This window comes from Haemaphysalis longicornis, unplaced genomic scaffold (assembly GCF_048455015.1).
Source record: "Haemaphysalis longicornis isolate Haplotype H1 unplaced genomic scaffold, Haemaphysalis longicornis Haplotype H1 scaffold_8, whole genome shotgun sequence".
Classification (NCBI taxonomy): domain Eukaryota; kingdom Metazoa; phylum Arthropoda; class Arachnida; order Ixodida; family Ixodidae; genus Haemaphysalis; species Haemaphysalis longicornis.
In genome coordinates, this window is record NW_027526445.1 from 49,198,783 (window position 1) to 49,484,739 (window position 285,957).

General features: G+C 48.7%; 9 protein-coding genes across 17 annotated transcripts; 4 read left to right on the forward strand and 5 right to left on the reverse strand.

Annotated features, from left to right (window-relative positions):
- Positions 1 to 14,254: 14,254 nt before the first annotated feature.
- LOC144148289 (uncharacterized) lies at positions 14,255 to 17,596 on the reverse strand. The gene has a single exon (XM_077679845.1). The coding sequence runs from the start codon at positions 17,594 to 17,596 to the stop codon at positions 14,255 to 14,257; it is 3,342 nt and encodes a 1,113-aa protein (XP_077535971.1).
- Positions 17,597 to 55,245: 37,649 nt separating this feature from the next.
- Ugp (UDP-glucose pyrophosphorylase) lies at positions 55,246 to 100,293 on the forward strand. Of its 6 annotated transcripts, XM_077680552.1 has the most exons (15): positions 55,282 to 55,438; positions 55,850 to 55,909; positions 89,763 to 89,999; positions 90,563 to 90,748; positions 91,342 to 91,475; positions 92,644 to 92,712; positions 93,980 to 94,113; positions 94,721 to 94,809; positions 95,287 to 95,355; positions 95,843 to 95,874; positions 95,965 to 96,061; positions 96,344 to 96,422; positions 97,448 to 97,614; positions 97,989 to 98,093; positions 98,588 to 100,293. In XM_077680552.1, exons 1-15 carry the CDS (start codon positions 55,436 to 55,438, stop codon positions 98,693 to 98,695), a joined length of 1,569 nt encoding a protein of 522 aa, XP_077536678.1. In that variant the 5' UTR covers positions 55,282 to 55,435; the 3' UTR covers positions 98,696 to 100,293. The 6 variants fall into 6 exon arrangements, with proteins under 6 accessions (XP_077536676.1, XP_077536678.1, XP_077536673.1 ...); XM_077680550.1 differs by lacking the exon at positions 55,850 to 55,909 and having other exon boundaries at positions 55,246 to 55,438; XM_077680547.1 differs by lacking the exons at positions 55,282 to 55,438; positions 55,850 to 55,909 and adding an exon at positions 67,617 to 67,776.
- LOC144149016 (uncharacterized) lies at positions 56,729 to 69,449 on the reverse strand. Its single transcript, XM_077680553.1, has 4 exons — positions 68,214 to 69,449; positions 67,154 to 67,282; positions 63,024 to 63,178; positions 56,729 to 61,404 (listed from the first exon to the last, which is right to left on the reverse strand). The coding sequence occupies exons 1-4, from the start codon at positions 68,575 to 68,577 to the stop codon at positions 61,249 to 61,251; spliced, it is 804 nt and encodes a 267-aa protein (XP_077536679.1). The 5' UTR covers positions 68,578 to 69,449; the 3' UTR covers positions 56,729 to 61,248.
- Positions 100,294 to 105,115: 4,822 nt separating the features above from the next.
- Positions 105,116 to 125,517, reverse strand: LOC144149451 (kelch domain-containing protein 2-like). 2 transcript variants are annotated; one of them, XM_077681023.1, is made up of 10 exons: positions 125,298 to 125,517; positions 124,835 to 124,905; positions 119,713 to 119,934; positions 118,026 to 118,119; positions 116,227 to 116,295; positions 112,715 to 112,854; positions 110,406 to 110,518; positions 107,641 to 107,801; positions 106,187 to 106,233; positions 105,116 to 105,370 (listed from the first exon to the last, which is right to left on the reverse strand). In XM_077681023.1, exons 1-10 carry the CDS (start codon positions 125,391 to 125,393, stop codon positions 105,238 to 105,240), a joined length of 1,146 nt encoding a protein of 381 aa, XP_077537149.1. In that variant the 5' UTR covers positions 125,394 to 125,517; the 3' UTR covers positions 105,116 to 105,237. The 2 variants fall into 2 exon arrangements, with proteins under 2 accessions (XP_077537149.1, XP_077537148.1); XM_077681022.1 differs by having other exon boundaries at positions 125,253 to 125,517.
- Positions 125,518 to 125,762: 245 nt separating this feature from the next.
- Positions 125,763 to 148,183, forward strand: LOC144149450 (fumarate hydratase, mitochondrial-like). 3 transcript variants are annotated; one of them, XM_077681019.1, is made up of 11 exons: positions 126,167 to 127,182; positions 127,575 to 127,779; positions 135,669 to 135,794; positions 137,128 to 137,238; positions 137,722 to 137,898; positions 139,384 to 139,539; positions 140,855 to 140,966; positions 142,927 to 143,007; positions 143,964 to 144,167; positions 145,260 to 145,476; positions 147,755 to 148,183. In XM_077681019.1, exons 1-11 carry the CDS (start codon positions 126,869 to 126,871, stop codon positions 147,960 to 147,962), a joined length of 1,911 nt encoding a protein of 636 aa, XP_077537145.1. In that variant the 5' UTR covers positions 126,167 to 126,868; the 3' UTR covers positions 147,963 to 148,183. The 3 variants fall into 3 exon arrangements, with proteins under 3 accessions (XP_077537146.1, XP_077537145.1, XP_077537147.1); XM_077681021.1 differs by having other exon boundaries at positions 126,993 to 127,114; XM_077681020.1 differs by lacking the exons at positions 126,167 to 127,182; positions 127,575 to 127,779 and adding an exon at positions 125,763 to 126,038.
- Positions 148,184 to 150,241: 2,058 nt separating this feature from the next.
- On the reverse strand, positions 150,242 to 162,138 carry Seipin (lipid droplet biogenesis associated protein seipin). Its single transcript, XM_077681024.1, has 9 exons — positions 161,810 to 162,138; positions 161,590 to 161,665; positions 161,408 to 161,483; positions 161,156 to 161,223; positions 156,653 to 156,787; positions 156,272 to 156,369; positions 154,220 to 154,422; positions 151,990 to 152,073; positions 150,242 to 151,422 (listed from the first exon to the last, which is right to left on the reverse strand). Exons 1-9 carry the CDS (start codon positions 161,995 to 161,997, stop codon positions 151,277 to 151,279), a joined length of 1,074 nt encoding a protein of 357 aa, XP_077537150.1. The 5' UTR covers positions 161,998 to 162,138; the 3' UTR covers positions 150,242 to 151,276.
- Positions 162,139 to 162,354: 216 nt separating this feature from the next.
- Positions 162,355 to 197,192, forward strand: LOC144149449 (poly(A) polymerase beta-like). The gene is given in 18 exon segments (XM_077681017.1): positions 162,355 to 162,535; positions 164,590 to 164,850; positions 165,663 to 165,729; positions 167,354 to 167,435; positions 168,269 to 168,378; positions 168,488 to 168,541; positions 169,098 to 169,209; positions 170,212 to 170,887; positions 175,611 to 175,711; positions 175,858 to 175,927; positions 182,203 to 182,269; positions 182,350 to 182,370; positions 182,372 to 182,533; positions 183,815 to 184,129; positions 192,240 to 192,359; positions 192,737 to 192,847; positions 193,898 to 193,981; positions 194,249 to 197,192. Coding segments are annotated over 18 exon segments (2,469 nt in total). The 5' UTR covers positions 162,355 to 162,527; the 3' UTR covers positions 194,297 to 197,192.
- Positions 197,193 to 208,514: 11,322 nt separating this feature from the next.
- On the reverse strand, positions 208,515 to 219,671 carry Gnmt (Glycine N-methyltransferase). Its single transcript, XM_077681426.1, has 5 exons — positions 219,323 to 219,671; positions 215,160 to 215,287; positions 214,812 to 215,074; positions 212,644 to 212,807; positions 208,515 to 208,794 (listed from the first exon to the last, which is right to left on the reverse strand). The coding sequence occupies exons 1-5, from the start codon at positions 219,526 to 219,528 to the stop codon at positions 208,632 to 208,634; spliced, it is 924 nt and encodes a 307-aa protein (XP_077537552.1). The 5' UTR covers positions 219,529 to 219,671; the 3' UTR covers positions 208,515 to 208,631.
- Positions 219,672 to 279,934: 60,263 nt separating this feature from the next.
- Positions 279,935 to 282,340, forward strand: LOC144149153 (uncharacterized). Its single transcript, XM_077680689.1, has one exon. The coding sequence runs from the start codon at positions 279,943 to 279,945 to the stop codon at positions 282,193 to 282,195; it is 2,253 nt and encodes a 750-aa protein (XP_077536815.1). The 5' UTR covers positions 279,935 to 279,942; the 3' UTR covers positions 282,196 to 282,340.
- The last annotated feature ends 3,617 nt before the right edge of the window (positions 282,341 to 285,957 follow it).

The window sequence follows — 285,957 nt, forward strand, 5'->3', positions numbered from 1 at the left end:
GTTAAAATGCCGCTCCATGTTCACGCAGTCGCAGTTCGAATCTCCGTAGGGGCGTTGGATGTTTTTTTTTTTTTTTTTTTTTTCCTAATACTGTCTTTAGCGCTTTTGAGAACTGAAAACTAATATTTCAGCACAGGAAGCGCCACAGACTCACGAAAAATTGCCAAACGACGTACAACACAAGTCGCTCCCAGTCACGGTAGCATGGCCGGTAGTTACGGTCTGCTAAAAACGAGCCTTCCCGGTACGGTCCCGTAGCGGCTACCGTGTACCGTACCGGAACCGTTTTTCTGCTATAACTCTCTAATGACGATCAAGATTCCCCAAAACGCTTACCCGTGCTCTTCGTTGTCCCGGCGAGCCATTTTCTGCGGTGTAGCAGCGACGTCGCAGCACCGAACCTGCGACGCGTGCACACGGGGTGTGCACTTTCTCCCGTGAACGCGGGCGGGTAGAACAGGGAAGGGGATAGACGGGGGGCCCTTGCCCCGCCGTGATGAATGGCGATGCGCTGAAAAGAAGCAGGAGAAAGGAGAAAAGAAGGAGAAACTGTCGGGCGAGGCAGAACAAGAGAGACAGAGAAAATAGCCGGAAGTTGCGAGGGCTGGTAAACAAGGGAGTTAGAGTGTAGAAGGGGACAGGCTGGTTCACGGGTCTGTGTGAGGGGGTATTGTTATCCCCCTGTTCAATTTTCACAGCCTGCCTCCGCTCCCGTAAAGGGCCATCCATGACGTCGATGCTCCGGTACCCTTTCCGGCTGAGTCAATCTCTTCCTGGAAGCATGCATAAGTGACGAGAATGGACCTTTTTCCAGTACCGATCCTCCTAGCGGCCGCCACGCCGAACTAAAATTGGCAGCAATGCACGCCCACAAAACGTCGAGCTTTCGTAGAACTCGTCCACAAAAAATATCCTGGTACTGTAGCCCCTTCCGCACCAACCGGTCACCCGTGCCTTTCACGTGAATGTCACCGTAGCAGGCGTCGTTCCCGTGACTAATTCGCAGTGGTTGAAGCGCCCGTTTTTCTTTACTTTTTTTCATTTTTGTTACTCCCCCACTGGCTTGTATGTGCTTCCAGCGTCAGCCTCAAATGTATTTGCCCCTTTCCCTAGAAAGCCCTTTTTGTGTGCATTTACGAACCCACTTCGAGCTGTTGAAAGAGAAAAAATAAAAACGCGCAGCTCTGGACAGCATAGCCTCTCCCCAAACAGAAAGCTGTATGTGCTGTTTACCTCACAGCAGAAAATTAATGGACCTTTTTCCAGTACCGATCCTCCTAGCGGCCGCCACGCCGAACTAAAATTGGCAGCAATGCACGCCCACAAAACGTCGAGCTTTCGTAGAACTCGTCCACAAAAAATATCCTGGTACTGTAGCCCCTTCCGCACCAACCGGTCACCCGCGCCTTTCACGTGAATTTCACCGTAGCAGGCGTCGTTCCCGTGACTAATTCGCAGTGCTTGAAGCGCCCCTTTTTCTTTACTTTTTTTCATTTTTGTTACTCCCCCACTGGCTTGTATGTGCTTCCAGTGTCAGCCTCAAATGTATTTGCCCCTTTCCCTAGAAAGCCCTTTTTGTGTGCACTTACGAACCCACTTCGAGCTGTTGAAAGAGAAAAAATAAAAACGCGCAGCTCTGGACAGCATAGCCTCTCCCCAAACAGAAAGCTGGGGGGGGGGCGCCCTTTTGTTTATTTTGCCGGAGGCTACTGCCAAGAATGGCGGACCAGCAGCCCGCGCATGCGCAGATCGCTACTGGAAAAAGGTCCATTGCAGAACTCTCTCGAAATCATAACGTAACTCCCAGAAACGTAACGCTCATTGCAGCTACTTTTTGAAACACAGTTCGGAATATCAGACTTTTTGCCGACGTAATTACATCCGCTTCTGCCATTTGAATTTTCATTATAAAACATTACGATGATAGCAACCATTGCTTTAAAATATGTAGAAATGCAGACAAATGTGTATCATTCTTAAGCCGCTTTTCCAGAGTGAGTTTTTGAGAGTCGAATACGGCTGCGAGTCGCAAAAAAACGTTGTATTATTTTATTCTTTTAAAGTTTCTTTTGTTTCTTTTCGCCAATGATGTAAATATAGGGAACCGGCCCACTCGTCGCAGCCAACTCGTCCTAGGAAAACTGGTCATAGGGAAACTGGTCAAATAGGGCATCTCGTTCTAGGTGATCCCGTACTAGGAAAAGTGGTCGCACTGACTTTCTCGTGCTAGGAAAAGTCGTCTCACGGTTCCATTTTTGGCCGACGTCCAGGAAATGGGGAGAGGAAGTTAGTGGTTTCTAATCTTATAATTACTCCCAGGTTGACCTCTTCAGAGTTCGGGGGGTCCCCTGCTTTTGTTAGTTTGCAGGCGGTGGTTTGGTTGAAATGGTTTTTCTATTTTAACACATGCTCCTCTATCCCCTTTTTATTTCCCGTCTTGTTGCAAATAGAAATTCACATTTTTTTACCTGGTAAGGGGTTTCTTTTTGGGTTTATTTTTTTTCTTCTCCTTCCAAAAAATATTCGTCACGCTTTTTCTGTGGAGGGGGGGGGGGGTCAACTTTTTCTTTCTTCGTGTTTTCTTTTCGTTTCTTTTCTTTCTTTTTGCGTTATTTTTTGAAGGTTTTTGGCTGCTTGTGTATATATCTATAAATAGGGAAAAATGTTGGCCTCTTATTTGTTTGAAGGTGCTGGTTGAAATTGGCTTTTTTGTTTCGGCACAACTTCCGGTTTATTTTTTTGCTTTTCTTCTCCTTCTAAAAAATATTCGTCACACGTTTTTGTGTGAGTGTGTGTGTGTGTGGGGGGGGGGGGGGGGGTCAACTTTTAAGTCCAGCCTTGACTTTCAGGTGATATGAAGATTAACAAAATGAAAGTTACCCAGCTTGAAAATCATCGTTTGTCAGCAGGCATGAAAACAAAAGATCAAAATACTAAAAAGCGAGAACACAGAACGAAATCGCAAATCCGAATACAGCGCCGTCACTTAATTACCAAAATAAAAAAAAAACGTATTAGAAAAAACAGAACGGGCAAACTAAATCTAATATAAAAGACTCACGTCATTAGCTGCACAAAGAAAAAAAAGATACGCTGTCTGGCTAGCGCGTTCCTGGAAGGCGATAAAGGAAACATTAAGGGTGGTGATTTGAAGGAGCGTAAGAATGTTTACGACTAAGATGAGAATTATACAAGCTTCTGTACTCTTTCATTTGAACATGATAGACGAAAAACGTAAATTGTGACGAGTTGGCCGAGTGTCCAGTTGCCCTAGGTTACGAGTTTCCCTAGTTCGAGATGGCCTATGACGACTTGCCCTATGTGACGAGTTCACCTATGACGAGTTGGCTGCGACGAGTTCACTTTTGACGAGTTCTCCTAGACCCATAGTGATGAAGGGCCTTTACTTCGCTAATGGTGTTTTCTTTTTCGGATGATGCAAGGCGTACTGCAGCGTTGGTGCGTTTACGTTATTTTTTATTCGTACTATATTTCCACCTTTAATTTGCGGATTGTTTTGTTTGTTGTTTGCTTTTAGGGGGAAATGTATAGGATCCATATATTTTTGTTTGTCAGATCATTTTTGTTACAATTGTATTTTTTCTATTTTATTTTTGTGATATTTAAAACTTATGTCCGACCAATTATCTCCATTTAGGCCATTATAACCAGCCACTAAAGGTAAAACTTCCACCAAATCTGCATTTTTGTGGAAATGCAGGGCGTTACACGGTTCGCAATCTCGTAATTTTTATTTCGTATTTTGAGTGTTGTTCAGAGGACTTTTCTTCTCTATTCTTCGGTTTTGTAGGGTATAATATAATATGCATATTTTTAACTTGGTCAGATCACTTTCGTTAAAATGTTAGGTTTCCTGCTTTTATTTTTTTGATATTTAGAAATTCTGTCCGACCAATTATCTCGCTATAATCTATTATTTCGAATAAAGGTATAACATTCCGCCAAATCTGCATTTTTGAGGGAATGCAGGGCAGTACACGGCTTCTCGTTCGTTTCGCCGCTTTTATTTCCTATTTTGAACGTTCTTTTTCAGACTTCTTTTATTTATTCTTGGGTTTGGGGGGGGAGATGTATAAGATGCATATTTTTGATTTTGTCAGGTCATTTTTTGTGAAACTTACATTTTTTCAACCTTTCTTCCGTTTGGGTTTTCAAAATTTTGTCGGAACAGTCATCTCGTTACGCTATTATAACAATTACGGGTCCACCGAATCTGCGTTTTTGTGAAAATGCAGGGCGTTACATGGAACCGGTGGTGGGGACACTCTGCAAAGAATGCTACGCATTAAAAAGAGCCTTGTTAGCGTTTTACTGTGTACTTGGTAGTGCCGGCCCCGCAGTTACAGCCACCCGCATTGCGTACAGCTATTATGGAATGGGTTCCTCCAATGACAGTAAACACGTGATAAACATGCAAACAAATTTTGAAATGAACATTACGAATCATTTGCTATTAGTAGTGAAACACTGCCCAGCGGATAAGCCTTCGGAAACTTCCGAAACCCAGACGCAAGGGTTGTGCACTTCCGGGGAGGCTCAACGGAAACATGACCGTGCCGAGAGCCTCTTAATAAGTTCCGCTCACTAACACGGCCATTTCAATTAAGAGAGTTGCTCAACATGAAAGAAGAGCAAAGACAAAGGGGAAAATTAAAAAAAAGGAAAGAAGTAAAAACGCGAAACAAGAAAAAGACGGACATCATATGACACTAATCAACCCAAGAAGCACAGAACATTATAATAACGTTATCTGGAAGTTGCGAAAGTTTAAATAACGTTAAATGTTACGTGGTAAAATGTTTATGTAACGTTTAAAAAAAACATTCAATGTTTATGTTATGTTATAAACGTTATTTTTACGTTGAAAACAAACATGTACGTTAACGTTTTGTTCCCGACATTTATTTAACGTTTAGGAAACAACTTAAAACCAATGTTAGAAATGCTAATGTTATTACAATGCTTATGACTCAACATTAAAGTAATGTAAATATACAAACATTATAACAACGTTCAGGGCATGTTCAGGAAACAACTTATGACCAATGTTAGAAATGGTAACGTTATTACAATGCTCAGGACTCAACATTAAAATAATGTAAAAATTCAAACATTATAATAACGTTCAGAGCATGTTCACGGCAGAACATTAATGGGATGTAAAAATGTAAACATTATTATAATGTTAGGAAGCAACCGCACAGCAACGTTATAGATAACACCTTTATTGCAACATTATTGCAATGTTCAAGGCATAACGTTGAAGTAACTTTAGAAATTTAACGTTATTAAAATGCTCGAGGTAATACTGTCAGGTAACATAATAAATCTGAACATACGCATAACATTTATGTTACAACGGCAGGGTGATGTTATGCTTGAAGCATTAGCGAAATGTTCAAACTAATTGCACAATACAACTGGCTTTTACCAAAGTCTTCAGGGGTACAGTGGGTCAAAACAAGTCCTCCCCCCGAAATTTCTCGTGAGGGAAGTAGGGAGGGGGGGGGGCGGTCATTTAGGACGGGTATTTCGTGTAAACGTGAATCGCACGCGCCAGATAACGCTTCCAGGCTCCAGCGCGTACCGCTCGGTTCTTCTGGCTCCCTCTTCACCATTTTGACATACTAAAAGGATAAGGATATTTCAGGTTATTTCCTTATTTCACATTTATGGAACTTTGCATCTCGAGCTGTCGGCGTGTCGCCACCGATTCTGCTATCTCTGGCGTGTCTTCCGCGGCCAACTTCCGGCTCGTTTGAGCAGCTCTGGCAGCTTGGGCCAACAATTCCTAACAGCATATTACCAGTTTTAAGCTGACAGACCACTGGAAGCCACATGCTCGTTCAGCCAGTCACGTATATATTTTTTTGTACCAAAGAGGCCACCTTTTTATCTTCTTTCCCGCGATCGACGCGTGCCTCTCTCAGCTTTTCGTTTTAATCTTTTCCGCAGCCTTCACGCAACCTCCGTTACCTCCCATCACAGCTCCTAAAGCATGCGTTGCGCCATGGAAACTAGGTTCGATGAAGTGTCACAAGCCTTGGTCGATGATTGGAGAGACAATTAAGGAGGACAGATGTCTGTTTGGGCCCCTGACATTAGAAAGATCAGAGCTCTAGTCAATGCGCAGGGAGAGGCAGCTGTTTGAAATTGTTCCGAATGCGTAAATGTGCCGCGCTTCTTGTGTCCGAACCCCTTCCACTTCTTCAACTCGCGAGCCCTGGCGTAACTTATATGTTATGACCTGAAACAAGGTCCCCGCTTGTTACATTGTTAAATTGGTTGAAAGAGTATACACAATCACTTAGCTATCTCGAATTAGGCTTGAAATAAAGAAAAAGGACGCTCTGGGCGAATGAAACCAACTGTCTGTTCTTAGCAGACATCGTGACGAAGAGACAGAAAGACAGCTTAGTGGGTAAGCTTTGCGGGTGAGGGCGGGAAGGGAGGCTAACAAACACCTCCCCCCCCCCCTCCCCCGGTTTAAAATCCTGGCTATGCCAATGCTTTTAAAAATCGCAGCCACATTATTTCAGTGCTTGACTGCAGTTTGACGCCGGAGATGCGTTGAGACAACGGTTGTAAGTGTGTATGCGCGTGTGTTTATTTTGTGTTATGAGCCCAGCGGCCAACGTGTTGAGGAGGATAAATTACAGCCCCAATCGGGCACCACTTGTGGTTTTGGGCCGCTGCGAGTCCGCGCTAAACATTTCCCAGAGAAGGCGACTTTCCCCTCAGTTGCCTTTGTTCCCTCAGTTCAATCAGAGACATTGAAGGGCCTGAATAGCTCTGTCAACAACCGGTCCTATTCATGACCAGTCTTATTGTTGCCCACCGCCCCTCCCCTCGTTTTGCAAGGCGTGTTTCATGGGGGTGCGCGCGGTGAGTGGAGGCTTGCTCCCCCTCTCACGACCCGCAGGGGAAGTCCGTCAAAAGCCTGTTCTTGTCTGTCATCTGCACCGAGCGCAAGAAAGAGCGACAACACAGAGCAGCAGAAGGTGCTTTGCGTCATCGAGAAACACACTTGTTGCCGGGAAACAACGATTTGCAAGTAAAATGCAGGTTACTTCAAATATACACGAAAACACGCTTTTAACTATTTTCAGTAAGCATCATAAGGAGGAGGAGGAATAAACGTTTATTGTGCACACCACGATGTGCTCAGCCTCCCAAGTCCAGGAGGCCGCGAGTCCGAGCTGCGTCCAGAGCTCGTTGCACCAGGGCTTGCTGTCGCTCTGGTGCTGAGCTGGTCAGCTCGGACTCCCACTGCTCAGGGTTGGTGGATGGGATGGTTAGGGTGGTGAGGACAAGAGAAAGCATCATAAAGCTAAATTTATTTTAAAAAACAGTAATACTGGAAAAATGAATAGGAATTGATAGTTTTATGTGTAATTTTTACATCCCTGTCACGTTTGCACCACAAATTCATGCGCTATTGAAACAGAAAACAAAAATGTGAGATATAATTCTTATCAATGTGGCGATCGAATTAACACCCATTGGATGATCTGGTAGATTTGCAACGAACTCACACCTACAGTGAAAGCCAGAGTTGCCCTGCGCATGCAACGCGAAACTGCGACACCGCAGTTTCGCGTTATTTTGTTTCGTATTAGCCGTATAAAGTACAACAGTATTGTTATGGTGCGTCAGCCACAGAGGAAGGAGACACGAACGCCAGTGCCTAGCCTGCTCGGACCAAAACAAGACGCTGGGCGCGCTCAGGTCGACTCTGAGGTGTACATGTATTGAAAAGGAAGTAGACGAAGTTCTGGCGTTCTTGGGCTGGGCGGGGCCTTATGTTCTGTAAATACGCCTTGTTGGTTGATGGATTGTAGAGTTTAACGCGGCGATGCAACGCAGGCGATGAGGCACGCCGTAGTGGAGGGCTCCGGATTAATTTTGACAACCTCGGGACAACCTCGTGCGCCAAAATCTCGTACGGACGGGCGTTTTTGCTTTTCGCCTCCATCAGAAAAGCGGCCGCAGCGGCCGGGAATCGAACCAGCATCCTCGTGCCCAGCAGCACAACGCCTTAGCCACTGAGCCACCACAGCGGGTGTGAATAGGCCTTGTAAGTACATCTTCGTTTCACGTCTTCCTCTCCGTAACATGTTGGTGGCGGTTGCTAACCATACATCCGTGCTCCTGCTTCGAGCCTATACGAGCGCGTAAGTGCTCACAAATGATGATACCCTACGCTCACGCTCGCGCTACAAACGGCTAGCCTCCTGGTTATAAGCTTTGTCGGGAAATAGACTGCATGATGTCGATGGGCGCTGGACCCAAGGTGAAGTCCAGCACCGGAACCCTTGCAAAGTATCTAACCAAGCTGTACAGCCTTCCTTTGTAGCCGCATAACTATTTCTAAAGTGGATTTCAACTTTTAACGTCTACGTATATAAACTGCACTCCGCTGTTGCTCCAATTCCTCCCCATAGCGCTGCGCTGGCGGGCACGATTGCTGCCTAAATATTTTGATGACTGCTGCTGCGGTCTTGTTAAGTTACTGCAAAAGCTATAATGTATGACAACTGCATTACCTTTGATGAAACTTCATAAAAATATTTAGGAGACGAAATTGAAACTTTGAAAACTTTCCTTTGCGGCAGACGTAATCAATTCGTCAATTTTGATGCAAGTCTACGTTTATCCGCCATGCAAAAGCGCGCACCACGTTGAAATACAGAGTTACCCGTAAAGTTAAACCTGGATGTAACGAAGTTGATAAAAATTCAATTTTTCGTTACATGCAGGTCTTCATTATAGGCAAGTTTCGATTTAAGGCACGCGTAAATGAAGCACAAACTAAATCAAAATACTTGACATCAGGGATCGTGAACTCTCCCTTCAGGAATTTATTTCAGTGAAAAAAATGCGCTATTTGCAACCTCTGCTTTCCCACGAAGTTTTTCAGTACAGGGCAGTCCAAAGAATCAAGGTCATTTACCCCTGTATTCGCAAGCGTAACTTAAGTATCAATTTTGCCTTTTGACATTCTCCGCTGCCTTAACCAGTTTCAAGGAGCAAACGTATGCTGAAAGGGCGCCTTTTCGCGAACTTGATGCTATTTAATTGCTGCACTCGAACGTTTTGAGAAGGTGTTAGCTGGGATACTGTACTGGACGACAACGTTGATCCTACTTGCCGGCGGAGACGGCACCTGAAATTGTGAGCTTGTCTTAAAAAGACAAAGCTTTTCGTTTTCTAGTAGCAGAACTCATCACCAACGAACCTACACCTCAGAAAGCAGTGGAGACGCGCGACTATACACACCGACAGCTGGGCTAGCACCTAACCGACACCACACTCACATTGGAAACGCACGGTAGTTTGCAGTGCGGGCAATGTTCTCTAAATTAGTGCATTTCTCCATCCAATTTTTCAGAAAAAGTGCAAAAAACAATGGCTCGTCAGCGTAGCAAATTCGTTACATCAAGGTGCACTGGCGTTCCTGGCTAAACTTGCACCCGGGGCCCCAGCAAATTTGTCACCCGCTCTCATACGAAATGTCAGCAATAATCAGAACAAATCAGCACAGTTTCCACTATTTTATTTGATATTAAAATAATTTATTTTATTTTATTTCCTTTATTTTATTTATTTTGTATGCCTTTATTTTAATTATTTTATTTTCCTTTATTTTCTAAATTACTCAGTTATTTTGTTTTTTTAATAAAGAGTCGAAATAACAACAACATCGACATATCCATTTTTGCATAGAAATGAACAAACTTTGCAGATTTTATTTAAAGTGAGGGCTTTGGAATACACAATACACGAATACACAATGCAGTTCCGGTGAACGTCTAATACGACATAATGGACAATATACAACGTGTGTAAATACATAAAAAGGAGACAATGTGTAAAAAAGAAGCAACAAAACAGCAAGACATGCTGTACATACACAAACCAAGTCATAATCGCTACATGGGGTCAATCTGTACACGTGAAGGGCAGCCAACGAACCAAATTTGGTATGACGAATACACGATCACAGGAAAAACAAGACTTACTTCCCCAAAATTTTGGTTTGTCTGCGTCACTTCCTTCAACCACTCAGCCAAAAGTTGCAACAACTGTTCAGCAATAAGTATACACAGAAAAACTGCTACAAAACTACTAAAGACCAACGTACTAAAAGCACTGGCGTGGGTGATGCTTGTTCATCTTACACAGCGCCAAGAAAAAAAAATGCCGCAAGATGTTCGTACCCAACCTACAGAGCAACACTTAATTAAAGAATACACTGTAAATAGTTTTTGCGGTAGAAAACAAATGCAGTCAGAACAAAGGAGAGTTCCGCACGTTCTCACTTACGAGGATATCGTATTGGAGAGGACACATGTGAGGAGGACGTCGAGTTGCGGGAAAATTTAATTGCAATGAGAAAACAAACATGCATTAACCGTTGGAGGAGCAAGAGAGGAGGGGAAGAGCCTGAGGGATGGAAAGGGAGAGGAGCTGCAAGGGATGTAGCAAGCTATTGTCTTTCGGCAACATTGCAACGCAGCAAGAATCTTGTGTGGAATGGGGGCAGAGTATATTTTAGTGTTTTTAAGTAAGTTGAAGTTACTAATAGAGGCCAGACGATGAGGATAATTTCAAGTTATCAATAATATTCACAAAGCCGTTGTAATAATTCAAATAGAAATAACTGGAAAGTTGGATCAGTAATCAAAAGCAGGTAGCTGTCTCTTGGGAACAGGAAAAAATGTTTCTGGACAAGTTTCGTTACAAGTTGTGGCGCAGTCATATTCAGCAAATGGCTGAGATTGCGAGTCAAAAAGTGGTGCATTGGAGCGTTCGATACAGTTAACCACGATGTAGGTAGAGCTTTTGGAGATATTTTGGCAATAGTGAAGGAAGAGTGGTGTTAAAGTAAGCATGCTTTGCTTGTTTTAATGTTTTTTTTTTTATGAAAAGTCGTTTTTTTTTTCTCGGAAGGATCCAGGCTTGTGGATTACCTGAATATTTACCCTTACAGAAAAGCCGTTTGTTCCGGTTTTTAGAGCGGTAATTATTGCATTAAACCAATGCGAACTACGGTTCATTAAAATGATCTTTTCGGGAATATACAAGAACTGCTTTAAACATATACCAGTTTTCGTCAACCAAACGATTTTCAAAAAGTTTCATACATTTATTTATGAATCAGGTTGCCAGTGGCAGCAAAAGTGGCTTTTCCGTAGTCGCAAATTGTTTTTGGTTGTTGGACGAATGATGGGACGGAACATAGCGGGACAAAGGCAATACAAACAATACAGAGATCGCTAATGTCAGGCATGCGATGTGGCTAATACTTGAAACAATGTCTGGGACACTTAGTATTAGGTCGAACACACAGATGAAGATGTTGTCCTGTTTAGCTGGGTAGTCGCTTGTGTTAAGTAAAAGGCGCATAAAGATCGGAAAGTAGAGGATTCCGATAGCGTTGTCACAGGCGTAGAGGATTTCCAGGTAATGTGGGGGAAATTAAAATTGACAAAAACAAACATAGCACGATTAGGAAATTTTGTAATAAAATACATATAGTGCGTCGAGCAGGTCATTAGAAAATCCCGCGTTAGCGGATGGTGTAAAATAGCAGCAAAAAATATTCTTCTGATAGCATGCAGTTATGCGAAAGGAAACAAGATCGAGCTTTGTAAAACGATTCATTTAGAGACATGCAAAGATTTTGGCAACATCATTTATAACGCCACCTGAATGTTTCTTCTCTCCTTTTAAGTTAGGGCAATGCGTACAATTATTTTAACTCTTTTGACGTATTAAGATGTTCTTTGACATCGTGAAAACTCAAGCGTGGCTGTTTTGTTTTGCCTTTGGTGGTAATGGTTGGTCTTTAATTGCTGGAGTGGAAGCCTGCTACTGTGACATTCATGTGAAAGGCACGGGTGACGTTGGGTGGGGGAGGGATTGCAAGACCAGGATATTTTGTGCACGGGTTCCCCGAAAGCCAAACATTTCTTGGGGCGTACTTACCGTAAAAACCCGCGTATAATACGGACCCGCGTATTATACGAGGTGTAATTTGGGGACAGCAAAATCAGAAAAAAAGTTTTCATCCGCATATAATACGAGGTAAAGAGCACAGAAAATATTTATTTGCACTGCAGTTACCCTTCAGTCATTGTCAGTTTTCGCTGTCGTGCACTGTCTCCCGACGTCCGTTCAGTCATCGTCAGGTTCGCTGCCGCTGTCTCCTGAAGTCGCCTTGTTGGAAATGTCTTCCCACAGAAAGTGGTCCTCAGTGCCATCAAGGGCGTTCGAGATGCCGCATTTCTTAAAAGAGCGACTGACGAGCCTCTCTGGTATGCGGGCCCACGCATCCGCGATCCAGCCACAAAGCACCGCTGGAGAAGCCCGCGTCAGCCATCCGGTAGCTGTCACTTACGGGTCTCCTGACCTCATCCACTCTTGGTAGCAGGACCTGATGCAGTCTTTGAAAGGTTTGTTGATGCAAACGTCTAGCGGTTGCAGCTGGTATGTCATTCCTCCTGGAATGACAATGAGTTTGATGCGGGGTTCGCGCAACAACTTCTTCACGGAATCGGCCAGGTGGCAGCAAAACGCGTCCCAACACGAGCACTGACGGGAACCCCCAACAGTGCTCCAGGCCGCTGACCCTACACAGGCTTTATCCAGTCAAGCACCAGTTGCTTTCTCCACCCGCGAATGCTGCCTTCGGTGACACCGAACTGCCCAACTTCTAGTAACGTTGGAACTGCCGTCCTGCGGCACAATTCCTGATGGTCTCAGCACATAAAATACCTTTTCTTTTAATTGCCGCTGAATACTGCCTTCGTGCACCCGACATCGTGATAGACTTGCGGTGAACGTGCCGATCCTTCACGTGGTCAAAACAATCAAAATGGCGCCGGCTGAGTGAAGCTACAGTGGCTAGAATAGTGAAGCAGCAGCCAGCTAACGCCACCGCAAGATGGCCCATCCTCCGCTGAAACCGAAACCGAAAGCGCAAATTTTCGGCTGAAAACTTTGGGATCCGCATATAATACGAGGCACAAATTTTACATAGTAAAATTTGGAAAAAAACCTCGTATTATACGCGGGTTTTTACGGTAACTGCCATTTAGGTTCGCCGTGGCGGCTGCTAAAAGGACCGGTACTGGAAAAAGGTCCATTGCAATTGAGAAACGAAATTTTCCACTTCCCCTGAACCTGAGGTCGAAATAAGGTTTACGTCTCCCTCTCTCTCCTCGAGAACGCTTTCCTGAGAGAACAGGGAAGGGGCGTCTCCACGTGCAGGTGAAGCACCGACGCTACAGTCCACAAGTTTCCCCGTATACATCTTTGTCAGGTCTCACGGAGGGCAGAGGACAGCAACCCAGAAATTATTGGAAACGTGTGTGTCTCCCTTTCTTAGATTCGAGAGGAGAAGCACTCCTTCGTCGTGCCTTCATGCGCAATGGAATGCAGACACGCCCAGCAGCAGACGCACTGCGTTACCGTGAAGCGCTGGGCTTCAAGTGAATTCTTGTGACAATGAAAGCCCTGCTGGGGTGGCTGCTTTTCAAATGAAAGCTAAACGCCAGTGAGTCGAGATTTCGGCGCAGAAAAGCGCTGCCGGGGACACGCATCTCTACTGTCACCCCCCCTCCCCGGAAGGAACAAGGTTGCTCCCCACACCCTCCGGCGGCATCGCGGTAACTCTTTAATAATCCCCCACGCATTTTTGAATGCGTCACGGCGAGGTCTGTCGCCGATCTGGCGGGAATGCGTCGACATGAGTGCCAGGTTGACAAAGGACAGGAATTTCGTCATTGTTGGGCATATTTTCGTCGCGTACCATATGGACGGAACGTGGACGGCCAGCGTTCAGAGGTTCTTTAGTGTGTCGGTTTCAACCTGTGCTTTGATAAACGTGTAAACGTTTTTAGTGTAAACGTGCTTTACGCACGTGATTAGGCTCCGCGTTATTTATAGGGCTAGTGCGCTGCTACTTGATGATGATGATGATGATTTAATGGTCATACCCTTTGCAACGGGTCGGCACTATGAGTGCTCTGGCCAACTAAAACAAACATACAACAAAAAAAAACAGTGAAAGACATACAAAACATGGAAAGACACAAGAGAGTACACTTCGATGTTGACAGTTTTGCATGTCGCGGTTGAGCACTCCTGCACGAGTGTCACACCAGACGATGCCACTGCACAATGCCTGCAGGCCACGCACACCGTAACCGAGCGCTCGAATGCACGGTTAGTCTGACGCCTTGACGCGGTTGTGCGCGACAGCCCACCATTGCGTTAGGCGCCGCTTTGTGACCCGGACACTCGATTCCCCTTCTGCGAGGCCGTCGCTGGCCTGTTCGCTATCGTCGCTCAGGCGGCTCAGGTGGACAAACCCAAGCGCCACTGGCAGGGTGGCGCCCTCTCTGGGGTGCGGCGGGAGTTGCGGGCATTGGAGTACGATGTGTTCGATAGTTTCTTCTTGGGCTCCACACACACGACATAGCGCAGTCTGTACCTCAGGGGCCGAGTCATACCGCCGGCGGTACACCTGCGTCCGTAGTGCCCCAGCCCGTGCCTCAAACAGCAGTTTGCTTCCAATGCTGTTGTCATAGTGCTTCTCGGCACCGATCGCGGTCTTGTGTTGCCGGTAGGTGCCGAGTGTCTCCTTGCCCTCCATTCCCGCACGCCAGACGCCCTCTTCTGCGTCTTGGACTCGGGAACGCACTTCCCGGGTGTACGCTGCTGCTGTGCCCGCTTCGATGGGCCGGCTAAAGATGTTGCATTTAGCCTCAATTCGATATACCCGCTGCACCCATTTTGTGCGGACGCATGTAGCAGACAGGTACTCGAAGGCGCGCCGTGCCCACCGCTCACGGGCCATGAACAGCAAACGGCCACGGAAGCTTAGCTTGCTCGAGGCCTCCCGGGCCTCGAAGCTGGACCATCCAAGGTCTCCCTGTATGGCCTCGTTTGCCACGGCACCATGACACCCCACTGCAGTGCGACCAACCTCTCGCTGACGCCTCTCCAACCACTCGCGGGTTCGTGCCGACAAGCAGATCACCGCATTGGCGAAGGTTAGGCCAGGGACGTGGACCAGCTTCCACAGGTCCCGCACCATGACATACCGGTTGCAGCCCCACAGACATCGACGCCGGAGAATGCACTGCGCCCTGAGTGCCGTCTGGCGGACTTTGGCCTCATGCAGTTCATACATGTTGGCCCCAGTACACAGCGTTACGCCCAGATATTTGTAGGACGTGGCGACAGTCAGTTGCTCTCCCTGCAATGTCAGGACCGGTTGTTTAGTCATGTCCCCGGCTAGTTGGACAACCATGGACTTCCGTTGATTGAAGCGGAGACCAAGTCTCTGGATTTCAACTGAGCAAATGTTCAACAGCCGTTGTACATCGTGTTCGTCCTCTCCCATGAGGACAAGGTCGTCAGCATATGCGAGACCCGGCAGGCGGCGGGAATCATCGACTCCGCTGGTGCTGTACCTTAAGCCAAAGCCCAGGTTTGCCTGAAGGAGGGACTTTTCTAGGCCGGACACATACAGCAGATAGAGGAGAGGCGACAGTGGGCAGCCCTGTCGCAAGCCTTTCTGGACCGTGACTCTCTCCGATCGCACGTTCCCAAATACAGTCGTGACTGTATTGCCCACATATAACCTCCTTATAGTGTCCAAAAGAAGTGGCGCTAATCCCAGAGTGCCAAGGCGATCGAAGAGGGCTGCGTGCGGAACATGGTCGTAAGCTTTTTCCACATCCAGAAAACAGCAGATGAGTCTACGGCCCTCTTTCCTGGCAATATCTATACAGCTCGTGAGCACAAACAGATTATCTTCCAAACGCCTGCCTGGACGAAATCCGTTTTGTAGCTCCGTCAGGCACCCCGCAGTCTCCGCCCATCCGCTAATCCACGCTTTCAACACCTGCATGAACACTCGATACACCACACTGGTGACCGTGAGTGCCCTATAGTCGCAGATATGAGCCGCATTGCCGCCGTGCTTCAGAAGGAGCACGACCCTGCCATCTCGCCACTCCTCTGGTATATCTTCCCCGTGAAGAATGTTGGTGAACAGCTCCGCTAGCTGTTCTCTCGAGCCCGGTCCGAGCAGCTTGAGTATGCGAGCAGGTATTCCATCTGGTCCCGTGGCTGTACCCATGCCAATGCGGCCCAGTGCACGTTTTATGCCTGCCGGTGTGACTTCCCAGGTTGTTTCTGATTGGCTTGGAGGCGATGTTGGGGGCCTTGTCTCCTCTTGCCTGTCTTCCGGTACATGGATAGGTGGCCCATACAGGCTTGTCAAGTAGTCGGTGATGTGTCGTGGCGGATCTGCCACAGGCTGACTTGTGGCAGTGTCCACCAGTTCAGCCGGCCCTTCACTGCCTCTGTCCAGCGAGCTGACATACCGCCAGAATTTCTGGGCTGCCGACTTACCACCCGTTCGTATGTTCTTCATCAGTGCAAGGTTCGCATCAGCCATCTTTGCCTGGACTATTGCCTGCATCTCATGTTTGCGTTGTAGGTATGTGTCCCACGCCTCTGCCGCTGCCACACTGTCCTTATCTCTCACCGCCCTGCGGTGAACCCTGTTAGCATTGCGGCGCGCTTGCCACGCCGCGGCCACCTGCCCGTCCCACCACGGCTTCTTGCTTGCTCGCCCATGGCCTTTGTCCCTGACCATATGCTTGCGCATTATATGGCGCAAGGCTTCTATGTACTCCGCGTACGTGGTGGCTTCTTTCCGCCCTTGGTCTTTCTCGAACTCCTCGGCGACAACCTCCATCTTCCGCACTGGCAGATATGAGGGTTTTGTCTCTCTGGGTCTGGTCTTTTGACATTGCTTATGGCTGAAGTTCAGGCGCAAGCGATTGTGATCACTACCTAGGCTGAACTGTCCTTCTTCATCAATGTCAAGGCTCTGTAGGAGGCTAAGGAGGCGAGGCGATAACAGAGCATAGTCGATACACGTTGCACTGTTCTTGGCACACCATGTGCATTGGCCCTTGCACCTGGGATCCAGGTTAGCGATGCTGAGGTGAAGCCGTTCTGCCATCCGTACAAGAAGGTTGCCGTTCGCGTCGGTGTAGCCGTCCAGTTCAGAGAGGTGGCCGTTGAAGTCACCTAGAATTATCACCTCCCTGTCGCTTGCAAACAGCTGGATGTCACTGCACACACACTCCACAAGCGTATGGTTGTTGCTGGGTCTGGCGCTGCTGACAGAAAAGTATATCACGCAAAGCGCTGTGGGCACCCCCAGCACCTCCCCTACCACCCATAGGTGGTCGTGACAGCCATCCTCATGGCCCGCCTGACTCCTGCACTTCACTTGCCACTCCAGGCCCCGACGCCACATCACTCCCACACCCCCACCTTTGCGGCTTACCCCAGACCGGTTCTTGCCCGCCCAGCACCAGTTGTGGTCGATAGGTGGCTCTTCCAGGTCTCGAAGGTGTGTTTCCACCACTGCGTATATGGCGAATTCCTCTTTGTGGAGGGCAGCATATAGCTCTGCCCACTTTTGCTCCCGTCGTGCACCGTGCAGGTTCAGGAAGCCCGCTTTGAAGTTTCTCTGTTCCATGCACCGTTGTGCTGGACGGCGGCGGTGCTGCACCTTTCTTAAGGAACCTTCCGTGGCCCCTGTTGCAGCGGCCGCTGATCCGCCCCGAGTGGACATCAGTACTCTGGCCGGGCCTTGGCCAACGCTCTTTGCACCGAGATCTCGATGAGATTGGCTAGGTCGTTCCGTCGCCAGTGCGACCCTTGCTCGTCCAGCTGCTCGGTGAGTTCCCAGCGGCCCTGCCTCGTGTCGCCGCTGGGTGGTTGCTTTACCCCCCATCGATGATGAGCTCGGGGTGTTCTCGTCTTCCAGCGTTCCTGCCTTGCATTGTAGTTGGGAGGCTGCTCTACCTTCCCTCTGTAATGTGACCGGGGGGATCTCGTCTGCTGGGGCGGGTACATGTCCAGATATCTCCTCTTCTGTGGCCACATCTGCTCCTCCCTTGTTGGTGGGGTCACACCTAAAAAACGTGCAGCTAACTCGCTGATTGTCTTGCCGACTTCTTCAGTGTTCTTGGCAGTGTAGGTGAAACCATCTTTCCGGAACCTCTGTGACGATCCCGTGTTGTTGAGGTCAAGAAAGCGGCTCCCCGTCTTCTTGCACCACTTCTTGAGCTTGGCGTTAACAAGGATCGCCGCAGCTCGCACCTCCCCCCCTCGATTCACAATCTCCGGGACCGAGCAGACTACCAGACTCCCAGGGCGCCCCTTCCAGCGTGCCTCAAGCACCTCCATCACATTCTGTGGCCTACCCGCGAGTACATCGTGCGTCCCGGCGTGTAGAATATACCTGCGTGGGACGTCTCTTGCTCCCTGCTCGTATTCTGCAGCGTACCCTATGGCTTCTTCCATCGTGGTGCGTTCTCCATGAATGAGCTCAACTGCACCCATGGTTCCCACGCCAGCCACCACCGTCGCCGCCACCAGGCCCACATTTTCATCCCCCACCACCACAACTTCTCTTGGTATGCCCAGAGGGGGGCGCTCGTCCGTATTCCGTTCCCAGTTGGGGCCTTTGCGCTGGCTCCTTTTGTCCCGCTTCCCCGTCTTGTGCACCCGTGGAGTCCGTGGGGAGCTGCTACCACTGTCCGATGGCACAGGGGCCGCTGAGTCTTGCTCCGGCGGCCGTTCAAAAGTTGGTTGCTGCTGTTGGCTGTGATGAACCGGCAATGGGACCAGTGAGCCCCCTTGCGCCTCCTTCTCGCGTGTTTGGCTTTTGCCTTCAGGCTGTCCTTCGCCAGGCTTTGCTTCATCGTTGTCATCTGCATGAACGTCACGCTGACCCTCAATCGTGTCCGCCAGAGTCGCTTGAACATTGGCCATCCCAGTCAAATCAATGCCATCGTCCCGCTCCCCCTGCTGCAGCGGGGACGTGGGAGGGGGGTGGTTTTGGCTAGGTGTCTCCGGAATTGCCTCCACGACTGGTGTAGATTTTGCATTGCCTGCGACATCAGCACTCCTCTGCTCTACCTCCCCGAGCCTCGCGGTTAGCTCCAGAACAAGTGTCTCCAGGGTCGTCAATTTGCTATGTAATGCCTCAATCAGACAGTCTTGTTGCTGCATCCGCATTTCCATAGGCGACAGCCTGCAGCAGATGCTGCACACGAAGGGACCTCCAGACGCCGCCCCCTCCTGGGTCTCGAACGGCGTCTCGTCCAGGAACACCCATCGGCCACATGTGTCGCACCGGACGTCGGGACTGTCTGCAGCCCAGTTGGATGCTCCTTTCCTCGTCCCCTTACCCTTCTTCATAGTGGGAGGTGCCGCCGGTTTAAGTTAGTCAAATGCTCTGGCTGTGTTCCAGCTCCCCGCACCCCTGCGGACAGGTCTATGTCTCACAGGGTGTACAGAGTGTCACCCCTGACGGCCCACGCCGATCGCTTTCGAAGATGCCAGATCCTGCAGTGGAAGACATTCCAGTCAGCGCGTGCAGTCCCGGTACCTCTGCCGGTGCGCTTCCAGCCGCCAGATCCAACAGCAGTACTCCCGGGCCGGCGCGGACGATGAGGCGTCGGCTTGCGCGCTCGATGCGCGCTCGCACCTGTCGACTGTCCTCGTGACTACCGCGCCACCAGGTGGATCCTCCGAGTACTCTGTCAGTCACGGTTGTCGGCGGCCCAGGTAGATGGCGTTACTATGTGGCCTCGTAGCCCGCAGCCGCGTTCGCCTGACCGAAAGGCTTAGCGAACAAGCAGGCCCCGCTAATTCGATGACCGCACACTGGCCAGAACACCAACAACACACCATGCTACCAGATGAACACCAACCGCACCATCACCGACTCCGCCACTGACTGCATTGTAGCTAGGTGCCACAGAACCGATGCACTGAGGCAGACGTAACCACTCGCCGTAGCCCCCATGCCGTGCTGCCATGGGGCTCGAGCGGCACAGGCAGCGCCTCCTGGCAGCCGCGGCGGCATATTTTGCGCGTACGGGGCCGGCGTGGTCAGCCGCCCCCAGCGGCGGAGGTATCACAGAACGGCGCCTTTACGGGCGAAAAATAAGCAATTCTCCCTACTTTTATGTTTGCCGATGGCTCAACAGTTACAAAAACAAGTATGGAACATCGCCAAAGAATAAATTAGGTTGGTTTTTATGCGAGTGTTATTAAGGAAAGCGCAGGCTGAGCTCCGAGCAGCCATCTGATCACCTCAACGCTTGGTTCCAGCATTTCTTCGTCAACAGCGTCTGTGGGAGCATATGTTGGCTCTACATTTTTGTGGCTGCCCTCGTACGCAGGAACGTCAGCAAAACCACATTTTACATCACGAATTTGTGCGGGCACCTTTTTCGGGTGACGTGTACACTAATTTCGATGTTGGACAGTTTCAATAGCGCTCGTCGTGCTAACATATAAATAAGCGTTTTATTTGCTGCTGTGTGTCCTGCGTTGGACGCACAGATGCCTTATCCCACGCACGCGGCAGCTTCTTGGACAATTTCTTCCCGGCTGTCGTGGCTACTATACTCCGATACAAGTCAAGAAAAAAGGGGCGTCGCCTAATCCCCCACTTCCACCACCCCCTTCCAGCCAATAGTGTCGCTCTATCAAGGTGACGTCGTGGCCGACCGCATTGCACCTGCAGGCAGCGCTCGGAGCCACGCTTTCCTTAATGCGTCCGTGCCGAAAAGTAGTTCGTAAGGGCGCCTTCACTTTGAGCGGAGATAAAAACCTTAGCTAAAATTCTTTATCTGCCCGTTTTAATGCAATGCGTGAAAGAATTTATCGTCAGCTGCAGTAGCGAGTTTCAATTATATTCCTGATGGTGAATTTCTGCTCTTCCGGGTTTTCCCTCAGCCGCTTGCTTCTGGCAGCTTCTGGTTTTATGCATTGCCGGCCCCATTTCCTGCCATGGATCCCGAAGAAGTCGCATCTGAATGTGCTTCATCGTTCTCGACTGAGAATTGTGGTGCGTTGCCATCTACGCCACGCCGATGTTACAAGAAAAACAAAAGCGGCCGTGTCATCTGCAGCTGCGGACGGGAGATGATCCGGAACGCGTACGTTCGTTTGCGGCATCTTCACCCAGAGCGCAGCGTTGAAGAAACGGCCGCGACCGTGAGCGATCTTCTTGGAGTCAGCGTGAGCTTGGTGATGGACGTGAAGAAGGAGATGAAAAATAACGACGGAAATGTTGCGACGCCCTCCCGAAAGCGCCCGCGAAGCGCCGGAAAGAGACGACGCACATAAGTGTACGACGACTTCACGAAGTGCGCATTGCGGTCGTCCGTGCATCGTTTTTTTCGCAGCAATGAGATTCCGACAGTGAAGGCAATTGCTGCGGATTTCAACGCTAGCGGCGATGTTACTCCTCTCAAGCCATGGACTGTGCGCCGCCTGCTGAATGACATCGGGTTCAGGTATGAGAAGAGGGGCCGGAACTCGCTGCTGATCGAGCGGGACGACATTGTCGCGTGGCAGCAGAAGTACCTCTACGACGTCGCCAGGTACAGGATGGAAGGACGAAAAATCTTCTACCTTGATGAAACCTGGGTGAATGCGGGACACACGCTATCGACTGTTTGGACGGACACGACGGTTGCTTCCCACCACGACGCCTTCATGCGTGGTCTGACGACAGGTTTGAAGCAGCCGTCAGGGAAAGGACAGCGCCTGATTGTAACGCACATCGGCAGCGAGGACGGCTTCGTCAGTGGTTGCCTGGATATCTTTCGGGGTACGAAGACCGGCGACTACCACGAGGAGATGGACGGCACCCGCTTTGAAAGGTGGTTTGGCGCCGTTTTGCCGCAACTGCCACAAGGTAGTGTAATTGTCATGGACAATGCCTCGTACCACTCGCGGCTGGAAGAAGCAGTGCCTACGACGTCTTCGCGCAAACAGGTCGTTCAGGACTGGCTGACGTCCAAAGGACTTGCTTGGGATGAAAAAATGCTTAAAAAGGAGCTCCTCAGCCTTGTGGCCTCTGTAAAGACACGGTACATCAAATATCGTATTGACGGTGCAGCTGAAAGGGCAGGATGTATTGTGCTTAGGCTCCCACCCTACCATTGTGAGCTCAATCCCATTGAGCTCATATGGGCGCAGATGAAACGAGGTGTCGCAGCCAGAAATGCCACATTTAAGCTGGCAGATGTAGAGGTGCTCCTGAGGGAAGAAGCTGCCAAGGTAACAGCTCAACACTGGGCAAACGCAGTTCAGCATGTGATCAGCATTGAAACAAAGTTCAGGGGAGACGGTGGAGCAAGTGCGCATGTTCAACCTATTATAATCCATCTGGATGAAGATGACATGGACTCCGACAGTGACCTATCTGGTATCGAGTCCTTTGAAGATGTGTAAGGCAACCAGCTATTCGCCAGTGCCGCCTTTGCCCCTTTCAGTTAGTGTGGAGTGCGCAATTTAGCTTAAGTAGGTGTGTTTCCATAGCTGCAGGAGCAAGAAACTCCATCAGACAGCAGAGAAGACCAGACATGCTGTTTGTGTGCGTTATTAAGACTTCTTTCTGGAGTTAACTGAGCAGCCTGTGTGTGCAGCGTAACTTGTTAATGGTTGATTGCTTTGATATGTAGCTATGAGAATCAGAAAAGACCATTGCAATGCTTGGTTTGTAATCTCATTTGCCATTACTCAGTGTTGTCTGCTCTGTCGTAGACTCAACAGTGATCTTCCAGCATAACAGTGAGGGCGGCAGAAGCTATTTCAACAATCGATGCATGATATCATTTGCTGTAGTGAACCGAGCGGTGTATTGTGTGGTGCTGGCTCAGGACTGGTTGCCTTGATATGTAGCTATGATAATCAGAAAAGGCTGTTGCAGTGCTTGGTTTCTGATTTCATTTGTTGCCAGTGTGGTGCAGGAATTAGGCCGAATGAATGCAGTCCTGACAAGACACTGCGTGGCAGACGTATCCATAAAAGAAAATTGTACATCTCGAGCTAGAGGAAACCCACACTGTTCCAAACTATTTTCTGGAAGCAGGGCCACGCCTGCACTATGCGATAGTTTTTGCTGCACAGGGAGGATGGCTATTTGCATGTGTAGCATGAGGTGTGTGCAAGCAGAGTCAAGCGAGTTCGCAAATTCACTTCAAGCAGAATCATCTGCAGTGTGTGGCTCTACGGCTCCTTGTGCGACACTATATAAATGGCTATAAAGGCAAGTTTCACCTACAGGAAAAGACGCTAGCTCGAGTTTTCACCCCACGTTTTTTACATTGTTTGGACACTTATGTGTGTATTGGATGCAGAAACAAAGTTGCAAATTAAATGCCTACATGAAAGCATGTAACTGAACATTGTGTGTCCGTGTGGCTGGCTGAGCCAAGTTGTCTTCTTGTAGAACATTGAGAACAAATAAATCTGTTTAAGTGTCTTATTGCTCGTTTCATTTGCTATGCATAATTCAGCAGTGCGTCTGTTTAGCTGTCTGAGCCAAATCTGACAGGATACAGCAGTGAGGACAAGAAAAGTTGCTTCGGTGTTTTATTTCTAATTTGATTCTATTTAGCTATCTGCTGTCTTACGCAGGACTTAGGATAAATAGGTTTTATCTGTTGCCTACTCCACTGGATAAAATGCAATGTTAAAAACAATCCCCAAAGCTTTGGGAAGGGGAAACAAGGTTGGTTTCAATCGATCCTCCCATGTATGGGAATAATTTCATGTAGTGCATATTTGGCGAGATTATAAATTTCCTCCTGAACATATGATCCGATTTTGCCTTTGCGTAGCAAGAAAAGTATGATATGCATTGACCAGTTTCAGTGCAGCGATGTGTACCATATGTGTGGTTCCATGCATCAACTCAACCGACATGTCATCAATCAGTGCAGATCACTACGTAACCCTTCAAACAGACTTCATTGCCTGTGTTATGAAGTGGGCATCAATTCATGTTCTGTCATTGTGATTTACACTCCTAATATATGTGTAGACATTGCACGAGTTGAGTTGCGAACAGTGCTGTGGCAAGCAGCAGCTTGCTATTTGACTTGGAGCAGCGAGCTTCTCGCTCCAGCGGCCACTTGTGACGCAACAGTGAGAATGGATGAAATGCTGAGCTGTTTTCCACCCTGAATGCTCTATTTTGAATTTAGAGCACGTGCATGCAGATGACCATTGCAGCAGCAGCTTCTTACTTAAGAGACAAACACAAGGCGAGCAGTGTCTATATAGCTTCAATAATGCACATCTCATGCAAGAATTTGATTTGGTGAACAATATGCATGCGCATGTGTAGAAAAAGCTGAAAGGTGGTTTATTTGATTTCAGTGCTGCGTTTCATGTCTTCACATGCATTGTTGCAGCTGGTCATACCGGTGAAATCTAGCTAATGCAATGTCACTATCGCGAACCACAGCTCATTCACAAAGCATAAACGGGACAATGAAATTGAACTTACAGTGGTAACACTCCTGTGGAATCTTAATTATCATAGACAATGCAAACTCAAAGCAGATGCCTATTCGTATTTAATTCACAAAGGTTTTTGTCCGAAACAACAACTTAAGGCACTCCAACAAAAAACAGGCGACAAAAACATACTTGTTGCAATTAATACATTTAACAATGGTATCTCAGCGTAACCGAGAAACAAAATAGAAAAGGTGGCATATTAAATCCCATCACGTAGCTAAGCTACAGCTCGTACGCATTCACGGTCAAAAAGTGCGAAAATTCTGCTTCTTGTATTTGGCAACTTGATCACAATTTGGGCGAATACGCTTGCGCCCGACATGGACTTGGGACACACGGCTCGACATATATGCTTTCACGAAATGCAGCGCGCGCCGTCGCGTGGCTTGCGTTTCGCCCCGTGCATACTGTCCATGGCGTTAATAACTGCTGGCGTAATCTACGAGAAATAAACAAGGAGTTATCGCCCCCTGTCGCAGACACTGGTGCGATAACGTGGGTAGCACAGACACAGGAGGGACTAAACGGTAGAACGGTACTTCACGCTCAAGGCCAAACGCCCGCACAGGATGACGACGACAGCTTCGTATCACACAGCGTACTGCAGTAACTGCAGCGGCGGCTGCTTACCGGCAACGCGAGCGCTCACAAAGCAGAAGAAAAAACACCGTAGCGATTGTCATTACCGAGCATGTTAAGAACACTGCACACAACACGCAAACAAGGAATACGACTGAACGGCACTAAAAATCGTCGTCAGAGAGCCCGACGACGCCGACGGTTTGACGCGAACAGCGGAGGCGGCCATTTTGGTAGAAGTCCGGAAGCGCGGAAGAACATGTTTTGTGATTTCTGCCGTGAGCGCGGCGTGGAGGCGGTCTACCGCGACGTCACGTTGATACGGCGACACCATTGGCTGGAAGGGGGTCCTTTGATGAGGAAAAGCCGCACTTTTCTTGAGTTGTATCCGAGTATAATGTAAAATCGCCGTCGCCGTGTGTTAGCCCCAGCCGCGGCATACAGCCTTCCAGCAGCTTCCTCGAAACAAAAAAAAAAAGAGAAGAAAAAAGCGTTTTGGGTTTGCCGACGAGCACAGAAACGAAGCAAGGGATTATGTACGTGAACTATCAACAAAATTTTTGCATTTCCGGGTTTTTTATAATTTTGTTTTATTAATCGTGTGAATGTTGTGATTAGGTAGACTTCTCGCTATAGCAAGTTCATTTTTATTCTTTTTTCCTGTATTTTTAACTTCACTCGACAAATGGCCTACAGTTACACTATTACGACGCGTTAACTTCGATCTCCCATTGTGCGTTATTGTGCAAATGCCAGGCATTACAGAGATTTGGCTCTGGGGTATTAGCAAAAAATGCTGATGGATTAAAATTTACATTCCATATTTTTTCCTTACTCCCAGCCGCACTTGCATTTTAAACTATTCATTTGAATCACACCATGTTCCGGGGCTATATAAAGGGCCCTATTTAGGTCTGAATTTCTGCGTTGAGGCCGAAGACATGGTTGCTGCCGTCTAGTCTTTTTTTTTTTTTCCGCAGGTCAAGTAGCCTTTACTTTTTAAGTATTTATCAGGGCCCCCTATTTATTCTAAGCCGCAGAACAGTTCACGCACGGCTCGCTTCGCGTAGTCACGCTGGCCCTGCGCACGGGATACGCGGGCAGGCGAAGCGCGGTACGCGCAAAAGATGCGGCGCGTGTCGACGGGGGGTGCCGCTGGTTCGAATTCAGTGGCGCCACCATACAAGCGCACGAGGCCTATTTTACTAAAACCGCAATACAGCACGCACGATCCGCTTGGCGCCGTCATGCTGGCCTCGCGCGGACGCGGCCGAGCCACAGAGAAAGCCTTGCGGAGCTGCGTTGCACGGAACGGCGGACAAGCAAAAAATGCGGCGCGGCGCCGGAGGGGGCGCCACCGGTTCCAATTCAGTGGCGCCTCCAAACGAGCGCACGAGGCCTATTGTGTTTTTCCCTTATGGGTATTTCTAACCAAAGCAAGTGATTCGTGCGTCGCGTCCACATATTTGGCTATCTTTGGTTGTCTCCTTTTATCAACTACCCTAATTGTGTTCAGTATACATTGCAACTCTTGCGCGTAGATTTCATTGGTGACAGAGCTGTTCACTTTTACTATTTTTTTTTATTGTTATCGTCTTCCGACTTAAACTTGTATTGCGAACCTCGTAGCCATTACCTGTCTGCTGTGTTTTGTTACTCGCCAATTTGTGCTTTATGATCCTCAAAGCTTCACTTTTGTAACTCCCTTACTCAATTCCCTGCAAAGAGCCTGTGAAATATTTTAAACAAACTGCAATATTTAATAACAATTTATTAAACGTCTATCTGTTGTTCCTTTCGACACAGTTTCTTAAGCAAAAAATTTAATTATGTTCCTGCATGTGAGTAACTTTCTATCTGCACATCTGAAGCGCACTAACCTAAATGCGCATTTGTAAGACCGATATGTGTTGCACCCATAATAGACGAGCACCAAAATCTTTGACATGCATGTCTGAACTTCGTGGGGTGCTCCCTGAAAAATTTGTCTGGGGGCGTTTCTTCGGATTCTTTTTATCTAAACTGCTGCCAGCGGCGTTCCTATTCGTATAATATACGTAGTTAGGTGTGAGTTTTAGATTTCTCACTGTATTTTGCCTCAGGATTATCCGACACCACATTTTGATTAAAAAAATTAAATGTAACGTTAATGTAACGAAACGTTCCATATTTCGAGGTGGAACTCGAACGCATTCCTTACGCAATAAAGGAACTTGTAACGGGAACTCGTTTCAAAATTGGGAAGGAACGGGGAACGAGCTTTCGTTCCCGTTTTAGAGGAACGTGTACAACACTGTTTGCAAATTCATTTTAGCACGACAGCGCAGCCTAAATAAAACTCTTCGTTAGATTTTCTGCGTTTTTAGGGGGCTGCTCTTGGTGGTTCACGGACGGCGAAAGATACCTCCTAATATGCACCATATCATCTATCTATCTGACATGTGCGGCAAAATTAGATTGCTGGGTATCCCTTTGGCCAGTCACAATAGCGCACAGTGGTGGATAAAGCAACTTCGAAATACCTGGAAGCCAATGCTTCATATAATTTCTAGAATGTCAAATAAGTACGGAGGGGCCCAACAAGCGGCTTGCATTACCCTAGCACGAGCAGTGGCTCTAGGCCGCCTCCTCTATGGTGCCCCTGTATATAATAATAATCTTTATTTCATGTTCCAAGTAGTACATGAGGGGGCGAAAGAAAAAGCTGCTCTTGGCAGCTTGACCAGCTCCCGCCCACTGTTTGCAAGGACAGCATACACCAACACATGTTTCACGGCGGCTCCGGTCTTTTCGGTACAGGACGTTTCGGTACAGGGCGTTTCGGTACGGTCTTTTCGGTGCACGGGCGTTTCGGGACACGGGCGTTTCGGGACACGGGCGTTTCGGGACACGGACCTTTCGGGACAGCGCTTCAGGCTGCGCGCGTTGTCGACGGGGTGGTTGCAAGTACGCGATTCGGGACTATTCATTACAGATGTTCTTGTTCCCAATTCTGCGTTATTTTAGGCAAGGAGGTGGTTATACGGCCTTGTCAGAAAGAAAAAAAAAAGCCTGTTTATGTATCGAATATTATACACAACCTATTGTTCATTATTTTGTTTTTAGCGACTTATTATCACCAGTATTTTATAGACCAAATCAGAGACAGTATCGTTGTGTTTTTCACCTGTTTTTGACGACTTATTATCACCTGTTTTTTTTTTATCGAGAATGAGTGAGATCAAGTATTTTTGTATCACTTTGTGCAGTCCCTACGACAACGGCTGCGTAAATGAGTGCCACCGCACGGGAAAAGGAGCCTGTGACGGGTGGGTGCGAGAGGGACTGCAAAGCCAGGATGCTTCGTGCACGGGTTCCCCGAAAGCCAAACATTTTTGGGGGCGTGCCTTACTGCCAGCTTAGGTTCGCCGTGGCGACCGCGAGAGGGACCAGTACTGCAAAAAGGTTCATAGCTACGTTTTGCCTATTTTCGGCAAAAAGCAAAAGTTTCTAAGCTGCAAGGTGCAAAATTATCGATGTCTGAAATCTTGATTCGTGCCCCTTCGCTGATCCGAACTGAACATCTAGAAGCATTTCAGGTGGCGAGCACAGTAATTTGGCTCAGCTAACGCAGTAAACCGTTCATCGGGTAAAGTTCTTTGAAATATGGGTAAATCGTTGAGCGTGATGCACCAGTACAGGTCTATGTTGAGTATCGGTCAGCAGTATCGGCCCACTCACAATTTAGATAATGTACATAACCTAAATAATACCGTCACTGTAAAAAAACTAACCGCGCAGGCTCAAGTGGGAGTCGCTTCCGAAGCGTCAATAAATCTTTATATCCGTCAGAGTATTGCACGCCAGCCAGGTAAATTAACGCAACAGCTGCGTTGCACAACTTTATAAAAAAAACTGCATGGATGAAGAGAATTAATGTGGCATTCCTTTAGTGTATTCACTTTAACCACTATGGGGATGTTACTAAATGCACACAGGCTTCGATGAGCAAAAAAAAAAAAAAAACGAGCAAAGGAAGCACGGGAGGACAAACACGTGCGACGAATTATGGGGTGTTTGTATACATAATTTAACTTGCTTGAATTCGATATATTTAGCACTTCGAGTATTCGGGTGTGAGTAGATGAGTAGATCGTCAGGGAAAGTGGCAGCGACTAATACCTGAGCTTGAACCAATACGTCCTGCAACGAAAAGACAGGCGTCTCCCCTGGGGACGAAGCGAGAAAAAGATGAACCTTGGCCCGAGCCATGGCGCTAGCGCGGGGTGTTTGTGCCCAGAGCGGACTGACAGATCCGCTGCCTTTACGGCCCCAGTACGTTTTAAGTACCCGCGAATGTATGAAGCGAGCTAATCAACACAGTCACAACACGTTATTCAAGAACGCGTTTATAAAATGCTACCTAATAGACCCTATGCAAAATGCGCCCCGCCATCTCACGTCGACTCCGGTAACTAGGTCCGCCATTTTGGTACGGTCGTTTGAAACCGAAACCAATGGACCTCTCCCGGGGTACGTCACGCAGCGGCCATGACGTCACGGAAAGCGCACGTGCTGGGTGTGGCCGGGAGGGTGGTTGGCAAAACATTCGGACCGGCGCGCGGGGCGTATGCAGTGAGGCTGCATTAGACGCACGCAAAAGTGGAATTTTTGTTTACGTGTTGGCTTTTCTGATGCCGGTGGGCTGCTGTGCTCTCGGCTACGCAAATCTTGCGAGCAAAAACAGCGGCATTAGACTTTTCGGGTCCCCAAAGAGGTAAATTCGGCGTGTATTGTGGATGCGCGCAATGTGCCGAAGAGGATGGCAGCCAAAGCAGCGACATGGTCTGCTCTTACTCGTAGCAACGTTTCCCATTCTCGAACTTCTGCTGCCCGTGTGTACGAGGTTTTGGCGCACGTTAAAGATCCCCAGGTGGTCAAAATTAATCCGGAGCCCTCCACTACGCTGCGCCTCATCGCCTGCGTTGCGTCGGCGCGTTAAAGCCCTACAATCAGTCAATGAATGAATTGAACTTCTGCTGTTCTCCAAAGCGCAGTAATACCGTCTACATTGGCAGTCCGCGCTGATTCGTGCCATGAAATGATGCTGTTTATCAACCATCTGCTATCATGCAGCACCAGCAGAAATTTGGTCAAGTGAAATAGTGCCGGGGGTAGGGGGCTCACGGAAATTTTCTTGCTGCGAAATATTGTCATGTTTTGAGGAGGTAGAGCACAGTATTAAAAACACAATGAATGCCTAACCTGCTTAGGCGACGCGAAATAAATGTTTCGACGAGGGATCGCGATAGCCGCCTGCCGCCAGATCGACAAGACAAGTTTGGTCTTATGGGGGGATCTGTTCAAGACGAACGAAATTCATTGCTTGTAAGTGCAATAAATTTTTACCTTGAACAATTATATTCTGCCTTGAGGATGCGGCAAAACAGAGATGCTGACCGTGCTGACATGTAGCATCGTGCCTTTGGCGCGAGATGGGCCGCTCACGCGACTCGAAAAAACTCGAAAAATGTGTTTGCCCTAAGCGAACAGACTCAGTGAATGTATTCTTTTGTTGCGGTTTCCCGACGCTTTCGTATTCAGCGGGCGTACAAGGACACTAACTTTAACTATCATGAAATAATGACTACAGAAAATTATTTCAGTGCACTGTCGCAAGCTATGCGCACTAACCATATGTGGCTGCTATGTTACTCACACAATGACGATGAACCGTTTCGCGATTTCACTGGGGGAAAAGGTAGCAAAACAATCGGTCAATCACGTAGAGAACGACATCATCGCAATATTTTTATTGGAATAATTTTTGGCTGTTGCTCTTCATATTTTTGTTTCGTTGCTGCTTATTTTACTTTTTAATCCTTTCATGCTTTACCTTTCCTTTTTCCCTCGACATGAAGTCGTGTGTACGCCACTGTCTCCGGGCGACGCAAAGAGACCAAGAACGGGGATCGTATACGTACGCTGCTTGAGGCACCGCGCTTATATAGCTTAAGCAGACCTCGAAATCAACAATGAATTAGCTTTCCTTGGAATCTATCCGAACACAAAGAATCTTAAAAAAACATTCTTGGAATGCGTAGCAACAGCACCAACCTTCAGAATGACTCGTTTAGGCTGTCGCGCACAGATTAACCGAAAGCGTCGCCCTTCAGTTGACCGTACGGTAAACGAAATTGTTGCGGAGGTTGTAGATGCGGAAAGCTACATGGAGGTGCGACGGGCATAGCTAGGATAGCTAGACCGCCACCTGCAATGTGGGCGGCCAGTGACGGCCCGAACCAACGGCACATCGTTCCTTTCGGGCGCCGCGCGGCCAGGCCAGGTCGTCGGAGCAGGCGCGTTCTGCCAACCGCCACCGCACTTCGCCGCCGCGAGCGGCGCCACCCGTCGCGCACGTGCGCTTCGTGACGTCACGTTGTTTACATACAGGGAGAGGTCCATTAGCAAAACATAGAAGGCGGGCATTGACCGCTCTTGGTGATGGACTACAATGCCGGAGCACTGCTTCGTGACGCAGTGCACGCAATGCAGAAATACCGGTCCAAATGGAGAAAAGGTACGTGAAGTTCCAAGCTTTTGAACGAACTTTCTGACGCGAACTATGCCGGCGCGAGCAACCTTTGTGACACGCTGGGCGCGGTGCGGTGGGAGCGAATATTTGTCGTTGGTTCGCTAAGCGCGGGATTCCGTAGTCGCTGTCCGGATGAAAAATACAGCTGCGTTGGAGTTCTGTGGGCCAGCCTTTGTATTCTAAATGAAGCCTGAGCGTGCGCCACCTATTCATGCGACTGACAGCGGCGCTCGACCGGGAAAACAGTGCCACACGTTGCCAAAATTAGGCTGTTTCTTTACTCGTCCCTGTGGCTCTGCGCCCGCGTCATTTCATTGTTAAATGGTACCGCTTAGCCCCTACACAAGCCTTTATCTTACCTAGGGCTGTAAACAAACTTTTCTTGCCGCACTATGCCGTCACGGGGCGGTTGAAAATTTCCTCTGTGGCGGGCGCGCACGGTATGGGAGTGTGTTGTTGGTTTCTTTTACGTTGCAGAAGTGGCGTACACTGTTTTATGTTGATCTAACGGTGGAAAATTCGAGCTTTTGTACTTGGTTCCCGATTTGATGGGCTGAAAGGTTTGTTGTTACGTCAAGTTAACTTGGTGCCCATTGTCATTTCAGCCACGATGTATTTACTGTCGAATATTTTGCGACTAAAATACACACTCACTCCTCTAGTTTGTTACATGCTGCATGCATGCCTCTGACGTAATGATAGTGGCCATTGATGTAGGTAGCTGAGACAATTTTCAAGTTTTATTAAAAAAAAAAGAAAACGGCCAGAGTTGCATCAGGCCGCCGCGCATCAGCTTGAGTGCTTTTGCATTTTTTGTATCCACAGTGAAAATTCCTGTAAATTAAACTACTTCGCTGATTTATAGCGCGTGCAGTATAGCAAACTGTGGATATAAATGGAACAAAGGGAAGCATTTGCGCACCCCTGCATGCCACTGTCTAGTAAACACGATGTTGCCCAGCCTCCGCGTGCTCGCGAGATGACCGCGGCGAAATGTAGCATGAATGCTTGCTGGTAGCTCGTAGGTGACCCTTCAGGTGCCATGCCAGTGCTTGTTTCTGTCACTGTGGGTGGTGAGGCCAGCACAACTGGGGCAAAAAACCCATTCCCAAGGCTACCAAGTTTTCTCCCAAGCGCCTGCATGGCACTTTGTTGCTGCTCGCATTGCTCCTGCACTCGACGTGCATCGAACAGACGCATTGGCAAGGGAAGGGAGGGGCCATTTTCTCGCGGGCTTCTCCAGTCAATGCCTTGGACACTCGCTGGCTTGATGCCCTGCTGTCTCGGACGTCCCCACTGTTGTGGCAGCTCAGTGCAAAACAAGCTCCGGTGGCGCCTCTTAAAACCTTCGGCTTGCAAGAGGACGAGTTAGTGCACAGCAGCCAGGATGTGACTCCATGCTCCACTGCAATCCGCCGGGCACTCGCACGCTGCCTCCACAATAGCCCCACTGACCGTCTCAAAGGTTAGACACACAACATAGGGCCGGCCACTTTTCTTCTGGGAGCGAAAGCAGTTGCTGAGCACATGGATGAGGCCCAACCTGCAAGAACAGAGAGAGTAACAGTAAATATCACTCAGGGAAGAACAGGTCTAGTCCGCTACAGTTTATGGTAAAGGGACAGAGCAGAAAGAAGTGGCCCCAAGGAACAGACTCAAAATGACCAGATTTTGTGTCTTGCTTAACACTGTTGCAAAGGCAATAATGTACACCTCAAACAGCAATGACGTCCAAATTGTTTGTCAAGTTCAAGCGTGCAAGTATCTCTGCATGCTTTGTTAATGCATTTTCAAGAGAAGGAAGTTTAACATTTAAAAACCTCACCAGTACCCACATAATCGTGTTCGTCATAACTTACGCAAGCAATAATATGATTATCTGGAACTCACTTCCAGAACCTTTCGAGATAAACAGGTAAACATTCGGGCTATACCGATGACCCATCGAATTAAAAAAAAATCTTCTAGTTCAGTGAGTTCGAGCTAACGAGGTTTTACTGTATTATCTATTCGTGCACACCAAAAATATGCGCTTTAGAAACAAACCCAACCACCCCACCGCCAAAAAAGGAGAAGAAAGACACACAAACAGATTTTTGCGGCAGAACATGCGCAATAAATAATGAAAACACACAAAAAAAGAAAATTCAAGGTATATGTGCGCTTTTGTAGTTGACTTCGCCGCAAAGCGCGATTGCTTTGCGGCAAACGCGCGGGCGGACGACCGTCACGGAAAACGGCCGCAACCTTTCCGTAAACATCTTCGCCAAAAATCATCCCGTAAATTCGATGTACAGCATTTGAAAATACCTAATCCACCCACTAGCGGTACGGTCTGGCGATTGCCGCTTTCCTCTTTCAGGGTTACTGCAACACGGTCGCCGCTACGCATTTGCATGGTAAAAAACGGTGAACAAAGTGCCATACAAATGCTCATACCGGTTAACTCGCGTCAAGTAAAAAACAAAGAAGGATTTACTTACTGCGAGTCGCACGTGTTTGTCCGCACCGATGAAGGCGAGCAATGCGCCTCGGTGGCTAGGCGGCATGCCCTGCTCCGCTGCCGCTTGGATGGGTCTTTGGCGTGGTACCCCGTGTGGACGTCTTCAGACACAGTCGGCAGCGCAGACAAGTCCTCCGTCCACAATCCGCGGTCGGGAGCCGGAAAACGCCGTCCAGTTTGAGCCATACCGCGTTACCGTCACCTACTCTTTCACAGTAAACAATACGAGAATTCCCGATCGGCGCCCGTACCAATATGGCCGACGGTCTCGTTTACATCAGTGTTGCTAGATCACCAAGCAATTTCGCATAAGGTCTATAGCTTTAGCCGGGCGGCTGAATCGAGGGACATGCAGACAGGGAGACTAACTGACATACAGAGAGGCCAAATTTTCCACGATTAATGAGCCCAAGAAAGACTACCGTCTTTAAAAATACTGATGGTGGGGAGCTGCATGTGCCATTTATCTCTGATAGGAATAAAACTCCGCCAAATTATGCCAAGTATGATTTCTGGCAGAACGTTGAAAATCACAAACGAACAGTCCTGGCAAAAATATATCGACGTAGATTGCAGAAAACATTGCAGATAGCTTTCAATATTATAGCAGAGACTTTTTAACTTCTAAATTACAAACACAGTACGCCCAGCATAGTAACTGCTAACGACGATGAGGCCGGGACGGAAGCATGTACAACAGGTGCCTTCAGGAAGGAATTGATAATGACTCAGTATGTGCATTGCGTTGCAATGCACATACCGAGTCATTATCTATTGCAAGATTGCAAGATCTTCGTCAACTATTGCAAGATCTTCGTCGTCATTACAGTGGAGAAAATAGTTACTGTCGCTGATTTTTCATAAAAAAATGAAAGAAAATACATGATGATACTGTAGCTAAAGAAACCAAGTAATGAACGAGCTATACTTTTTCTGGGTACTGTTACGCAAATAGATAGGCATTTTTTGGCAAGGCCGCATAAATTTAACTGGCCTAAAATAACGCAAAAACACGAGCAACAACAGTTGTAATAAACACCTTCTATTTGCGTGCTTGAAACTCCCATGTTAACAACGCGCGCGGATTTTGCTGCCTCCAACGCTCGCTCGAATTCGTTTTCGCACCGAAACGACCTGTACCGAACCGCCCTGTACCGAACCGCCCTGTACCGAAAAGTCCTGTACCGAAACGCCCGTGTCCCGAAACGCCCGTGTCCCGAAACGTCCGTGTACCGAAAAGACCGTACCGAAACGCCCTGTACCGAACCGCCCTGTACCGAAAAGACCTAGACCCGTTTCACGGGTAACACTCGGTGAAGGGGTTATAAATGCTACACGACACCCGGCCGGAAACCCCTCCAAGCAATAACACAAGAGAAATAACCTGACAATGCGCATTGAATTACAACAGTAAAATAATTATGCCTATTAGCGCACATGATGATTAGGCATTTCGAACAATACGATACAGTTGCGTACAGTAAAGTAAGCGACAACAGTACACATGCAAACAAGAAAAAATCGAAAAAAACTCTGAATTCCACACACAATATAGAAAATGACAACCATAAAGTTTGCAAGAACAATTCATAGATCTCCTTAGCAGTAAGCTTGTAAAAATCTATACCTTTTTCATGGAAGTTGTTCAAAGTCTTCGGAATTACAGTTCGTAACATTTGATCTCCATAATTAGTTCTTTTTAAACGCACCTTCCAATACTCTGCACGACGTGTTTCATGGACATGTTTATTTATGACTAAATTACCCAGACTGAATAGGTGGCTGGAATTCCGCTTTTTCTCCATGTTCAAGGCTCTGCACAAACGGTAGCTGTAGATATTTTCCATACCAACTAAACGAAAATTGTTCAACAGCGTGTCTACTTCATGATCCGATGGAACGTTAGCAATTATCCTAATTATTTTATTTTGCATCCTAGTCAACCTTGCAATATTTGTTTGCGTTGTCATGCCCCACACTAAAAAACAGTACTGTACATGAGAAAGAAATAGGGAATGGTATATAATAAGTCTGATTCGAACTGGAAGTACATCACGATTACGGTACAGCAAACCCACGACTCGCGATAATTTGTGTATAACGTGATCGCATTGCATATCCCAAAGTAAAGTGTTAGAAAATATCACGCCTAATGTTTTAAAGCTCTTTACGATTTCAATTGGAGAACCGTTCATGTATAGATTCTGGCTGGCGCTAGCTTGCTTGCCTTTTGCAAGGAATATTACGGCTTGCGTTTTTTCTGTATTGATAACCAAGCCATTACAAGAAGCCCATTCCGTTAATTTACCCAAAATTTCATTTCCTTGGTTGATTAACTTGTCGCAGTTGTCATTTGAAATGAGCAAGGTCGTATCATCTGCATAGATGATGAATTTTACACGGGGGTCAATCTGTACAATAGCGTTTATATAAATATTGAAAAGAAAAGGACCTAAAATACTCCCTTGTGGGACACCATCGACAGTCGACTTAATGGAGGAAACATACTTATTTATAGCTACATACTGACGACGATTAGACAAATAGCTTTGGATAAGCTGTAGGCCAGTCCCTCGGATTCCATAATATTGCAATTTCTGTAACAGTAGTTCACGGTTCAGAGAATCAAAAGCCTTTGTAAAGTCTACAAATATTCCGAGTACAATTTTTTTGTTTTCAATTTCTTGAAGTAGAAATTCTTTTTGCGTAAGCAATGCAAGTTCTGTTGAACGCGTCTTTCGGAAACCGTATTGGGAATCAGTCATCAGGTTGTATTTGTCTGTAAATATTGAGAGGCGTGAATGCAGAAGTTTTTCGAAGGCTTTTGAGATAACAGGTAATATTGAAATTGGTCTATAATTTCCCAAATTATTCTTATCACCTTTCTTATATATAACTGTAACCTTGGCTGTTTTCAGTGCTGCGGGAAAGATACCAGTAGAGAGACAAATATTAAATACATGTGACAGCGGGCGTGCAATGATATCTGCGACAAATTTTACTGGACGTATTTGAATATCAAAAGAATCCGTACAGCTACTGTTTTTTAAATGCATAATAGTTGAGTAGACCTCAGCTTCTGTTACAGCGTGCAAAAAAATCGTGTCAGAGCACGAATTTGTTAAATATCTTGAAATATCCCCAGTACCGGTTGAAAAAGACAAGCTAACGAAGTAATCATTAAATGCCTCTGCAAGCTTCGTCTCGGTAATCGTTTTTCCGTCAATGACCACTTCAGTGATTGTGTTTGGCGAGCTGGCTGTAAAAAAAAACCGAGTTAATTTTTTTCCATGTAGCGGCTGTGTCGTGACTACTTGCATTAAATTGTTGGTTGAAGTACTTATTCCTGGCCTGTTTAATTTCTTTATTAAGGCGATTGCGAAAAGTTTTAAATCGTTTTAGCACCTCGGGATCACGCTCTTTCAGAAATGTATTATACATCGAACACTTTGCTTTTATTTTGCTCAGAAGCTCACGATTAATCCAAGGCTTGCGGCTTTTTTTGGCTGGCGTGAAAGTTTTGAACGGGAAATTTTTATCGTTCGAGTTCTTAAATATCTGAAGGAAATTATCAAGAGCAATGTCTGCGTCATCACTGGATAGAATATCTTCCCATGACGTTGTTAATAGTTCATCACGGAATGTGGTCAGGTTCACGGGGGAAATATTACGAATTGTGTAAGACGGTTTTCACACTTTACCTTTCCGCTGAATGGCCATAAAAATTGGGAGATAGTCGCTTAAATCAGATGCTAATACACCAGATTTTACGTTTGCGATAATTGAGCTAATAAGAAAAATATCTATAAGGGTGGAACTGGTTTCAGTAACCCTTGTTGGCATTTTTATGGGATTAGTAAGACCAAAACTTTGAGACATATGCACAAGTTCTTCCGCTGCATGATATTCTGATAACATATCAATATTAAAATCTCCACCACAAAGAACGTTGAGCTTGTTGTTAAGGCAATAGTGAAAAACTGTTTCCAAATACGAGAAAAATGCGCTGTAGTTTCCAGTGGGTGGTCGATATACAACCGAAACAACATAGTTATTCAATGAAAGGGACAAAATTTCGAAATCGTTGAGTCCAGGATTCCTGCCCAAGCCACGGCCTCCGCGATCGGCTTCCGGCGGCGCGCCGTTGCTCCGGCCGTCCCAATCGCCCGGAGAGAGCGTAAGTTGAAAAGGGGGCGTGGCCGCGTTTTTCGCCGCACCGCGGCGCGCGGAGCCGATGGTTGAAACGAAAGGCGTGCATGCTGCAGCGCTCCTCGAAATGGCGTTTCGCCAGCTTTCGCGCTTTGTATCTGAATAAAAACAAAGCATACCTGATGTCATGGATGCAAAGCGACACATAGAACCTGATAATGCATTTATTTTGGCTAGGATTGCAGCTATGCGACTTCTTTAATATGTGCCGCATGACGCCATCGACGCACGGACAATATTCGCTGCTGCCAATAGAAAATTTCTGGCGCTTAAATAACGTTCAGTTCGCTTTATAACGTACTTAACATGTTATAACGTATAACGTGCTTTATATAATCTGCATGGTCAATGCAGTTTATTAGAGCGTCATACCCGTAACGAATGGCTGTGCTTTTATCTATCCTTTGAATTAACGGCTGTTGGGTAGGCGGACCCATCCTTTTTTTTTTTTTTTGAGGATTAACACGTTTAAGCAGTGTTACCCTGAGCGATAGCCTCAAGGATGCGGCAATCTGTTTTACACATGCGTGTTAAGCAAGTTACGGTTTCAATTTCAGTCGCAATAAATAAAAAACGTGGTCAGATGTACCCCGATTTCATTGTATTCTTAAACGTAATTCTGTGGCCACAGGCAAGCCCAATTTTGCCTATTTTGGAATGAATAGCCAAGACATTTAAATTTTCAATTACTGATTTCGAAGCACATGTCCATGTGTTAAGCAATTATGACAGCTTTCGTGTTTGCTTTGGACAATATCCACTTGTATGTACACACTAAAAGTTGGGAACCAAATCTGTACTTAACGCTCGTCCAAGAGCTGCATAGTTTATTGAACGTCTATTTACAAAGTACACTGCACTTATATTTACAAATGTACGCTTTCAAGGCATCGATGCCTTGAAAGCGTACATTTCTGGTCTGCTTGTCTTGACTGACAGAATAATTTACACATGAAGCACTTTGCGATGCAGGGGCTTGGAAACCAGATTTTTTTTTTTTTTTTTTTTTTGCTGAATACAGCGTTGTTCGTGACAGTTGCACCAACAATGGCAAGCAGTTACCTCACAATCACTATGGACAGAGTGGTGGTAGCATATCCCTTGCTCTGCACGTGAACAGAAAACAACGTTTTAGATTAGGCAAAATCATTGCTTTGTACGCACAAGCAGCACGCGCTTTATCAGTATTTAGGATAAAAAGAAGCTGCCGCTGTTTTCAAAGTGGCCCGTTCTTCCTCCATGACAATATCGTAGACTTGTCCGTATGAAAAAAAAAAAATGCTGGCGACAACAGTGTTTGCTAAATCATTTCAGTTTGACAGCACAACCTAGATAAAAATTGCGCCCACCTCCCCGCGAATAATCAGTAGGCTGCATGGCAGGTGTACCCTGAACGAGGTATCAAACAAAAAAAATAGAAATGGTCGATTTCTTAAAATAACTGGCAAAAATCAAACACGGCGTCAATATAAAAATGCCATGACTGCTCTCGATTGTTGTCCATAACCCACCCTACGCGGGAAAAAAATATAACGGCTGTTCCAACAAGCAAGCAACCGATAAATCTGTCGCCGAAAAGTTTCCGCACCCAAATGTCCGCGCACCGGAATGTCCGCACCGAAACGTCCTGCTCCGAAATGTCCTGCACCGATCAAATCAAGCCCAACAAGCAAAACGCGATTAACTTTTCGCCGTACAGTGACATATCTTGGTTTCCGTGCTATTCCTCGAAGCTTCTGAGACAAGCGGACTTCATGACCTGATCGTTTGGTTGGTCAGCTCAGCAAAAACAAAGCTTCAACACAGTTACGCGAATTCCGGCAGCGAAGACACGCAGCAACTCAGGCCCCGCAAAGCCGTAGAGAGGAGTGGGTGCGAGCTGCCGCGAACCATCGGCTAACACCGCCACCTCGCGGCGCGTTGCGGAGTTAGCCAAATTACAGGTTTTTGCTGGGGGACGCGCCGAATGGGACGGCCGGAGCAACGGCTCGCCGCCGGCAGCCGATCGCGGAGGCCGTGCCCAAGCGCCCCTAGTTCTCAAAGCTGCCACCACGTGCCGTAGCAGAATGGAATTTTGTAGGGTGCCTCGATGCGCGCCCGCTCTGCGGAGGGTGGTGCCACTCTTTGAAGGGGTCGCCGCCGCCAAGACCGGTTCTCGGGAGGCGCCGCCGCCATTTTCTTGCATCCCGCCCCCGCCGACTCCCGCGCTAGACGCGCGAAAAGCGGCGCTCTTCACAAAATCTCTTTGCAGAATGTCTGGGTGCTGCGTTCTCTTGTGCTCTAGCAGCGCTAAAAATCTCTGGAGCATGTTTCGTTTCCTAGAGACCCAAAAAGGCGGCTTCTGTGGACGGTGAAGATCAAGCGGGACAAGTGGCAGCCGACGAAGCACTCCTGCATATGCAGTGCAAGTACCCGGCTTCCAAGCAGTGCAAAATCTATTTGGGGCTATTGTAAGCTTGTCTGTGTGGCTGTTTCTCGATACCAGACGCACGGTTTTACGTGTTTATGTTGGAGGTTTCATCATGCTTTTGCGGCCTTTTTATATTTTGATCGATTCAAACGGACGTGGCCTCTTAAAGCGGGGGGCCGATATAAAACGTGTGGCGCTTTGCATATTTAGTCATTTCACTTTGTATCACGAAATAAGGCGCTCGTTGTAAAAAAGTGTGCGACCTTTCTCAGTCCCGAAGCGTCACCCCGGCGCATCACGCTTACTTCCCCAAAAGCCCATTTTTTGGCAGTGTGAATGATATATCCCAAAGCGTAAAACTGCATGCGACGCGTTATGCTCGTGTTTCTCCGTGTTGTCTCAACTTAAGGTCTGTTATAAATCTTGTTGTGCGCAAAAATTATAATATTTCAGACATTTATTGTCGCTTATCATGCCATAAAAGTAGCGCATGGAGGTGAAAAGAAATGTGTTAATTACACCTCTATTATGTGAATCATGTGGGGATGTGAGCCGATACGCGTGGATGCGGGTTTGTTTGATTGGCTTGATTTCACGTCATTTATTCTTATTTCTCGGGAGCAAAAGGCACCTATATTGACAATTTAGCGTGGAGGCTCACTTTGAAGGATCCTGTTTTGAACAAATCCGTGCAGATGGATGGAAGGAGCTGAAGCCAAATGCTGTGCTAACGCCTTTCCCAATCAGAGGTCGGCATTGACCATTTCATTCACTGCGTGTTTTTGTATAAGTCCGTACATTACTTTAAAAATCGGTCCAAAGCAGCGAAAGCCACCCGGAGACAGAACGCAGCCTGAGCCCACATCCAACAATGAAGAGGTGGACAACCCCGCTGAAAAACTTCACGCATCATCAGACAGCGGAAATCCTCTCCGAGTCAACTCACAAGAGACGCCCTCGGTATCACAAGAGACGGTATCACAAGAGATGTCATCGGAAAACCTCCAACTCAACAGCCCAGGTGTCGAAGCTTTGAATGTCGAAATTCCAAACTCGACAAATAAATTTCTCACAGCTAGTGAGACACAAAGGGATTGAGCTGAGTTGAAAAAGCAGTTGGCAGACCTGGAAAGAAGATACACCGCACTTCAAGAACATCACACACATGCTGAGAACGCAATTCAAAACCTCAAAGAGCAAGTTCGAAAACATTCGAGCGTAATCATCATTACCTGTATTATAACTGCAGTGAAGTGTGTTTGTATCATTTTGTACATAATGTATTATGTATCAGCAGTGAAGGATGTCGTTCATCACTTTGTGCATAGTGTATTTTTGCTTCAAGGTATTAAATGATTTTCCTACATCCGTGTAAGCCTTTATGTTTAGATTGCAGCCCAAGGGCGCTGGTTCGATTCTCGACCGCGGCGGCCGCTTTTCTGATGGAGACGAAAATACAAAACGCTCGTTTGTTCGAGATTTCGGCGCATGTTAAAGATTCCTAGGTGGTCAAAATTAATCCGTAGCCCTCCACTACGGCGCCTCATCGCCTATGTAGCGTAGGCGCTTTAAACCTCACCAATCAATCAATCACGTTCAGATTGCACAGTGCATGCATGACACACTTTGCCGCCAGGCAATCCTATATATGTAAGTACCGAATAATAGTTTCAGTGGCTGTAAGCGTGCCGGACATTCGCACTTGAATATGCAGCAGTTCCATTCCTTCGTGTACTCCGCCTACTTTCTGCTATGTTTATATGTAAACGCAACGACAGCAAGTTCACGGCGCCGGTATGACACGACGGCGTGAAGTTTTCCGCCGTGTCACCTATCGTAAAAAAAAGGCATTCACCATACCTTCGCTTATCACCTCAAAATAGAGAATCCTTCACCAAAACCTTACTCTTCTGTTCATCTACGCTAGAAAAAGAATGTATATCAAAAGTAAAGCCAAATCAAGCCCACACTGTTAGCGAGACCAGCACTATCAAGGCGGGTCACGCAGCAAACGCGCGCCCTGCGCCTAGCGGATGCAAGAAAATGGCGGTCGCGCTAGCAGACGACGCGGTTGTCCTCACCCTCAGCGGAGCGGGCGCGCATCGAGGCACCCTAGAATTTTGCCTACACGGGTTATTTTCCCTCATTCTTCTCGGGGCGGTCGCGCCGTTCGACCGGTTTGACTGTCAAGTGCGACGGCGTGGTCAACTCCTTCTCCTCAAGTTAATTGTTCGTCTGTGAGCGGGGAGTCACTTCAATAGAGTTCCCCCGCGACTATTGTGGGATGACAAGAGGATGCCTCAGAATGGGAACCGGCCCACTCGTTGCAGCCAACTCGTCCTAGGAAAACTGGTCATAGGGAAACCGGTCAAATATGGCATCTCGTTATAGGTGATCCCGTTCTAGGAAAAGTGGTAGCACTGACCTTCTCGTGCTAGGAAGAGTCGTCTCACGGTTCCATTTTTGGCCGATGTCGAGGAAATGGGGAGAGCAAGTTAGTGGCTTCTAATCTTATAATTACTCCCAGGCTGACCTCTTCAGAGTTCGGGGGGTCCTCTGCTTTTGTTAGTTTGCAGGCGGTGGTTGAAATGGCTTTTCTATTTTTTAACACATGTTCCTCTGTCCCCTTCTTATTTCACTTCTTGCTGCAAAAAAAAAAAAAATCACAGTTTTTTACTGGGTAAGGTGTTTATTTTCAGGTTTATTTTTTTCTTCTCCTTCCAAAAAATATTCGTCACTTTTCCTGTGGAGGGGTGGTCGACTTTTTCTTTCTTTTGCGTTCTCTTTTCTTTCTTTTGTTTTGTTTTTCTTTTTGCGTTATCTTTTGAAGCTTTTTGCCTGCTTGTGTATATATCTATAAAAAGGGCAAAATATTTGCCTCTTGTTTGTTTGCAGGTGGTGGTTGAAATTGGCTTTTCGGTTTCAGCACAACTTCCGGTTTCTTTTTTTGCTTTTCGTATCCTTCTATAAAATAATCTTCACACAAATTTGTGTGAGTGTGTGTGTGTGTGGGGGGGGGGGGGGGGTAAACTTTTAAGTTCAGCCTTGACTTTCACTCCCATATATAGGTGATATGAAGACCAACAAAACGAAAAATACCCAGCTTGACAATCATCGTTTGTCAGCAGGCAGAAAACAAAAGATCAAAATACTAAAAAGCGAAAACACCGAATGAATTCGCAATCCCAATACAGCGCCGTCACTTAATTACCAAAAATGCAAAAAAATGTATTAGAAAAAACAGAACGGGCAATCTAAATCTAATATAAAAGGCTCACGTAATTAGCTACACAAAGAAAAAAAAAATAAGATACGCTGTCTGGCTGGCGCGTTCCTCGAAGGCGACAAAGGAAAGGGTGGTGAATTGAAGGAGGAGTGTAAGAATGTTTACGCATAAGATGAGAATTATCTTTTGTACTCTTTCATTTGAACATGATAGACGAAAAGCGTAAATTGTGACGAGTTGGCCGAGTGTCCAGTTGCCCTAGGTTACGAGTTTCCCTAGTGCGAGACGGCCTATGACGACTTGCCCTATGTGACGAATATTTTCGAGTAAAAAAATGCTACGGCAGCAGCCGCCGTTTCTTTCTTCCGAAGTTTAGTATTCTTGAATGGCTTTTGAGAAAATTCAAATTGCAGGGACGCATCTAATTACGTGAGCAGAAAGCATGAAATTTCAAAACGCGTTCAAAACAGTACCTGCGAGCGATGTTCCCGGTGCGTCACTTTAACTACTTCAATGAAGTTCTCGAATTGATTCATTTTATGACATCGTGACGTATCAATAATTAGTTCTAGAATTCCTCTGTCACTGCTCATTACTACCTTTCCGCACGATGCGAACTCACGGACACACCACTACAGATAAAGATTTGTAACTAGTGTTTCAACTAAGGGCTTAGCTTCCATATGAGTAATATTCTACATATATTTATTTATTTATTTATAACTATCTCTCAGTTTCCTCGATAAGGCATTGAGTAAGGTAAGCTAAAAAAGACGCAAGTACAAGTTTTAGCATGTGTAACAAGTAATGCGTGAACGGGGTATATAAAAATGAACGCTAAACATAAGAAACGCATAAAACAAACCTACACATAAATGAGGATCTCACCTCATGGCAGAACAAAAACTGCAATTCACTGCACGGATATCGCGTCTGATGAATATTAAATTTTACTGCATTTCCTGCAAACGATGTCGATCGCATGAAGACTCGTAACCTTAGGTGGCTTCATTAATTTATGTTTTCGGTCGCCCTCCAAGCCCGTGGTAATAGCGAGAATTATTCGTTTTAAAAGTATTCACATATACTGTTTTCTCTTCCGTTTTTCTTGTTTTTCTGGAAATAAGAATTCCCGTTGCCAACACGCCATTTACCACAGCAGAACGCCTTTGAGGCGATATAAGAATAACAAGGACACTGCGCTAACATGAGTGCTCACTGTATATGAACTCCGAAACGTATTGTAGAAAAATTCTGAATTTAAATCACCCCGAATATGTGTACTCCAGTTACAAGGCCGAATACAATCCGCGAATTGGAGGGAATTGGTAAACATTCATGTTGGATACACATAAAGAAGTGCGGGGGTCACGAGCAAATAGAGTTAGGTCAAAAGGGGGAAATCCCCGCTTCACGTTTTATGAGGCGCATCACAGTGGATTCCTCCGGATTAATTTTGAACACCTGGGGATCTTTAAAGTGCGCCGAAATTCCGGACACACGGTCGTTCTTGCTTTTCGCCTCCACCAGAAAAGCGGCCGCCGCAGCAGGGAATCGAACCCGCGTCCTTGTGCTTAGCAGCGCAACGCCTAAGCCCCGCTTTACCCACACCCTCTCTTTTCGGAACCGGCTTCCGAAACAACGACAGCGAGCCGCCTCATGACAAATACATTTTTTAGGCGAAGCTCATTTGAATATATAGTGTTTTTTGTATTTTATATGTATGCAAACAAAAAGTTACGTATCTGAAGAGTGAGGCGTTCTTTACCGTGGGGCGTTCGAAAAAAAATGTCCCGGTGTAGGCATTGTCAGTACGCGGTCACCACCAATGTCACTCGCCGTTCTTGACCTCAAGCTTATGCGTCTCAGCACTCGATCCGCACCATCAGTAGACTAGTTAATATGATGCACCGTCTGCTCGTTCGCTAGAGTCAAAATAAAAGTGCGTGGATAAATGTATATGTCTTCCTTGAGGATGCCCATCGTCAACGTTCAACAGAAATTAAATTTGTTTACACCTTTCCGGTAAATTTGGCGCCACCTGCGTGTCACGTACCAAAACAAGCTTCGCTGGTAATCCACATTCACCTGGAATGTCTCGTGATTTTTCTTTTCGATTATTCCTCACAAAATTGGGAGCTATCAATCTACATTTAATCTACTATAACACTTACATGTTCCAGCGTGACCAATTCGACACTTATTGTTGCCGCAGACATACATTCTTACGCAGTAATATTACCACTCCAGGCACATCGGATAATCTAAAAAAAAACTGCTCGCAAATTAACGGGGACAAAAACACACGAAGACAGCACAGAAAACCCCGTTAATTTCCGCGCAGTTTTTTTTTAGATGCATTATTACCAACTCGCCCAAATCTCAACCCTTTTACATCGGATAACTTGGAAACCCACTCAAAACATTTTAAAAGTGTAGCTTTTCTGTGTGGACTCAACACGCAAACCCTTCTGTCCGTCTGGGGTGCAGGATGTGCCAGACTTTCCTGCATGCGAAAATTGTAAGAATAAAAGGCCCTGAACCTTCGTGTTTTAATACAAGAGCACTCATATCGGCCTTCCCAGGGAAATCGAGAAAACGGCCGCAACAGCACTCAACTGTCGTCGTCATGATTCCACAGCTCAGACGAAAAGGACAGAAAGAAAAACGCAAGACAGGCGCTAAGTACGACCGGCGCATGCGATTCACATGCGACTAATCCGCCAAAACCCGTCCTAACAATCAGTCGTAACGATCAGTCGCATGCGAATCGCATCCGCCGGTCGTTCACGTGTCTACCGCTTTAAACAAGTCCTCGCCAAAAACGAGCATCTGCAGTATCTGCGAGCTTCCAAAAAAAAGTGAAAGGTATGACATCATGAAAAGTATGTCATATATGTGGGCTTTTGTTTCCGTTCCATGGATGTATTATATATACATGGTGGTTTCGTCAATAAACTTTCAGCGCCTGTTTGGCGTCCTTTCTTTTATCTTTTTACTGGCCTAAAATAACGTAAAATTACGAGCAACAACAGTTGTAATAAACACGTTCGATTTGCGTGCTTGCAACTCCCATGTTAACAACGGGCGCGGATTTTGCTGCCTCAAACGCTCGCTCGAATTCGTTTTCGTGCCGAAACGACCTGTACCGAACCACCCTGTACCAAAATGTCCTGTACCGAAACGTCCGTGTACCGAAAAGACCGTACCGAAACGCCCTGTACCGAAAAGACCAGGACCACCGAAATGTCCATGCACCGAAATGTCCGTGTACCGAAAAGACCGTACCGAAACGCCCTGTACCGAAAAGACCTAGACCCCCGAAATGTCCGTGCACCGAAATGTCCGTCCACCGAATTGTCTGCGCCGAAATGTCCTACACTGAAATGTCCGGATCCCCATTTGACTAAAATGCCACCTTTGATCTGACACACAACGTTTTTCAAAACCATTTGATTGAAATGCCGTTTGAGACAAAAGAGCACGACTACCGACCTTTAAAAATCTCCAAGGCCTTTGAAACGCGAAAGCTTGTACTCTCGCACCCAGTTTGTTCGTGCCGATTTGCAATTATTTGCGAGTAAAACTTTGTTATTAAAGAGCTCGCTCATAATCACTTTTCTTTTGTTTTTTTGTTTTTGTTTACTATCACTTGGTCGACTACTAGAAAGTAGCTTAGACTCCCAACACCAGTGGTACGAAAAAAAAAAACTGCCTATGTTGTGCAAGTTTTGTGAGCCGCGGGATGACGTGCCTTCTAAAAGTTCGTATGCACACGTGCTTGTGGGGTCTAAATGATCGTCATTCAGCGGAATCAATGGGAAATTGGGTAGGCCCATTACCAATTGGTTCCTCTGTAGGACCCACACAACATGCAGTAAAGGTAAACTTTTGGCTGCGACCTGTCTGGTTGGGAGGCTACAAATGAAAAGCTATAATTACACTGCAAACAATGGTACAATAAATGGAGGTTTATCTATTCAAGATACTCTTGGCGCGACAGTGCAACGGACATGCGCAATCAAGCGCACATAGCAACTCTGTCTTGCCGGCGTCACGTTGCTTCCATGAAGTTTTTTTATCTCCTTTTTCACGGTCACCTTAAAATCTGTAAAGACGACTATATTCATCTGCCTGGCCGCCGTTCTAGTAGGACGAACCACGATAAATGCATACGTCCCTTCAGTGCGCATAGCAATGTATTGAAATATTCCTTTTTCCCTCGCGCTGTGAACGCTTGGAACGCGCTACCAAGTGAAGCTGTTAATATTGCAAATATTGACCAATTTTGTTCATTTGTGGAGCAGGTAACAGAGCCTGAATAGTTATTTTTGTTGTTCTTGTTGTTGTGATAGCAAAAAATGTGTTTTGCAGTGGTGTTTTGTACTTTTTGTACATACTTTGTTTGTCATGCGTAGAACGCGGTTTCTAGTATTTTTGTTTCTTCTTCTCGTGTATGGGAAGAACACCAAAGTACTATCGATGTACTCGCTATTGTAAGTGTTCCGCTGTTCTGCGTATCGTCCCTCGAAATATTGTATTTGCTTGACTTTGTATCTAATCAGATACCTGGGATGTTTTATGCCCGCTTCCTGTATGGGTCTGCAGAAGACCTACAGTATTGATGAATAAAAAATAAAAATAAAAAAGAAGCCAACGTTTCACAACCAGCTTTCTTTCTCAGGGGTGACTGGGGTCAGCCTGCTGCCGCGTCCGATAGCCTTTCAACGCGTTAGGTATCTCACAAAGCCCCTCTCTGTCTAGCGCAGTGCTATAGCTATACATGCACCATGAGCTGACATAATCTCTTTACTGCACAACAAAGAGCCACCGAGGAAGCCCCCGAGGACACAATGACCAGTCTCAATCGCCCCAGTGTCGCCCATCTCAAGGAACAGGCTTACTCACTGCACCCTTCCGCGCGTCGCCGTCATACCTAAGGGCCTTAGTCGTACCGATGGCGCCCCTTTCCAGGAATCGCTCCTTTTTCGCCCCATTGGCCTCCACGGCTTCAAGCCGGGTATAATAACACTTCCGACATTGTTGGATGCAGACGTCTCCTCGCCTGCTCCCATTATAATAGGAAGGAACTTTTATTTATTTATTTATTTATACATACTGTAAGCCTATTTAAAGGCTCATACAGGAGTGGTACATTGCAAATATAAAAAAAATATGGCACTTTGAAATACACATTGATACAGGTAATTGAGGACAGACAATAAAGACAGGGCAGATTCACAATTTCACATGTTCACAGATTTTCAATGACACTCATAATTATACAGTGACTCGATTTTTGCAACGAAGTTATCTACAGAACCAGCTTCAACGGCTTCACTTGGCAAGTTGTTCCATGTTTCTATGGTCAGTGGAAAGTAAGAAAACTTGAAAGTATTATTACGGGGGAGGAAAGGCCTGATTGGACAGCTATGGTTGGTTCTTCGCGAGTGGTGAAAAGGTGGTCGGAGGTAGACTTCTTTATCTATGTTTACTTTGCCGTGATAAAGGAGATAGATGAACTTTAACGATGCAACTCGTCGACGGTTTATTAAGGTGGGTATGCTCGCTTGATTGCGGAGAGCCGTTACGCTTTCGTGCCGTGAGTATTTTGAGTAAATGAAGCGGAGGGCCATATTTTGTATGTGTTCTAATTTATCGATGAGGTAGGCTTGGTGAGGATTCCATACGACACTGGCATATTCAAGGATTGGACGTACAAGCGTCAAATATGCTGCGAGTTTTGCTTTAGGGGGAGCCGCTTTAAGTTTTCGCCGCAAAAATCCCAACTGCCGAAATGCCTTAGCTGATATGTTTTCTACATGTACATTCCATTTTAAGTTCTTAGTAAATGTTACTCCTAGGTATTTGACACTGTCCGTTTGAACTAAGGTATGGCCTGATAGATTGTAATTAAAGCATAGATGCTGTCTTTTCTGTGTTATAGTGATACATTTAGTTTTGGTTACATTAATTTGCATCCCCCATTTTGTGCACCAGGCAGAAATATTAGCTAGAGAGGAATCTAGTTTAGTTTGATCTTCAGTAGTCCGCACAGTCGTGTAGATTATACAGTCGTCTGCGAACAACCTAAGTGTTACTCCCGGTTCAATGCACTCATGTATATCGTTGACATAAACAAGAAAGAGTATAGGTCCTAGAACGGATCCTTGAGGTACACCTGAGAAAACATCAAGATGGTCTGATTTGATATTTTTGATTTCTACATATTGGCTTCGTCCATGGAGGTAAGCTGATATCCATGAGACTATTTGGGAATTAATGCCGATTGCTTTCAGTTTACCAATTAATTTGCAATGGGGCACGCGGTCGAATGCCTTCGATAAATCAATTAGTATTGCATCTGTTTGTAGATTGGAATTAATTGCCGATGAAAAGTCATGCGTAATACGTAATGCGTAAATCGGCTGGTGTGGCGAGAGCTGCAACAGTTGTCTATAAGCTTTCGGCGCCCACTTTGCACAGTGGAAAATAACAAATGGCACCCCCGACATAGGAGGCTGGTTCTCCAGCAACAACCCCCTCCCCCCCTCCCTGGTCAATCCCCTTAGCAACGCCACTGTAAGTGCGATCGCTGATTATTTTTGAGTAGAACCAGAGTCCTTCAATACACCGAATGCAACGACGACGGGGTGATAGAGAATATCAGGAAAGGCGAATGCACACGTGCTTTAATTAAAAGGCACTTTGGTTTCTTTCCTTTTTATTTTTTTCGTGACGGTTGAGGGGCTCATTAAACGCGGAAAGTTTGGTCTCTCTCTTGGTCTGTTTGTCAGCCTGTCTTTCTGTTCTTCGATTCAGCCGCCCGGCCAAAGTTAATGCAGAGGAGAGTTCTAAACAATTAAGTCCGCTGGCAATGTCAATACTTGTGATTATTGTTGAGCCGAAACAAAACATTAAGCATATTTGAAATAAAACACCAATACATAACCTTTATTTGCATTGTTCCTTAGAAAAATTCCAAATGAGTAGTCCTTGAGAGGTTAAATATCTGTACGTATGCTGCAGAAAACATTATTACAAAGCATTTCCAACTTCCGATAAAACAAACAATGCAAACCCGCCGCAGCCCCTGCTAACAACGAAGCCGGGACGGACGTGTGAGGCGATAAAGAGAGAGAGAGAGAGAGAGAGAGAGAGAGAGAGAGAGAGAGAGAGAGTAATTTATTGCATGGAAAGAAAACACAGAGAGGTCGGCCTGATCGTATAGTCTCTGACCTGCTACTTTGTGTGGGGGTGGGCAAGGGGGAAAGAGCATAGATGGAGAGGGTGACAGGTATGACGAATATAATAGGTACCTTCCGTAATGCATTTCTAAAAACGCCTTATCAAGCACTTGCGTTATAAAAAAAAACCAACGCATACAAATGCGGAATGCCGAGAAATTGCCCTACATCATTTAGCGGTCTAAAAAGGCACAGGTTCCTTTTCCCGCGCAGTGGCCCTCATTTCCGCAGCCCTTGTCGTAGGGGATCCGCAAAGTGTGAAAATCAAATAGTTACTCTCACTGATTTTTGAAAAAAAAAGCGATAATAAATCGTCAAAACACGACCGAGGAAATACGGTGATACTGTCACTGATTTGTTATATAAAATACTTAATAAGTCGCTACAAAAAGAATAATGAACAATTAGGTTTTATAAATGCTACAAATATCCCAGCTAATATTCAACAAATAAACGGAAGTTTTTTTTGGCAAGGCCGCACAACCAACTGCTGGCCTAAAATAACGCAGAACTGAGAACAAGAACATCTGTAATAATTAGGTACGAATTGCGTGCTCGCAACCACCACGTAAACAACGCGCGCAGCCTACAGCGCATGCCGGAATTCGCCTTTGTACCGAAACACCCGTGTCCCGAAAGGTCCGTGTCCCGAAACGCCCGTGTCCCGAAAGGTCTGTGTGCCGGAAAGAGCGTACCGAAACGCACTGTACCGAAACGTCCTGCACCGAAAAGACCGGAGCCGAGCGGGGCGGCTACCGGCGGCCCGCCGCCGGCAGCCGACCGCGGAGGCTATGGGGGCTGTAGGGGATGCCGGCCACTACGAGAGAGGGCACCACACGTTCCCACTCTCTAACCTGGCATCAGACTCCAGACAAAAAGTGCCCAGTAACATTTTTCTGTGAACCAATCACGTGGAATTTTATGGCGTCTTGAAGTTAACATACTGTAGTACTCAAATCCGGGAGAGCAATTGGATATCTGATCTTGCAGCGACACAGTGCTCGATTTAGGAGAGCCAAGTGGTCCATTTTTCAGAGACTGCCCATAGACGCCATTGACAAAAAGTTATATGCCCAGGTAACACGCATCGTTCGAGTTACATGATTGAAAATATACAGTAATGGAGAGTGAAAGCTGTTCTGCATACAACCGGGAGAGCAATTAGCTCACTGGTTTGGGTGAGGAGCTATTGATTTTTCATTTTTCGCTCCCTTCAGTTACGGAGCGTCGCGCCGCCACACGCCGACAGAAGGCGCTGCTCTCCGCGGAGGCGCTTGGGCAGGAATCCTGGGTTCTAGCACTGAAATCATGCAACAACTGGCAGCGATAATCATTTTTTACCAATATGGCGATACCGCCGCCACGGCGAGACGGGCGGTTCATATAGAAGTTATTGTATCCAGGCATCGAGAATGCTGGATCTTCATTGGATAGCCAAGTCTCCGACAGCATAATTATGTCAAAATCAAATCCTATCTGACTAAACAATAAGTCCAAAGATACCTGTTTGTTCCTTATTGACTGTACATTTAAGTGAAAAACCTTTACTCCGGCGAGATACTTCTTTCCTGAGTGGTGCCTAAGCTTATCAGGGGCAATGTACATGCAACTGGAAGATGCGAAGAACGCTGGTCTACGGCCTAAGCGATAGCCGACAGGTCATTTCGTGATCTGACGACCACCGCGCGCTCTCCCTCGCATCGACGCACGAGAACCTTGCCATAGCTATGCCAGGCAAAGCGAAAGCCTTTTTCCTCTGCCCACTTCTTCGTTTCCCATAGAAGGGTTCGCGTCTGTTTCGTCAGATTTTCTTGAATGAACACGTCCGACTTAGCTTCCGCTAGTTTTTTCTTGTTCTGAAGCCACTTGTCTCTCACGTTTTGTCGAGTGAAGCGAACGATAATCCCAGGCGTCTTATCTGGCTTCGATGGCAACCGATGCACGGCTGTGACGTCACTTTCAGTGAGTTAAGGAACCTTGAGCGATGCAGCAACCGCATTGACTTTCTCAAGAAGGTTTTCATGCTCTGTTTTTTGCATGCCATGCAGCTCAAGATTCAGTTTACGGTTGTGCCACTCGAGTTCATTCATGTCTTTCTTCAGGTTGTTTATCTCTACGTTGCCTTGGCCTGTTTCCATTCGCTCCACTCGGCGCCTAATGTCAGCCATTTGCTTCTGCTGGTTCGTCATATCTGTTATCACCGTGTCGTATTTGTTGGACAGCAACTGCATGCTGCTTTCGATGACATGCAGTGACTGTTTCAGAAAGGCTTTTCACTTTCTCATATACTTTCTCAAATAGTCACAAGAAGCAATTATCAGTACTGCACAAGGCCACGCTCCGAACAATAACTGGATTGCCGCGACATACCCGTATCGACGCCCTCGAAAAGGCGGCTGCCTCCTATGGATGCCCTGCTTTCTGAAGTTACCCTTCAGCACGAATAACGCCGATCTCTTACATGTCAGGGAGCGGCGCTCGCTGCGTGGAATGATCGAACCATGTTGCCGCCACCACTGAGTCAGGCACCGCCTGCCCCGTGGGAAAGGCCACTTCTGACATCGCCACATCACCGACCTGGCATTTCCAAAGCAAGGATGTGTCCCCGCCAAAAAGCCCTTCGTCGCATCCTGGACCAGAAGCTCCCAGATGAAATTGACATCTTTACCAATGCCAGCCTGGGCCAACACCACAGAACAGGGAGGATTTCCAACACCGAATGGGCCTCGCGTGGCATTGTCCAGCACGTCCCGAATTTGACAGTTACTAAATATATACTTTATCCGTCTCCCACTGAAGCTGAACTGCGTGGCATTCTCCATTCACTGGACCATCTTGCCTACAACGTCTCTGCTCCACTACCTGCCCGCATTCGTATCGTCACCGACTCCAAAACTGCTATTGAGGAGTTCAACAAGGCTTTTTCTGACCATCCTACTGTCCACCATGCAGATTCAAGCTATGGTCGACATACTCGCCAAGAACGGCACTAAAACTCGCCTGGCATGGATACCGGGACACATGATGCAAGGACATGGCAACCAGACCGCGCACTCCGCGGCTAGGGAGAGCCTCCTCGTAACCCCTCCGCTGGATGACCAATCCCTGCTGCTGTCTCGCCCGGATCATTTCGCCTGCAACTGGACCACGCTCGCCACGCGCGCCGATGCCGCCTAGCATCAAGCACTCCGATTGGCTACCTTCACGGTGTACCACCTCTACCACGCCCAGCCGAAATTTTCATTAATAAGACTCTTGCCAATGCTGCTCTCACTCCTCACATCATAGCCAAATGGATTCACCATGGGATTTATACTACTACTACTACTTCGTGTGTTGTTTCCGTTCGCGCTGACCGCCATGAATAGTTCCATAGGTCTTCACTTTTTTTTCTCAGGGCTTAATTGCTTGACTTGTGCACTGTATTAGTTTATATTCTCTTATGTACATGCGCGCATTCTCTAGCTGGAATTTGGTTGTTTTTGACATGAAAGCAATGCCTATCCCTCCTTCCATTTCCAAATTTTCCTACTCTTGAAGAAACAATATATTGTATTTTTATATGAAAAATGGTAGTTACAACATCGTTATACTCAGATAGGGGTCAGATAGGACCCCAAAACTTTGTCCACGGTGCGCCGGACGGAGAAGAGAAAGGTCCCTCTTGGGTCACAAGTGTCGATTCGTTTACGGGCCCTAACTAGGGCTGTCGCACCGATCTACACTGGTCTGTAAAGGCCACATATGAGGGAATATATTTCAATGCGCTCGAGAACAGTTAAAAAAAAATACAAGTTAATGAACTGGAAGGAACACAGGAATCGTACATTTTGAACAGTAGTATTAACTCTATGTTTTGAACGGAAGCGCGGTCCGGCCGGCCTGACTATGATTGGCTCTAATTTTCGCCAACGGCCTATCAGACACGGCTTCTTCGGTAAACAAGTTACGCCAAAATTTTTGTTGTAGTCTTCTTTATGCCAACTTTTTGACACAAAGAGCTTTAGTCGTCTTTACTATTGCTTACTACACAAAGGAAACAAGATACAAGAAATGCAAGATTCCTAAACGGCGCTGCGATCGCTCGCACCCCACGCGCTCTGCATACCGGACCGGCTTGCTTGAAGAGCAGTCTGACAAGTTAACTCCTGTCAACACAACACCTGTTGCTGAACGTGAAAGTAATCTTAAAATCTGCAACTTTTCGACAGAACTAAGCGCCAACCACGCAATGGTACGTACTGGAGCAACGTTCCGTGCTGTTAAAAAGCAGACTAAAAACTTATGCCTTCCCCGCGACGTTATTTGTCGTCTGCAACTCGACCGGTTAAGAGTTGAGTGGGCAGACGTGTTGCTTTTCTTCCTTTTTTCCCTCTATCGCCTACTTCACGTGCTCTCGACATGTCTGCTTCGTGAAGGAAATTGAATCATCCTCTGCTGTCGAAAATAAGTTGGACGACTCCTTTAGGACATGTAGTTATTCAGCCTGGCACTCGTGAAAAATGCCGTGTTCCCGGGAGACTAGTGGTGAAGGATGCAGGCCGCCGTATCCTTGCGGCTGGTTCTCAACTTACCCGAGTCTGTTCGCCTTTGTTTTCTTGCTTTTCTGTCGTTGATTTGGACTTGGTTCCTGGCGTTTTTCCAGAACGGCAGCCCGCTGAACGGTAAACATGGCGACTGCCCAAGCATTCAAGCTTCACAAAAGGCAAGCTTCACAACCTTTGCGTTTATTCGAAGAATAAAATGTGGAAAAGAACAATCCCAGGCTATTACATATGCAAGTGCAGACGTAGACAAAAAGTAACGAGATGGCGAACTGTGCCGTGGTCGCTAATGTAGACACAACTGTGACACCAGACGGAAACAGCACGCGTACATCGTAAATACTCGGTGTAACGAAGTCGCCTTATTTGAAATCCCTTCTAACCCTAACCGTAGTACATTTGTTCTTAACCTCGTTGTCCAAACTGCGGTGACCCCGCTTAGTACGAAAGGTGGTCGACCCAGAAAAGGACTGCTACGGCAGCACGCAATGGCATACAAGGCAGCATAGCTGTTTTGTCACTGTGTTGCCCGACTTTCCCCGTGTTTTGGAGTGAAAGCACCTTCTCAGGGTTTACACAAAGCAGCTGCTGACTTGATGTGAAGGGCACATGCCAAGACAAGTGCAGAGATTATTGCCGCGATTGAGAACTTATTCCTAAAACACATACAGAAAAAAAAGGGATTACTACAGAATTGCTATGCTACAGATTGCCACAGAATTGCTACAGAAAGGGATGCTACAGAATTGTTGGCTCTTCTGGTTAAAGCCTGACATGACAAAAGTGCTTTTGATCCGGCGAAGCTCTGTGGTAGTAGGGAGGGGATTTGCATTTTGAGGTGTACCAGGCTGTTATCTTTCATGTTTCTAGCAGCGTTCATACTGCTAGGGTGGCAAAAATTTTTTTTTTTTCATATGATGGCACAGATGTTGATAGTTAAAAATGTTTGTTTGCTAGAATGCGTGTTTCAAACATCTCAGATGTACTTAAGCACATTATTTCACAGAACATTGAGTTTTAAAGTTGAAAATGCTTAATGACGGTTTTTTTTGTCAGTCGTGATAACTTCTTTATATCATATAAATTATAAGAATGGTCTTTAAAAGTTGTACACGCTCAAAAAAACATCTGCATCACCGTAAACCCACCCAACACAGTTTGTGTGCCATTATGAACTGTATGTGTGCAGATGTTTTCTTGTAGGCATACAACTTTTACCAACCGTTCTCATAATTGGTTTCGTTAAAATGATGTTGAATGATTAAAATGTGCTTCCGTGGGGTATTTCGAAAACTGAAAGTTTTTTGTAATGGCCGGTTTGGCTCGTCCAAATCGCAGTCGCTAAACGTTCCCATAAATATCCTGATATATAAAGAGAAGTGAAAGAAAATGTGCCATTTTGCTTTTTCATTGTTACAGCATTGTTGCATTTCCTACCTATGCAAAGAAACACGTTTTCCTGCCATCTTTGCTGCTTTTTACGTTTTGGCACTCGCTGAACCTTTGAAAGCCAAGCCAGTGAAAATTCGTACTCTTCCCATAATTCCCACTAACATGCGGTTGCAGTGTCAGCTAGCTCTCCAGGACATTTTTGTAAGAAACTGCTATATACTTACGCAGCAGCCCTGTTATTACTTTTTTTCACCCGACCTACTCTGATGTGACATCATTATCATGATGAGAACTACCATACTTAAGTACGGTCTGACTTCATCTTTTTCTATCTCTTGTCAAACTTCTGGGGTCTAGTTATGACAGTAACTAAGTTTGTAGCGGACCTACTGAACTTGCATCCGTCAGACGCCAGCAAAATCTGCTCTCTCAATGTGGTGGGCCTGTGCAGCTGAGAGCGCTGGGTTCTATGCATGTGCTTCTCAAAAAAGATTATCACCGATACGCCTAAATTAGGCTTTCCTTCTGTGAACATATCACTCAAATAAAAACTTCTTTGGAACACGTGCCAGCGTGCAAGCTGGTTTCAAGAAAAGTCGCATTTAGGATGTACTCAATATCACGGTTAGTAGGTCAGGCGGTCAATAAAGCACTCAGTGACAGTGGCCTTGTTCAACAGGGATGACATCATCTCTTTAAATCAACGTTCCCCGTGAATTTGCAGCAATGTAAGAAACAAATATATTGTAGCTGTTGTCCCCTTGGAAAATGTAGCCTTAATATGCACAGTTTTCTGTTTTTACTTCTTCATGATTTCAAAGTGCCAGCTTGCATGTATGGCTGACCTACTCTGAAGTAAATGCAGTTACCTAGCACACAGTAGCAACAACAAACAAAAAAAATATCCCCGAAGCTGTGTAAAATGCAAAGGGAGACAGGGAAATACTAACATGGAGCCCTAATCGAACTTCGGCAGCCATTATTGAATGCCAGGGGGTTATCTAATGGAGGTGAAAAAAGAAAGCACCCGTGTGTTGAGATTTCTGTGGACGTTAAAAGATCTCCAGGTGGTATAAATTAATCTGTAGCCATCCACAATGGCGCATCTTGCGGGTCGAATGTAGCTTTGGTGTGTTACACCTCCAAAATTTGAACCGTGATTTTTTTTTTTTTTGACTGAGTGCCAGGAAAAAGGAGCTGAAGTTATCGAAGCAAAAGCATGGGATAACAATACTGCTCAGAAAATTCTGCAACATGATTGAAAAAGCAACGGGCGTGAGATTGCAGGGGAGATTTTGCAGTGCAAGTGACGCAACTGCGACAAATCAAAAAGACCGTGCCAGCAAAACATCTATCAATGAAAAATGCCATCTGCTGGCGGCATATCCACCTCCAATCTTTCTTCCCCGCACATTTCAGCTTGATCAGAGCTGTCTCTTGTGTACAGGTAGGGTGGCCACATTTGCCTGATGCCATACGTGGCTACGGTACTTGCAGGGTTCACATTACAAGTCCGCACCTTGACGTAACCTACAGATCAGTTGCGGTTTGTTGCCAACGGTGTAACCGCGGTTACCTTTGTAAACATGAAGCTCGTCAGACAAATGTGAACCCCCAACACTACAAGCATGATGTGAGATCGGATCACACTAAAAGGCGACCAGAGCAGATGATACGTCATCGCAGGTTACACATTGGGGCATTTTAAGGCACAGTGTTTTCACACGTCATTCGTACCAGCAGCTACAGTTTGCATCGGGCCTGATGTGCACACTGTAGGGCACCATTGGAGACACGTGCAAGCACACACACATACACACAGTGACACATGTAAAAAAGAACACCTTTGATCACAGCCCTATAGGAAAGACCAACTCCTACATCTCACATAATCTCCTAAATCTCTCATTTGTGGCTACATCTCGCAAATGAGCACTCTGGTGGTATGCTGTGGCAGTGACAGGGCTTGTGCATATAATGGCTGTGCTTTCGAAGCAAGAGCGTGTTGGGCAAGCGCCTGACTATGTAGATGCTTGTGGAATGTGCTTGTGGGAAGTGTTGCATTGGAATGTGCCTCACTCATAGCTGTCATAGTGCACGTCATTTTGAGTTGATATGGAATAATAACTCGTTGATCAACCAGAATACACTAGGAGAAAATGGCCTGAAAATATGCGGTAGTTGTTTGGCCGCAGCTGCTCTTGTGTGTGGTGGCGGCAGTGTGCTAAGAGCTTAGTGCCGTGTGCTACAACTACAGCTGTGGGGCATGGGGGCACGTTCGAATATAGGCATTGGACGTGACTTTGTCACGTCCTGGCAAAATGGCACTTCAGTTGCACAGAAGGAGTGCCGATGCAAATGTCTGATTTCATTTACATGGAGGCAGTAGTTTCACTACTGCCTGTGTTTTTCACTATGCAACATGCATATGCTCTTTGACCTTTGATAGCACTGATATTGCAAGCAGCACTCGAGAGGGAAGTTCTCTCTTTCTCGCTAGATTTGTTCGAAATGGACATAAACTGCCGAAATCATGATTTATCTCTTACACTTTTTCTCAACTTTTTCTATTTCTAGTACATCTTTTTTTTTCTTCAAAATAAAATTCAGTTTGTGTTCAGCGCAGTGTTTGTCTTTTCCTTTGTTCATCTCAATTTTACCGGGTTTTTTTTTTCCCCCAAGTAGCTGCTTGCAAAGAGACCGCAGTTTTCCCGCATGTGCACTGACTGCAGTTAAATGTGACCGGGGCTGCCTTGACCATAACTGAGGCTGCCCGTGCAAGTAGAGTTAGTGAGCGTCACAGGATTTAAAGCTGCCGATCTGTTACTTGACACGCCGAATAACTGCCTTGCCTACGTCACACAAGATGCTGACGCAAGCTCTATGGAGGCTAGATACCTATGTGTCACACTCACTTTGGCTTCATGCTTCCATCCTGTAAGTGTAAAAATCACTTTGATATAGATGTGAGCAAACTAATACTTTGTGGAAGACATCCATATGCAAGGAAAGCGATTTATGCGTTCATGTCAGCCTTGAAATTTCGTGCCAGTTCTCCCTCCAGCTCATTTAAAACTGAGGCACCCGATAGCTTAGCTGCACTCCTTTTCATAGTAACGCTGAAATGTTCGTGGTTTGGTGGAAATTGTTGTAAGATTGGCTCCAGGAGCAACTGGTGTAGCCGGATCTTTGCTGGCAAGCTCAGTTTTTGCATGGACATGTCGGGGGGATTGCTGAGAATTTGTTGCACTGAGAGTGAATGTCGCACTCCACATGTAAAGAAAGCTATGTGCACTCTGTGGCAGTCACAGGACAGTGTTAATTGTGAAAGCACTGGTGACTTTGCTGCCGTGCTTTCAACTTCTTCGGAGGCAAGTCAACGTTGGGACACGGTCTGCATGATTGTGATAGCAGGTTTAAGGATAGAGAATAGTAAGATCTGTCCGGGGCGCATTGTTGAACCAGTGGGTCCAGGGGTTACAAATGCAAGCAGATTTTCATAAATACTGAAAGCCCCTCTGGAAAGTTTCTCTGCACCAGTCTTGACCTGAGGTAGCACACACAAAGCTGGATCCGTTCGCGCAAATAGTAGCGCAATGTCGCCTGAGCTGTGGCCCTTGAAGCATCTTGCCCATTACTGCTGCTTCTGTGTTCTACCAGCCTCACCACTTGTCATGACTCCTCACCACTCTCACATGTCTAAGGGGAACCAAGCCAACCCAGGGGTGTGACCAGTGACTGGCATATTCTGAAACCCTGTTGTGTCGCCAAGCCCCTTTCGCATCATATGGCAGCGAGGGGAGAAATGGTTTGTTGGCCAGTATGTAGAACATGATTTGACAGCTCGTGACAAAATTGCATAGTGCTATGTGCTGGCAGTCTTGCTAGACAGGTCTGCAGTGTGTGTTGTACCCGCTTGGCTTGTAAGAGGGTCGTTTACTGGGCAGCCCTTTCTCGGCACAACCATAGGCTCTGCTCGCAGGCATTGGAAGTGTTGATAAAAGATAGTCAGGCTCGGTCGAGGTGGTGTCTCCAGCTCGGCGAGTAGCGTGTCTTTGGCTTGTCTTGTCTTGGCAGTGGGTGGCGGCCCCTCCCCTCTGGGGGCTTCTCACTGGTACTGGTCCCGGTACTCAGAGATCCAGCGGCGGCGGTCCTTGGGTGGAGGCGCTGAATGTGGTCGCTCTGGCCTGAAGGTCTTGCGCTGAAGAGGTGGGGGAGACCTCTGTTGTCGCAGTCGCATGGCGGCCAGCGCTGAGGGGTGTACCTGCCGTGGTGGGGGGCCAGGAAAGGGGTTCGGGTCAGCTCTGCTTCAATTCTGGCTGATCCCTCAGTGATACAAACTACTGCTACTTGGCTCACCGTGCAGTGATTCTCAGCGTTGGCTCAGTTAATGTGCCTGTCTCCTCACAAAACGATTTCTGCAAATGCAATTTCCTGATGGCTTTAAATGAAATCTTCTGGTTGGTCCTCAATAATTTTAGTTTTCATCCTTGCCCTCTCTACAGTTATTATGCTGTGCCATAATTGCATGATACTACCTTGATAGTGCCATTGACGGATTTTAAATTTCTCCCCTCACCCTTGCCCTGCAAAGAAAAAGTTAGTTTGCCCCCTGCCACCCTCATTTCTACAAAACGAATGCACTCAGTCTTAGTGTTGCACACTAGGAAGAATGAAGGAAGTCTTTTTTTTTTTTTTTGTTAGAGACACATTGCAGTTCTGCTCAAACCAGCAATGCGTAACATGTAGTAGAAAAGAGGGAATACCAAAATAATGCAGACATCTCGAACTCCCACAAAAGCCAGCAGTCCGCTTTCCTGCTCAAATGTAAAAACAGCCGCAAAAGCTTGCAGATTCTGGACGTGATGGCACAATGCAAGCAAGTTAACATCCGAAACATCACTAGAATGTGCTCAACTTTTTGAGAAACAGAATTTCGAGAGGTGTCTTAAGAATGCCCAACTTATGTGCCATGACCACAAATTGCTGTTTTCAACTCATTGTCCGATTCTCGCTTTGCACGGCGCCCTTGAGTGGTATCGATTGCTTTACACAACTACTTCACAAGACTGCAGTGGCACTCGCACAAGTAGTGACTGCCACTAGAATAACAAAAACACATATAAAATGAAGCAAAAGTACCAAATGTAACAATAACAAAAATGATCTTGCTTGTCATGCAATGGCAAACAACTCAACTGCTGCACATCTATTTATACGTTGTCTGCGTACTCGAATTAGTATAAATTGGGTTGCTCATCATGAGCCATCATTTTGATGTCGGTCAATGCTGTAAAATGCTCTGAAAATGCCCTCACTTCCTTTTAAGTAACGCCATTTAACGCCATATCAGCAAAGGCTCCTTCCATAGATTCATACTTGTGCATTTCACAGCTTTCACGTTTGCGCCAATGTGCAACATTGTCTTCCTGTGTATCGTTTTTAAGAGGCCCTGAAGACAAAGTACAACTCTGCTCAATTTGAAAGATCTAGCCTTTTGTAGCTCACTCTGCTTCATTCCAGCCAGGAAAGTTTCCTTTTTAACCGAGAAAAATGCAAGCAATATTAAAAAACTTTTAGAATTCCATGCTAAAGTGTTTTAACTGCACGTTAGCATTCGAACGATACAATCAAACAGAACCAGAGGCCCTACTACAATCGCCAAGTCATGCTTCTTGGCGGTTGATTGGGTCAGTGGCTGGGGAGTCGCCAGTGCTTCATTTATTTTCTGCAATATCTTGTCTCTTTGAAGTCTGTGAACTTCGTGGCCCCTTTAAGGGACTTTGACATTCAAAACACACCTAGATGCCTGCACTAGATGTACGCAATGAGTGCACCCTAAGTAGCGTGGGGTAACAGTGCGGAGCAGGGAACAGTGGTCACCTCGTCGGTGGAGGCAGCCACGTTGAAGGTCCTCTTGGTGGCTATCGTGTCGACGTCGTCCGCCCAGCCGTAGTTCTCGAAGGGTGCGCCCCACAGGCCGCAGCAGCAACCGCACCGCTCCGGTTCCTTTCTGGCAACGCCCCGGCTCCTGCCACCTTGCGTTAGCACAAAAATGCCGTTGGTAGTCTGCCTTCTCAATTCTAAAACATTAAACATCTCTCCCTAGAGAAAGTTTAAGAGAAGCGTGAAAGCTAAGAGCGTGACCAACCTTCGCTGAAAGTGCGGCCAATCGATCGTCAAACCCTCAAGGACCCCAATCGCCGATGAAGAACGAACCCATGCGACGACTTTTCGGGCACTAAGTAAATGCATCTGCGAACGATCGAAATGTGTACCGATTTATGAGGTACCGTGGTTTATGAGATAGAGGCATGCTACTGGACTCCTCCTTCATGCTCAATGTGTGGATTGCCTTATCTAGAACCATTGCTTTTTCGTGACTTTCAAGAAACCGTTTCAACACGGTGGTACTAGAGGCATTTTTTTTACCTGAACTGGCTGCACTGGTGAAAGCAGCAGCATATGCTCATTTTTTTTACTAATTGGTATCCCCAGTAGCAATCTACACTGGTCTGCACGACACTGCACTAATCTGCACCAGTTCAGGTAAAAAAAAAATGCCCCTACTATTAAATTTATAAACAAGCACCGAATGCAACGTGTCCAAGCAGTGCTAGGCTACCGACAGTTTTCAAGACACTGGCTAGCACCAGAATTGACATTCAAGAACAGGAAGCAAGTGCCTACATTTACATCTAGCTACAGATCGTGGAAGCCCAGCTTCACGCAAGCGCCATGCGTCTAAAGATTTTATCAGAGCTTTGTGGTAAACCACGTGGTATGGGTAAACTCGTTAGTTTTTTGAGAGCTGGACGCCATCGGTGCCACTAAGAAAGCTTTCGCATACCTCAGAGTGTGACCAACATTATTCCACTTACTGGTCATACCGTTGCCTCTTGGGTACATGTTTAAGTGCTAAAACACATTTCAGGAAGCTTTGTGAAAATCTTAGTGCAAGTATGTTCGGTGCCCATCATCACGGGCCGACATTTTATGACACACCAAGCCTTCGAGGAAAACCCGCTAAAAAAAACTGTCCTAACCTTCCTTACGAGAGTGTCACTAAATGTGTCATTTTGTGGGAGGCTGTGCACATCTTTCCAACCTGTTGGAGGCACCGGTATACACGATGGTTGCTGTTTGACACAGCTTTACTACTAAAAGGTTCCGCAGTGGTTTGCCCTCGTCCGCTCGCCCGAAAGTGCGTGAAGTGCTAAAGGTTGGTGGCACCGACATGAGCGGTAAACATTGTCTAATTAGACTCTCAAGTTAGTCTAGAATGCATAGGCCATGCTGCTTCAGCCAATTTCCACGTGTTTTTAACGAGAACATTGCTTTCGAGGGTGTTGTTTCCCTCAGCTTACGATCCTCCCTGGCTTTTTTTTCTGGCAGCAGTTGCGGCAACATGCTGGCAAATTTACAGGACTAAATTTTGCAGGTTGCTAACGCGTTTAACTTGTACAGCTGGTGCCCAAACAAACAAAAATTTGGCATTTGACGGACGAAAATCACAATTTTGAAGGCTGGTGTAGCTTCAAAACACATTGTAAGCCAGAGTGACTTATTATAGTTGGTGTAGATGCAGCGAGTGGCACGTGGCATTTTCCCTTCTGCTGCCCAGAAAAATGCTGCAGACTTTCGGTGAATATACATTACATTGCATGGATTCCACAGTGCAGTTGCAGCTGATTTTTTGGTGAAATAAGCTTAGTGCCCCTTTAAGGTGAAAGTGCGTTTCTGTGTGAACTCTGTTCTTTTCTACGTGCAGACCTTTAACATTTTTCCCGCCATCAGAGCATCAGTGAATCGCAGTGGTATGCGTTTGTAGTACATAATCATCCCTCTCTGAAAGACTTCTACTTATACGAATAGCTGATCTTTGCATGTTGTTACTTCTACAATAGAGCAGTGAGGCATGCAGCTTTTTTTTCGCACCTTATCGTTAACTTTTTCATCTTTTTTTGTTTCTAGCAAATGTTGTGGGATCTGTAGCTAGATGTAAATGTAGGCACTTGCTTCCTATTCTTGAATGTCAATTCTGGTGCTAGCCGCTGTCTTGAAAACTGTCGGTATCCTAGCGCTGCTTGGATACATTGCATTCGGTGCTTGTTTATAAATTTAATACCAATTTGCGTTGGAGCGTGCTTTGAGCAAGGGCTGTAGCCAAGAAGCTAATAGTATGGTTGTGGGGTTTAACACCCCTTTCTCCAAAAAAGATTTACACATTAGTTGCGTTTCCTTTTTTCTGAGATGTCTCAACTAAGCCTCCCCAAAAACTTTTTCTGAGTTTTTTTTCTATCCGCAAGTTTTCTGTGCTGCAACTTATTATGACGTTCCAGGAGCCGTATGAAGATTGTGAAAATTTGTTGAAAAACCTTATCATACTGCCATGCTTAAGTAGGTGGAGAGACAGAAATGAATGCTGCCACATTTGTTGGCATCACATATGCTGCACAAAAAGCAGGTCCCTGTTGTGTATGCATTAAAGAGTGAACAGAAGTGCAAGCTTCTGTGGCATTTTCTTCTGGTTCTGACTAGAATGCATTAGTCTGTCAAAAGTCTTATTTTAAGGTATAAACAGGCCATGGAGACAAAATACAAATTTGGTTCAATAAAGAGACTGCTTTTCCCCCGTAAACAGCGATACCACTTTTACTGCAAACTTCACACAAGTAATGGAGACACCAAGGAAAGCATGGGAAACAGCGGCAACTCCCAGCCACTTTTTGGGGATTTCTCTATGACATCAAATCGGCAGTCGTCGACTCAAGCCACTGCCAAGAAACATGACCGGTCGACTCTAGCGGGGCTTCTAATTTTATTTGGTCATAGCATCCAGTTCTGGCTAGGATTACATAATTCGTAGCTATATTACGCCACTGTAGCTAGAAATCTGAAATTTTTGTAACATTTTCTGGGTTAAAAAACATCTTTTGTAGCTGGAATGAAACTAGATGCATTATCAAAGGCTAGCACTTTCAAAATGAGCAAAGTTGAATTTTGTCTTTATGGCCCGGTTAAGTGAAAAGAAGAGGCAGTTACTCTCTGCATTTAATGTACTGCACAGTTCACTTCCCTTAGCATTTATCTTTGGGAACAGATTACCTGTTTTAAAATGAGGCTTTAATTCAAATTCTGTATGTTGTTTTGCAATGCCCTCTGTGCCTGTTAAGCACTCGAAATGTGGAGTGCTTATCTCGGCCACTTCTGGCTTTTTTTTTTTTTCAGTTTCATCGTCAACAAGATCTCTGATAACGCGACTCTTTATTCTCTTTCTCTGTTCTACTTGTCTTTTTTCTTACACTGAATGTAATGCCACAGCTTCCCTGTAGCCTAGCATTCAATGATATCAAGGCTGCCAAGACTGCCAGGCAGCCTAGTACATGTTGGGTACATGAGACGTGAAACCCGATGTCTCCGGGCGGAATCCCCTGTTCCATTGTGTCGAGGAGTTCCAGAAATGCCCTAGGCTCGCATTATGAGTGTGGCTGGCCTGCTGCTAGGTGCAGGCCATCCCATCGTCGCCACCGCTACGTGAAGACCAAGGTGTACCATGAGTGAGTAGAACTGCTAGCTTTAATCTAGACTGATCGTTATGTTGTTGCTTGAAAGTAGGCAAGAGTCGAGGCATGATCGTAAGAAGAGGAAAGCAATAAAGGCAGGGTCATCCTTTCTATTGGAATTTGGAAGAGGAACTTACGTTGAACTTGTGAAATCGTGGCTGATAACAGCCGTGCACTTACTGTGGCTTTTTTGCATATTGCAAACACCAATTTGGCTAAAGGTTCTTTCTGGCAGCAATCTGGGCTGCCTGGAAGTTCATATTTCGTTACAGCTGCCGCTTCCTTTTGACTAGTGAGCTGGTTAGCAGTTGACTTTGTACAAAGCCAGTACCTCGACCAGGCGTTGTAATAAGATTTCCTTGTGTTCAGTGAACATGTGCCAGAACTACCGTGCAGTGATGGCCCGTGGGCCTTAGATCATAGCAATGGCAGGGGTCGCCTACTCACGGGTCCTCCGCCTCTGGTCGTCGGCGATTGGGGGAAGCCTTGTGATGTCACCAGGGGCCGTCTGCACCGCGACGTCTTTCCGCGCAGGCAGCGTCGTCTGCGTGGCTCTGTGTCGCTCGGACGACGTTGCTGCGCAAAATAATGAAGACTTGAAGAGGATTGGGAAATTGTTTTGTCTCGAGAGCACGGAAGCCGGCGCGTGCTAACGTTGCGCGATAAGCTGCACGTCGAAGATACGGGCTTGTTGTGGTTTGTGTGCGCGTGCGCACTCGACCGGTGACGTCACGGTTTATAGGCGCCGCGGCTGAGCAGACGATTCCCGATAGCGCCGAGTGTTTTGCAGACGACACGCTACAGCTGACGTGCGGAAATCTCAATGCCGCGCCCTCACTCCGACGGCCTCCTCTCTGAAGCTTTCGTCCCGATGTCACGTACTACGATACAATTTCGAGGGAGAGGGGGCCGCGTATTATCACGGTGGCAGCGCTGGGCGATCGCGCGGCGCCAGCAGAAGTCGTCTGCGCGTGTTCCAAGACGCCGCGCGCCAACGTTCGGTCGGCATCATGAACGGTTCGACGACGACGCACAACGGCGCGCCGACGCAGAGGCGATCACACTTCGGGGTATGTGGACCCCTCGAGTTTCGTATGTCTTGATATTTGCGTTTTTTGCCGCCGCCAGCGAGGCCCGATTCGTAGGAGTCGGCGCGCTAGGTCCTAGCAGACGACGCGCATAACGCGCGTCCCAGTGTAACATAAATGTGGACGCGTGTTCATATGTGCAGTGGTGTGTAACGCGAAGGAGGAGGAGGGGATTAGCGCTGGCGCCGTGTCAATGGCCATATCGCGCGCGGGGTCTCGCGGTTCACAGATGGTGTTCGAACCGCGATGCGCTGTGCAAACGATCGTCAAAGTTGCGCACCAACTGTGGCTTGGAACGCGTTGTATGTCACGTGGGGTTTACCTAAACCAACACTGTCGGGGAGCAATGTTCCGACACGTGTGCATTTATGCCGCCCTCGCCGGCAGATCGCCAAGGTTGTTACAACGATCACACGTACCAAGGAAAAAATTGTCGGGGACCTCTGCGGCGTTTAGCGCTGCTTTCCGGTGGCGGTCGTCGCTGCCCTGTTGTCTGCCTGCGTCGTCCGGCTGATCGCAGCCGCCACCGATGTCGGAATCGATGGCCCTCGCGAGAGCGGCGAGCTGCAGCCGTCGCAACCTGATCTTCGTCGGTGGTAAGCCACAGTCCTCGGACTCGGAGTCTTCCAACTCGTATCCGCTGTCGTCGCCGAGCGGTTCGTGCACGAACTCGCGCTGGCGCCGTTCGGCGCGGTACAGCGCGTTCTCGAGCCACAGGGCGTTGCGCTTGTCGCTCGAGAACCACTTGAAGTTCTTGCGGTACTCCGACTTCCGTAGCACCATGTCGGCGCCACCACCACCACACGAGAAGCACGGACGCCGCGGTCACATCTGCTGTCGCTGCTGCATCGTGGGGCCGTATACCCCCTCGCTCTCGCCGATCTGGGGGCCACCACGCACCGTGATCCGAGCGGTGGACGCGAGTCGGATGAATTTATCGGGGAAGGGCGTCGTTGTTTTCTCTATGCTAGGCTGGGCACGAAGCGACGGGACGCCGCCGCCGCCGTGCATTGATTGCTGCAGCCGTCTGCTTGCTCCGATTCCCCCTCTTTTGTTCTTTGTTGTCGTCTGCTTTTGCCCAGCAGTACCGTTACGGCGCGGGAAGTCGGCCGACGATGCGCGGCCGCAGTTGCCGTAACCGCGGTTTGTTTTCGGAGTGTTAGGTATTGACCGCGATTTTACCAACTGTTTCAAGCTCGGTGGCAATTCTTTATCTAGGTTTTTTTTTTTAATCTACCCTTCAGTAATGCTACGCGTGCTTGTTTGAATAAGCGATCGCCGCTTCTGATGTTGTTTTAACGGCCCGAGACTCCGTACGACGCCGACTTTTGCCTCGTTGAAGGATGCCATTTGTTTTCATTTTATCATGAGCGAACGATCGAGCTATAATTTTCTTAGCTCGCTCACACGTCGTGGGCACGCGCGCAGAGTTTACAATTTCGACGGCAGCGTTCGTTCGGCACGATTATTGCGCAACGTGCGAGCGCCCGCGAAAAAAAAAAAAAAAAAAGCAGCCGGTTAACTCATGCGTGCAGAAGGCTAGTTTCGGTTTCCAAGCTGGCTGGCGCGTGTAGTTTCGTCTGCTTTTCCAAGGCCGCGCAAGTTTCTCTCTCATTGCAGCAGGAAGTTTGTCGGGCGCAAAGAGCTGTAGGCGAGGCTGAAACAAGATATTTTCCCGTTTTCTTCGCTTCCGCAGTGATCGCCTGCACGCCCCGCCGTGTCAGCTTTCTATCGCCCCTTCGTTGAGTTTCGCTTTCGCCGATTGCACGCAGGGCGCGACGCCAGAGACGCGGTCGGGTTAGCGGTAGGCATTAGGACAGGACCGCGGGTTCCATCCTCCATGTTGGTCAGCTGAGTGGCTTCTTCTGTTGCTGCCGTTGCTGCGCTAACGTCTGCGGCGGCGACGTTGGCGTGATTCTGGCGTCAGCGCGCGCTGTCGGCGCCGACGTCTTGACTTGGCGTGCGGTTTTCTCCGTCCGCTTGGCAGGGTTGGCGCGTGGTAGGGGATTGTGCCAGATAAAAGGCGCCGGGGAAGACCGTGCCGTGACCGCTGTGACCTCTCCCCGCATCCCGTGTAGCTGACGGCGTCTTGTCTCGCACCGGTGGAATGAATTGTTAGCGCCGCGTGTCTTATCGTCTGCCCCGGCAATCCAAACCCGAGCACCGGCTTTCGTACTACTGACTGTTTACCAAACTTGAGAGTGCAACCTCCGACCATGTCGACGCAAGTGGAGAAGCGTCTTGTGAGTGTTCTGCTCGGACGTCCGGGATTTTTTTTTCTTTCTTTTCTTTAGTTTCCCTTACAGTTTCGCGTAGTCGTGGTTCCAGCGAACGACGCTGTTGTGTGTTTGTGGCCGAGCGGTTGCGACTGACATGTTTTTGTTGTGGCAATCTCAGGCGCGGGCGTTATCGCAGGCTGCTATCTCGTTGTTGCGCGGAGTACTTGTAGGTGTACGAGAGCCCTTTAGATAAAGCGCGGTCACTGGCGCGCCACCGCCTGATTGAGGTCGAGGTTGTGACCTTGTTGACGGAATAATTTGCTTAAACTTTGGCGTTACAGTCGTAAGGAGCGCGAGCTTTCGAGTCAGCGCAGCAGCTGACATGTTTTTGGAGGGTTTGGAGGCTGTGACATGCGTGAACATGTCCTTGCATTGGGTGCATGTTTGAGTAACGACCTAATTTACCATTTTATAGACTCGGATGAGTAACCACGGAGGGGAGAGGTGATAATTAGGCATCATGCTCGGGGGGGGGGGGGGGGGGGGGATCGCTGTTGTGAATTCGAGAACAATTACTCGGGTTGCAGAGGGCATTTGACATCTGCACTACATGAGTATTCATTATTGGGGAGGAAAAAGGACCTTTGGGTAATGCTGGAGCTGGAGGGAAGCGGAGAAGTGGGCGGGGCTAGTTTTAATCGAAGCGCATGGCGAGCGCGACCACGTGAAGTTCGCTGATCCGTACATCCCGTACGCATCCCCGGAAAGCCAAACACGTGTGCGGAGAGTAGGGATAGGAGAGGTTGCAGAGGAGGGTGCTGTAGGGATCAAAAAGGAGAATTCGGGAAGGCAAATGCTGTCGCCAGGGTTGCCACTGAGTTTTGGGTCAATATCGCCAGACGGCCAGCAAAATGTCGCCGAATGTCACCATTTTTGCTTTAGAATTCGCCAAAAGTGTCGCCACACTAGATATCTACGGCAACGCCTAAAAATAAAAGCTCCCAATTTTGTATAACCCCATAAAAATCAGCAACGTTCAAAACACTTATATTGTATTGATGTTTTTCAATGCCAGTCGTATGGTACGCCAACGCGTTGGGTACGCTTCATAATGCCTGGTTCTTCGACTAGCCGTTAGCCGGCGCCGCAGGAAAAGCCCACTCTGGAGTAGGCAGCGGCTGTAGTATTGGTGAAAAAAATGCAGAGAAGTCGATAAAGTGTAATCCCAAGCAGGGGTAGCGGCAGGGCAGAATTAAAAAGAAATTTGAGTTGAGGGTTAAATAAATTCAAGTTACTAAGATAGGCTAGATGGCGCATGCCGTTACGCCGATTCAAAGGGGAGGCCTTTGATCATCATCATCATCATCATCATCATCACTTTGGCGGGAATTAGCCAGCGGTGTGGCGCGTGCCGGGGGCACCGCAAGGTTGACATTTCGATGGTACGGGCGGAGGAGTCGATGTCGTTTTATCCGTCTGCCAAGCCAGAGTGTCCCCGTGATTTTGGGCCGCGACTTTCTTCGGAAGTCCAGAATTACGATCGACATTATGATCCCGCTTTCTGACCCCTGATGCCAACCCCCACGCTGCCGCCACGACATGCCCATGCCTCGGGCGAAATAAGACACTGAACAGAGACGACTGAAGCTTTCGAACACCGCATGACCGTATCACGCGCAGAGGTATTGCGGCCGTGTCAAAGCAACACCGACTAGGCAGAGCAACGCCACCTAGACTGGAAAGAATTTTCTCTAGGTGGCGTTGGGCAGAGCCGTCGGGACGGACGGAGAAAGAGAAATGCGGGAGCGAGAATCCCAAGCCGAAATTCGCCATAAAATTGCCATGTCGCCATTCGTGATTTTCGGTCGTCACGGGCCTCTCAAAGTCGCCAATTTGGCGAAAAGTAGCCACCAGTGGCAACCCTGGCTGTCGCCTTAGTAGAGGTTGCCAGTCGCTTGCGGGAAGGGGGGATTTTTGCACTGGACGTCAGACTGCTGGTGATGATGGTGATGGTTAAAGGTTAGCCGCTCACACGTACCTTGACGGTTCAACGGCACAGCGTGGCAGATTGCTTTGCTGGATTTTGTGTGCGTTTTGTTTTTTAGGCAGCTATGAGAGAGCGTAAATGCCGTTTTTTTTTTTTTTTGGTGAATGATTGCATAAGGCGGACGGGCATGTCAACTTAACGGGACGCTGAAGTGACGTTGTAATTACGGTCTAATTACCTGATCAGTTTAACTTCTAGATGCGTGGGTCGTTTTCTGAGCCTTTCCAGACGATTTACTCGCATCTTTTTACGAGAAGAGCGCGGTCGAAAGGGCCGTTTCCCACGCACCATATCCTTCCCGGCGATTTGTTGACGTCTTCTTTGACGGTACACTGGTAGGGTTAAATTTAACGGGAATTGGTACCAGCATGCGCAGCCTGTACGATGTGCTCGTGTACAAGAAAAGGGTCGACAACAAAAAAATATTTTCGCGCACACTGAAACCTAGCAGCGTTACATGCCTACACAGTGTAGGATATACCCGCGGTGGTGCATTGGCCAACGCTTTGTAAGCAGGAACTTGTGCTGAATAACAAGCAAGGTCCATGCGTGGCCACCACGGATCGTAGCATTACAGTATATTCCCGATAATTCGAAGTCGCTTGATTAGCATTGTCGTTTGTGAAGTTAAGGTCCCCTCATCTGTGCATGCAATGTTTGGTACTTGGAAGTTAAAGGTCTGAAATATCGGTTAATTATAAGTTATTTGTCAATGTAAAAGACTCGAGGAGGTCGGAAAATTTGATGAATATGCAGAAAACGACGCAGGAGAAGCACTCGGGTACATTTATAGCCTACACAATTGACTTCAAGCGCCAATTAATATTTTGCACAATAGCGGACTGCAATTACAGAATTTCTTTTCGCAATAAAATAAAATGCCCCTTTTGTTACTTTTGGTTAATTGGAAGTTCGGTTGTTTTTCGTGGTCCCCGTGAACTTCGTATTAACGGGGGTCGACTGTACTTTCATTCAGCCGTGCTTGCTGAACATGCAATTCGTCCCTGGGTGCTAGCTTTATGGTGTACACGCTGTGAATAGCTTTTATAAGGCCTAGCGCTGAGTGCTGCTCCTCTGTCGTCGCGAAACGAGGTCAACGATAGCGCTGCTCCCAAGTTGAAGGAATCGCGCTCGAGGCTGTGTGCTTTCATTGATCGAGCCACACTATTTCGAAGCCAATTAAAATGTCGAGAATAAAGAGCAGGCGCTTTACGTGGCATTCGTTTTCGGGCACTATAAGCCACAGCTTCCTAGATCTTTCGTGTGGCTCGCCCTTTCTCGTCTCAATAGACCTTTTCATTTCTGCTTTTACTTGAACAATACATTGTTTCAAAACGTTTCCTTCCTTTTGTTCTCTATCTTTGTTTTGTGGAGCGCAGCAATAGTGCAAGATGAATTGACAAGTTTATTGGGAACCTGTATTTTAACGGGAGCTTAATGGCTAAGCGAAAGGAAAATCCGGCGGTCCCGTGTACGCAGAAAACGCCTACGGTGAAACCCCGTGCTCATGCGCGCAAAAAAAAAAAAACAGGTTGGAAAGGAGTTCGAAGTGAAGAAAGAGGGATTGGCTTCGGCTTTACTCTCGCATTTTGCTGACGCTGGTAAGTGGGAACGGCGTATCTGAGAGAGAGAGAGAGAGAGAGAGAGCGTATATTCGAAGGATAGGGAAGGGGTAGGGTAGAAAAAATTGGCTCCGATCCACGCTGTGAAGGTGGTTGGAAAGCAAAGTTGTAAACGACACCCACAACAATTAATTGCCCATGCGGCGTCACTTGAATTTACACACGTGGCTCTAGCAAGAGTGAAACCAGAGATTCTGCCGGCCGTTACCTGGAATTCGCGGGGGCGGAGTCCCGAACGCAGCAGCAGCGTCGGCCACGGCCGGGCTAGAGCGGCGGACGCCGCCGCTGTAGCCAGGCTGCGAGTCGGGAGAAGGAAAACGGAGAGGGGCGTCTTTCGAAGGGTGAGACAGCGGAACCTAGCCATCCTGATGTGCTAGCTCGGGGCTACACCACCGCGCGACACAAGTGCAAACACCGAAACAATTCGACATGTGAGCTTGGTGATTCCCATTTATGCCGATTTAATAGTTAGTTTAGTAAGTTTGAGGATTGCGAGAAAGTTAAGGGAACTTTTATAATTGCTATTTGCCAGATCCAGTTGCTCCTTTCGCCTTTTGTAATACTTTTTAAAACACAACCGAGTTGGTATTCACCAATTTAGAAAACGGTGTTTCGTTCGTGGCAAGCAGTGCGCAAAAAGTTAGCGTTTCTCCAGCGACCAGATGGCTGTATGTGGTTTTGTTTTCCCGCCCTGCAAACCAATCCTTCACGTATCTTTTGCGTACGACCACTCAATTCCGTCGGGTGCGGGTTACCCAGGAGTTGCTGTCGAACAAGTTAATCAAGCCGTGCGAAGGAAGCGCGCAACGGACGCGAAGCTGCGTCAAAACAGGCCCAAAACAACCGTCGCTAAAGCAGAGGACAAAGCCGCATACCGCCGACGCGCCCGCCGGCGAGGAGGCACCTCCGCGCGAGGAACGCTGGGTAAATTCGCTGCGCCATCTACGGTGTGCTCCGTGAGTGCACCCCCCCCCCCCCCCCCCCCCGAACCGTTGGCTGGTAAAGGTAGAAAGTTTTGCTTAAGAGTTAAGAGCGGTGGGTGGCCATCCTATTCCGGTCGGCGGCAGAGAGATCAGGGCCTCCTGGTCTTCGAGCTGGCAGCTCTGCAACGCGCACTGCCGTTGATCAAAGCTAGGGGGTGTGGGTGGTAAAGGGTTGGTGGGGCACGTCCAGACGAGATGAGGTGGGGTGTTAGGCTCATCGCACTGGGGGCAGTTAAGTGGGTAGTTAGTAGGAGAGATGTGGAGATGGAGGTGATTGTGATGCGTGTTGGTTTGAAGTAGGCGCCAAATTTGGGGGTCTGCGATAGGAAGGGAAGGGTGAAGAGGGGAATGGGTGCGTCGTGTTGCTCTGTGTTAGTAGAGGATGTCAGTGTAGGTTTGGGAGAGGGGCGTAAGGGAGTTTGCAATACCAGTTGCGGTGTTGGCCTCCTGGGTATGGCCTCGGTGAAGGAGAGTGGTCGGTAGCGTGTGCCACCTGCAAAACGACGGCAGGTAATGTGGGAGTCTATGCCGGGACTTGCGGCTTGGGTCGTTGCGAGGGTGCTTCTCCGGCCGTGGCAGTAGAGGTTGTGCAGACAGTTCCCAAGGTGAGGGAAGTATTGTCGAAGCGGGCAACAGTAGTGGTCGGGTCGGTGCCTTATTTTCCGATGAGGAGGCGTATACCATGCTGACGGCGGCCGGCGTTGAGGCGCATCGAAGGGAGCTAAGAGCGGTACGCGCGCGCAGCGAGCTGTGTGAAGCACAGCTCAAGCGACAACGTGGTTTGCTCTGTGCCGTGAGTCGACCTGGCGTCACGAAGCGATGACCACAGTGCTGGCCATGCACTTGTTGCGTTTGGGGAGGGTCATGTTTTTTAAAAGCGAAGCTTGGCTACTTTCGTCCAGCGATTTCGCGGAGGATGCGCAAGGTGGCCTTTGACCGGAGTCGCACCTGCGGTGACGCACCCCTCGAAGCGCATCACGTGATTGGCCGGGCCCGCTGTCGCCGCTGCGCACAAGGCCAAGTTTTCAGTCGCTCTGCGCAGAACGAGCGGCAGCGGCCGAGGCAGCCGACCACCCCTGCAGCCTCCCATGCATGCGGCGCTGGGTCGTTTCGGGAAACGTGACTCGTCTCGCGCCCGGCGAAGAGGAACGGTGCGTTCGCCATGAATGAACGCCGCATTCGCCCGGCCTCCTTCTGTGAACGTTGCACGGAACCGAACGGTTTGAGACGTGGCCGGCAATACAGCTAAATCAAAGGTTAACCAAACGCAGCCAGACAAAGCCAAGCTTTTGCTATGCATATCCAAGGTTAGCAGAGATAAGCCGCAACCATTTTTTTTTTTAATGCGAGTCCAGCTGCCGACTCTTTTCACGTCCTTGTAGCTGGTTTGAATCTCTTCACAAAACGAAACTTCTTCGTGGGCTTCTTTCGTGTGACGAAGCCCGGAAGGGGGGCGTGCGGGAGCAGCCTCACGGCTTTGTACTTCTTCTATGGTACGTTCTTCTGAGGGCATTTCTCTCGTTGCTAGGCGTTGACGTGCGTTCAATAAATCGACAGGTATCGCCTCAAAATATTAAAAGCCTTTCACCGCGAACCAGCGAATACGATCACAGAAAGGCGCATTTCATGGACACCTGCAGCTTGACCTCACGAACATTTTTGTCCTGATCTTGCGTCTTTTTCAACCGGGTTCATGACCCTCCATTCATTTCAGTGGGGTTACCTATTGGCTCCTAACTACGTGTGAGCATGGCCCTTTTGTTCGCAAAAGATTTATGTTAGTCTGTGCGTGTTCTTACGCCTTTCCGGCAACATTCTCTCCTCCGTCTCTGTTCAGTCTCGATAGACGGCGCGTATTTCGCGGTGCACTGACTGGGGCGGCGGCATACGTCCAAATGCTTCGTCCATTTCCTCTCAGAAAGCGATAAGATGCCGCGTTTCCTTCCGTTGGCGTTCGCACTACCGATGACTGCTCCGGCGTGTGTATTTGTGGATAAAAGAAAAATAAACGGAATAATGAGGAATAATTGGCACGGAAATGCTCGCTTTGTGTTTTTGTCGTCTAATTCAATGCCCTTTCCCCCTTTTCCGTTACCAATTTCTCTTTGCTGATTTATTTCCCGTTTGTGCTTACCTTTAGCAGTGGCCAATCCTTCCACGTGGGTATGCGCGAACCGGACCGAAAGGAGGCTAGTTAATCGCGTTGGCCGCGTGCGGGCCTGTGCTGGCCTGCGCTGCCTGCGCCTTGGACATCGCTGGCTGCCGAGGGTTGCAACAGCGAGTGGATCTACTGATGAACGGTGTAATATTTCCAGTGGAGGCGCGTCGTCGTCGTGTTATCGGTTAACCCGTCGTCGACTGCATCAGCCACGCCTGTTCCCGTCGCCGGCCTCGATAGCCTTGCATGCAGGCCAAGGCCTGCAGTCGCGGGAGAAGATGAGGCGTCACGGCCGCCGAATCGCGCTGCTAGTGTGAGCGGCGGCCCGACCTCTGCTGCGGGCGTTCGCGGCTGTCTCTCTCGAGCTCCTTTTGAATCGTCCTGAAGGTGATTGCTGTATAACTTCCTCAGGCCGATAGATCGTTAGTGCGTGACCAGTCCTTTGTACTGGCGATTGAACAGACGTTGCGCTGTTATACGAGCTCTTAAATCGGTACTCCGGCGGGGTTCCTGCTCACTTGCTGAAACGTTAACTGTACCATGTGTCTTCTCTGTACTCTACAGCTGCCGAACGTAGAACGGTCGTGGTGACATTTTATTTTTTGAGGCGGACGAGCGCTATGCGTAGCCTGTGAATCTAGCTTTCCCGCGCCGATTTTTCGTCATCTTGAATGCGTTTGATGCGCTTGCGATGCGGGAGGCGGAATTACGCGTATTCAGGACTCGTTGTCACGTGGTGAGCGATTAAGGTCTACCTTTATTAGGTCCATTACTAGCCCATCTTGGGGTAGCGTCGTGATGAAAGATAAGCGCGGGGAAGCCAACTTTACAGGTGAAGAGAGCGAAGCTCGAACAAGGGCGGACTTTGTCCTCTTTCTTTTTTTTTCATCTTCCAAGTTGCAGGCTACTGTAGCCATTTGTTAAAATAAAGCTTTTCAGGGGAAGGTGGTTAATGGTAACGTACATGGTACTTATAGCACTGGTGGTCATTATCATGTTTTGTGGGTTAACTGCCACAAGAAGGCAGGTTGATGAGCAGCGGCATTCTTTCACGCAGCGGGCTGCATGCCAAAATGTCACCTGAAGGTCGTCCAGATGGCACGCCTATTTTTGGACAGCAGGGAAGGCCTTAATTTAGAGGTCCTAAGCTAGGATTGGCACCAGATGGCAGCGTCCTGGAGAAGTGAGACAAGAGAGATGGGGAAGGTCATTTGCACTTACCCTTGAACCTCCCGGGCAACATCAGGCTTCAGTGCTCCATCTGTCTGTTCATACTCTAAATTATGAGGAATATCTCTCCCTCTTTGTCAATGCATGTTTACCTGTAGGTCAAGATCTTAGTGGTTATGTCACCAGCTGTGTGCAAGGCAGAGTTAAGAGTGCAGCTTTCTCAACAAATACCCTGTGAGAGTGTTCAATTTGATGTAAACAACAATACACAGCATACAGTAATAAGCATTTGTACAGTATGGCTTGGTTGCAAAAACAGTCATAAAACTAATTTCCACTGAAACAAGGCTGACAGAAGAAGCGCTCGACAGTGTTTTATCCATGTATGGGTCATTTACAGCTGGTTATATGAGGGAGCTGAAAAACTGAAACAAGTGGAATCGATTTTTTTACTTCGAAGGAAAGAAAGTGGTTGTGAATAAGCTGCGTAACGTTTGGAGGCAGGGTTATTTGAAAGGCGTGATCTCTCAAGGCACCGCATGTCCATCAACATGGCGCTCTCAATACCTTCGTGGTCATTACAGCCATTCACTTCATTTTTTTGTCTTGTCTGCAGTGGCGGCCTAACTCTCAAGATGTGTTCTGTTGTGCGTAAGTATTAAAACTGTCGCCTACTGACAGTTGACCGACTGCCCATTATTTCGTGGTCCAAAACTCCTCAATTTCCTTGTGGCTCTGTTGCAAGGGACTATGGGGAGTTTTGTTTTGAGTTACAGTCGAACACGGATATATCGAACTCCAAGGGGATCGCGAATTAGTTCGATATATGAAAAATTCGATATAAAAAATATGGTCTCTGAGACCTCACCTATGGCGGTCTATCACTTACCGATGGTCGCATTCAAGAATGACAACTAATTCCGCACTCACGACGCAACAGGACACTTTATTTCCGTGAAAAAAAATCGCTCATCTTGGCCTGCTTCTTCGTCCTGGAAATGAAATTAAAGACGCTGGTCTCGATCTTCCCGAGGCTGCACAACTAGAAAATTCCAGCAGCACGCTGCGCCTTCGCACACCATGCGCAACACGCACGCAAAAGAAGAACAGCGCGCACGTACCACAATAACTTTGAAAGTAACAATTCCAAGGCTCTCTGAACGGACTCCAAAAAAGCGCTCGCGATGGTCATCTCCGAGAGAAACAGTGACCTCCGAAAGGTGCGGGACAACTCGCCAAACAGCAGCAACAGCAGCAAAATACAAAAGAAGGAGGAGGCCGCCAGCGCCTTCGTTGCCTCTTCCCTTTCCCGAGACGACATCGGGGGAAGACAGATTTAGAGAGAGAGAAAGAAAAACTCTTTTTCGGCAAGCCGGGGAACGTATGCAGCCGAAAAAAAAAAAAGGGACGTGCGCAGTCGGGGCAGATGCCTACCTCGCACTGTCATATTTTCCGAGCGTTCGGGCTTGTGTGCCTAGAGAGATTTAGCATACCGGGCTCAGTCCGCTAACGCTACGGCGGCCGGTAGCGGGGTCCGACTGGGCAAGCGCAAATTCGTTCCGGTAGGGGGATTAGTTACGGGAGCCAGTCTTCGCCATGCCCGCGCATTCCTCCACATCCTCCTGAACCTCAATCGGGAGTGCAGCGACCGCCGAAGAGCACCTTCCAACTCGCGCGGCGTTCGATATACCCAATGTTGGGAAAAATACGGTTCGATATAAACGTACGAATTCCTATACTTTTACACAGAATTTTCAAGGGGATAATTTATGAGTTCGATATAGACAATAATTCGATATACCCGTGTTCGACTGTAGTAGGAAACGGAGGGCTCGTATCATTTCCCATTGTGGCTGCACTGTTCCTTGTTGTCCTGTAGCTATGCTTGAGGACAGAGGTTTGGTTCCCGGCCGCAGTGGATGTTTCTCTAGTGGAGGTGACAACTAGAAACTAGAGGTGAGGTGTGCGAATATCAAATTTGAACTGCAAATCGAATCAAATGTCTTTGCTTTAAAATGTGAAGAGCTTCCAAGACATACCCACAAACAAAGATAAGTTAGGCAGTCAGGACTTTTCACGTACTGAAGAAAAAAAAGAAATGGAGCAGCAGCAAATATGAAATAACAGATTAAGACAAGATTGGGAAAAAAATGAGTACACTGCCATCAAGAAATGCGGGTTTCTCAACATGCTGTGAGTACATGGAAGCATACCAGACACTGAAAAGAGGTTCGACATGCTAGTGGCTCGTGTGGTCTTGCCACAAGCGTTGCCAACAAATAATAACCATTGATTCCTCACTTATGGTACTGTAATGACAATTTTTTTTTTGGCTTATGGATTGTGCAAGTGTAGCGAACCACCTTCCACCTCGGCTCACGAGCACCAGAGTTAGTGATAGTTGTGTCGCCCACGGTTTGCATGAGTTAGGCTTTCTTGCATAGCGTCTGCGTCGTGCAAGAAAGCCAACTCAAGTACCATGCCATGCGGTGAAGCTTGATATAGCTTGCTTGTCATGTGGCAGAGCCAACTACTATTGCTGCATCTCTGCGAATTAAATCGAATAGCGAGCGCCATTCGCGAAGCATTCGAGGTTCCCAGCATTTGGCTTGTCTCTAATAAAATCTTCCTTGCATACGGTAGGTATTTCAATGTTGATTAAGGAAGGCCAGGGGCTGTGAATTAATTTGTAACCCTGTGCAATGTGCGGTGTCACCGCATTACCCAGAAGATGAAACTTTCAAACTGCTTATTCTTTGTTAGATATTTCCACCTGCGGCTTCAAATTAGGCTCTGATTAGCGTGAAAAAGTCTCATTAGGTTCTCTTATTGTATATGTAAATGTAGATTCATATCAGGGTTAAAACTGAACCTTCACTGGAATTGAACCCAAACAGTTCCCAGTTTGTGACAAAACAGTCTGAACCAATGGAGCAAATAATCTGCACTCTGTGTGCTTGTCAAGTTTCTCTTTCGCACACCCTCGTAAGTAGGGCTGGGAATTTTTACGGACAGCCTATCAAACAGTTGGTTAACAATTAGTGGTCGATTTCTCAAAAAATCAGTGTTGATGTTTTGAATAAATAAATTGGGAAGATAACGCGTTTGTCAGCTAGCTTTACTAGCTACCCTAGAGTAGTAATTACGAAGCCATACTATTCACTTGAGCAGAGTAGACAGATGGCTTATTGCCAAGGACAGGCGTTTAACGTGCCAAATTAACACAGGGGTGCAACTCGCGCATAGCAGAAGCAAAACGCTCCACAACATCACTAAGTCATGCACGGTCTTAAGCTCGGTTATCTCGTTATCATGGCTTCGGGCACCAAGTGCCCCCAGTGACTAACGCTGGCAAAATCTCCAAGCAGGGTCCCCGCACAAACAGCACATGCATCCAAACTGGGCTCGGTGAATTTGGGGGTTTCTTCCATGAGAGGGGGTGCCAGGGGAGGACGACAATAGAAGTCCATGGTCCGAAGCTCTCGTTAGCAAGTCGCCTGGTATTGCGGGAAGGTGTGCAATACACAGCTCGCAAGGGAGCTAGCACACACACGACCCCGCCAGACCCGCCACGGTGGCTCAGTGGCTAAGACGTTACACTACTGAGCACGAAGTCGCGGGTTCGATTCCCGGCTGTGGCAGCCGCTTTTCTGATGGAGGCGAAAGGCAAAAACGCCCGTGTGTACGAGATTTCGGCGCACGTTAAAGATCCCCAGGTGGTCAAAATTAATCCGGAGCCCTCCACTGCGGCACGCCTCAGCGCCTGCGTTCCGTCGGCACGTTGAACCCTACAATCAATCAATCAACGACCCCACCAGTGGCCAAGATGGCCACCCCCCAGCTAGGCCTTGCCACGTGTGCAAACAAGGCATGGGAGGTCTAGGAGGTCTCCACATCACGCGCCTAAACGCACCATGCAAGTGAGAGTTGCAGCCAAGCACATGCGAGACGAGCGACTTTGTCACCGCCGCATTTATTCTTGCTACGTTGCTTGTGTACCAGCATCTTCAAATATTGTCCAGTTGAGCAGTTTTGAACAAAGTCTGTGCTCTAGAGCATTGTAACCTTAGTGTCTAACCGCCTTTTTTCTTATGCCATTGTCGAAGTTGAGTAGCGGGAATGTGACAGCTCTTCCAAGATACATAGGAAACATATTTTTTCCGCATGTATTACATGCCAGAACAACCCCTACACTAAGGGGGGACACTGGTCTTAAAACAACTTCTTTTAATTTTCAAGTAAACCCTGAAACTTGTCAGTCTTGCTGCTTTTTTCCCACTGATTTCAAATATGCCATTATTTCTTCTCTTGGTCAGTTAGTTCCCGAGATATTTAGACGTAATTGGCAATTTTAGGTCTAACAGTAGACAAAACAGTGTTGGTCATAAAACTCTCCCTGACGTATGAGTACAGGGCAAGAGGAAAATATCTGTGGAGAGCCTCTTGTCTCCTTGGCACCGGGCCACGTTGCAAGATATATCTCACACCATGAATCGGCCCGACCCGTTCATGATGCTACTCTTTTCGCATGCATCCTTATGATGGTCTAGCTCGGCCTGCCTTGTTTCAGACCTTCTAGATAAGGAATCCTGGCTGCATACTGACATAGTTCCCCGAGTCCCCAGTTTTCTGATGAAATGATGAGTGAAGCTGATGCTTTGTGAAACCTGCCAGGTTTTTTTTTGTACTTCTTTACAGTAGGTCAAGAAAAAAAATGGACTTGTCTGGCTGTGCTCCTGAACATCGAGATCAAGCTTTCTTGACAAGGTGTTAACACCGCAGCTCTGTCAAAGTTTGTGACCGTGCCCTGTTTATTATGTGTTTGGGCCAGCTTTGGATTGAGTAGTCTCGCTACATTCTCTTTAACATTCATTTTAGGCGTGGTATTCATTTTGCAGGACTTATATTTAAAATTTTTGTGCGTGACGGGACATTCAAAGCACAAGATTTTTTTTTTCTCCCTAATAAAATTTATGCGTTGTTAGTACTTGGGGAACGAACCTATGATCAGAAGGTTGCAAAGCGGTGGTGACACCAGCACGCGATGAGGGCACGTCTGCGAGAGTATGTAAATCGGACTCATTTTTCATTTTTCACGTTGCCCCGTAACTTGAGTTTCCTTTCTAGAACTGACGCGGACATTGATGGAACTGCCAGTTACGTTCTTTCAAGAGAAAGGGGTTCATCATTGCTTGCGAGAGTATAAACCCGTGTTACACTAATGCTGAAACACTCGTGGTTTAGGCCACTGCATGAAATGATAGTTGCCTTCATATAAAATATAACATCAATAAAGCTAAAAGCAGAAGGTATGTTTGTTCTGCGACAAAAAAATTTTGTGAGCACTTTTAAGCAAGTCATTTTTTTTTTTCACACGTACCAGTTACTGAGGGTCTTTGAGAAGTCTTAAATTTTAGTTGTCTCGGTGCAAGTTCCTAGATATTCGCTTCAATTCAGCTATATTTGCTCTGGTTCAGAACGGCTTGAACGAAATCCTTATTTGCCTCATATTTGCTTAAAAAGCAGGAATCACCAGTATTCGCACAACCCTAGTTTGGAAATTCAGTGCAGCTGTGTATTTGAAGCGTCGTAAGCCATGATTCGGTCAATATTAGTTTGGTACTGCCAGATGACTTCGTTAGATCACACAGGAGCACACACTTATGAAGAAAATTCTGTACGATACGTGCTGCATAAAATGAAATATTTGCTTTAGAGTTGATACGAGGCTGTTGGTGCATTAGCTGGCACCGCACTGGTCTCTCTGCAATTTCTTTGACCATTCCTGCTGACCACTGAGAGCCAATTTGTAATATCCTGAATGCCGATGAAAATGTTGTGGGCTCACTGAAAGTAACAAGCTGTTTTTGTGCAGTTTCAACAAGATGGTTGAAATGTGTGCCAATGCTAAAATTGCCACCACCTAGTTTCTGGCTGTTTGATAGAATAGAGGCTTAGCATTCAAACGTGAAAGCTTCACTATCGCACGTCATTTGCAGTTAGGGATGTGCCTCCTTAGATGGTGTGCACACTCTACTATCTTTTGGTTCGATTGCAAGACTAGGGCGTTCAAAGCAGTGGGGAATCACTATTTGTTCTGATTGAGCTTGCGTTTTTAAATGTTTCTGATTGAGCATACATCTGGGATGGATTAGTGCCAGGAAGAGCCTGATAGATTAGATTGTTGTGCCGCGAATGGCTCTCGCATGAAATGGCCTTCTGAGTCTTTTCAGTGCTGTATTAACTACCGATAAGCATCAGGGACTCCAAGGTTCGCGGAAAGCGAAGATGATTAAAGGAACACCTGGTCACTTGAGAGGTTATCCTGCTGAAAGCCATGAGTGGCACTTTAGAACGGAACTTCTCAACAGGCTGTTTGAGGACTATACATGAAAAAACCCTAGCATAGCATGGCCCTCGCGTTATTCCTTCACAGGGTTTCTGTCAGCAGGCATTCATGATGTAAATGTTTATCATGAATAATGAAGAAAAAGGCTAAAATGGGAAATGAACCTGTGGCCTTTAAATATTCATACTTGGAACTGCATGCAAAATGGAGGCCAACATCCTGAAGGTTCCCCACTGCCCTTGGTAACAACAGGGCAATGCCGTTTCAGAATCGCGTCCAGTGTGCAAATGAACCGGCTTGACTCCGATTTCCTGTTTGCTGGAAAAGAAGTTCCACCCAGGTTTAAATTAAGCCGAACAAATGAATAAAAACGAAGCAGGGAGAAAGAAAAAAGGAGGGGAAATTGATGGTGGGGTCGTGGAAATGTAAATGTAGAAATGTCGCGACAGCTGGAAGTTGTGGCATGGGCGGTTTATAGCATCTGGTTGCAGCTTGCCTGCTTTCCGCCGTCATACCCCCCGGAAGCCGACTCCAGGCTTCTGTTACAGTAGTATCTGTATTTTATTTGTAGAGGTTGTGAGGCTCAAGGTCTGGTTTTCTGGCAGCTGTGTGGCAGTTGGCCAGAGTTTTTGACGCAGATGTGAAATGCATTGTGCGCCATTTCTGCATTTACCTCGATCTGGGTAACAGGCGCTCTTGTGCCACTTTTGAGGGGCTTCAGGCAGGCGCGTATAGTTTAATGGTTTTGACCGGTGCTGGGAAGTTAGCAATGCCAAGCCTTAACGGTAGCGTGCCCAATGGCCGCCACCTAGGTTCAGAGCGCAAGCCCTCTCGGCGACTTTCCGGTTATCAGGTATGGGTTCATCTTTCAAGATTTAGAAGCTGTTTCTAGTGGCAACCATAGGCATTAATGGAATTTACTCTTGGGTGCTAGCCAGACTCAAAAGGAGATGGGAGGCTATAAAAAGTTATTTTTTTTTGTTGCCCCCCCCCTTCCTTTTCAGTTACAGAAGGTGTGACCATGAGAGTTTTAATTTTTGGGTTTGAGGGGGGAAATTTATGACTGTGGTGCTATAGTAGTTGTGAGTGAAATTGGGAAGTTTTGAATTGCTACACTTTTCAAATACAGCTCATCAGTCCTTAGTTTAGGTAGTTACCATAATAAAATGTGGTGTGATTAGTGTACAAACGTGCTCTAACTTAAAAAAAAGTCTTCATTTTGGCAGCTTCTCCAGTTGTTTCTCCGTGCAGCTGTTGAAATTGGTGTGAGAGCAGCGGCATTCCAGGGCACTTTTTAAGCCGCCTTAGCAGTCAAATTTTGTACTGTTTATTTTAAGGTAGGTTCGCATTTGACATTGCGTGAAAGTAAAATCGCATTTCCCAGGCGTGGTTGGAGTACTTGGCCCGTCCACTCTGTGAAAATGTTGCGAGACAGTAGAGGCGACACAGTGCTCAAACATGAGAAGCTAAGGACTCCCAGTCATATATATGCTAACCTCTTCTCTATACTGCTGTCCTGTGTGCATCTTGTGCAGCTACCGCTCTCTCTGCTGGCACATGCGACAGCTGAAACACCAAGGCCTGTCACGAGTGCTAGCTGTGCACGTTTGTCGCTTTACGGAAAGACGGAAGAGGGAACAGACCCAGCTGATAACTGCTTCCGAAAACGAGAGGACAGCTTGGTCAAGGCTGGCTCCTCCCCAACTCAGTCTTAGTTAAGTTTCCCTCCTCCCGGGAGGCAGTTATTAGCTGGGTCTGTTCCCTCTTCCGTCTTTCCATAAAGCGGGCACGCTTGCACACACACACATACATGTGGCGCAGATGCCTAGCATGCCCAAAGTGCCTGGGCAACATGTTGCAAAGCTATGCTCCTACTCTCACAGCCTCGTTTTGCTCTATGATGTAGTGACAAGCTTCACACTCCAACAGAACACAGACTGGGGCATCTAGTGCTCTCTTGCAAAAACATTGAGTAGGCACAAAGGAGTTCAAACCAGTTTTCATGCCGAAATGCCCCACTGTACTGGAGTGAAACCTCTACTACTAGCATGGTGGCAAGCAAAACATGCCTTTGGCGCACGCTTTGGGGAGTGCTCCCAGCTATCGACAGATGCACCACTTCCGTTGATTTTTTATTCCCACTGAGTGGGAAGTGTGTTGCTGCAGTTACGGGATTTGTATGCACCGTATAGTCCGTATGTACACCGTTCAACCCAAGCGAGCTGCTCCTGCTGACGGCAAATCTATTTGCTCCCTTTTTCGAGTTTATTTGGAAGGCAGGATGTGTGGAAAAGGGTTCCCAGCTGCCGCTACACGTGTACCAGTAGACACCTTATGCAGACCCAAATGCTTTTTCGTCTTTAGGGGGGTTTAAAAAGGAAAAATTTGTGTCATTCCAGGTCCTCAAAGTTGGTCAAAATAATATCACTGGGGAGAGTTTGGCGTAAGGGTTGTCATGTTTGTCTGGGATGGTGGGGTGTGGGTACGTCTCCATTTTGCATCCCCTGGTGAGGGCATGGTGGCGCTAACTGGACATGTGACGCATTTTTTGGCAAAGGGAGCTTTCGAGTCAAGTACACCTATAAAGCCGAAGTGAACAATGTAGCTGGCAGCACCATTTTTGAACAAAGATAAACTGCCTGCTTGAAGATGCTTCGATAAAAGATTGCATTACAGTTCGGGGTTGCAGGGGCTGTTGTCTAGTGCACCGCTTTTTCTTTTTTGTAAATGTTTAATAATTCATTCAATGAACCGTCAGTGGATTTCACTGCTAGCTTTCGAGGTATGTTGCTCAGAATATTCAGCAGACAAAACAGGGCAAGTGACCTATCGAGACCCGGTGGATGTGAGTCATTTGTGACATCTGTAGCTGCCTGACGTTACCAGGGCAAATTTACACTTGTGCCAGCCAGCTGCCTGTTTGCCCAGCTCTTGTTTTTACATGTTTGGGCGTGTAACTTTGTTCTTTTGGTGCAGAGATTCTGCGATTGCTTTGTTATGGCCAATTTGAACTTGTGGGCAACTGTAAAGGTGTGAGAGTAGCTCAGCTGTACCAATGCTGCCAAACAGGTGGTACATATATGGTACATATATGATACATATACACTACATATATGGTACATATACAATAGCGGCGCGTATATGGGCTAACAAAATGGTAGCCGGGCTTGTCGGCTCGTTCGTCCGTCTGTCCCGTCTCTTTGCACTGTTTTTCTTTTTCTTTCACGGTGTACCTACATATAAGGCTTGTGAATTGCCCTACGAGCCCCCATGACCAGACACACTGTGGCATTTTCCCGGTACAAAGTGAACCTGTGGAATTTTTTTAGGCAAAGCATAAGCCATGTTTTAGCTATAATTAAAAAAAAAATTAGTTGCATTCAATTTGTGAAAGTAAGTGCCCACCGACCACTTTGTCCAGGTGAATGGCTCTTGAGTCATGCTGTTGTTGTGGGGCAGTGGGGAGAGTCAGCTTGCTCCACTTATAAAATTTGAAATATAAAATTTGAAACGGAGGAACGTATCGCAAGCCATACAGGGAATGAGGAAAGAAAATGCACATATGTAGAGGCACTCTGCGTTGGGAAAGTCTCCGAATGGAAAATTGCTGGAACGAGAAACACCAGAACAGGAAAACATGGAGCCAGACTACAAAGTTTTGTTTAGTTGCCATCTGGCGCGCTTTGAGATTTTTATTCAGTGGGGGTAACATCACAGTGGAAGTGCACTCTCCAGTTCGGACACTCTCCAGATGCAGGCTGCATCAGGCAACGTGTGAGGCCGATCCCACGTTGCACGCAGTTGTTGCCATCTCTTCTTCCTTGCATACTTGCAGGCTGGTGGCACACTGTTGTCGTCTGCTCTCTACTTTTTGCCTAACCTGGGAAGGAGTGGAACGTATGCCTCTCATGACAGTTCAACTGTCTGAGACATCTGTTTCACAATCTGTGGGTCACTGGTTCAGCGTCTGTTGTTGATGGCTTTTTCTCTTATTCAAATGAGCAACCAGTATCTGTTGCGCACAATAAATGCCACCTCTACCCTGAAAACTGAAAAAAAGAAAAGAAGACTGTTGTACAGCTGTTGCTGAGGAAATTAAATGTGCTCTGTAATTCACTGCTCTATGTAGCAGTCAATTCCAGACCATGTTTAAATTAAATTATTGAAGTTAATTTAACTTATGGGACAGAGATTAGACTCTTTCCATTGTTTTTAAGTATAGCAACCAAAGCTTCTCCTAAATTATGACTGATGACTGTAAAACACAGCTACCTACGAACCAAAGGTACACCACCCAAAATGAGAGAAAAAGAAAAGATGGGGTGTATTTGCAATATACCGCTATGTTGTGAATGAACTTTTTTTTTTTTTACACTAAACACAATTTTTATACATACAGTAATGCCAATGAGGGACAGAAGTTTAATTGGTGCAGTTCACTGTTATAACCAAAATTGCATCAGTATGGAGAGTACAGAAACTCGGATTTTAAATTTGTAATGGCCGACAGTAATCTGGTGTAATATCAGACCAGCCATATTTTTAAAAGTATAGTTCATGTTAAAATTGGATTTTGGTTTGACGCACCTTGTTCAGAGAGGTAATCAAATGATGCACGGGGACGTTATCATCAAGTAAGCCCAGGCACCCGCTTGTCTGAAAGATTCTGATTGCACAGCTTTCCTGTTCTAGGAAAGACCTTAGCCAATACCCCTAGAACTAATATGTTCACCTGCTACCGTGAGCATACTGTTGGGTTGATCCTGACTGAGCCACTAGTCAGAGGGTGAATTCCTTGTGTAGGCACAACCTCCTATTGGTGGGGAAGTTGCAAATGCCCGCAATTAATAGTGTGCACAGACTTGCATCTGTCAGCAGCGTGTAGCCGTGCTTTACCAGTACTGCTTCGGAACATTAAGCATTCCATCAAACGAGACCGAATCAGAAAGTTTACTGCACATTGCGTGGGAAGTCAGCATAGACACTGTTTTTCTATGGTCTCGCAAAAATCGTTTTATATCGTTCACTTGCATTGTAGCCTTTACCAGTGTGTAGCCTTCCAAAGACTTACAGGTATCACCCATGCGACAGTTAAACGTGCTGAGCAAGGTTTTCTCAACTGGAGGTGTGTGTGTGTCAAGTGCACGTACTATTCTGTGAAATGTTACCTTTCAGTCCCACTCCCAAGGGCAGTGCGTAAAGTAGGCTTTGCTGGAAAGCACTTGTGCACTGTCAAGTTGGCTTTGCCACATACAAAATCCACTGTGTAAGAAAGCCAACGCACCCCCGTCAAGACTGTTTGGACACAGCAAAACAACTGCTTTGCATCTTCCCCCATCGATTATTCTAGCCTAGAGACAACCCACCAGGGACGGCCTAGTGCGGTGCTTCCCTGCAATGCCCTGTCCCTGTGTGTGCAGATGTACGGGCATAGCCGCAAGCACAGTGACAGCACTGAGTTCAAGGAGATGTCCAAGGCGGATGCCCAGGCGCACCTGTCCCAGGAGCTGGACAAGCTCTGCCGCACGGCCAGTGCTGCCGAGCGGGATACGGTCCAGGCCGAGTTCCAGGGCTTCCAGCGGCTCTTCCAAAAGTTTGTCAAGGACACCGGGCCGGCTGTCGTCTGGGAGAGGATCCAGCCTGTGCCCGAGAATGCGGTGAGACTGCTGGGGCCCACGCGTCTTTCACTCTTGGCTCCCAGTGAGCACAGCCGAGTGGCTCGTGGCGCCTTCTAGGGCCATGTTCGAACATGTAGTCACGTTCTTGAGCATCTTGAAGTGGCGCAAACTCGACACGGACACAGCAATTACAAAGTAGACAGACCAGAGAACCGTCGTTCGTCTACTATAATGTTTTTGTACTTGTTGACTTTGCGCTACATCAAGATGTTCAAGAACCACCACGGACTAGCCCGATTGCTGATTCTTTTATGTAGCCACGTGCTTCTGATACCCTACACCCTGATGCTGCCCCGTCTGGTCTAGTGGTATAGTGGTTCCACTTCTAGATGGAAATCTAGTGAACCTGTGGTAAAGTCTGTTCTCTATTTTTTGTTGCTAGCTATATTTGAAGGATAGTATTTTCTTATCACATGGGAAATCTGTTCATGACCTCTTTGTGCATTACAAATGGTATTTTGGGTGGTTTCGTGTTTCCCTCTGGGTCAGCTTCAGCTGCTGTTTTTGTCTAAGCGCTCCCTCGCCCTCCGTACCCTGTGCAGGTGATCAAGTACGAGACGCTGGAAGCGCCCACCCAGGAGGAGGTGATCCGCTCCATGCTCAACAAGCTGGTGGTGGTGAAGCTCAATGGCGGCCTGGGCACCAGCATGGGCTGCAAGGGCCCCAAGTCGGTCATCCCCGTCCGGAACGACCTCACCTTCCTCGACATGACCGTCCAGCAGATCGAGGTGGCTGTTTCTTGACGTGCAAGAGGGTGTTAATGCGGGCTTGTTGGTACATGACTGAATTCGGAAGAAGGCGGGAGAGCACACGGCACCCTGTCTCATCTCACCTTCCTTTTTCCCGTAGTAGCGCTGTTTTTTCTTCAAATTTCGCCTTGCTTGATCGCGTGCTTTCTCAGCTGGAGCTCGGGTCTTTTTCAGCCCACCGCGTGGGGCAGGATGTTGAACCTGCAGTGTGTACGGATTTTCGCGGGACAGTTTGGAGCAGTATTGCAGCCCGGGATTGACCTTCATGGCTTATTGGCAGCCGTAAAGTGACCTGTCCCAGTGCCAAGGAAAGTGGCAGTCTATTTTGGTACGGCAAATGGGCCTAAAGCAGGTGGCATTCACACTTTTGTTACGAGGCACCGCTCAAAATGCCTCGTCCTGCATTCAGGTCATTTGGCTTTCAGTGCTTCGCCGATTTCACTGGTGAAGGCTAGGTTGAATGGAGAGGGTCCTTAATTGGCAACATCGGAAGTGCTTCACCAAAGCCCCAATTGTCCGTGTAACCGTAGACGACCTAACGCAGGTTCTGTTCTGTTGTGCCACCACTGCAGAACCTGAACCGGACGTACAACGCCAACATGCCCCTGGTGCTGATGAACTCATTCAACACGGATGAGGACACCTCCAAGGTGCTGCGCAAGTACAAGGGCTTCAAGGTCAAGATCTACACCTTTCTGCAGAGCAGGTGGGCGCACCACCGCCTGGGCCTGCTCGCTTGGGCTCGTTGATGAGTGCCAAGCTACAGTATGGTAACTGTGACAGTGATATTGGTGACTGTGACGCGAGGCTGTTGCTTGCTGCTTATAACATGATTGTAATATTGGTGCGAATGCAGCCGATTAGGCAGCAAGTGGGCCAGGCAATGTGGGTTGAATTCTGCCTTTTTTTTTTTTTCGATAGAATCAAAAAAAAAAAAAAAAGAGTTCGTTGTCTATATTTTGGTGCTCATTGATGATCACCAGGTGGTCTAGTGCGTTATTCCATAGCCATCCACCATAGTACCTGTCATAGCACAGTTGTGGCTTCGGCACGAAAAACTTCAACTTGGACTCGGTTATAATGATCAGTTATAATTTAGGCCAAGTTGCGACCCCGGATCCCAACCATGAGGCAGAGGTAATTAGAAGGATAAGAATGGGGCGGAGTGCATGCAGCAGGCATTCTCAGATAATGAATGGCAGCCCACCATTGTCGCTGAAGAAGGAAGTGTACGACAGCTGCACCTTACTGGTACTCACCTACGGGGCAGAAACTTGGAGGTTCACTAAAAGGGTTCAACCTTAATTGAGCACGACTCAGTGAGCAATGGAATGGGAGATGGTGGGTGTTACATTAAGGGACAAGAAGAGAGCAGAGTGGGTCAGGGAACAAATGCGTGTTAAAGACATACTAGTAGAAATCAAGAAGACATGGGTGTGGGCAGGGCATGTAATGCGAAGGCAAGATAACCATTGGTCATTAAAGTGGATCCCTAAAGAAGGTAAGCGTGGCAAAGGGCGGCTGAAGGTTAGGTGGGCAGATGAGATGAAGAAGTTTTGCAGGGATAAGTTGCTCGTAGTTAGCACAGTGCCGGCGTAAATGGGGATCTATGGGAGAGGCCTTTGCCCTGCAGTGGGCGTAGATAGGATGTTGATGATGATGATGATTATGATGGTGGTGGTGGTGATCAGATAGTGATTTCAAATGAGGGACCAATCAGGCCAAATGAGGCCAATCAGGCGCAGTGGGCAATGAAGGAGTGATGCCAGTTCCCCTTGTGTAAGCAATGAAAGAATGAGAGAAGGCTGAGGGCTGAGGCTAGCTTGCTGATTGGGAGGGCCCCCTGAGTTATGGTGGGTGCATGATGGTTGCAGGTATCCGAGGATCAACAAGGAGACCCTGATGCCCATCGTCACCTCGCTGAGTGTGCCGTCAGAAGAAGGGTGAGTGTGAACCCTTTCTCTACCATCTCTGTGTGTTCAGAGGGGCCCAAGTTGCAGCACATGTGGTTTTGTTCCTTTGCTTGCTTTTATTTCTGCACCCTCCTTTTTTTTCTTTAAAGAGAAGCCTTCTGGGCCTCACTTGCACTGTATGTACATTGTAACATTAAAGCACAGTGTAGGAAAGCCAACTTTGCACAATGTGTTTTCACAAGGGGCACATGACGACGATGATGGTGGTGGGGGGGACGGTGATGAAACGCGAATCGCCTCAAAATAAGCAAACACTTCCTGTGGTTGGAATTGAACCTGGGTTTCTTATGTTGTGAAGCCAACGCCTACCCGGTCATGCTGTTTTGGCATGGGCAAAGCAGCTTGGATTTTGTTCTCAGGTTACATGAGGGAAAGCTTTGCGTTTGAACCATCTTTTTCTTAAAAAAGGCGCTTTGATTTTTTTTTTTTTTTTTTGCTGTTTTGAGTGGCTAAGCCTGCCTGTTCCTATCACTACTAGTCCTGTGGTTGGTAGTTTGAATCAGCTGTCTGTCGAAGTTACAGTGCAATGATGGCAGAGCATCCCGGGCATCGAGGAGAGAAGAGCTTAGGAGAGGCCCTGACGTCACCTCTACTGAAGCTGGAAATGCCAGTTTCGGAGGCCATCCTTTTTTACTTGTATTTTGCACGCACGGGTCACTTCCTCCACCTTCGCTCGCTCTCCTGTCGTCTGCTTCATCTCCTCCTGCCAACCATTGGCTACTGGCTGGGTCACACAGTGGTGTAGGGCCTCGTTGGGCTGGCCTTCGGTGCCGTTGCTAGGACACCCTATGAGCGTGAACCCCCAGCGATCATGAAAAAGCCATATGACTTCCTCCACACTTCTGTAAAGCTTGATGTCGGGCTAGTTGGTATAACATGGTTTTGAAGGTTTTGTTCTCGTGAAAGTCTACGTTTTTTTCCCGTGTCCGTCTCTGTGTTCATAGCGAGCACAACGTACCTTCAAATCCACACTTCTCCCCATGTGGAGGAAGTCATATTCCTTTTCTCCATGATCCTTAGTCGTGTGGGACAATCCAAGGGCCCCTGCAACAGTAGCGCCTCTGGTACCCCACTCTGTGGTGGCCACATTAGCGGAAACAGCCTGCACTTATCCCTTCCGATGTTGCACGCAGCTTCCTGCCCTCTCTGTTTTTGCGAGACCACTGTGCCAGAAGGTGGTGAACTTGGCCGAAGGTTGATAAAGCCTGAATGCTTCCCTCCTCGCCCCCCTGTGCAGGTTCTACCCTCCGGGCCACGGGGACTTCTACGCGTCATTTTGCCAGTCGGGGCTCATGGACCACTTCCTGCAGGAAGGGCGCGAGTACTGCTTCGTCTCCAACATCGACAACCTGGGCGCCACCGTCGACCTCAGTATCCTCCTCCTCCCCGCTATAGAGGCCCCTCTGTAGCATGCTGCCCCCCTCTCTGCGCTTCTCGCTTCTTTAATTAAGGACAGAACATCAGCAGTGGCACCCATTTGAGTGGTCAAACAGTTGAAGCCAAAGAAAACCAGAATTGGACTCGCATGCTGTTGGCACAAAAATGAGTCACGAGTGGATCAAGTGGAGAAAAAACTCTGTGGAACTCTCTTTATAAGGAACCTGTGCGCAGCCTAGGTTGGTGTGTGGATGAATGCTGCATGGTTCGCTCTTTTTCTGGTCGAAGGTTGGTGCGGATAGGTTGCAGTTATGGGAGGCTTTGCAGGGTACCAGTCGCTGCGCAAAATGGGAGGTCTGTGGCAGCCAGCGTTGTGGCAGTAAAGTGACTGCATGTGTCCCTGCTACATGAGCTAGCTCAGCGCATGCGCCTTCCAAGTGGACTGCGATGCTTGAGAAACGTCACACTGATACTAGGGTGAACAAGTTTTTCTGTGCACCGTTGCACATTTTTGAGTGTGAAGTTGGGGCACAGATTGCACCCTTGCTGAAGTCGTAATGTGGATGGCTCCTCTGCCGTGTTCCTTAATGAGCGTGCACAGACATTTTGAACATGCTGCTCTCCAAGGACGCCTCCCAAGCACCAGACTTTGTCATGGAGGTCACGGACAAGACGAGAGCCGATGTCAAGGTACGCCCGAGGGTTCTTTCCCGAAGTTAGCAACTCACAATGAGCACAGGATCTCAGCGACACAATGTTGTTTCCTCGGAAATTGGTCTATGTACCTTACCCTGCTGGTGCATTGTGTCCTTTTATTCAAACTACGCTGTATCAAAGGAATTATTAATTACTATTTTTCTCCATTTTAACTGCTGTTATTTGCAGTTAGTTGCATGCATTTCTTTTCAGTGTGGAGATGGAAAGGTGTTCGGTGCTCTTGTATGGACTCAGTGTTCTTGACTATTTCTTCACAAAATTTGTGTGGGATTAAAAGTGACCGCTGCCCATTGCAGCTTTTTTTTTTGCCTCCAGGCTGCTCTTCCATCTACTCAAGAATCTCGGACAGAGCCCTAGTTCTATGGTTTTACGCACATACTTCTGAATCACTCTCTGCGAGAAACAAGACAAAATAGTGTGGTCAATAATGTGGGCCCTTCTTTGTTGCAGGGTGGCACCCTCATTGAGTACGAGAAAAAGATTCGGCTACTGGAAATCGCGCAAGTGCCCAAAGAAAATGTGAGTTGGGCACGTCTTTCTTCCCACTCTCCTCCGCACCCTCCCTTCCCCCCCCCCCCCCCACTTTTTTTGCATTCAGCGCTGAGGTGTCAGCCAATTCATTTGTACTGGCTCTGTTGCCTGTAATAGAAGGGCTGTTGTTTGCCTGTCTGTGCCGTTTCATTTCGTATCTGAAAATGCGCTTATAGTCGGAACTCCTCTACGATAAAATTCACGGGCCACGCAAAAAAATTCATTGTCACGTAATTTCGTTGTCGCGAAAAAAGCGCGAGGGGTGCACCCAGGGACTGCTGCACTCGCAGCTGAAGCTTATTTCAGTTTATTTTAGCAACTGACGGGGATACGGAAATCCTTCATCGTAGCAGAAATTTTGTTGTAAAAGAGTTCTGACCCCACAGTAGTTCCTATCCATGTCCTGTTGTGCTCTGCCATTTGCTGAGTGAGAGAGAAAAATAAAATGCCCCCCCCCTTACTCTTCTTTTTCCAGGTTGATGAATTCAAGAGCGTGAAGAAATTCAAGTGAGTTTTGATTTTCCCTTCCTTGGAATCGCCGTTTGAGTCCTGTGGTGGTGTGCCCAATCTATAGAGTCGCTGTCTGCCTCTGCCCAGGATCTTCAACACCAACAACCTGTGGATGAAGCTGAGCAGCGTGGGAAGCCTGGTGAAGACGGGTGGCATCGACATGGAGGTCATCGTCAATTACAAGGTCAGTGCAGCCGGTAGGGCAGACGATTTGGGAGAGGGCAGAGTGATAACTTTGTAGAAAATAGACTCTGGCTTTGGAGCAATGCTGACTTGTCAAGTTGGATCCTATTTGAGCTTTGGTTATTTACTTTAGATTCTTTTACAACTGCTCTGAAAGCTAGCATGCTACAGAGAGAGAGAGACTGTGCTTGCTTTTCCTTCTTCAGTGTTTCTGCTGTGCACCCTGTGTGACCACCGGATCTTTACCAGACCCCCCTTTGGATTTTTTTCTGCTTGTGTACAGACCCTGGACAATGGTGCCAACATAATTCAGCTGGAGACGGCAGCCGGTGCAGCGATGAAGGACTTTCAGAGAGCCATTGGTGAGCTGTGGATGGGTACTCACTCTTGTTAGGTTTGCACTGCGATGCTCCTCTCCCTGGAGTGCAACCAAGCAGGTGTGAAAAATGTAGACGGAAGAGAAAAAATTACCACGTGTGCGACATTCTGGCACAGGGTTAACATGTGGGATATGCAAGCGGCGTAATTAGGAGCCACGACTATTTGCCCTTTCAAATTTGCTTAAAAGTCTAGAACTGCTGGTGCCTCTCAACATCGTGTTCCAAACAGGGAGGCAGAAGCATGTTTCTTTCTCATACTTCACCACTCATTGCAGTAGGGAGGTGACACTTACCCCCATTCCTTGCATACAGTTGAACCTCGATATAACGAACACTGATGTAGCGAATTATCGGCTATAGCGAACTAAATACAAACTTTGGTTGGCCACGCTCTATTTCAATGGCACTTATTTTTTTTACAACGAAACTGAAACTATAGGAGCTGCCCGCGATATCGGATATAACAAAGAAATATTTGACCAGGAGGCTGAGAAGCTACTTGGAAGAACCCCTTGTACTAGTCCGAAACTGCAGTAGTATAAAGGCCCTTTTGTTCGTGGACACTGTGGAAAACTTCATCCTGCTTAGTGCTGTGAATAGCCGCAAGATGAAGATCACACCCGTCATCAAATAAATAAGGACGGAGGCCTGTTTTGTCAAGCGAACTTTGTTCTGTCATAATTTCACGTACTAATGTTCCGGTTCATAGAGCTTGAAATGTTGCAAGGAGAAAGATGATTACCTTGTTTATAGTGGGTTCGAAACCTTACAAAATGCGTTTTTGTATCAAGTATTTTTGCACGAGCCAAATTGTCGATTCGTTATAGCTGATTTTTACTACTACTGTTATAACGAATATCGGTTATAATGAACTAATTTGCTGTCCCAGTACTACTTCATTATAACGAGGTTCGACTGTACTACTTGTGGGGCACGTGATCCCACTCGTGTGGGTGTGTGTGAGCCCAATGCTCCCTGACCTCTGCTTCCTGTGCTGCCCCCTGCAGGCATCAACGTGCCGCGCAGCCGCTTCCTTCCCGTGAAGAAGACCTCTGACCTGCTGCTGGTGATGAGCAACCTGTACCACATGAAGTTTGGCTCCCTCGTCATGAACCCCAAGCGCGCCTTCCCCACCGTGCCCCTCATCAAGCTCGGCGACAACCACTTCTCCAAGGTGGGTTGGGAAAATGGCAGGGAAAGCGGGGGAGGGGGACAACGAGCAGCAACTCTACTACACCTCCCTTTTGCATGGCCCCAATGTCAAGGTCTAGTTCTCTGAAGTTTTTGTGGACCCTACAAACGAAGTGTGTGTTATCTGTCACCTTGGCAACGAAGTCTGCCATGGTCGGTTTTGCCTCTCTGTCTGATGACTGCATGCCAACCCACTGTACCAGTGTGAGCAGCCGAATCGCTAGTCGGCAAAAGCATTTCTCGGATGTTTTGGTACACGTGAAAAAACACCCTTGTGCCACCACTGCGCCCAGTGGCAGAGAGGAAAGCGATTGCTGCTTGCCCAGTCCAATCCATGGTGCCTTCCACCCGATGCAGGTGCGGGACTTCCTGAGCCGGTTTGCGAGCATACCGGACATCCTGGAGCTGGACCACCTGACGGTGTCTGGTGACGTCACCTTTGGCAAGGGTGTCTCTCTCCGGGTAAGCAAGGCCAACCTCTTCCCCATTGTGCACCTCCTTTGAGTGGTGGTCAGTCAAACAGTGGGCATTGTCGAATGACCTTTAAGTCCTTCGGTGCTTTAGAATTAATATCATTTTTCTGCCCTAATTTCCACTGGCATTTCTGCGTACAGCTTCGGCATTGCTAATTGAAGGTGGTTGAGGCTATGAGCACCATTTGTGAGAATTGCGGGAGCCAAGAGCTACATGAGACCAGGAACAAGCATTGCCATAGAGTGCAGCTGGCTGTGCAGGTTTGAAGCGTAATTGGTAGGGGTAGTACGGCATGTACTACCCCGGTGCCTCATCCTGCTTTTGCTTAATGGGATTTCGTTGGCTGATGCGTACTGGTCTGAAGTTTTGAAGTCTATTGGCTGCTTGAACAATCTTCAACTTCTACGAACAAGACTTTGTCTTGTGGCCTCTTGATTCACCACCAATTTACCCTCTCCCCATCAACCTCCACTTTTGTGCAGGGCACGGTGATCATCATTGCGAACCACGGCGACCGCATCGACATCCCCCCATCGGCCGTGCTGGAAAACAAGATAGTGTCTGGCAACCTGCGCATCCTCGACCACTAGGCCAAACTATGTGACCGTCACACCAGCCGCGCCCGGTTTTGGACACTGCGGCTGCGCGCTCTTCCCCTGTGGGGAGCCATTCACACGAGGCCATTCATACTGCGACACTCGTGTATGGCTTTTGCTTGTGTTTTCTTCCTGTCCTACTTGGATTTCAATTGGAGTACTAGTGCTGGTGAATGCGGGCCTGTGTGTGAGTGTACTGTGGACTGAGTGCCGTGGCAGAGGCATTCCAGCTTGCTGCGCATTGTAAAATGAAACACGTCTGCTCAATTCAACTCCGGGTGGTTAATGAGTGTAGGTCTTGAGCGGTTTCAAAGCAGCGGTACCCAAGTCAAAGTTGCGGGTGCAAAACGAGCCACAATGCCCCATGTTGGTGGTGCTTGCGTTTGACGCGGCACACAGCTGCACGCAGAAAAGCACTGCAATAAAATATTTTTTCATCTTGCGACACAGAAAACGGATCTCCTATCACCTTACTGCTCTCGTGACAGTTGTAACCAGGTGCCTAGCATCGTTATCTGCTTATGTCATAATGTAATGAACAGGATTGGAGCAGGTGTTACAATTATCCACTTTTCTCCTCCCCACCTCTGGCTTTGTGTCGAATTGGATTATGGCCACCCATTTAAATATCCCGCCCACTTTGTTTGTGTCCATTAGACTCGTAATAATGATTGTAATAAGCACATTCGTAGCCCTTAGCCAGTGAGTAGATTGACGCTATTCAATGCTTGTTGGTGCATAAGCGTATCATCAGAGTGTATTCGCAATACCATATGTTCACCTTGGTCACTGTTCTGTACTGTAGGGAATGTGTGCCATCGTCGTAGTAGTACCCACTGTGCCATACACTTGGGAGAAGGACCCTGACTAGTTGGAATAATGGTTCACGTCGTTTTTATGGCCAAGCTTTACAGCGGACCTTATGTGTGAGCATGCCATTGCAAGGTTGAATGGAAAAGTCGCGTTGGTGAGAGAAAGAAAGCGGCTGGCCTGGTGATTGAAGTTTAGGTGGGAGTGATCGTGCCATTTGTTGTGACAGTGCTGTGATGTTGATTGAGCACTTGTTAAAGGCTGTGACATTATTGCCGAGCCACCAAAGAGTCTATAATTATTGTTTCTTTGGGTTCTCTTGTTGGAGAACTTGCGTACTGCCCCTGTAAGACAAGCGTTGTGATCGAGTCGTTTTTGAACTTTACCATTTTGGGTTTGTGGAAGTGTCGAAATTCTCATCCTTGTTAAATTGATTTTAACTGCATTGTTAATTTTGGGAGGTTCGGTTTTTCTTTATTTTTAACCCTGGGGTCGTCGTCGTTTTTGAGACGGCCACCAAATTGCATTTCTTGTTCATTTCTGATGGGTGATGGATTTGGTACATGGGGGCTATGCATTTTTTTATGCGTATATAAAGTACAGTGTAATGTGCTGATGTTGAGGTGGCTGGGATGTACGTTGTTTTCATAGGTGCTTTGCGAATGATTTTTCTGTGACGAGCATTTTAAATTTGTAGAACGTGTTGCAACCGACCGACTTCAGTTATGTATAGCCAAGGTGAGTTGGGTGTAGGCTGTGAAATAAATTATTGTTGAATTGTATTTTCACTGCAGTTTGCATTTTCCTTCAACTCTGCATCCTTTGTCTGGGGCAGAGTTCCACATCCACAGTTCATCGCGAAGTCTCGAATCTCACTGTAGTAGGCTTTAGGCACCTTGAACCGAGGTGTTGAACTGAACTTGAGCTAAACACTAGAACAGAACCAATAGCTTTGCTGGAACTGAGTTCAAACTTGACTGTTACTTTCTTTGCACACCAAACCTGAACCTACTTGAACAGAACAAAAAACTAAGTTTTACCACAAAATGGTTTGGCTATGTGCCAGAGATACTGTGGAGTAAGTTTCATTTGTGCCTTTTGCTGTTTCATTTGCTACAGCCCTGCTCCACCGATCAAAATTATGGACCTACTATTCTTGGTCATATTGCGTGCGTGTTGCAGCTGATTGCGGTGCAAAGCTGCAGAAGAGAAGTATCGCATTCTGTAGAGCCTGGAGGTGGTACTACAAAACATTGGCTGTGCTTTCCATTAAGAGCACAGGGTTGCGTTTTGACTAGTGTGGGAGCAAGCGAGCCACAAGTTTGTTGCACTGTGCATTGGTGAGGGTGCACACCTTACAAGTGTTTACTCATTCCACTTCGAAGTTTGTTTGCAAAATTCGTTTGCAAAAGGTTGCCTGCTTTTTTTCACTTCCATTTGCGATCGGATAAGCGCAAAACAGACGTCAAATGTGGTCTTGAACCTTCCTTGCATCGTCTGAACTTTCGAATAACCAGATGTATCGTCATTGCATGTTTTTTTCTGGGCGCATAGAGTGGACAATTTTGGATTTGTGATGAAGCTAAATAGTCATAATAGGTGCAGGCTTTTGAAGAAACCTGAACACTTGTTCCTTAGCTTTGCAGCTGCCCGGCCGAAAAAAAGCCATTGGAAGTAGTCCAATTGGAACCTTCGAAAACGCAATTATACCATATGGAAATGCAGTTGGTTCCAATTGGACCATTCCTGTCTTCAATGCTTCCAAATGGCCTTCCAATGGCTTTCTTTTGCCTGGAAGGGCCCTCTGTATATGTCTTCTTTGACAGAAGGACAGTGATAAATAATGGCCAAGACGGGCAAACTGCCCGTCCGCCTGTTTTCTGCCTTTTGACCCGTACATCCGCTGCTCGTACAATTGGCCTTTTTGCTGTTCCGTTTGCCACAGCTCTGCTTTGTTTTCGTAGAAGCAGGTTTACGAACTGGCCAAACTCAACTCTGCTGCTGTTCTTGTTACAGCATCAGACGGCTGTTGTCCACAAATTAAAAGCACCGACTTCCAAAAAGGCCTCTGTGTCCTGCGCCTAGCACTAATTTGCTGCTTTCGAGTCTGTAATTGCATAGCTACACTCTACAATTTTGCTCTTGTAATTTGGGAATCGGTGTTTAAAGAGTCGCATTCGCAATGACCCACTTTATACACCATAACGAGGCGTAGCAAGGGCCTTGCGACATGTGTGGGTTAGCCGCCAAAAATTGGCAGTCAGTATGTTGACTCCCTATTGCGAAGAAATCAAAAATTGGGAATTGATTACGAAACCTGGGCATTTCAACGGGTAAGCCCCAAAGCAGTGTAATGGGCCAAAGATGTCATTTATGTTTGGGGCGATAAGGGCAAATGTAACTGGATGAATTGAGCCTACCTGAACTCTTGACCTTTCAAAACAAGCGGGTGGCATTTCTTTCTTTCTTTTTTTGCGATACGTACTTTTGATTTTGAAAGCAGTCAGCCTGTTGCAAGAGCCACTCAAGGAATGGCACAGCATCCCGACTGCTCATGAAGACCCTAGCACCACTATGTATGGTGAATACCTACAAAATGCCAGAAAAGAGCGGGCTACATATCCAATCCCTCATCGCGAACTAAAGGTAACTGAAACTCAGATGCTGCATAAGATTTCAAACGGATACCTTCATACATAAATCTCACTGGACGAAGGTTTTCCAACAACGGCACCCCGACTACACAGAAGAGTGCAGGCTATGCGGAGAGACTGATACCCTCTTCCATGCCACGTGGGCCAGCCCACACTTCTCTGGGAAGGGGCCGAACACTGAAGGACCTGCCACTGACTTCACGAGAATCATGGGAGGCTGCCCTCGTCAGCCCCGACTTACAGATCCAAAAGGACCTAATCAGCCAGGCGAGGACAGCAGAAGCCACTGGAGCCCTGGAGAAAGGGTTCCACCTGTGATTCTCCCATCTTCTTCTCCCCTTCCCCCTTTCCTCCATCTTTACTTCAATAAAGTTTATTCAGTCAGTCATAAAGCCGCTCATTGTGTTTGCCTCCTATCATCTTGACTTCCCTTATGGTTTTGCACGCTAGCCATCACTGCAAAATATTATTTTTTTATTTGAAACTTCAGTTCTGGCTGTGGGCTTTAAACACTATTTTAACATGCTGATTATTTTGTCTGCATTGGCCAATCGCACAGATAGAACATATAGCATCACAAATTGGGAAAGGGAACACGGAACAAAGACAAAATGGCCACATGTAGAACACTTCCTGGGCTTTGCAAGTTACAAGCTGTTTGACGCACCTGGCGTGTGTTATAACAATGTAGTCGGGATATGGTATACTCTGTCCCCGATATATTTAAGTGCCCCGAGCCAACTACAGTTCATTTAGGCATGTTTTTAAACACGAGGTCACTAATGGAAAAAAGGCCCAGTGTTTTTGTATGGCAAGTGGAAACGGATAACGAAAATGAGACCACCCGACCGGCTTGAAGCTAAGCTCCAGGCTAAAGACGGTTTTTGGCCACTTTGAATACGTCTTACAGGGAGACATTTGCTGGGCCGAACACTTGCCAACTTCCCGATGTGAAAGCTTTGGTGAAATGCTTACCCAACACAAAAGCATTCCTACATCCAAACTAGGCCAGAGCACTGCAGTGGTGAACAAAGCAAGGCACAGCCATACAATTTTCCAAAAGCTTTCCATTCAAGCTGTTAACACTCAAGCATACTCCACTGTATACAGGGGGAGAGAGGACTTTATATTTGATGCGTAGGATTGGTTTTGACAGATAGACATTTTGTGCCATCTCCTTCCCATAGCCAGGAGTCCTTGGATCCTAGAGGCAGCTTTAGCTATTCGGCCTGCTCCAAGTTATGGCTCCAGCATGGAGCTCAGCTGGCGCCAACTGTCGGCGCTCATTAGCATTGTGATGCACTACTTTGCTTCACCTCTCTTAGACGGCAGCACCATCGGAATTGAGGAGGTTATAGGAAAGATATATGGCGCGTTCATACGTCTGTTTGCGCTCTAGCTCGTAGCGGAGTCGGTAAAGCGCCTGGCACCTCCTGTTGTGGCGATGGAGCACCCAGCTCGAATCCTGGCGCAGCCGCGTTTTTCTGGAAATGTCATTTCCGTGACGGATACGACGTCAGTCAGATTTTGGTGGATCCCGGCATAAAACACTTCCATTTTAAAAAACCTAGAAACCTGTTGCGGATGGCACAACCATGGGCATAACAACCCTTGCACAATCGCACGAGTGCCGCATGGTCACTCATCCCAACAGAGTACAGCACGCGGAGTGAACATGCCCCCCAGCAACAAAGGGTGGGCACAGACGCTCCATACTCTTCAATATGCCGTCGTAGAGAGCTTCCGAGTGAAAATACGATCTACTAGAAAGATTTTCCAAATAGTTCGAACAGCCCAGGTGCGCCCGGTTTGCGCTATGGCGCGAATTCTGGAACACACAATGGAGAACGTACTGGTCCGTCAGTGACACTGCGGAAGAGAAATGTGAAAATGTACCGGCCACACTGCAAGGGTTCATGGAGTCACTGCATATCAAAGGAGCGCCTATTTCTTTAATGCTCTTCAGCTTTGCTGTTCGCAATGCTGTGGCAGTTGCAGCACATTGGCTGGGGATAACAGCTGGCCTGATCTTGAATGCTGTGCTCAAATTATCATTTGCGCCTTCATTTCACTGGTTTCATTAAAAGTTTTCACAATGGTGACGCCATTTGTTGTACAGGTGACGATGTTCTCAAATTACCAAGATCAACGGTCACGAGTTGTGGCCTTTGCAGCTGCGTGTACAAGCAATTTCAGCACAACTATTTAACGTAAACAAAAATAAACAAAAGTGCTATGCTGAGCACTTTTGATCAATTTCAGAGGCCCCGTGTTCTGCTCCAGTGTTGTTTGATTGCTACCAGAAGTGCGCAAAACGCATAGTCAGGTACAAGGGCTTCAAAATAAACGCTGGCTAACTTTGCAGCGCATAAACTCGCAATTTGAGACAAAAAAAAAATGTTTTGAAAGTTCAAATGCTTGGGTGTTTTCTTTTTATGTGCCAAAGCTACACTTCAGCTCAGATACACAGCTATGATTCAGCAATGATTTCGACCACCTGGGGATCTCTATCACGCATGAAATCTCAACACTTTTTTGTGTCGGGAAACTTAAAAATAAATCGAGAATGGAGAACCATGTACAATATGCTTGTGGCTCTGAAGGTCTTGCTGTGGTCTTTATTTTGGCATGTCAATTTTCACTCCCCACACACAAAAGCTGCCCAAGTATACAAACAGATGTTGCTAAGTAATCTTTCATTAGGATTCAGCACTGGTTCTTGCTTATTCCCTTTTTTTGTTTTTTTTACTTTTGGTGCACTATTTCACATCAAGGGTGCACTATTTCACTCTAGCCTTCCCAACACATACACTATGCCTATACATATTTCGCCACACAGCCGAGTGAGATGATAACAAGCAAGGTCCAACAACATCAGAACACAGCTCCCACCATTCCATCATGAAAACTGAGCCTGGAGGATGTCGAGAATGACGCTGGCACACACAACTGGCTGGTCAATAGAATTTTACTCTGTCGGAATAAGTTAGCTTGTCCGTTGTGACTTGTGGATTTTATGTACACAGTGTCTCCTTCTCCCGTCGAAAGAGATTCTCCATCCGCAGGGCTCCGTCACGAGCCGTCCAGCCCCGAGCCGTGGGTGTTTCCGTGCATGAGGTACAGCGTGTCTCGCACGGACGGGGGCAGGGAGGGCCACTGCGACTGCAGCAGGGGCCACAGACGCAGTGCACTGTCCAGGCAGATCCTGCACACGGCAAAGCGCAACAGTGCTGCATCCACACTGGCTGCCTGGTGGCCAGTGGTCATGATAATCAAGCACGACCTGCATTTCCTCTGTAGTATACACAAGCATTCAGACTTCAGAAGCGCATGCTTTGTGTTGTTGTTCATGCAAAGGCTAAAAACCCAGAGTAATGTCACTCACTTGGGTGCCTATCCTTTTGCCTTGGTTGCGAAGCAAATCTTGGCTTTTGCATCAAAAGCATCAGTTCTTTTGTTGAACTGTAACACTGCCTACACAAGTTACACTATGTGGACACATTTTACGAATGGGCGCAGAAAGGACTGCGCACCACGATAAGGCAAATCAGTAAACTGCCCTTGAAAAAGTTGCACAAATATTCACAGCTCCAAGCACTTCTTCCCTGCACCCCCAGATCCAGCGGGCTTTGAGGCAGTACTATTACACCACACACATACGAGTACTGCAACCAGCACTGGCCTGCCCCACACCAGTAGCGCAACAGTGCCGACCTGAAGTTACCCCGTTTCAGTGCTCAGTTCGGACGTAATCCTTTTTGTCAAGCAGCAGTATAAGTGTCCGATTGTGGTTGGCACCCATCGGCCAAGACCTGGAGCCATGTGCTGCAAGCACACTCTGCTCCTAACTCTCATGGCCCCGCATCCGAATGTCCGTTTTCCCTCGATATTTTCTGGCAGCGCAACACAAAGGGGGGGGGGAGCTTGTGCTGCTCTGAGCAGTTGAATGGCCCCACCACTAGGGAGGACCACCAATAAAACAGACACCCACAGAGAAGGAACGTTTTCAGCTGCAACTCACCGGTACAGACTCCTGGGTGAAAAGGACAGCCTGATGACTGTGTCTTCCTGCAAGGGGAAGTAACCCATTAGGACCCCATGACTGCACTGCTGAGAAGTGGAATGCAATCTACTTGCAAAGCAACTATCTCATCCAATATTTGTGTGCCACTTTGTTATTAAAGAAGCACTTCATATGCCGCCTCACTGATGGCAATGTACAAGAATGCCAAAACACACTGTCAGAAAGCCAACTTTACACAATAGGTCTCCACGAAGGCACAGGAAGCTCGCGATAGTGTTTTAAAAAACCAAGCCCCTAAAAAACGAAAGAGAAAAAGAAAGAGAGAGAGAGAGAAAAAAAAAAAAGCCTTGGTGGGAATCAAACCTGCGTCCCTGGCGCACTGAAGCCGACACCTATCTGACTGCATCATCACAGCACTTGGGTCACTCAGCCTTTCCTTTGGGTTCACTGCACAGGCATTGGCTTTGGACTTTGATCTGACTCAGTTTGTATTCAGAAAGCTTTGCACTTTAACCGTCTCTCTCTTAAGAAAGGGGCTTTGATTTGTTTTTCTGTAATGTAAAATAATTCGCAGGCCTGCCCAGTGGTTGAGAGAAGTACTAACAAAGTTTTAAATTACCTGGAATCATCATTATTAGGCAGTCCAACACTCAAACTTCAAATTACTCAATTTTTGCATCTGAATTCAACTCTCGGATATTCGCACCCCCACAAATTTATTCACCTATACAGACAAAAATATCTTTCCCTTCACGCTTGGACAGCTAGAAATCACAGCGATACAATGAGCAATTAATTTGCAGCTTGGCAAACAGTTTCAGGCGATTTGCTGCACACACACAGAACTGTGACAATGCCAACGACCCCTGAGGCAAAGGCAGCCTTGCAAGGTATCAATTTTCCTATGGTGTGCGAGAATTATGAAGCCCTGCGATCCCAACTCTGTGTTTGTCGCTAAGAAGAGAGGTGAATCCCTCAGGTTGAGCACCGCTAGCAGACGACACACCCCAGCACGTGGCGCCAGACAGCACTGCTACACTACAGTGGGTCGCACTTCTGCGACAAGTTTTAGGTGGGCCTCTCCAGGTGGCACCAGTGCTCGCTGGGTGCCAGTAAACCCAGAGAACCGTGAACAGGCACGCGGAAGAAAGCAGTACCAAACAAGGGCACATTTCTAGTGAAGGGTAGCTCCTTTGCCAGCTACCTTCCATTCACTACTTTGGGACAGTTGATGTGCATAGTGGACGCCCCCGAGCCTTGTGTTCACACGGTCTATCGGTAGTTCTCAAACAAATCGCTCCCTCCAGCGATACTGTAATTCCATTCTCTTATGAGCAAACCTCTACGCACTGTCCTAGTTAGAACAGTTGCGGGACAAGGAAACTGATGGTGAGAGAACTGTGCCCTCCTCCAGAGAGAGAGAGCGCACCCTCAATCAGCCACTTACTCACCGCGTGAATGCCCCCCCGCTGGAAGATGTTCCCCGCGCAGCCGCCGAAGACGACCACCTCCCCCTCGCGGCTGAGGCAGGCCGAGTGCCAGAGCCGGGGGGGCAGCTCCAGCTCCACCCGCACCCACGTCACGCACGGCACCACAAACAGCCAGCAGTCCGCTGCACACCAGGGCAGCAGGGGGAAGACACACTCAGCACAGAGGAGGAGCAGGGTTGAAAGAAAGCAAGAAACCTCGGTCACACTAGAGGCAAATCCTAAAATGCTCCCAAGGTGGTTTGGCGAGCGACTGCAACTGTTTCGCCACTTGCAACACCAATGTTTGTCACAACAAAATTTCAACGTGTGCTCTGATGACATCTGTTACTTAGGGAACTAGCGTAGTGTGGAAATGCCCAAACATTATTGCGCAGCAAAAAAAGTGCAAGCAGTGCAAGTGGCTTTACAAGAAACCCAGAAGGCTTTATTGCATTGGCAGCTACTGTTAAACCTAGAACAAGATAGCTCTTTCGTCACCGCGGAAAATTGACCGATTTTTGGGGGCCTGGGAAAACATTCTTTTTTCTGGTAAACATATTGGTTAAGCACTAATTAAAGCAACTTAAAATGCACATTTAATGCCCTTTCCAACAACACCAGTTCTTTAAATGTGTTCATCTATCATAGTTGCGAAAAAAATATCAAAATCAATTTTTTTTCAAGTCGTCATAAAAAATGATAAACAAGGAGTTGTGCATAACAAACCACCAGTAGTAGAAAAAATTCTGAATATACATTTTGTAGGGAAACATTTCAAGAACATGTCCTAGAAAAAATATTGACTTGGGCGGAACAGTTTGTCAGATATAAAAAAAATGTGAGCACGCATGGGGCCCGCACCATGTAGTGAAGCCCAACCTTCAAAAAATGCACAATTTTTGGTGGTTTCCTGGAAGAAATCTGACAGTTTGACATTATCAGAGGCACCAATTTGTCCCTGCATGCCATAAGAACATCTTGTCAATGACTGACTTTGCATTTACGTCTAGCACAGTCTTTGGGACAAGAACATGATGTGGGAAAACCTGCATGCAGTTGAAAACGGAACCCGGTGGTTGATGCTTGTTGACGTCCCCTGTCAGTTATGTCTCAAAAGTTAAACCTTCAATTTATGATCATCTTACTAGCTACTGTAGCCCTGCTTGCAGAAATGAGGTGCAATGCACTAGAATCGTGCCCTGAAAGCTGTCACCGAGTAGCTGTTGCGCAATAAATAAGTTCAACACTGCGAGCCTCCTGCATTGCAGCGCCACCTAACATTCTTGAAAGGAAACAGTACAAAACTCCAAAAATAGACTTTGTCCAAACAGACAGTTCAACTAAGGAGAAATACTAAACCTCCGCAGATATCCTTGTGTGGAAATGAAACTGGCCGGCACACAGCTCACGGTGGGCAAAGACAGTTTGAAGCGCTCTCCTCAATGGAACTGATATCTGGCGACTGGGTGTTATCTTCTGACTTGCATCGAAAGCTCTTTTCACAGAAACCGGGCTAGGGTGGGGTGAAATCAGGAACGGCATGCTTTTTTTCGAGGATCAGTAGTGGACGCTGAAGGCGCCCGCCATGGCAGTTAGACTTGAAGTTGGGTAACAGCGTAGTAGCGCCAATTATGAGTTTCGCGATGCAGAAACAAAACCGAAACTGTTGTACACTGTTTGCGAATGGTCCCATGGTAAGTAGAACTACAACACAACTCATAACAATGTGCGCAAAGGCAATAAAACTGCCTCAAATCATAAAGTAGCTTGGCAAACAGGCACTGCTTGCTATTTTCAGCCTATTTCAGGGATTATTACTGTCAGAGTGCAAACCTGACGATTAAAAATCCTCTTCTGAGTCACCATTTGGGCCCTGATAACAAAAACCAAATGCTGATGCAGAGTAATTACGAGCGGCACTCCTTGTCTGGCAGCAGTGATGCGCAATGACCACGCCCCTTTTTCTACACCCAGGCGATGCAAATGTATGTCAAAAATCACGTTTTTGTTGCCAAAACGAAAACAAAGCTGTGTTTGATAAGGCATTTTCTGAGCTAACTCCAAATAGGTTTACTTGTTCCAGAAACGCCTGGAATGCTATGAAAAAGGGCTCCCAAGGTATCGTTCAAATTGACCGATTTTGAATAGGTGCGGTTACAGAAGAGTTGATCCACCTGTAACCTAGCCCCATGCTAGGCACCCAGAAACTGCTCCATAGCTAAATGGTGCAAAGTTTATGCTGGTTTGTAGGACACAAATTTAACGGGTTTCTGACTAGTTTCCAGGCTCAGCACATGGACTGTGAAGAACCACACCGCCTGTTAGAAATATAAATACTACAACCAATGTTCAGAAGATGGAGGCGTGAAATGACCAGAAATCATAAAAAAAAATGGGAACACTGCAGGAGCCAATGGTGCAACAAGTGAAGTCATCTTCAGATAAGTCCCCCTTGTCGAAGCAATGGCTCCAGTGGCATTCCTTTCTTTGACGATTTCTCATAACTGTTTGTCAGAGTTACACGCACAAGCACTTCGCAAAAGGCAAACTTATATTCACTAAAGAAGATCAACCACACAACAGACCCACAGTCACTCCTTACGTAGCCTCACGATGCTTTCACGAGTATTAAAAAAAATTAGAGAAATATTCCACCATTTTCAAGCCCTCCTACAAATTCCAGGACCTTCAAGGCGCTGAACGCAAGAGCTCTTCAAGGACCCACATGCGTGGGGTGCCGCACTCACCCAGGGGTTCCTCGGTCTGGCTGAAGCCCCCGTAGAGGACGATGCGGCTGGATGACAGGGCCGTGAAGCTGTGCCAGGAACGGCCACGGGGCTTCTCCCCCACAGTGGCCAGCCTGCACGGGCCATTCACCCCACCGGTCACAAATGAGGGCCAGTGCTGTAGGGAAGTTGCCAAAGCAGATATCGGGACAGCAGAAGGGAAGTTGCACACAAAGGCCGAGATCAAAGCGACCCCCAAACCAGCCTTCTACGAGCTGCAGCTCTGCAGCACTACAACCAACGTGCGATTGGTACCGTGCTGCTGAATCTGGGAACAATGATGGACCTGCAACCCTGTGCGAAAGCGCAGGGTGCCATTTTCTAACCTTCCCACCTATTTTTCATTCCACGCTGCACTATACGGTGACGCTAGGTCATAGACAACTTTGACGTAGCAGTTTCTCGGATCAAAGAGCACAACTACACTCTGCAATTTACTACAAGCTTGTTTTCAAAGAAGTTGAGCTCCTCTGTCCGTCCACTGGGCCTGTGATACACAGTTAAACCTCGATATAACGAAGTCGTACTTGTGGGCGAAAATTTCGTTAAATCGAGGTTTCGATTTTACAGTTAATTTAACCAGTTATTGAGATTTCAAAACCTTGCCCATCGCTCAGAAACAACTGATATATAGTTACTCCTCCACTTAGAGCGAAATTTGTACTAAAACTGGCTGTGAAAATTGCGTGAATTAAGAGCTTCAACACTTAGGCAATGGAATTCGGATAGCCGACAGTAGTTTGCGTCGTCGTAAAACCGGTGCTTTTTCCGCAACGCCTCATTAAATATGATAGCAGACTAGGTTTCCACTTTTTCTTTTTTTCATTGCGTCACTACTAAATGCCGCTGTTAGTAAATTGAACCCGCGTCCATGCCCCGTGAACTTCACCTCGGCGAGGTGCTGGTTCGAAGTTACGCCTCTTTTCGTCCATTCAGTGGTAGGAGGGGTGTGGCGGGCCAACAGCGGAAGGGTGCTATAAAGCTTTCGAAAGACTTTTTTCATGCACAAAGGCTCTGCAGTATGGGCGCAATGCAACCACGACACTCGAGATAAAGCCATGATTGAGAGTTGAGCGGAGTACACACGGACCGCTTCACTTTGTGGAGCAGCGCTTACGTGCTCCCGCTAAAGCGGAAAGCTTACATTAAATATCTTCTGGGCAAATTTGATTAAGCAATTACTTTTATGCCCGCTGAGCCCTAAAGAAACCGATCTCTCTGCATCGCAGCTGTCTCATGAACACATAATGAACACAATGAGCAATTTATTGCCACCAGCACTCGATGTTCAAGCCGCAGTGAACAAGTCCGTAAGCAGTGTTTGACGTTTCTTGACCAGGGTGGGCTTTACGTGACGCTTGTATGCTGACAGCGCTAACAAGGCTTGCTCTTAAACATTCGCGTGCACCAGTGTGCGTCCGCAGAACGTCGATGGCATCCATCACTTCGGTGGCCTTTGGTTTCACCGACACTTCCTCAGGCTCTAGTTCGGAACACTTTTCTTTCCCTTGGAGTGCTCATGCTGCTTATAAGACTCATCTAATGATGGACGAACAAAATATTTATGTGGTTATCAGCGAGCACAACCTAGATCAGCAGCACTGTGAGCAAGGATGCGTAGAACAAAACACTTGAAGTAGGCTTCGGCAGCCTAAGCATAGAGGGCGCTGGCGTAGGCAAGGATGAAGACGTCCAAATGGTGGCCGCACTATTAAACCGTCCATGACCGCTAGCGGTTGTTGAGCAGCTTCTTTCATCGCTTTTAATGTTGTCAACCGCATAATTCACCGCTTTTCTTCCATTTTAGCATTTTAAGAGTTAGTGTGAGTGCTGAATGTTTTCAATGTAGGCTCTGAGAGGCAAAATAAAACGTGCCTCGAGTGGAATTTCATTCTTCCTTTCTCGCCATGACTTCGTTAAATCGAAAGCGCCGCACGAAATTACTTCGTAAAATCGAGATAAAAATACATGGATTTAGCAAAATTTTGATAGAAAACTTGAAAAAATTCGTTATATCGTGAATTTCGTTAAATCGAGGTTCGTTATATCGAGGTTCAACTGTATAACAGAAGGTTTGACCTACGATCTGGCTTATGCAATACTTCCCAAAATTCGCTTTTTGCTTCTTTTTTTAATGATGGCAACCTCATACCTTCCCATGTCCAAGATACCTCTGACGCCTCTGTGAAAGCCTGAGTTCCCTAAGCCTAAGCAGCACACCTCGGTGCACACTAGGCACATGAACGAGTCAAGCCGGGTGGTCCACTCACGCGCCGCTCCACTGCATGGCGTCCAGGTCCAGCCGGTGGATGTCGTTCAGCCGGCTGTGCTGGTGCCGGCCCCCAAAGATGAACACCTGGTCGCCCACTTGGGCAGCCGCATGCGCCGCTCGCGCCACGGGGGCGTGGCCCTGGAACAGCACCCTCTCTTAACACTTCTGACAATACCCCTGGCATTTAAGGGGCTCTTCTAAGGCCTTTGAACTGGATGTCATTCGACTCAAATGCCACCTTTGAACTGCTACAGAACGTTTTCCAAAGAAATTTGGTTCAAATGCCAGTTGAATCAGAGGAGCACCACCAACAACCTTCGAGGTTTTCAAAGGCCCCTTTGAAACACAAACATTCATACACTAGGATGCAGTTACTGCATGCTGGTGTCACAAATTATATTTACAAGTAAAACTCGGTTTGCAAAGAGCATACTCTTTATAATTTGTCACTTTTTGTTTGTTTTATATTCGACACCAGCAGTGTGAAAACTAAAAAAAAAAGAAAACACAGGACACATTGGCCATTCTATTTTGTGCATGCACGTCAATTGTAATTAATTTTATCCCTCACGAAGGTGATTTTAGCCCGCTGTAACTTTGGAATGAAATTTTTTCCAAACTACAAAACCAAAACAGGGCAGGAGTGGCTACACTGAAACAAGGCGGGCGGACACAGAGACTTCCAACTCCATGCGTTCAACTGCCTTTAAGAATTGTCATGTAGTCCAGCCAAACACCTTCCACTATGAAGGGCATTTGACAATTCGAAGGTCATTCTACTCAAATGTCCTTACAAACGCTTGTGTAGCACTTGTATAACACTGAGACTCCCTTCACTACATAGCAATCAGTTCCGCTACAGCTGATGCGTGGGTAGCTTGGGCAAGTTATGAATAACCTTGTTACACGGGCACTCCAATGTCTGTTGAAGAAAATGGCAGTTGCCCTTAACAGCCATTAGGCAGAGGTTGACGGCAGCACAAGCGCCGCAGAAAACTCAACCGCGGTAGACACCAATGGAGCTTGCCAGTCTCTGTTCCGGCTCTTTCTATCCATTCCGTCGTCAGGTAGGCAAGATGGCAGCCCCCAGAAACATGTTCCCGCTGCAGGTGAATGCACTGCCGCAAAAATGCTTCGTGTGGACACCGTCGCTGACACACTTGATAATCAACTTATGGCAGGACCGCCTTGACCAAATGCAGGCTCAGAAACATAATGCACCCGTACACACTCGAGCCCACTTATAACGATTCCGTTTATAACATATCAGCTATAACAATGAACAACTATGGCACCATCCACTTTTGTATGCCTTCTATGGCAAAATAAACCGTTTAATACAATGCTCCAGTGCCGCGATATCAGATATATCGATGGAATACGGTTACAGCATGCATCGAAAATGCGAGCTGCCACTGGCTCTCCATGCTGCTGGCATGCACCGCGATGCTCCTCGCATTCCGTCCACCCCTCAGAAAACGAGTTGACTGCGCCGCTTATGAGAAGCGAGAGGAGGAAGAGAGCAGTTTTCCTTCCAAACACCCCTCCCGGCACCACTACTTTGGCCTCGTCCCCATGTCCGCTCGCTCGCGCCACTCATGTGTCATGTGCGCGCCGCTTTGAATTTGACTCAGTGCCTCTTCAACTGCCTCCGTCTTTCCGTGGAAAGGACATCATAACTACTGTTTCCGTATCATTATTCGGATACATGCTGCGGACAGCGCTGGCAGTGACGACTCTGATGATGTAGTTGTGCAGCTTATTCAGGTAGTGTCTTCGCATTCGCAGGAGGTCCAACGCATGGTACAGTCCCCCAGGGACTTTGTTTATGCCAAGGATCCTTCGCACAGCTGGGTGAAGCACCTACAGATGCTCTTGAGAAATATGTGCGCCAGCTTCCCGTGCAGAAAACAACGCTGACCGACTATGGCATCTTTTCTGCAAATAAGTAGTAGTACGACCTTGCTTCCATGCGAATATTATGTTTTCAGCTCTGTCTTGCCTGTTTATTTCACAACCCGCTTATAACAATTATTGGCTACAACGAAGGGATTTTCTTGGCACTTGGATATTGCTATGAGTGGACAGGACTGTACATATGGATGACGGCAACAAGCTTGCAAGTGAAATGTGTGAACAGGCTGTGTGCAACATCATGGATCAGACTGGATCGGCTAAATGAACTTCTCCAGTACTGTTACAAAAAATTGTTGCAAAGGGTAAAAAACACTGAGAAAAAAAAATTTTTTTTTTAGTTTGTGAGGTAAAATTTCAAAAACCAAATGATGAATCATCCAAATGGAACTGAACATGGAAACTGTCATGTGAGCACAGCCACCTCTGTTCAGTTCTCACAGCCATTGTGGCATTCAACTGCAGTTTGCGTTAATGGCCGTTGCAAGTGCCCGAGTAACGGGGGTAATGGCTGATCACAGCGGCATAAAACAGTGCAAAGGACAACATCTGTGACTGTCATGACTGTGACAGTGCACTTGAGTTTGCTCACCACGAAGTCCAAGGTAGGAGTGGTGACTTTTATCTGCCCATTGAGAACAGTTTCAAACACTTTTCGGGCAGCAATCTAAACCTGCTCGCGCAGTAGGAAATCTATGAGAAAATAAAATATGGAGCTGGTTTGGAGCAGTTCTGGGCAGTCCAAATGACAAATAGAGGAGACCTACTGTCTGCCTTATCGCACAAGCCGCCAAAACAAAACCGCGTAAGAGCCGTCTCTAATTCATCTCAATGACAGGAAATGTGCCTCCGTGAATATGCAGGCAAGCGTTGTGCGGTAAGCAGTTGATAGGTACCATCGGAAGTGCCTTCTTTTCAATCTCTTTTCCCCGTTAAGTGAATAGAAGATGCACCTGCACAAGTCCTGAACAAGTGCAAAATAAATTTTAGTCGCACTTATCCCCCTCCTCACCCTTCGCTCTCCGTTTCCGACGCCCACATCTGGCGAAGACTTCAAACTGAGAGCCTCCGGAATTTAAGCAGGAGGCTGCGATGGCATCGTGTGGAACCCACTGTGTTCGTACTTTTGGCCATGAAGACAGAATGGCAGTTTGGTCCATTAGAAAGTCTGCTTTGTTCAACTACAGTGACACCAATTGTGCCCGATTGTGCGACTGGCAGCCACCAACCCAAGCCACCGCCAAGAAACACGACTGAGTGATTGTAGTAAGGCCTTGAGATCTGTTCAATCTCGTCACTTGAACGCTACGAAAAGTTAAAACTGTGATAACTACGTTATTGCGGCTGGCCCATTTTACATCATTCCTGCCCTTATTACGCCACTGTAGCCTGAAATCTGAAAGTGTTTCGATATTTCTTGCATTGGTCAGGTTTAAAAAAAAAAAACTCTTTCGTGGATAGAATGAAGCTGAGCAAGTTACCAAGGTCCAGCTCTTTCAAATCGAACAAAGTGATATTTTGTCTTCATGGCCCCTTACTAATAAAGGGTAGCCCTCAGGACTCTGTTCTCCATCCCCGCCCAGTGTTGCCACCCACCTTGTAATGCGGCCAGCTCCAAGTGTTGGTGTGGATGTCGAAGGCCACCAGCTGATTGGTCCACCCCCGCTGCATCGAAACAGGCAAGCCAAAGCGTTACAACAAGCTCAGCACAGCTATCCCACAAGTGACCGAGAGTGAGTGTACACTAGCATTTTGTTTTTGTTCTCTACAGTTTTGCCTACAAGTTTGCGCATGCCAACTAATGGCCCGAAAAGGAACCCTGCTTTCCCATGACGTCCGTACCTGTGAGAAAATGAATGTAGTGAATGTGCCACGAGTGGCAAGCTGTTTCCGGCAGCTCCAGTTTTGTTTCTCTACCTCTGCGGCTTTGTGCACAGCAAAGTGGAAGAGCTCCATCTAAAATATGTTTGAAAACAAAATACATACCTGCGCTAGTTCTCCGGCATAGCAATACTAAGTGTACAGCACATTTTGCATCCTGCAGTAAGCAAAAACAAATTTTAATTGGGCCAAATGCTAGACTGCTGTTCTCGTTAATAGGCAAGCATGTAATTCGTAAAAAAATAACGAAATAAAATGCAAGTGTACATGCATCTCTTGTGGAATAGCCCAGCACTGAGAATGCAGTGTCATTATCAAATTACCACACATCCTGCAGGTTCCCACTTAAACAGATGATACCACCCAGTGTATTTTTTTACAGCACCCCTAAAAGCCCACGGGAGAAAACTGAGAGCAGTAGTTTGTCATTCCCTGCCAAAAGCAACACAGAGAAAAATGCTGTCAGACATTTGCACTGCCCGGAGTCATCTGTCTGGCTGTGCACAGTGATGGATGCAGTATAGTACACGGGCACGTGGTTAAATAAAGGAACGAAGCCCTACACAGTGGGAAGCTGTGACGTTCCATCTTGCCGGCCCAAAAAAAACACTGCCAAACACAGCGAGTCAGCACACCCAGCTAAAAGCTACCCTAATAAGTCGTGACAAAGACGAGACTTTGTTTAAGAAATAAGAAAAGGGGGGCTAAACGAACATAGACGAACGGGACAAGAAAGACATATACAAGCGCAAACTTCCAACTATTTATTCACGTCGCTTTGTCTACTTCCGTTTAGCGCCCTTTTCTTATTTCCAGTGAAACAGTAAAACCACTAGCTCAACAAGTGATGTTATGTTGTTTCATTAAGAGGCGGAGACAAGTAAAACAAATAAAAAGAATTTCTCCAAACACTTCGGCCTGCTTACGGGCTTTGAAGGCATTTGAAAGCCTGGCACACTGTTGCAACGGGTACCCTTTAAATGACGCCTCCGCAAGTTGACGCAACAGGCACGCTATTCCACCATCTTTATTCCATCTTAGCCTACTTTATTCCACCTCACTAATCACTACTATTAATTTCTAATCAATCACTAATCCACCTTAGAAACCAGCACCATTAAATATTCATCAACTGACACGCACCCAACTTGTTTTCCCTTTGGCAGGGTGCCAAGCTGGCGCAGCGGCAACTCACTGGGCTCAAATTCGGGGACCGGACTTCGAATGCAACAGTGCGTGCGTGCTTACTGATGCGGAGAGACAGAGGAAACGCAGCTTAGGAGAATTCCAACTTCTCCGCACCACCTCCATACAAACTACCAAGCTAGCAGACGGACAGGCACCAAAAAGGTGGGACCAACTAATGCTATCGCATTTAACGCCGCTCTTGCTTTCTAGTCAGTTTGGGGGGTGGGGGGGGGGGGGGGGGGGGGGGCAAGGGCAACATGCAGGCTGAATAGAGCCATTGCGGGGGAACCACCTCTTCTGTCCACCCACAGAGAGAGTGCACTCACCCAGGGTGCTTGCAGGTCATGGACATAGGCAAAGTCGGGTGGCCGCGGTACACCCTGCCGTGGGGTTACGCCAAACCCACCAAACACGTACAGGCTGCAGGGAAGGGAAAAGAGGTCACCACCACCGGAATGCACGGTACGCTACTCGCTGGTCGCAGCTCACTGCAGGTCAGGTTGATGAGCAGAAATGTTTCACTTCCGAGTTAAATATTTTTTGAGGCCCTTTTCGCCCTTTGTTGGCCTTGCGTCATTAAAATAGACAACCATCATCACTGCGATTTTCAAGGTAGCATCGGCAGTTGTTTCGTCCAACATCCAAGACTAACTTGCAACGTAGCGATTAAGCTGGCCACAACAAAAGCAGAGCAAAACCATGTCGGGTACCACTAACAACTCTCAGAACTTTGGTAGTTCTGATCAACCAACCTATTCGCAAGGAGGCAGAGTTAATTTTGCTACACTGGTATCACACGAGTTCCTTGCCACCAGTGTGGTTCTCCCCCTGGGTAAAAGGTTGGAACAACACTGCTTGTCATCAGAGTACTTTCAAACCACTAGTGGAGTCACAGCCGCTTCATGAGAACTTGGTCAGGATATGTCCTCACCAAGTGGTGACCATTGCTCTACAATGTGCAAGGACATCTTTTTTATGCAGGGTGCATTTTTGGGGAAGCAGAATAGCTTGTTCTTCATCCTTACCATGGCACACAACCATGTCTCCCTGTAGAGCAGATACAAAATGGGACTGTAGAGGCTTTTTTAGGGTCACTAAATAAAACAGCTTACTTAGTGTTGACCAGGCTTCGCTCTGCAAGTATAATCTTCAGCCGCTATGGGTTTCTTACAAATCAGAAGCATCCCGCACCATCATGCATCTACCACATTATGCAGTCTCAATTTTTGCTTCGCTTGTACGATAACCAGCTTTCAAAAGTCATTAGCACTTATGCACTCTGAGGTTTTACAAACAGAAGCCAGACAAAGGCTAGCAGGCAAGCCACAGTGGAGGGTTGCGGATGCATTCCAACCACCTGGTGATCTCGATAGGGTTTAAAACGCCGACGCAACGCAGGCGATGAGGCGCGCCATCTTGGAGGGCTCCGGATTAATTTTGACCACCTGGGGATCTTTAGCGAGCGCCGAAATCGACACATGGGGGTCTCAAGTGAAGCCTATTTACTTCAGGTACAACCCCTTCAAAAAACGTCTGGTAGCTGCCATCTGAACAGCATGTTAACACTGCTGTTATTACGAAAAAGCAGCATTTTGAATTTTTGTCCTTATTTTGCTTTTTGCCGTCCCTTCAAACTACAAAACATGCCTTTCCCACTTTACCAATAATTCAACCAATCAACCCAGTTCAAGGCTCCAAAACTGGTTTGCGAGCCGGTTCGATACGTGATTTACACAAACCGGAACGGAACTGGGATCAAATGAATTTATCCAATCCTGAACCATAACCGAACCAGTATTTTTTTTTTTTTGCCAGTTTGACACAACGGTGTTATGAAGCAAATGTTTAGCAAAGTTCAGGTGCTGCGCCAATACACTTGCCCCCCAGCTTCAATGAAGCAGCGGTGTTCACAGGGCCCAGATTCTGAAGTGGAGTTTGGCAACTGGTGTGTACTGAAGAGCTCTGCACGGAACCCAGCGAGTGCAAAAAAAGAAAGCAGAAAAACCGGCCCACCAGTCGCGGTGCGTCCACCCGGCGGTCTTGTCGCACGGGGTGGGCCGGTGCCCCTCGGTCTCCACCAGCTCCCACCACAGGGAGGTCAGGTCCAGCCGGTAGAGGTCGTTGGTGTTGCGGTCCATGTGGAAGCCCCCGAAGAGGTACAGTGTCTCCCCCATAATCTGCGCCAACGCACCCGACGTGCCCGGCGGCACGCCCCCCGTCGTGTACCGCAGGCTCCTGCACACGGGTGGGGACACAGCACAAATCACTCTCTCTTCGCGGGGGTGTGCTCGATGCAGCCACAATCACCACAGGTCATGCAGCAAGAACATTCACATAGGAGGCAAAATGGCCCACAGCGGTGGGCGCAGGCAAGCAACCAGACAACGTCAATGGAAACTATAAAGCTTCGTAGCTGTGACAGCAAAGGAGGGAGTAGCGGCACGTGGTGGACGAAATGATAGCGGCCGCGGTTCATTTCATGGCTATGCGGCAGAATGTCAATCGAAGCGGCTGTGCAGTCTTTTTTTTGCGACAGATGCTGCTAGCTTAAGGGGGGACATGGGTCTTAACGATTTAATTCTTAAGCAAACTATGAAAATTCGTTAGTCTTGCTGCTTCTTTTACATCTGATTTCAAACATGCCATTACTTTTAAGTCAATTAATTCCCAGGATATTTAGAGAATTACCCATTTTTGGAAGAACAATAGACAAAACAGTGACAGTCGTGAGACTGTAACCTTCATATTTTCCAGTACTGTGAACACTGGTGAATACACCATAGGAAGCGGCTTTTTAATGCACCGCTTGGAAACTCACTGTACAGCTCATTAAACTTGGCACTAGTGGCTAGAAACCATTTTGAACGCCCAATTCAAACAGCAAAGTTTAATGAGCTGTAAAGTGAGTTCCATGCAGTGCATCAAAAAGCCGCTTCCCACACTGCATTCACCAGTGTTCCCAGTATTAGAAAATATGAAGATTACAGTTTTGCGACTGTCACATGAGTGTCTCAACCGCCTCAGAGAGAGGGACCAGGGAGAGCAGTTAGCGGGTTGAACAAAACAAACATTTATTTTACACGAAGAAAACCCCCAACGCAAACCACACTTACAAACAGAACAACACAGAACCAAACAATAATTAAGTCCTAACTGAACATTACTAACAAATACTCAAGTCCTAGGTACTGCCTTTACAAAGTCTTGAACAACAAACCTGTATTATGTCCAACGACTTTGAGTCCTCATTAGGCTGGCGTCGACGTGGCATGACACAGTGGCCCTTCATCTGTACACATCATCCCTATCCCCTCTGGGCATTGCCCCTTGCACCATTACAATGACTATACTCGGTGACAACTTAAGAACGGCACTGGAAGTTGCCGCTGTGCCTTATCTCCGTAGCCGGATGTTTCTCTGTGCGGCGCATAGTAGGATGTTACAGGGATATTTAAAATAGGGCCAGAGCCGAACCTGTGATTTGTTGGACTTAATATGCTTATAAACGACTCCAGTGGCGACAAACAAACTGCGTGAGACAAGGCAGACGATATCACGCATTCATAGCAAACCCCTTACAAAACGCGCGCGCACTGACGTCACGGGTCCGGCGCTTTGGCGGAGCGATGCACTACATGAGGTGGTGCCGTTCTTGAGTTGTAACTGAGTATAGCACTGTTTTGTCTATTGTTCCTCCAAAAATGGCCAATTATCCCTAGTTATATTGGGAACTAATTGACTGACTCAAGAAATAATGGCATATTTGAAACCAGTGGGAAAAAAAGCAGCAAGACAAACGAGCTTCACAGAGTTTACTTCAAAATTAAAAGAAACAGTTCTAAGACCCACGTCCCCCCTTAACCTAGGTGAAGCGCTTGCGACGTTACCTGGCCGCCACAGGAAGCGAAGTTCCCCCTAATGTCTTGTTCTCACTCCATGCCGCAGGCCTATGGGACGTCCTCCCAGATAAGCAATATCTGCTGAGCCACTAGCTGAATCCTTGTATTCCAATGAACATGGCTATGGGAGGGCAACAATCTATAAACTTACCAACAAAGGCCAATTTGCGACAAGGGATGTCCAGGTTGTTAAAAAACAATTCCTTTGAGTAGTTCAGATATATTTTTAAGTAAACGATTCACTCACTTGAATTCAGATTTTGCGCAAAGTTCCCGTTTACAACACGTCTTGTTAAACAGTAAGACTGGCAAAAGCACTTTGCCTTATTTTGAAACTGAGAAATATCACTGTTGTCTACAGGAAGCTCACATGCAGTGCCTAATTTATAATTTATGAAGTGAAAGTGCCACGTACAACCGGCAACAAAACAAGCCGCAACACGCGAGCGGCTGCCAAAACGCACCGCAACTCCGCCTTGCATCGCACTTCTGGCGTCGAGACAACATTGTGCACATTTTTTCATGCTAGCTACGTGACTTTACTCGCTTGCCACAGAAAGGCTGACGAAAATGCAGCATTTGGCACTAGGAATTGCTCTCTTTATTCACACACGTTTCTCGGTACCTCTCAGGATATATTTTTTTAGGTTCGTTTTGTATTTGCTGTTGAGCGCTTTAACTTTTTGCCTACCGTAGACTAGCTGAGCTCAGCCACACGGGTTGTACCGTTCCCACCGAAGATGAGCTACACTCGTCCACGCTAAAAAAAGTGCTTGAGGGCTTGTTTTAGCTTAGTAGTGTATTTATCATGTTAGTCATGTTTATTTTGAACCAGTTTTATCTATTATACACTGTTTTTTTACCATCTTTTGAACTCTTGACGACAAGTGATGTGGGAGTCTCCTGTCGCTTGACGACAGAAAACGCCAACAGCCCGAGCCCCTAAGGAGCTTCACCCCTAAAAACAACTTTGTTTAACCCTTTCACTCATTGACGAGTATAGTCATCATTGGTCACGATGACCATACTCGTTATCGGTTATATCGGAGCCCTTAAGGTGCTTTTTTTCAAGACACTGCAGCCATGTGGTGAAGCCATCTTCGATCAATCATTTTGACACAGAGAAATAAAGGAACGTTGTTTTCATAAAATAATGGTGTCGTTTTATTCAGAAAAAAAAAAGCTCTACAAATTGAGCAAAAAACACTTTTCGGTAAATTTGGCACTTTTTTTTTTTATGGTACAGAAAGGGTGAATGGTGCCTGTGTTCTGTTACTAAAAAATATACTGTTTAAAGCGCAACGACAGCAACAACAAGTGTGGTTTTCCATAGCAATCTGCCTGCATCTAGCCAGCATTATAACTGCAATGCTCTTATAAACAAAAACTGTGCAGAAATATGTAACCTGCCTAATCAAGGCTAGGTAAGCAGCAGACGTTACACCTGTTTCATGCCCCGCTAACTGTGTGCGCGACATGGGGAATAAAGAAAGAAAGCCCTAGCGCCAAACACTGCACGAAGTCAGCCTCTGCACTGCAAGCAAGAAACACGGCACGGCAGTACGCATAGAACAACGCGCGCCGCTATGTCTCGACACCAAAAATGCAACGCAAGAAACTGCCTGTTGCATTTTAACTGCAGCTCACGTGGCTCGGCTTATTTCGTTGCTGGAGGTACTGTCACAAAACAAAGTTCTGTATGCCAATTCATCAGAATCGTGCCAAGCTCTCCACTCAATCAGCAAGCTCTGTAGAAGCAACAAAATGTGAGCCAAAGTGAAAGGCGTAGGAATACGAATTGGATGCACAATTATTTGAGCTTCTGCAGATAAAAAAGCATACCTTCAAAAGCATTTCGAAAATACATTTTATATTGCCCCACACACTTTTCACGCGCTCCTCACATTTTGCAATGCAAATGCATAATATGCTGCACGAGGCGAAAAACCAAGCATCAATAAATACCCGGCAATGGCAGAAACAGGAACAGAACCAAGAAACTTGGTGACAGGAAAGTGACTACCATTACTGTACACCAATGCAACATAGAACAAAACTTTCGAGGCACACTTAAGCCTGCTCACGTGCTTCAAATGCAAAAGCACTCTGGCTTCCCCGTGCAATACATGACTGGCACATCGCATGTGTCATGCCCAAGTTCCATGCAGCTACCAGAATGCAGATCTGTATCTGCTCAGTACCAAGTACCGAATGGTCTTTGGATTAGTCACACACCCACTAAAAGGCACTAAGAACCAGCCGGGCTTGTTGGTTATACAAGGCCAGAAGCTTACAGCCCAGAACAACCTTGATGTCGGGCTAGTTGGTGTAGCATTCTTTTGAGGGTAAGTTGCGCTTGTTAAGAACACTGAGACAGACACGGGAAAAAAACGTAGACTTTCACGAAAAGACGGCACATTTTTTCCCGTGTCCGTCTCAGTGTTCTTAACAAGCGCAACTTACCCTCAAAAGCAGAACAACCCAGACGAAAAAGAAGAATAGAACAAGACAGCACGTGTTGTTCCTTATCATCATTGTTCTGTGCCGTAGACTTTTGGCCACTATTGGCCAGTGATGATCACAGCTGCCAATTCCCACAGTGCTTGCACATTCCAAGCACATAAGCAGACAAGTGCACCCACTAATTTTTGTGTGCTACTATCATTTATGCTGCCAATGCCAAATAAAGATCACTTGACTGCAGAAATTGCTGACTCATCACTATAGCACATTTAGGTCTGTGCTGGGCTGAAACAATCTGTCCTCAATTTAACTGGCCACAAACCACCCAATTTCTGTGGAAAAGGAACTTGGCTACAATGCACTAAAATCCTTCAGGTGACGTTGTGGCTGGCATACGCCGTCCTTCATGTGATAACGCTAGCACATGCAGCATTTTCGGAAGTACAGACAGAAGCTTTGATGTTTTTTTTTTTCTTTTGTAGTTCTCTTGTGCTTGATGAAGTTAAGAATTTTCGGTACGTTTAATGTCTTCGTGGCAAAACCGAGAACGGCATAACCCTTACGACAACTGATCTTGGCACCACGCCAAGTGCAGCACATGGTGCAACCCACTCCGCAAGAGGTATTTGTTTCATGAGCCGACGCCGAGAATAGAATAGCATTTCCGAAACCACTTCGAGAGAGAGAGCCCATTTTGTTTGTTTTTTCAATGTTGCCATCGATGTCGCCACATTAACGCAATTCGAAGCGGATGCAGTACGTCAAACTCTTACCATTTGTCTAGAAAGGTGTCGTAAAACCAGAGTTCGTTGCCGGGCAGATACCTAGTAGATCGCTCCGTCTCCTGGGATCGGCAAAATAAAACGCATCTGTCAACGACGGCACAACAAAAAGCATGCAGGTCGGAACGTTGACGTAACGCACATCCAACGTTGTCCAAGCGTTGTACTGTCAGGGCAAGCGCAGGCATGCCATACCCGGTTTTAATTATTTGTTAAGGCAGTCAAAACGGCGTGCATCATCTTCCGAAGCTCAGGACGGAAATCCGACCGAGCGCGCTGTCAGCGGTGCAATTACTGTGCCCTGAAAGCGCACTCACGCGCAAGGTAAGCACCAGGAAAAGCGGGACGTGCGCGCAGTGCGCCGGCTATTAATAATACAGCACGCCGATATCGAGACAAAAACACGAACCGGCCGCTGCCGTTGCAAATGGTTCTCCTCCGCCGCCGAACCTACCCGGTAGCCTCCCCAGACGAGCACGCCGTTCTTGTACGAAGTGGCGATGTGGCCCGTTCGCTGAAGGGGCTTCGTTGTGTTCCTCCTGGTGCTCATGATGTTGGTCCTGCGCTGGCCGCAGTGCTCGCATACTCGGCTCTGTGACAATCTCCACTACACACGGCTACAACAGCGCAACACGCATGTACCAAGTCTGCGCTTGCGTTGCTTGCGTTCGACTCCGCCTTTAGAGGAAAAAGATGTCTCTTATTGGCCTGGCTACTCACGGCTAGTGCAAAGCTACACCCTAAAAACACCAGAAGTAAAAACAAAAATAATATAAAACTGCTTTCTAAAGCAAATTTGATTTTTATTGATTACCAGACGCTATATTATAAAAAAAATTTTAAAAAGAAATATTGCGTTTTGCCTGGATATATGGCATCAGTTGATGCTTCAAGCACTTGCCCTCACTTTTGTTTCTGTCTATGATGATTTGAGATAGTGAGGAGGTCGGTCATTTGAGAGTCGCCGCCGGCTGAATCTGCGGGTACATTTCTGCCGGTTTTTCCTCCGCTGAGAAAACAGCCGGACTTCTCCCTCTCGCATTATCACGTGGCGTTATCGGCCTGAGCCATGAAACTTCCAGTCTCCCTCGTCTCTCAGCTACGGCAGCTTGCGCTGAGCAACCAGCACAACTGTTCCCAGCTAAGGATGGCCCTGCACTCGTCTGCTGCAAGAACAGCGGCCGCTGCTAGTTCGGTAAGCGATTAAACGCACCGTAACGGGCCTTCACAGATCGCTCGGAAGCAGAACTCTGTTGCATTTCGAGGCACCGCTTGGTAGCAATCCAATCGCCGACGGAGAAATTGCGCCCGGGCTGCCAAGGTTACGGAGTTTATCGCGGTCATTCCATCCGTATCCACGCGTGAAAGACGTTTAGAGAGATGCCTACTTGGCGTGTATTAATTCTGTGGCTATTAACTGTTCTCATATACCCACATGCTCGTGATTCTGAACCGGACAGCCGGTGCAACCTGTTGCCACAGCTGAGGTTTCCGAAAGACCCTAATTGATTTACGGGTTCGTTAATTTTGTGCGTCACAGACACAACTGATTTCACACTGGATCATGCTTTATATCTCCGGTGCTTGAAAACGCCTAGTATACAACTTTAAAAGTAAGAAATGGGGAGCTAAACTTCTGTGTGCTAGCTTAACAAACCGCGCTCAGTACCTGAACGGGACATTGGGTTTACGGCAGCTTACGAAATCATGTCAGCTAGTACACAGATGAATGTTTGATGTGCATTCTGCTTTCACATCTGTTCTACCGGCACCCTGGAGAAACACCGCAACATTGTACCGGCACTTTCGTCTCATTGGCTAAATGAATGCGCGTGACGTGTTGCCGTGAAAATAGCGTTAGTTTCGCTATTCTCACGGCACTTCACCTGCCTTGCTCGCAGTGTTAATCCACGTTTGTTTTCGAAGTAATCCTTGCGTGTAGCCCCGTCCGCCGCAGTACGGACCACCCTTCGAACTTGTACGTTTTCTCTCTGCCGTTTTCGTACTGCCGGCAGTGCCTAGAGGATGTCGGCCGCTCAGAGTTTAACGCCTCCGTCCGCGCGGTTGCCGGAACGAAACGACGGTGCCTCGGCGGTGTTCACTGTTGGCGAACGGTTCGGGTCGTTTGCCGAACTCGAGGAGAGGATCACGAGGTTCAGCGCTGCAAACTCCGTTCAGCTGTGGAAAAGGGACGCCAGGACGATCGAAGCGGCGAAGAAGCGCGCGGGGAACATTGCGTCCAAGATGCCCGCAGCGCTCAAATATTACCAAGTACGATTTTGCTGTATCCACGGCGGCATGAAGTTCGTCAGCACCAGCACGGGTGCGCGCAAATCGTCGTAAGTCCCTCTCTGTATGTTTCCTATCGCGCAGTCTCCTTGATCACGCCTGCACTGATCTCGGCTTATACTATTCAATTCGAGTTCTATCTTCAGAGCTGACATAAAAATACGAGTTCTGCACTGGTGTGTGGAGGAACAGTACACTGGAATAGCTGAACTAGTTCAGAAAAGATTGAGGCATGTGTGTCGGTGCCTTCAATTATTTGCTACCACTGAATAACTGTCATATATTCCGGCCACTACCAGGAACTCTTGCGTTGTGACCTTTGTGTGCTTATATCCCAGTGCTGCACTTTCGAAGCTTGTCATTGCATGCTTTGGCCATGTGTCAAAGCGTTTCCATCTGTGAGACCTACAGTTGTCTCGTCTTCCCTACCCGTTGTTTACAGCACATTCAAGAAGGACTGCGAGTTCAACATCTATGTCGCGGCCAACAAAGAAGGCAGCCACCTGGAAGTCCGCTCTGTCAACTTCCAGCACAACCACCCAGTCGCACCGCAGCTCTCTCAACAGCTTCCCCAGCAGAGTCCGTTACCCCCTGACCCGAGACCCAAAGCCCGTCCTACATTGAAGCGAAAAGCGAACGAGATGTTGGTGAGGGATCAAATGCAACAAGAGAGGGGCAAAGCTGTCCTTTGCTAGTTTCTCGGTTTTCTCGGCAGGGATATGGCTAAGATAAACAATGAGCAATTTTTGTTTCGTAAAAATGTCCCCTGCGTTAAGAACTGTCCGGGCATGCCAAAATAAGATTGTCGCCTGTGGAAGGTGTGTTTGACACTTCGCACTTTCTCACTACTGACAAAAAAGGAGTTCCGCTGCCAAACTGTGTCTGGGTGCAGGGAAGTGTTCCTATGTTCTCGTACAACACATAGATCAATTTCACATCGATCCCCCTTTTAAACAAATGGAATGCCAGTTGTAATAAAAATACTAAAAGATGAAATAAGAATTAATAAAATTAGAACACTATATACCTGCACGAGTACAACAGCACCTGGTACAGCTGCTCACATTTAGCATTCACCATCCCCTCTTCTGATGCCAAGCTTTAAAAAACTAACTGGCTGACAAAAAGCCTGCAGCATGTGGGAGGCACAAACGTGCAGACCAGACCATTGAGACTGCTTTTTCACATCTTGTTGTTTCTTTGTGTCCTTGTCAGCCATGGTCATTCTTACCAATTGCAACTGATAATTTAAAGACTTGTCGATTTGATTGATTGTATAGGGTATCACGCGCCGATGCAACGCAGGTGATGAGGTGTGCTGTAGTGGAGGGCTCTGGATTAATCTTGACCACCTGGGGATCTTTCATGTGTCCCGAAATCTCGTACACATGGGCGTTTTTGCTTTTCGCCTCTATCAGAAAAGCGTTCTCGTGCTCAGCACCTCTACCAGAATGTCACCGATAAGACGATAGACCTTGGTGGTTTAGTGTTGAAGGAATTGGCTTTATTGCCACGAACTCGTTGGGTCCTAAGAACAGTGACCGCGCGCTAGTCGAGAGTGAACAACGTCGTCTTCCTCTGGCTGCCGGTCGATGATGATAGTGGGGGATGACCGTTTGCCGCGTCAATGAATACTAACGATTGCGGCATTACCCCCCACTGAGCCACCGCGGCGGGTACAATTTAAAGGCCTCAAGAAACCAGTGAAATGCTTCGCCATTTCAAAAGTTTAACACACTTTCGCTTCTGCCATGGCTGTTCTCACTTACGACTAAAAAGCACACCATTCGAGTATCCAGCAGCACGTGGCATCAGCAAATATTACCTCCAGATTGCTACGAAACAGCATTTCCGTCTGCTCGTCCTGAAAAGAAAGCCCCCCCCCCCAACTCGTGTTGCATTCCAATGACAGATCGAAAGCACTTTCAGAACATTTTTGCTCCGTTTAGAGCAACACGTTCCAATGGCAGATTGGGAGCCACCGAATCTTTTTCCAATGGCAGATGGAAAGTGCCACTGCTGCCAAGGTCACTTTAAGGAGCATAAAAGGGAATATAAAGGAGCATAAAGGGAATATAAATGCGAACAGTCTGAATCAAGCAGTGAAGGGCCCAGCTTCAATGGCGACTGGATGGACATGGTGTGTACAGTGGTATCTCGTTATTACCATATAGTGTAATACGTTTTTCAGCCTCTCTTTCTCAGCGTAATACATTTTTATTTTCATTCCTGACCAACGACCCTAACAAATAACGCGTTTCTGTGCGTTTAATATGACCACGTTCTAGCCAAAAATTGGATAACACGACTGCAAAAATGAATTTTGACCAACATTTCTAGAGATCTCACGTTTATTCTTCGCTCTACTAGCTCAAACCGCATTCCAACAAGCCACGATCTGCACATTTCAGAGACGCTGATGGCGCAGCAGCGCTGATAGGCAATGTTCCTCAACATTGTGACAATGTCGAGGAAATGCAATGCGCTCAGTTTAAAAGAACAAGTGGAAATTGCACACGAAATCGAAGAGATCCCGACGAGAAAGCGCGTGGACTTTGCATGTGAGCTCGGTTTACCAGTGTCAACGCTCAACACCACAGTTGGTCAGCAAGAAAAACCTTGAAAGAAACTGCAAGTTCTCGATCCCGCTGTCAAGCAAACGTGAGGTGCGAAGCATCAGCAAATGGAAGACGTTCTGCGCACATGGTTCAAAGAAGTTAGAGCGGCAGGAGTGAATGTCTACAGGTCAATCCTACACGAAAAAGTTGACAACATTGCGCTCTTCTTGGACATTGAAGACTAGCAGGCATACTGCGGCTAGCTTCGGCGGTGTAAAGCATGACACGGGTTGTTGTACAAAACTGTCCGGTGAAGCGAAAAATACCGGCAGCTTCGTTTTTTACATTTCAGAGGAATTTACACCTGGACGTTGAAAGGAAGGGAGAGCAACACAAATATTTGCCGGCTACTTCAATGTTGCTCAAGAAAAAGTGCGTTGCAGATAAAATACGCATATCTTCTTTCTTTTCTAACCTTTTTGGATAACACAATTTTCGCACAATACATTTTACTTTCAGGATCTCGCGAAAAACGCATCGAGATTTTATTCGACACACTTCTTTTTTTACGCCTGCCTGCAAAAAGGCAGAAGAAACTTCCATCACTGGTGGCATTTGGCGCTGTTCAGACAAGGAAAGGAGAAAGCGCATTCCGGGAAGTAGACACTTTCGGAAGTGTCCGACATGAAGGCTGCCAGGAAATTTCCTGTTCCACTCCCACTTCGGCATTAAGCTCTAGCAAGAGTAGGTGCGTTCCAAAGGCCTTTGGAAGACCTGATCTTTGGGGGGCCAGCATGTTCTGCAGAGGAGCTTGGCCACCACTCTGGATGTGCCAGTGAAATTCGACATCACCATTATCAGTGAGCAGACCAAACATTGCTGCGTTTCCCCGCTGGATACAGACAACTTCGGGAACATTATTCCTCTGCTCGCAAAGTGTTTCCTTCTACTGAGGTGTTAGAAAGATGTTTTAGCAAAGCACCTAGAAACACCTGTCCTTCACTTCGAGTTGTTGATCAATTCGCTTTCACGCTACTAACGACTAGCCTCCTGGTTAGCTTTGTTGGTAGAGCGACTGCTCCGGTTAAGCAGTGGTCCCGGGTTCGAATCCTGGACCAGGACGAATTCTTCTTCAACTGCAAAGTTTCCGAGAAAGCTGTATAGCTTTCCGTTGTAGCCGTATGGCTGCATTTAGGTGGATGTCAAACTTTCCTTTACAGAAATGAGACTGTGTAGACTTTGGTGAGAGTGCATGCAGTCTTTCAGCCACTGGTGATTCCTTGCATATTGGAAGCAACCCAAATCATTCCTCTAGCAGCCTTATGTTTTCGTCACAGCATTTGTTTCATTTGCTCTCTAAGCATTTTTCTAAAATCATTAGCACTTTTGCAAGGTGGGATTCCACAAGCTGAAGTTAGACCTGAGCTATGGAGTAAGCCGTAGTGCATTTTCGTCCACTTGGGGATCTCTGACATGCACTGAAATCTCGGTCACGTATTGAGTTTGTTTTCTACCCCATTAAAAAAAAAAAAAGAGCCCAAAGCGAAGCTCTGACCTCAAGCTCAGTAGGGTCATAGTAATGGGCACGTTCATTTTGCTGGATGCTTGCAGTATTTCAGAACTGTTGGATAGAAATAGAAAAAACTGCAGGAGCAACTTTTTTGCTTAAATTTTTAATCATACAAGAACAGCTTTGACAGCTAGCTGTATAATGAAGGGAATGATGTCTATTTCAAATCCTTGCAAGTCCTTTGTTTAAGAAAATTAGAGGAGGGGGAAAAAAATATCAGAGCCCCTTTTTTAGGAAAAAATGGTTAAAACGTGAAGCGTTCCTCTCATGCAACCTGAGCCAAAGTCCAAAATCCAAACTTTTCTGACCGTGTTAAAATGGTGCAGACGAATAGACGTTGGCTCCCCAAAATGCTTCCGACTATGCGACGCATTTTCTTCTTGAGGCGCTTGATGTGTCTTTGTGGAAACCCATTTTGTAACTTGGCTTTCCTGCAGTGCATTGTGGGCGTAATGATGGACGGCAGCAGTGAGTCAAACGACGCCATCAGTGGGGCATAGAAAGCTTTGCTGATCATCATCATTTTCTAGTGACAGCCATTCTGTAAAGTTGGCTTTCCTGCCGTGTGTCTTGCTCGGACATCGATGCCATCAGTGAGGCATAGCCAGCTTTAAAATACTAGTGCGACCCAGGTAGGGCATACATTTTCACCGCTCTGGGTTCGAAAATAAAATCTGAATGCTCTGCTGCTTGCCTGTCTCCCCAGTCAGCAGTTGTGCCATGACGGCATCTGACTGCCTGGCTCAAGCACCGCCATTCTGTTTTGGCCATTTCTTGATGCTTAGGGATGAGTTTCTTGCTGCATCACTGTTCTGTTTCTGTGTGCCATGTGATTGTCGTGAGGGTTTTGTTTCACCAAGTGCTTTCGGTATGCCATTTTTAGATGCAATAAACTTGGACAAATGCCTCATGCAGCTGTCGTGTGGATGTGTCAGAAACTCATCGCTGAACTCTTCATTAGGGGCGACTGCGAGCGGGGCCAGATCCACTTTTTAAAATAGGAGGAAGTAGCATTATAAGAGTCAAACTGAAGAACTCGGCCGGCATCTGTGTATTGGCGGCTTTCTCTTCCAATTTCACAAAAGGACCTAAAGAAAGGGCAACAAAAATTGAGAATGCAATTTTGCATTTCATATTTGCAATAGAACCCAGTGCCATGTACTCAGTCATGGGCACGTTACCGAAAAAAAGTAACAGTGTTACAGTTACAGTTACCTAACCCAAAAAAGTAACTCTGTTACAGTTACAGTTACGAATTTTCCAAAAGTAACCAGTTACAGTTACAGTTACTGGAAAAAAGTAACGTCGTTACTTTTCCGTTACTGTATAAAACTAAGTAATAGCTAAAAAAATTGGCTTATTTAATAGAAACGTACGAAGGCATGCAGGCAGTAAAAATTACACGTAGTAGAGCCTACACGAGGGGAACCTAAAATGATGCACACTCATGCCCTAACCAACAATCGTTGTGTACGCCTCATTTTTTTTCATTACGGAAGTTTTCTATCCATCATGCGGAACTTTATTTTTTTGTTGCTGCACTCTCGCTGTAACAAATTTATTTGCACACATCATTGTAGCATAGAATTAGTTGTTTTTCAAAGTTGGAATCAGAGAGGCCGAAATTACACTATACAGAGCTGGAGGATGACAGAGCCGACACAATCTTTCAATGTCAACTTAATTTATTTTCGCCTACAATGCCGTCGCTTGACCGCCCCGCGTAGTGAGAGAGAATGGGAAAAAGGGGGCGGAGGTGGCGGGAAACAGACGTGGGAGTACATCGATTGTCGAGGTGTTTTGAAAGATACCCCCCCAAAAAAAGCGCTTCGTTAACTTTTTGTTTCGTACTTGTGGTCGGAGACGGGGACCAATTTGAGCCATTGACGAAGCGGCGTTTGTCTGTGGGCCCTCGGAGTCGTTCTCCCGCCCCAACCCCCAGCCACCCCCATCCCCGGAATAAGACAAGATATTTCCAAAGGGAATAGAAACTGAAGTGAACGCTTTACTGTTTTCCCCCTCCTCCTCCTCCCCCCCCCCCCCCCCCCCTCCATGTCCTCACAAAGGCGGATTTTGCTGTTTTGACGGGAAAACACTGCTCTCACAATCCCAGCCTTCCACAGCAATCACGTCGCCGATCCCACGAACCCCTCCCTTCGTTTGCTTTGAGGCGTAAGCCGAACGAAGCTCGCCCAAGTATTCCTTGCACCCAACATTCAGGAGCACATATAGCTTCTGTTTTCGTTTCGGCCACAGCCTTCGAAACGAAGTCGCGAGGCTTTACAAGAACATTTCTTCGTGCAGTGGCAGTGTGGTCAGACGTCTTCGGGCCAAGATGCTGGCTGGTGTGAGGGCAGCCGGGGGCCACCATTGTTGGGGTCGTCGTGTGTGTGGAGGGGCATGAAATTTATTACTTCCTCGACCTCGTTCGAGCACTGTTGACAGCTCGATGAAGCCTCTAGACCAGGGGTCCCAAACGCGTGGTCCCAAATACGGCCATCGGTCTCGCGCAATAGTCGCAAGTAACTGCGACTTGTGAATCGAACACTCTAGAGTGCGCTTAGGGCTAGACGAGCGCGAGGCCGCCGAGAGACTCCCCGCGGCGTTTTATGACCCGGCAAGCGGGGCTGCACGTCGCTAATGAGAAAGAGACGCCCTGACCGGAGTTTTCCAGGCTTCCGCGAAAGTGCAAAGGTTTCAGAGCGTTGTGCGGCGTTTGTGGGTGTTTGTTTTCCTGTTCGCCTTTGTGTCAAACACTTTTACTGCGCCACAGATGTGGCGAAAATGGTGCAGCCGCGCGTCGGACTATAGGTTCTGGCCCGTCGACATGCATCCACGTGCGCTTAGGCGCGTGTCGCAGCGTATGGGTGAGAGCGATGTCGCACTGATGGCTAAAATACTGCAGCTTAGACTTAGAAACTTCGAGCCCTCAGTGGACCGCGTGGGACACCACACACACGTGCACGCCTAAACATTTCTAGACCAGATCTTTTTCACCCATGCAAAGGGAGTGAGCTGGAATAGATGAAGTAGACGAATGTTCTGCGGAAGAAAGGCCGAAAAAGTGAAACGCGCAAACTGTACATCGGTCGTTAATGAGTGTTGCTGTTGGATAATTTTTTATAGAAATAAAGTAACTGTAACGATATTTATCGTTACAGTTACTCCACACAAAAGTAACAGTGTTACAGTTACAAGTTCCTCTAACTTAAAAGTAACTAGTTACAGTTACAAGTTACTGAAAAAAGTAACTAGTTACCGGTAACGCGTTACTAGTAACTAGTTACTGCCCAAGACTGCATGTACTTAGTCATTTGAAACTGGAGAAAATTGTGAAGTCTTGCTATGTGCCAGTGAGCAGGGATACTGAGATGCATTTAGACTTGCTATCAGTGTGATGGTGACTATTGAAACATGGTACCATCTGCTTGAAAAAAACAAGCAGATATTTCACAACATGCGAACCATTCCTCGTAATACGAGCTGCAGACTCCAGCCGCTAGACAGACGCTAGGTGCTAAGCACTAAAGTTTGGCATCGCTGTGTGCGCTACATACTAATGCATCATGCTTTTGCAGCCGGAGTTCCCATACAGAGGGGACATCCCGCTACTGCAGTGCTTGCTGTACATATTTGCGGACACGCTGATAAGATCCGTGTCCATATAACGGGCATCAACGATTTGTGGTTTTTTTTTTTTTTTTTTTAGGCCATGGGTACGTCAGAGCAAAGGTTACAAAGCTGAGTGCATCAAAAGCTTCAAATAGCCAAAGAAGTGGTAAAAAGCATAGTAATTATTGGTAGCGGTGTGGCAGTTAACACTGCAAATTGTTCATTTTCAATGTTTGAAGGAGGGGCTGGTCAAAAAGCTTAAACACGAAAGTGAACAGCAGGGAGGTTTGCCGTGAGAACAGCAAAGCGCTTATTTTCAAGGGAAAGCTGCGTGGTTATATAAGCAGATGAGAAGAAAGTGCTGGCACCATTTCGGCTGTGCATTTCTCCCAGCTGCCGGTAGAATAAACACTTTCAAAAAAAAAAAAAAAAAAAAGGCTGAAATTCTGTGAATGACTTGGTGCAGCTGAAACCTTCAAAGAAGTATGGTGTTCTGGGCAGGATACTGAATAAACACTGCTTAGGTGTTGCCTTAGTATCACTTGGAGAAGTGCTCAATCCAGGCTCCTAGTGCTGTGAGTGGGTCACAGCAGAAATTGTTTTTGGTGGATACACTGACTAATGGGACACAGCACTGGGTTTTCTCTCATTCCTGCTGAAAGCCCGTGGCTGAAGATGCAGTCTCCATATTTAACTTATTCTGACTTGGAGTGCAGAGATCCAGCCCTATTTAGCTTGGCAGAAGATGTCAGTTTCGTGGGGGCCATGTTATTCATTTTCCTATTTGGTGATGCAGGGCGGCCATCGGATCGAGTCGGACACGTTTGGGGAGCTGAAGGTGCCGAGCGACAAGTACTATGGAGCGCAGACGATGCGTTCCATGCTCAACTTTGACATCGGCGGCGAACACGAGAGGATGCCGGTATGTTGTCTGCAGACGTCCTCAATCTTCTCCCATGCCTGAAACAAACAAACAGATCTACTTTTTACAGAAACCTCTAAAGGCAAGATTGTTGTGTCCTGAGAGCAAAACGGCTAGTTCACAAACACATTGTACTTGGGGGCAACAGCCCTTTGCTACGCTGTAAACTGACGTGAAAATAAGTGAAGCTGCAGCATTTCAGGTTTCATGCTGTTTGTGACGTCACAAGCTGTGAAGGTGGGAATTTCATGTGCAGGCTTGCAAGTGTATGGAGAAAAAATGACGACCTGCAAAATTGGGTCAATTGCTCTTATGATTGCACTCCTGTTTGACTTGTGGTTTGCCACTGTGTACTGTCTGTAACAGAAGAGAGAGCCTCTAGCTTTTATTTAACGTAAAGAAAAGCTTAAAAACAAAGCGCTGACAAAGTGACAAAAAGTGTAATGTTTACATTGAAATGACAATCATGTGTTGTCGACTCAAACGCCTAACAACAAAAACAGAACTTGCAAACTATGGCAAGTATTGTTGTGCAGAAGATTCATTATGAAAGTTCAACAGTTTCAGCAGTCTCTGTCCTGTTAGTTGTGTAGCAGTGGCTTGCCTTTGGAAGCATTCAGCAAGCGAGACAACGTTATAGGTTAAAAAAAAACACAATTTTTGGTGCAAGGAAAGTTCCTGAACAATTGAAACAAAACAGCTTGTCAGACATAGTCACGAAGGAATGCGAGAAAAAAAGAAATTCTGCGCAAAACTTGTGTTCGATCAAGAGTCATAGTGAGCTTCTTTGCACAGCTGCGGTGTTGCGCAACAAAGCCTCCCCAGGAGCGCTTGTTGTGCGGTGAAGCTTGGAAAATGGGCGTGTCGTGTGGCAGAGCCAACTTAATTTCTTTAATTCGTAAATTTAGAATATCTAAAGACCTTGAGTACTCTGAAAAGCGCATATGCGCTGAAAATGAAATCGCAAGCAGTGCTGATGAAATACTTTGTTTCGAGTATTAGCCCACCCCTGTATTTTTTTTGTTTTGTTTTATCCCAGCAGTTTAGAAGTGCTTTGTTCTGAGTGGCAAACAGAAGCTATGTCTTAATAATATAGCCACTTCATTTTGGTTCAAGGCATACTCGTTTCTGTTGGAGTGGAGAACAATTGCAAACCAATTAAGCCGAAAATGGAGGCAGGTTTTGGCAGTAGTGTTCCGCTGGTCTGAAACCCTTCCTTTGTGTCAGGCTTCAAAAGAACACCCCTGACGTCCAAGTAGAGTAGAGCTGCTACCACGTCAGTGTAGCCCCGTTGTGGAGCCCGACTGTTTGTGTTCTTGCCCCTGGTGTGCAGCTGCCCGTGATAAAGGCCTTCGGCATCCTCAAGAAGGCAGCGGCCATTGTGAACAAGGAGTTTGGCCTGGACCCCAAGCTGGCAGATGCCATCTCGCAAGCCGCCGACGAGGTCAGTTCATCGCTCGATCTGGACTGGGCCCCCATTGGGCATGGGAAGACTGCTAGACACGTAATGAAGTGGGTCAGCATGTGACACTTAGTGTCCTATGAAGTGGGCTGTTGTTTGTTTTACGCCTTTCCTTGCGTGTCAGCAGTCATTAACAGAAGGGGCACCGCACGAGTGAACGCAAATCGTCCAATCATCTCTTATCATGTGATGCAAATGATCACTGACACCGAGCATCCGTATGCTGCTATGCTTCGCACCCCCTCAACAACCCCTGCACAAATCTCTTCCTGCTGTTTTTTATTTGTTTGGTGATTTGGCACTTGCAGCATTGTAGCTGTTAAGCTGAGTTCTCCAAAAAAGGTGGGTGGGAAGAAGGAGAAGGTCTCTGTTCCAGCACCTTCTCCTCCTCCCTGTCACGACGAGTGCTGTGGGCAGCTGAGCCGCAGAGTGAACGAACGCCCGCCTGGCGGCCTTTGGGCGCAGGTGATTGACGGCCGGCTGGAGTCGCACTTTCCCCTGGTGATCTGGCAGACCGGCTCGGGCACCCAGTCCAACATGAACGTCAACGAGGTGATCGCCAACCGCGCCATCGAGATCCTGGGCGGCAAGCTGGGCTCCAAGAGCCCCGTGCACCCCAACGACCACGTCAACAAGAGCCAGGTACTACCAGTGCAGGGGCAGTGTGGCGGTGGGGCACACCCTTCGTACGCAGAGCACCCCCCCACCTTGCAACTCGTGCCGTTGTCAGGGTTACATTTAAGCGAGCCGCACATTTTGTGCTGTGGCCATAATGAAAGTTATTAGGAGTTCCCAAAAATGATGCGTTGTCATCATTGCCTGCACTTGAACAAAAATCAATTTTGTTACTGTTGCGAGTGAAACCACCGATACAGTGGTGTTGATGTTTAGGGCAAATGCCATACACCTGGCTTGGATTAAAACAAGAAATGGGCCACTGCACTTGTAGGGAAGATAAACAAGTTCTGGCAAATTGCTCTTGCATATCAAAGAGGCTTGTTCCCCCAACGTTAATGCAAAGCCATCAAGTGCTTGTCCTCAGTCTCCTATCTGCAGCTATAACAACCTCGTGTCATCTACACTGGGAGCTTAAAAATGCCCTCACATGTAAGGCATATGTAAACTTGTCAGTGGCAGCTGTGAGCAGTGCTTCACAAATCTCTGCCTGTGAAGCCATGTGAAAATATGGCGACACCACTCCTTGTAACGGTGCAGGAATAGGGTGAAAATGTCACCACGTCTGTTGTCCTCGATCACATTGTTGAATGTGACACCCAAAAAATTCCACCTACAGGCTGCACCACTGTGTAGCTTACACTCCTGGTAAGTTCAGAAGAAGGCTGCCAGCTGTATGCTGAAAAAAGTGGTACATATGAGCCAGGGGCCATGGAAGCTAGGGCACACAATGTGGAGATGAGGGAAACGGAACTGTGTCCTTTGGTTTTTGTTGTTTTCTTTTCCCCTACAATGCAATGGGGCATCTGCAGTCAGGGAGTAGTAGCACACTAGTGTCTGCAGCAGGCAAACGCACTGTTGGCCAGCATGCAAGGAGATGATATGGAAAGCAGCTGTTTAGATGCAAAAAAATTAACCGTGTTTGAGGGTTTATTTTTTTTTTCTGCTGCAAACAATGTTTTTCATTTTATTGTATATTTTGGCATATACTAAGCTGTCACACCAGCACATAAAAATACAAATCATCGAATTTTTTTTTTAACTTTCAGCAATATCACTCTTTCAGATACTTTCACAAGTTGTACGCAGAGAAAGTTTACAGTAAGGGATTCAGAAAAAATCATTTAATAAAGTCTATGAAAATGGTGGTCGAAAGAGAGGAATATGCATTGGACATTTCAGTGTTCCAAAAGTATTTCCCTGCTGAGTGATATAACCATGGCAGTGTCTAGCCTCTTCGTGCAAAGAGCTGCTTATTATTGCGTCATTGCTTGCTCTAACATTTTGAAATAATTTCGAACCACCCACTCCCCTCTGTAATGCCCTTGGTTCCTGAGGAACCCTCCCATAGTGTCCATGCCTATCATGAGACATGCTTTTGTGTGCCCCGACTACGTCCCTGTTTTTTTTTTATGTTTACATCTTCACCACCGTGCGATGCGGTGCTTCCAGAGCTCCAACGACACGTACCCGACCGCCATGCACATAGCGGTTGCCATGGAGATCGACACCCGCCTGCTGCCCGCACTCAAGAAGCTGCACGATGCCCTGCGCACCAAGGCGCGCGAGTTCGACGACATCGTCAAGATCGGCCGCACGCACACCCAGGTCAGTCTGCCGGCACTGCCCTCCAAGGGGGAAGAGAGGCGGCTCTGGGAGCTTGAGAGCCCTTACAGGGGGCACGAACTTTGTTCTGTTTCGAAGAACTAGCCTTTGGCAGCTCACTGACCGCCATCCCGGCTACTAAGTACACTGCTTATTAACTGAAAAAACACCAGGAATATTGAAGACCTTCCAAGTTTCGCACTACAGTGATGTAACAAGGCCAGAGTGACATAACATGGGCCAGCACTGTTATGAGTGTGTTGATTCCACATTAGCGGTCAAGTTATAGGATCAAATGGAACTAAAGGTCCCACTGCAGCATCCCAGTCGTGTTTCCTGGCGCTGGCCTAGCTCGGCGGCCGTCAACTGCACAGACGACATTCTGTGAAGTCATTGATTGACCGTGGGGTTTAACGCGCCGACGCAACGCAGGCGATGAGGTGCGCCGTAGTGGAGGGCTCCGCATTAATTTTGACCACCTGCAGGGGATCTTTAATGTGTGCTGAAATCTCGTACACACGTGCGTTCTTGCTTTTCGCCTCCACCAGGAAAGCAGCCGCCACGGCCGGGAAGCGAACCCGCGACCTCGTGCTCAGCAGCGCAATGTCTTAGCCACTGAGCCACCGCGGCGAGTTTTTGTGAAGTCATAGAAAAACTGCCATAAAGCGGCTGGGAAATCACCGCTGCTTCATCCGTTTTCCTAAATATCTCCATTACCTGTTTGGAGTTTGAAATAAAATTAGTGTCGTCGTTATGAGGACAAGGCAGTCTCATTAATAACCCAGACTTGTATTTTGTATTCATGGTTCTTTTAATTTAAAGCAACATCAACACTCAGAGACTTGTCCAAGCAGGACGTTGTGCCTGTGTTTGTTGTAGGTCAAAACTTTGTTTTATTTCTCCAAATTTTCGTTATAATTTATCCGTGGTGTGATTGGTTTTCTCTCACTTATCATTTGTTTTAGGCGAAAGTGCAAGCAGGAAATTCTTGATACTGAGACTGTTCTCGAGAAGGGGAATTTAGAGGCTAAAGTGGTGTTCGTTCTAAGGCATTTTTTTTTAAACTCAAATTCCTGCTTAATTTCAGAACCAAGATGGTTTCTTTTAATATGTACCACCTCAGCAGTGCTTCTTGGCCGCTCTGACCATGTTGGCATATGCGTCAAAAAAGAATTGTTGCTTTGTAAGGATCGTCGCAGCTCGGTGGCTATTCCAGATACGCCTAGTATTTGGAAGAAATTTATAGGTCTTTTCAATTGAAAATAAGAGTGGTACAGACTATCTCTCTCTAAAAAATGGCTGCCTTTTCTACCCGCAGGATGCAGTGCCGCTGACATTGGGGCAGGAATTTGGCGGGTATGCTGCCCAAATTGAGTACGGCATTGAGAGGGTCAAGGCGGCCTTGCCACGCCTCTACTACCTGGCCGCTGGTAAGTGCCACGCCGCCATTGCTTTGCGTTCACAGCATCGCCGCTTGCTCTGTGTTGCAGTGCACTCACGCGATGGTTGTGAGGGTCCTGTCTTGCCAGAGGTGCACCTGTGGACAGTGCGCGAGTCCAACAGGACAGTTGCAAGTGGTGTTTTTGTGTGGAAGTTCATAGTCTAGATCAGGGGCTCTCAAGCATGTTGGTCCCAGGGAACCCTGCTAAGTTCCATTAAGTGCCAAGAAACCCCCCCCCACTCCTGCCAGTTTTCATTCCGTTCATGCTACATTACGTGCAATAAATTCAAAAGTAAGCTAGGGTATAGTTTTTTTCCCGTCGACTTTACCCGAATGCGTACGCTAGCGGCACCTATCTCCAAACAGGAGAAATGCGCATGGGGGTAATATAAGGCCGAGATTCAAGTGCAATAGTTTAACCACGTGGCCCGTTTTCGGAGTCTGGCTGGCTACAAGCTGCTGATGAGATTTATTGCGCAGCTCGCGCGTTTCCGTTACGCGCCGAGATGTGCTTACTGACACTCGGGCGTGAGTAATGGAGGTTCCTTAGATCGATCGCACCTCAAGTTCACCATATAAGACTTTGTGACTGCGGAACCAGGGAAAATTTATCAGTGGTTCGCGGAACCCTGAGGAGGGGCCTGCGGAACCCCTAGGTGTCGCGGAACCCACTTTGAGAAACCATGGTCTAGATGATAGTGGAATAATCAGTGAAAATGCTTCAGCCGTACATTGCTTAAAAGTACATTGATTTCTTCATGTATCATCTTAGCTGCACAGTAAATGGGCTTTGCTTTGAGAAATAAATGTTTATTTGCACTTTTTTTTTTCAATCAGCAGCACCAACTACACGAGGGGCTTTTTCGACCCCCGGCACTGAACTAGTCCTGATGGCAGACTGCTTACTGTCTAGCAAGTGGCCACTGCCTGTCCATGAACGCAACTTGGGTTTCTAATTTGTAGAATTACATTGTCTTTGTTGCAAGCTGCGACAAATTCAATCAGGTAACAGGTGCAGCAATGCACTGGCTGAAGTGGTAGGATAGCAGACATGTTTGTTAAACAAGCCTTCTGGCTATGAGCTTTACATATGAGCTCAAATATGAGCTTTATTGTTACTTGGAGGTTGATAAAGTTCACATATGTACACTTCGCCCTCATTTTGTGTAAAAAGTGCCAGCAACAGCTATGCCATCCTTATGCGATGCGGCAGGAACTATTAGGATGCAGTTGTAGTCGTGACTGCATAGGTGGTATACTAAAAGGGGGTGGTGTTAAATTATAAATTTAGCACATTTTTGGGTTAGTGAGTGCCACAAGGTTATGGTTTTATTATAGCAGATGTGTGTACAGCTTTCTGTTGGAGTGGGCAGCACATTGAGATCGCTGCATGGTCATGTGTTCAGTGAAAGCTGCATAGTTGTAGAAGCGACTTAAAAAAGAAAAAGAAAACAGGAGCATGATAAAGGGAAATGCTTTTACCTTGGGAGATTTGGACGTAGATCGGACTGTTGTCCCTGTCACCGGGTCTGTGTTGCCAGCAAAGTGCTGAAGAAATATGAAGGCCACAGCTGTTATCTCAGAATGGCTGTACTTTGGCAGTGCTTGGGTCTTCTTGGGGGTGATTCGATTGGAGGTGAAAGAAAGATTGAAAGAAAAAAAAAGGTTCCTGATACATTTCTGTAAGTACAGTATGCCTAGTTGTGTGAAATGAACTTAGAATTGTCAATGGATTGGTAAAATGTTAATTTTGCTGTGAGAAGTCAAACAAAATTTCGGACGAATAAACATACTTTAGTGTTTGGATTTCTACAGTACTTTCGATCGAACTTTGTGTTGGCTTTTTATGCAAACTGTCTGTCTCAGTCTCTGCTCTTGTTCTCATAATTTGTTTCGTTACTTGTCACACATGGTGCCTAAATGCGTTCTTCGTCCCACGCTGTCACCAGGTGGCACAGCTGTTGGCACGGGCCTCAACACCAGGATTGGGTTTGCAGAGAAAGTGGCTGAGAAGGTGTCCCAGTTCACAGGTGAGCAGCCTTTTAGACACCACCTGCAGCTCTAAGTGCAAAGTCGGTTTACACCCTTCAGGAGGAGTTTTTTTCCCCTCGTAGCATGTTCTTCTTGGGGTAGGGATATTTCCACGTCTTAGTAGGTTTGCCGTGCACGCTTCCCCGTAGCAGTAGGATCCGAAAGGCAGATAGGGAGAGGGGGCATGTGGTGAGCATGTGCAGAAAGTTGCGATAACCATGTAATAAGTACAATGCCCGTTATGATGGCAGTTGCACGCATTATGTTTACTGTGCAGTTCCAAATAAAAGAGAAGCAGTACAGCAGCATGCGCTGGGAAGCCCACCTTCCCTGTGTGCCTTTTCAGCTCTTTGCTAACACACCCTGCTTTAAACAAACGCATAGTTTTTATAAATAGGGGCGCATGGGTGGGCCTCAGTTTTTTTTCACTGGTGGTTTGTTTTCACAGAATTGGGTGTGAGTGGAAAATGTATTGTTTTTCTCGGCAGTTGTCACAAAGGGGCTGTGCTTTGTGGCGCCAACAGCTTGTTGACTGCAGGGGTTGCCGCACAATTTTCGTTTTGTCGCGCGCTCCCAAGTGCAGTAGATGGGATAGCTGCGCGCGAGTAAAGCCATCCTGGTTTCCACTCCTACCAAGAGTTCAGAGGGGAGTGAAAAGAGCCAGTGTCGCAGAAAGGATCTTGGAAGATTGCGTCTCGGGCATCTTCAGCTTTCGAACTGCAGTCATGAAAGCAAACTCTGTAGTATCCTGTAATTGTTCGCCTTACCAATGCGCCAGTCGAATTGCAGTTCCGTTCAGAAAACAAGACAAGGTATTCAGCGAACCAAACCATTGGCGCCTTGTCGAAACACCGGGGCGAACAAATTCTTTGCGTGTCAGTATTGTTGCATTTGCAGTGAGGCAGTCTCTCTGTGGGTGTGCGCTCATAGTGCCTGCCTGCCCACACCACCGCAGGCCTGCCCTTTGTGACGGCGCCCAACAAGTTCGAGGCCCTGGCGGCCAACGACGCCATGGTGGAGGTGTCCGGCTCGCTCAACGTGCTTGCCTGCAGCCTCATGAAGATTGCCAACGACATCCGCTTCCTCGGCTCGGGGCCCCGGTGCGGCTTTGGCGAGCTCTCCCTGCCCGAGAACGAGCCGGGCAGCAGCATCATGCCCGGTGGGTAACACTTGGCCGGGGCTAGGCTTCTGCCATAGAACCACGTGGCCACCTTCGTGCCAGGGCCTTGTTTTCTCTTAACTGGTGCGCCAAGCCACGTCCAGGGGGGGATTTGCGTTTGAGATGAAAATCTCCTTTTCTGGTTTAGGGCTTGGAGGTTTTGCTTTGTACAGATGACTTCAAAGTGGAATCGACCATCCGTGTGAGGTGCCCTCGGTACAGGGCCCGCCAGTGCAAAACAGAAAATAAGACCGTTTGCCACTTGGCGCTTGTCGACGAGTGTGAGTCTCAACCTGAGCTGCTGTATTTTACATAAATGGTGGGCAGTGGTGCACAGTGGTGTACGTGAGAGGAGGTCAGTAAAGAAAAGCAACGCCTCACCTCGCCTATGATCACATTGGTCATTATAGTATGTATGTAGCACTCTTCCCCTTTCTAGTTTGTGTGGTGCTTAGAGAGCAGGTGGTTAGAATCGGTGGGATTAGTGCACTTCCCGGCCCTCTCAGGGGCCAGTAAGTTGCGTGTGGTGGTGCATTACATGAAAAACTAGCTTGCTGGGTGCAGTGTTGAACTCTTCAGGGCCGACAAAGTGGGCACGAGCCGCCAAGCACATGGGTGGAGGCAAAAGCGTGAACACCTGTACTGTTGCCACATTTCAAGAGGGTTGCATTGTGGGGCACGTGTGCCGTATCGGTCACTTGCTCCTGCCATGAATTTGTGTGCCTTCGTAGAAAACAGGACCGGGAGAAGGAGGAGGAGTTAGTTAATTCTGTGGAGGGGTGAAATAAGATAATTCAGGGGCAAAATGTCTGTGCAAACATGCCAGGATAGAGACATTGGATCCGTCATGGTGGTGGTGATGACTGCATGTCTAGCTGAAAAGTCTTTGACTAGGCAAACAGATATGTAACGTTTAAATCGAAACGCAGAACCAAGTTTACCCGTGCACAATGAAGTGAGTTGTAGAAGACAGTGGACGCTTCGTGTTGTCTTGTTTGCATTCATAACTGTGTTTCCGCATAGTTTGTGCCTTGCGAGACATCAACTCTCCCCCCCTTCCTTCACTCCTGCCCTGCCCCTGCCCTGCTGCAGGCAAGGTGAACCCGACGCAGTGCGAGGCGGTGACCATGGTGGCAGCACAGGTGATGGGCAACCACGTGGCCGTCACGGTGGGCGGCAGCAACGGCCACTTTGAGCTCAACGTCTTCAAGCCCCTCATCGTGTCCAACGTGCTACGCTCCACCCGCCTCCTCGCCGACTCGTGCGTCTCCTTCACCGACCACTGCGTCACTGGCATCGTGGCCAACAAGTGAGTGACGAGCGGGGGCATACCCAAAAGCAGCTTCCTGTGCTACGGTCGAACTCCAATTTCCAAGGAGATTGGGAGCCTTCGCATAATGCCTTCTCTATTTGACAGGGTTCCTAATCGAACAAGATACACCTGCACACTGACAGCTGAAGGTAATGTGTGGCTTGTGCGGCTGGAGAGTGATCAGAGCCTTTGGGGCAGCCTTAAGTACTATCCCTTGGCATTGTAGGAGTCGAGTGATAATGTGGTCTCCCACAGCAGTCTCCGTCTTCCACAATATTTATATAAGTACAGCCTACTTTATTTTAAAGAGCTCTCATTGATTTTGGTGATAATCTTTTATTTGTGTATTTGTGTCATTTAGAAGAACGGCAAACTTGTCAACGGCTTGTACTTTTGTGATGCCATGAGAAACATTTTTTGTTTTTATACGGAGAGGTGGCAATTCTGCGCAAAATTTGGAAACGTCTATTTTGCAGCTTGCTCGGCAACCGGAATGCTTTCTTTGTCCTTATGTGTTACGTGCTTTTATTGAAGCCCTTGTGCAAATTTTGGCACAAAGTGGCTTTTACGGAACTCATTCTGAAATTATTAGAGTTGAAGGGGCACTGAAGGCAATTAGCAAGCTTGGTTCAGACAGAAGTTCAACTGCCCCAAAGCCCTCTCAGTGTTTATTTGGCAGCAAAAGAATTGCCTAGAAACTACCAATGGAACAACACGCTTTATCCCTCACACCATTTCATGACATTTCACTTGATGGAAACAGCGACCAGAGGTGAGCGAGACTGCGGCGTGGTTTAGCAGGAAAGCTAAAACCTACCAAGGGAAGTTTCACGGCTGCAGGAGCCACTGGTCGCGTGCTCTTGGCGTCGTTAGTGGCTATGCCAAACCTGAAATAACCATCGCGACTGCCAGCGGCACCAGGACTTGGCAGCTTGCGAATGTCGGCACGGCTTGAATTGTACCTCTACATTTATGATTGTTTATGACTTATGAAAGTTAACAGGCAAAGAAAGATTTTACGTGTTTCTCTGAGAGCTTGTGTGCGCACTTATCGTTCTATTGTTCGTAGAACTTTTGTCACATCTGCTCAGCCGCTGTTTACATTGATCATCTCTGCTGGGCAACCGATAGCTTCATTTTTTTTACCATTTATGAGATTATTTTGAGGCTACTGCCCTAGAGACGAGTATATTCATTTTCTGGGGGATGCTAATCTATTCAGACCAACTTCGGTTTTGCCTTCGGTGTTTCTTTAAGAACAAAGTGTAAGGGTTGGAGATGTTACTGTGGTGGACCCTATTCTTAGATTTTTTGCATAGTGTGCATTCATTTGTGTGGGAATTTGCAGTGCAGATGTTCAAAAGTTTAAAACTGTTGTCAGTACCAAGACTGGAGCTGACATGCGAAGGATTGGCATCTTCGTTCCTAGAAATGAAACAAGACTTCACAGATACCCAAACCTGACTTTTTCAGTTGTTGCCCAAGAGATGGGTTATAATTGCAAGAGAATGGAATGGTAATTGTAATAAGAATGGTAACGGCAACACTACCTCCACTAGTACTCAGTTTTTAAGTTTGGAGATGGAAGTGGCTTTCCAACCATAAAAGGGTCAAAAGTTGGGCGAGTTGGTATTGACGCATCTTAAAATTCAACTGCGCGCAAATTAACGAGGACGTGAACACACTGAAGACACCACAAGCTCAGCTCCGGTCGCCACTGCGCTTGTGGTGTCTTCAGTGTGTTCACGTCCTCGTTAATTTGCGCGCAGTTGAATTTTAAGATTTCCAACCATCAGCTAAGATGAAAGTCTGCAAACTTGCGATTTCCTGCCATGCTTGTTTTAAGGCATAGAAAAGTTTTTGCGGAGCTCTTAGCTTGGCCTAAAGTTTTTGCACCACTTACTGAAGGTTATAACTGAGAAATTGGAAATATCAGTTTTCATATTGTCAATTTGAGATATCGTATTTCAACAAAATTATTACCTTCGTAAGCGCAAAAGTCGCTACTCAGAGGCCTGCATTAAGAGAAACAAAAATCAATGGGTTTATCATTATGCTTTCTGGGTCAATCTTGGTTGTAGTGCCACTGTTTGCGGCTTGCTAAGGCCTCTTGTAACCGGTAACTTTGCTTTTAAATATTTTCTTCCTTTCTAAACCTGAGAAGGTACTCTAGGCCCAGTAAACTTCAGGGTGCCAGCAGGAAACGCACCACTTGGTACAACTTCGAGACGGGCCGAGGTGGTTCATGGGAGGGGGTCGCTGTCCTTTGGTGCAGGGAGCGCATCGCGAAGCTGCTGCACGAGTCGCTGATGCTGGTGACTGCGCTGAACCCGCACATCGGCTACGACAAGGCGGCCAAGATCGCCAAGACGGCGCACAAGGAGGGCTCCACGCTCAAGGAGACGGCCGTCAAGCTGGGCTACCTCAAGCCCGAGGAGTTCGACAAGTGGGTCCAGCCCAAGGACATGCTGGGCCCCAAGTGAACCGCTGCTCTGCGCCACCCGGTGCTCAGCTCCGGTCGCCACTACTGCCCGGACGTGCCGCTCACACGGTGCTTGTGTTTGCTCTCGGTTGGGCAGGGTCGTCACGTAGGTGAGCCTGTGGAGTTCACTCGCGCTGACCCGTCTCCTCGTGACAAGCACTTCACCGGTGGCACGTCAACTCTGTGACTTTATTAATAATAAAGATGCCATGCATCTGTTAATGTCTTTGCAGTGACGGTCACTGTTCGATTAGAACACCATGCGGGAAAGTTGTTCTCTGGGCATACATGCCCTGTGCACCTTGGATAGTCACAATCATTGTGCCCAATGTGTGAACTAAAGTGTGACGACCAAGTGCTTCGTGGAGCCGTACAGTTATGTAGAACCAGAAGGTAACGTGTTTTTTTAATCTGAGACCTCGCTGGCTAGTAGACCTTGGTTTTAAAAATGGCAGGTCACCTACGTGTGAGCTTGTGGTGCGAAAGCTACACACGGTGGGAACCTGTCAAGCTAGCATTACCAGTTTGCATTCTGTAGCGCACAACACGAACGGCATGTCTGCGTTAGACATCGACCATCTGTGAGAATGGTACTGTTAAAATCACTGACTTAAGACTGCAATGTCAGGCTCAGCTGGACCGAATTTTTAATGTAATAAAACTGCACTCTAAAAATGCAGCAGCAACTTTAGGTTGCTATAAAACGAAAATCTTGACTGCTTGCAGTTTCTGGCTCCAGAAGTTAGCTTAATGCATGCCGACCTTCACATCCTCCCATAACTCTGCCTCTCCTGTGACATGCTGCCCCGACGGCTGGTTGGCTTGTTGAAAGATGGCAACTGCCGCAAACTCTGCTCTAGCAACATTGCTCTTCGACCACTGGTATTCACAGCCTGGAGGTTTTCTTCGCCAACTCTGTCGACCGTTACTGTAGGGCATCAACTGCCAATCGCAGTTCAGCACCACAGTCAGGCCAAGGAGTTTACAAACACCTCACAGCAGATGTGGCAGCAAGAACAGCCCTACGTGAACTTTACTTTGCTAGTGTCCCCCCCCTCCCTTTTGTAATGCCAAATGTGCTTAATGTACGAGGTTTCTGCCTTTAGGATGACGTTGCACTATTTACTCAACTATCTACGTACGGCTTGGCTAGGAGTGATAGTGTAAAAGAGCTTCTTGATGTGGAAGGGTAAAATTAATGCGTCTGGAAACCTTTCTCAGGCATTTTCACAAGTTGCAGTATATGCAAACTTAACCTTTGAACACTGCCACACTGGTTGCCTTACCACTAAAGATTGCAATTTCTTTGCAACTAACTGCGAAAGCTACAGTTTCTTCCTGGTAGCAGTGTAGACACAGCCAGTGGCAAAAGTTGTGAGATGGTGCCGAAGTCAGCTGTCGTCAGCATTACCGATCACAACCCTGTCCAAATGTGCATGCACATTCAACGCCTTCTGCGTAGTCGCAGCATCTCGGGGATTCACTTGGGTAGCTTGCATCCGTTCAGTGTTCATTTGGCACAGGTTGGCACACTTTGCGACGTTCCCTCTTGTTATTTCATGAAAAATCGAATGAAGACGGGAGAGAGAGTCATTTTTCTAAACAGACAAAGTGTGGCTCGTCACTTACCGGAAGGGCTACGAAATTTTTTTACCTTCCCACCCACACCTATCTAGAACCGAAGGTACAATACTCCGGCGACTACAAACAAACTCTTACCCCCACAATACCCTACTCTATGCAATGTACCCCACCCTCTACCCCGCATCTTGCAAATACTGCCCCCATCTTGGCACCCTATACCATCTGGTATGGGGGTGTCAACAAACCCCGTCCCTTACTCCCAATCCCCAACCTACTTACGAGCAGTGGGTGGCACAACTGACCAGCTCCGACCTCTCCTCCCAGCGTAGCCTGGTAGAGAGGGCCCGGGTGGTCAGTGCAGGCCAGGGTATCCCGGACTAGAGGAAACCCCCACCAGGCGGGTGCCCAGACAGCAGCACCTAAGGCTCGCATAAATAAAGTTTATTCCTCCTCCTCCTTTCAGCTAAAACAAACACTTATTTGGCCTTTCACCAATGGTCTGCATTGGACTGCAGACATCGGAGCCCTCTCTTGAAAAATGATACGTTGCATCTCATCTCTCCATGTAAGCTCCCAACTTTTTGGGAAAAACTTGTCCCAAGTTTTGAGGGGCAAATACAGGGGATAGGCTAGCCATAAGCCACAACTAAGACCCTAGGTCCATTTCAGCCGCAGTGAATTCACTGACAACTCAGCCAGTCTGATAAAACTTTTAATACCACATTGGTCCTCATGGTGTGCTCATAATGTCAAGATATCTTGCACGCACATGGAAAAGTTCTGGTCCAGAGTTGCATTCACAAGACTATGTGCGCAGCCACCCTAATCTATAATAAAAACTCTGCATTTGGTAAAACAAGTCGCGTAGTTTTTGAAAGAAGTCGAAAACAAAACCATAACAAAAATATGCAAACCATCATCTGTAGTGACTTGACACATTAAAAACACAAGCACACGCTTAAAACAAAACCTTTCATAATCTATACATGCATTCACTGAAACCCGCCCGTTAAGGCCAAAGTAATGTAAAAAAACGGTTGTACACGAGTGTTCTATGCAGACATTTTTGTTCGATTAGTCCAGCACTCTGCACAACCGCCTACTCAAAATATATCGCATAATTGGTGCCTGCTATATGATATCATCCAATGTTCAAGTTTGGCAGTTGGTGCTGGTACTGCACAACTGTTCTAAAATACTTGCACACTCCTCGAGCTTTAAAAACCATAGCACATTATCAAGGGTGCAAGCCTCGACAACAATCTTCTAAATTAGTTCAACAATTATTTTAAAATTCGGCTTGTTATAAAAGCACGAACATCAGACACTTGAATATGCACACTCGCACTGCAATCAGCAGCCCCTTTTTAACAAAAAATACCGCGCAATGTTTTCGCACACAGGAACTTGGCAAGAGCAATTTCAAATTGTGCTAGTCCGGCAAGTCTCGTGTGGATGCAAAGTTCGCAGGTACGCTATGTGCCCCAGAACACTGACGGCTGTCACACTTGGCAAGTGGAGAATGTTGAGGCTAGCTTCTCAGAAGTGGTTCAACCAAGATCATAAAAGAAATCTTAAATGTGATGCTGCGCCATCATTGCAGTGGGCCTGGCACCAACATACACCATACCAGGGGAATGGTGGAGTTCTGAGGAACTATCACAGTTAGGACAACATCCTTTTGTCCCTGCTTGAAACGTGAATCCTGGAGAGGGGGGGATTCAGCAGTGCTCACGTCTTCAATTCTTCCCGCTTCTGCTGCTGGTGGCCAGTGGTTGCCACTCTCTCGCTGCTGAGAGAGGAGAGACTGGTGCTGCTTTCGTGACCCGGGGTCCCAAACAGCTGCCGCAGCGTTTTTCCTGTCTTCTCGTCAAGCTCTGGACAAACGAGGGAGGGGGGAAGATTTTGCTAGGGTCACTTCCCGTTCTTCCAAGATTTAGTGATTTGACATCAGTGGCCATGCCAAGTGCTGCATCGAATCATCTTGGCAAGCATCCCAAAGGGACCAGGCACAGTGACACTGCCAAAGGATTGCGGGAATGTTAAGGCAAGCTCAAGAACTTGATACGCAACTCTGAAGCTTTGAAAACCGCAAAGTTTTCCGACGAAATGCGTTCTCGGCAACAGAGTGAGACCTGCTGCATCAGTCAAAATGTCAATTAACGGGGAGCAACCTTAGACAGCAAGTGGCAGGTGCAAACACAAAGAAAAGGTCCCTTTGTCACCTTGGACTGCTTCAAAGCATCTCTGTATTTTATTTTCCCACAAAATTTCTATTGCGGGGTGCAGTTTTTAGACTTACTGCCCAGGAACTGCTCAGGATACACACACGAGAGACCAAAATTTTGTTCTCACTCCAGCACAAATGTTCAAGGGGGTGTGTTCTTTTCTACTCCTCCTACAACAGCGAACACTCGGGTGAAAAAAAAAAAAAAAAAACTTGCCTTTCTTCCTCCTGCGGGCTTTGCGTGACTCCACGGTCTCCTTGACAAGATCAGGCTGGCTGCCAACTTCACTGGCAGTGTCGCCTGCAAGAAATGCAAGCCCAGCTCCAGCACTGGCAGGTAACGCAATACCTATGCCCTGTCCCAAAAGGCACAGGGCAGGGGCCGGGACTAACTGGACTAGTGCCTAATAAGGTTTCCCTACAAGATAGTGGAACGTGCAGGTATCCCACCCTAACAGGATGCTACAACTGCAAGCCACAGCTTTGGGAGGACAGTACGGCAAGGCCGGAGTAGAATCTGAGCACACACATTTGTGCAGTTTGTTCCTCAAAGGTTAAGTGAAGTGTTGGAACAGACCAGGGAACTGGTAACAGTGAGTGGCCTTGCTGTGGCTTCCCCCCAGAAGAAGGGCTTGTTCATGAAAACCATGCAAGGTCAGCGAACTTTTGTAGACACACTGAAATGAAGGTACTCCCTTTTATGCAGGTGAACATTTTTGTGTTTGTGCCACATCGCTGCCTTGCTGTGTCCAGGCTGCTCAAAAAGTGGGAAAGGAGCAGTTTACCCTTCCCACCTATAACAGTAAGGTTCTGGTGCACAGCTAGAAGTGTAGAGGCGACTAACATCTCGATGCAAGTTACTGCTCTCAAAACTGCAGGGGAAATATTGGAACACATTTTTAAACAGGTCTTGTAAAACAGTCTCGAAGGGGGAGGGGGATGCAATGTGAGGAAAAGCGAGGAGCATTTGGATGTACTTATTTTTTTGCTAGCACAGGAACAACAAAAAAAATTGCTCCATTTTCACAATGTTGCACCTCTGTATGCCAGATCAACAATGATACTTGCTTCATCTAAGGAAGTGTGGAATGTTATCACTATTATCGGCTGTTATCATAGGTCCTACAATACACGTACAGCGTGCCTGTGCGAAAAGCAATTAAATGCGGTCATGATAAATGGGTGCTTGCTGACATTTCCTAACCGTGCAGTTCAGCTAGAGGTGAGTTATGCACTCTAGCATCTACTCATGCTACGAGCAATGGGAAGGGCAGGGGCCACTTGGTACACTGTTTAATTTAAGTGCAAATACGCATCACTATGTGCAATGGCAGGAATGGCTAATATTAGGTGACAACAGCACCTCTGTGGAGCAACAGTCCACACCCAAGAAATAAAGTTTGTGCACACAGAACTACCAATTTGAGATATTTATTATAACTAAACACATTGAACACAACAAATACCAACCATAAAGTGCAACTCCCTTGGGCAACTGATGGGCAAATATACTGCGTGGTGAAACCCACAAAGCCCGATCGGGACCGACTAGAACAGCACACCAGTGTCAATGCACCAGGATCAACAAATTTGCATCACACTAAGTTCACAAACATTGTTGTACACTTCACTGCACAAAGCTGTTACACAAGTGTTCAGACTATAAAGCCAGCTTGCACTGTTTTTGACACCTGCACGTCGCTAACAACACATACAGTGGTGATAACCTCTTGTCATGGCATCAATAATGCATAATCGTACTTGTATCTCGCAGAAGAAAGTGTACCAATATCTTGCTCTCCGAGACATGCAAGGCCATGCTTACACAGCACACAAAAAGTAAACTGCCAAGTGAGATCAAGACAACAGGAGACTTGCACATCGCTTCTTAGACGCGCAAGGTTCTCCGTACTCGGTGAAATGAGCTGCAAAAAGGCATGGCTGAGTTCGTGGCACCACAAGCCTCGAGTTCCTTTCTTATTTTACAATGTAGTGTTTTTACAATCTCACAGAGATACCAGTGCCATCTCGACCTCGTACTTTATTTGGACGAAATGCTGGCGTTGAATATTCTATTCACCCTCTGTTCTAGTCACACTCCAGGGCCAGAGAACTGGCCTCCAGCATTTCTAAGTAAATAAATAACAGTGCAGTTGGATGGAAGAGCCTGCTCTGCTCTAGGCCGTGGCACAAAACCCTTGGTCTGCCTCACCAACGTCTGCCTTCTCCCAAGACGTGATGCACTCGTCACAGGTCCCTGTCCTGCTCTCCTTCGTCGGACTTGCTTTCATCCAACTCTCCTTCATCATTGGACTCTCCTGCACCGGACTCTCCTTCATCTAACCCGCACTCATCCAACTCTCCTTCATCAGCGAACTCCCTCGCATACCGCTGGTGTGCGCCCCACTCCTCCATCTGGGAGCGCAGAAAAAGCGGAAGCGGTATACCTTCCGCGTTGTCCTCCCCCTCTCCCTTGGCCTTCTCCTCCTCCTCCTCCTTGCTGGGCCGCTTCCTCCTCTCGGGCCGGGGCGGCTTGGGCTTGGCCGGAGCCAAGTGGTTCCAGGAGAGCAGCGCCACCAGGGTCACGAAGAAGAAGTTGGTCGCAATGCCCACCACGGCCGACGTGAGCGGCCAGTTGTACAGCAGGTACCTGCCGGGGGAATGGCCGTTCGAGGTCAAGGCGGGAGGAGCACAGGGCAGGCCTTTCCCCAGCTCTCGCACATCTTTCACCAAAAGCCAAACACTCGCACTCGGACACACACAAGGAAGCACACTTCCCCACCTGCTACGTATGCATTTACTCTTCTGCACATGGTACGCAGTTAGATGTAAATTCTGCCAGGAACCTCGAACCTTGGAGCATGCACTATTTGAGTGTGCAAACCCAGGCCTTCCAGCACTGAACCTGTCCTTTTCCCCTGAGCTGTGGGAGATACCGTAAACTTCTTAACAAGTGCCCCACCCGTGCAAGGGCCCCCCGTAAATCCACTGCTAATTTCAAATTTCTGCGCAGTTCCAGCAAAACACTGGAATGTGCCGTTCCTCCTTTGTTCCACACCCTGAGGTCCACTGCACCCAGGCAAACTGGTGTGCCACGGCCAGTCTATAATCCAATCCAACCCAATCCTGGTTAGCAGCCTGGTAGCGTGGAGGAAACTTTTCTTTCCTCCATGCCTGCTAGCCCATTCTCTGCAAGTAATTTCTTCTTTTTCTTTTGGCTGTGTCGGTCTACCATGGATTCCCACGCATGAATTCTTATACAACTTTTTGGGGGGGAGTAACTAGGAGGAGTGTTTTGATGGTTTTGAGAGCAATGACTAACATTTTTTGGCAAAACGTTAGGTCCATGAGCATTCCATTCCTTTCTTGGCAGAGGATCTCTATCGCTGCCATCTTGAATTTTGGTGCCGTTCCGGCGCAGCGCCCCCTCCCCACTTTGCCCGCGATCTCAATTTACCTACAGGGGGGTGCTGGCTCGGGATTTTATGGTACTGCTGTCCAGCAGTTGCTCGGAGGACCAGCTCCTGCTTGTGACCAGGGCTTCGGCAGTCTGGACAGCACATGGGCTCCTGGACTGAGGAACCACTCTCGCATTATTGCTTAACAAAGTTTTTCTCTCCCTCTCAGAGCGATGAGGCCCTGTTGTAACTGCCAAGCAAGCACCGAGCCTGAAATAAGAAAGCTGAAGTGGCCTGGCCCTACAAAGACCACGTATTTAAGTTCTTTGACTTTGCCATCCACACCGTGGGCAACCAGAGTCCTCTAATATATGGAGCTGCAAAACACTCTTTAGGGTCCACACATCAGGAAAGCGTTGGGGTACTGCAGCTATACGTGTAAGCAGGTGGTACAGCAGGTGGTACAGCAGGTGGTACAGCAGGGACAGTAAGCAGGTGGTACAGTAAGCAGGTGGTACAGCAGGGAAGTCCGGCACTTTCATTGGAGGGGGTGAATTCCAGCCACCAAAAAACTCGAGCAGGAGGGAGCACTCGGCAATAAAAAAGAGGTGTTTTTAAAATCACTCTTGACAGCTCGCAATGAACACACAGGTGACAAAGACAGACACAAGTGGTCATGTTTGTCTTTTTCACCGTCACGTCATCACGCTGTTTCCGGTAGGTTCAGTCTACTTAGTTTGCAGAGTACAAAGCAGCAACTTGGCATTGCCCATGTTAGCTTGGGATGCCCCAACGCTTTATCACCATGAAGGCTGTCATGCTGTCCACACGGGTCAATGCTTAGTAGTAGCAGCTTTCACACTTTGCTCATTGCATAAATTTTGCGACAATTAAGATGGGTATTGCTGAAGCAATGTTTCAATGTGCTCAGAGCACTAGCATGCAGACTCTCAACTTGTAAACACATCTGAGGAGCGCGACTAGCAGCTTTCAAGCTGCAACCTTCAATGAAAGTGCGAGCAACAAAACACTTTGAAATCTTGAAGCCATTCCTGCAGTGCAACGAGTTTCCAGAGATGCAACCGGAAAGTGTGCTCTTACCGGAGCCCCGTGAAGTCGGCGAATATTTTGAGCGTGGCTGTGTAGACCTCAATGTGGCTATTCCTGATTGTAATGGTTGCTTGCGTGGCGGGCTTTGCCTGCAAGTGGACAGCGGAGGCCAACACGTAACTCACTGTATTGCAGCCGCGGATTGCACAAACAGAACAAGCTCACTGTTTATTCAGCGAGTTTAATTAAACTCACAAACATTATTAGTTCTATAAAATGTAAAATATTTGAATAATTTTTGTTTTACAGATAAATTTCGTATATCATTTTATAATACAAACTTTTTTGTTAATTAGATGTTTGCAAACTTGGGTTTTACAAAATAAACAATACATGCTTAGTCGCAAATCATTTTGCAAGAAGTGTGCTCACATAATCCTCCTCGTATCTGTCAAACAGCAAGACCGACACAGTCTGCTTCTCCTCTGCCGACCCAAACAGCAGCATGGGAATGTAGGTCAAGGTGGAGAAGATCCTGACGAGCATCGACTTGTACCGCAGAACACCCTGGGGGAAAAAAAAAAACAGAAGGTGCAGCAAAGTACACTAATGCCACCAGTTTTTCTGCATCAAAGACCTCTTCAAACACGAAGGAGAGGCAGACCGCACATGCATCACCAGCAACTGGAAGCCCAGTGGAGTAATGATGCATGCAAGATGGGGGGAAACACTGCTAGAGGGGTGAAAGGACCCTGCAGTTGAAGCCTCGCTGCCGTCGAGAGTGTCTCTAGCAATGGCAGTGCTTGTCATAAGGCTGAAGAGAAAACGCAAGCAATGGCTTTGGCATTGCTTTCTTTCTTTTTAACCCACTTCAAGCTTCCAAGTAGAGGCAGCAGACAACTTTGATGGAGCTTTGTCTACTTGTTTCAAGTCTGCAGCTATGCTGTTTTCAGGCGCAGCCTGGACAGCAGGGTATTCTGTTACGGACTTTGGAGGGTTGTTAAAAGCTGCTTGATGCACACAGAAGCAGAATGCGCGCTGCCTGAACCACTGGCCTTAATCCAAGCAAAATGAACACTACAAACTCTCCCCCCCCCCCCTTTTTTATTTGAAAAAGAAGGATCAGCATGACTGGACGTGCTCTGATTGGACCACTTAGTATGTGCTTTGTGCAGCAGCCACGCGACACCAACCCAACCACTTCATGCAATAGCCATTCAGTCTTTCTGCTGTAGCTATATTAAAGGAGCCATGAAGAGAAAACACAAGTTTGGTTCATTCAAAAGATTGTCTCGTTAGAATCATACTGACACCACTTTTAACGTAAACTTCGCTCAAATAAGCTACATAATTAGGAAAAACGGGAATGGTCATGCGACCCACCAGCTCGTTTCCCGCAACAGAACCTGTGATGTCACATGGGCTAAGCTCTGCGATTGGCGGAGGCTGGCAGAAGCAGACGCAAATTAGGTAGAGCTTACAAACTAGACGAACGAGCGATTTGCGCTTAAATTTAGGGCACATTCTTTACAAAGCAATAGGAATGATGGGACAAACAGTGGAAGTTACGAAAGCACATGTAAACATAGAAGTGCTGATGCGTTCTGCTGTTCGTACTGCGCACAGCATGCTTTGGTTTAGCTGCACAGCACTATGGGGCTTGGGGTTGTCTCAGACGACACTGGCCGATTGACGCAAGCAACGGTGTCTTACGTGACCCCATTTGTCGAGCGAGCACTGTTTCAGGGAACGAATATTTTCTCCCAGAACAAAAACAAGCCAGGTTTAAATGCGGGCAAAAACAAACCAAACGCTTGCCACGGTATGGTGGCGCCATCTAGGTTACGGAACGTAAAGAAACGCGGGAACAAACCAACACCGCTACAGGGTGGAGACAACCTTTGAACGGTCCCGTGCCGCCGCAATTGGGCCAACGGGCTCAACGCGTTATTCTTTTCGTTTCCCACAAGACCTAGCAACGCGAAACAGACAATATGATTCAAACTTTTTTCTTCAGTAAATTGCGTTGCGGCGATAATTTTAGCGCGGTTTTGACACAATGACTTGCTTCGGCGGCGAGCGAGCAACCGAACATGGCGGCGCCAGCGTTACGTGTCTCTACCCTGTACGGCGGATGCGTGAATGAAGGTACTCTAGGCTGCAGAGCGGTCGGTTCCCGTGATGTCACTTGGGACCACGAAAACGCACGATTGAGCAGGAAAATCAAAATTTTAACCTAAATTGTTTAATTTCTCAGTGAATAAAGCACCGTTTGTATCCGGACAAGCGCTGGGGGCACTATAAAACACGAAATCTTTCGAATAAAACCAACTTGCATTTTCTCTTCATGGCTCCTTTAAATGTGGCACTATCACCTGTTGTTGAGAGTAGAACACGCTTACCACTCTTGTATTGCCACTAAGAACAATATAGTATGAGATTTCGGAGACAGCTACAGACCAGCAGGCGGTAGTGTAAATAAATCCACAGCCTTCCACTGCAGTGCGTCTCGTAGCGTGGAACTAAAAGCCACGATGTGCGAAACCTTGTCGACTTGGATTTGTACCACCATGCCCAGTTCAGTGCGGGCCCATCAATGCGACCGCAGCATTGTTGCCTAAAATGCACCTGCCAGCAGGCTGCTTTTGTTTCAGAGCACACTGGTGTCGCGTAACAACAGCAACAACCCCACGCCTGACCACATACAATCAGTGCAGAGCACGCATGCACAACAGCAGTGTGCAGGAGGGGTCCTTTACTACACTGCAAATCGTGGTTGAAACTGTGCTCCGTAATCAAGTCACTTAAAATTCTGAAGCTTCGTTTCCATTCAAGAACTTGTCACAAAGCACTGCTAGAGAACAGACAGACTTGGCCCGGTTTCGGCAGCTCCTGGCAGCACCAGCTGGTCGCATGGAGCTCAACAAACTGTCCCAGTACAAAAGACCTAAGTGCCCCCACCGCAGCGATACCCTAATATGCAAACAAACAACTTATCATTTCCCAATGTCTGCGCCTCTAGTGGGTTTATCAGCACCGACTGTCTCCTTGTATCCTGTTTTCATGATAAGGGGCGGATTGGTCAATCTGCTTCCAACTGCCTGCAATGCAAATTTCAGGGCCTCCAGTGCTTCTGTCTGTCAGCCTATGCTATCCGCTTCATCTAACGGCCAGTGAATGTACTGCAAGAATTATGCTGTCTCATTTATGCTACTAGCGAGTGACAAAAGCAACCATTTGTTAGCGTATAATCAAATAAACTGCCGCACAGTAACAAACTTTTATTCTGAAAAGCAAAGACTACTGTTGCTGCTTCCGAACTAAAAATGTTGCAATTACAGCTCTTGATGTAAAACGACCCTTGGCACCCATGAAGACTTCGTTTGTGGACTGGAATGCTCTACAAATGACTGGCTGCATGACTGTAAAGATGTACTCTGCACATCCCTTCAGCAAAGAATAATAGCAGTAATGGAACAACACAAGGGTGTGAGATGGAAGTGTTTAACTAGCACGCTTCTTGCAACACAGAATGAGATATTGCACACGCCAAACTACCTTTTATGAAACAACAACAACACTACAGAGACGATGTCAGTGACATTGAAAATTCTTTACACCTACAGTAATGATGATGATTGTAGGGTTTAACACGCCGACACAGCGCAGGCGATGAGGCGCGCCGTGGTGGAGGGCTCCGGATTAATTTTGACCACCTGGGGATCTTTAACGTGCACCCAAATCTCACACACACGGGCACTTTTGCATTTTGCCTCCATCAGAAAAGCGGCAGCCGTAGCCGGGAATCGAACCTGCATCCTCGGGCTCAGTACACCTATAGTAAATGTAATTCTTTGCAACTACAGGCACAGCACTGAGTATATTTAAACACCCACAAACAAATCTAATGACACAGAGAGCCATGCAACCAAAAAGAATGCTGTTGCCTTACCCCAACTCAAAAAATGCATATTTTTTTATCTGTTTGCTCAGTTGCAATCGCCTACTGTAAGAGGCTTCCTCATCTCAACAGATTCTCCAATGACATATACGATCGATCTCATCAGTTCAGTTTAGATCGCCAAGACGAAACAGAGGAAGTGCACTATAAGCAGAGCACGCAACTGAGACTGAGATACAAGCCACAACATCATACTGGTGGTGAAAGAGGGGTGAAGCAGCAGAGACGTCCTTGTGTTGTAAACCGGTCAATGGCCGAGCAAAATAGAAACAGTTCACTGCCCAGCCATAGAGAGAGGCTTACAAGATAAAGGTAACACGCACACCATGTGTACGAGGCTTTGTGTGGTCGACACGCTGGCCACTTTTGCACTCTGGTTCCAGCAACTTTACAACAAACGGGTTAACCGCAGCATGCCAAACCTAGTAGGCGGAAGCGACAGAAAAGGTGATATGAAATTACCTGCTGCCAAACAGCATGCAAAATAACGAAGGCACCACAGATATGCAATGCGTAAAATTGCTGTGCTAGAATGGGCAACAAAAAGATGATTGAGGAAAAGCAGAAATTCAGAACAAGCAGAGACCCCAAAAAACAGTTGTGGGGAGACAAAGGATATTCATAGTAAATGACGGCTTCGATAAATAGGACGTAGAAGGCGACAGACAACACGAAAGCAGCATTCATGTTTCAGCGCTCTGTTTTGCAACTGTTCTTGCGCTGACAAGCAACCATGGACAGGAAGTCATGCGAAATGTGTGGTGGCTGCAGACACAAGAACAAGGAATAAAGCAACGCAGGGGTTTAAAAAAAAAGGGGTGCAAGGCTGTCGACAAGCTAAAAGCGATGAGTATGGCTGCGACGTCACAAACATGAGTGTCAAGACGTGAGAGGGTTCAAACTCTCGCAAGAGGCGAGAAAGAAGCTGGACAGAAAGAAAGAACGCTCGGTCACCAATCAGTGGTAACCCTCACCGATCTTTGCGTAGACCTCAGCACCTCGCCATCTTCGCTTATCATGTCAAGTCGTACCGTGAACATCCCTGCATACATGGCCACGCAGAATCCATAAGGCGTTCGTTCGTGCACGCAACGTCAAGCACAGTCCTTTTGACTCTCCTTGAAAGGCACTCAAAGATTTCACTCGGTTCGCGCCACGACAATGAGCATTGATAAGGGGATCCTCGGCAGCTGCCTCACAATTCTGAAGAAACGCTGAACTCTCACCGATCCTTTGATTGGCCTCGGATTCTGGCATCTCGAGTTCCAGGTAGATCTTGTAACGTTGACCCCTGGCCAGGTACTGGAACGTTAACAGCGACAAACCGGGTCAGGCTGCTGGCAACGTAAGCCCATATCCGCGATAGCGCGTCGGATATAGTCCGATATGTGACCAAAATCCAACTCACGTTGTCTTGCCCTGGCCTCACTATTGCCACATCGGCGATGGGGTAGTCGCAAAAGCCTCCCGGACATGCTTTAGACCTGGAAAAAGAAATTCAGTCGCCGAAGATAGTACAATCCGAAACCAGTGTCCACAATTAATCTAGCCCAGCTGCGGCTAAACAACATGAACAGCTGCGAGGTTGTGAAGGTCAAAAACCACGGAAGCGCTCGTGCGGGACTCACTCGAAGTGCAAGTGCACGGGATACACGTGCGACGACTTGGGAATGTAGTTCCAGTAGAAGACCCCGTAGAGGAGTATCGATGTCCAGGTTATCACGGAAAACAGCACGGCCACGAAAAACGTCTGCGACACAAGTTGCCGAACGCTATTGAACACGGCGAAGGGCAGTTTAAGCAGCGAAAGAATCATCCCGCTTCACTTGAGGAAACTTGAACGAGGATACCGCAGACCACGCGACCCAAAGGCGATCATCATGCTCGAGCTGTACACGCTAACGATAGGGCACACGAGTGCACGCCTGTTTGTTTGGGTGGTGTTGATGAACAGGTAGTGCACTGCAGCAAAAGGGGGAATCTCATTTTTAGACTTGTGGTGGATATGTGTACTACAACTAACATCGCTTCTGGAGCTTTCCCTTTAATTTTTTAGACTCTGTAATTAGCTTTAAAAAAAACAAAATTAATCACGCTATATTTTTTGTTTTAATTTATTTGTGACATGGCGTTACAACTTTATTTCCCTGGCGGACGAAACGCGGAACTTTGTCTTCGTCTTCCACTTCCGCTACTTGAAGTCGCTACGATACATAATTCCACAGCAGACGGTCTGAATTAAATTTAATGCGTGCTGCGTTTTAGCGCGTAATTTTCACCCATGAAGCTCTTTTGGGGACTAAAGAAGACCCGAGGATAAACGCAACTGCGCCGGCCACGTCCACCATGTCGAGGTAAGGGCCGCACGAGCGCGGTTCGGAACGCGCTGGGCGCGCTCTGCGTCAGCGGAGGCAAGACGGTTAGGCCTAGCGGGCGAACAAAAACACATCGGCGGTCGGGTTCGGGCGAGCGCGCCGAAAGACAGCGTTCTCCAGTGCGCGAGGCGTTGCGGTCTGTCCCGACTGAGCGCCCGCGAGGCGTCCGGCATCATCGACACGTCCCTCGTCGACCAGGGACCGCTTACAATGGTTCCCTCCGAGGACGCCTGGTAGGCCTATCAGTTTTGAGCACCATTCTTTCTTGAAGAGCGGCTCCGCACCTTGCCTTGTGCGCGGGTCGGGGTATGTCGACGCCGCGATTCTGCTCGGACGTGTAAGTTTGTTCGGAACCAAGTCGGGGCCCCAGCAATCGCGAAGCACCTTATTTTTGAAACGCTTTCGTTTCGGTGTTTCGAACGCAACTCGCCAGTTGCGGTTCCTTCCCAGGCCGTTTGTCAGAACGCTAGTTCACGCGACGCCGTTAGTGCGACCCCGTGCCTTCACCTTCGCATGGTCGCGTCAAACCCTGCGTTTCTAGCAGCTTCCCTTTTCTCAGACGCGAGAAATTCCGTCCGCGTGACGTTTGCCACCGCGTGGTTGACTGCCGAACTTCGGGACACACGCCGCAGCCCGAACGCGCGTCGCCACCAAAATAGCAGCTTCTGCGCTTCGCTCTTTCGTTAAATTGTCGGTACAAGCTGCCTTGACCGCGGTTAACCTTCGACCATCGTTTCCGGCCCCAAGAAGTAGCTGTTCTACGTTGACTGCTTGCGTTCATCGGCTTCCGCTTTTCGGAGCGAAGCCAAGCGTTTGTCGCAGGGTGTCGGAGCGCTCTACGGTACTTTTTACGCGTTTGCTTGACATTTCTTGCATGTATGCTGCCTAGACGTTCATGTATTTCAACCATACCTTCTGGTCGCGTGACGCCGGCGGTGGTATGGTCTTGTGTATGGCGCCCGATTGTGATAGCCGTAGCAGTACTTTTCCTGACTTTGCGGTGCGCGGTTGTTCTTTTTTTTTTTTTTACTTGTAGGATTTGAAAATAATCTGTAAAGACAACGAACTTGGTCCCTTTTCCGATGAAACCCCCGTTGAGGGGAAATAGAAAAGGTTGATTGTCAGAAAGGACTCATTTTCCTACGTGCTAAACAGGCTCAATTTTATGGCACGATTCGCCATTCAACATTTACTTCTCTGGCTTGTGACAGGATGTTTTCCCGGCTGTATCGAGATTAGTGTAACATTAAACTTTTTTTCTGCCGCAGTGTTCAGAACAAGGCAAACTATTTCAGTTCCCTGGAAATGCACAGTTTGCACGTAGCTAATGTAGGTTTTTGCGACAAAAATTAGGCAGGCTGAATGACAAATTTCAAGTGTGGCTGTTCAAGGGGAAAATTTCACAAATAACGCCTCTGGCTTGTTTCATGATGTGTGTAATGTTTTTTATTGTTCTGCTGGAAAATTGTTGCCCCTTTCATTTTGAGTGAAAAATTGTCCAAGTTCCAATTAACCCCAGAAGGAACTTGTTTAGGTCAGGGCCATCAGGATCGTAGTTGTACTTGTGCATGACAGTGTGATCTTGGGGGAAGTGCAAGGCTGCTAGATCTTTCTCTTTTTCTTTTTTTTTAAGTGTAACTTGTAGGCTGTGGTGCCTCCTATCCTTTGCTGTCGGGTTCAACGGCGTATTCAAATGCACGGAGCAGGTCCACTGGGAAGTTCTTTGCAGCACGCCAAGCCAATGAGAAGTGCTGTGCCCTACACTTCTGCTGGAGTGTGGCACTGGTGCGGACACAGAAGCCAGTGTGAGCACCGAGTGCAGATTGAGGACCAATGTGATTGCTTCTAGCCCCGCGCAGCATGGGTGTGCTACAGTTGTGCCTGTGCAACCATCTACAACAGGTGGACCGCAGTGTTGATTCCCCGAGTAATCGCCAGAGAGAAATCGGTGGTGCCGCCGTGTGACCCAGCCCTGTGTCAGTGCCCGAGTGGGAGAGTTTGTGGGTGATGGAGCGGCGTGTGCCCTGTTGCAGCGTCCCTGCGCCGGGGGGTCGCGGGGACCCTCCCCCGTCGGGTGGTGGGGGTGGCGGCACCTCGCAACAGCAGCAGCAGCAGCCGGCGGCTGCCACCAGTGGGGGCAGCGCCATGGTGGGGGTGGTGGACAAGACGCTGGGCATGACATCGGCTATCAGCACGGCGCCGCCAAAGGCCAGCGACCTGCAGCGCACTCAGGAGCTGGAGGAGACGCTGCGCCAGTTCGGGCTCTTCGAGTCCGAGGAGGAACTGGCACACAGGTGCGTCTGCCCGTCGTCTTCTTGCCCGGCTGTGTCTGGTGACCGTTTTGGAGCGAAGCTTTCTACGGCTCTTCAGCCATGTTTGGAGGGGGCTGCTGCTTTCTGGCATCGTGCGGCTGGTTATCTTGCCCCGACAACTCTAGCTAGCCTCCACTTATGCTTATCGCCCTGCATGGAAGTTAAGCTTTCCCGGACCACACCTGAAGGGTCAGCTTGAGGCATGGACTAGCAGGACAAGGAGTAAAGGGGCAGGGGGCGCACACTCAGCTCCTGTGTCACTTTCTCTGTGCTTGAAGCTGCTGGTGTCTTCTGCAAGGAGGCATAAGCTTCGAACGTTTCTCCTTACACGTATTTCTCGAAACACTCTCCATGGCTCACCACTCTGAGTAATCTGTAACTACGTCAAGCACAATAACGGGAAAAAAAGAAATCGTGCGCCAGTTCAACTCAGGTATGCCACGGTCAAAGCTTCGTGTTGCGTTGATTCCCACCTCTGCGTGGGATCCGCGATTTTTGGCATTCCGGGTTTATTTTTATTTTTAAGTCGCCCATGCAGCTGGGGTGTCCAATGAGAACTTGTAGGCAAGCTTGGGAAGCATTAAGCCAGCCCAAAGAAGTTGGTCCAGTTTGACGAGGCTCGCTGCTCACTCAAAGGGGACATGTTTGGAGAAGTTGCGTTGCAGTGCTGTCCGAGTGCCCACATACCTGTCGGCAGAGGAGGCGTTGGCAGAGTTCTGGGTGGCATTTTGCCCCGTCAGTTTTGCTTGTGCTTTTTGGCCGCGTCGCTGATGTGCCCTTGTGTGGTCTTGCAGGATGGACGTGCTGTCCAAGATTAACCAGCTCGTCAAGCAGTGGATCTACGATGTCAGCATCAAAAAGGCAAGCGTGGCGTGCGCTCACTGGGCCACCCTTGTGTCTGTCTTTTGGGGGCTCATCATCGGTCTATGCTCGCCCACTTCAACAGAAAAGAGCTGATGGGGGCACGAGTTAAAGGGCTTCCACTTAGTGGCTTCCCTTAACTCTTTCGTGACAGCGGAAAAATCTGTTGTTTTTGGGCCTTCCTGGAATTACTTTTTTCTTGCCACAGACAATGAGTGATGCTGAAGTGTAAGTAAGGAATGATAAAGCACGGGGCTTTCTAATAGTAATAATTTCAAACAGATTTCAAAATGATGAAAACATCAATGCAGCGTTTGCACAGGGTACATAATTTCAAACAGATTTCAAAATGATGAAAACATCAATGCAGCGTTTGCACAGGGTACACTTTAAAAAATTTTGAAATATAAAATTTGAAATAAGGGCCTTATAAAGTAATACTGCAAAAATGAGCTCTGTAAGTATAAAAGTTATTTACGTACATACAATTATATAAACAGTAGTGCCTACTGGTTGTTTTTGGGTAGTCAGGGAAATATTTTTTTCTTGCACAGGAAATAATGGATGCTAAAGTGTAGGTTATATGATAGAAGAAGAATGTGGCTTTTCAACAGTAATAATTTCAAACAACAGACTCATTAGAAATTTCATCAAAAAATTGTGAAAACAAAAAAAGTAAACAGGAAAAAATAACCTTAATACTACTTCGCACACGGTAGACATAAAAGCAATTTGAAATATACACTTTGACCATAAAACACTGATAGAATAATACTGCAAATATTAGTGGTGTAAGTAAAAAATTTATTTGCATACGAAAACATCAACAAACAGCCGCGTGCTGCTCCGGAGCGCTACGCCAAGGTCAACAATGGGCTGTCTTCGTGGATAACACTCTGCTCTCTGTGCAGCTGGTGCCAAACGGTCTCGCCGGAACATCGTTGACACATTGCAGATAAGAGCTGTGGCCTTTAGAACAGGGCCGGATCTGTTTACAACAGCGCGCGTCTGCGATAGAGCAACCGGAGAAGAAAGCGAAACTGAAGGGCACACACCTGGTGATGGTCCGGGGCGACGCACTTTTGCTGACTGTAGGAAAGTCTGACGAATCGAAGTCATCTTCTGTGTCTGTGCTGCTACCGTCATGCACAGATTCAAACTCGCATCGGAATCCGCTGAAATTCGCCCTTCACGCGAAGCATGGGCAAGCGGCGGCGATGCCATAACTGAAACCACGTGAGCTCATCTCCCTGCCGGTGAAGGACATTTAAAAATCCCCCACACAGCGGAAAAATGAAACTCGAAAGCGAAACTGGTCAAATACTTACTCCTTTACCATTTGAATGGCTTTAGTGTTCCAGAAGCGCTCGGAGAACGCAAAAATTTGAATTTGTACTCATCGATAGCATACTATCGATGGGAATTGGCGCGGTCACGAAAGTGTTAATTCATGTGTCCCTTTTATTGGATGACGATATGGTACCTCTAAAGGACGACCAGGCTAGGGCTCTGAACTGTAGGAAGCCCAGTTGAGCTACATGTCTTTATTACAGGCTGCAGGCTTTGTTGATGCCCTTTATGGTGTCTTGTTCCCTTACCCGATCTCTTCCCCTGCTTCTTACAGAACATGCCTGCCAGTGTGGCCGAAAACGTGGGTGGGAAAATCTACACCTTCGGGTCGTACAGGCTGGGAGTGCACACGAAAGGTGGGTACACGGCATCTGTGCCAAGGGTGGACATGTTTGTTTTGGCGTTGCAGGAAGCTGCTTTAGCGGGCACAGCTGCGATTCAATAGCTGGAGAAATGGTTTAGAGTTGTCTCATTGTTGTGGCTTAGCCTTGGCTAGTAGTCGTTGCGATTGGGTAATTTTTAGTCCCAAGTGGGTGCCTTCATTGGTAGAGGCTGCTGGCTGTGGAGCAGTGTCATTGCACCCGGTACTTGTGTAGCAGCAGGGGAATGAAGTCCGTTGCTGACTGAAAAGTTTGGGGGAAGGGGCAGTACATACTGGCACTTTACAGTCCTTCAATGCCTTTCTGGTCATGAAACTTCGCCGTCACGCTATGGGAGAGCTTTGTACGCTGCCGTGCCGCAGCGCTGGTGTTGATCAGAGGGCAGCCAGGGGCGTGGTCAGAGCGCGTTTGGCAGGGAACGGACCACGGAGTAAGATAAAACAGGCGCTCGCCGCCTTATCAGCAGTGCACTTTCGCTTTACGTGTCGTGGGCCGCTCAAATGGACTTGTCATTTTGTGAGGGGCGAAAAAATGTGGTGCGAACGGGCATGCTGCTACTGCGTTCCTGCCTGCCGGTCTGGCTACAGAGCAGTGGCGGCTGCCCGATGCCCTCCGATCTGCGGTGGCGCCCCTCACGATAGCCTTTGTCCCCGTACGCAACTTGACCGGGAGTTTCATGACCAGAGAAGCATTGAAGGACTCTGCGGGAAGGTTTGTTGTCTGTGGAGGACCCCTTGCCCTCTGTTGCACCACCTCAGCATCTTGAGGCAGTGTGGTGTCTGATGTGTTGTACCCTGTGCCCCCAACAGGAGCCGACATTGACACCCTGTGTGTGGCCCCGCGTCACATTGAGCGCAGCGACTTCTTCACCTCCTTTGTCGAGCTCCTCAGGCAGCAAGACGAGGTCAAGGACCTCCGGGTGAGTTGGCGGCACACCCTTCTCTTTCCGTGCGGCCTTCTGGTCTTGGCCGTCTCGTCCGCGTTCTTGAAGGCTCACCGTGGCTGCCCCCACCCCTTGTTCATTGCAGGCTGTTGAGGAGGCCTTTGTGCCTGTCATCAAAATGACCTTTGCTGGAATTGAGGTAGGGCCCCTCTCCTCTCTTGCACTTTGTGGGCGTGCTCTGAGCATGTTTTGGGGGTCGCTCTGCAGACTAGGGCACCTTGGGTGACGTTAGTATTCATGATTGACAATCCAGCGCGCGAAAACACGGCACAAAAAAGAACGAGAGTTAGACAGGACAGCGCGGCTGTCCTGTCCTGTCGCGGCTGTCCGCGCTGTCCTGTCTAACTCTTGTTCTTTTTTGTGCCGTGTTTTCGCGCGCTGGATTGTCAATCATGAACATTCACCAACTCGCCCAAATCACAGTCCTCTTGGACGTTAGTATGCCTGCATCGCTGGCACAACCTTTTCATAGTGGCAGCTTTTGTGGCTAAGGCAACCCACAGTGGTGGCTTAGCGCAGTGCTTTTAGGACAGGGTGGGTGGCTACATCCTGCCAGCTTGTGCGATGTTTTGATTGGGCTCTGGGGTGGTGGGACACAGCGGATCAGAGGCCTTAGAGGGTGGCAGTGCCCAAAGGGTGTGGTAGGCCTGTGTGTGATGGGGCACCGTGACCTTGGCTGCCGGTGGTTGTTCCAGCTGGACATGCTGTTTGCGCGGCTGGCCCTGAAGGACATTCCGGAGGACCAAGACCTGCGGGATGTCAACATCCTCAAGAACCTGGACCACAAGTGTGTGCGCAGCCTCAACGGTGAGCATGCCGGGGCCCTGCTGCTGGCGGCCCTGTCGGAACTATCTGGGGGACAGTGCTTGGGGGGAGGGGCTGTTTTTGTGCAGTTGGGCGTGTTGAGGGACCCACCGTTGCCCTCCTGTAACAATTCGGGGGTTGGGAGGTAAACCTAGGGAGGGGACAGGGAATTGTGCTGCGGTTATACCACATGCCATTGTTGTGGAAAGGGAAAATTCAGTGAGCAGGCTTACTCTGGATGATGGGCCAGGGGTTTGATGGGAACTGAGCAGGCACGTGCTGTGCACTGGTTAGATCCTAGTGTGCAAGTGTGGGTACTACATGGAGGAGGTCCTGCTGTTCTGGTGATTCCTTCAAATATACCTGCTGGTGTACTGACATGGAAATGGTGTGGCTTACGCTTGGGAGCAAAATCAAATACTCTCAGTCTTAACGACGGTGATGGTTGAAACGTGAAGCTTTCTTGCACGCAAAAATCAAATGGTGAAGTGCCAATATCAAAGCCGCTGCACTGTGTCCAAGCTTGGGCGATCAAAGTGCAAACCGCCTGAAAGCCGAAAGTCAGTCCAACCACAGGAGGCATTTTTGTCGTGTTTCATCATCGTTGTCATGTGCCCTCCCATTGTGTGAGGTTTGCCTTCCTGCAGTGCATTTTAATTGCAACACCCCCATACCTTTGACCAACAAGGCTTTGCTTGAGAGCGGTGGAAAATTTTAGCTCAACTTTTGAAATTTCTAGCGACCACTATAGTTCCTTGTCCATTCAGCAGTCTGCACTTCTAGGACACCCAGCATCCTGATTTTATTGACAGTGAATGGAGTGGGGTTGCAGTTGTGCTTGACTGGTGCAACATGTCAAAGAAACGTGTCCAGGCCCCCCTGTGTTCATTACTAAATGTCAGCTTGGTGGACAGCACACCACCCTGTGCTTTGTTTGAGGGGTTGGGGATCAAATCTGTAGAGAGCCCTCGGAGACGTCGTGATCCCTGGTGATTGCAAGCGCAGGCTGCCGGGTGACGGACGAGATCCTGCACCTGGTGCCGAACCGGGAGACGTTCCGGCTGGCGCTGCGGGCGGTGAAGCTGTGGGCCAAGCGGCACGGGGTGTACTCGAACGTGCTGGGCTACCTGGGCGGGGTCTCGTGGGCCATGCTGGTGGCGCGCACCTGCCAGCTGTACCCCAACGCGGCGGCGGCCACCCTGGTGCACAAGTTCTTCCTCGTCTTCTCCCAGTGGCCCTGGCCCAAGCCCGTGCTGCTCAAGCAGCCCGAGGAGAGCCGGCTGGGCTTCCCCGTGTGGGACCCGCGCGTGAACGTGGCCGACCGCTTCCACCTGATGCCCATCGTGACGCCGGCCTACCCGCAGCAGAACTCCACCTTCAACGTCTCCCTGTCCACGCTGACCGTGATGCGGCACGAGTTCCGCCAGGGCCTGGCCCTCACCGACGACATCATGCTGCGCCGGGCGGGCTGGATGCGGCTCTTCGAGCCGCCCAGCTTCTTCGGCCGCTACAAGCACTTCATCCTGCTGCTGGCCAGCACCCTGTCCAAGGAGCACCACCTCGAGTGGTACGGCCTGGTCGAGTCCAAGATCCGCATCCTCATCTCCAACCTCGAGCGGCACCCCTACATCGCCCTGGCGCACGTCAACCCGGAGTCCTTCCCGCCCAAGGAGCCCGACGGGTGAGCAGGGAGCCCCGCCCGGGCGGTTTTTGCCCAGATCTGTACAGGCGTGTTGCATCGAATCGTTGTGCAAAGACCGGTCTTCTGCGTATCTGCAGTTTGTAACTAGTGTAAAGAGCATTGTCCACACTCGTAAACACGGTGTGCATATGGCGGGCACACTGGCGCAGCCGGGAACATCACCTGCGCAGCATTGGCTGCAGTGGTAAAGTTATACGGGCAAGCCTGCCCCTCACTTATCAGAATGGAACTGCTGAGCCAAAAAAGGTTGCACGTGTAGGAAAATAGCTTATGTGGGTGAAGACCGTCTATCGATTGTCAGTTGTGCCACTTCGAAATCTGCTACGATGGGGATCTGGCTTCTCCGAAAGCTTCGAAACTGCCACCATTAGTGCTAGTAGTCTGGCCCTGCTCTGGCGGTGCACTCATTCAGGGCACCACTAACATGGACGCATCCCACTCAAAACAGAAGCCATCACTAGAAGGTAGTCGCAGCCTTTTGCAACCTGGCTGAGCTCGTTGACAATGCCTGCTTTCGTATTCGAAACGGAGTACCGTCGAACTTGGATATATCGAAATATGGTCTACATCGAGCAGTCTGAACATCCCCTTGGAAATCCCATGCAAAAGTATAGCGCTGTTGCACGTGTGTATTAACTCCCATCATGGGCACATTCGGTATATTGAATGGCGCACCAAAGGTGTCCCTCCAAGTGTGCTTCTCTGATGGGATGAGGCGGTGATGGTGGTGACTTCTCGCGGGCGCTGCCGCATTCGGGGAGAAGGAATCGTGCGTCGCTTCGACGGCCTTCCACACCTGCTCACACACTAGCATGGGGGGCAGCCACATGGCAGCGAGAGCGCAGGAGAGTGGTTGGAGTGAAAGGCCAGAAAGGAGGAGGGGAAATCGACCGGAGGCGCTTGGTTTCTGGCATTGCTTGAGCGGTTGTCAGTAATGGCTGATGCAGGGCAACTGATAAAGCGTGGGCAGTGTGGTGTATGTTTTTTTGGCCCGTGCGTTTCGGAGCCATGGTTGCGAGAAAAAAAAGCACAATTTGGATATATTGACAAAAGCGGTCATCGTTTGATGGGTACAGGCTGATAAAAAATGTCAGTTGCAGTGGTATTCAAAATTCTTCGCAGCATTTTTAGGCGAAGGCAGTGCGGCCAGGGGAGGAGGGGAGCTGGCTGCAGTGGGGTGATGCCCCATGCACCACGACCGCCAATGGGGGAACGCATGCACGGGGGCCTCCATGCTAGCTAGCGTCGCGCAACAATTGCTTGCTGCCTTTGCCACATGGTGTTGCATTATGGAAGTTTGCTAGACCGGTGCACCTACGAGTGGAGGTTCTGCAGTGACGCATTGCTTTACTTTACCAACATCGCTTTACTCGTTTGCCATGTGAAGTGGTTATGTCACACAAGAGTATCCAAGGGGGAAAACTGTTCTTGTCATTCATAAACGAGATGCTTTACGAGCTGCATACCAAGTCATGCCATTCAACAATAAAGTCAACTTTTGTGCGCATCGAAAACTGCATTGGGCAGTTGGCTTGATCACAATCTGTTAACCATATGCTAAATGACACAAGGATCTTTTTGGAACGTGCACGGCTGTGTGGTTGACAGCAATGGGTCTATTTGGAGTAGGGCATAATGTGAGCATGGGACTTGTGAATCAGCCATCCCAACGCTGTCACTACTCTTGGGACTGGGCCCTCTCACCGCAGCCACCACTGTTGCGACTGGCCATCTGAGCGCAGCCACCGGTGTAGTGGCGTTGCCTTGCTCCATCCGCTATCACCACAGCGCAGAGCAAAGCGATGAAGTTCTCGAGCCGCCGAAAAGTTGAAGCAACATTTGTATACAGCATGTACAAGTGTAGCAACAGTGTTACATGGCTCGTACAAAGGCGACAGCACCTCTCCACTCAGTGCCGCCGGGCGGGTTTTTATACCCCCAGGAGTCCGTTGCAGCCCCGAGAAGTTTGAATCGCTCCAATCGGGACTCTCGCTGGCTGAAGTCTTAAATCTGATGATTGGAAGCGGAGTGGTTGCGTCCGCCAAGCCGCCCCGACAAGGGAAGAGAAGGCGATGCCGTCGCCGTTTCTGCGGAGCAGTCTCCAGGCACGTCGCGGCATGTCTGCGCTGCTAGCTGTTCGCCCGATGCACGATTCGACCGAGTCGCCATGACAGCAAAAGGAGAGGCGGCTCTGCGGCGATGCAAGCTTGGGCCTGCCGGCCGCGAGCGGTTTGGTCGAGGCGCGAATCAGCCCCGCTGTCGGCGCGTCGCTCCGTGCAACGAATTTGGGCCGGGCGCTCTGGCACAACAGACTGCAGGCTGTCCAAGCAGTGTCTCTGCCGCATCAAGCAGATGAAATGTCACCCACAGCCAAACTCTCTTGAAGTGGTGGTACCGTATTTACTCGAATCCAATGCGCCCTCGATTGTAACGTGCACCCGTTTCTCGCAGTCCGAAGAAAAAAAACGCCATGTCCTCGATTGTAACGTGCACTAAATTTTGATTATTGCACAAATATTCAACTTTTTCTCACTTGGAAGAAGCTAGGTTTATTCCAAAGGTGGCATGAAATGAAATGTGCCGGTGAAGAGTCACCGTGACAATGTTCCGAAGCAGCGCCGTTGGGCAGCACGGGTGGCACGTTATCACTCGTCGCTGTCGGACGACTTTTTCCCTCTCGACGGCCCAAAGCATGTCATCTTCAGTGCCGTCCACAGCATTGGAAATTCCGCACTACTTAAACTCCTTGCTCACTATGGTAGGGAGGGTCGTGCACCATGCATCCTTTGTCCATCCGGCGAAGTCTTGCAGAGAAGCGCCCTTGATCCGGTTGCTTACCGTCAGTTATGGCCGTCGCCAACAAGCCACTCCGTGGAAAGCGCCCGAATCTGGTCTTTGACAGGCTTGTTTAGCGAAACGTCCAGTGGCTGTAGTTGCGAGGTCATGCCACCGGGAATCGCAACAAGGTCAGTGTTGCAAGCGGTGAGCTTGTCCTTGATGCGCTCGTTGAGGTGACACCTGAACATGTCCAGAACAAGCATTGCGCGCAGGCCCAAGCTTGCGCCGGGTCGCTTCCGCCACGCGTGGTCGATCCAATCGGCCAACAAGTCCGTCGTCATCCACCCCTTCTCGTTTGCGCACAACCACGCCACTGGGGAACACGATTCCTTTTGGGAACGTCTTGCGTTTAAATATGAGGAAGGGGGGTAAGTTTGTGCCTGTTTGCAGTGCAGGAAAGCATTGCCGTCTCTCTCTCTCTCTCTCTCTCTCTCTCTCTCTCTCCCCCTCTCTCTCTCTCCCTCTCTCTCTCTCCCTCTCTCTCTCTCTCTCTCGCGAGGGGACAGCACACGGACTTGCTTGGCACCCTTCTCCATCGTTGGGGGGGCATGTCGAAGTATTGCGGCGTTTGTTCGGCGTTGCCGATTTGCCCCGGAGCGGAGTTGTTCGTGCGGTGCAAATTCAGGACATACCGCTGAAATGCGTCCAGTTTTTCCTCAAACTCCGCCGGTAACTTCTGTCAAATGTGTGTCCGCCGGCGAAGTGAGAAGCCTTTTCTCTTCATGAAATCTGTTATCCAGCACCTGCTAACCTAGACCTCCCTCTGCATTAGTCCTTGCTGCTACGCCGCGCTCGAATCTTCAGCAGCCCTGTCGTTACGGGTCTCTGAGCCGCTCACTGCTGCTTCACGTACTCTTACCAGCGGGTCTTCTATTTGGGGGATATCGTCCCCTCTTTGGTCCGCTCAACCCTTTCCGTGTCGCTTTGCTTGCGAAAATTTTCTTTTTCTGCTTGTGCCAGTCCTGCACGCAAGTCTCCGGATCAGGGAACGCACGTGACACGGCCCGATTTCCATCACTTTCTGCACACAAGATTTTCTTCTTAAATGCAGCATCATGATGAAGCTGCCATGTCTTCGCAATGGGAAATTCCATGACGGAAAGAACAGAGGAACGCAAAACGAGACTACTCAGACAACAAAGGCTAACATGCGCAGATTATGAAGTGCTGGCTTATGCGTTCGGTAGTCAATCGGCCATCTTGAAACGTCGATGGTGACACGGCCCTGCAGCGCCGCAAATTTTGAGTTGTACTCCATTCTAACACGCGTGCAATTTTGGGACCTACTTCTCCAAAAGAAAAAAGAAAAGTGTGCGTTAGATTTGAGTAAATAGGGTACTCTCATAGCCAGGTGCTGTAAAAAGTTGTCGGGGGCATCGCACCTTTCCCCTTTCACCCCCCCTCCTCTCCTAGCGTGGTCATTTTTAGTTCGTACTGGTCGAGTTGTTACTTGCTGCACTTTTAGTTTTGATGTTTCTGATCCTGTGCAGGGATCGCAATGTTTTATATGCTAGTAATTGGGAAGTTCACTTGGCCAGAAGTTTGGCCGAAGTTTTCCCAGTCAGGTGGTGAGCTCATCGGAATGTGTGGCCACTGATGTTGAACCCTTCATTACACTGCTGGCCTTTGAACAGCCCTGCTTTGTGCAGGCTGTGCAGTGTGCAACGTTCTGTAGAAATGGGTGTGGTACAAGCAGCGAGGTGCAGGTGCAAAAAAAAAAAAAAAAAACATGCTGACCAAACACCATACCCTATTCGGTCAGCAGTGGTGTCTTCTGCGCATGCTTGCTGTAATGGTTAGGTGTTTCCCAGCGCTTCACTGTACGGTTGCGAGTGACACTGCCCTGGTGTGTGTGTGTGTGCAGGGAGCGGTTCCAGTCGATGTGGTTCATCGGTCTCCAGTTCAACAAGACAGAGCACGTCAACATTGACCTGACCTACGACACACGCTCCTTTGTGGACACGGGTGCGTGTGGCTGCCGTGCTCTGTGCTGGGCCTACACGCTGGGGCTCGCGCTGCTTTTCTATTTTGGGGGGCTGCGGCCCAGGCGCAGTCCTCCGCCGCGTGTGATGTGATTGACTGGGTGCTCTTTTTCTGTTTTTCCGGCGCAGTCAAGCGTCAGGCCACTGCCATCAACATTTACAAGCAGGACATGGAGGTGGACATCAAGTATGTCAGGCGGTGAGTGTCGCCTGCAAACAGGCATGCCTGCATTTCCCTGCTCAGTTGATTCAGGCCTGACGCCTTGCGTCAAGTTGGGGCAGGCAGCCATTTTTGGTAACCTGAGGAAAAACATTTGGCCACTCTCGCGAGCACTAGCTGAAATTTGTCGCTCTGCTTTGCAACGTCCGTTCATTGTGCCTCTCGTCAGACAATGGCATCTCCTACTTGCTCACCAATCGTTGTACGCAAGAGTGCACACGCGCCAAAGTTGAAACAGGTTGAGAACGGCATTTGCTTTCTGGGGCCCAGATACTGTGATGTGGTCGCTCCACAAATGTGTGGTAGCAAAGTGCAACAGCACTGGAACAGCATGGCCAGCAGGGCAAAGCCGAGCACCCTTGCAGCATGCTGCCGGCTACACATTCGGTGCCTGCCTTGACTCTCTCTGCGTGTTGGGCACCATGGAGGAATATGAGAGGTGGCTCAACGGTGCCTGTCCTACTATACCTTTTGCATGCACTTCTAGCAGTTTCCGACAGATGGCGTGTGCGCACGGGGGCCGTGGCTGTGAATGCTCGCTCTGTTCTAAGCAATGTAAGCTCGTAAAATATTCTTTGCATGCATTAGCACGCCATTCGTACAACGCTTCGCCATGAGCAAGCGTTCTAAGTACCGATCTTGAGTGGCTTTGGCGACTTTGGGAGCCCACGGAACTATTTCAGCAACCGGTGCGCATTTCGAGAGATGCAAGTTACTTTGTGATAAGCCTGGCCGGCTATATTTTGTCGCGGTAATAAGATAGCGAGATCGCCCTGTTGCATAGAGAAATAAAGCCTTGGGCGTATAAAATGACACCTCAACACTCGCAGTTGCTTGCTTCACTCACTGTAAATAAAGAGCCCTGCTCCTGCACTGATTGACTTTCGAAAGCAAGAGTCAGGGCATGTGCTCGTTATTTAACATTTCAATTGGTCGTCTCCTCATTCCACCGCTTATTAGAGCATTGTAGTCATGAAATTGGTAGAAAATCAGTTTTCCTGGCGAAGAGTGATCTCGCTGTTTGTGAATTCTTGAGCGGAGCTTATTGATGAACGTGTGCAATCTGCCATATGATAGCTGCGGTGTAGTTATGGAATGTAACAGATATGAAACGTTAATTGCACCGACTGAGAGAGGAAGAAAAACTAAAGCCCCCCCACCCAAAAAAAGCAGATCAGCTTCATCGTAAGCTGTGTAGCAAAATGATACAGCGCAAGCGTCATTCGGTGTGTTGCATTACGAAATACAGTTGAACCTCGATATAACGAACCTCGATTTAACGAAATTCGCGATATAACGAATTTTTTCAAGTTTTCTAACAAAATTTTGCTAAATGCATGTATTTTTGTCTCGATTTTACGAAGTAATTTTGTGCGGCGCTTTCGATTTAACGAAGTCACGGCAAGAAAGGAAGAACGAAATTCCGGTCGAGGCACGTTTTATTTTGCCTCTCAGGCCCTACATTGAAAAAATTCAGTACTCAAATTGACTCTTGAAGGCTAAAATGAAAGAAAAGCGGTGAAATCTACGGTTAACAACAATTAAAAGCGAAGAACGAAGCTGCACAAACCGCTAGCGGTCATAGACGGTTTAATAGTGCACCCACTATTTTGACGTCTGCATCGTTGCCCACGCCAGCGCCCTCTATGCTTAGGCTACCGAAGCCTACTTCAAGCTTTTTTTTTTCTACGCGTCATTGCTCACGGTGCTGCTGCGCTAGGTTGTGCTCGCTGATAACCAAATTAATATTTTGTTCGTGCATCGTTAGGTGAGTCTTGTAAGCAGCATGAGCACTCCAAGAGAAAGAAAAGTGTTCCGAACAAGAGCCTGAGGAAGCTCGGTGAAACTGACAGCCACCGAAGTGTGATGGATGCCATCGATGTTCTGCGGAGGCACGCAGGTGCACACGAATGTTTAAGACCTTGTTAGCGCTGTCAGCATACGAGCGTCACGTAAAGCCCGCCCTGGTCAAGAAACGCCAAGCACTGCTTACGGACTTCTTCACTACGGCTTGAACATCGAGTGCTGGTGGCAATAAATTGCTCTCTTTGAACGTGGTCATCTTTGTTTCACCAGCGTTCATTAGACAGCTGCGGTGCGGAGAAATCAGTTTCGTAAGGGCTCAGTGGGCATAAAAGTAATTGCTTAATCGAATTTGGCCGGAAGATTTTTAATGTAAGCTTTCCGCTTTCCGGATCACGTAAGCGCTGCTCCACACAGTGAAGCGGTCCGCGTGTACTCCGCTCAACTCGCAATCATGGTTTTATCTCGAGTGTTGTGGTTGAATCACGCGCCCATACTGCGGAGCCCTTGTACATGAAAAAAGTCTTTCGAAAGTTTCATAGCAGCCTTTCGCTATTGGCCCGCCGCGCCTAAGCCTACCACTGAATGGACGAAAAGAGGCGTAACTTCGGACGAGCACCTCGGCGGGGTGAAGTTCACGGGACATGGACGCGGGTTCAATTGACTAACAGCGGCATTTAGTAGTGACCGAAATGAAAAAAGAAAAAGTGGAAACCTAGTCTGCTATCATATTTAATGAGGCGTTGCGGAAAAAGCACCGGTTTTACGATGACACATGAACTACCGTCGGCTATCCGAATTCCGTTGCCCAAGTGTTGAAACTCTTAATTCACACAATTTTCGCGGCCAGTTTTAGTACAAATTTCGCTTTAATTGAAGAGGTAACTACATAGCAGTTGTTGCCTGGCGAGGGCCAAAGTGTTAAAACCCCAATAACTGGTTAAATGAACTGTAAAATCGAAACCTCGATTTTACGAAATTCTCGATTTAACGAAATTTGCGGCCCCAAGTACGACTTCGTTATATCGAGGTTTAACTGTAGTCACGCGTCTTTTTCTGCACGCTATGGTTCAAGCTGCAAATAATTTCTAGGTAACTGGAAGAGCCAGGGACCAAATAAAATGGTGTAACGAAGTTAGAAGAATCGTTTCAGTTGCAGGCAACAGCACTTGCACTTGACAATTTATTTGAACAAAATCAGACACTGGCATGAATTAATCACGAAATGAAAACAGCTAATTCCATCGATCCTCTGTTAGACGGCTCGGGCCACTTCCAGGTTGTTGATTTCTTTGAGGTGCCGGCTCGGCAATCTGTAAATGTTGTGGGAACAGCGTCGTGCGCCAGTGATGCTTGTTGTAGCACGGCCATCAGTGCCGTTGTACTCGGCAGTCCATGTCCTCATTACGAGGTGAGGCCCGAAATGTCTCGCTGTCTGTTGCTTGTAGCAGGCGATCTTTCCTTGGTATCGCATGTCGCCACAGCTTGAGGCTTGGGGTGCTTGTTGTCTTCTGGGACAGACAAAGAGTACTTCTCGCGACACGACGTGTAGCCTGTCATGCAACGCAGGACTAAACACTTCTTTCCCATCAGGGTTTCACAAAATGATTCGTACAAAAGGAACCATTGAAACTCTACACATGTATACGTTTTTACCACAAAAAACTGCATGCGACCTACACGAACAATGGACGAAACACGCAAATTGACACGCGCTCAGCATGGTGAGGCGCCGCCGTTTACACACCTCTCGTATTCCTTCACCGTGCTGTTGAATATGCTGCCAGGGTTGGCTCCAAGTGCCAGGTATTTTTCCTGGGGAAGGCGAGATGCAGATTTTAGTTCTGCCTTTGTGCTGCCACAGTGTGTGTGTGATGCCAGGTGCCCTGGTCTTCATACGCACAAATTCTAGTTCATATGCACCTTTTCATCCTCTATAAACCGCACCGGTGCGCATCCACTGTCTGTCCTTGATGAACCGGGGCACACCGAAAGAGTCAACGAGGTGGCGTGGTGCAATCCCAAGATACATCGCGAACGATTCCGGGGAAGCGGCTTCCTTCGCTGTCTGCTGCAGCGACGGCGCATCGACGCACTCGTGTCAAGGCGGAAGGAGCTATATATTGTTGCTGACAAGGATGGCTTGCTTGTGAATTCATCGGGCGACGATGCGTCAGGCTCCGAACGAGCCGTAACAGTGGCCAGAGATTGTAAATGAGGACGCGAACTTCGTGTACTGCAAAGAAAGGTGCATGCATTGCCAGCCAGTTGGGGATTGGCATTCGTTTCGTTCGATTGAATTATAATCAACTGTCACTGGAGTGCCTAGACCATGAAGACCTACATGCTTTGCTGTAGCGGAAGGGCGGAACAAAACAGGCACTCGCATTATGGCTCAATAATGCATTATAACGAAGATGGGGAGAAGCTTGTATGTAGCTGTTTAGTGGAAGCGGTGGAGGTACGTTGTTACGCATGTGCGACGGATATGGATTGTGTGTGTACATATAATCATTGGCCTTCAATGAATATCACTTTCTGTGCCTCATTACAGTGCTGTATTGCCACTTGTGAATGTTTGAGTTGCTTTCTTAGCTTAACTCTTTCATTACCGCACCTATTCAAATCGATCACCGGTGATCGATGATTTATGCCTATTTCAACATGTTGTAGTCGTTTCTTGTACACCTAATGCGACCAGTGGTTAGTCTAGGCACTACCCTTTTAGAATCAGTTTAAATTTATCTGCTCCGGCAACATTGAGACATTTGACGGCGTTTTTTGCGAGCTGAGGTGCGTGTGTTTTCGAGGAAGGTGCCGTGGCTGCTGCACTTGAGAAAAAAGGATGCAGATCGTGGTTAGGCTGCATTACCATATTTTTTTTGTCATAAGGCTCCTGGCAAGTCAAATACGAAATAATGCAGCCAGCTTTGTAATCCAACGGCGTTGACAGGTGATAATTACTTGAAAATGGCGCCAGCTATTCACTAATCTTTGGTTCAGACAAAGGGCAGCTTTATTCTCCCAAAGCTTATTTCTGATGGTCCCCGCAGTCTAGCAAGTGTGCCTGCCATTTTCAACCAGTTTCCAGCAGTTTCGGTTTTGTTTTTGCAGTGCAAAATTCATATTTGGCGCTACTACGCAGTTACCCAACTACAAGCTCGTTTGCCATGGCGCCTCCGTTGCCCGCTATTGCTCCTCAAAACAAGCATGCCACTCGCGCTTCCACTTTATCTACGCCTTGCTTCTGCGATAAGAGCTTCTGCTGAAAGTCGAAAGATAACACTGAGTCAGCGGATATCAGTTCAGACGAGGAGAACGCTTCCAATTGGCTTTGAACACCGCCAGGTGTTCACCGGCCAGTTTCGGTTTCATACGAGGGTATTTATGGAGGACTAGTGTAGCTTTTTAGTAGTACTGTCTATTCTGACAAAGTCTCCAACAACCTTGTATTTGTTTCTTTTCAAAATTGTTAGGTGGCGCTGCAACGTAGTAGGCGCGTAATGCTGAACTCGCTTCACAGCTCCACGGCGGCTTGGTGAAAGCTTGCTGGGCATGACTCTAGCGCATTGTACCTTATTCGTGCAAGCAGGGCTACCATAGTGAGTCAGAACATGATAATAAACCGCAAATGAAAGTTCTGACTGATACGTAATCATCAGAACGTCAACAAGCAATCACCAAAGAGTTTGGTTCTCAACTCCAAACGGATTTTTTCACATCGCTTGCTTGCCTTTAATATTGTGCCGGTCATAATCAATGACAAGGTGTTTTTACATCACGTGGAGGCAAATTTGGGCCTTCAATAATGCCAAACCACCAGATTTCTTCTAGAAAACCATCCAAAATAGCAAAATTTGAAATAGTGGTTGGGCTTCACCACATGAAACGGGCACCACGCGGGCTAACATTTTCTTTTATATGTATCTGACAAATTGTACTGTGCAACTCAGTTTTTTTTCCTAGGACGGGTTTTTGAAATGTCTACTTACATGATGTATATTCTAAATTTTTTCTACTACTGGTCGTTTATTATACACAACTTACTTTTTTCTTATTTTCTTCGACGCATGCACAAAAATTTCTAATTCGATAATTTTTTTCCCAATCATTATTTAGAAAAACATTATTAAAACTGGTGTCATTGGAAAGCGCGTGGAATAATTGCATTTTATGCCACTGCAATGTGCGCCTAATCAATATGTATAGCACAAAAGAAATGTTTTGTTAGACCCTTCAAAATTGGTCAGTTTCCCGCGGTAACGAAAGAGTTAAGAGATGGCGCTTGGGTAGAACCGGGCCAGTACGCACCATCGTGGGGCACTGTGCACCGCGCCGGTTTTGGGGGGGCAACACTGGTGTGTGTTTATCGAGAAGGCTGCAAGCCTAGCCAACACTCGTATCGAAGTTCAGTGCGTGCCTGACATGGCTCCCCCCCTCCCCCGCTGCAGGCGAGAGCTGGGGAAGTACCTGCCCGCGCATGTGGTGACCCAGAGCAAAAAGAAAGGCATCAAGTCGGTAAGTGGTGTGCCGCCTTGGGGCTGACCGCTGGTGCATGCCCGTTGCGGGGTGTGAGCATGTGGGGATCTGACGCCCAGAATGCGACCCCCAACTTGACCCCCCCAGCACAGCCCCGGCTCCACGCCCGCGGCCGGGAAGAAGCCCCTGGGCACCAGCAAGTCGGACTCGGCCCTGCTAGGCCTGGTGGGGAGCGACGGAATGGGCGGCTCTGCACCCGACACGGGCCTCATCAGCGACGACTCAAGCTCCGGGTTCACCGTGGTGAGTTGTGAGATGGGACCTTCTGGCAGCACTGGGTTGTTCTGTACCTTGCCAAAATTTCGCTTCATTGGAGTTCTGTCAAATCAGTGAGGGCCCACTGCATTGAGTCTAGAGAACACTGGAGGAATTTTTTTCTAAACTGAAAGGTGCACCTTTTTTTTTTTTTTTTTTTTGGGACACTGTTGGCTTTGAAATGGCGCTGGCATCTTTCTTCCCGTTTGCCTTCGTGGCATTAAAAAGGAGGCTGTGGAGTGCCCAGAATAATCTGGGGCGCTATCCTCGATATTGCTAGGTCACCACCACGCAAAGATGGCACCAAAAGGACCCGTGCTCATTGGCGAACAGGCCTTTGGAAAGATGGCAAAGCCAAAGTGGATTTAAGGAAGGGGCTGCTGTAACTTAAGTCCAGCCTCTTAGCCAAGTGCTCTCACACCACCTGCCACCTGGGAGGTGGTGTCCACACAGTTAACCACCCGCAAATTTGGCGACCGCCTAGGTAGTGTGGCAGGTGGCACTCCCAAATATGACATTTGCTGCCGGCTTTTGTATATATGCGTGCACTGCTGTTAAGTGGGCATGGTAGGCTCCCACATTCACTCACTCGCACCTTCCGACTGTTCTGGCACCCCCAGCAGGACAGTCCAGCAAAGTTAAAACTGAGAACTTGGTGTGGTAGTGGGACAGCCATACGAACAGCCTGAAAAGCCGAGAAGTTGCACTGCGCTGTGCCAAAGCAGCTTGAAGATAGAAAATTCTCTCGCCTTCACCTGCGAGTAAAGGCCGAGTTGGCCGCCAGCTGTTCATCCATCAGCGGCAGAGTAAGCTGCCAGCGACTTGAGCACCTTCTGTTGCTACGCGCGTGTGCTGTGCGGCTGCACTCGCTGTTTTCTGCCACTGGTGCTGAAAGGAGGCCTGATTCCCGACTGCGTTACGCAACAGCGACTCCCCTCACTCAGTCTTGAGCTGGAGTGGCACAGTTGTCGCTCGCCCACGAGATCTCTCTTCCTCCCTGCTCCCTCTGGGTTCTGTGCTGCACCTGAGAGGTGGTGCACTCATTCCCGCTTGTGGCAAGGTGGCCACGTGCCTGTTGGTTGTGTTGTGGTCAGTCAGTGTCAGCTGGCAGGCATTTATGAGGGCATTGGGGGCACACAGCATTGCTCGGGCCCAGGTGTCGCTTTGTGCTGCATTCAGTCCGTTTCTTTGGTGGTGGTGGTGCGTGTGGGTGGGCAGTGGGCCTTCCACCCCTGTCGTCAGCCTCCCCCGCTTCCCCTTGTGCTGCAGACGTCCAGTGGGGCGGCGGGGCCCAAGCGGAAGCTGGACCCCGAGACGGGTGCCGATGGGGCGGCTCCCGTGGATGGCGTGGCGGATGCGGGTGGGTCCCCGCAGCAGCAGCGGCAGCCGGAGGAGCTCAACGCCAGCTGTGGCTCGGTGGCTGGAGGGGAGGAGGCGGAGGAGGCGGACGGGGCCAGCAAGCGGTGCCGCTCGGACGAGGTCAACAGCACGGCCTTCCTCGACGCCATCGGGCTGGGACACAACTCGGCCGGCGACCTGCCCTTCCTCGAGCGCCCCGGGGGCACCGACGGGCAGCTGCAGCAGGTGAGGGGCTCTCCTTTTCCCAGGGGGCATGGGGGAAGTCTCTGCGGGCCCCGGGCCCCCCCCGTGTTAGCCGTCCGGGGATTGTATGCCCGTGGCATAGGCAGCGCTGCGGTTTGTGGTCCCTGTGTTTGGGACACCCTTTCCCCCTGCCAGTGGCAGCTGCTGCTGGGTACTCGTGTGGTGAACGCGAGAGTCCAAGCCTCCGGTGCGACGCCCCCCTTGCATGCCAGGCCCCGTGATTGTTGGCAGTGCAGGACAGGCTTCCTGCTCTCTCGACGAGGGATTGGGCACTGGGGCTAAGGGCAGGCTGGTTGTGACAGAGCCCCCCTCCCGCCTTGCGGAAAGTTTGGGGCACAGTTTGAGCGTTGGGCACATGCAGCAGGGTCGTGTGGTAGGTGGTTCCAGGACACGTGACTGCTCATCAAGCTAGATTGTCGTCGCTATGGCCTTCATCACTGCGGCTGGCAACGGGTTTGGGAGATGAGTTACTGCACTAACACTAACGCAGTGCAGCACCAAGATTTCGAGTGCAGCTGAAAGTACATTGGAGGGGGGTGCTTCGACAGTAGCGAGAGAACATTAGCCCCGCAACACGAAGCAGCCACATATGTGCTTTGAATTGCTTCGAGCCAGTGACGCGTGTGGTGGCTGTGGACCACAGTGCGGGCACAGTTGCTACGATGGGAAAACTGGTCAAATCCTTGCCACTGGGCAGTAGGGAAGAATGTGATGTGGCAGTGCAGTGTGAGGCACAGCACTGAAAGCTGCTGAGCACGAGGTCGCGGGTTCGATTCCCGGCCGCCGCGGCCGCTTTTCTGATAAAGGCGAAAAGCAAAAACGCCCGCGTGTGTACAAGATTTCGGCGCACGTTAAGGATCTCCAGGTGGTCAAAATTAATCTGGAGCACTCCACTGCGGCGCGTTAAACCCTACAATCAATCAATCAAAAGCACTGGGAGCTGCCAAAGTTGGAGCCCCCAAGCTTCTCTCCCGCTGTGGGGGCCTGGCAGCCACTGTAGCTAGCTGGAGGTGCATCAGGGAGGGGCATGAGCCGGTGGTGCGCTTGCATGTTGCACGAGGAAGCACAGAACAGCCTGCCCCACCGCCTCTGGGCCTCCTCGTAGCCTGTAGTTGAATGGCAGGGTGGCAAAGGTAGCAGGGCCACGGAGGGGGTTGGCCGCCCGCCATTTTGGGGCATGTGTGGGGTGGGTGGGGAGACGGTGCAAGGGCAGTGGCGGCGGCGGCGGGGGCGATGGGGGCCCTTGCCTGCCTGCGCCGCCACCCCGCGTGGAAGGCAGTGTCCAGCGTGCCAGCAGCAGCAGCAGCCTCTGCCTCCCTCCTCTCCTACCTTTGCCACCCTGCGCCCGTGCCTGCCAGGAGTGTGGTGGGTGAAGCAGCGCTGCCTTCTTCTCCTCGTAGGTGTTGGGCTGACTCTTTGCTCCTCCTCCTCCTCCTGCCACGGCACGCTCGCGCACACATCGCCTCCTCCGCCGTCGCCTGCTGCTGCTGCTGCCGCCGCCTTGCACCGTCTCGCGCGCAACCACCTTTGTGTTCTTCTTCCGGGGCCTCCCGCTTGCTGCTGCAGCCACTGCGTGGAGGGGGGCTCTCTCTCCTCCTCCCTCCCTCTCTCCCTCCCCCACCCCTCCTTCCTTCACGGGAGGCCGTGTCATGTGCATGGCGCTGCTTTCGAGTAGTGCACGAGACTCTCCCTCTCTTGGCGGCACGGCAGTCTCGGGGGGGCACCGTGGCGTGCATGGCTGGACTGAACTCCCTCCCCTCCCCCTTTTTTTTTTTTTTCATTCTTTCTTTGAGACTGTGCCTCATCCTTCTTTCTTTCTTTTTTGGGCACTATTAGCGCATTGGTCCTGTGGGTTTCTTGCTGTTGGCTGCACGCACAATTTTTAGCCTTTTGCGTGGCGGTCTCGTGCTAGACTTTTTTTTTTTTCCTTTGTGTGTGTGTGTCCGTATTCTTATTTTTATTGCTTCTCAAAGGAAAACGCGCTTGTTCAAACATTCCGTTTTGTGCTTTAGCCTGTGCGTCAGAGATTCATAGTAGTTTGTAACTCGGTGAAGCACAAAGGGGTGGTGTTTGGACTCCAAAAAAAGTTAAAAACTCTTTAAGGACAAAAAAATGAAATTTTTTTTGAAAAACTATAAAAAAAAGAGGCAAAAATTTAAAACCAAAAAAATTCATAAAATTGAAAACACAAAAAAATTTACAAAACTTCGAAAAAATTAAAAAAAAGTGAGGGGGGTCGGTTTGGGGGAACTCAGTTTCAGCACGCGTGGGTCGAAGTGCTGTATTTTCGTGCTTTCTGCCACGAATTTAGCACCTGAGTGCAGCGTGCGCACGCGTGGGTGTTGGTGTTTTGGGTGGTGCATTTGTGTACCGATGCAGAGACTGGACTGTGGTGTCCGGTGCTTGCGTTCAGAGGCCCGCGTTTGGCCAATGCAGCACAGTGCACGTGGGCAGAAGAGACTAGTCCTGTCTGGACCGACGTCGAGTAGGAGTGGTGGCGGCTCGAACTCCCGATTAAAGGGAACCCCTAAAATCAAAGGCATGTGTCCATCGGAGACCATGCAGCCATAATAACCCCTCGTTTCACTGCAGACCACTATCTGTAGTCTCAGGCTGAGGGAATTAATTTTTCTGCTTGAGTGGTGTGATTGGCCAAACCACCTGCTCACCAAATCATGGCCAGGGCTATTTATGCTCAGGCAAAAAAGAAACTGTTTGTGTACCGTATGGTCGAGTGGTGGAATGGGTTGAGATTAGTGTGTGTGAATCCCCACTGGCTGTTTTAGGATGCAGCTAAATTGAGCCCTGCGGCGATTGAGACAACTGTGTGGAGGCTGTTAGTGGTGCAAGGGGAGAGTGAGGCAGAGCCTCCTCCTCCCCTTCCTGCTAAACTTCAGTCAGCCTGGTGTAGCCTGTGGGGGACTTCGTGTAGAAGGTCACTCGCAAAGTGAAACATTGGCAATGGAATGCTGCAGCTGAGTGAAATTTGAGCGCAATGCAGGGGGCAGAGTGACCTCTGAGCCCAGCTCTGACCTCTCGCGCACCTGCACTTGTGCATCGTTAAAGGCAGTACAGTGCGGGTGCTTCAAAATTGGCTTTCCGGTGTCAGCAGAGAAGTCTTTAGTGGTGAGGTCTGTCAGTGTTGAAGTGTTTAGTGCGGTACGCTGGCAGCTGCTGTTCAGGCAGCTTAGCCTGAACAAAGCTTTGGATTTGAACTGTAGGGAACATCCTCGGCACTGAGTGCTAAGCTTGGCTCCGTTGTAGCCTTGCTGTCATGCCTAGCTTGCACTGTGCTGCCTCGGCGCAAATCCTGGTCTTTTGTACTTTTTTTTTTGTAGTCCTCCCCCTTCCCTTCCCCTCCGGTGCTCCGGTGCCTGTATTGTTGCTTTTGGCATGCAGTGTGTTGTGCCAAACTGTGGACCAAATTAGGCTTAGTGGACTCTCTTTGAGAATGTCTGCCGCCGAAATCGCCCACCTCACTGTCACTTCCGCATGTATGGCGTGGTGGAACTTCACTGAAGCCTGTGATAATCGAGAAAATGAGCCTGTGATGACCTGGAGTGTTCAAAGACTGCTGTGATAAGTTGGGGGAGGATAAAATCGTTCCTATACGTGCAAAGCTGTGTGCCAAATGACGTGTTGTACCGCTGTGATATGTATTGGCATCCCAAAATAAAGGCATTTTGTATTGGCAAACTTCTGGGTTGCCTCCTTGCCAGGTTGAAGTGTCCATTGCAGGCTGCTTGTTTCTGGTATGCTCGGGTACAAGTTAACAATGGCAATAGCTCATGTTGTGTGTGTCACTCCACTGAAGCTATTGACCTGGATGTCAACATGTGCTGCAACGAGATTGTGCTTAATAGGCAGCATCGGCTGTTTTTTTATGTCCAGAGCACATTAGGCACCTTGCTCATCCGGTGTCATGGTATCTGGCCACAGCAGTCACGCAGGCAGGCTGCTCTCCTCGCTATTCAGTCAGCCATCATTCTTTCAGTTTCATTTTGGAAAAGCTTCGGTGCACATTTAGCGGAAGTCAATCACACACGACAGTGGGCGCTCGAGCTTCTGCAATCAATATACCCTCCAGGAAGCAGCTGAACTCCCTTCATTTGAAGCGGCAAAGGAACAAGTTAAGTGACCCGCCTGACCTTTCAATCTGCCGTTCTTTGCGCGTGGATGTTGCTATCGGTAAAGCATGCCCGCACCCTGCTTGAACATAATCGCCTGTGAAATGCGCTTGCTGCAAGTGGTTAGCTGACCGACCTGCCCTTGTGCTTTTCCGTTCACCCCGAGCCGCCGTTGATAATCCATAAAGCGTGCGGTGCTCTGCCCTTGTTATGTTTGAGCCAGGGGGTGCGTGGGCAATGACGACGGGCTTGACACAGCTGCCGTGAAGAGCGTTTCTTCCACGCTAGGTTTGCGCCACGCGAGAGAAGATAGTCGAACCCCGCTTCAACGAAATACAATAATCCCTTCTTAAATCCAACTTGGATATCTCGAAATATCATTAAAGTTGAAACTTTTTTTGTTGTGGCTCCTGTATGGCACCATGTATTTGCCCCCCTTTACCTCAAAACCCCGCTTACCTCGAAATTTCTCGCGGATATTAAGACTCTGGTTGGGTTTACTGTATTTCCAATTCCCATTAGCTAGTCATAAAAGTCAATGCAGCAAAGTCCTCACCACAACAAACCATTTGTCTGATTTGCTTTCACTTCAACGAGATTTTCTCTCATTAGGGCTGGGTTTGAACATTTATTTTACAATAAGATAAGCATAATGCCAGTTGTCTGTAAATTTTATACGTTCAACGTGCTCAGTTTCTCCAAAAACATGCGATGCGCGCCTACACCACCACCCATAAAAAAGATCTCTTAGATGAACACGATTGTTTGCTGGTGATAACAGTGTGGCTGGCCGTCTTTAGATGAGGTGCGGGCCCGGTTCGCCAAGCTGTAGCTACAGCCAATCCGTATCCAGGTGAAATCGTGCGGATGTGCTCTGCTGCTGGCGCAGTGCTGTCATGTATGCTTTGTAAAGCTGTCATAGCAGTTTACCTTCTACAATTCTTCAAAGTTGCACGCAAATATGATATTTTCGTGTTTAGTCTTGAACCCACTTCGTCCTCTCTTAGTCGAGAGTGCGTGGTCGCGACAAATGCAAGTGCGTGCGGCTTGCCTGCCAAGGTCAGTTGCCGCCATGCCCTGTCAGAGGATGACGGCACCGCTCCTGCCACAAGTAAGAGAGGGGCTTTTGACGGCCTAGCAGCTACCCGCAAGTAATCAGCTTGGTAGATATGCCTTGTTGTACAGCAATATGTTTTTCTACTGCATTCCTTCACCCCCCTTTCCGTAATGCGCTCTTTACTTTCAGGTGAAAAGCATATAAATTGGTACATTTGTTATCCGAATAAACACGTCGTCTTTGATCGTCACTCCTTTTTCTAGGCATTGCATTGTGGTGTCAGTGATGCAGATAAATATGTGGGGTATTTTTCTTGTCCTTCTGTGGTGTGTTGGGGCAGATTTCGCCTCCATTTCGCCCGTCATCCGTATCTACATACGAGGACTGGATCCGGCCGACACGCGGCCACAAGAGAATTCTACTCTCACTGTGGACATTTGCGTGTGAAGCCTCCATAATCCCCTTCCCTTTTCCCCCTACCGCTGCCACAGGCCTAGTGCCGTCCTATTCATAATAAATTTTCCAACAACAACTTCAATGAAATTTTTTGCACGTCCCGTCGATTTCGTTGTGGCGGGAGTAGTCCATAATGTGTGATGGCTGTGATAGCCAGATGACTGAAGTGAAGACGTCCTCCTGAACGATGCCAGCTGGGAGTTTGGGACACCGTGCTTGATACTCGAAAGAGCACTTCTTGCTTTAAAAGAGGCTTTACTGCAGCCGGCTGGGTGCGGTTTGGGAAGCCGGTTTAGGCAAGCACACCGGCCACTCGAGCATCTAAAAGTGTTTCTCATTCAGTCGGTGAAAAATCGTAAAAGTCCAAGGTGGCCTCCTTTGCCAGAGAAATGCCGCCGTAGTTGGCGAAAGCTCAGAGACGCGCCAGCCTTAACACTCTAGACCATACTGGTGCTGCCTGTGCTTCGCTCCTAGTTTGTGATGCAATGGCTACGTCACAAAAAAATGAAAGGGAAGCGGGTGAGAGAAATTCCAGCTTTGTTTGCTTATTACTCGGCAAATGACGCATCGGTGCTTGTTGAACAAAAGCTGAGAGCTACGAAACACGTGATCTTTCAGCTAAAACAAAATTTCGTTCAGCCTTTAGTTTTCTTCTAACCTGGCAGCAGTGTCTCAGCTTGCCACTTATATCTTGTTACACAGGCGGCAGTAACCGCAGTTACATTTAACCGTGGTTACTAAGCTTTAACTGTGGTTATTGCAAACTGCGGTTTTGGCTATTTATTACACGCGGAATTCCAAGTGTGGCAACAGCAGTCACGTGGTTGGGAGCATGACAAAGGTAACAATTTTTGACCTCTCAATAAAAGAAAGGAGGAGCAGTGTAGACAAAAGGAAATGTTAAGTTGCTTCAGACCCGAACACAACACACTCGCGCGTGGCGAGATTTAGGAGAGGCGTCCCCAACAGCTCGCGTTTCTCGAGTTGGCTCAGTTTTGGGAACTTTAAGCTCAGTGTTGCGGTGGATATTTGACTGCCACTAGCTCTACAACTCCGAATTACAATCCATAGCTTAATTTTGCACCACACTAACGTCCGCTGTATCGCATGTGGAACTTCTTTCCCGCAATCAATCAGATTCATTTGCAGGCACGGCTGGCATGCACATGCATGCACATGAATCGTTTCCAAGTGCTGAAAACATTTCATAATTTCCTGCTTTATCCATTTCTTGTGGATGACGTAGGGAATTTGCTAATTTAGCACAGGAAAGGATGGGTTCTTTCGTGAGAGAGTGTTGGTGGGCGACCAAAAATGGGCTGCATTCCAGCAGCCTTGTTTGCAAGTCGCATGAAACAGTGGGGATGACGCGTCACGCATGGCTTGCTAGGGGGCCAACTCCGTCGCTCCCACAAACCCAGCTGTGGCCTGCCGTGTGTCCAAATAAGGCATGGGGGCTGCAAAGGTCCCCACAAACTTGGAGCCTCTGCTGTGTTGTTGTTTTCTGCAAAATGAGGTTTTACCTGCACTGCAGTAGGAAAAAACAGGCAACCAGCAGCTCTGAAATTTGCTGTCGCAGGTGTGGGTGGGTAGGGGCATGCTCTCCAAAATTTGTTCCACTTGCATTGCTGCGGGAAAACAGCACGTTCTAGTTAATTATGAGAGGTGCCACAAGCAGGATTTGCAAAGCTAATGCTCAGTGAATTGCGATTTGTACATGCACAATTTAACAAGAGCCCGTTTGACGTGAACAGTGACAAAAGCGACGATGTTAATTGTAGTGTCGTGCAATTGCACCAGATGCCGCCATTTATGTACTATTATCTGTATACGCCAAGATGTGGCATCACATGTGTGATGTGCGTATATAGAGGACATACATTCTTGAATAACGAGTTTCATTTCCTTCTGTGCTACGCTGAGTGGTGTATTGCATCCAATCGGCCGCTTTGGCGGGCCAATGTAACGTAAACACCAAATGTGCTACACCTACTTGACGTCTGCAACTCTGAGGACATCAATTCTCTGCGTGGCCCTGCGGAAGTGATTTTTCCAGGCAGCGCACACTGCGTCCAAACCTGATCTTGTAGGCCAGGCCTGAAACGAGATTACCCAGAAAGGAAACCTGGCTCAGCCCAAAGGGCCGTGGAAAGAATGCATCTCTCCCCCCCCCTTCGCAAAAGCTGGGTAGGAATTGAGCAAAATGGATTCTAGCCGTGAAGTGTGGATGAATGGCAGGTGTGCGAAGTAGAGGCAGGCATCAAAGAACTTTGTGGCGGAATGTGGGCAAAGAATGTATGTGGGGGCGGGGAGCAACGAGTGCATTCAATTGGCAGGCCTGCAGGTGGTCTTGCAGGTGGTGGCAGTGGGGAAGGAGTACTAGAGTGGGTACCCGTGCACTTGAAGCTGCTCCCAGCCTCTCCTTCTCTCTCTCCTGTTCCCCCTTTCTCAGATGGACGGATCACCCGAGCCCTCTCCCCTGGACACCAGCAGCGGAGCCCTGAAGCGGCAGTGCGAGGACTCTGAGGGGGGCAACGACACACCCAAGCGACCAAAGCCAGACAGCACAGAGGTGGGTGTCTGCCCCCCGACGACAGCAGCGATCTCTTCAGGGGGAGGGTTTGTTGATCCCAGCTTCTACCCAACTTCCTCCTCTCTTGTGTATGTCGCTAAGCAGAGTTGGGTTGTGATAACCACTGGACCGATTGAATGGGAATATGTTCTGCCTAAAAGGGCTGTTGAATGGGGATAGGCGGCGAGAGCATTAGCTCTGGGTGTGTTCCAACGCAGATGTCAGAAGTTGTGTGGCTTGAGAGATGTGTATTGGGAGTAGTTGTAGTGCCAGTGCTCGTACAGCTGTGGAAAGGGTGACCCCCCCTGTCAGAAAGGCTGGCTTGGAACTGTCTGACGGGTAGCCCCTGCCGCCGTCCTCTTCCTTCTGCTGCGCAGCCAATGGAGGAAGACGAGGAGGAGGAGGTGTCGTCGTCGCAGCACAACCACGTGATGACCTCGCATGAGCCGGCTGTCGACGGCGAAAGCCCAGCTGCAACTGGCCAAGAGGTACCCCCGTTGAAGGCTGACGAAGCACTTCTTTGCCGTACCGTCTCTTTGCTCGCCTTAATCTTGTGCGATGTGTCCCATTGGGCAGTGGCAGCCTTAAGTGCAGTTCATTGGTGGGTAGTTGCTGGGGCGTCGGGTGTTTCACATTTTTCACTTGGGATTTATTTCCAAACCACCCAGGGCAGTTTAAAAGTAACCGCACCGCTGCTAACATCTGCTGTCCATTGGAAGCAAAATTTGCTGAACAGAACCAGAGTATTGGCTCGCATCAAATGAAGCCTAAATGCAGAAAGATGCGAGTTTCTGAGGCAAGTTCTTTTGAAAAAATGGGGGCTTATGGCATGTGTTCTGGGAAGGGGGGCCTCAGAAAAATATACGGCCTCAGAAAAAAGAGAGTGCGTGTAGCGTTTACTGTTTTTGCGTAAGCACAACAGTAAATTTTGTAGCACGCTTCACTGACAGTATGAGAAGGGCTTTAAAATACCATTTTGTTGGCTTAGCATAGCGGAACTTTAAAGCTTACTGCACGACATGTCAAACCAGACGCAGAGTGCGTATCCATGCCTTCTGACCCATCGGGCCATCTGGCAGAACAGCACCTGGGATTTGACTGGAATATACATCGCCGGCCAATTCATCTCAGTGGTTATGCATGAGTATTGTGTGCAGGTGTGTTAAGGTTGCACCGAATAAACATATTCCTTCAAGGGGGTGTGTGAGAATGCTGTTGAGGTTAATTCTGCCTTACCATGCAATGCCAGGGTGGGGGCACTGGTTGACGCAGTTGTACCTCAAAGTGTACAATGTAAGGCCTAATGTGGTGCTGTCACACAGAGGCCGAAATGAGGAAAAAATTGGAATTGTTTTAGCAGGCCGTAGGTTTTGCTTTGAAAACCAGTTTTATGAAGGTGAGATTGCGCACGGGGGCTGCCCTCTCAGTGCTGAAAAATTGCAGCCCGGTCACTGTGCTGCTGTGCGTCCCTTTGTGTCTGGACCGACTGCTGCGCAGTGCTGAAAGGGGCCTCTCCTGCCTTCTTGTCTCTGGTGCAGTCTGTGATTGCCTTGCAGCGCAACACGCCGCGGCCCGTGGTGACCTCCTCGGTGGCCGTGGAAGAGAAGGGGCGCATCTCGGACGTGAGTGGCCCGTCGGCTCCTCCTTTGCCCCGAGGCGCTCTAGCGGGGGGCGTAGCGGGATTGCGGAGAGGCCCGTGTAACATGTAGAGTGGCGCCCCGTTGTTTCAGCCCCGTCTAATTGACGTTGCGAGGGCGCATCTGCGGGCGAACACACGAGTGAGTCTCGGGGAGCGCCTGGCCTGCAGTGCACTTGTACTTCTTCCGTTGCCCCCCCGGGGCCCGCCTGGTGTCCTGCCTTGAGGGTGTCGTTTCCCTTTTCGTGCGCAGGGCATCGACAGCACCACGGCCAGATCGCCGCTCGAGACATCGGTGTGAGCGGGCCCCTTGCGCGATGGCGCCAGGTAACTAAGGAGAGAGAACACACTCACACGGTCGTGGCGGGGAGAGAGAGAAAAAAAAAACGGGAGCGGCAGGAGAGGACCCGGACATTCCACCAGCACCACCACTGCTTGGCTTTTCCCTCCTCCTCCTCCCCCTCCCTTGTATGCTTAGAGCCCACACTTGTGTCCTGCATGCCATTTTCCTTTCCCCTTCCTTTCTCTTTGCGTTCTGCTCAAAGCCCCAGTGGTAGCAGGCTTGTTGCCCCTGCTCGCTCCTCACTCTTTCTGTTGTTCTCTTGGCGGGACGCTTGAGCCAGCGACCACCCCTCCGCCGTCGACACCGACAAGGCCTCTGGGATGGCACCCCACGTGACTGCTACTCTGCCACCGGACGGACACAGGCACGACCAGTTGTGTGGTCCCGTATGCGGGGAAAGGGGTGCGCGGTTTCACGGCCGTTTCACGTTGGTCGTGCGTACGCATCGGACATCTGTCTCGCGAGTGAGCAGCAGCGCCATTTCGCTGTGTGTGTTGTGCTGCGGTGGGTGCTCATTGCGTTTTTTATTTTATTTTCTTGCTCCTTTTTTCCCCCTCTTTCCTTTTTTTTCTCCCCATTTCTTTCTTTTTGCGGCACCAGCAAAATCTTTTCCACAATCCTTTACAGGAGGCGGGTCTGCCCCATTTGAAAGGTCCATGCCCTTTTGTGGAGGGTGGTGTCCACGCTCCCCAAACGAGTGACTCAACTTTGCTGGGGAATCCTGCAGGTACAGCTGGGGAAGGTCAGAGGGGAGCGCCTCTAGTGTGCCGTACGCCGGCTGCTGGTTGAAACCCACAGCCAGGCCGATCCAATCCGGCCCGGTACAACAGTGCCGGGGGGGGAGACGGGGGTGTGGGTGGAGAGCGTGGGCCTTGTGCAGCCTCTCTCTTTGTCTGCTAGTGCGCAAACCTCTGTCCCATTTTATTGCTCCCTCCTCACTCGCATCACCCACATTTTGTCTTGTGCATTCTGTGTGAATCTGTCGTGTCACCATTTAAACTTTCCCTCCCTCCCCCCTTCCTTTTTGCCCCCCTTTCCGATGCTTGGTTTTTCACATATTTTTGCCCTTCTGAGAGTGTAAAGACGTTTATTAAAGCCGTGCCGTCACTATTTTTTCATTGCCTCGAGGATTGCTTGGGGGAAACGCACTCGATTGCTATTGTCGCGGGTCGATCAATCGAGTCGGGGCCGAGACGGCTGTTTCGGCTACTCTTGAAAATTTGTGCTGCATTGAGCTGGTTGATGGTGGGTATCCTACCAAGGGAAGGAAGAGGGGGCGGGGCGCTTTGATGGAAAACGAGGAAGAAGTTTCTCTTTTCTTTTCTTTTTCCGTGTCTAGGCGTGCAGTTTGGTGTTGTCTTGGAAGTTCTTTTTGTGTGTGGGAATCCCGTTGTCTGTTGCAGGGAGGCATTCCAGCACAGTGTTTCCCATTCCCTGTCCTTTCTTTTTTTTTTAGTTTGTTTGTGCGTATTTTTGAGGAGTGTGATGTGTGGCGGGGAAGTGAACGGTGTGGGAGGCGGTTTTGTTTGTTCTTGCGTTGCAGCGTCTGTGTGCAGCAGACTGTGCTCCTCCTCCGCCCTCATTGCATTTCCCGACTGTTGGTACACAAAGGGCTGCGCGTGTGCTTGTTGGCATTGGCTGAGGTCTGAACGGCAAGAGCTGGAGAGGAGCCCCCTTGCCCTTTGTGGGGTCCAAGGAGCCTCTTCTCCACCTCTTCCCTACAAAAGGATGGAACTTGGTTGGTTCAGATGAGGTGGCTTAACTGCCGACGCCTTTATTTCTCTCTTCTCTACTTCTTTCTGGTGTTCACAGAAAGAGGGTGGTGGCTAGTACTCCACTGTCGGGGTCGCAAAATGGCCAGCTGGTGTTCTTGTATGCCTTACATCGCATCTGTGACCTATTATTTGCCTTAGGGGGAAGGGTTAATCCTTATTGGGCTGTCCAAGCAGACATTGAGATCATTTACTCTTTGTTACCACTCAGGACGGTCCACAAATTAAGTTTACTTTTCCCCGTTGCCGAGGCTAAACATCTCTGCACATTCTCGCTGCAGTTCTGATTGGCTAATGCCAGAACCAGCAGTGTGCCTAATGTGACGACTAGCTTCTAGTTGCCGGGCCTAAATCGTGCATAGTTATGTGCACTCGATGATTGTCATCAATTTCCCCTGGGCGAGACAATCCTTAGTTCGCAGCCACTTTTGTACTGCTTTTCAGCAACACGAAATAGGGGGTGGCTAAATCGAACGAGTGCGAAGAAATGCTTTCACCGGTGGGTGCGCTGCCCTGCTCAATTGAGTTTGGAGCGTGATTGTGGCCACGTGAAAGCTTAACTTGGCCTGATTTCTTCCAGGCGGGTTGGGCTAAAACTTAGCCATAAAGGGCAGGTGGTACCAAAGGCAAGCTGTGTTCCGAGTGAAGGCCTCTCGTGTGATCATTGGGGGTCACGTTTTGTTAGTTCCTTCGGGTTGAGGGTGGAGTAATGGTGTGACGCCTCGGATGTTGGCATGGGAAAACTATGTGCCTGCTGCTTTGTTGTTTAAATTTCTTTAAACAAAACCTGCTCCCTCTGTTATTTCTTTTAATGTTTCAGACAAGAGGCAGTGTCTGAAGGAACGTTACTTAGCTGGTACTTCTGGCCTTGGAATGCTTGGTAAAAAAAAAATAAACCATCACCAATTTGTGGCGGCAACGAGTCACTTGGGTTGAGGCTTGTTAGTGGCCCACTGAAGGGGTCGTCTAGATCTCCGTGTTGTGATTCACTTGTGCAGGCTTTTGGTTCGAAGCACGGGAGCGTCTGTGGTCCGCTGTACATACTGAAGGTCAAATAAAGTGCGCAGTTTTTCTTTCAATCACCCTGGTGTGCTGTGAGACTTGATGGCATTGTGCCGCTTGGGGTGCAACATGCTGTCGTTCAGACGGGATAGTTGCCCGGAGTTGGCATTCTGGAAAGCTTGTACGTTTCCAAAGCCTTCTAATGCTTGCTGTGATGACACTACTGTGCAGTGTAATGTGAGAAAGCCTTTATTCTATGGCATTCACCTTCTAAGCTCTTCTGCAGGAAGTAAAAATAAAAATGCAAATTCTTCCGGGTCACTTATGTTCATTTGGTGCTTGTAAGGAGGAGGAATAAATGTTTATTGTGCACACCACGATGTGCTCAGCCTCCCAAGTCCAGGAGGCCGCGAGTCCGAGCTGCGTCCAGAGCTCGTTGCACCAGGGCTTGCTGTCGCTCTGGTGCTGAGCTGGTCAGCTTGGACTCCCACTGCTCAGGGTTGGGGGATGGGATGGGGTTAGGGTGGTGAGGACAAGAGAAAACAAGGTAAGTGGTGAGAGGTATGTGACAGTGCGGGCAGTTGTAGGGGAAAAGGGACGGCGAGATGTGGTGTAGGATGGGGTGATAATAGAAGGTTTCAGTTTGCAGGCGGCGATAAAGGGTGGCGTGGTGTGTTGGGAGGGAGGGGTGGGGCGGGGGGTATATTCTTCGTGTGTGCCTGTAGTGGGACAGTATGGCACTGAAGGTGGAATCAAGGGCAGGGAGCGTGTCTTCAGTAAGACAAAAGGTTTAAGGCACCAGTTTGTCTTCATAAGTTTTATTTGTACACATTTTGAATTCCCTGTCTGCTGGGAAGATCCCTTCAAACCTTGCAAGGAGGGACAAGCTGTTAATGCCCGTTTTGCCGAAATTTCCCTGCACAAAGATCTTCAGGGGAAATTCCTTGTGAAGCACCTTGAAACCAGGAAAGCCTTGTAGCGAGTCGTCTTGCCACGTAAGTACAAAAAAAAAAAGAGTAGTACAACATAGAAACTAACTAAAGGACCTCCCAGGAGTGAGAAATGTGAGTTCTACAGTTGCATTCTTGAAAGCTGTTCCTGCATTTACGGCTGCTCTAGCCAAAGGCAAATTAATGACGCTGTTCTGTGATGAACTGCCAACACTTTCCCCGTCTTCGTGCGTGGTCTTCGTCCATCTTTCGCCACTTTTTTGTGGAGCCATCTTCCCACATAAAGTCGTGGGTTGTTTGGACTAACGTAACTATGACTCGTATCGTGGGGATAGGAAAAGCTTGTAAGCATTGCAAAGCTTAATCCTCTGTAGGTGCGGAACTTGTCAGAGTGGCTCAATGGCAATGGAGGGTTCTCTGGGCTACAAGTGGCCGTCGGGTGCGGTGGCTTTTGTTGTAAACCCATTGCGGCTGCTTGCGGTTTTCTTAACTGATGTGGTTATAGCGAGGTGGAACGAACATTTGCATTAACATGTGGCAGATTACCTCACCGGGTATCATCCTTCTTCCGCGAATATGTGCCACGGCCACCTCGTAAAGTTCATGATCATCACCTCGGCGCGTAGTAATATTCGAATCTCCCGCCCTCCCACTTCGCCTGTGATCGGAATGAGCTCCACAAAGAGCTTTATTGTTTGCGTGTGTTGGCGTCTGTCGTTTTGTTTCTTTTCTACATCTATCTTTCTTTTTCCAGCCACATTTCTGAGTGAAACCTCGTACTTGGTACCGTGAAAATTGGTAGTTCATAATAAGTTTACTGTAGCCGAAGGCGGCCAAAGCGGTCCGCTGTCAAGCCAGTCAGGTTGGTCAGGTGCCGCAAGCCGCAAGCCCCGTCAGGCCTCTCAAGCTTGGACGTTCCCTGTCTTCCCTATAGGCGGCGTAAAAATCGACGCCCCACGTGACCAACCTGGACCAACCTAAAGCGCTGTTTTCGACCATCAAGCCCACCAGACGGCGCAGGCAAAATGTTACTTTTGGTATAGAATACAAAACATTCATTCCGTGACTCAAAGAGCCCACACAGTTCGCTTACAATGTGTTATTTAAAAATACTATTAACAAGTTCCGCATCAAACATCCGTTGAGCAAAAATGTACGCAACTTTTTACGAACAGCCGACTGGTGCACCACCTCGTTTCTGAATTCGCAACCACAAAGCCGCCAATTCAAATTGAAACCGCTGCAACGGCCGACCGTTTCAATGTGCGCGGAGCACCGGTTTCGTGACTGTTATTGCTGTTATGTGCTTTTGCGTCCATCAGTTGTTGAGAGGACTGGCAAAACACGGGAATTGAGTGCTTGTGGAATGACAAATGTGGGAAATTCCGCATCGGAAGGCAGCTGTCGAGGCCAGAATATTCGATTCTTCCAACAGAAGGTGAGTGTTATGCACTCCGCTAGAAAGACGGTGCAAAGGAAACCGTTGTCGCCGTCAATACTTCATTTGTGCCCTTCGTTCGAAATCTTAGCGCAAGTGAACGAGTTGTTATGGCAAAAAAAAAAATGTTGTCACGAAAGCGACGTACAATTGCAGCGATCGAAATGAAATGATGTCCTGGCCTCTGTAAACTTGCGGATGTCAATAAACGATTTGTTCTCACTTGCTGCTCACTGTGGTCTGTGCCAGTCGAGGCCATCTGGTCACCTGGCGTAACATCACTTCACTAGCGCGGCGCAAGTAAACACGCGACCAGCGTGCCAGCCAGGAGCCAGCAGGAGCAGCCACGGCCGGACTCGACGCCCCTTTCGCGCGCGGGAGGAGGAGAGTCGAGTCCGGCCGTGGAGCAGCGAGCCGGCGGCCGCCGTGCGAGGGCAGCCATGTTATTAAGGAGCTCAAGCGGCCTGTGCAAAAAGCATCCGCCATGTTTACAAAGCCGTGTTTACAGCGCCATCAAGCGGGCGTACTGGGTAGTTCACGACGCCGCCACTACGCTTTTTCTGGCACTACAGGCAAAGCTAGACCTTTGCTTCTCTAAAATCCTCCCTGTTCTGTGGCCCCGTGGACATGGAGGCCCGTGGACGTTCACGCCGTGTGCGCATCCATGGTGTGCGGTATCGCTGCATGGCTGCATCACCGCCTTCGTTAGCAGCCTGCCCAAACAGATGAGAAAGTTCGGTGCTTGACGGCCTCCATGCCGCTGACCGACGAGGAGCTGGAGCGATTGGCCAGGCAGGAGATACTGCGGGAGACCAAGCTATGCGCCGAGAGGGCGAAGGAGCACGGCGCCTACGGCTGGCAGAAGGCCCGCATTCGGCCCACCAACAAGAACTTCCTCAGGAACACGCTGCTCAGCACGCTAGCTGACCGACGCAGGGACGCTAGGGAGAGCGGCTCGGCTGCAAAGGCGCCTGGGCGTGCTGCCGAAGCCGAGCCGAAGCGCTCCGCTAATGCAGAGCGGGCCGCGAGCAAATCGCGCGATGCCAAGCAGCTCGGATGTGATGCCGCGAACTCTTCTTCCACAGAAAGTGCGCCACAGGAAAGCGCCACCAACGGCGGAAGTGGCCGCAAAAGGACGCACGATGGTGTTCGCAAGAACAAGCTGTAATACGTCACACGTGTGCAATCTGTGAAGTAAGGGCGCCGAACGATGTGCATGTGGATTCCCGGTGTGATCTTGGGTCCCCTGCTGTCCATCACCCACTAGTGATACCATTATGAGTGGCTTGAAGACGAAGCGTTTTAGTGCCTCGCGGGTAATTCATTTTCAGTCAAGTGCCTCCACTGCCCCTTATTTTTGTCATGTTCGTCCTTGCAGGAAACCTTTGTAACCGTATCGATAGCTGGCACATGACTCCCTTGTTGTACGGTACGAAAATGAATGCTTTGCTTAAAAATGAGCCAATGAAATGGTCTATTTATGACCCATTGAAAGGGTCTACCGTCAGTCGACTGCTCTTGACAAGCTGTAGGCGCATGAGTCAAGCGGGAAGGGTTAAAAAACAACAATGCCCTAAATTTTCTCTCTCTCTCTCCATATCCACGCATTTCCTACTAAGTCGTAAATCGTCACTCTGGCTGGTCAGCGCGGCTGACTAAGCTACAAATGTGAAATCTACCAACCGAAAGGTACCAGCCGCATTGTGGTATGTTTCATGCGCGATTATATATGCAGTAATCCCTCCCTCATTCGTAAAATCCGCTGAAAACTTCGAGATATGCGGAGTTCCGAGTTTAATGAAATGCCAAAAATTGGTGGCCAGGTCACTGAAATGAAAGCGAATGCTGGTGACAAAAGCTTCCCTGCACAAGGGAGATTTCGTAATAACGGCAAAGTAGTTCGCAGGAAATAGAAATTTTTATTATTGCGGAAGAAAGAATGTCGGATGTTTGCATGTTTCGCGATTGCGTCGGGGCCCAAAAAAAGTGTTCTTGAGCTGCTCAATGCATTGCATCAATTGTTCGTCGCCACCGCCACATTCTACCTTGTTGCGAAGCAGGTGCAGCCATAGAGTTTGGGTGCAGCATCTTTGTAGTTCCTGTCATTCTAGGCACTTGTCGAGACTCCTCCTCGTCCTCATGATCAGCTGCATCGTCTGCAGCTGTCTCAACGATGTAGGCGGCGGACAGCATTCCGGTAACTGCAACATCGGCCTTGCACAGCGTAAATTAGCCGTTCACGACCGCGTTCGACGTGTAGTGGGCGCTAATCGTTAGAACAGAAACCTTATCAGCTGCCTGTAGCGCATTTGGCCTTGTGGCCTCTCTAAAAAAATTTCGAGCTATCTGAGGACCCCCGAAAAAAACGTTTCAAGATAGAGGGGGGCAAGCGCCTATGACAGGTAAATGCACGGTGAACAGAGTTTCGACATGAATGATATTTTGAGATACCAGAGTTCGAGTTAACGAGGGATTACTCTATATGTATACATTTTTTCCAAAGGGCTTTGACAAGCTCCGTGAATTCGCCTTCAAAATTTTACATAACGTGATTTAAAGCAGCCAATGAACTATGGTGACGCTGTTTCTTTCAACGCCTTTGTGGTCTAGCTATTAAATATATGGCTGAATTGATCCAACACTGAGAGACGCATTTCCTTCCTGTGAGCTTATCACTCTGCAGCAGCTTAGCAAAGGGTTGTTGTCATCACAGTATCGTCTGTTTGCAAACTAGGCAGGTCCTGTTAAAGACAAAATTTATAAACTTCAAAATGAGCCAGTACACTTATTAGAAATTTGTGCAGTGACTAGTATTTAACGTGAAAGTATATTGGAGTGGATTCATATTAAAGCGCAAAAAGACATAACACAAGAAGCAGACAGCACAAATGCTTTCCGCTCTAAAAAAAGTCGGTGAGTCGTGATTCACATAGTTCAGCTTTTCCGTTCTAGTGAAAGTTAGTCATTATCATTTGGCTCATTTTGTTTCGCAGCACCTTTAACTCATTCTCAAATAAGCAAGCTTTACATGATTACTTTTCTTGCATGGCTTCAAAGGCACCGAGATTTTTTTTTTGCGTTTTAGTATCTCCGACTGATTACTACCACTGTTGTCAGTGTCGCCGTCTTTTCGCCTGCTTTACCAATAATGGCATCGTCTTCACGCATGATTAACTCGACATACACCCACTGAAAATCATTCGATGCATCTGGCGTGATTGTAGCGGAAAAGCTCCCAGAACCATGGCCAACAATGAAGATGGTACCGCACGCAGAAATACCATAACTTGCATTAAAAACAAAATGAAGATAGCTTGGATGTTATGGCGACTTGTCAGTCTTGAAGAGTCGCAATTTGGGCCAGTTGGTGCACCTTGCAAGAAAAATTATCTGCTAAACAAGGACAAGAAGAAGGTGATGACGGGACAGTGCTAAGCCTGCAACTGTTTTATTAAAGTCTATGAAAAACAGCTCTCCCTCCAAGCAATGACATCATGCAAGTACAATATATTGCCTCTGTCTTGACAACTGGTCGGCCACCAGGTTAACAGAGTGGATACTGAGAAACAGGTCTAGAATGAGGAGGATGAGACGAAATGAGGAAATTCGGAGGCAAAGAGTGGGCTGGAACAGCACAGGACAGGAGTGGCTGGAGGTTAATGGGAGTAGCTTGTTGATGGTGATGTCATACAAATTAGGTGATAATTTTGAGGGTGTTTTGTTGAGGGAGATAACTGCATTGAACTGTATAAATGTTAACCAGGGACATGAAAATACTTTGTTGTCGGAGGGCCCAACTGTATCGTTGGAGAGATCGAATTATTTGTTGCCCTTGGCAACCCTTTAAGCTGGCCTTGCATAAAAACTTGAGCACAGTTTCGAAAGAAACTTCTGATCAGGAGAGTGCACCTTTGCACCTTTCATATTGTAGAGCTGAGGAGTCATGATATTGCTTTGGATTATCATTTTGGCGATTATCAATTTCGTCCAGGTTGTCGTTTAAAGCTAATCCTTGCAGCAAAGGGGGAGGGGGGGGGGATTTAAAAAAATAGCAGAAGGTTTGGCTGTGCCAACCATTTAATGTGTAAAAGCAGCACATGAGGTACAGGTCCAGCACTTCTTGGTTCGCCGAGAACAAGCATTCTGCTCTTTTGAGCAACTGTTAAAAGAACTCTGTTCAGCCCTTGCAGCCTAGGGGTAGAATTGTGGGTTTTGGAATACATGGGCTGGTCTCAAGCCCAGCAAAACACACTTTTCTTTCTTCAAGACTCCTGATTCTTTTCCCTGTAAAATGGTCTGCACATTCTTTTTGTAAGTAAAAGTGTTTTGGCATCTTTGAGGTTGGTTTAGGGGGGCGGGGGCACAGCTTATCAAGTTTACAGTAAATCCCGCTTATATTGAACAGCGCGAGGATTGTAAAATAGTTCGATATAGCAAAAATTCGATATAGAAAGTGAAGCAAAAAGAACTTTATGAGAGCAATCTTGCCGATGGAGTCGCGAGCTAACGCTGAGCTCTTACCACCCTGCAGTTCACTATTGATACAACGCTTTCTCGGAAAGAAAAACAATAATTTATTGGGCGGAAGAACTGCGTGAGTGTAGCCTGCTTCTTGGAGCGCAACGCGTTGGCTTGCTCCACGGTATCTAAACAGTCGACAAGCACAAAACCGCTGCCCTCAATGGCACTGCAGTATTGCCGCAGCAGGGCCACGGCAGCGACATCTTCGCTCGGGCTCGGAAGCGGTACCGAGTCTTCGGCGTCTTCGACAGAGCAGAGACAAGCATGGATACAAGCGAATTACGGCGAACCCAGTGAACCAAGCAAGTGCGCGCAGCGAGTGGCGCGTACTTGAAGTTCGGTGACACCGCAGCCCGCGAGCGCCAAGTGGGGTGGTTTCGGCTCCAACGGCATGCATGTGTGGAGCTGGTCCACTCAGCAACGGCCGGTTTGGACCAAAAATCTAAAAACGTTGGTTTGGACGCGCCCGAGCTCGCGCGGGAGTCGCAAGTGCGCCACCGCGTCGCACCGATGTATTGCGGGAAAGCCTGCCGCATGCCTAAGGAGAGGCATATTAAAGGGGCATATGACAACGTAAACAGAGAACGGCTGTGGAGAATGCTGAAACTCCAGGGATTAGATGTCGAGTTAGTACAGTTCCTTATAGCAATCTATAAAGACAATAGAGTGCACCTTACTTGGGAAGGACAGAAATGCGCCCACCAGGTCAACATCCATCGGGGACTGAAACAGGGATGCCCTTTGAGCCCAATACTGTTCATGCTTTACATGGCAGGGTTAGAAAAGAAACTGGAAGAAAGTCAAGTAGGGTTAGCCTAACCCATATGCGGCAAGGCGAAGTGGTACAACAGCATATTCCGGGAATGTTATACGCAGACGACATTGTTCTTTTAGCTGATAACCAAACCGATATGCAGCGGCTAATAAATATTTGCGGCCAGGAAGCCACTGACCTCGTGGTAAATTTCAGTGCAGAAAAATCAGGAATAATGGTTTTCAATGACGCTACCACCGACGTAGTGTCTATCCAGCAAGGCGAATTACCTAGAGTGACGGAATATAAACATTTGGGAGTGTGGATAAACGAAGGGGATAACTACCTAAGTACTCACGAGGAGCAACTTAAGGTTAAGGGAAAGCGAAACGCAGCTATAATGAAGCATAGAGCTCTGTGGGGGTATAACAAATATGAAGTAGTAAGAGGAATGTGGAAAGGAGTAATGGTTCCGGGTCTCACGTTTGCGAATGCTGTACTCTGCTTAAAATAAGACGTTCTATCAGGCCTTGAAGTAAACCAGAGAACGGTAGGACGTTTGGCCTTAGGCGCGCATGGAAAAACAACTAACGAAGCAGTTCAAGGAGATATGGGCTGGGCGTCGTTTGAAGTTAGAGAAGCTCAGAGTAAAATATGCTTTGAGATGAGGTTGAGGGCAATGGATCAACGAAGGTGGGCAGCTAAGGTTTTTAGGTACCTATACTTGAAAAGCGTGGACACGCAGTGGTTAAGAAAGACTAGAAGGCTAACGATGAAATACGGAAAGAACAGTGGGGAATCCAAAACAGCCAAGGTAATCAAAAAAGAGGCAAGGCAGATTGAAACGAATAAATGGAGGGAAAAAATGGAAGCTAAAACGTCGTTAGAGATGTACAGGGCTGAGAAGATGAACATCAGAAAGGAAAATTTCTACGATAATTCCCAGGGCAGTGCTTTGCTTTTTGAGGCTAGAGCAGGTTGCCTGCGAACTAAGAGTTTTGTGGGGAAGTATTTACAAAATGATGGGGTATGTGTGGTCTGCGGAAAAGAAACAGAAACTATGTGGCACATAGTGTTAGAATGTGAGGGTATCCATCCAAATCTACATGAAGGGAATATTGGGCTTTCAGAAGCCCTAGGATTTAAGGGTATCAGAGAGGAAGTTAACTTCAAGGCTGTCGAGGGGACGAAAGAAGATTAGAATGCTGGTGGACGAAAAGCAGAGAGGGGAATATTGCCTAGGACAGTTACCACCTGTAACAGGGAAAAGAAAGTATTTCGGGCCTAATAAGCTTTAGTGCCTGCCCTAAGCAGCGCTAGTAATAAACCAAGAGTGTAAAACATCGTTATATTAGTCCTTTTTGGTAAGATGACATGTCATCACCCCGCTTCAAAGGGAAAACCAATAGGAATCATCATCATCATCATCATCATCAGAGCAAAAAATCCCGCGCGGGAGAGTTTGATTTTCCATTGTGGGCAAAATCGCGTTCGATATAAAAAGTTTTAAATGCATGTAAATTTTACCAGAATTATCCGTGTTTGATATAAGATATGATGTATCCGTGTTTGATATAAGCGGGTTTTACTGTAATTAACGTTCTTCATCACACCAGATCTATGCCAGACTTGTACCCATCTTTGGAACGGCCTATCGCTCCTGGTTATCAGGTGTCGTCCAATACGCCACTGTGCGCATGTGCTGCTCTGTGTGTACATAATAGGCTTCAGAGTACATGCACAGATTTCTTATGGTCGAACATCGTTGTGCTTGTGCTCTAAGCAATTGACTCATTGATTGAAATTCTTGACTGACTGAAAGATTTGAGTTGGTCAGCCGTTTTATAAGATGCTGCAAGATTTGCATCTGTTGGCGGACTCTTCCGCGGCGCAGCACTGGGGGTTGCAAATCTCTAGGCGTTTCTGACGATGATCCTTATTCACTTACCGTGCGCTTGCAGACATACAGGCAGCAGTGTCCGTAGCAATACACACTGAGGAGGCATCATAAGCAGCACTCTGCCTGTAGAAAACAGCCCGTGTGAGTTTTTTTTTTTTCATTTTCCTAGCCCAGAAGAAGCTCCAGACAGACAAATATAGGTGGATTCCAGTTTTGTAGACTACTAGTGCTTCCCGACTAAAACTGCGTATTCAGTTTGGCCCAAGAACCAATTCAGTCCCCACTCTACTGTATTGTTCATCGTTGCTTGACTCCAAAATTGTCGTGAGGGGCAGAGACCCTTGGACAGGGGCCCACAAGCTGTCACGTGAAAAAAGGCTCCCTGCAACACGTTTTCTCTCTCTCTCTCTCTCTCTATCAATATATATCTGTGTGTTGGACACTGCTTTTTACCGTGAAAGCGTTAATGTTTTAGCATTCCGTGGTTTTACCGTGTTCACTAGCCATTCCCAAAATTGACAGCATCACACTAATGCGGACATGACGACAAGCAGCAGCTACAGCTGTTGCATATGCACTGGACATTAGGCCTGATGTGTAGTTTTGAAGTTGTACGTTGTCAATCAGCACCTGCAGCTTGGGGTGCAATGAGTTCGAAGTTTCTGGGCACGTTGTTAAAGGCCAACTGCAGTCAAATTTCACCCCGGCCAAATTTATTTCGAATTTACAGTACGTACCACCACGCCAACAGGGACATAACTGGCAGCCCGGTGAAATCTTTTGATCAGTTGGAAACGCTTCAAATGGTTGCATGCCCGACAGCGACGCCGCGCAGCGAGATGATGGCAGAGCAGCGCTAGAAGACTGCAATTTGCGCAAATTTCGCATTGGGGAGGATAGTAATCGTCAGCTGCTTTTTCTTTTTTGTCTGAACCCAGCCTGCCTGCGTTTTTACCACAATGAGCTCACTCAATTTTCGGCATAATTTTAGAATAATGCCCCCCCCCCCTTTTTTTTTTTTTTCAAACCTCTATAACTTTGTCGTGGACTGACCTCAACAGAAAGATTACAAAGTTGTTAATCAATATTGCCCCCTGATAAGTCTTGAAAATTGGCTCTTCACGGAATAATTCAAAGGGGTGGAATCGTGCATATTCCGTTTCACAATCTAATCTATTCGCGGAACCTCTATCTCAATTAACAAACTCCACCCTGGCCTTCACGCTAGCATTGCTGGAAAATAAAACGAACAGCACAGCTCTCATGCACGAAGGCGGAACTAAGGACGCGCTGAAGTGTTTGCCTGCCCAAACAATGCAGGGCAAAGCGGTTTTGCAAGGCCCAGTGGTAGATAAAGTGCCCTCTTCAAAAGCTGCTATGCGCGCTCAACGTGGGGTACAGTCTGCAGCCCTTAGAGCAAGCCTTGGCTCACAGGATGTGGCCCTGAGTTATCGCCGCGCACTCCCCCGCCCCCATTGTTCACACTGCATCGGTGCGCTTTGGTACAGCTGTTCCTGCAGGAACAGCTGTACTTAACTGCACCGATGCATCGGCGTAACATGGGATGTCCCCTGTACATTTCGGTCCGGAAATGTCCGATTTTGGACATCCGACGGATGTCGGGAAATCCGGCTGGGACGTCTGTCGGACGTTCGTAGGATGAGCAATTCCTTTGCATCGGACCATCCCACGGACGTTCGTAATACGTCCGCCGGCTTTCTGCGGATGTCTGACTGACGTCCAAATGTCCGGCACCAGATGTCCGACGGATGTTTGATGGACGTATGTGATCCAATGGGTGGGTTTGGTGATTGAAAGATACCGGCTGAGATCTTCTACTTAGAAATAAAAATTGATTTTATTTTCTCTTTCACAAGAGTATCGTATTGCAAAGGCTGCTATATAATAGCAATAGTAATTCCTAGAGCCTTTATCGGCTCATCTGAGACAGCGCCTTTAGGCCTTCTGCACTATGTGTATGTAGAAGGCAGGCACGTAGTCTTTGCTGAGTGGCTTGAAGTCTCCGTAGATCTCGTGGTGAGCCTCTTTGCCGAAGACTTCTTCGATGAGATTCGTGAAGTCGGCCAGTCTGTGTGGGAAGTACGAAAGCCGGAAGTCGCTGGAAAGGAAACGTCATGTTTTAGAGACACCAAAAAATGCTGCAAATGGAGTGAACGCTGTCTCTTACACGTTTGTGTGCAGGTTACTAAAGCTTCTGATGCTCAGCTAATAAAGGCAGAAGTAGTCGGTGAGGCAGGCTAAAACTATAGCATGTAGTACTGAGACTAGCATGTAGTACTAGCCAGACGCGTAGTCAGGAATTTTTTTCGGGGGGGGGGGGGGGGGGGGGGGGGGGGGGCGGTCGTCCAAAAAAGATGGGACGGGAAATATGTAGGCAAGGCTTCTTGCGCGTTGTTTTTCAAACGAGGTTTGAAATAACTGGCTTTAACATTTGATTTGTGTATGGTGAACGCTTGCAGTAAAGCCCACCTTAAGGAGCTTAGATGATGATGATAATGATTATGACCTGAATTCCCGTTCGCCGGTCTATGGGTAGGCCACGGGTGATTCGTTCGTCCGTAGAGCAAGTTGTTATGCGGGCAGGCGCTCGTGAGCGTGATCATGAGTGTGCTCGTGAGTGGCGCGCGGTCCCCGAAGTTCGTCAGGCGGAAGTGGAGGCCAACACTGGGTGTCTACTATCAAGATTTGCGTGTTTTAGATTTTCCTTTGGGAAAGGGACTAATGAGTTTTCTTATCAGCTATGAAGTACAGTCGAGCACGATTTGAAGGTTATCGCGCCAGCATCGAGCGGCCACGTGTGCCACCGTCCTACGGTTTGGTTCCGGAACCATGAAAATCAAGATTTCGCACTCTTCTCTCGCTTGCTGGCTGTTCCATGCTACAACAATGATCCGCACGACTGAATTGCCACCCTTTGGGTTTCAAGCTTTGCATTCGTTGTCATCAAGGAGAGACTTGTCTGCGTTTTATTTACACCGATGATAACGAAACTGGCATAGATGATGTGCTGAAGCTGGTCTTACGTCTGCTTCATTTGAAAGAGTAGCTTTCCCACGATAACCTTCGAATCGCACCGGCATATTCGTATATTATGGCGGTGAAGCTAGCAAACGTGCGTCTTCGTCCTCAAGTAATCGTCTTTTTCTTATTTTTTGTGCTAGTAACGTGAATAGTATAAACTTTCGCTTAGCGGAACACCTTATTGCACTGCTGTTGAATGTTGAGCTTGTTGCACGTTTCTTAAATTTCATTCTATTTCTATCCGTTAAAACAAACAGACACGGCTTCAGTAAATTCCGGTTAAGCAAATACAGAATGCTGATTCTAACCAACAGGGAGGTCAAGGAAACACTGGAATAGTGCCAAAAAGACAAAGCTCCTCAATAAAGAGAATTGTACGGTTTTGTTGATGTGTTGGAACTACAAGATGGGCAGAGCAATGCTTTTCAAACAGCAGAAATTATGGAGCTGCAATAGTCAATGAAACGCAAGGATTGATAGTTGACTGAACAACATACAGTGACATGCTCTGTCATGTGATTATACTTTGTACCAGTGTAAAGGCAAGGAATGACACATGTATGCCTATTTGAGGCTTTTCCTGCTGTTCCTTCATTTCCCGGCCGTGCTGTACTGCCTCGATCGGCTCGCGGCAGGTTCCCTGTGCTGCTCGGTGTATCTGGCGCGAAATGCAGCCGGGCTATATACGTTGACATGTACAGCATCTGGAGCAGTCACAGGGATCAGGCGTTTACGTAGCCGTTGTTTTCAGCTTTATATGAGCAAGAATGTTCTTAAAACTGCAGGTTCCGCGCCTGCAGACGACTTCAGGTGGTTCTTCAGGCTACTTAAACCGCGCCTCAGCCTGGCACGAAACATTTCGGGGGGGCACAGGCCCGGTGTGCCCCCCCTGGCTACGCCCCTGGTACTAGCATGTACGCACCTGACGTTGCAGGCGATGCTTTTACTCAGTACTCGTTATTAATGATATTTCTGTGTTTCCTATGGAGGAAAATTCGGAGGAAAGTTTTGTTAGCTTTTTCTTTTGTAGAGTTGTACATCTATAGTATTGCCCATTATCGTGTCAGGTTTGATAAACTAGACAAAAATTAGAGGCACCGGTCCTATCAATGCACTCGTGTCAAAAAGAATATCCTAGCCGAGGGCAGAGTCATTGCAGGGGGTGCAGCAGTGAATAAGAAAAGTAAACGTAGTTAATGCAGTACTTTTCACTAATTAAAGCGCAGCAACAGCAGCTGTTTACACTAACACGACCCGTTTCGCCCCCACGATTTTGAATGTGTATCCCCTTACACAACACTTAAAACACCACGAGTCCACACCAGTCTACGCCCGACGAGAACACAAAAATGTGCTGGAGTTCTTTCCCGCCACTTCTGCCGACAAGTGTGTCATTGATGAACGCACATCATCATCATCATCATCACCAGCCTATCTACGACCGCTGCAGGGCAAAGGCATCTCCCATTAATCTCCAATTATCCCGGTCCTGTGCTAACTGTGACCAATTTATCCCCGCAAACATCTTGTTCTCATCTGCCCATCTAACTTTCTTCCGCCCCTGCCACGCTTGCCTTGGATCCACAACGGTTATCTTGCCTTCGCCTCACATGCTCTGCCCACGTCCATTTCTTCTTAATTTCTACTAACATATCCTTAACCCGCGTTTGTTCCCCGACCCACTCCGCTCTCTTCTTGTCCCTTAATGTTACACCTGTCATCTTCCGTTCCAACGTACTGCTCACCAAACCGAATGACCACACGCGTGCGCCGACCCTGCTGGTAAAGTGGCCGGTTACCTCCTCTACCGAAACACGACAGGCGTCGGTGGCGCTGAGGCCGCACCGCTTAGCTGTTCGGCCTCGCCAGCCGCGTGGTGCGCATGCGCCGTGCGTGCCACAGAAAGCATGAAACGTGCGCGCTGCTGTGCACTGACAGGCTTTTGTGGCCCCGTTGCCATATGGACAATCAACAGGTGTTTATTGTAAAATGAAGCAAAACCCGCCACCGCATCCTACGACTTGTGAAGCTTTCGATGACTACGCCCCAGGCGAACGTGATGATAAAATGGCGGCTACGCACTGTTTCACCCCGCAGATGGAACCTCTCCCGGAATCGCCAAAAACGATCGTCAGTGGTACTGGCGCCGCGTGGTTGAACGCTCAACAGTCCGGTGGGCGAATAAATAATGAAAGCAATTGGCATGCACTAGTCAATTACCTCTGAACGCTCAACAGTCCGGTGGGCGAATAAATAATGAAAGCAATTGGCATGCACTAGTCAATTACCTCTGATCAGTGATAATTATAACCGGCGCATCTTGTCTTCTCGAAAGTGTGCTTACCGTTAGTTCACGTCGCTAGAAATTTCGAAGCAGAATTCGTGAAGTTATGTAAATTCTTACTCAATGGCGCCTCTGTGATCCAATTTCAGTGCAGCGTCGGCAGCCTTTCTCGATCGTGTCTGCTTTTGTGCAGGGTGGGTTGTACTACGAGGCACGGGGAACTACGACAAGGTGCGGCCATTTTCAGACTCCTTATTGCACTTATTCTTCTAGCTTCTTTCAGGTTAATTAATTTAACAACATAAAGAAACATTGTAATATTTAGTATTTTGGTTACGGTAAAGATAAACGCTGGTACTCCTTTGTCATGACCAGCAGGCACACTCCCAGGTGTATACGCAGCCTTTGTTTGTTGTTGAAAAAAAAAACAGTTTAGCAAGAAGCTCAGCTCATATTGCGTTTTCTCTCTTATAAGCATGCAGTATTAAAAAAAAAGTCAATGCTGGTTTAAATACGCACGTCGCCCTTGAGAAGCCCGTCGGTCGACATCGCAGACGACGCGTATTGTTTACCGGCGGAGTGCTCTTATCGCCCCGCAGGTCTCCACCACGCAGATAAGTTGTCAGACGTGTGTTTACTCACTTGATTGGCTCTCCAGACAGCCTGCCTTTCTTGCTGTATTCCGAGTCCGTACAATCGAACTTGCTTTCCAGCGATGACACGTCCATGACGTAATCGAGAAGCACCATGGACGGTTTTCTGTCCACGTACAGCACGGACGTCTGGATATCCTTGATGTGGTCACTCTGTAAACGACGGGGCTCTTGCTTTGATGTCCAAAATAATAATGGCATAGCGAGCAGCAACATGGCTCTTCACACGACCGTTAGCTGTGCATGTACGATGTAAAATAATTCACTCCGTTCTTGTCTGTAACTAACTCTCGTGCACCCTATCAAAAACGAAGAAAAACGCCCTTTGAAAGGGTGTAATTAACAATATTACACCTTTGAAATGGTGTATTCTTGTGTTTCTGCTCGGGCGTAAAGGTGCTATAAACGACAAAACGCCCTAAAGGGTGTTTTATTTTGCTTTTTATGCAAAGGTGTATAGTTACAGAGGGTGTAAATCGTTTTACAGTGTAGCAACGACTTATTCTAATCCCCGTACCAAACCCTCCCGTCAACATCCCAGGAAAAACCCGTTCGTTTCTCCAAGCACCATCATCCGAATTTCCATCCCCAGATCTGCAAAAAATAACTGCGGAGCTCTCGGAATAAATTTCTAGACAGCATTCTCGCCCGTTTTTAATTAGACCGCAAAGTTTGCCCGAGTATATTTAACCTGCATGCCGATTATTAACCTTAAAGTGAATGCAATGTTGGACTTTGTAGAAGCTGATACGCCATTGCCACGTTTGAGTGTTATTCCAGCTTAATGCTTCAATCAAAGCTTCAATCAAATAAAACTCTGCCTAGGTGTACCCAAGCGTCTCCAAAGCGGAATTCTTTAGCCCGTCTTTAGTTCTGCACTTTTCAAGACTCCAGCACACCCGTAAACACATGCATGAAAGAGCACAAAGGAGAAGGGGGAAGGGGGGGGGGGGGATAGCAAAACTCGGTGTTCAAGCAGCTGGGGCTATACGTCATTTGTTTAACTCGCTCTTGCGGTTAATGTGCATCTGTAACGTGTACCTGTATATTCTACCAGCAAAATGGCTCGTTTCTGCTTTTGTTCGCTCTATTCACTCATTTAATTGTATCGTTTACCCGAGTTTAAATGCCAATCGAAAACCGGTGATCAAGAAAACTTGAATGGGCTATTAATGGGATTCACGTGACAGTAATGCACTGGTCTTGATCGGTTTTCTACCTTTCGCGCGTTCTCGTTTCTCATGGAATGATCAGACGTAGGTTTCGTACGCATATTGCGCAAGTTCATCGCCGAAGGGATCAGTCATCCGGTTCGGCTGCACGCCTCCGTCGCATAGTCCATATTCTAGTTCACTCTGAAAGCCCCGGCGTCCTCTTGTGCACGCTCTTGTGTGTAACCACTCATGCCAGGCGCGGCGTCCTGACCTTTAGCCACGTAGAAAAAAAAATGGCGCAGCTTGCTTGCAAGGCTGGAGAAACACCGGTGTTGGGGGTGACTTAGCTTCTTCCGTTTTTGCTAGGCTTTGCTAAGTTTTTCTAGGCTCTGTTAGCTTTTGCGATGTTCTTGTTAGGCTATAGGCTAAGTTCTGAGGTGTGAGGCCAAGTTTAGCCAGATTTTACGAGGCCGTTTAAGGTCGGTCCCCTACACTGACAGCAGATCCCAGGTTGGGATCTGCTAGGTTGACCCCCACATCCACTGTTTCCCCAGCCTTGCATCACTAGTGGAAGCTGCGCTTTTTTTGCATTTTAATAGCCCAAGAAAGTCTATAACCTTTAAAATGGTCTAGTAAGGGGTGCGCATGCGCATATGCCCCTTGTGCTCACAAAGCGGGCTTCACTGTTATAATACCCTTCCTGCAGTAGTGCACCCTTTACAGGCGGCGCAGTTTATATATATATTTATATATATGCTATGGGCCCTTTTGACTCCTTGAACATGGTGTATCTAGTAACGGTGTCTTCAACGAAGCATATGATGAAAAAAAAAGTTAAATTCTGCTCAAATGTATTTTATGTGCGGTTGACCCCTCGGACCTTAAATAAAAGTTTTCGAGGCTGTTCCTGTACTATCGTCGACAGAGATCTGAATTTCTCGGCTTTGCATCACCCACAACGTCGCCAAGCTTAGCTCTAAGGTCGATTGGTCAAGTCGCTCACGTTGTAGTAGATGCTGTGCGTGGGCGTGGTGCCGTGGTCAAGGATGTGGTCGTAGTTCCGGTGGTCGATGACCAGGAATCCTCCCGGCTTGAGCATCTCGCGAAAGTTGGCGATGGCCCGGCGGTGGGTGCTTCCGGGGGCGTCCCTCGAGTCCGGAAGGTGGCTGAACGAGTTGCCGAGGCAGATGACCGCGTCGAAGCCGCCCTTCTCTGCGGGCTTCACCAGGTCGTCGGGCAAGGTGAGCCAGTTGGCCTCCTCGATCACTGCGACGAACATATTCGCTCGCGTAAGCGGAGAACGGGGGAAGCAAGACCTAGAAGCACTGGTGTAAGTGTGGACACATCATACCCCAGTCGTTGAACGCCTTCTCGTGTCGACGGTTCCAGCGGATCTTGAGCGCGTACTTGAGCATCCGGTCGCTGGCGTCCACGCTGGTCACCTTGAAGCCCTCTTCCAGCAGCAGCACCGAGTCGATGCTGGAAAAATGCCAAGGAGCGGTGACCGTGAGCAAGGGAGAATAGACTTTATTGGAGCATGAGTTGGGTTAAAGACAAGTGGTGATCATGCTAACAGCACTTGGAGGATGCCGATGACCTCAACTGCTCGTTCAGCAAGTCTTAGCTGAACTTGAGAATCCGTAACGCTCACAGCGCAAACGAACAACGAACCATTGCTTGTGGCGTTTTGCTCTGATCATTGTCTTTTTTTTTGCGCGACCCCCCTCCTCCCACCCTGGATGTCCACCCCATACTCACCTACAACGACATTCTCACACGTTATAAGCTGTCTCGACGCACCTTCCCGCAACCTCACCCCTCCCGAACAAAGGCTGACGAAATCACTCTCCGCCAACGTCAAACACAGACCTTCCCTCACAATACACTATTGCATTCGATCTTCCCCACCTCTCACTCACCACTGTGCAAGTTTTGCCCCAAAAGCACATCGTATGGGAATGCTCCCACACACCTGACCTCCCTCGCAATCCCCACCCTTCCCCTTCACAGCGGGCGGCGCAGCTGTCCAGCTCTGAGCCCGGCTCCCGGCTTTACCTGGTGAGACAGGTACGGATGGCCAGCCAGAGCCAGGCACTCCTGGACTAAGGAGTCCCTCCACTGGTTTGCCCCCACACTCGGAGTCGGATTCGGATTCAATAAAAGTTTATTCCTCCTCCTCCTGTGAGCATTATGGTTTGCCAGCTATAGCCGGCTATAACATCGCACTTTAACGCCACCTCACAGTGCTCCGCACAAGAGGTGAGAGGGAATGAGTTGTGGGGGCATTGCCAAGTGATGACGTTGCCTTGCTAAGTAACTCGGGGGACGAATTGCAAAGCATGCTTTCCGCACTGGGCGAACAGAGTAGAACCGTAGGACTGAAAATTAACATGCAGAAAACTAAAGTAATGATCAATAACCTCGGGACCGCACAGCGGTTTGACATAGGTGGCGAGGCAGTGGAAGTGGTAAGCGAATACTTAGGCCAAGTTGTGACCCCAGATCCCAACCATGAGGCAGAGATAATTAGAAGGATCAGAATGGGGTGGGGTGCATATGGCAGACATTCTCAGATAATGAATAGCAGCCTACCATTGTCGCTGAAGAAGAAAGTGTATGACAGCTGCATCTTACCGGTACTCACCTACGGGGCAGAAACTTGGAGGCTCACTAAGAGGGTTCAACTTAAATTGAGAACGACTCAGCGGGCAATGGAGCGGAAAATGATAGGCGTAACATTAAGGGACAGGAAGAGAGCGGAGTGGGTCAGGGAGCAAACTGGTGTTAAAGACATATTAGTAGAAATTAAGAAGAAGAAATGGACGTGGGCAGGGCATGTAATGCGAAGGCAAGATAACCGCTGGTCATTAAGGGTAACAGAGTGGATCCCTAGAGAAGGCAAGCGTTGCAGGGGGCGGCAGAAAGTTAGATGGGCAGATGAGATAAAGAAGTTTGCGGGGATAAATTGGTCACAGTTGGCACAGGACCGAGGCAATTGGAGAATAATGGGAGAGGCCTTTGCCCTGCAGTGGGCGTAGATAGGCTGGTGATGATGATGATGATGATGCCAAGTGATACGAGAGACTGTTTTGCCGGACCCAATGCCATTGTACAGAGGAAAATATAGGGGGATAAATCACATGTAGTCTGGCGCTACAGGGGAGGGCTTGGAGGAGGCGCCGGTATCGTTCCTCTATGCTAAACAGGGACGCCGTTCGCCATTGAGGTACATTCGTCATGTATGTACACGTACGTACGTACGTATGTGTGTATGCGTGTTTGTATGTATGTATGCATGTATGTACGTACGTACGTATGTATGTATGCATGCATGCATGCATGTATGTATGTATGTATGTATGTATGCACGTATGTATGTCTGTATGTATGTCTGTATGTGTGTATGCATGTATGTACTCATGTTTGTGTGCATGCATGCATGTATGCATGTATGTATGCTCTATGTATGTACGTATGCGTGTATGTATGTGTGCCTATATGCATGTGTATGAGTTGTAGGTGTGTTAAGATAAACTTAATAATCACAATATTGACTCATACAGAACTAGTTGCGTAAAGGGCAAATTGCTTAGTTCGCCCCTAAATTATAGAAAAAAGACAATTGTAGGAAGTCGAAAAGAGCATACCGGCCTCTCTACATTTCCAACGCCTTGGTGGATCAGCGGCGAAGGTGCTGTGTTTCAGAGGGAGAAAACGAAGACGCCCGTGTGTCGATCCACAAGTGGTGTAAATTAACTGATAGCCCTCAACAACGCCTCGATTCATGGCCCAGGTGTAGCTTCGGTGCGTTAAATCCCACAAATTTGGAAATTTTAAGAACATTTGCTACGTCGAATCTCATGGTCCATAGCTATAAAATTACGCCCATCTTCCCGCGAGGGAACCCTGGTGTGATGCGACGCATCGGGGTGTTCAATTGGTGTTTCCGTTGGGTTGATTCTCTAAATCGCGTGAAACGTGTTGTGAACGCGTATGATGCATTTCCATCACATGCGGGTGTTCCTATACGCGGGACGATGGGCGTAATTGTTGTGTCACACCACTCACTGAAGGGACCGTCGCTTCCATCACGTCTTCATCGGAAGAATCAAGTCAAGCACGAAGTAGTCAAGCAAGGTCATGTCAAGTGCGAGAGCGAGCGCTTGACTGAATCGCCGCAGCGCGATACCCGCTTTATATCCACAGCGCTTGAAGGAGAGGAGACAATGGAGGAGAGTCGCGCATGCGCGCACTTGCGCGCGCCGGAGCAGTTGTTAATGCAGCGTTACGCAGCGAAGCGCGCACAAACAAGCGCGCCAGCTGTGGTATGCTAATGAGCCGGAGTGAGAGTGTTGCACACAGCTGTTGGGAGAGAAGAACGGAGGAGGGATGCCGACGGACGGCGCGACGACGACGCAGGAGGGGCATGCCTCGAAGCAAGAGATGCGTCGCATCTAAAAACTTGGGTTGAATTTATCGCTTTTCAAGCGCGCCTAATACGTCACTATACAGCGTTGCGTGATTGGGACATCCGCAATAAACCTCTCATTAAGCCCAACTATATGGCTTAGATGCATTGGCTTAAGATGTCCATGCTTGACAGCCGTTATGATGCACGAGGCACCAACAAAATAAAGTTATAATTACAAGTTAAAAAATTCAAAATGTTTGATGGCAGACTGGATACACCGAAGTCCTTTCTCGCAGCTTGGAACGAATATCGAATCAACTGTTACTAATTACTTTTATTTTTTTTTAAGTTTCAGTATTTATTTCAGGTGTGGCGTCAGAAATACGCGTATCAGCAAACAGTCCTGCACTTCTCCCTCGTCAGAATACAACGCGGCCGAACTTTGCGTGCATGAATGTACGTATACGTACATGCAAAATGTCTGCTTACGCGATCATAATGGCAATGGCAACATTTTTTTTATTTGCTTTGCATTTAATCAACCGTGGTAACATGAACTTTTAGGCGCATTTTCTTCTGTGCTTAACGCTTAACGTCGTTACGATCGCAACACTCGTCTTTTATTTACATTGTAATTATTCGATCGTGCCAATTTGATTTGATGGTTAATGTATACAGTCGGAGGCCGTAATTCAGACTTGCGAACACGGTTTAATTGCTATCGTTAGATTGCAAGGCACAGAATTGCGTGTGAACCTCGCTTTCATCCAGCTCTGCATAGCCAGCTGTTTTTCAAATGGTTTCTTGTATAAATAACCGGGCCTAACCGGAGTAGCTGTTGCGATCTTAACTCTCATTATGGGGAAACTTTGGACAACTTGTATTCTGCGGAGCTGAGAGAGGCGTTACGTATCTTAGCGATAATAAAATAATAAAAAGAATATTTTAATCACTACGAAAATGTACGAAATGCAATTACTCTCTAGCCTCCCATCCCAGTGAAAGAAAGAAAGAAAGAAAGAAAGAAAGAAAGAAAGAAAGAAAGAAAGAAAGAAAGAAAGAAAGAAAGAAAGAAAGAAAGAAAGAAAGAAAGAAAGACCAACCCTGTGCCGCAAGCGACGTCCAGAATGTGATGACACCCGAGGTCTCGGAGCTTCGTGGACAAGAATTCCTTGTAGTGGTCCGTGCGTTTATGGCGCTCTCCAATGTAGAGTTCCCATACTTTGGCGGCTCTACCGTCTGCGTACTGGTCGGGGATTCCCTCGCTGCCGATCCCCAGAGATCGCGTTCGGTAGACGTTGTCCATCATGTTGAAGGGAAACCACAAAAGCTGGGCTGTCCAATTTGTTCTCGCCTTCTTTTCGTTCCCGAGCCCGCGCAGAGTCGAATCAGTGAACGGTCCGACCACGCTCCGCGCAAATCTTCGTTGTTGTCTGCTACGTCGCGGCGGAAGATATATGCGCCTTGGGCGGACGATACTGGAGGCTGCGTCGTCGCGGCAGCCAATCGGCTACCGATAATTCCGATCACGTGACTCGCGTCGCTGCTCTCTCTCCAATGCACGGGTTCCGGCTGAAGCCGGAGACAGTGTTGCACATTGTTTGCAGAGAGCTCGTGTCGACAGTCCTTTGTTCCTTTGTCTTCGCACCGGGTCCGCGCATCGCTGGCGTGGAAATTTCTCGTGAACTTCAATATAATTCAATGTTTTCATTGTTTTGGGATGGGACCTGTTTTTGTAAGCCTTTGGCCATATAGCGGCTATCTTCGAAGATGAAGGATACTAACCCTACCTCCTCCTACCTCCCGAATTAGGGGGATCGAAGTAGGGGTATTTATGTATTAGGGGTATTTATTTATAACTATACTTACACCTACCTGTATTGTGTTGCACACGAGCAGCCGAAGAGTAAATTTTTAATTCTTTTTTTACAAAACTGTAGGCGAAAACGTACGTTGACTGAAGTTGAAGTAAAGTTGGTGTGTGGCCAGACAATATTCCAACGATTCCACTGAGGATGAAGGAAATGAGGGAGGTGGGGGGGGGGTGGTAATGAAGGCTTGTTCAGGTGCTGGTTGGTGTAATCTTGAACTCAAATATAGCGTGTGCTGCATACTTGGACAAGGAACAGGGACAGTGGAAAAAGACAAACCAGACGTTGGTGCGCAAACTAGCAACTAGTGTATTGAAAGTTTGAGTGTTATTTGTAAGCATGCATGTGGAGTGTACATACATCCATTTTGAAATGGTTTGTCTTTTAGATGCGACTGCATCTCATTCACTCGCCTTGTCCCTCCATACGGCGTTGTTGTCCGTCCACACCCCTCCCACTACACTATAAAAAAATAATAGTTAGCGGTGCCCGGTTTCGATCTCACGACCCTGTGGGCGGAACGCGAGGTACATGGTGCTCGTCCCACTGCGCCACAAAACCGAGACAGAATCAAATGCTACGAACGCGCCTTATATCCTTGACTCATTCAAACTACGTCAAGATGCTACTGATACAACGCATGATGGGGCAATGATTAACACTTGCAATAAAAGAAAAGAAGCTCCCACTTACAGCAACAATGATGGAGTAAAGGTCGTTGCGACAGCGAAGCCCCAAGCATACCACTTAGAGAGATTGACCAAGATTGTCCAGTAAAACATAATAACAATCATAAAACATAATATTCATACGCGTTCCCGACAGGTTTCACGCCATTTCAGAATCAATCCAACGGAAACACCAAGGGAACCCGCGATGCGTCGCATCTACACAGGGTTCCCCTCGCGGGGAGGTGGGCGCAATTTTTCAACTGTCTCTGTTCCTCGTCCAAGTATGCAGCGCAGGCTAAATTTGAATTCAAGAGCGTGGGAGCAGGGGCCTCCTCGATTTGTATGCCACTCTTTTTGCATCTGCACAATGTCTCGGTGATTTCCTGCTGATGAACTGACAATGGGAACATACGCTGTTTTGTTTTTCAGCGATCGGGCACTGAGCCATTGTTTTTCTTTGGCGAATTTCACATGGCACGCGACTTGATACCGAGCCCACTCCAGATGCTGGGCGGTTAAGACCCGAGACGTGTTGTCTGGGAATCTCGTCGATCACTTCGATGCATGTGCCTCTCATCGGATCCTTTTGTTTTTGTCAACAGGACAGAAGGGCTTATCGCAATCTCGCCTCAAGAGACCTGGTCTACGAAAACAAAACTACGCACTTAGATCGCTCTATCTGTCACGTTGCGTGCGAGGCGGGTAGATAAGTACGTCTGTCCCCCGCAGGTGCACTTACTTGTTCGCTTATCGGTGTGCGCGCATACTCAGCCATAGAGAAAGAAATACTCAGCTCCGGTTCGAACGCGGTGTTATCGCATTGTCTGGCGTGAAGCGCTTCCGAGCAGGCGTTCACATATCGCACGCAGATGACATGCGATAGGCATTATAGCAACGTGTTTTGTACGATTATCTTTCTGCCGGAAACTTAGCACATTTTTTGGCAAACGGAGAAATAAAAGAAGAACAAAAGACGTTTTGCATGTTCTTTTTTCGATATCATATGAAGCGCTCATGTTTGAACGGGCCACGAAGACAAAACACAACTTTGTTTAATTCGAAAGAGCTATAGGCTTCAGTGCCTCACTCAGCTCCCAGCCATGAAGAACGTTCTTTAACAGAAAAAGAGGCAAGAAGCATTTAAAAACGTTCAAATTTCGCGCCACACTGACGTGTTATGGGCAGGAATGAAATCATGTGAGCCATCTCTAAAACATAATTTTCAGTGTGTTAACTGCACGTTGGCATTCAAGTAATGCAATCAAACGGAACTAGAGGCCCACTCAGTGGCGTAACTAGGTAGGATGGCGCCCATGGCAAATATATTTTCGCGCCCCTCATCATAATAATAATAGTGACTATTATTATTACTATTATTATTAAACTTTATTTCTGTTCCATAAACACAGATACAGATAAAGGAACCGCGGAAAAAAGTTGTCATAGACAGCTTGACGAGGCCGCAGCCCCCTTTTTGCTCAGACAGCAGCATCGCGACAAAAGAAAACACACAGTTATAAAGGCAACCGAAAAAAGTAACAATAAAAGCTAACAATAAGACTTTTTTTTGCACGTAATACCCGTTATTTTTAACAGGTATAAAAAGAACAGTTAAACAAGAAAGCAAATGAGAGACATAGAAAGGTTAACACATTTTAGTACACATGACACGTAATTGACTCGTAGAACATTTATAGATATCAAAATCGGCGCACTCAAATACATTTAAAAGAGAAGGCAGGGTATATTGTATGCGGTCTTTCCCAGTGTTTAAACGGGCTGCAGGGACCGCCCAATGTTCCTTATTCCAGAAAGGGTAACTGATTTCTTTCTGTTGCAACCGGGTCAAATTACGCATGTAGTTTGTGTTTCTCTTGGTTTCAATTTTGAATCGGTTACTCAAACGATAATTGTACAAGTTGAAGATTTTGATAACACCACTTTTAAGAAAGAGGTCTCTGGTTGGCTCCCTATAACCTTTGTTATAAACGTGACGAAGAATTTTTTTTGTAGTAAATAAACTTTATGTAAAGAGGAGTACTTAGCGGTACCCCAAACAAGTTGACAATAATTTAAATTGACAATTGACAATTGACAATTGACAATAATTTAATAATTTAAAGAAGCAATTTCACAGATTTGGGGAGAATGTACCTTAATAACACCAGTGATTCGAGCCAACTTATTTATAACATGATCAACATGATTATCCCGCGACATGTTTGCGGAAAACACGACACCTAGGTATTTGAAGCTATCCGCAAAATGTAAATTTCGCGAATTTAGTTTAATGGTAGAATGAAAGGGAACCGGATTGTTTTTAGGGCGAAATATAACTTCTTTTATTTTAGTTTCGTTTATTCGCATGTAGTTAGCATTAGACCATTTGTGCAGCGCCTCCATCGTGAGATTGCATGTACAGATAAGTTAATCAATATTATCGCCAGAAAAAAAACATGCTAGTGTCGTCTGCATAAATAACAAATGTAGCTGTGTCACTAATATTTACAATCTCATTCAAATAAAGATGAAACAGCAGAGGCCCCAGTATACTGCTCTGCGGGACACCAGAGACCACAGGGCTAACACTGGAGTAAGCGTCAATTATGTGGACAAACTGTGTTCTATTAGACAGATATGACGTTATCAACGTTATTATTATTGTCATCTATGCTGAAAAAAGGTCATCTGGCTGTTTTGGGAAAGCGAATGAGTGATTTGTTTTTATTGATTGTTCGCTACAGTGGATTATAGCCATCCTAGCATATGTACTCATCGTACCATGCGCCAGAAGTCCACAAGGTTCGAAAGAAAAGTGAAAAAGAAATGGACCTTGTCGGTCACCGGTTCTCGTCTCGCTTTACATAAAATAGGACCATTCTTTGTATTGCTCAAATAATTTATTGCAAACTTAATATCTGCATACTATGCCCACATTTTTTTATTAATGCTAATGATGCGTTAAAAACTCATCCCGGCCATCCCTGTTGTCTCCTCGTCGCATATCATTGCCGTTTGGGACGCCAATGCTGATGCTCATTCTCAGCAAGTTGCCAAGAAAAATTGGCTCCAATCAACGCTGTGAGGGTGGTTGGAAAGAGCTTTAAACGACACCCTCACAATTGACCACGCGACATCACTTGGATTCACACACGTGGCTCTACAAAGAGTGAAAAAAGATTCTGCCAGCCGTTACCCAAAATTCGCGGGCGGAGTCACGAAAGCAGCAGCGTCGGCCACGGCAGGGCTAGAGCAGCGGATGCCGCCCCTGCAGTCCGGCCGTGAGACGGCGGAAAGAAAACGGCGAGGAGCGTATTTCGAAGGGTGAGACAGCGGAACCTGGTTATCCTAATGTGCTAGCTCGGGGCTGCGGCAGGAAATAGAACGCAACCGCGCAAGCTCAGGAGCGCAACGCCTCACACTGGGCATTCGCGGCGGGTATAGTTTTTGATTGAACACGACCATAATGGTTTGGTGTGAATATAAAAGAGGATCCCTAAAATCTACTGCACGTGGTTCACCTCGCGTTTTAAGAATACCTGCAAAGGATTAATCTAACTGTAAGGGTGCAAATTTTAAGAGCGCCCCGAACCGCACCGCCCGCTTCTGGAATACAAACGAAAACAGAAAGCACATGCATACATGCAGCACGCACACACACTGGATATCATCTGGGGTTGCCTCCTGGACTCCGTACCTAAGCATTCACACATCGGTGGCGCCGCTTCGTGACAAGGAAACCAGTAAGGAAAGCAGAAAGGGAAGAAACTGCTTGAACAGCCACATTGCAGCAAAAGAATAGTGCTGAGGAAGACAAGGACAGACACAGGGGGTCAAGTGCCCCGTGTGTGTCCCCCGACATTGCGCCCCATGTGTGACCCCCTGTTGTCGTCCTTGTCTTCCTCAGCACTATTCTTTTCTTGCAATGTCGTGCCAACAAGCCCCTTGGCGATCTCTTCAACAGTGACTTTTGCGGCAGTGCCACCCCGATGCGGTGACATAAGGTAACCCGGTGCCGCTTTTTCCCTCGGGCACATTTTGGGAGGACTCGGCTCGGCGCCCCCTCCCAAGTGGCGCCCGGGGCACTTGTACCCCCTTGCCCCCCCTTAGTTACGCCACTGGGCCCACTACAATCGTCCAGTCATGTGAGATATCGTCCAGGTTTGCGCGTGGGCTTACTCCACATGAGGAGCTCACACATTCGTCGTCGTCATCGTGTAGCGACCGGCGCGCCACAGGTCCACCACGCCAAAGACGATGACGACGAATCTGCGAAGTCATCCTTTCACCATCCACACGCGGAGACGGCCATTGGACCAGCTGACGAAGAGAGGACGCGCTACAAGAGGATTTACCCTACGCGGCTGTGCCGTCGGAAGACGAAGACGAAAGGGATGACGACGATTGCTACTGAATAAAACACTGCACATACTTTGATGGTATTTGGTTTACGGTGCCGTCCACAGCGGCTTTGCACTGCTTGGGAAAGGCTGCTTCCTGTCTCCCCGGATCCGCTGTCAGTGTGGGGGAAAGCTACCTAGGTCGGCCCCCAGCTCTGCTGTTTCTCCAGCCTTGCACCCATAGTGCAAGCTGCCCCAATTTTTATTCCTTTATCACAGTGAGACAATCTTACCGAGATTCGCCTATACTATAAGATATTTCCAATGTCCGAATCTTCGTGGAAGTAACAAGTGAAACATCCTGCATGTATATGTACATCCACGCCCAGCAGGAAGCTCACAGTCGTGTTGCAAGGTTTCAGTGATGATGATGATAATAACTTTATTTTGTCCAAAACTGGGTGAAAGGAGGAAGGGGAAGTGGGAGCCTTCCTGAATTCCTCCCCCTAGCTCATATGGCGGCGCGAGCGGCATCTTCGGCCAGTTGGACGACCTTAACGTGTATTTCGGGGTCGGAGCTGAGCAAACAGGTCTCCCACTGCTCCACACTGGTGATTCGTAAGCATGCTCGTATAGTTCGCGGTTGAGCATCACAAGCCTAAATCATGTGAGTGAGTGTGGCTCGCTGGGTGCACCAGTTGCATTGGTCTTTATAATATCCCTGTCATACGGGCACTTTCAATCGCAATTGAAGTGAATCGCGATCTAGTTTTCGAGGGCGCTCGACGCACTGCCGCTGCTACAAGGCCCGTTTCAATCACGATTGAAAAGTTTCACCGGTTGCCCTCGTGCACGCTAGATGGCGCTAACATTGTACTTGCGGCCGGCATCTGGTAACTTCTCGTGGTCGTAGGTATACGTAACTATGTAAATGTTACCGCACGCTTATTTGGGTCAAGTTATTTGACACAGTTTGCAGCGTTAGTCGAAGTTTTCACCTTCTGTGTCATTACTGAGCGGGGACGAGAGTTTCGCCGCTTTCGTTCGATCGCGCTTGGAAGCCTCGATCGCGCTTGAGAAACCAGAATTGAGTTCGAGCGGGATCGAGCTCGATCGCGATTGAAACTGCCGTGTAGCATGCGCCCGATCCGGATTGAGCTCGATCCGGATCGACCCAATCGCGATTTAAAGTGCCCGTGTGACAGGGGTATAAAGGTCGGGATAAATGTGGCTCAATACTGCAGGATTGGGGAAGGCATTAGCCTGCAGCTGACGCCAGGCTACAGATTGACGTCTGTTGAGGGTGGGATGCGCTGCAGGATATTTCTGGCGCTCCATGCGATAGTGCTGAGCGATGTCCCGGTAGGTCACCAGCCTGTCCCTAGCCCCCTGGTCCGAGCCAGCAGCGTCGTCAGGGCAATCCCGGGAGCTGAAACCTCGGGCCGCCTCGTGTGCTAGCTCGTTGCCTGGGAGAGATGCATGGGCCGGTGTCCAGATTATTTGCACGTTGCGCACACGAGTGGCTTGGACGGGGCGTAAAATGCGCAGGGCGGTATTAGAGATCCTGCCAATTTCGTAATTCCGGAGAGCTGTTTTAGATATATGGTTTTAGCCGTTGTAGAGGCGACGGCAAGCGCAATAGCGGCCTCTTCTCCTTTCTCAGCGTAATTGGTGTAAATAGAGGCGGATGCCAGAGAGTTGCCTTTAGCATCTATTGCCACGATGGCCATGGCGCGCGTAGGGTGGTAATCAGCGGCGTCAATAGCATCATTTTAAGACGAAAGCCGTACCGCATTCTGCGAAACATCGCCATCGTTGTCGTTAGAGCGAAGCTTTCTATGCCCGACTTGCGCCCTAGGTCTTAACACCAATACTCACTGCAGGAAAGCCAACATTACACTGAAATGGGTTACAGAACGCGAAGCGCGCCAATAAAAAATCTCGGGCCTTCTCCAGTGACGTGAAACCTGGGAAAGGGCGAAACACGCAGTGCGTGAGTGTATTCTTGGCGCCGTGGCGTGTTTGCCAACGGAGATGAGACCGTTGGGGGGTGGAGGTGTCTTTGAAACGCCAAGCGTTCTAGCGCGATGCGCAAACGGGTGTCCCTGTGTTTTCTTTCTTTTTTTTTTTTTGGTACGCGCGTTGCGAAGCGTTCCACTGCGAGGCGTAAGAGACCGTCCCGGTGTTTTTTGGTACGCGTTACGTTCCAGCGCGAGGCGTAAATGAGTGTCCTGGTGAAATTTCAGTACCGTGACTACATGAAATGACGGTGACGACATGAGACGTCGAAAGCCCCTTAGCGGCTTGGCACGTAAAAAAAAAAAAAAAAAAAAACGCTTCCCGTGGTAGGAATCGAACCTGGGTCCCTCGTGTTACGAATTCTATGTCTATCCGCCATTCCGACACAGTTGAAGCAGTTTGGATTTTAGACGCGACGGCATCTCATTCACTCGCCTTGTCCCTCCATACGGCGTTGTCGTCGTCCGTCCACACCCCTCCCCCATTCTCCTCGCCGCGCGAGCTGCGCTCTCCGCCGCTCACCCCCTCTCCTTTCCGATAGCGAACACTCTCTCGCGAGGGGCATTGGATTGGATTCGATTGGATTGGCTTGGCTTTGGATTGCCCCTCTCCTTTCCGATAGCGAACACTCTCTCGCGAGGGGCATTGTATTGGATTCGATTGGATTGGCTTGGCTTTGGATTGGATTAAAGTGGATTGTGTTGGATTGTGTTGCGTCATAGCCGCGGCAGGGGGTTCACGGCACGTTTCACGCGATGGGAGAATCAACCTAACGGAAACAACAACGGAACCCCCTATGCGTCGCATCTACACAGGGGTTCCCGCGAGGGGAGGTGGGAGTAATTTTGGATTTTGACTCAGGCTGTATGGAATAAATCTAGTTCAAGCAAATCAACCACAAACGCCCACTTACTTAATTTCGTGCAGAGAAAGCTTCGCGTTTCAACCAACTTCCTCGCTAGATGGAATGGGCTTTGATGTTTGTTTTGTTGTAGCAGTTGTCCGATCAAGGGAATAGCCGCCACAGTAAATAGCAAATTAATAAAAAACATGTGTGACCCGACTTAAACCCAGGTCTGCACAGTAGCAGCCTAGTTGCCTACCAATTATCTGTACCATCTTTAAACGTTGGCAGCGCGGAAGAATAGTGGTTGTCTTTGTTCTCGTTCCTTTCTTCGTGGCTCAGTGAGCGAGGGTACGAACCGGTCAACATCAACGGCGACAGCCACGCAGGAGCCACCCTCGTGTGCATCCTCTGATGTTAAGACATTGAAGAGGCAGAGCAGCTGGCGATTTCCCTGGCCCCCAAGCGACCGGGTGAGACCAAAGTGCTCACGGATTCGCAGCAAGCCTACAAAAGCTTGCAGTCTGGCTGGGTGTCCCAGTTGGCCCTCCCAGAGCTCAAATACAAAAAGCCTCCCAAAGAAAAAAAAAAAAGAACTACTGTAGGTCCCGCCCTATTTTGCGGTGGAGGGCAATAAGTTTGCCCACCAGCAAATCCGAGCACTGACCTACCGGGCCACGGCCGTAGAAAAGGCGAAAAGCTAACCATTGCTCACCTACAGGGACATAACTGCTTATTGCAGGGACGGAAGGTGAAAGCTCCCAGCAATACACGCAGAACTCACAAGGGAACAGAAGACTATATGCCGGCAAATCCAGAAAGAGTCCTTTCGGCACCCCCATTATTCAACCGCATTTGCCAAACCAATTAGAAGAAGCGTGTCCAGTCTGTAAAAAAAAAAAAGGGGGGGGGGGGGGGAGGGCAGGGAGAGGCACTCTCCAGCACATGAAAGGAGAGTAAACGCTTAGTCAGAAACACCCGCCACCGTTACCTGTGCCTCGACCCACCGCCACCATTACCGAGATAAGGCGGCGAAACCGGCATATGGATTCCCGTGAAGAAGGAACCACCTCCATCCAGTGGGAAGTTCGCACTGAAGGCCCCTCGACTAAAGTTTTCTCTCTCTCTCTCTCTCTCTCTCTCTCTCTCTCTCTCTCTCTCTCTCTCTCTATTTCTCTCTCTCTCTCTCTCTCTCTCTCTCTCTCTCTCTCTGTTGCTCTCTCTCACCGGCAGGTTGTTCACGATCGGTCACGTGCCACCATGCAGTCGAGCGTAGAAAGCAATTTTCGACGCAAACTTTGACTTCGCTTGCCTCGTTGACGTGCCGCTCCTGGCAGACTCGTTCACTCTGACACCTGGGGCCCCCCGCTTCTCTAAAAGGGCGGGGTGTCGCTTTGAAACGACGGGGTAGCGCCATGCAAATGCATGTGTTCTGGGGTTGGGGCCGTCGCTTTGAGGAGCTGTGCACGGAGTGTGAGCCGCCGAAAAGCACTGTGGCAAGGGCGCGAAGCGACAGGGGAAACGATGGGGGGCAGTGGGTGTCGCTTCGCGACACCCACTGCCCCGGGTGACATTTACTGCCACCCGCCAGTATCGGTTCTGCACCACCGTTTCTTGCAGCATGATGATGTCTGGTTTCCTTGACGAGTCTCGAATGTGTTGCTGTATAAAGTTCCGCTTTCTTGTTTCCGAGGCCTTTGAGGTTCCATTGCCAGATCGTGAGCGACTCTGCTCCCGACCTTATTGCGCGATGAGACTGCCCTGGCTTGGTGGTTGTGCTGCAGGTTGCTGCGCTTGTTCTTGGAGGTATACGGGTGGCTGGCGAACCGTGCCGCGAATATAGGGCTGCGTACCATGATTTCCTGCGTCTGCTCTACGAGCTCGAAACGCTCGCTCAGGTTCCTATGGGACACCACCAACGTGGAGATCATTTATTCTAGTCTTGCGAACCGTTGCTGTGTCGCCGTCGCTAGGTTGTTGACCGTGACCGTCAGCCTTGCTGACCGTGGGCGAGATGTTGTTGACCGTGGCTGTCAGCTTCTCGATTTGGGCGAGTTCTTAGGGGAGAAGCTCCTCTTGCTCGGGCCCTGTACCGTCCCTCGTTGCTGCTGTATCCGGCACATTAATGATGATTGTGGCAGGATCCCCTAGGGGGATCCTGCCACAATCATACTACCACTACATACTAGAGATCGAACTGGCAGGCACCAACCAAAGATTGGCCGAAGAGGTGAAAACGTTCAACGCGTTCGTTGCTACCCAACAAGGAGGAGAGGAAGAAGAAGATGTTGTCGTTCGTCGCCTGCGAGCTCAAGACACGTACCGGGGGTACGCGACACAAGACGGTCTGCAGAAGGCGACGGCCAAGGTGGCTAAAATGTCACACACCGAATTCGCCAACTTACCCATGGAGATTCTCATCGTCCCAAACAAGCCCTACATAATCACCACAAACATCGACGTCGTCGACGGGCTTGTCAACGGAGCGGTGGTAAGCTTGACGTGTCGAGTCTTTATATGATGTGCGGGCGAATGCTTCACGGTTTTACCGATAAGCATTTTAGCTTCGCCCCTCTCATTATCATTCGCTTTGTGGAGACGGCGGGATTTTTTTTTTTTCGTTGATGGTCTTGCTCGCTTCTTTGCTGCCTGGTTACGTGGCGCAACACTGGAAAAGACCTGGTGGGCGACCACTACATACTAGAGATCGAACTGGCAGGCACAGGCGTATTCAAGATCGAACACTAATGGACTGACTGGGACGCCTTCCGCAAGCAGAGAAGAGATGACCCGGGAGCGCTCGACATCGAAGACGTTGAAGCATGAACGACGAAGCTGAAGAAGGAAGTCCAGGAAGCGACCAAGAAGATCGAGACTGCAGCGACGACATTACATGCGTAGACAGCCGACTGGCGCACCTGATCGAAGCGAAGAGGTTTATCAAGGAGCGCTGGAAGAAGCAGCGATGGAGCAGGAAGCCACGAAACAAGGTGGCTGGGCTAAATCAAGTGATCGAGAAACACAGCGCGTTCCTCTGCAGACAGCAGTGGGACGAGGTGTGCATCGACGGCAGCCTACACCAGGGCAAGGCCTGCAGTCTCTGATCAGACACTTGCTCGACGAGACCAAAACCAAGTCATTCCAGCAGAATCGCATGGCGCAGGTCATGTGCGAAGCCGAGAAGACCCTAGGCAGAGCAGAGCTGATCAAGAAGCTCAGCTCCACGTACCTACCACAGATGACCGCCGAACAACACCCAGGATACGCAGGGACCCCCAACGGCAGGCTCGACCGGGACATCTCGACGGCCGAGGTTGCAAAGGCCCTGCGGGGGGTGAACACTAGATCGGTCGCGGGACCAGACGGAGTCTCGAACAAGGCCCTGAGAAACCTCGACGACTCGTCGATCGAAGCGCTGACAAGATTTACCTTTGCGCACATCTGGCAACAGCGCTTCGGGACAACGACGGACACCAGCGAAAGAAGCCTCAAATACCAGCCAGCAAGCTTTCACTTCGGGCACGGCACCTCATCGAGCATGCAGCGCAATCAACTACTGCTTTTGCAGGTTAGTTACCTAGGACGTGCTTCATGTATAAGGAGCAACAACTGCTGTTTCATCATGGTGTCGTGCCCAGTTGAGTGTGTTGACCTGTTAAACCCATCTATTTCACTTTTGAATTGTCTGTACTCTGCGATGTTCGACATGCTCCTTTCGCTTTCTGGGGACGTTGAGTCTAACCCGGGTCCGATGTCCAAAGCTGAGGCGGAAGAATTTGCCGCAACTCTTGAGACCATAGAGAAGCTTCGGGTGGGACAAGAGGAGTTGTTAGGAGAACTAGAAAGCGCAAGGAGTAAACAAGCTACTATATAGTGACAACAAAATCGTTGCTTTAACTGCTAGAGTTGCTGCGCTTGAGTTGACCTTGGCCTCAGGGAAAACAGCTGTTTCTGACGATGAAGTAAATGAACAAACGACTTTGCAGGATGTCTCAGATCAGCTCTCAACAATCACATTAAGGTGCGAGGACGCTGAAAATAGGCTCAGACGTAGTAACTTGCTCTTTTTCGGGATAGAGGATGAGCCTAAAGAGGATTGGACTGCGCCTGAAAAAAAGGTAGTTAAGTTGTGCTCAGAAAAACTGCAAATTGGAACAAACAGTTCGCAGTTTGAGCGAGTACATAGGCTCGGGAAATACCAAGAAGAGAAAATCAGACCTATCATAGCCCCGCACGGGGCACCTTGAGTATTCATGATGACGGTGTTGGCGACACCGCAGACCCCGAGCCCCCAACATAAACTGTAACCTACCGTGGTGATGTGTTTAAAGGTGAAGGGTAGAAGCCTCAAACGGTGGCCGTCGGAGCCAAGGTGAAGCTCTGGCGGATGGGCTCCCTGTCTGTCTACCAGGCAGGGAGCTCCGGGACCTCTCAGGCTATCAGGGTAAGGTTTGAGAAGAAAGTACCCCCGTCCCCTGCTTCTATTACATGCCATATGGTAAATCGTAAACCCCCCCCCCCCCCCCCAAACATGATCGGACCTTGAAAAGGGTCCGCACCGAAGAATCTTTTCCACCTCTTCCTGCCATCAACTCACCGAAACCTGACAACTACCCACGTTTTTTGATATTTCAATCGGTTGACAAATCCAAGCCTCTTTCCTCACAATCTGTATTCCTTGTATCCAAGTTTCTTGAATCTATCCTAGGCAACACATACAATGCTAAAAAACAGAACTGGCGAGGTCCTAGTTGAGGTTAACTCACAGGAGCAAGCCACAACTCTCATGAGCCAAACCCGCATGGCAGACCTGGATATCAGAGTCACACCCCACCGCAGCCTCAACAGCTCCCAGGGTGTGATATCTGAGCCAGACCTCCTAACCGAAACAGAGACCGATCTGCTCGAAGGCCTAAAAGATCAAGGCGTGACAGCAGTAAGGCGCATCGTCATTAGGAGAGATAACAAATAGCCACCAAACATCTGATTCTGACTTTCGACCGCTGAACACTGCCCGAGCATATCAACGCAGGTTTCATCCGTTGTTCTGTCCGGTCATACATCCCGAACCCGCGGCGCTGTTTCAAGTGCCAGAGGTTCGGGCATGGTACCAACTCCTGTCGTGGCAGAACAACATGTGCCAAATGTGGGCAGCATGATCATCTATCCGACAACTGCACTGCAACCCACCTTACCTGCCCGAATTGCCAGGGTCCACATGCAGCATACTCTCGCGCCTGTGAAAAGTTTCAACTAGAGAAGAAAATCATTAACATAAAGGTAACAGAAAACATCACCTTCCCCGAGGCGCGAAAGAGGTTCGCCTCTTTTCCCCTGGGGAGGTACGCCGACGCAGCTCGCCGGGGGGCGGAGCGGCGTCTGGTTTCGGCGGGGACCCAGTACCGCGAGTCGGACTTGGTCCCCCCCCCCCTGGGTTGCCTCTGGCAGCCCGGCCCGCCTCCGCACCGCTCGCTGAGCCAGCAGCGGTTGTGGTGGCAACCTCTTCCGTCGGGACCGGTGCCGCTCCCGTCCCTGCCTCCCCATCGTCCAGTGCGTTGGAGGGTGCCATGGACACCACGGGCCCCGGACCGGCTCCCACCGCCACCGCACCGCCCGTGCCACTTCTGGTGCCCCCGACACCAGCGGCGGTGGCGGCTCAAACTAAGGGCCCCCGAAGGGGGGCCAAGTCCGGGGGGCCCGGTTCCACGGGCACACCCAGGACATCGGACGACGAGATGGACGTCGTGCCGTTCTTGCCTGCAACGCAGCGCAAGGAGCGGCCTCCGTCGTCCAAGCCTACAGATAGGCCGCCCAAAAAGCCCAATCCAAGAGTCACAGCCCCGAAAGACGACACATAAACATACACACTCCAGTAGCTCTCACACTAAATAATGGGAAGAGAAAATATTGTTCAATGGAACTGCAGAGGCCTTATGAATAATCTTGACGACGTGTACCAATCAGCCAAGTGTAATGTGTGTTCAGGAAACACATTTGAATTCTAAACACACAAATTTCTTGAATAGTTACCTGGTATACAGGAAAGACAGGGATGGCTGCACACACTCTTCTGGCGGTGTGGCCATAATCGTCCGGAAATCGTTAGCATGCCACCCTGTCACTTTAAACACTATCCTTGAGGCTGTAGCAATACGCTTAATAATATTTAATAGGTTGATAACGGTATGCTCCATATACATTCCTCCTGATGTTACACTTTTGAGCTCTGACTTCGAGGCGCTGGTTGACCAGCTGCCCGAACCGTACATTCTAACAGGCGACCTTAATGCTCACAATTCTCTTTGGGGCTCTTCTCGTACGGATGCCCGGGGTCGCCTGATAGAGAGGTTTCCTACATCCTCTGGAGCATGCCTTTTCAACAATAAACAGCCTACATACCATAACATAGGTCACAACACATACTCATGTCTTGACTTGGCTATTGGCTCCGCAGTTCTCTTTCCTCTTCTCGAGTGGGGTGTGGGAACTGACCCATATGGCAGTGACCACTTCCCCACCTCACTTACATATATAGGTAACGGCCCAAGCAGTTCATCTTCTCATAATAGGTTCAATGAAGCACGAGCTAACTGGAATACATTTACAGAGACATCCAAACTACACCACACATCCATAGGACACCTACACGTTGAAGAAGCTACCCAACTCCTCACGGTGCACATCCTCGACGCCGCCGAAAAGTCCATTCCCCACGCCTCTGGTGCCCCGCGCAACCAGCGGAGGCCGTGGTGGAATGAGGACTGTAGGCGGGCGCGAGAGGCCCAGAACAAGGCGTGGGGTATCCTGCGTCGGTACCCCGGCCACGTCGGGAAACCTCCTCTTGTTTAAACGGGCCAAGGCCAGGGGCGTAGGGAGGGGGGGGGGGGGGCTTATGGGGCTTCAGCCCCCCCCCCCCCCCCCCGAAATTTTGACGCGCTGTCATGCACGGCGACCAAGGCAACCACCTGCGCCGGAAACCATCCTAGGATTTTGTCCAGAACCCCAGGAGTCCTGTCCGAAAAGCGCACCAGCTCTCCCTTGGTGGCCCGTTTCCCTCCTGGTGGTCATTAAAGTTTTGAGACGGCGCGCGCGCTTCGGGTCGCCGACGGACATTCAAGCCGACAATTCTACGTCGCTTTGTCGAGCGCCCCCCCACCCCACTCTGTGGCCGCGCACGCCGCCACACACCGCGCACGGCACTTATCCCTTTTTCCGCCGCCGATAGGCGACTAATTGTTTCCCGACGGACCCCCCATTCTCGTTCCACGCGCCCCGCCGTTTCGTTATTGCCGCCCTCGTTGTCAGCCAGACGACGTCGCGTTTTCAGGCCGGAAAGAAGACCACACGTAGCCGGCACGAGACACGCGACTAAATGACCTGCGCGACCCAATGTTTCCAAGCCTAGATCCCCAGAATTACTGGCGGGAGAAGCCCATTCAACCTAGAGTTCCTGTATATAGCTCCCGCAGGGAGCTAAGAGTTGCGCGACCCTTTTCCACGCGCCGCCGTGAATGCGACACTCCGGTTATCCATGCCGCGCAGAGAAGCCCCCGACGCGGGCGGCACCACGCCCCGCCCAGGAACAGCAGCAGCAGCAGAAGCGTGAGGCGGCGCCGACCGAAGCGCCCCCACCGCGCGTCGGCCGCCGTCGGAAGCGTGGCGGCGAGGCTCCTTCACTCGCGACGGGCGGCTTTCCCGCAGCAATCCGGATAACAAAGATGGCGGTCGGTCGCGCAACTCTTAGCTCCCTGCGGGAGCTATATACAGGAACTCTAATTCAACCGTCTCGCGGGGACACCTGCAGGCGAAAACAACCCTTCTACCCGCGGTTGGTCCAAAGTGCTCGGGATCGCACAAAACGAGGGCCACCCAGACGGCCTCGTTAGTTCGTCATAGCCCTCCCCGCGAATACTTGCCGCAGTTCGTCGACCTGCCCGATACAGCAGCGGCCAAGCCTACCACTTCCCTCAAACCGAGGCGCAGACACCGGGCGCTGCGGCATCATTACAAACAAACGAAACGATGCGCAGCGCGCGTCCCTTCTTTGAACCCGCCCCGTGGCCGCCCGCGTCAAACCCAGAGGCGCGAAGTAATGCGTTTCCGTCTGCGCTCCGCGCTGTCCATTCATCACCGCATCCCAATCGGCGGGAAACAAAAAGAACATATGACAGAATAAACGAGCAGCTCGCGATTTTAGGAAAAGAGGTGCTCGAACTTAACAGGTGCCCTCAAGTGTTTGCACGTGGTTTCGTTTGTTGTGTTTTACTTAATTGTTTTTCGTCTTTTCCTTTTTTCTAGTGGTGGGAGAGAGTTACCAACGTTTCGGGGTTACGGGGGCGTTGTCCGCCGCAGTTTATGCACGGATTTGCGAATGCAACCAACCAGATCGCCACGAGATGCTGATTGGCACGTGCGTCGTGGGCGGAGCCTAAGTGACCGATCAAAACAACGAGACACGACGTCTCGGGGTCGGATCCTCAGGGTTTCACACAAAGTTAGCTGTCTGATACGCTTATTTTACTTCTTACTCTGCTCAACTTCAACTTCAGTCTGCAAATATTTTTTCTTTCATTTAAATATACTTTTAAAGAAACCTCCCCTACAATCGTCGTCGTCAGATCATCAGGGAAGATAAGAACCTTTAGTGTAAATATTCAACTTAATATGTCTTCGGAGTTCATCTGGCTGCCCTTCAATGCCGCGTAGCGACTGCACGGAATTCGGCGTTACAATATGTCACAGAAGAGGATATCGACATTTTTTCCTCCTACGTCCAAGCGTCCGTGCCAAGACACTGAAGCCAGCAAATGTAACTATGCTATTTCTTTTACGGGTTTTCTTGTGTTCAATGTATGGTGCGTAAAATGCATGATCTTGAAGCCTAGAATCGGGTTTTCGTAGGCGGACAGGTATTGGCAGCTACGTTTGCAAAATAGCAACATTATTACTGATAAACCAGTAGTCAAGTGAGGGGAATAAGATGCATTATTTGCGAAAGTAAGCGTTAGCATAACCAACATGTAACAGCAACTCTTTCTCATAAAAGTCAGGTCTCCTGACTTTCATTCGTGGAGACATTTGTTTGCATGCATTCTTTTCAGTACTGAGACCTTTTCTGTATATGTCCTATTTTTTTCCTTCAGTCATGCAACTGCTTGAAATTCAATCATGTTCGGTTTCGAAATCATTATGGCGATGTTGTCGCTGCCTTTCTTAAAATGTTTTCGCCACGCCGGCGTACAATGCCGACGATGCCGGCAGGACGAAAAGCACTGTGGATCAAGCCTTGCGCTGTCTTTTTATTCAGTAGGTCCTTCAGTCGCGTGATGAGACAACCCTCTTCCCCCTTCAAAGAAAAAATTCCTCTCTTTTCAAGAACACAGAGGAGCGCTCCCTTCCATGGTTTGCATAAAAAATCGAAAAAATCGCTACTCACGCTAAAAAAAAATGTCCCCTTCCCTGACATGCAATTTTCACGTCTGGTTTTGATCACGCGTAGGATTGAACAGGCCGGATAACCACGGGGGTGACGGAGCTATGACGAGGCGCAGTCTAAAAAATTTGGTTTTTCTACAACTCGTATTGAGTTTGTCGCCACTGCACCCTTAGCCTAGGTGGCACATCTTACGCTGTTTCCCCTAAACACATAGATTCCGCTTCTTAGTCCGAAAACAGCTTCTAAGTCACAAACCGGTGAACCAACGCGTTACGCTGAGCATTGCAGGAAACACCTTGCTCGCGCAGGCCAAAGGTGCAGTTTCACACACCGAGCATTGTGCTACTTATATACATGGCGGTAGGAGCTTATAAACAAAGATGGCGCATTATTGGGTCATCGGGTATAGCGACAAGAGAGGGCTGCTGTTTATTTTTTTCCCTTGTGGTTTGCGCAGGTACTGGTTCAAGACAAAAAATCTCTACTGACACAAGAGACGAAGGACTGGTGCCAGAGCCACAGCTGGAAACTCAGAAGCATGCGTCTGTACCGTCTGTACCGACAGGCTCAACATGCTCATCTGGTGAGAATTCGCACATATTTTTCTTATTCGTTCAGTTATTGTGCACAATTTAGAAACAGATCGCTCATGTATCGAACCACGTATAGTGATATCAAATATTTAACTCTTTCAGATGCGCAAACGGTCCTAACAAGCAAATTTGACATAGGGCTGCACTCGAATTACTCAACAATGGAAGACCAGACCAGATATCAGCTTCTGACATCTCCGTGGATTCCACCTCAAGGATACAGATTCAAATCTACGAAAGATTTGAAGCAAAACCGAAGATTTCATTCGGCATGGCTCGATAGATATCGATGGTTGAGCTACTCAGACCTTCAACAAGGTGCTTTTTGTCGAGTGTGCGTCCTGTTCTGAGGGCCGGAGGTTGGCAAGGGCCAACATGCACGCACTGGAGCCCTCGTGTCTAAGCCTTTCCAGAAATGGAAGCACGCTCTCGAAATCTTTGATGCGCACGAAAGCACCAAATATCACCGTGATTGTCAACTGGCGGCTGATAACTTTATACAAACGTTCTTAGGAAACGCACCTAGTGTGGTTGATCAGCTGGACCAGGGCAGACAAAATCAAATAAGAGAAAACAGAAGAAAATTGCAGCCTGTTGTTGGGGCAGTTCTTTTTGCGCACGGCAGGGTCTGGCTCTGCGTGGCCATAGGGACAGCAGTCCTTGAGCGCCGTCTCCGCGGAAAACGAAGGAAACTTCAGAGCGCTACTTCGAATGCGAGCCGATTGTGGCGATACAGCTCTGAAGGACCACCTGGAGGGCTGCCCCAGTAATGCCTCGTATTTAAGCCCAGCGGTACAAAACCAAATTATAGAAATTTCTGGCGAAGTCATCAAAGAAAGATTGGTTGCAAAAGTAAACGCCTCAGGCTGCTTTGCAGTACTTGCCGATGAAACTACAGACATTGCTGGAATTGAACAGCTTACCGTTTGCGCAAGGTACCTGAACAAGGATACCGACAACATCGAAGAAGTGTTTTTAGGCTTTGTGCCAATACAGGACCAAATCGGCAGAGCCCTTGCCGACACAATTATCAAATTTCTCATTGACCTAGGAATTAACATGCAACACCTTCGTGGCCAAGGGTATGACGGCGCAAGCTCTATGGCAGGTAGAACCAATGGTGTGCAAGCCGTCGTTCGCGAAAAATATCCGACCGCATTGTACACACATTGCGCCAGCCACTCCCTTAACCTAGTTTTGTGTGCGGCCTGCTCCATTACAGATATCCGAAACTGCTTTGGGACGCTAAAGGAAACATCGATTTTTTTTCGGAAATCTGCTAACCGTTCGCACGTTCTGAGAAAAATGATAAGTTTGATGTGCCCAGAGTCCACAAGGCAGCGGCTTCTGGGATTATGCGAAACGCGCTGGGTGGAAAAGCATGATACAGTGCTTTCATTTGTCAGTCTTTTTGAAGCGGTGATCGCAGCACTAGAGGAAATTCAAGACAATGGCAGTGGTGAAAGTTCCGCTCAGGCGAATAGTTTGGCGTTGGCACTTCTGTCACCAGCATTCCTCGTGAGCCTGCATGTGGCGAAGAATGTGCTTGCATTGACTCTGCCGCTGTCAAAGAGGCTGCAGTCGGGCAGCATCGACATGAGCGCCGCGATGGACGACCTACACTTGGTACAGGAGACTATTCAGAATGACCGAGACAGTCCCACTGCCTCCTTCTCGAAAACACTTGCACAAGTGCAGGCCGTGGCAAACAAAATGAATGTCGAAATCACCACCCGACGAGCCGGCGTCCGCCAGCAGGATCGTGGCGTTGCATTAGAAAATCCAGAGCAATATTTTAGAAGAACCGTATTCATTCCATTCATGGACTACGTGTTAGCACAGTTGCACAAACGGTTCGAAAAGCACAGGACAACATTAGAGTGTTTTTGTGTAATTGTGCCATCCGCAATACCACCACTGCAAGACAATCGCGAGAAAGCAGCGGAAAACCTCGTCGCTAGTTTTCCACAGGACGTGGACGCAAGGGCTGCTTTGGGAGAACTGCGACTTTGGTGGGCAAAGTGGATGAGTAAAGCAGCAAACCTCCGCCCCAGCACAGGAATAACTGCCCTCTCTCACTGCGACTGCCAGTTGCAACTGCTTCAGATTCTAGTCACCCTTCCAGTGACAACTGCCACCGCAGAGAGAACATTTTCGAGCATGAGGTTGTTAAAGAACTACTTGCGCTCCACGATGTCCCAGGAACGCATGATTGGTCTAGCGCTTCTGTACGCTCACAGAGACGTTGATGTCAGCGTATCAGAAGTCATTGACCGCTTCGCTAAAATTCCCCGCCGAGTAAGCTTTGTCCTTTAAATAGAGAATCAGTAAGAAACCATTGCAAGTAAAAGAAACGATGTTAGTTCTGCTTCATAAGAGTGTAATTGTGGTAACGAATCATTGCACATTAGTTTTAGAAACCACAGAGATTGCTTCCGTTCACTGCAACCGCCCACATCATATTCTAGGATTATCACGAAATTGGAAATTAAAATTTAACAAGCACGTCAAGTACGAATCGCCCACCTTGCTCTGGAAAACCTGGTTTACGCGGCGTTTTTCAACAAACCGTTGCTCTATGGGCTATGTGCAACTAAATGTACCGTCTGCGACTTACGTAAAACTTTTGTCTTTTAAACTTCTGTCTTTTGTCATTCTATTAATGTCAAGTAGAGCCTTATTTTACATCGGGTACAACGCAATTGTGTTCACACTAAAGCACCTTTCAAATACACATTTTGTTTAATATTTTAAGCATTTATGCTTCTACCCATTTTACCCATATGGTCCTGTTACATCACGACGCCAGTGTTCTAAAAGCACATTACAATTTCTAGGGTAATAGTTTTATTTTTGCCTGGGTTCACTGCGTTTCTATGTGTGGGGTTAACCTCATGTGCTCGCTGAACTTTATTCTTTGTTGGCCTTGTTTAATGTAATATGTACACTGTACAGTCACTGTTGCTTAAATATGTGCGTTAACTGCAGCTTTCCGATTTAAGTATCTTGTTGCTAGGTTTTCTGTATAAATGTGCACTTTGTTGAATTTTGTTGCCGTCATCCAAATATAATCGTCTCGCTTTTTTCTCCACAAGTGTACGTTTTGACTCCTTTTTTTCTGTGAATAATCTTGGTGGAATTATCCGCTGTACGCGACTGTTAACAAGCTGCTCCTACGCCTTATAATGGCGTAAAAGACAGCGGCGTTCAGATTTGTCCCTAACCGTCGCATGTCAGCAAAAATGGGAAAAAAATTCTTGAATGACAAAGCGACATTAAAACGTCCGCCCGCAAGTTGTTTCGTGCTTTTCACGTTTATAATATCCACTGCATGCAATCTTTTGTTAGTTTTAGATGAATGTAGTTATTTACTTCTGTGTCTTTTGCTTTCATGTTTGTTAAGGATATCTGTTTATATTTTTACATATTTCTTTAAGTGTTAGTTGTTATGTAGACAAAACAAAATTGCATGCAGTGATAGCAGTTCTGCAGCAATTCTCGGAACATACGAATACATTTTATAAAGAAATATTTTATTTTTCTTGTTCTTGACAGTACGACGGGTTCAATAATTCGTCCCCAACGTGTAACATACATTGTTATCAGTTAATAGTTTTGTATTTATTATGTATAATATACATAAATACTTATTATACATATTTATCTAGTGTACCTAAACAAATAAATAAAAACATATTTTTAATCCCTTGAAAAATCATATGCAGGAGGTCGAGGTGCAGTCTCAGCACCCCCCGAGCAAAATTTCTGGCTACGCCCCTGGCCAAGGCATTAGGAAAACGTGTGCGCCGTGAGGCAAAACGAGAGAGTTGGCGTACATTCATAACATCAATAAACTCCTACACAGACACACGGAAAGTATGGACACGTATACGCAAACTCAAAGGACAACAGACACAGCCTGCCCCTGGTCAGTACAACAGGGGACACTCTGGAAGACCAGGCTGACACACTCGCACAACACTTCCAACACGTGTCCAGTTCAGCACACTACACGAACACTTTCCTGAAACATAAAGCCTCTTGTGAAAAGAAGTCCTGTGAACAAGGAGCACAAGTTCTTAGGTGTTGTGTTTGACCAAAAACTCACATTCATTCCACACATCAAGAAACTTAAACATAAATGTCTGAAACCAATGAATATACTTAAGGTTCTCTCCCATCAATCGTATGGTTCCGACAAAGAACTCCTACTACGGCTCTATACTGCTTTGGTTGGGTCTCGTTTAGACTATGGCAGTGTGGTATATGGGTCTGCGACTAAAACAGCGTTGCGAATGCTTGACCCAGTGCTACACTTGGGGCTGCGGCTTGCGTCGGGTGCTTTTGGCACTAGCCCTGTCGAGAGTCTGTATGCCGAATGTAATAAGTGGAGCCTTGAGAACCAACCGACGTACATGGACTTACTTTATGCTTTTAAAATTTCATCGCTGAATAACCATCCTTTTATCCTGTCTTTAACGACACATCCACATCTGTGCTTTTTGTAAATCGCCCATCCGTTCCACTGCCCTTTTCACTTAGAGTGAGAGAGCGAGCCTCGGATCTGAGCGCTTCGTTTTTAGATGTCTACAGATCATCCTTTTCAGACATTTTACCTCCTTGGAAAGTTCGTCCTGTGTCCTCGGACCTTTCTTTTATGAAACTTGACAAAAATCGGGTACCGCGAGCTGCAATACTGCAGTACTTTGTCTCTGCAGTTTAAATACCCACTTGCAGAATTTTACAGTTACGCGTCTAAAACCTCGACTATGGTTTCCTGCGCTGCTCATGGTCCGAATTTCAGTGCAGCCAGAACCATGAGCGTCCACACAACAATTTTTTCAGCAGAAGCATATGGAATTTTACTGATTGTACGACACATACTTGAAAATCAAATTCCAAAGTCTATCATTTACACAGATTCCTTGACTGTTGTTCGCGCACTGTCATCGCATACACCCCCCAAAAACCACATAGTTAATCTTGTATTTAACACTATCATGTCTGTGTATGCACAGAAGCATCAGCTGCTCCTCTGCTGGGTCCCAGGACACGCTGGGATTGCTGGGAACGAGTTGGCAGACGAGAGGGCCGCTGCTGCTGCACTCAGGAACACTGTAGACATAACAACCGTACCATATACAGATCTCAAGCCACACATAAGACAACACCTGCGCAGAACATGGCAAACACACTGGGACGAACAGACAGACAACAAACTACATGTAATAAAGCCCCACTTGGGACGATACACATCTGACTCGCACAACAGACACACGGAAGTCGCCTTGGGTAGGCTGCGGATAGGGCACACCCATGCGACGCACTCGTATCTGCTGACGGGATCTTCTAGACCCCAGTGCGGCAGGTGCGGAGAGGCCCTATCCGTAGTGCACATACTAATCACATGTAAGGCACTTCACACAACACGACACAAACACTTCAGAGAACTCTACAGACAACATATTCCCCTACATCCATCTCTGTTTCTGGGTGACGATGCCATGTTTTCCGTTAAACGTGTGTTTGAGTACTTGTCAGATGTGAATTTTTTAAACCTCATTTCCTATCACGCATAATCAAATCTGGCCATCACCATTGCCGTTAATTGATTCTATTGTTGTTTTGGCTTTAGTAGCCACTATTTTATTTTAGATACTTTTGTTTGGCGCTCTTTGCCCCAGCTGGCCTTGCGCCAAAAAACTCTAACCATCATCATCATCATCAGACCTATCATAGCGAAACTGACATTTTTTTAAAGACAAGCAACCCATCTTATCGTCTGGGCACGAGCTAAAAGGGTTAGAATATTCAATTGGTGAAGTCTTCTCGCCGGCTACGCGACGAGCTGGAAAGAAGGTGCTTGAATTTGCGAAGCCTCAGAAAGTGTCTTTCAAGCTGTCAGTTGATCGCCTGCTCATCAACAACAAAACATACATCTACAACAAAGTGACTGATAATGTTGTCTTGTCACATAGATAGCTATCAGCACGTGTCCAGGGGCAAGTTCTCAGCAGATATCTGGGTCATCATTGGCAGTATCATTTGCAAATATTCGCAGCATTCTGCCTATAAGCGTGACTTAGTCTCTTCTCTACTTGACGATAACCAATCTAATATTCTTGTTATCACCGAAATATGGCTTAACCCCGACATAACCAACGATGAAATTCTACCGCATCATATATTATTTATCGCAAAGATAGAAGTGGAAAAAGAGGCGGTGGCGTTCTTTTAGCGATTAGGAAATCCTTACCATCCTTTATCATCGACACTAATTCATCCCTCAAAATTGTGTGGGTGGCTGTAATAATTAATACAACCAAACTACTACTTCGTGCTTGCTACCATCCACCTGACGCCAGTTCCTCAGTCGTCGCCGATCTACGCAATAGTTTAACCACGGCTGTTCACCTCTGTCCAACGCATTGTATTTACTTGTTTGGCTGGGCTCTTTACTATACTTACCACATAGGGGTGCTCTCCAGCTGAATCAGCCTTAGGTGTCACAGATGTGAGAGTAAGAACTTTAAAGCACTATACAGTAGCTTTCTTTTTTGGAACGTGTCAACAGGTCGACCAACCTCATGGCGACTGTAGGATGTGACTTGTTTGCAGAGAAGCAGAATCAGAGAGAGAAAGAACGACAACTTATGCAACAAGTTGGGTGGCCTGCAATTTACGTGCATACAAAATTGTATGCAAGTTGTTTACAGTTTTATTGCCCGGTTCAAAGAGAATACTGGCATACAAAATTTTGAGGAAAGCTGGAGTTGGTCGCACATTTATTTGTGTTAGGGTTTTTTAGTTAAAATGTGCCATTTTATTATTTACTTTATCAATTTTTTTTAACTGCTACAGGAACGTTAATTTGCAGATGCCGTTTTTTCATGTATTTGGTGTTCTATATTTACTTATTGAAGATACCCTTATGGCCCCTCGGTCATTAATGAGGGGTGTGGTACCTGAGCAGATTAAACGAAGAATAATAACATCAGAGAATTCTGCCGCGTGTGTACAAGAAAAAAATAAAAGATAACAATACAGCAGAAACGGCAGCGTCCGTACGCATACTAAAAAACGTACACGCAAGAAACACGTTAATAGTATACTTTGTTTAAGCTATTTTGTCATTTGAATTTTGAATTAGAGGTTCATAAGGAAATAAGTGTAATGCTCCACCGATTTTCAAAATGGTATTTGTTTTTTACTTTCCAGTGACAGAGGTTTCAACAAGCAAGCATCTGGATGCACACAACGTTTGTGCTGGGCACCTCTGGTACCTATCATCGTCTTTGGCTGTGAAACTGGGAATAAATAAAGTTAAAAACTGTCTCCTTTCTTTGGTATATTACTTTTACATTTTTTAACCAAAATAGTTCAGGAACGTGGAAATAATATGGAGGACAATATACGAGCACTTGCACGTCATCATCCCCTGGTCACTTATCTGGTATTTGTGCTGCAGTTTAAACTGCCAGGTAGTCAACATTCACAACCATTTCAAGTTGCACCTCTCAAGCTGAGAAATTATAATTCATTTGTCCGAGGAACATTTCAAAGGTCATCACAAGAGGACATGATAAAGATGGGGATGCAACACTCCAGGTTCTTTTACATCACCAGTTTCTAAAAATATTGCATATTTTAATACTGGCCTTCACATCTGCTCTTGAAACCTGTAAGTTGGAAGCGATCTAATGCTCTTCTACATCGGTTACTACAAAGGGCTAGATCAATCAAGCATCCGCAATAACACAAACTTGGTTAGATCATCTATCGTCAATAAATGTGCATTTTGGAGTGACCAAAACTGGAAACTGTCTTGAGGGAGCAATATTTCTCATCCTACGTTTTTTTTTTAAATTTAAAAGTGACGCATTGTACAAGTAAAACTGCTATTGCGATTACTGCTCCCCGGTACACGCACGCTCTTCTAGAAAATCTCGCAGCACTGCACGGAATTTTTCTTGGTTTTTCTCATCGTTCTTGGAAGAAGCAAGGGACTTGAACGCGGATATAATTCAGTGCCGGTGAAATAATGAAGAAAACGTCCTCCAAGTCTGATGATTGGTTGGTGCGGCAGCAGCAATATTAGGGCCACACGGAGGCAAAAAAATGTTGAAATTTATAAGAAAGGAACCAGCGCAGGACAAACTCGGGGCAATACCATGGACACGGTCAGGCAGGCGCACTCCGCGTTCGTAAAAAAAAAAAAAAAAAAAAAAAGTTATTTCTTTGCAGTGCGCAGCCAGAAGTGGCGAAGACCGGAGATGCCGAGCGGAACGCGTTCCGCTCCCCGCTAGCAGACGACGCTCGCTTTCCTAGCGCAACTCGCAACCGCAGCGCCGCGGTGGCGAGAGTCGCGGCCGGCCGCCTTCTCTCCACGGCCGCGGCGGGAGATACGGAACTGAAACTAAAGCGTGGCAAACTGTTCGCATGGCGACGCAGTGAAACATCCCCCTCGCGAGGGGCACGATCAAATGCAGAGCATTTCCGGGGGCGCACGACGTTAAGTAGTTTGCGTTACGTTAATGTTGTTGCCCTTGTGGCAACTGCTGACGAGAGAGCCCTCGTCAGCAGTAAAATTGGCAGCCTCGGCGCACGTTGAGTCCGAGAGAGGGGAGAGAGTGTCCTTGAAACGTGCCTGGGCGCGCAATCGAATGTTGATCGCGCCGATAGCGAAACGTCTGAGCCGGGCATGTCGAGGCGAGCGATGCGGACAACTACGGACGCCAAGAACGGGTGACATCGTGAGTTAAAGAAATGCTCTGCATTTAAAATGTCGTCAAACAAGACACGCGTCAAAACTGAAATAATTACAAAAGGAAGCCTCAGTTATAGCAGTTTCTTGCGTCGTCTGCTGCTAGACGCCGGCAATCAGTATACAGGGAATTCCCTAGGAGGCGACGCGCGAGGCTACAACAAGCCTGCTCGCTTCAACAACAAATTCCCTAAATGTCCCCAACTTTTGTCCCCAACTGACAGCGGTTTTAGGAGCCAATCAAAACGCGGAATAATTTCCTCCTTTTAGCCGCATGCTAGCCGCATAGCGTGGTGTCTCCGCCTGGCGGTCCGGGTAGCAGCAAACAGCGCATGCGGTCACCGAGTGATGAGGCAGGCTGTTCCAACGGGAAATCCGGACATCAGGCATGAATCTGATATGGGCATCGCAGATGTGCGCAGTATTCGTTCGAATACAGTGGCTCGATCATCCGGCGAGTGTGGACGACAGAAGCGTGGCGACCTGTACGAGAAACAGGAAATGATTATGGGTGATCCGCATGCTGGTGCTACCGATTTGCCCAGTGAACCTACATGAAGGTTCATCCTATAAAAATGATAGAAAAATGCCTAGCAGTGGTCATTGTCTCAAAAAAAGAAAGAAAGGAAACCAGGGGAATTCGACCCTCGGAATTGTGTTTACGAGCGCGAGGTGGTTCCTTGCCGCCACAAAGCCAGGCGGGATCGCACCAACAGACGCCCAACAAGAACAATCGAGCGACCAACTCAACCACAAAGCACAACCGCTGGGGTCTAGATGTGTCCGGCGTACCTTTAATTTTCATTTCCGTCGGACGTAACTTCACTATCATTTACAGGTTAAGCCGGACGTAACTCCAGACACTGTCTTAAAGTTCCGTCGGACGTAACTTTAGTTTTTGATTTTGGGTTACGTCAGACGTAACTCTAGACACTGCGTTTTTCCGCAAAGACAGTAGTCTTTCTTGAGCAAGTTGAAGGGGAAAATTTTGGTTTGTCTGTGCTGTCTGTCACTCAATTCAGCCACCCGGCCAAAGTGAAACAAAACCTGCGCAATAGTCTTATATACTCACAGCCAAATCTAAACGTCTAAGCGCAGTGTAAATGTTCATACTTGTCGACATTGTTAAATAAGAACAAGACATTACGCAAATATCAGATAGAAAATTAAGACATAGGCGATATTTACAGTGTTCCTTTATAAAAAGAATCATAGATGCTTGATTTTTGCAAAATGAAATAACTACATCCACTGCCGAAAAAAATCACTCCGTCGCCTGCTGTCGCCCGCGGCATTTTAAGAAATCAAGCGGCAACAGTTACAAGAGGTTCCACTATAGATAGGTTCCACGTTCTGCTTGGAACGCACGTGGAGTAGAGCAGTGTGGTTCTATAAACGTTGAAGTAGAGCACCTCGATTTACGCGCGTCTCCGCCGTACGGCAGCGCTGACATTGAGGCACCCGGCCTGGAGCAGTGGAAAGACTTGAGCAAACCTTTGGCGTGTTTACCTTGGGAGGAGCGCCACGGAAGAGGGACAGCATGAGAGGGGAGCGGGAAAGCGAAGGGACGGAATTTACTGGGAAAATGTTGACAAAGACTATCGTCTTTTGACGACATCTGCAACGAAGGGAGCAGATACGCGGCCAATTTATTTTATTTTGCCTGCTCAGAGGAGCTCTCAGCAGCTCCAAGCAACCCAAACTTTCTCCCGCCATAGACGTTTTATGGGCAAATAAAATACAGGGCTGCTTGAAGCTGTTGATAGCTGCTTTGAGCAGCCCCCCTCCCCTCCAAAAAAAAAGACCATCCGTTGTTGTAGGAGAGAAGGCCGTAAGCAAAGCGATGTGTGACCACAAGCAAAACAGCGTTGCGCCCAGCGTTTCACGTATGCAAAGCAATGGTCCAGCAGGGACACCGCAGAACGCCTTTTATCCACTTCGCTTAGTATTTTATTAATGATTGTCATTTACCGTTTTAACACACAAATAAGCAGGTGTGCCACACGTGTCAGAGGTGTTCAACGTTTAGTGCAAGAGAAGGAAAGCTGTGATTGTATCAATCCTAGAGGCCATACCAATCCTAGAGGCCACTGCCGGGCGTTGGTTAATAAATCTTTACAATAATTATACGCTGTAAGCTTCAAAAATCATGTCTAAACATGACACATTGTAACCTTTTTTCCCTCTTCGCGAAAGGTTCGGTTTTTGAGAATATATTAAAGTAAATGCGTTCCTTCCACATAGCAGTGCACGAACGTGGGAAGAAGCTCGAGCGGTGGCCGTCGGTTGCACAGCGCGCGTGGGGCGTGCACTGCAGCCTACGGCAGGTGGGAGAAGAGGTTGAAGGAACGCGTGGGGTACCTCGCCTTGAGGAAGTGCTGCAACATGAGGAACTCCTGGGAGAAGCAAGCGCGCTGGAAGTTGTCGAAGTCGAGGTCGTACAGGAGCACGCACGTGTTCTCCCTGAAGCCCAACAGCTCCATCTTGGCCTGCAGTGTGTCGGCGTACTCGACGGCGTACGTGAGGTGCGGCGTGGGGCCCGTGCTCCTGCGCACCTCGCAGCCGGCCGTCCGCGCAGAGGCGACGCTGGCGAAGCTCCGGTTCGAGCCGCACAGCTCGAAGAGCGCCATGCGGCCGGGGGTCGCGGACACCGGCCTCGCAGGCGCCGCCCTCTCTCCTTCCCTGGCGATCAGTGCGAGGCTGAGGCTCATGCAGAGGTCCCGGTAGTAGCGCCGCTGCGGTCGCGTGTCGCTGGACTTCTTCTCGAAGAAAGGCGTGAGGCGCGACACCAGCGCCTGCAGCTCGAGCACCGAGCTGTCGCAGCTGTGCTCCGGGAAATCGCTGTCCGGTGGGGAGTGCGTCCTGAAGAAGGCCAAGTCCAGGCGGCCCCTGAGCGAGTGGAATAGACTCATGTCGTGCTGCGATCGAGGGTCCAGCATGGCGGTCACCTTGAAAAAGGAGGGCGTGTCGATGTTCAGGTCGACCAGTTTCCGGAGGCTGTCCAGGAATCTTCCCAGGCGTGGGAAACCGCTCCCGTAGGTAATTTCGCATGACTCTGAATCACGGACCCAGTGAAAATTGATGCCCGATAAATTGTAGCGACGGTAAACCTCAAAAAAATCTTGAACCAAATTTTGTCGCGCCATTTGGTTGTTTTCGAGGCTGTAGAAGTCGGGGCTGTCTTCGCTGAAGCCACCCACGGTCAAAAGCACTGCGAGGGGTTCTAATTGACTTGAAGGAGACTGATATCGTCGTAATTGCGCGTTTTTCTGCCTGTTCCAAATGCTGTGGATAACTTCGAGTCCAAATTCCTTGTCGAAATCTTTCGCCCTGCTGGTAAGTTTTCCCCCAGACAAACTCCACGACCAGTACACCAGGTTGGGACACAGGCTGAAAGGGACGTGCGCCGGCAAGAAGCCCTGCCCGTTGGGCCGCCGAAAACGCGACACGTTGTAAATGCAGTAGACCTGCTGCGTCATCACGAAGAAATCGGTGCGCTGCACAAAACTCGGGGGCGGGAAGTCGGCCACGTTTTGTGCCCCGGTCACGTTGAAAGTGGGTCGGAAGCACTGCTCCCGAGGAGGTTCGCTGGGCGTCGTCTTTGGCGCCGGTGTGGCCGTAGTGGTCGCTGTGGAAGGCGTGAGGCCTTGCAGCGGGGCTGCCAGCAGTCTGAGCTGGATGAGCGGGAGCAGGAAGAGCACCACGGGGATCACGAGAACGGCGGCCCCGACGACGCAGAAGGCCCACGCCGTGACGACGCAGCCCCTGGGAGCGTCGGCCACCTGGAGGCGCTGCTCGACATCGTAGGAGTCCGTATTGTCCAAGGAGGGGTGGCCACTGGGACCTTGGCGGCGCATGTTTCGGTGCCTGCCCTGCATGTCGCGGCGTCCCCTGGATTACCTACCTCCGTTAGACTTGCAAAAAGACTCTCTTAAGCAGGGGAGTGACGTCGTATACCCCTGACTACGGATGTTGTTACCTTGCGGGGCAGAGAATTGTTCGTCTTATTTCTCTTCTTCTATTTCTTCTTCTTCTATTCCTCTTGTTCTTCTTCTATCCCTCTCCTTCTTCTCCCCCTCCTCCTCCTCCTTTAGGGTAAAGGCGCGTACCAATGGAGAGCGATCGGCCAGGGCTTGTGAATGGGCTAAACGGTGTGCGTACTTTAGAAATGAAAAAAAATAGCAGTGGCTTAGCTAGGCTATGCCAGGATATACGTAGCGGGAGCTAAGGTTGAGCAATCCAACCCAATCCAATCCAATCAAGTCTGGTCCAGTCCAGTCCAGTCACTGCTCCTGCGCATGCCAGCACGGCTCTCCAGGAGCCACGCCGAACGGCTCTTAAGCGACTCCGGCTCAGTGTCAGACTTGGCTACTGCGCAACGGAGGCGCACAGCTGGGCACGCGCCGGCGCCAGTGCGTCTGCCGCGGCTATGACGTCACTCCTCTGGAATGCGCAGGCCGGCGAATGTGCAGACCCAATTCTCTACACACCCGTACTTCAATTGGATTAGATTTCCAATCCAATCCAATCCAAAGCTCCTCGCGCTTGCGCAGCACGGCCCTTCAAGGTTTACGCGAAACCGCTCAACCTCGGCCAGTGTCAAGCTTACGCTACAAAAGAATGATAGGTAGGGGAAAAATCATATACATGTGCACTCTGTGTGGACCAAATAACGCTAACCTGGCTGAAGCACCTCGATGAGCCGTCTGGTCTCCCGTCACGCGGGGCTCCGGCCTTCACTGTGCGCTTTTAGAGGGAAATCAGCAACATGGCGGCGGATGTCTGTCGAGAGCATCCATTTGAGCTCCACTTACTTCCGAAGCCACACACACTTGTGCGAGCACGGAGCTTTGGGCACTGATAGCTCAAACGAATTGGATTGGATTGGAGTAAACTATTTGTGCCTGCAGATCGGCGTTTAAATGCAGAGCATTTCAGTAACTCACGATGTCACCCGCGTTGACGTCCGTAGTCCGCATCGCTCCCCCTACACTATATAAAAAAATAATACTTACCGGCGCCAGGATTCGATCCCACGACTCTCGACTCTGCGGGCGGAACGCAAGGTACATGGTGCTGTACCCACTGCGCCACAAAGCCGACACAGAATGGAAGTTCACGAACGCGCCTTATATCCTTGACTCATTCAACCGTCGGCCACAGGTGCGCCCTCTCCCCCGCTCGCAACACCCTCTCTCGCCGCGTTCGATTCGGGCGCACAACAGGTGGGGACGTGCGCAACACCCTCTCTCGCCGCGTTGGGTTCGCGCTGAGCAACAGCCGGTTCGCGCGCAAGAACAGGGGGGGGGGGCGCTCGCATCGCGCTCTCTCGCCGCGGTCGGTTCGCGCTTAAACCACATATGTCGTTCGCGCGTGCTCCGGTCGCTAACATCTGTGGCGTGATCGTGACGTCAACATCACGCGTTCGTGTGGTGGCGCGATTTCGGCGCTATAACACTCTCTCGCGAGGGGCATTGGATTAGATTCGATTGGATTGGCTTGGATTGGTTTGGATTGGATTGGATTGGTTTGGATTTGAATTGGATTGGATTAAAGTGGATTGTGTTGGATTGTGTTGCGTCATAGCCGCGCCACGTTGCGTCATAGCCGCTCCACGTTGCGTCATAGCCGCGGCAGGGGGTTCACGGCACGTTTCACCATCGACTTCATCGACAATGTCTACACCGGAAGACAACAATTACAACAACAACAACCAATACGTAATCCATACGACTTGCAGGCGCGCCCCCCGCGGAAATGCTCTGCATTTGATCGTGCCCCTCGCGAGGGGGATGTTTTTTGTCTGTCAAGGGCCGTTGCTGCCTGGCTCCGCAGCAAGGCGTCGAGGACTGTCATGGTCCCGGAGACGGTCGCTCGCAGGACATCTCGGCGAATACAAGGAGCGTCCATGGCACCAGTCGATGAAGCAAGACGCTGCAGGGTTGCGAATACTAAGGGGACAAGGGTGGGCTTGGGCACGAGCCGAAAGGGGCGGCGGCCGAGGGCAAGGCTTCCAGGATAAAGCAGTACGAAGGTATCCAAGCCTCACGTGCCTCGGAGCCGCTGCGCCGTCGAACGTAGATTCGCTCGTGAATGAATGAATAAAGCTTTATTGCGAAACTACAAGCCGGGTTAGGTACCCTCAGTTCAGGGCACCTCTAACAAATTTCTTTACGAAATCTGCAAGGCGGCGTTGGTCGTTTAGGGCTGGTGATCGTGCGCCGGTTCCCGGGTTTCACGGCACCAGAAAATGTGTAACGAAAGAAGACCAGCGTCTGGCTTCCGATGTGGTGATCGAATCGATTAGCGAGGCAGTCAGCGCCCCTATCCTCCTCTTCCTCTTCTCCTACAGTCGCCCCCTGCCTGCGCTTCTTTATTTCTCAACAGGTACCTTGACGGCAATCTTGTAATTAGCACCGGTCAGGCGTATACCTTCGATTGCACGCTTCGCACGGCCGGTCAAGTAAGTCTTCAGGTATTGAAACTTTTTGTGCGCCGTGACGCGGGCCCGGCGTCGTCCTAGGGGTTAGCCGTTACTCGGTCCGAGCCATCCGCTCGCCGTTGACGGCTCGCGAGTCTCATGCCTTTCTAGCGCCCTTAGGACCTGCATGCTGGACGGCCCAGAGTTTATGTTCGCGGTCGTAGCTCTTCGCGGCTTCTTCCAGCCGCGGCGGGATGCATGGTTCTCGATTACGCTTCCTCCGGTTGTTTGGAGCAGTCCCACAGGATATGGTACTGGTCGGCCGTCTCCCTACGGCAGACCTTGCACCAGTCGGTCGGCAACGCTTCTGGGTACATTCGATCCATCAAGTCTGTGGTGGGTAGCGACCCGGTCTGTAGCTGTTTTAGAAGTACGGCCTCCGCCCGGCTCAGCCCCGGGTGCGGGGGTGGGAGAGCTCTGCGAGCCAGGCGGTAGGCCTTCGTGATCTCGCCGTAGTCCGTCATGCGGTCTTTGGCTCCGAACCACGCGGGACGGTCGGTCGCGGGGGCGCGGTTGGTTAGAGGTCGTGCCACCACGTGTGCCGTCTCGTTGTGGTTCGCGTTTCTCGCCGACGCGCACTCGCCCGCATGCGCCGGGAACCACTTGATCCTCACTCTTTTTTCTTGCAATTTGACTCCGCGCAGCACGCGTGCGGCCTCTTCACAGATGCGTCCCTTGGCGTAGTTGCGCCCCGCCGTTCTCGAATCGCTCAGCACCGTGCGGCAGTCGGTGTCGGCGATGGCCAGGGCGATGACGACCTCCTCCGCGCATTCCGTCTTGGTGCATCTGACGCTCGCCGCCGTCCTCACGGCACCCGTGGAAGCTTCGATGACAGCCGCGGCGTAAGCCTCTCGTTGATATTCGGCCGCGTCCACGTACCGCGCGTGTCCGTCATTGGCGTGTAGGTCGATGAGGGCCTTGGCTCTCGCATTCCTTCTTCCCTTGTATTCCGAGTTCATGTTTCTCGGTAAGGGGTCTACCCTGATCTTGCTCCGGATCTCGTTGGGGATGGAGAGTTTGGCGTTCTCCTCGTCCTAACGTCCGAGACCCAGGTCTTCGACCATCTTCCTCCCGGCCTTGGTTGTTGACAGGCGCTCGAGCTAAAGCCGTTCGTTGCGCCTCCGCAATCTCTTCAAGCGTATTGTGTACTCCTAGCTTCGAGGGAAAGACCTGTTAGAAGACGCCGCCGAAGCGGGTTTCACGCTACTAACGAACCCAGCACAGCCATCAAGAATAGGGACGTCCACTGCCCGGGATACGAACCCGGATCTTGCCTTCGCGTTGCTACCCAGCGGTGGTACCGCGAGGTGGAGAAACACCGGGATCAACCTGGGCAGCGATCACTTTATAATCGAAATAGAGATCCCGCTGGCCCACACGAACGGGGACCAGAGCAGGGACAATTTAAAGAGGCACAGACTCGTAAACTGGGACGAGTTCAGAAAGTCCGAGCTGGGCGAAATAGCCGACATAGACGAATGGTCCGCGAGGTTGAAAGAAGCCACGAACAAAGCCACGAAAGAGGTGGAAGCTACCGGAGACATCGAAACGATGGACTCGAGGCTCGCACAGCTCCTCGACGCCAGACGATCGCTTCAGCGGCGATGGCGAAGACAACGACACAACAGAAAGCTTCGTAAGAAGATAGCCGAGCTGGGCCGCGAGATCGAGCGGTACAGCAAGCAACTCTGCGCCCAACAGTGGTTCGCCCTATGTAACCAGGTCGACGGACAACTACACCGCAGCGGCCCCTGGAAGATCCTCAGACAACTGATGGACGAAACCAAGAGCCACGAGTTCCAACACACCCGAATGGCGCAAATCCTCCACACCACGGCGCGCCAGATGGGGGAAGAAGAGATGCACAAACGTCTCAACGACCGTTACCTACCAGAGACCAGCAGGGAAGACCACCGAGACTACGAGGGGCGGCCCAACTCCCACTTGGACAGAGATATCGAAGAGTGGGAGGTGAGGCTCGCAACGCAGAACCTCAACTGCCGTTCGGCCGCAGGGCCGGACAAGATCTCCAACAAGACGCTCCGCAACCTGAACGACTCGGCGATTGCGGCGCTAACAAAGTACTACAACGAGTGCTGGAGGAGCGGCACTCTACCGAAAGCGTGGAGAACGTCGAAGACGATCCTGCTACCCAAACCTAACAAGCCACCGGGAATAGAGGGCCTGCGCCCCATCTCGCTCACGTCCTGCGTGGGCAAGGTGCTGGAGCACGTACTCAACACCCGGTGGAACGACTACCTGGAGCGACACGGCATCTACCCGGACTCCATGCTCGGGTTCCGGGCACGCCTGGCGACCCAGGACGCCATGTTGCTGATCCAGAGGGAGATCCTCGACCCTCCGGGCGGGCTGCCCGGGAAGGACAACCGGGCAATCCTGGGCTTGGACCTGCAGGGTGCCTTCGACAACGTGAGGCACTCGGCGATCCTGGAGCAGGTCTCCCGCCTGGGCCTGGGGTCGAGGTCCTACAACTACGTTCGAGTCTTCCTGTCGGACCGCACGGCCCGGCTGGAAGTGGGAGGCAAGAAGCTGGAGGAGCGGAAGCTGGGCTGTGTCGGGACCCCGCAGGGTTCGGTCATCTCGCCACTTCTCTTCAACATCGTCATGATCGAGGTGGCGAGGCGCCTGGAGACGCTGAACCCGGGGGTCCAACACTGCCTATACGCCGACGACGTCACCATCTGGGTCACGGGCGGCAGCAACGGGGAGATCGAGTCGAATCTCCAAGCCGCGGTGGACGCCGTGGAGTCCGCGCTCTCGAGCACGGGCCTGCGGTGCTCGCCGCAAAAATCGCAGCTTCTCATCCTGCCGCCCCCGGGGAGGCACCGGAAGGCGGCAAGCCAGGAGGCCGCAAGGAGCATCGTGGTGCGGACGAGCGACGGTGCACCGATCCCGCACGTGCCCGGGCTGAGGATCCTGGGGATGTTCGTGGACGGGGTCCAGACGAACACCACGGCTCTGAAGAACATCGTGACAAAGATCGGGATCGCCACCCGCCTCGTGAAGCGGGTGTCGACAAGACACCGAGGCATGAACGAGAGGGGGCTCCTGCGTTTGCTGCAGGCCTTCGTCGTTAGCCAAGCAACATACGCGGGAGCCTTCCACCGCTGGACCAAGGCGGAAGAAGGCAAGATCGACGCCGCCATCAGAAAGGCCTACAAGAGTGCCCTGGGCCTACTACCCAGTACGAGAACGTCGGCCTTGCTGTCTCTGGGAGTACATAACACGCTCTCGGAGATCAGCGAGGCCCAACGAATATCGCAGCTGACCCGGCTGAACGGCACGCCAACGGGCAGGAGAGTCCTCGACCGCGCGGGGCTCAAGCCACCGGGAGATCGAGCAAGCAGCGACGGGGTGCTAGAAGAGCAAGTCCCCCTGAGCGACGAGGCGGCGAGGGGCATCATTGTGTTCCCGCTGCCCAAGAACATGGACCCGGAGAGGGACCTGGACCGACGCAGGGCGAGGGCGGCAGCTCTGGCCAGGCAATACCAACACGACGGAAGCGCTGCGTACGTGGACGTAGCCAAGTACCCTGGAAGGAGAGACGCCTACGCGGTCGCAGTCGTCCAGGCATCTACGGGGGATCTACTCAACGCAGGCACCGTGCGGGCCAGTACGCCCGGCCAGGCAGAGGAGGCGGCGATAGGCCTGGCGATGGGGGTACCGGGCACCCGCACGGTGCTAAGTGACTCAAAGACGGCGGTAAAGAATTTCGCCAGGAGCACGGTCTGGCGGGATGCCGAGCGGCTTGTGGGGCTCGCCAGGGCCTCGCGGGCTGCAGGGAGCACCCCCGCTAGCCCGACTACCGTTATCAAGTGGTTCCCCGCACACATGGGGGAGCTGCCGAGCGTCGCCAACCGCAACGAGGAGGCGGACGCGGCGGCCCGTGAACTCGTCAGATGCCTGGACGCCAGCACCAGCCTCTCCGCGGATGCAGGTGAAACCAACGCCGAGGAAGACCTCGAGCCCCTGACGGACTACGGAGAGATCCTAAAGCGATTCAGGGGCGAGAGGAGGGAGTACCCGGCCCCGCACCACGAACTATCCCGTGCGGAGTCGGTGATGCTTCGTCAGATGCAAGTGGAATGCGTGCTAACCCCGGCGTTGGCGCGCCACATCTGCCCCGAGGTGTTCGCAGACCCAGTGTGTAGCGTCTGTGAAAGGGAACTAGTGACACTCGGCCACATCATGAAGTGCGGCGGTGAAGTGCGCGATGGGGACGGGCAGTCCCTGGATGCCACGTACCCCGAGCAAGTGGAACGCCGGTTGCGCTCCATAGACTCATCATCACAGAGATGGGCGATCCAGCGGCTCGAGGAGGCCCTGGCTAGGCAGAAGAGAAAGGGGACCAAGGACCCGGTTACCGGGTGCCGTGGGACCCCAGTACCGGACGCCCTGCCAGGAGCACACCCCGAGATCTAGGCCCAGTGCCCTAGGACTTTTAATAGACTAGGGCATTAGAAGGGAAGCCCCGAGCCCTGCGCGGCCGGTTGGCAACCCCACGCAGGATCTGTAAATAAAGTCTGTTCTCTCTCTCTCTCTCGAGAATCGGGGCGTGCTCGTGGACTCGAACAAGCCGAGCGCCGACTTGTATGTTTTTCGGATGATGGCGTTAATCTTGTTCCGCTCGTGTTGCAGCCAGTTGTGGTAAGCCGCTACGTACGCGATGTGGCTGACGACGAAGGACTGGACGAGCCTGATCAGGCTGTCCTCCTTCATGCCGGCTTTGCGGGACGTGATTCTCCTGACGAGACGCATCGCGTCGGCCGCCTTGGCGGTGAGACGGGAGACGGTCTCGCCGTTTCTTCTGTGCTTCTCGATGACCATGCCCAGGACTCTGATCTTGCTGACCTCGGGGATTGTCTGCCCGGACCGCGTTACGATCATGATCTTCTCGTGCTCTCGCCGCTGACTGTTTTTGGTGTTGCCTCTTCGTGGTGGTATTATCAGGAGCTCCGACTTGCTTGGCGAGGGGACGAGGCCGGAGCCGTCGAGATGGTCTTCGATGGCGTTGACGGCTTCCTTCAGCTTGGCCTCGATCTGGGAATCGCTGCCGCCGGTCGTCCATATCGTTATGTCGTCGGCGTAGATGGTGTGCAGGACCCCCACTTTTGCGAGACTGTCGGCCATTCCTACCATTACCAAGTTGAACAGTAGCGGCGAGACCACGGACCCTTGCGGTGTGCTGGTGCTCCCGAGCTTCTTGTCTTGCAGTTGTATGTCGCCAGCTCGCAGCTCGGCGGTCCTGTCCGTCAGGAAGTCCTTGATGTAACTGTAACTCCTTTCGCCCATGTTGAGCTTGGAGACTTGGGACAGAATCGCCGAGTGTTTCACTTTATCAAAAGCGCTCTGCAGGTCGAGCCCCAGGATGGTCTTGTTGTCTCGCGAGACGCTGGTGTCGTCCACGATTTCGTTCTTGAGCTGCAGCATCGCGTCTTGTGTGCTCAGGCGCTGTCTGAAGCCAATCATCGTGGCGGGGTACAGTCCTTCCCTCTCCAGGTAGTCCTGCCACCGGTTCATCAAAACGTGCTCCAGCACCTTGCCCACGCAAGACGTGAGCGAAATGGGCCGGAGGTTGTCCGTGCCGGGTGGCTTGCCCGGCTTGGGGATCAGGATGGTCTTGGCCTTCTTCCAATGCTGCGGCAGCGTCCCCGTTTTCCAGCATTTGTTGTAGTAGCCCGTTAGGCTTTCGACGGATTTGTCGTCGAGGTTCTTGAGTGCCTTGTTGGTGATGCGGTCCGGTCCGGCCGCCGTTGAGGTCCTGCAGCGCCGTGCGAACCTCTTCTACGTAGATGTCTCTGTCGAGGCGCTCGTTGGGTAGCCCCCCGTACGGCCCGTGGTGCTCCATGGACGTAGTCGGATGGTATCTGTCGCTGATGCGGTTCATCACCTTGTCGGCTCCGTGTTTCGTGACTTCCCGATGGATGAGTTCCGCCAGTCGGTCCCTCTGGTGCGACTTATTGTTTTCCCATCATGTGTGCATCTGGCCATTGGCGGCGTTGCATATCTCGTTCCACTGCTGCGCGCATAACGTGCGACAGTGTTCCTCGATTGCTTTGCTGAGTTCTGCGACTTTTTTCCGTAGCCTACGATTGAGTCTTGAGGCGTTGCTTTTTCCATCTGTTGAGAATGGACTGCTTGGCCTCGATGAGGTGGGCCAGCCGGCTGTCCATTCTGTTCGTTTCAAGGTCTGTTTCTATGCTCTTGGTTGAGTTCGAAACGTCTTGTAGAACCTTGTTGGTCCACATTTCAATGTCGTCGATTTCTGTGTTTTCTAGCTCCTCCTGATTTCTGGTGTCTCTTATTAAAGCGGGCCAATCGATCCACGTATGTTTCCTGACGTTATTACTGTTCTGCTCCGGTACGACGATTTCTACGATCATGTGGTCGCTGCCGAGGTCCACCCCCGTGTTCCTCCACGTGATCGTGATCGGTTCATTGTTCTTGACGAACGTTAGGTCGGGGGTGGTATCTCGGGACACGGAGTTACCAAGTCTCGTTGGGTGACCCGGGTCGGTTATGAGGGCATAGCCGAGTTCCGCCGAGTCTTGGGATAGGTTTCGGCCTTTCGCATTGCTTTTGACATAGCCCCACGCCGTATCCATCGCGTTAAAGTCACCGCACGCAATCAGCGTGCTCTGGCCGGCCGTCGTGCTTGCCTTGTGAAGAATGGATTTGAACTTCTGCAGTCTCTGCGATGGATTACTGTAGATGTTCAAAATGAAGATACTGTTTCTTCTTTGCTTGGTCGGTATGAGTTCGGTGAGCGTGTGTTCCATCTTCACGTTACTTAGCCGGTGTTCAACGAAGGTGAGTCCCTTATAGGATGCACAGGCCTCTGCCGTCGGGCGGGCCCGCCTGCACCCTGTAGCCTGGAAGGGACGGCTTGTCCGTTAGCGTTTCTTGAAGTAGAAGCACGTCGGGCTTGCGCGCGGCGTGCACAATGTGTTGCTGGACCACTTCCCTCTTCTTGACGAAGCCGCGGCAGTTCCACTGCCACACTGTTATGCCTGTGGAGTTGGTGGTCATGATTGTCCTAGTAAGAATTCTCCGGATTGCGGCACTTGGTTGACTGGCTGCTGTAGGGGCGCGAACGTTGGGTGGCTTAGTATTATTTGCACTGTTCTTTCCAGATTGTTGAGTCTGGTGACGTTCTCCGTTTGAAAGCCGTCTATGGCGTCCTTCATCGACTTGATCATATCCTCCAGGCTGTTGAGTTTGGCCCCGACGTTCTTGTTGCTGCTGCCGGGGCTGCAGTCGCTCACGCTTCTCTTGGTCTTGCGCTATTCAACGTCCCCCTTCTTCGGTGCCCGTTCCTTGTCTTCGGCGGCCGTAGTTTCTTCGCCGTTGTTGTTGCGCTCGGGCTCAATCTTTGCTGTTCGACGTTACGGAGAGCGTTGCAGATCTCCGCGATTTCCTTGGTGAGGTTGGTGATGGTGGCTCTCAGGGCCGCGTTCTCCTGTCTTAGGGCCTCGCTGATATCTCGTTCCTTGGTAGGAGCTTTGTCATCTTTCTTGGTGTTGTCGCTCGGATTGGTTTTCATGACACCTCGCGCAGTGTTGGCCCAACTGACTCTCTCGCGCGGCGATGATCTTTGGGTTCCCATTTTTCGCGCGTCTCTGCTCTGGCTCCTGAAACTGCGGTCTCTCGACTGTGCGCGGTTTCTCGATGGCATCCTTGACTGGCGCGCAGCTGGCGGGAAGTCGCTCTCCGACGGGACGGAAGCTGGCCGCTGACCTTTCGGCGCTCCCACTGCCGCTTGCAGACGACGTAGGGTACCTTGAATTTGGCTTTACAATCACTCGCGGCGGCCGGGTGAGCGGAACCGCATAGTTTGCATTTGGGGGTGCAGTTGTGGTCTTCTTTGGGGTTTTCTTCGCCGCAGCCCCTGCAGATCCTGCTGGTTGGCGTCGGGCACACGTCCTTGCGGTGCCCGACCCTGCCACAGTGGTGGCAGACGTCAATTTGCTTTCTGTACAGGTGGCACGATATGCGTGTGACGCCGTATCGGGCAAAGTTCGGTACCTTGGGTCCTCTGAAGGCTACGATGGTCGTGGTCGTGTTGCCGATTCGTTTAGTGACTACGGCGAGTGGGTTGCTGTGGTTGACGATGTTTCTGTCCAGTTCTTCGGCGCTCGCGTCGACAGGGATTCCTCGGATTACGCCTTTCACACTGTCGTACGGCGCCGTGCGGTACGCGCTGACTTCAAGGGTCTTGTCTTGAATGTTGATCGTTTGCAGACTTGCGAACACTCTTAGTCAATTCCTGGTCATACGACCCGCATGCAGGCGGGCCGCCGCGTCATTTTAAAGCCGCTTATAAAGCGGCGGTTCAGGCGGCTTCGCGCGCAAGCGGCCCGCCAAACACGCGGCCCACCGAACACGCGGCCCGGCGTTTAAGCGGCCGTATTGGGGGCCGCCTAACCAGCGGGCCACCTAAACACCGGGCCGTGTGTTCGGCAGGCCACTGGCCGTAATTTTTTTACGCGGCCCGTTATGCTAATCTATTCCCGCTTACGAAGCGGCCCCAAATCATACGGCCCCTGAAATAAGCGGCCTTGTTGCTTTTCACCAAAAAAACAAGAAAAAACCAGCCACTCGGCCAGAATTGAGTTTATCCGTTTTTTTTTTTCGCTCGCATTGCCAAGCCAAGGTCAGAATCCCGTCACGAATGCTCTAACAAATGTTACATCATACGAGACACACAAAAGAGCACACAGGCACATACACGTAACCCTACGGAGAATCGAACCTGGGTCTACTACAACACATGAAGAGGCGGGTATCATAACCACTGCGCCACGAGCCGGTTGCTGGTGAGTGCAAACATTGGCTTATAAGTATTCTGCATGCTGTTGCGCATCAAGCAGGAGTCTTAAATAACACATTCGGCGGCGAGTGACTTTCTTTAGACCGCCGTTTTTTAATCACTCTACCAAAGAGGCATAATACTACGGTTTGGAGGGCTTTAAGTACATTGTTACGAGCGGAAACCTTTTGTCATGCTGTGTGCCCGTTGTCATGCTGTGTGCCGTATGATGCGCCGTGCGGTGATTTATTCCATCGATGGACACGAGGTCGCGGGTTCGATTCCCGGCCGCGACGGCCGCTTTTCTGATGGAGGCGAAAAGCAAAAACGCCCGTGTGTACGAGATTTCGGCACACGTTAAAGATCCCCAGGTGGTCAAAATTAATCCGGAGCGCTCCACTACGGCGCGCCTCATCGCCAGCGTTGCGCCGGCGCGTTAAACCCTACAATCAATCAATAATCAATATTCCATCGACGCAAACGGAATTGATAACAGTTCTTCTGCCTTGCTACCAAAAGTATTCTTGGCCATTGGCGGAAAGTGCCCCCCTATGACAATGCATGCAAATAACTAGCACGTAAGGCACACTGTCGTGCTGAACATAAGAGCTGTCTGGTCACGAGTGGCAAGTATACCAAGCATGAAATGGTGTACTGATTTTTTTCTGCTCGTCGTAGCTCTTCTGATGGTGCGGTTACACGCCTTCACCTTTATTTTTGTAATAGGGGGCGGTAGTAAATTACGTCTCTGGTAATGTAATGAACCCAGGTGTCAATAAACGTCACCACAAACCAATAATAAATTACTCATTCTATATAACATTGTGTCGCGACGCCTGCAGAATTGCTGCGTCGCCTGCAGAATTGGTGATCGCGAGCACACAAAGAATATCTGAGCGTTTTCTCGCGCAGACCGGATAGGCGCTCGGCCGTGTAAATTGTAACCCCCTGCATTTCCAGAAAAATGCAGTTTTCGCGGAAGTTCCACCTTTAATCGTTATAATATCGTAAATAAAGATAATTGGTTGGACCAAATTTTGAAAAACCAGAAATTAAGAAAAATATAAAAAACATTATGGGAACTGGCAAACAGTATAACGCCCTGCATTTCCACACTAATGCAGATTTTGCAGAAATTCCACTTGTAATCGTTATCATAGCGTAAATCGAGAGAATTGGCCGCACGTGATTTCGAAAATCTAAAAACCAAGAAAAATATAAAAAATACGGAAAATGGTGAGCCGTGTAACGCCCTTCATTTACAAAAAATGCAGATTTGGCGCAAGTAACACCTGTGATCGTTATAATAGGGTAAATGGAGATAATTCGACGGAAAGGACTTGGAAAAATCAAGAAATTTGGCTCTAAAAGACTCACACTCAAGAGAAGCGCCATAAGAATGCTGGGAATTAGTAGACAATGCTCTTAATTTCTGCAATTTTTTTAAGTGGCCTCATTTAATTCGCGCTTCCGTTAGTAACGAGTTATATTATTGTACGCGGAAGCGCAAGGTCACGGTTCAGCATTTTCAACATTTTCAAGGCCGTTCACCAAAACCATAGCACTTGGTCACGAACGCACACTTGTGCATCTGAAGTTTAGACCGTATAAAACAATGCCACCAATAAATGTGTTACAATGGCTGTAATTGCACTAACACATTTGTGATTTGTGCACTTCTGGAACACCTTCATTACCTCAGTTGTCATGCATTGAGGTTTTACCTTCATAATCTCAGTATTTTGCAACCTGATTTATCAGGCCTCATTGCACATACCACGAATTAAAAAAACTCCCTATATTTATAATGCCATGTTACAAGCAAAGCTGTAAAGCAAGTATCTGTATACCTTAAACCTATCCAGATCTTGAAGTGACAGTCTCCTCATACAAGCTTGGGACATGAACAGAGAGCTGAGCTGGATATGTAAATTTTAAGTATTTCGTCATTCTCGAATTCATGAGCATGCACAAGTGTGAGATGAAAATTACACGAATGACACCATGTCGAAGGAACGATGTTTTCTTTTTATTTGATATCAAAAATACAAATATGAACACGGAATACTTATACTGAAATAACAAATACAAATATTAGCAGATTGCCCTTACACTCTTAGTCGCGTCCCGGATGGCGTCCTATTTATATGCGGTGGGCAGCCTCAATACCATGATATAAGAGGCCCTGACAGACTTCTTTTCCGTGACAACACCTCAGGTGGTTACAGCACGCTTATATGCTGCGCCAACGACCCGTGTCACGGCTATAAACAAGCGGGCAGCCTGACGCCAGGAAATATATAAAAAGAGGGGGGCAATCGTGAAGCTCTGAGCGATATGTGTGGCTTGCGGCGCATGCGCGTATTCCCCCTCACACAATGGCCAGCAACCTTCCTATGCGGCGGCCGACGACACGCGCCCGACGACGCGGCGAAAGCCAAAAAACATTTAAAAAAATCTTGCGCGCACGTGCGCAGTAGGAGTGGAAAAAAGTTCGCGCGTGGCGAGTTGTGGTCCGGTGATTTGTCTTTAGCGCGCGTGCGCAGTATGGAGCAATTTCAGCGCGGAGCAAGTTGGGGTCCCGCGCTTTGACCTTTGACTCTTGCTCTGTATAGTTCATACTCAGTTCCGAGCTTTCACACTGTCTTGACCACGTTCGTTTCCGCTGTCATCAAACGTCAGCATCGAGGTCGGCGTAACAGGGGAAGCAACTGCGAATGCGATGGGTTTATTAGTGTCAGCGGGAACGCAAGCCAAGCAGCGGCGCCATGTCAAGCCGGCTGGTGTGTGTATTACGGGCATAGCCCGGTTGAACACGAGCGGATAGGTAAGTCCCTGAATTTCTTTTTTTTCGAGGGGTGGGGGAGCGCAGACTGTAAGAATTTGTGTTTGCAGACAATATAGCAACGGTCACGAAATTATGCCTTTTGCGTCGTCGTAAGAAGCCCGCGCCAAAACCGTTCTCCGATACCCGGGATCGTACGGTAAATTTGACGTGCTTATAGAGAGGATTCGGTTTCCCAGTGCGGTGGCCGTTTTGGTATCCAGGAGAAAAACGAAAACGCTTGCTTATGTGAGGTACTTCCGTTGCCGTAGTGAGTACACTGTGGTGCCATAAAGAATTTGCATTTTACACGCGTCCCATTGTCAAGGTCAAGCCACTTAAAACCCAGTTCGAATTTTGTATTTTTCAATATTCTATGGCCACTGCTTGCCATTTTGGGTAAGAGTAGCAAAAAGTTAGGTAACATTTTTTCGTAACTAGGTTTTCGCGTCGTCGTTTCGGCTAGTGAATTTTCTGGCACGTTGAGTAGTCTGGATCCTGTGGCGATTTGGAAACTTCCTTCCGGTGCGTTTAAGTGGTAAAGTTTTCACATGAAGCAACATTCATGAGTAACACCAGCCCCCATCTTGTTGTGTTCGGCACGGCTGTCGTCTGTCTGAAGTGTCAACTCGCGGTTTGCAGAAACATATGCATTGGCAGCGCAAATGCGGCGCGGCGCCGGCGTGGATGTTGCTCAAAGCGGTGGCTTCTAATGTTGTTACACAGCCTCCTGTAAAGGCGTTATACAGGAGGCTATGGTTGTTACAGATGCGTTGGCTGTTGCTCGGTGCGCGCAGTTTACCTATGCTTTAGCAAAAGATATTGCTAGCAGTTTTATTCGATCTTTCATAAAATGTTTTGCGCCATACCATTGGTGGACATTGTTTCATAAAAAGAAACTAGGGCATATTACCCTCCGCGTGTAACAGCGAACGGAGTTTTTTTACGACTTCAAATTGACGTGCCGGCGTCAAATAAAATTATGCCAAAGTTTTCTCGCACGCCTTTGCACTGAAAAAGCGCTCGGCCTTCCTATGTAAATGAAGAAAACGTCCTTTGGGAGAGCGTTTGAATATAAAGCAGTAAGAAAGAAATAATTGCCTAAACTACAGCGATGCACTTGCTTGATTTATGATATTTTCACATATCTGCTAAGGTGTTGGTGATACTTCTGCTGCGCCCCTTCAGGCTACACTGTTTTACCGCCGATAAATAACGCCACAATTTTGTACCTGGTCACTTTTTCAACTGCCGTTTCTTTTCTTCACGCAGTGCCAACACAACAGAATGCTACCCGTAACTCAAGGTTTTTGAAATGTTTACGGCGCTGTTTCCATTCCAGTGCGACGAAATTCCAGAAGCAGCAGCTCCCGGCCAAAGATTGCTGGGGGGATTCTACAAAGGCCTTCTACATCATCGGAAGGAGTGTACCTGGACCATAATTGAAGCCCGGAGAAAGTACAGTCTTTGTCAAAATTTTGTGGGCCACGGCGACCGTGGCCGGAGCAGGCGCGCCACCGAGCAGGGGCGCTGCGCTTGCCGCTGTCGGCTGGTTGCGCGGCTAAAGAGAGCGAGGGGAACTTTTGCTCTTGCTTTTGTAGTGTGTCCGGTGCGACAACAGCTGCGCATAGTGCTTGCGCTGAAGCGAAGTGCGCCTGGTCTGAGAAACCGGCCTCGCTGCACTTATCGCGCTGCGAAAGGAAGCGAGAAAGTTCCCCTCACTATCTTTAGCCGCGTAACCAGCCGGCAGTGGCAAGCGCAGCGCCCCTGCTCGGCTACGGTCCGCCGGACCAAGCGGCTGACCAAGCGGCTCTAGAAGGCAGACTGATGTTCGCGCCGTTGCCGCTGGCTGCTGCTGCGCGCATAGTTTGCATCGCGGCTGCACTCCCCCCCCCCCCCCCCCCCCCCCTCTTCCCTTCCCTTTACTATCTCTTTCATCCTCCCTTCTCTCCTCTCTAGTCTTTCATCCCCTCTCCCCCATCCCCCCGCACTGGGTTGTACGCAGGTGAGCCCCCAGATAGGCTCAGTAATATCCCCAGTGCACTTCTTTTTTTCTTTTTCTTTTCCATACCAAATCACTTAGTAGTAGCAGCATCTCAACGGCCAAGAAATGCAGCTCCGAGAAAGGCGCGCCGGGTAGTGCCGATTCCGAGAAGCAACAACAGGGTCCGTCTTCGGCCGGACGTGCGCAGCGGCGACGTCGCCGTGACAGGTGCACGGAAGGTCGACCCCTCCAAACTCGTCAGCCTTTTCATGTAGTCGTCCCACTAACCTTAGCCGGCGTAGCGCGAGTGGAAAGGGCGCACACTGGGGCCTTCTTTCTTTCAGGTTGGGGCTGGTATTTTTCACGAAATTTCAGTCCCATCACGTGGTGCACGCCACAAGGCGCCGCTTGCCTTCTGGGTTCCAAATTACGAGCGTTCCCCAAAGCAGCGAAGCAGGAGTGGACAAGAAGGAACCGAAGCTGCACGAGGCAACAGACGAAGCGCCTCTGTGCACGCGCACATGATGGCCGTCTCGTGATTTTGCTGTTTCATCCTACGCTGGCTTCGTCGAGCGGACCGGCAACTCGGCGCTACGAAGCGACCCCGACACCACAACCATCCTGAGCGACTCCCGCTCGGCCATCACCAACTTCGCCAGAAGCAGCATCGGGGAAACGGCAGCCCGCCTGCTCCCCACGCGCAAGTCGACCACAACCAACATCAGATGGTTCCCGGCACACGTCGGACCCATCGCCGGAGGAGCGGCCAACCGCAACGAGACAGCAGACGCCGTCGCACGCGAGCTCGCGCACCGTGCGGCGCCCCCCTGCGCCTCGACCGCGGGAGACGTCGGCCTCCAAGCGGAACCGCTGACCACGTACGGCGACATCCTGTCGTGGTACCGAGAGGGGCGCCGAGCGCTGCCTCCGCCTCACCCGAGGCTGGGCAGACGCGAAGGCGTCGTTCTCCGACAACTACAGACCCGCACGGTGCTCACGCCGGCCCTCGCCCGACACGTGTGCCCCGGATACTATGTGCAAGTGCAGTGCAGTGTTTGTGCGCGTGAACCAGCAACTCTAGCCCACATCATGTGGGGCTGTGAAGTGCAGCAAGACGGTGCCGAGCCGGACTCACTACCGTCAGACATTGTGGACATCAGCTCGCCCGACTCTGCGGCGCAGCTGCTCGCCATCCAGCGGCTCGAGGACGCCCTGGCCCGGCAAGAGCGAACGGGGGACCCTCCCGCGGGAGCGGACTCACCTAGTAGCCGACGTCGCGACGCAGGCCCACCCTTGAGGTCTACATAGCCACGAGCTAGATAGGGTGCGGAGAAGCCCTGCGTGGCCTGATCCGCACCCGCACGCCGGATATTCTCAATAAAGTCTTGTTCTCTCTCTCTCTCTCTCGCGTGGACAGCGCTCGGTGAAAGCCTGACGACGCCGGAAGCCTTGAGAGTTCGGCCCTACATCAAAGTGAGTACGTTTTCGAACTTCCTTCGTTGATTCTGGATATTTTGACCTCGTGTATACCATGTTCTCAGTTCATTATTGGATCGACGGCCATTTTCGGGGTTGTCTGCATCGCCTGCGTTGGAACGTTTTATCCACGTTTCTTTGTGGACGGGCGCAGATTCTTTCACAACCGGCTGGTAACACGGTGCTCAACAGGGAGGAGGTCGACGCGGTTTCTTGTGCCACATTGTATGAAACTCGGTGACTAATTGCGCTCGTTGACTGTAGTAGTGCTTCTTGCAATCCACCCTTTTTTAGTAGCGATCTGCGCATGCGCGGGTTGCCGGTCCGCCATTCTTAGCAGTATAGCCTCGGGCGAAATAAACAAAAGGGCGCCCCTTCAGCTTGCTGCTTAGGGAGCGGCTATGCTTCTTTGTGCTGCACGTTTTTATTTCTTCTTCTCGGGCAGTTCGCAGTGAGTTCGTAAGTGCACACAAAACAGGCTTTCAAAGAAAAGGAGCAAAAATGTTTGATGCTGACTAGAGCACTGCACGGGCCTGATTTTAAGACCCGAGCCCGCTTCGCGAAGCCCGACCCGGGCCCGTAACACCGAGCCCGGTCCGGGCCCACCATTTCAAGCCCAGGCCCGGCCCGTCCCGGTAATTTATTTTTTGACCTAGGGATGGCCCACGCATGTATGACCAGGCCCGGTCTTTGACGCTGAAGCAAGTTTGTTTATTATATTCCGGGCGAACAGACAGAGCATCTAGTCTGTACAAGCACGTCATGAACTGAAACGCAACAAATGAGGGTTTAAAAGTGCACGTAGTATAATAGTTCGTATTCTTGCACGAGAGACACCATCACCTTTGATTACCAGACTCTTGGCAACTTCACGTGGTTGTCTAGGCCACAAGTTGGTATTGCTGAAATTTTTTGATCCGCATTTGAATCAACGAGTATGTACGCGCGTTGAAATACTTCACCTGCAGTGGTTGTTAAGCGGTGGTGTTTCTCTGGCACGCGAGTTTGATTCCCGGCCACGGCAGCCGCATTTTTAATGGTGTGACATCTAAAACATACGTGTACATACATAGACATAGGTTCATTCCCCTTCATTCATTCCCCACTTGGGCATTCCTTGTAATCGTATCTTTGGTATGTTATACACCAAAATATAAAATCTTGATGCAGTGCCAGAAATGTCATAAAATTGCAGTATAGTGACCATCAGACCTAGCAAAACACGTTTTTGAAACAATGCGTACAAATAACAGCAAGAAGAGCGCAACAATAAACCAAGAATATTCATTTTGATGCTCTTTCCTACACTTCACGTCGGACCTATTAACGGCCGTGCCTATGAATTCAAGCCCGAGCCGGGCCCGCGGCATTGAGCCCGGGCCCGCCGATAATCGACTTCGGGAGGCCCGCGGGGCTTTCGGGCCGGCCCGGGCCCGTGCAGTGCTCTAATGCTGACCACGCTGCGAGCGTTTGGATACCACTAAGGAAGCAGAGAAAATGAAAAAAAAAAAAAAAAAGTTGAGAAGGGGCATTTCGGCCACTGCAGATTAGTCACGCGAGCGTGCGCCTGCTACCGTGACATTCATGTGAAAGGCACGGGTGCGGGAGGGACTGCAGGACCAGGATATTTCTTGTACTAGTTCCCCGAAAGCCAAACATTTTTGTTGGCATGCCTTACGGCCCGTTTAGGTTCGCCGTGGCGGCCGCTATAGGACGACCGGTACTGGAAAAAGGTCCATTTCCCAGCGCATCAAGTCTGCTGTTGGACTCGATGCTCAATAGCGTCGCTAAATAAAGGCTTTTGGTGACACTAGCTTTTGCAAACGATGGTTTTCAGCTTATTTAGTGACGCTAGTGCTCACGAAGGACGAGTGAATAACTGTAGCAGGGTGGCGAGTTGGTGTACTTGCATCTTGGGGAACAGCGCGAACTAACAGGGACACAAAAAGAAAGAAGTGGACAGGACTAGCGCTGCTAACAGGGACACAAAAAGAAAGAAGTGGACAGGACTAGCGCTGAGTACTAATAGGGACACAAAAAGAAAAGTGGACAGGACTAGCGGTGAGTACTAACAGGGACACAAAAAGAAAGAAATGGACAGGACTAGCGCTGGGTACTAACAGGGACACAAAAAGAAAGAAGGGGACAGGACTAGCGCTGGACAGGACAGCGCTAGTCCTGTCCACTTCTTTCTTTTTGTGTCCCTGTTCGCACTGTTCCCCAAGATGAGAGTGAATAACTACCGGCGAAAAAGTGCACGCGCAAGCCTCTCTCCCCACCCGTCGTTCGCGGCTCTTGGTGCAATCGTTCGTTACGCTTCGAAACGTATTCACTGTTGTGATATGGAAGCAACTATAAGAAGAAAAAAAAAAGCAGGGACGTTCGTCTTCTGTGAGAGAAAAACGGCTCCTTCGGAGGCGTCGCATTGCACGAGGTGTTGTAAAAAGGATGCGTGTAATCTCACGGCAGCCGTGACAACTACCTCCGGGAAATTCTCACGGCAGTTTCCATAACATCTGGCTGGCCTAAAATTTGCTGAATAATATAGACCATTTGCAACAAATCGTTGGCGGAAAAGCAGCAAGCCACTCTGGCAACACTGTGCACCTGCTGCGCCGCCATGAGAAAGGAAGCGAAAAGGCTGCGAGCACAGTTTCTATGGAGTAGCTACCGTCCACGTAATTCCATACGCCTCGTCGCGCAACAGACTCGTGAAGCCGTGGGCGAAAACGTGCAACCGCAACGGCGTTGCTACGACCTGCTTCCTTTCTAATGGCGTCGTCGCGTTCACCACCAGTGTTACCACCGCTGAATTCTCAGTGTTGTCCGCTTTTTTGCAAAGGATCTATTACGTCCCAACGTAACCTAACATAACCTCACCGAACCTAGCGTAACATAACCGAACACATCATAAACTACCCAAATCCAGCCCAACCGCAACAAACCTAATCCAACCCAACGACAGAGAACACACCCTATATTAAACGTTAGTCAACCCATTCTAGAAGTCATGTGCGTCGATCTCTTGACATAGTAAAAACCGGAGTAAAACAAGTATTAGCAAAATCACGATGACAGAAAAATTCTGAAAGCTTAAAAAAACATCGCAAAGCCGCACTCGAGCCTGAGCCTTCTCGTTTAAAACCTATACCACACCGCTACAGGGGCGCCTGCAAACACGACATTTTAGGGAATATTTATCCCACATAATCTCCGCGTAGCGTGCTTAGCCAAGATCAGAGGCGGCTGCCGTGAGAACCAACGCTAGTAACGTTGGTGAGAACTTTCGGACGGTAATTCTCACTGTTGCCGGGATAATGGACTTTACCTTGTAACAAAGCAGGCCACCGGCATCGGCACGAGAAGTTTTACCCACCAGTATATCGCAGGTGAAGAGAGAAAGAGCAGAGAAAATCACCGTCGTTGTCAACTCTCTATCTCTCTCTATATATATATTTATATATATACAGTAAAAATGGGTATAGCTTCGAACAAAACTGTTTATTTGTCCATGTTTCGGTTGGATGCCGACCTTTATCAAGACAACATTCCGTATTTCTCGGCACGTATTTATAAGCTCGTCGTCCAACGACCCCGAAAAAAAAGAGAGCGAGGGGGGGTATTTGGGAAGAAAAGCAATAACAAACACACCCTCGGCGAGGTGTATATATATATATATATATATATATATATATATATATATATATATATCAGTGTGTCGAACCGGAAAAATGCGGTTCGGTTACGGCTCTGGTTCAGGATAAATCATTTCGTTCCGGTTCGACAAAATCACGTACCGAACCGGTTCAATGAGTTGAATTATCACCGAAATTAGAAAAAAAAAAAACATTTAGTAGTTTAAAACGACAGTCAAATAAAAATAAATTCAAAATGCTGCCGTTCCCCAATGGCCGTGGCGCAATTGCAAAGCAAACTTTAGACAATTACAAGATAATATAAAAACAGATGAAGTGGTGACGATTTACCACCTACTTTATCGCCCAGACTTTATGTGTCCTAGCGACTATACATAAAGCCACCGCCAAGAGATATGACGGTGGGATATATTTTCTGCTCTTTCCTTTTTTGTTGAAATCGCAATCGTCGCTATGGAATCCCCCATCACGCTAAACTTAAAGCCTTAAATTTAGGCCTGCATACTGGCGCGTTCAAATACCAGCGCTTAATACCAATGGCGCACATTTTTTTTATATTTGTAAAAAAAAACAGAAAAATCTTACAACAGGCACATAAATAATACCAATGCCAAATACTACCATAAATACAACACATATTCTGCTGTTCCCCAAGGGCAGTGGCGCAATTGCAAAGCCAACTTTAAACAATCACGAGATATTTGAAAAACAGATGAAGTGGCGACGATTTACCACCTTCTTTCTCGCTCAGACTTCATGTTGTCCCAGCGACTATTCATAAAGCCACCGCCAAGAGATATGACGGTGGGATATATTTTCTGTCCTTTCCTTTTTTGTTGAAATCGCATTCGTCGCTATGCAATCACCCATCACGCTAACCTTGAAGCCTTAAATTTAGTCCTGCGTACTGGTGCGTTCAAATACCAGCATTTAATACCAATGGCGCACATTTTTTTATATTTGTAACAAAACAGAAAAATCCTACAACAGGCACATAAATACTACCAATGAATTAGAATATTTGGTCACCCTGAATAATCTGTTAGCTGTCACCTTATCGTATGTGTTAGCCAACCTTTTTTTTAAAGTAAGCTTTAGTTAACGCTCTGTCATTGCATTATTCCTTTTGCGATAGCCTTACCGGATGTGTGCATTACAATCAGTATATCATCGTACGGCCTGACCCCCGTCCATCGTTCCGTGTGATACATTGCGGAATTTTATAACAGATTATGCTGTTACAAAATGAAAGGGAAATTTGACGCGCGGAGCATGAGATGGGACTTTTTTGGGTAGACGCTCTTCAATTCATCCACAGCAGTACTCCCCTCCGGAACGAGTAGCAGTAGAAGTAATGTAGCGAGTTGGGCAGTCAGTACAAGTGCACCTTCGAAAAAAAAAAGCAGATCTGAAAGAGACAAAACGGCAGAACAAGCAGAAAAGATGATGGCTGGGCGAATAGGGCAGTGTGAGGTACCGGCCTGCCTTTCTGCACGGGTCATCTGCTTTATTACTATAGGTCGAGGGCTGCAGTTTCTTGCCAAGGGATTAAGTGCGCACCTTTACAGTTTTCCCGGACATATATTTGTTGTTGTTTGTTTCTGTAAAAAACGGAGCTTGTCACTGTACTGTATTCAAAAACTTACCACGGAACTCACTTCCTTCGCATTGATGACACGTTTGGTTGTGAAAGGCACAGCAAAGAAAAGTATAGAGCAATGTCCACGTTTTGGGGATTTTTTTTTTACTTATTCGGTTTTACTTACTTTTACGCGTAATATTTTAAAACAACGTGATTCGCCTTTTCTTTTTTATGTTGTTTTCCGTGTAACCACATTAAAAAAAAAAACAGGCGCGTTTGATGCCCTGTGCTATATCTCTGATCCGAGGCGCAGCTTATGTTGCAGGCCGGCAGACGTATTTTAACCAGCTGGTGATATTAAACGCGGATCGAAATCTCGATACACGGACGTTCTCGATTTCTCTCTACTTCAGAAAAACTGTCGTGGGGAAGGGAGGTTGACGCCACTTGTGGTCAGCCGCAAACGGCTTAGCCACTGAGCAGCTCCTGCTGTCACATTTGTCAAGTGTTAACAATTTGCAGGTGTTGGACCTTTTAAACAAATTATTAAATGCAAAAAGTTTGCACACATCGGGTGTGGGCCTTCGCTGTTTCGCAGTGGAGCACTCCTGCAGCCTGATTTCTCCAATAAAGTCGCACCTAGGGAAGGGCAAAGTCGTTTTATATCCCCTGCAAGCTGCCGAGAATGACATCTCGTTTGGTCAGCTTGCACTACGCTCACGCTTCCAGCACCAACAGACCATTGCTACATTGGTGCTCATTCATTTCCCCTGTTGTTACATAGAGCGTGACAGTGTTCAATTGTCTGGAGGGGAAAGTGCGCGAGCGGGTACGAAGTTGATGGTACGTGAAAGAAAAAAAAAGGCCCGAAATGCATTGACTGTGCAATATCAACAACGGAGGGTCGAACCGTTTCGACAAGAACCGAAAACCGTCATTTCTTTTTTCGGTTCAGTTCCGGTTCGGGTTCAGCTAGCGTGCTCAAAAAATAACGGTTCGGGTTCAGTTCCGGTTTTCAGTTCGGTTCCGGTTCGACACCCTGATATATATCATGAACGAGCAGCACCGGCGCAACGTCAGGTTGAAGCCACAAGCAAAGCGTCTTACTGGCGGCAAGATTGCAAAGCCATGCGACAACGAGGCGACCCGAGGAACCTGAGGCGCTCAGTTGAACAATCATGCTCTCGCGGTCACAGCAGATAAGTGGTTACTGGTTAGGTGTTCTCAGATTTTTTTAAACCTAAATGAGCAAATTTTGGTCCCTTTGTCTGTTTGCTACTCAACTGAGGCCAAAGGGGAGAATAAAGGGTGAGGGTGGGGGCGCTTGAACGTGAAATACATTACGCAAGACCACTCCAAGCAGCTTACATGGCTTATACACATGCACATTATTCAGGGGATAGAAATATCAGCCATAAGTCAGGCAAAGTATAAGTAAATCACCGAGACTTCCCCACGAAGCTGGTGTAAGGAATAGGGAAGGCTCGTCGTTCTTTCAATTTAGAATACGCACTGGATTGGTTTTTACGATTGCAAATGAAAAAAATTGGGAGTTATAGCAGAGCGGAGAACCGGTCCCAGTACAGCTGCGCATGCGCACCAGCAGTTTTTCCAGCACGCGCAGTAGCGCCGGTCGCCTACCGGGTACCGTACTGGGACCGGTTCTCCGCTCTGCTATAACTCTCTAATAACTACGCCTTATGACGGTGTCGAAGACAGGCCAGGTAAAAGCAAACATATTTTGGCTTGCGGTGTACCAAGAAGAACGAAGGATAAAAGATAGAAAATATAATACCCTTCCACTCAGTAAAAAAGCTGGACGCAGTCGCCGTTGTGCACGAAACAGAACACGTTTGCAATTGATTGATTGATTGTAGGGTTTAACGAGCCGACGCAACGCAGGCGATGAGGCGTGCCATAGTGGAAGGCTCTGGATTAATTTTGACCACCTGGGGATGTTTAACGTGCGCCGAAATCTCGTACACACGGGCGTTTTTGCTTTTCGCCTCCATCAGAAAAGCGGCCGCCGCGGCCGGGAATCGAACCCGCGGCCTCGTGCTCAGCAGCGCAACGCCTTACGTTTGCAATTCGCGATTGAGCATACTTCCTAGCTGAGTGAAACTTGGAAGGACCCGAGCCGTATTCCAGCGTGCAAACACGGAGCTGCATGTTTTACTCACGCCTGGTGGGCATCTTAGTGTGTGTGCCACAGCCAAACCCAATCCGCTCGACAAGCATGCGAGTGCATCGCGCAGGTCGCATTGGGCCGCTTGACGTCCACGAGTAAACCTCCCGCCAGCACGGCGGGGATGTCATCAGAAATGGCACGGAACATGTATAGTTGTGCTTTCTCGCCCCCCCCCCCCTCCCTCCGCTCCAGCAACCAGTTATATGCGTGTGCTTAGAAGTGAAAAACACCGCCGAAAATGTCACCGTGAAGGCCCTTTAAGCTGAACAAGAAGGCCCACGTTGGAGTTCCAAGCGGGCAATTTTTGACCCGGGAAGGATTCGCAGCTACTCTACCAGCTTGAACCTTGGGTGGCAACGGTGGCGGCAGCAGCTTTTCGTCGTTTTCGTGCCTTCGCGCTTGTGTTCGGGCTGACGCTTCTTCAATTTCCCCTCTCCCTCCAAGCGAACGACACGCGTCCGTCCCAAAGCGAGTTAAACCTGGAAGGCCTCGAGCTTTCTTCTAGTGGACAAACGTACTGTCCTTTGCCCTCACCCGTCGTAGGCATGTTACCGTCTTTGTAACACACCAACCCAGACCCAAACCGCTCGATTGCGGAGGACAGCTGACAGGGCGCATTGAGCCCACAGCCTTTGTCGTTTAAATCTCCCGCCAACACAGCGGGCATGCCATCGGTAGTGACATGATGCCCAGCTGTGCGGGCACGCCCCACTCCTTCCACCCCCAACCCGTGCACGCATAAAGCGGCAGCCGGTGAAGCGGGATTCACACGACGGAGAAACCCTCTCACGGAGGCGGATGGATATGTGACGTCAACAGCACGTGACCGGTTTATCCGGCCTGGCGGCGCCATAGAGTTTCATACTAATATATACTAGAGGGAAATCTGGCGCTGCATTCGCGTGCCGCCGTGGGCGGCGCCATTGCAGCTAGCGACGTTCCTCGCTTCCTTGGCTTGGTTAGCCACATGGTTTCTTTTTCGTTTTGAAGCCAAAAGGGTAGCATTGTTTTTTGTTCATCATCCATGAAACTTCTAAATAATCCCTGACAATTAAATCTTTCTGGAGCTTTAATTTTATAATAACAAAACAAATTTTATTAATCTTCTGCAGTAATATTGTTGCATTTTTGCAGCCAAAGCCAACTTTTCAGCCTGTTCGTGAGCCATGCCAAGGACAAGTGGAACGTACCTGCCGGGTACATGACGGCACGCTCGCTGAAGCGCGGCTCCCCTAGACAGTGGCGCCAGATTTCCCTCTAGTGTATATTAGTATGAAACTCTATGGGCGGCGCATCCACACGTGCGGAGCTACGCGGAGTGACTAGCAGACGACAGCGCCGGGGAACAGGTTCCATTCCCCGCCGAGGGCAACCGCCGTCGAGCGAAAACATGCGGAGGCATTTTCTTTCGCGGAGCCACCGCGGGCTATCCCCACCGAGGGGCGGAGCCTAAAACCGGTCACGTGAGCGGGTCCCGCGGGCCAAAAAGAGAGGGTTTCTCCGTCGTGTGAACCCCGCTTGATGGGCGCATACTTAGGCGTGAAATACACCGGCAAAAATGTCGCTCGGAAAGCCTTTCAAGTTAAAGAAGTATGGCTCACGCCGGCGTTCCAACCCGGGCAAGTGGATCTTCAACCGGGAGGTATTGGCACCTACGGGCGAGGAAAAATTTGAGGCGGCATCGTTGGCGGCAGCTTCAGGTCATTCTTACGCCCATTCGCGCAACTGTGCATTGTCCGGAATCATCTGATAACGGTGCTACTGCCGTTGTCAGCCGATAGCACAACTTGTGAAAGAGGGAACGGCGTTGGCGAGGAGGAGCTGCGCCGTGTAAAGCGGCTTCACCGGAATGGAAACTGGGGGGGAGTGAGACATATGCTGCTTCGCAGTAAAAAGATACTCACTCAGTGCCCCACAGGTGGCGCGTGAGCTGTGCGAACGCGGGAAATTTGAATGGAGTAAATGCGTTCATCGCATCCAGCTTGCCAAAAATGGCTCACGGACCGGGCTGAGAGAGCTACTCGTCGGCCAGCGGCAGCCCCGGATTAGCGCGCCCGACCATGGCTCTGAGCAAATAAAGTTTTTTTTTTTTTCTCTCTCTCTCTGGGAGCAGTGAGAGGAGGGGCAGGCACTTACTTGGCGGGGGCGACAGGAGGGGCCACGGAGGAAGGGAAAAGTTGGGAGATGGCGCCATTAGACAAGCGTGAAGCCTGTAAATATAAAACGTAAAATCGACGCCGCCCAGACGTCACTATGCCACGTGACCCCGCTATGGGACAGAGCGGGGAAGGATTTAGTGGCTTGCGAATACAGGGAGGTAGCGGCGTCAACGGAGGTGGCCTTGCGAAGGCTGGCTGCGTCAACGTTACTAGAAAAATTCTAGTAACGTTGGGCTGCGTGACGTCATGCCATCTCAATTTTTGTCTTCCTATATATGGAAGGGGCGGCGTTTTGAAATTTCCAGCGAAGCAAGTAGACACGCGGCCATTTTTTTCATAGGGCGTTTCCCGCGTAACTGTATATATGCTCATGCCATTGGTTAATTTTGGAGGGTCGCCGAGACTGGATTTACACCACAGTATATAACAGAAATATAAATTAATACAGAGCCGGGAACTTGTGAATCGGCAACTTCTGTCCCTTGGTTCTAGGTTATGGATCGCACATCACTGCGTCCGTAACAAGTATATCGAAACGATGCGTTTAACGCGTCTAAGCAGCCTATAATGTACCACCAATCAGATGTCATTAATAAGCACACAAATGATATATCGCGTGATGTATAAACCACGTAAAGCTTACCCGCGCTATAGAAACGGCACTCAATGGAGGTCTGCATGCAATATCTTGACTTCAATCACATTCTCCTTTAAAGGGACCCTGAGACACTTTTTTAAACTTTTTTGAAATCTTGAATGCTTGCAGAACGTAGTCACCCAACACACCCAGTACTTAGATTAGGGGGTCGCAAAGTACCTCAGCCAAAAATTACTGCTCTATGCCCATCAGATAACTTCTAAACTCGCTCAAAAGGTTCTTCGCTCTTTTCCGGTCTTGACGTTCTTCGACTGTTCGAATTACGTCACTAAGGCCATGTAGCGGCTGTTAGTCGGTTTTCCTTCAGTTGCAGCAATGAACGCTTTTCGATAGCAACTTAAAAACAAAGAGCCACAAAAACAAAGCAGAAATGGAAGGCGTATCTGGTGCGACGAGCAAATCACGCAGCGCTGCTCCGCGCTGGCGATAACTATAGCTTTCGCAGGGGTTCTAGACGCGAAGAAAAGAGTGAAAGCGCTTATCGAAAGTGTTTCAGGGTATACCTTTAAAGCAGCGCCCACAAAGTGTCACGCTGTGACACTTTTTAAATATTCATTCTTCCTGTCAGCAGTGGAAGGGCGGAATAAACTGCCACGTGATTGCGTTAAATTTTCCTTTGCGGATGCATTTGTTCGGAATGCAGAAAGACTGTTTTATAAAGAGCAGAAGTTTCCCTTTTTGTTGGTTTGTGAGCAATCCCGAACACACTGATCACTGTACCATCTGCGGATGCCACGATGATGCTTTTAACCTGGCCATGATTGTGTGCTTTTATCATTCAGTTTTATTTTCACCAGCATCTTGTGATTCTGTCTGTATGTGCGATATTGTTTGATATGTACGCGCATGTGTATATTTGCACGCCCACCCTGTATGAGCCTGAGAAAGGCTTAGAGTATTTAATAAATAAAAATAAATAAAAAGGCCTACGGGTCCGCCGGTCCGTAACCTATTTCAAACATCTCGTTTGCAATAATTTTTCATAAAAATCTCAGGATAGCTCACGGGGATCGAGAGCCACCATCGACCCCGTAGTATAGGACGCGGCGATTAAGCATACCCGCCGCGGTGGCTCAGTGACTAAGGCGTTGTGCTGCTGAGCACGATCGATTCCCGGCCGCGGCGGCCGCTTTTCTGATGGAGGCGAAAAGCAGAAACGCCCGTGTGTAGGAGATTTCGGCGCACGTTAAAGATCCCCAGGTGGTCAAAACTAATCCGGAGCCCTCCACTACGGCGCGCCTCATCGCCTGCGTTGCGTCGGCGCGTTAAACCCTACAATCAATCAATTAAGCATGTCTAGAATGGCCACCAGCAATAACGCAGAGTCTGTCCCTCCAGGTGCACGTCATGGCTGCCGGCCACCCATGCCTGCGAGAGTACGCCGCCTACCTGTGGACTCGCTGCCCACAGCTGTGCCCCACGGTGCAGCAGCTCCACACAAACATCGTCTACCTGCGGGGACTAACCTGCCACCAGAAGATGGACTTCACGCTTCCATGCGGCGCGGACGAGCCCGGAGGCTGCCGCCTGGCGGCCAAACTGGCAGCGTGGAACGACTTCCTGTGGCCCTTGGACGCGGAACTCCGAGAAACACGTCCGGGCCGATTCGCGATGGTCGGGCTGCCGAGCCCCATGCTTCCCACCGCGTTTAGCACGCAGCGGAGACACGCCGGCGTGCTCGCGCACTGGTTCCTCACGAAACACCGCTGCTTCGAGTCCGTCGAAATCTGCCAGTCACGGATGCCGCAAAAGCACTCGCTTCTCTGCGATGGCCTCCGCCTGAGCCACGGCCTAAGACACGGCAAGTTCGGCTACTACGGTCTGGACGACACGTCGCCAAAAGACATACTCGCTGCCTTCACGTCCACGCTCACCACGCTGGACACACTGGAAATCGTGAGCGTGCGCTTTTCCGACGTCAGCATGGGCATGCTGTGCGACTTTCTGGGAGCGTGCCAAGTGCTCAGCACGCTGGTTTTCCGAGAAAACTGTCTGTGCCGTCCGAAAGCCGAAGCACTCGCGAGGAGCATAGCCGGTTGCAGTAGCCTCAGGAAACTTCACGTGGACGAGGTGTTCCTGATGGGAGTCACCTTCTGCAGCGTCCTCGGCTGCCTCGTGTCGAGCAGCGCCCACCTCGAAGAACTCGTTGTCAACAGAAAACTGTTAGCTCACGGCGGGGACTATCCGCACATTTTCGGGCCCCTTTTTCTTGCGCTGTCCGAGCCCGGTCCGCGGCTTGAAAAGCTGACCGTTTCCAACTTTGACTTAGGCCAGCGCGATCTGGACGTTCTCGTAACAGCCCTTGGAGTCAATGGGCAACTGAAGTGCTTGAAACTGCTATGCAGGGGGCCCTCGCAAGGCGTTTGTTTTTCTCTCGATCAAGTAGTAATGCGCAACTCATCCCTCACGGACATCTGCGCAAAGAGCAGTCTTATAAACGAAAGCAGTTTGAAAGCTCTGTTAGGAGCCATTGAAGCTAACGCTACCCTCCAAAGCCTCGTAATCGACGATGCTCGCCTGACAGCCAACGAAGCCACGGGGCTTCTCGATGCCTTAACTGCGAACACGACTCTGCAAAAGTTTCAACTGGGTAAAATATGCCAGCCAGGGCTTCTCCAGTTCCTAAAGACGATTCGATGCAGGCACCTGGCCGCACGGTTGGATTTCGCGGCTGTCTACGCCACGACATCGGACGTTATCAGCGCCTTGAGGAGCGTCTACAGTGTGGCTTCGGTGTGCTTCGAACCGGCCGACGCCAGCGAACCACCTCAGTTGCAGCGACTTTCCGATGCGTTTTGCGGCAACACATCCTTCTTGAGGAGTCTCACAGTCCGGCTGCCAGTTATCGACAGCAAATTGGCCTCGACGTTGTCAACAGAGCTCTCGAGCGGGAGGCATCTGAGGAAGGTTTGCCTCGACTTCCCTGCGGAACCACCTCAGGTAGGCGTGCTGATGCAGGGGTTAGGGAAGAGCCGCAGACTCGAAGAACTTACGATCCGTGGCTGGACCTTCGAGTGCGCTGGAGCGGCGGCATTCCGTGGCATGTTGCACGCCACCCGCAGTGTCAACGGCGTCACGTTGGAAGCGCTGACGCGTGCATCTTGCGACCACTTGGCGACAGAGCTTCGGCGCGGACTTGTCTCGAACTACACGCTGCTGAACGTGAAGTTCTGCGAGCATCCCTGGCAAGGAGAGGGCGATTTAGGGGTACGCAAATACCTACGGCGCAACCAGTCGCTGCTAATCGAAGCGTCGCGGTTCATCGTACCACCGGCTTCGAACGCGAAGAACGCGGCCGCCGCATTCGAGAAGCTGCAAGGGAGCCGCGCGCTTGTCACGGAGGTATCGAGGTTGGCGGGACTGGCCGAGGAGGAAGCGGCAAAGCTGCTCACGTGTCGAAGTCGTTACCTGGCCGAGAACTTCTTGACCGTTGCCGGTGTGGTAAAAGAGAAGGTGGAGTGTCGCCGCACCGACGCTGGGGTTTCAGGTGTCCAGATCGACCAGATCCCCAAGGACTGCTGGCTCCACATCCGACGGTACCTGTGCGTCGAAGATGTCCTGGACGAAGAGGGAACGACGTGTTTCGAGGCGGAATCTTGAGGTTTGAAGCGAAATATTGGCTGGATGGCGGTGCTTCCGAGGGCTCGAGAATATTTGTTTCTGAGCTCCGTTTGCGACAGAGCTGTTGGCGCGTGCTTTTTTGTTCATTTTGCAGCTTGTATTAAGGGAACTGATTTGAACAAAATAAAGGAAAGGTTTGCTTGCATCATAACGGATGTTTGCCTAACTGAGAAGATGTCTGCTGTTCCGGTCAATTTTTGCGCTTTGATTCTGGGACTCTGACACAAGCACACTTTATGTCGGCAGGTGACCGGCTCCACACCACGGACGCCAAACGATATTCCTTCCTCCACCTACGGTAATCATAAACGGTACCGAAATTAGTCTTCCAACGCCTTCTAAACACTGTCTGTCAGCACAACCAGACGAGTTCGAGTCTAGAAATTTTGGGGGTCACCCGCAGTCTGTCCACTCAAGCTCTGCCGATCCCATTCACAAGAAAGTGCGCGGCAATACTCGCCTCATGAATCGCATAGAGAGCGCAGATGTCTATCTGGACTGACGCAATTCAGCAATATGCACCTCTTCACGTGATTCAGTGGCGTAGACCTTATTTTTCCGGGGGGGGGGAAGGGGCGGGGCAGACCTGGAGTGCGCCTCGAAGCGGCGAAGGGAGGGGGGAGGAAGCGGTGGGGTGGTCCCTATGAGATGACACGTCATCACCCCGCTACAAAGAGGCTACCACTAATCATCATCATCATAAGGGGCACCTGCAGCAGTGAGGGCCTTTTACATTGTGTCGGCTAACTACGAGGTGTCCCCAAATAAGACGTCCCGCAAATCTATGAACCGTGAACTTCAGCGGTTTGACGCATCCAGTAGAAATTTCTTTGAATACGTGTTTTACTGGTCACATTTATTCAAAACTATTGCATGACTGAACCATCAGCACAAAAAAAACGAGTCGATTTGTTTTTATTTTATTGGGCAGTTCGGGGGTAAAAAGAAAGGGACACGACAGAGGCGCTACGCGTTGCTATGTTCATTTCCGTTAAGAGCCCCCGAAACGGGTCTGACTTTGACCACTCATTTTTGTATCCGTGTGTGTGTTGTGCCAGAGCGTCCGACACAAATTCGCTGCACCTGGCGACGTGCCGATGGCGGGGTTGATTCGCGCCTAGGCCTAACCGCCCGCGTCAGACGTGCCGCGACTTGGCAGGAAAGGCGCCGCCGAGTCTGCTCTCCCTTTCCCACCGCGACGGCTAGACCAAATCATGCCTGGGATGAACTAATCCCCGCAGACACGCAGCAAATAATGCCTGGAGACGCCGCCGCAGAGTCGCCTTCCCTTTCCCGGTCGTGGCGGCTCGGCTGACGCAATCGCTTCGCCTCCATTCGCGAGATTCATAATGCGGCCAGTGATGGCTCCGACTGGAGGCATTGGAACTGCACACGGCTGCAACGGAACCCTGGAGGTATAAAACCAGCCCGGAAGCAGCGGTGGTGGGCCGGCATCTCATCGAAGGCCCTGGGTTGAGAAATGCTATCGCGCTTGTCTTAGCCATGTAACGCTCTTGCTACCTTTGCATGTATTGTATATAAATGCTGCGTCAAATAACTGTCAGCTCGGCTACTTCGTCGCTATGGTCTGCGCCGCGTCGATAGCGGACTGGGCAGGGCAACGTCGCAACAGTAGTGACTGAGCTGGGATGGCCCAGTCCCAACAGTGTGTTTAGGAGGCTTGGAGCGGGTGTCGCTCGCATTCGACGGCCGCAGTGCACCCAGTTGCTGCCGGTGCTTGGCAGCCGTTACAGCACTGTCCAACTGCTCTGGCGTGCTTTGTTACCTCGAAAACAAAGTTTGCAGGCTTTTCGGAGGCGTGATAGCTTGCACTGACGTCACTGTATTCCCGTGTTGGTGCGTTGGTTCCACAGTGGAAATCTGCAGCTCTTGGTTCGAGAAGCGCTGATTAAGCTGAGAGCTATCGATAAAAAGTGCGGTGGCGTCGTTATGGGCAAGCAACATGTTTTACGAGACGTTCCAAGACGCGAGCTAAAGGTAAAAACCCAACGTCTGGCGTTGGTGTTCATCATAAAAAACGGCCCTTTCACGAGGCCTTCCACAGTGCGAGCTTATACTCGGCACAAGTTGCTAGCGAGGAGTGGTCGCCGCGCCAGTAAACAGTAGATGAAGGTGGGGGAAGAACAAACACCGAAATTCACCGTCGTCGTCAGCTTCATCATTGCACGGTGGCATAAACGAGAAGCAGCGCATCGGGTTGCCATTCGAAAGCAAAATGCTCCTCCAGCAGCAAGTTGCTAGCGCTGTTCGACGAAATATGCGAGGCGAAACAAGGCGTCACACGCGTTCGACTGGGCATTATGATGTCCGATTAACAACCCACAACCTGCACGGTGGGGCTATATGCTCACTTTTAAATGGACAAGCACGAGGACATAGTCTTACCAAACCTGAGCAAAAAGTTTCAAAACGGGAGCCTAATAAAACCATGTGGTTGATACAAACCATGCAGTCAATTTGACGCGAATCACGTAAACTAACTGCGTCTGTTTAAATGAGCGGTTCCGCTCACGAAACGACTCCAAAGCATGACATGCATCTATGGAAACTGCTTAAGACCGGAAAAGAGCGACTTCGGTGCGCGTAGTGCATGCATTGTAAGCAGCCCCAACCGCTTCCCCTAAAACAATTTGAACGAAGCAGCTACGCGTTCCCAAGCCGCGCATTTGTAAACAAAAATAACTGCTCCAATCAACAGGTGCCGTAGAAACAGAGCGACTGTGGCCGCGCTTCCCACCGAGACCTAACCCCCTCGTTTTTCCCTTTTCACCGCGACCCCCTAGCGAGCGACCGCCGAAAAACGCTAACAGCGCCAAACAAGGACAGGCAAAGGAGGGAGGTGCAGTTTTCGTTGCCTGATTTTACCATCCTTAAGCAGCACAGCGCCACCGCTAAATGTCTGAAACTCGTACACGTGCGTCCAGACTTGAGTTTGTGATAGAACTTGTTTGCACTGCTGTACTCACGAGTGCATGTACTCACGAGTGCAAGCACTCGAAAATACAGTATTCATGAGTATTGTAATCATGAGTGCTGTGTACTCATGAATACCATACTCACCAGTACTCATAGCCGTTGCTCTTCAACCTCGTCATGATTGGGGTTGCTCGCCGCCTTGAGTCGCTAGCGGGCGTACGGCACACCATATACGCCGATGATATAACGCTGTGGGTTCCAGGCGGCAGCGACGGACATATCGAGTCAACACTACAGCAAGCAGTCGATACCATCGAAGACCAGCTGAAAGGAACGGGACTTATCTGCTCGCCAAGCAAATCGGAGCTCCTGGTGATTCCACCGAGATGGAAATTAAAGACGAGCGAGGACAACACCGTCAACAACCGAATCCTGGTACGGACCGGCAACGGACAAGAGATTCCTGAGGTCATGAAGATCCGAGTGCTGGGCTTTCAAATCGAAAAGAATCGCACCAACGGGGAGACGGTCCATCGACTCCTAACTAAAGTCACAGCGGCCACTCGCCTCATAAAGCGGGTGGCCAACAAGAAAGCCGGCATGCGGGAGGACAGTCTGATACGGCTGATCCAATCGTTTTCCGTTGGCCATATAACGTATGTCGCTTCCTACCACAACTGGAAAGCGGCGGAAAGCAAGCGCCTCCTCGCCCCTCATATCGGGGCGAGGAGGCGCTAGCGACGTCCTCCTCCTTGGTGGGGCGAGGGCGATCCTCGCGCGCTTCCCTCCTCTCCCTACGAGGCG

Bases quoted from the DNA above. Each gene is read 5' to 3' on its own strand.
- Gnmt (XM_077681426.1), bottom strand. From the start codon at position 219,528: ATGATGGACAACGTCTACCGAACGCGATCTCTGGGGATCGGCAGCGAG. The intron at 215,288-219,322 runs GTTGGTCTTTCT...GCATTTTTCCAG, and splicing joins GACGTCGCTTGCGGCACAGG to CATCGACTCGGTGCTGCTGC. The intron at 212,808-214,811 runs GTGAGCGACTTG...CGTCGTTTACAG, and splicing joins CGCACAGCATCTACTACAAC to AGTGACCACATCAAGGATAT.
- LOC144149153 (XM_077680689.1), top strand. From the start codon at position 279,943: ATGGCTGCCGGCCACCCATGCCTGCGAGAGTACGCCGCCTACCTGTGG.
- LOC144148289 (XM_077679845.1), bottom strand. From the start codon at position 17,596: ATGGAACAGAGAAACTTCAAAGCGGGCTTCCTGAACCTGCACGGTGCA.
- LOC144149451 (XM_077681022.1), bottom strand. From the start codon at position 125,393: ATGAGCACCAGGAGGAACACAACGAAGCCCCTTCAGCGAACGGGCCAC. The intron at 116,296-118,025 runs GTGAGTGCACTC...GTTTCGATGCAG, and splicing joins ATGACCTGCAAGCACCCTGG to CGGGGGTGGACCAATCAGCT. The intron at 110,519-112,714 runs GTGAGTGGACCA...TGGCCCGTGCAG, and splicing joins GCCATGCAGTGGAGCGGCGC to GCTGGCCACTGTGGGGGAGA.
- Seipin (XM_077681024.1), bottom strand. From the start codon at position 161,997: ATGATTCTTTCGCTGCTTAAACTGCCCTTCGCCGTGTTCAATAGCGTT. The intron at 156,370-156,652 runs GTGAGCACACTT...GTCCACTTGCAG, and splicing joins ACAGATACGAGGAGGATTAT to GCAAAGCCCGCCACGCAAGC. The intron at 154,423-156,271 runs GTAAGAGCACAC...TTCCCCCGGCAG, and splicing joins GCCGACTTCACGGGGCTCCG to GTACCTGCTGTACAACTGGC.
- Ugp (XM_077680546.1), top strand. From the start codon at position 85,082: ATGGTTTTGACCGGTGCTGGGAAGTTAGCAATGCCAAGCCTTAACGGT. The intron at 90,749-91,341 runs GTGGCTGTTTCT...CCACCACTGCAG, and splicing joins TGACCGTCCAGCAGATCGAG to AACCTGAACCGGACGTACAA. The intron at 94,810-95,286 runs GTACGCCCGAGG...TCTTTGTTGCAG, and splicing joins AGACGAGAGCCGATGTCAAG to GGTGGCACCCTCATTGAGTA.
- LOC144149016 (XM_077680553.1), bottom strand. From the start codon at position 68,577: ATGGTGCTACGGAAGTCGGAGTACCGCAAGAACTTCAAGTGGTTCTCG. The intron at 67,283-68,213 runs GTACGTGTGATC...TATTTTGCGCAG, and splicing joins CCCCGACAATTTTTTCCTTG to CAACGTCGTCCGAGCGACAC. The intron at 61,405-63,023 runs GTGACCACTGTT...CCACCACGGCAG, and splicing joins TGGCTGCCTCCACCGACGAG to GTACACCCCTCAGCGCTGGC.
- LOC144149450 (XM_077681019.1), top strand. From the start codon at position 126,869: ATGTCGGCCGCTCAGAGTTTAACGCCTCCGTCCGCGCGGTTGCCGGAA. The intron at 135,795-137,127 runs GTATGTTGTCTG...CCTGGTGTGCAG, and splicing joins GCGAACACGAGAGGATGCCG to CTGCCCGTGATAAAGGCCTT. The intron at 145,477-147,754 runs GTGAGTGACGAG...CCTTTGGTGCAG, and splicing joins ACTGGCATCGTGGCCAACAA to GGAGCGCATCGCGAAGCTGC.